This window comes from Pelodiscus sinensis, chromosome 27 (assembly GCF_052426305.1).
Source record: "Pelodiscus sinensis isolate ZL-2025 chromosome 27, ASM5242630v1, whole genome shotgun sequence".
Classification (NCBI taxonomy): Eukaryota; Metazoa; Chordata; order Testudines; family Trionychidae; genus Pelodiscus; species Pelodiscus sinensis.
This window is the reverse complement of record NC_143078.1, coordinates 9,034,042-9,314,721: the sequence shown is the minus strand read 5'-3', so window position 1 is coordinate 9,314,721 and position 280,680 is coordinate 9,034,042. Positions and strand designations below refer to the sequence as shown.

Genomic DNA, 280,680 nt, shown 5'->3' with positions numbered 1-280,680 from the left:
CAGCTCCTACCGGTTGTTGGGCATGTGCCTCTCCAGACAGGGCCCCTTCCTAGTGCGGAGAACTGGAATTAAGGCTCATTAACTTGGGAGAGGAGGGAATAAAAGCAAAGCCAAGATAACGGGGACCTCTCCCCGATGTGCAGCTTCTGCTGGCGGGATGGGTTTGTGCTGAGCCCTGTGGGCTAACCCCTGCCTTTCAGCTGACCTTGGAGTCTCCACACTGATGCAAGTTTGTGCCACTTTCTCCCTGGACGTGAAAAGGCAGCAGCTAGAGTGGTCAGAGTGGAACAGCTTGTGCTTGATGCTTGTTCCCATAACATAAGAACTGAGGAGAGGGGGTCACCAAATGAAATGAATAGATAGCAGGTTTAAAACAAACAAAAGGAAGGTTTTTTTTTTTTATGTAGCACACAGGTCACCTGTGGAACTCCTTGCTAGAGGATGTTGTGAAGTCCAGGACTTTAACAGGGTTCAAAAAAGAGCTAGATAAATTCATGGAAGTTAGGTCCATCAATGGCTATTCGCCTGGATGGGTAGGAATGGTGTCCCTAGCCTCTGTCAGAAGCTAGGAATGGGCAACAGGGGAGGGATCACATGATGATTCCCTTGTCTGTTCACTCCCTCTGGGGCACCTGGTATTGGCCACTGTCGGCAGACAGGATTCCAGGGTAGATGGACCTTTGGTCTGACCTAGCCTGGCCGTTCTTATGACCACCTTGCTACCTTGAGAGCAAGAACAAAGAGAACCTGCTGGCTTCAGGAGAGAGCCTAGTCTTTCCCTCAGCCAGAGTCTGGGGGTGATGGACTCCATTTGGGGACATTGCCATGCTGGCCTAGAGCAGTGGTCCCCAACCTTTAGAGGCTCCCGGGTGCCCGGGGGGGCGGGGCCATTCACGCGCTGGGCGCCTGGGGGCATGCAAGGGACGGGAATGCCCTTGCACCTGGCGCCGGCGCCAGCATGTGACCCAGGGCCAGGGCTGGGGCCATCCGAGCGCTTTGTGCCGTGGGCCCGGGGCAGGCGCCACCACCCGAGCCGCGCGCCTGGGGCCGGCACCGGCGCTGCTTGAGCGCCGCGCGCCCGATTGCCTGCATGTGCCCTGAGGCTGGGGCCGCCCGAGTGCCGCGCACCCGGCGCCAGTGCGTGTCGCGCGCCTGGGGCCGGCACCTCCTGTGCGCCGCATGCCGGGGGCGGAGCCGGCCCAGGTTGTCGGTGGGCTCGCCATGGCGCCCGCGGGCACCGCGTTGGGGACCACTGGCCTAGAGAAAGGGAGTCCCGCCCGCCCCTGCCCAGAGAGGCTCTGGAACATGGGTTCCCAAACTGGGGGGGGGGGGCGCGCCCCCCTGGAGGGGCATGAAAAAATTCCAGGGGGGGCAAGAGACAACCCAGCCCCCTCCCCATCAATCCCCCCACAAGAAAGAGCCCGGTCCATCTGTCTGTGGGAACATGTGCAGCTTGGGCTGGCTGGGGCAGACTTCAAAATGGCCACCATAAAAGGGCAGTGCCTACTGTGCTCTTAAAAGGGCTTTTTTTTTTTTTTCCTTCCTCCCCTCAAATTTTGCTGCTATTTTTTTGGGAGCGGGGCATGAGAGTGTCTCAAACATCAAAAAGGGGGCGTGATGCTGAAAAGTTCGGGAACTACTGGAGGATACAGGGCAATGCTGACCTGGCCAGGTGTCCTCTCCAGAGAGGATGCTGCATGTGATCCTCTCCAAAGGCCCCAGGGAGCTTGGTAGGGACAGAGGTGGGCTAGGATCTGCAGACCCAGAGCACAGATCCCTCCTTTTCAAATGGAGGCCATGGATGCTTTTCTTCTTCTTCTAGCTGCCCCACTTTGGACCTTTCCAGCCCGAGCAGCTGCTGCCCAAGTCAGGCCCAAGACTCGCTGTTGTTGGCCACTGCGCTGGGCGGTCCCAACGCTGGGGGCTAGGCCCTTCCCTCCCAAGGGGCTGGCGGACGGAAGGAGCTAGACCCTAGCCTGAGGCCGATACACCACCGGAATGTGAATGCAGGCTCCAGAGAGCCCTGCCTGGAGGGGAGGTGCAAACACATCCCCCCTTGGCAGCTGTATACCAGAAGCTAAAGCTGGGCCTGGCTCTTCCAGAGAGGATGTTTTCCCCGGCTGCCTCCCCTGCTTTGTGGTGTAGCCTTTCCTCCTCACCTGGGCCTTGCCCAGCGTGCCTACGGGAGGTGTGGGCCTGTTCCATGTTCGCCCTTGCGCCCTGCCGGGGGGGAGGGATGGTACTGACCCCTTGCCTCTTGCCTTTCTGCCCATGCCCCGGGGAAGGGGCACCCTGTCTCCCTGGTGCCAGGCAGCGTCTTCTCCCTCTGCCATGCCGGAGGTGTAATGCAGCCGTTTATTATTCCGGGCAGGTTTGTCTGCAGCACTGCATCAACTCCATCATTCATCCGCGGCTGCCTCCTCCTCCCGCTCCTGCCAGCTCCTCTCCCTCTGCTCTACACCCCCACGCTCCCTCCCGCCGCCGTACACACTTCCCTGCCTCCCCCTCCTGTCTCACTTGGCTACACACTACCTTGCCTGGGCTGGGATGGGAGGGGCATGATTGGAGTTGGGGGGAGGAGCAGGAATCTGCTGAGAAGGGGGTTTTAGTGGGGATGGAAAGGGGGCTGGGTAGGTATATTGGGGGAAGGGGTATGCGACAAGTGTTCCCTGTATGCTGAATGCTTGTGCGACTGCCCAAGAGAGAGTCCAGTCCCTCCCCGCGGAGGAGCAGAGTGCCCACCTCTGGCAGAGGGTGTTTCTCCTGGTGGTGCACGTCCCCACCTGCCTCAGTGCGTGGAACAAAATTGATTCCACGCGTGCAGGGAAAAAATGAGAGGAAACACTGTGTGCGACAATTATGTTAAGGGGACCCAGCCTCACCCTCTCCTGGACCCTGCGCCATGATCTTGGGGTTGAAAGGAAGGAGCGTGGTGCTAAGCCAGCCTCTCCTGTCTGCAGAGCCTGTTCCCCTCTTCCTCCCCCCCCCCCCCCCACTTGTGGTGTTAAATCTCCTGGTTTGGGTGCCTCTGAGTGCTGCGTGGAACCAGCCTTGCTAGCAGGCCTGTGACACGTCCCCTGGCTGCCTGCCCAGTCAGCGCCCACCTTCCCCCAACTCACCAGGCCTTGAAATGTTTGCCTATGTGGCTGGGCTGGGCATGAGCCCTTGCAGAGATGGGTTCAAAGGCCGCCCTGACCCTGCTCCGCCCGAGGGGTGCCAAGGCCATTGGAATGCAGCGGCGCTTTAGCACAGGCCTCCTGGGGCTTATGCCAAGAGGAGACAAGGGAATACCGAAACCTACGGTGCCTGGCTGGAGAACACCTCCTCCAACCCTCGTCGCAGCCTGCTGCACTTAACCCTCTGCGCCCTGGAGAGCTGGATTGAAAGCGGGCTTATGGCATTGGTGAACCGAGGGAAGCTGCTTTACAGTCCCTTGCCCGGCGGCCAGTTGCTCTGCGGCTTATCACAAGGCTGTGTCCCAGGACTGGAATAGCAAGGAATGCTACAGTGCGGGGCCAAGTGGGGCTGGACAGGGTGGTGCAGGGGGATGGCACAAGAATGCAATTGCAGCAATGCTCCTCCTGATCTTTTCCATCCACACGCTGCCGTGTTCCCGTTCCCTGTGTGGAATAAATTTCTATGTGCACCAAGGTGTGTGTGAACGCGCAGCAGCAACACAGAACCTAGCTGGGGGCGCTCTGCCAATCAGCGAGGTGGCATTTGTATCTCTCCCCAGCGGCTGCGGAAGCGTGCAGCTTACAGGGAACACGGGCTAGCAGAGGGAATTTACAGATGTCCTCCCCTTTCCCTAGAGCATCCCACTTTGCCTACTGTGAAATGCCAATAAGGGGATATTCGTCCAGGCAGGTTTGTCTGCAGCACTGCACCTAGGGGCCTAGAATCTTGTGGCTTTCCTAGCAGTAGGCCCTGCATAGCGGGACAGATAGGCAAGAAGCCGGCTACTTCTTGGGAGTGTTCTCCACATGCCTTGAGCTACAGAGGGGTCAGCTGGAACGGAATCCCTACCCCTCTCCTGCCGTCCCTCCCCCATTGACGTGGCCTGTGCTAGGTGATGGGAGGCAGTGGCTTGGTTCTAGCTTCTGTGCTTTGCACTTGGCTACCTGAAGCCTTCTCCTGTCCGTCCCCCCCCCCCCCTCCCGACCTTCTGCTCTGCTCTCCCTTCAGAGGAAAGGACCCTGGAGAAAAAACCAGCTTCCCCCTTGGTGCCCAGAGGCTCTGGAAACTAATTAGGAGAGAGCCGGGGACAGTTGGCTGATTAATGCTGGGGTCATTAGAACAGGGGTAGGGAATCTTATTGGGGTCGGGGGGTCACCGACCCACAGAAAAATCAGTCAGGGGACACACACGTGAGAAGCAAAAAAAACCCAACCACACCAGCCCTCACTGACATGGCCCCTGACTGGGAAGGAGAAAGACACTCCCGACATTCCCCTTGCACACCAGAGCCTGGGGGCAGGGGGAGGCTAGTAGATTTGTGTGCTCCAGTCCCGTGGGGAGATGGCAGGGGGGCTGGAGCACTAGTGTGGGCTTCCCAATGCTGGGGGTGGGGAGCCCTGAACCTCGGAGGGCCGGATCTAGACAAGCCGGGGGCCGCAGGTTTCCCACCCCTGCATTGGAAGCTTGTTCCTCTCTCTGGCCATGGAGCGAGATTCAGGAGGGCTGTCGCCCAGACCCATGCGTGGGTGGGGCTGTCCCTGATGGGCGTTCTGGGGCTATTTGTCTGGCTCCCCTGAGCACCTTGAGCATGTATGTTTTAATCGTTGTTTCCAGTGACAACACTTAATGCCCTGAAGGGAACTGGCTGGACAGGGCCTTTGTTGTGGAGGTTGCTGGGAATGACAAGGCTGGTCCCTGCTTTGCTGTGGTTGAGGCAAACCGACTGTGTGGGAGACGGGGTTCTCCCCATTACCTATATAAGAGGGTCACCGCGAAGCTGTAGCCCACGTGGGTCAAAGTGCTCCTGGAGGAGGGCGCCCCGGTCGTTAAAGGAGCCTGAAAACAGCTCCCTCTTGATACATGGTGGGTGCATATTCCTTGGGTTTGTTGTTCCCAGCAAAGAGTCCCAGCTGTGTGCAGGGACCAGCGAGGCAGGCGTGGGACGCCGTGTCCCTGCCCGAGAGAGCTTGCAGGCTAAGCAGACAGAGCTGCCAAAGAGATGATGAAGGAACAGGACTTGCCCGAGGTCACCCAGTACGTCGGTGGCAGAGCCAGGTCTCCTGACTCCCAATCCTCTGCCCTACCCTACGCAGCGACACAGAGACAAGAGCTGTCTGAGTGAGCAGACTCATTCCTCCTGCAGGGAGTCGGTTTGCTCCCCCTTAACCTGCCAAGAGGAATCCCTGGTGCACCAGCTCTGAGGAGGAAGGGAATCTGGGGAGATAATGATAGATGCCCTGCAGGCTCCTCCAGGGGTAATTATGGACTCCGCCATTCCAGGATTAATTAGCTGCCTTTCTCTTAACCTCTTAGCTCTTCTCAGAAGTTGTTATTTGCTATGAAAGGGAAAAAATAGGAAAAAAAATAACCCCCCTACCCCAACACACTGTTAATCAGCAGGGGTCTGTTTAATTGGATCTGCCATCGCTTACCTCCTCCCGCAGAGAGCTTTAACGCCCTTAAATGATAGATGAGAAGCAGCGGCGCTGGAGGGGATGCTGCCTGCCTGGGAGAGGGCAAAGCGCCTTGATGGCTGGACCCATGTGCTTCCTTCCACAGCGCAAGCCCCGGCCTAGAGCCACCCTCTTGTCCCAGAGCAGCGATGTACCGCAAAGGGGTCTCTTGTTTTAGGGATGGGAGGGAGAGACGCTTTACCCCGGAGGTGGCTCTGACTTTCCACCGGGACCCTAAAGATTAATAATGGCCTGTTAAACATGCCTGGGAGTCTTCTCGGAGCCTGCCTCCTTCCCGCTAATCTCAAGACTGCCCCTTGCCTTCCCTGCAAGCCGCTGCATGATGCTGGGGGACGGGGAGCATCATGACCAAACCCAGGTGGTTTTTCCGAACACGCAGCACAGCTCCTGCGCCTCTTTGCCTAGGGAGGTTGCTTCCGCGGGACCTCGGCTGCGCTGTTGTGGATGGTGGGAAGCACCAGAAGGCGCTGGAAGCCTTTGCAAAGGCGGGAGGGGAGGAGAGAGGGTTAACCGTTTCCGCTATGGACCGTTCGTTGCTGCACAGCCGGCCCTAGTGCATCCTTCCCTGTTTGCCCCCTGCATCCTTTTGCTTCCGGTGACTCCTGCGTTCGGTAGCTTTCTTGCATTCATGCCCCAAAGCCCCATCTAAATGCATAGGCAGAGACGCTTTCCCTGCCCCGAAGAGCACACGGTTCTCCCCAGCTCTTCTTCCTTTTGCTTTTTTCACATCCACTCACCGTACAGGCAGACTCTAGATGTGAAATGCGGGGGGGGCATCATGGTATTGAAGCTGGCAGGAGCTTCCTGGTCTCCCCTTTTCCCTCCTCCCCATTTCAGGACAGCTGCAAGCCAGAAGAAATCCCCACTTGCAGCAGCTGCAGCACACCTAGGTGTAATAAGCCCGCAATGTGCATGCATTTTCTGGGTCTATGAAATTGCAGTCAAAGCACTGAAGGAGGCCTCGGCCTTCTTGGATTGGTGGTGGAGAAGCCCTCTCCAGTAGGTGGGTGGGGGGTGACAACATCCTCCTAGCACGTTCTGTCCCCGGCCCCCTGCTTGCCAGTTGCTTTCACTCTCGGCTCCGGGGCTGGGAGCCCAAAATATTTGGACTCTGAGTGGGGTCTGATCTGTCCCTGCATTTCCCGGCAGCTGTTACAGGTGAGCAGCGTTTAGCTGTGCCCCCCCCTCGGGCCAAAGGCCTCCCTCAGCCGGAACGAGGAGAAGAAAGTGAAATAAGTTTCTCTGCCCCATCTGGAATGGACTCCTGAATCCTCCCTCCGGGGTTAATATTCCAGGCTCTCCCGTCCTTCCTGCTTCCGGGAACCCGGGGAGACTTGCTTTGGAAGGCGCCCTTCCAGGCAGGATACAGCTGGGGCTGCCTGTCACTCCGCTGTCATCCGCACGTGGGGCTGCATTGCTGAATCCCAGCCATCATGCTGCTCTCGCTGCCCCGCCCAAGGCGATGGCAACAGCGCTAGTCATCACTGTGCCGACTGGGCGAAGAAGCCAAAGGAATGTCCGTTCTAAAATCTGTCTTGAGTTAAATGTGTTGGGCTTTTTTTTTCTTTTAACCCTGACAATCCGCTCGGAATAACTTAGAACAGGCCTTTTTAAGCGCCGGTTTATTTGGCCCCTGTGCTGCTTATTTCTTTAGTTTTGTCTCAGTTCCGCACAGAGGAGAAATCAGTGGCGTCATTTGCACATTTGATGTACAATCCGTTTCAGAGCCAGGTTCTCAGGGCGTCCCCCTGCACTGCAGAGGGGGGTGGGTAAGAGACAGCTGTTTTCCACTGGAAGTCTTTGTTTTGAAAACAAATGAATGGAAATATTTCCGTTCCTCTCTGCTGTGGGCCAGACATCTGTGGCGGGAATAGAGAGTCACCTGGATTCTCTTCCTGTCCCAACTCGACTGGCAAGTCCTTGATCCTGGGGCCCTCATTCTGCCTTGCTGAGTAGTTTAGACTAGCGCTGCTGATGCCCTTTATAGTGCTTTGAGATTGAGAGACGAGGGACCCGTTCTTCAGGTACTGGTTAGCAGCGTTGTTTGGCTGAGGTCAATGGAATTTACATTTCAAGCTGCTGGGAGCATGGAGACGGTCTCTTCTGTATTTGTACTGACTCAGTAGGGTCTTGGGGAGAGCCCTGCAAATCCACAAGTATCTGTGGATTTGGATATCCATGAATCATTTTTGCAGATGTGCATACATTTTTATATCCATGCAGGATCCAGTCCTGGGCCATGATGTACTCCTACATTAATATAAATAACAATAATAGACCCATTTCTGCTAGCTAACAGTCCAGCGTGAAATGGAATCAACTACAGGTTGAACCTCTATAGTCCAGCACTCTCAGGACCTGACTGGTACCGAACCGGAGATTTTGCCAAACCACGGGAAGTCAATATTGTCTAGCAGCATCGCCAACACTTCCACTGCTTGCTGGGCTCTTAAAAGACATTGAGGGGTAAATCAGACCTAATAACAGCACAGAACACTGAGAGCCAGGGCTGGTGGCTGTAAACCAGCTTTATGGGACCGTGGGAAATTTGGCCAGACCCATGATCGGTGGCCATCTGGTTAACTAAAACCATGCCGGACCATGGATGTTGCTGGACTAGAGAGGTTCTGTAGTGCTAAGTGTTGTTGCCACAAAGCAGCTTGTTCTTCCACAGCATAGCTGTTGAGCTGGTTATGTCCCTTTAAGGTCCTGCCCTGAGATGGGGAAGAGGTGGGATTAAAACCTAGGGGTACCGGGCTCCAGTGCTCATTCCTAGACCTTGCTGCCTCCCAATATCTCTTGCCTAGGTGCATTCCTAGCACCGTAGCACTCAGTCCCCTTCCAAGGCACGTGCATCGCTGCCCTCTTACTAATGACGATCTTTTTGTTTTAAATCTCTGTCTTGCAGCTCCCGTTGCCGCTGGTATCCAGGGAACCCTCCTCCTTCTCCAGGAGATACACGCTGGTTGTTGCTAAGGTCGCTTCCACGGTAACATGCACATCCTGTTTATACCTTTATCTGGAGAAGTTGGGCTCCACTAGTCACGCCGCCGGCTTCACCTGGGAAGCGGTAGAAGGAAGCACCTGCTTCCTCTTCCCCGTCTCCGGCACCTCCACTAGGATTCTCTTCTCTCTGCGGAGGCCTTGCCATCCAGTCCCCTACGGGGCCGTGGAGCTAAGGCTACAACTGGGAGTTGCCACGGACCGTCTGTGTCCCCCGTGGGACTTTCAGGGGCGGGAGGTGGTCCAATAGGAGCCGGCGGGTGGTTGTTTTTTTTTTCCCGTACACGTCTGCTGCGACACCCGCTGCTCTGGCAACATGACGAACAACGCAGCCGACCACCATCCCGGGAACTCGGTCACCGAGGGCAGCCATGAGGGGGATTTTGGCTGCTCCCTGGTTGACCTGCGGACCCTCATGGAGCTTCGGAGCACCGAGGCAGTCACCAGGATCAATGACATGTACGGGGGCGTGCAGAACATCTGCAAGAGGCTGAAGACATCGCCAGTGGAAGGTAAGCGGCCAGGCTGGCCCAGGCGATGTCGCGGAGAGGGGTTGACATGGGAGCTGTTTCTCCCAAGCACCCATGTGCTTTGGAGGGTCAGATGGGATCTGTTCCTGAGGATGTGCAGCCTTGTTAGGCCTACGCCGGCCAATTGGAGTCCTCAGGCTTATGGGCCGTGGGCGGTTGTGCAGCTCAGTAGCTGAGAGTGTCCGTCAGAGTGAATCATAGAACCATAGAACACTAGAACGCGAAGGGAGCTCGAGAGGTCATCGAGTCCAGTCCCCTGCCCTCATAGCAGGACCAATCACCATCTAGCTCTTCCCCGACAGCTGTCTGTTCAACCTGCTTCTAAATATCTCCAGTGATGGAGATTCCACAACCTCCCTAGGCAATTTATTCCAGTGTTTCACCACTCGGACAGGTAAGAAATTTTTCCTAATGTCCAACCTAAACCTCCCTTGCTGCAATTTAAGCCCATTGCTTCTTGTCCTAACATCAGAGGCCAAGGAGAACAATTTTTCTCCCTCCTCATTGTAACACCCTTTTGCATACTTAAAAACCCCTCTCAGTCTTCTCTTTTCCAAACTAAACAAACCCAGTTCCTTCAGTCTTCCCTCCTAGCTCATGTTCTTAGACCTTTCATCATTTATGTTGCTCTTCTCTGGACCTTCTCCAATTTCTCCACATCTTTCTTGAAATGTGGTGCCCAGACCTGGACACAATCCCCCAGTTGAGGCCTAGTCAGTGCAGAGTAGAGCAGAAGAATGACTTCTTGTGTCTTGCTCCTGTTAATGAATGATTGGGTGCATTATAAGTACCTCGTGGCCCAATCTGAGTTTGGGACCCCATTGTGTGGGGCACTCTTCATATGCCAGGGGAGAACGGGTCCCTGCCCCAAAGAGCTTACAGCCTAACTCGACTGAACAGTACAGTCCCCATTTTGAGGCACACAGAGCTCAAGTCACTTCCTGAGGCGGAGAACCCAGATCTCCAGAATCCCAGACTATCCATTCCCATTCTCTTTGCAGCCTCCTGCTCCCTTCTCTGCCAGGCCCCCAGAGTGGGTGGCAGACTCCAAACGGCGGGGATGGACGAAGGGTTGAGTCGTTCAGGAAGCTGTGAGGATTCCTTCCTGCAGCTGTGCTGCTGTCTGTGAGCTTAGTGCCAGCGTTTCAGTAACAGATGCGGCTAACAGTGGGATAAGCCTAGGGCCGCGAGGGATGGCAGGGAAGGAGAGAGTAGGAACACCAGTAGCCACAACCATCAGCCACGAGGCTGGAACTTGAGCAGGTCTTGTCACGTGTCCTTGCCAAGCTAGCAATGTAGTGTCCTGAACAACTGCATAGGTCCCCAGCTGGTCCCCAGAGACAGACGCCTACGAGGGATGCTTCTCCTTAGGACACACCCACTTACCCATTTTCAAGTGTCTGCATGAAAAACCAAGTAGCCTTTGGTTGAGGGGTGCTCTCCCCGGGCAGGTGTCCGAACCAGGCTGCAGCCCGAGGGTCTCTCCCTCCCCTGAACAGCCCCAGAATAGTAATGTGGTTCTTACGGTGTTAGAAAGCAATGCTGTGCCACGGGGCTGATTCTCGGCCACCTCGCAGGCCTGGCCGATGCTTACTAGAGTCCAGGTGTGTTTTACCATCATCCCTTATTTTTATTTCCTTAGTCCCATACTCTGTTTTTGAGGCCCCACAAGCTCGCAGGAGGCAGGACAGCTTCAAGGCACGCTGGGTAGCTGGTGGTCCTAGCAGAGGAAAGGCAGGAACAGACAAGGAAAGTGGCTTTTCACACCAGGGAAGTGTGTGGGTCAAGGATTCCCAGGCACCAGAAGGAACTGGGCTGCATACGCTTGGCTATTGCTTGTGGTAGGCAGAGGGGATGGGCGCAGATGGCAGCTGCATTAGCAAGGGCAAGACTTTGAAATCCAGGCTTTGTCTTTCTCCACTTCGAAAACTTGCGGGTTATTCTTAGCACTCTCGTTTTGTGGTGTAAGTGCTGGATTAGCGCATTTCACAGCTGTGACTGGGAACGGGAAGGTGTGGGGGGGGGGGGGAGGGAAGACAACACAGATGTAATCAGAGAAGGGGGGGGGGCGCGGTCTGTTTGGCAGTGCCAAATCCGTGTCACAAAGGAATGTGTTTTCCGTGCCAAACAGTGAGTGCACACATGTGGGGGGGTGAGGGCTACACCCCTCATGCTACACGGTGCTCTGCTTGCAGGGAAGAGTAGAAAGGCAGCTGTCCTATTTCCCTCAGTCTCTTTGCCTGTTGACTCTTCCTTGTTTCCAGACCTGCATATCCCTCCATCCCACGCAGCCCTGGTGTTGCTCTCACTTGGCTTTTTTTCTTTTTTTTCCATCCGTTGCTCCCATCACCCGGCGCCGAGGTTACAGCAAAGGCTGAAGGCTGGAGCTCTGCATCCCTCTGTCTTTCCAAGTTCCCTGCTTGTCCTGTGATCCTCCCACATGTCCCTTTTTTTTTCCTGTTCTTCTCTCACTTCTGGATCTCACATTTTCCGTCCTGGTTGCCGGCGACAACACGTTTTTTTTACGTGATTGACGGCCCTGGTGCGAGAGGCATGTCCTCTGGGCTGGGGAGGAAACCAAACGCAGCAGCTTCGGGGACTATCACAGTGCCATTCCCCTCAGGCCCGGTGGCCTCCCAGTAAACCTCCTCTGTGCATTCCTCGAGAGAGAGAGAGCCTGCGCACAGCTTGATTCATCCAGATAATAGCACCTCAGTGGCTGGTCAGGGACCCTGGAGGCCCTGGCCCAGTGTGATATATTTAGTAAATGGTAATGCTCTCTGCAGAGAGAAATCTATGCTACGGGAAGGGAATGGACTCCCCTCCCTGGCAGCTTTGTGAAGCCAGTGGCATCTCCTGAAAACACCGATTTGGGGGGCCCTTTGTGCTTGAGAGCCCATCCTGGGACACTAAGGATTGAGGAGGAACTGAGCGCCCACAGTGCCAGTTGAAATTGATGGGAGCTGCAGGTGCTCTAATCTGTTGCATCCACGTGTGGATTTATTCCATCCATGTGTGGAATAACTTTTTGTGTGCACCGAGGCATGTGCGCAATGTGCACCACCAGTAGAAACAAAAGCGTGTGGGGGTGCTCTGCCAGTCAGCTGGGCAGTATTTGAAATGCTCCGGAATGGCTGCACAAGCGCCCGGCGTACAGGGAGCGCTGCTCAGCACCTGTGAAAACCCAGCCTGAGGGGTGTCGCATTGGCTCCTCAGTGAAGGTTGAAATGGATTCCTGAGGCCTCCCCCTACCCCCCCGATCAGTATCCATCTGTTGTCTCTGGGCAGGGACTCTTTCGTCTGGGTCTGTACAGCGCCTGGCACCATGGGGGGCCTGGTTCGTGATAGGGATGTGAAAATGTCAACGTGTACATGGTTAACCGATGGGCTCCTTGGTTAACCTCCATGGTTACATGCAGGCTCCCGGTATCAGCGCGGGGGGCAGGCAGGAGCACCATGGTTCACGGGGGCTTCCCCCACCCTCCTGCATGTAAACGTTCAGTGGTTACACGTTTACTTAATTAAATGCATTTTAATATTCCTTCTTCGAGATGGGGCTTGTAGATGCTACAGCAATGCAAATCCATTAATAATCCTTGGTAATGGGGGAGCATGCCATTTACAAAAAATATGATCAGCCTATGGAATGTCTAATCCTCCCCCCCCCCCCCCAAGTTACTGGAGCCTCTGCCTAGATCTAGCATTTGTTTACTTTTGTATGGTAGGTACAGGCTAAGCCACGTTCAGGACCCGCCTCCCTTTATGAAGCCATCCCTAGAGCTGCCCCCTGGTTCACCTGCTGATTGCAAAGAGGTGGTGGTTTGCGCTGGCATGTTGATATGGCGGTGATGCCCAGAAGCCCGAGTCAGCAACGGGCTGGGCCCTGCATGTGCTTCGGGGAAGTCATGGCTGGTCAGGAACCAGGAATTCATTTGTGCCGGCCACAGGCGGTTGCGAAAGAGGAATTCCTCTGACAATACACATTCGGTCCAGCTCTGCGCCCTGTGCCCCATGCCAGTGCAACCCCCAGGGTAGGCCTTGGAGGGGGGGAGTCCTGAACTAGCCTCCTGGGAGCCACGCCCCTTTGCGCATGCGTGAAATTCAGGTCCCCCCTCTGCAGCTGGGCCGTGTTTTGTGTCATGGGCTGGGCCTTGCAACTTCTGGGGAGTTCGAGCTCCTCCACAGCGTGGGCCCATCTTCAGTATCAGCGGGATGCAGGGATGAGACCAGGTTCGCCCACAGGTGGCTGTGCTGGTTGTTTCTGGACCTACATTTCTCTGGATCTTTATTCCACCTTTGGGGGCAGCCCCTGGGCTTGTGACTTTGGCTGGGATGAGAAGGGCATGATGACCGAGGCTGTTCTCAGATCCTTCTGCTCCAAAGGGACTCTGGCCTGGCCGAGCATGGGGACCAGGACTAAGCTGCAGGACCAAGAGCAGGGTGGGGTTTCCGAGGACCGGATGCCCCAGAGAGCTGCGGGTCAGGGCGGAGGTGCAGCAGTAGCGAGGTGTGGAAGCCCTAGGATTAACATGGAAAGTCCTCTCCAGTTAGGAGGAAGTTACAAAAACTGTTTTGCCGATACAAGGTGTCCTCTGAGACATGTAAAATAGAGGAGCTCTCTGCAGGCAGCTCCTAGTACTGCTGAGTTCTGGCAGCCAGGGAACATCCAAGTCTAGGGTGTATCACTCCCTGCATCACATCTCTTCCCTGCATTGCAACACAAGGCACTTTGGGGCAGGGAGAACATCAGTGTTCCCTGTAAGCTGAGCGCTTGGGCAGCCCCCTAGAGCTCGAGCTGATTGATTGGCAGAGTGCCCACAGCTACCCAGAGCCTGTGTTCTTACTGGTGGTGCACACCTACACATGTTTTGGTGCGCACCACAACATTTATTCTGCACGAGAACAAAAAATATCAGCTGGAACATTGGAGAACATCTCTGTGTGCTAAATCTTGTCCCCAACGTGTTAGTGGCAAAGGCCGCATTGGCATATCGAGGTCTCTACAGCCAAGGCCAGTTTCCCCACGTTTTGAATCGTGGATTTCAGCAAAAGGGTGTTTTGAGAGTGGGACTCCTCGAGGGCGTTTAGATTGCCCGGGTCAGTACTGGGGTGCTTGATCCAGCACTAGTGGGCCCGGCTCCTGTCCCCACCCTAGGACTCGATCTCAGGAGGACCGCTGAGCGTTCGGGGCCCGTCACACAGAGCCTATGCTGCTTTCGGTTGGAACCATCGCCTTTGGAACTTGAGCCTGCGGGCTCAAAGACCCCCGGCCAAGAGCTCGCTGCTAGGTTTGTGTCTCCCGAAGTGTTGCCGTGGGGCGTAGGCAACTCCTTCCGTGACCGCTCCAACACTGAGAGAGGGCCCGATGGGGGCTCTGTGGGTGGGCGCTAAAGAACCAGAGGAGCTGTTGGCCCAGCAGCCTCAGCGAAGGATCCCTTGTCCCCTCTACCACAAGGGACGCCGCCGGGAGACCATTTTCTTCTGCGCTGTGGAGCCGCGTTCGGTTGTGACTATGCCCCGTGGGGGGCCCTTCCCATCTACCCTCCTCCTGAGTCATCTCCGCACACTGGCCTCTCTGTGTTGAAGCCAAGCAGGGCTCTGGCCAGCAGTCCCGTGTGGTGGGACCGGAGCCAACCACCCGGTGACTGTCAGGGGATGTGGAGGCGAGGGCGCATCGGGGAGGGGATGGGTAAGGAGGAGTCCCCCTGCGGCAGTGAGTGGACTCCTCCTGATCCTTTGCAGGGTGTTTCATAGGCACGTGGGCCACCGCCCCTCTGTTCCTCCACCGCCCACGTGCTGCAGAATTAGCCCCTTGCTCTGTGGGATGGGATATGTCAGTACATCCAGCCTGGGCTCGCTCGCTGAAATCACGGCTCCTTTCCCTCTCCCTGGCCTGCTCTCTCCCATGCAGCCTCCAGCCCATAATGGGGGCCCCGTGGGCACGAGGCTGGCTTGGCCAGCAACTGCCTTGCCCCAGCTTCCCTGGAAGAGGCACGTCTTGCTGCCGGCAATGCAGCGTCAGGCAGCCCCATGGTGCATGGGGAATAGACGAGAGAAGCCCCGAGACACCTTTCCGGTGCCCACAGCCTGTAGTGCGAGAGCACAGGGAGGGGGAGGAGAGGGAGAAAGCAGATCAGGAGTGTGTGTGTGTGTGTGTGTGTGTGTGTGTGTGTGTGACACACACACACACCTGGGGAAGGCGAGCCACATCCAGCCTGGAAGAACGGAAAGGGGATGCTGCGTCCCAGGGGAGAGAAATTGCCATTCAAGCCCCCTCCACAATAGGCTCAAAGCCCTTGTTTCTCCTGTCTACACTATTTCAGGACCGTAGGCAAGGCAGCTCCACTCCCTCTGCAGTTCTGCTTGCCCCCCAGGCAGGCCTACCGACAGAGGGGGGCAAAAGTGGCTGTTGCCCTGGGGCCCAGCTATTCAAAGAGGCCTGGGGCTCTTTGCTGCAAGAGCAGCAGCCCTCAGAGCCTCTGGCCTTTAAATCACCGCCGGAGTGCCGCATGCTTTGCAGGGCTCTGAGGTTGGAGGAGGTGGGGTCCCCAGTGCTGCAGTCTGGGCAGTGCTGAGGGCTGCCTGCCCCCAGCCCCTCTTTTACCCGAGGTCCTGCCCTTCCGGAGCTCAGAGTCTGTCTCCCCCACACCTTGCCTGAGCACCTGTGGAAGCTGTCGGCCCCTCTACTCCCAGAACTGTGGTGAATTGGCCCCATGGAGAAAGGGACAGGGGCAGGAGAAAGACGAGCGGAATAAGATCTGAGTGGGCCCATGAATGTGGGAGGAGAAGGAACACGGCCGAACCCGAGGGTGGGGTTGTTTGTGAGGAGAGGCAGGCGGGTGCAGAGGCAGGTGACTATTGCGTGTGCGCGGGCCAGCCAGGCCAGGGGATACGCAGTTAAGATGATTGTGGGGGACTGACTGGAATATGGGCCGGCACCTGCTGCGGTCCAGATGAGGGAAGCTTGTGGGCAGAGGGGCAGAGGATCTGCCAGCCTGGGCATAACCGTGGGGGGACACACCTAGCTCCCCAGTGCATGTTCATGCCAGCAACTGAGGGGAACCATTACGGACACTTGGGGGTGGGGGGATTCTCTCCCTGTGGCATGCAGCCGGGTTGGGGGGAGGGGGGTGGCACAGCGGGGCTGTGAGGCGCTCTCTCTTCCTGGAGCCAGGAGTCTGTGTGCAGGGGAGTGGTGGCAGGCCCAGGTGAGTTATGGGGTGCCCTGTGGCAGAGCAGAACCTAGGAGCTGGTGGACCCAGGCTGTGTGGGGGGGACTGCTGTGCAGGGCCACGTTGTGGGGTGCTGTCATTCTGGTACAGAGCCAGTGTACGAGTGGGGCTGGCCCCCCTTCCTATGGCACAGGGCTGGGTGCGGCAGAAAGGCCGCGCCTGGCCTCGTTCTCTGACTCCATGGGCCTGGCATTCCTCCCTGCCCCCCTGCACTGGGGAGCATGTGCTCATCCTCCCCTCCCAGTCCCTGGGCTGTGACACCGCAGTGAGTCAAACCGCCCCATTATTTTCCGTCCGGTCCAGAGTCTTTGGGCGGGGCTCGTTCCCAGGCAGGCTTGCAGGGACACCCGGCATGACTTCATTTGCCCGGCTTCCCTCCTGCAGCCATGTGCCTCACTCTCCCTTGGGTCCGGGTGGGGCCAGCCAGCCTGTGATAGGCTGCGGAGGGGGAGCTCCCTCGCCTGCCCTCCCCTCTCCCCCCCTCCAGCCTCTGCTCCCTCCCATCTCCTGCAGGTGGTTGCCGCTGGGGAGCAGGGGAGAATTTTGTTCTCCGTTCCCTGTGCAAGCACCTAGGCTCAGCCCTAGCCCGCATGGCAGGGGAGGCGCATCCAAGTGGCTGCAGCTCGGAGTCCAACCTCCCCGGCCTGGTGCATCTCGGGAGTTGGCAGGAACCTGGCTGGGGCACTCTTAAGGTGGAAAATGCCGTGCCCGGAGCTTTTTAAGGTGGAGCTAGTGTGTGTGGGGGGGGAGGAAGGGTTATAAATGTCGATTTCATTTAAGTCCACCCTGGCACGATGCTGATTAAAGGGGCTGGGTGGGGGGCATCCCCGGGAGACAACTCCTCTGCCCTGTGATGGCAGAATGGCCCTGGCATGGCGGCACCAGACTGGCGCCCGAGGGCTGGGCTCAGCTCTGGTTTATGCTCCAGACTTCCCCCATCTGGGCCCCAGTCACACACAAAGGGGGAGCGTGAAACCTTCCTTTCCTCGCTGCCCAGCCACATGCTGCGGTGGCGGGGACCCCCATGAGCACCTCAACGTACAGCCAGCTGTGAGCTGAGTTTCCTTCTATGCCAGCAAGGCGTTTGGACAGCCGGGGTTCTAGCCATCCGGCTAGCCTGCCAAGCCTCCCTGGGGGTTTCTCCTTAACCCAGCCCTCTTACCACGAATGACTCTCCATGCCAACGGAGAAGAGGAAGAGATTTCATTCTGGTGCACATAGGCATGAAGGATCACCAAATGACATTAATAGGCAGCAGCTTTAAAACAAACAAAAGGAAGTATTTCTTCATGCAGCGCACAGACAACCTGTGGAACTCCTTGCCAGAGGATGTTGTGAAGGCCAGGACTTTAACTATTAGCCAGGATGGGTGGGGATGGTGTCCCTAGCCTTGGTTTGTCAGAAGCCGGGAATGGGTGACAGGGGAGGGATCACTTGATGATTCCCTGTTCATCCGCTCTGGGGGTGCCTGGCATTGGCCCCTGTCGGAAGGACACTGAACTAGATGGACATTTGGTCTGACCCAGGGACTTGCACCAGGGTAAGACTGGTGGCAGCAGCAGCTGGACTCACGATCTCTCTCCAAGCTGCTGGTCAGGGTTTTTGAATAATCTCGTTTCTTCCTTACAGCAGGGGGCTCTCAAGCTTTTTCTTTCCGAGCCCTCCACATCCCAACTTTTTTTTCTGCTCAGGCCCCAGTAGGGGCTGGCAGGAGGAGCAGCTCCTAGGGCACCACCGAGCTAAGTTGCTCAGGCTTCAGCTTCAGCCCTGGGCCCTAGTGAGTCTGATGCCAACCATGGCAGGCCCCCTGAAACTTGCTTGTGGACCCCCAGATCCCAGTTGGGAACTGCTGCCCGACAGCATCTGCCCACAGACGGGGCTGAATCTACATTGGCATCTGACTCACTTTCCCTCCCCCGTCACAGGCCTCCTCGGAGGGAACAATCCCAGCTTCCCCTGGGAAAGATCTTAGGAGAGAGGGGAAAAACACCAGGACATCCAGGGAGAACTGGGTTTGGTTGACTGTGGGAGGCTGAAGAAATCAGGGGTGATGTCTTGGAGACTCAGCTGCCTTGCCTGGAAGCTGGGTGCAGCCCGGATCTGGTTGCCCGAGGCTTTGTGGGCGGGGGGTATCTGCTGGCCACATGCTTGGCAGACAACGACAACTGGTGGGGTTGCAGAAAGCTCCGGCAGTGGCCGTCTCCCCTATGATCCAGAGGGAGATACTGTAGCAGCCCGCTCTGATCCGCGGAAACAAGCCAGCGAGCACCGGCTGGCCTTCGCTGGCACATGGATCCAGTGGCGGAAAGGTGATAAGGATCAAATGCTCTCTCTCCACCGTTTGGTTTGGCGACTGGCGTCTGCGTGTGTCTCCCTTGTTCCCAGCTTTGTGTGGCGCTGGGTCCCAGCCGAACATCTCGGAGGGTGCGCCTGCACGTCATAGGCCCACCTATAGTGCTAAGCCCCGAAGTGCAGGTCAGTGGAGAACCTGTGGAACTCCTTGCCAGAAGATGTAGTGAAGGCCAGGACTTTAACAGGCTTCAAAAAAGAGCTAGTGTGCAAGAGGGGCAGGGGTTCGGGATGGAGCTCGGGCTCCAAAACTCTCCCCACGTTCCAGATTTGAAAGCCCGGCCTGCAGCTGGGCCCTGAACATCTGCACCAGCAATGGGCAACCAAGAGTGGACTGCACAAATGGCCCTCCTGTGTCTTAGTGGGCTGCCTGTGGCCCACGAACCCTCTCTCTGCCCCCCATCCCCCATGCTCCTCTTGCACACTGGAGCCCTGCGCTTACTTGCTCCTCCTCCTTCCTGCCAGCACTGTCAGAGCGCTTACTCCGGGGCGCTTCTCTCCCTTCCTCCGTGCTGGAACAGCTGTGGACAGCTGATTCGTGGTCTTCCAGCTGGAGGAGGGGCTGGGGCCGGAGCTTGAATCAGCAGATTCCCGGCTCCCCCAACAGTGCTGGGAGGGAGATGGAGGAGTAGGAAGTACAAGCTCCCGTGCCCCAGTGTGCCAGAGGCGCGCGGAGGAGGGGGACAGACAGAGGGAGCCCCAGTGGGCCACATGTGGCCCGTGGGCTGCAAGTTGCCCATTGCTGAGCTGCACTGTCGTCAGCCTCGCAGCTCAGCCCCCTACCCGGCCCGAGCGCAGACAGCACGGCCAGCGTGTCTTCGCCACTTGGGCATACATGTAGGGATGCTCCCTCGGGTCACACCTGCACATGGCTATTGGTGGCTTCCTCCTCTCCCATCCCTTTGCTCACCAGGCCCACGCTCCCCGGATCAGCCTGCCGTGCTGTGGGGGGATTACAGCTGGGAACCAGAGTAAAGCCACCCTCTGGCCTCATGACCCCCTCCGCCTGCTCTTGGGTCCCAGGCCAGCCTCTGAGGTCATGGAGAACGTAGAGGGGATTCCCAGGTCTCCCTCTTGCTGCATCATCCCAGGGAAATCAGCCACCTGGCCCCAGCTGGACTGGCTGGTCCCTGAGGGCACCTCGGGCACTTGTAACCTCCCTGCAAATCAGTGCTGTTTGCTGCCGCTGGGGGAAGCCTTATCGTTTCAGGGCCGGAGCGCCCTCTGCTGTTGTGTGCTGGGGAGGCCCGGCCAGAAAAGCACCTGCGTGGGGGTAACAGAATAAAGCAGCAGTGCAGTCCAGTGGGTAGCAATGTTCCCTCTAATTCTGGCCATCTGTGTGTGGAATAAATTTTGTTGTGTGCACCAAGGCATATGAAGTTGTGCACCACCCGCTGCTGGCGCTGGGCACTCTACTAATCAGTTGGGTGGCATGTGACTCTCCCCTGGCAGCCGCCCCTGCGCTCAGTTTACAGGGAACACTGGTGGGTGGGGCATCCAAAGTGACTTTGGGCAGGACACATCCCTGCTCGTTGACTCTTTCCCTTCCCCCCCATCTGTGTTACCTGTTCAGTCCAGGACAAGGTTTGTCTCTAGGGATGTAAAATCCCAGTTAATCAGTTAAGTGGGATCCGGCTACCTCTGCCAACCCCCTGTGCTTCAGGCTGCTGGCTCCTGCTCCTGGCCCCACTGTGCGCAAGGTGGCTGGCTTCTGCTCCGGGCTCCCCCTCGAGGCTGGAGCAGCTGTCCGCCCGCAGGGAGCCATGGGTGGGGAGCTGCTCCCGGTACCAGTTAACCAGTTACCTGTTCACATCCCTAGTCTGTATGGCACCCAACCCAATGGGTCCTGATCTAGGCTGTGATCCAAACCCCGAAGAAAGTGCTGGAGAACGAAGGGATCCAGGGATGTCTGAGGGTGATGTGTCAGCTGCAGGGGTTGGGGTGGCAGGTTACTTGTCTCCCCTCACCTCTCCTCCTTGCCTCCCTCTCCAGGCTTGTCTGGGAACCCCGCGGATCTGGAGAAGCGGAGGCAGGTCTTCGGCCAGAACTTCATCCCGCCTAAAAAGGCCAAGACCTTCCTGCAGTTAGTCTGGGAGGCGCTTCAGGACGTCACGCTGATCATCTTGGAAATCGCAGCCATCATCTCCCTGGGCCTGTCGTTCTATCACCCGCCAGGCGGCGACAACGAATGTGAGTGCCCTGCCGCAGGGTGGGCGGGCCGGGAGCAGAGTCCCCGGGAACGTTCAGTCCAGGAGCTGCTCTGTTGTATCCCCTGGGCTGTTTCACGTGCATTCCCGAGAAGGCTTTGTGGTCGCTGCTTTAGGCTTCCCCTTTGGCCTCCGTCCTTGACTGGGGACACTCTCGTTGCACCAGCGTCACTGGAGCTATCTGGATTTGCACCGGCTGGGGATTTGGCCCAACGGTGTCAGTGGATTTGCACCAGTTGAGGGGGATCTGGTCTTCCCTTCGCCCTCCCTACCCCTGTCTCAGCGCACATGCAACCTGATTGTGCCCTGGTCTACACTCGGGCTTTATTTCAAAATAACGCCCCTTAGGTTGAATTTATAAGCAGGGCGTCCACACGACCAAGCCCATTATTTCGAAATCTATCCTCCTGCTTTCCTCGGGGAATAACGCTAATCTCAAAATAGTTACTTTGAAATAGCGGGAGTGTGGAATCTCCGATGCCGCTGTTTCGAAATAACGACTCCCCAGAGTTGTTCAAATTTCTCCCCAGTGCTTCCTGGGGACCTAAGTCGAGGTAGCGCGTCCACATTACGGCGCCTGCCTCAGACTCATTTTGAGGCTTCCCCGTAATGGGGTCACGCTATTTTGATTTTGTTAAATCGGGAGTTACGTCGATTTTGGATATTTGAAAATAGTTTCCTAGTGTAGACGTGCTCTGACAGATTTCCCCTAGCTGAGATCTCTAACATACAGCTGATATCTTGACTGTTTTCTTGCCCGTTTGCTTTCCCTCCAGTCTCAGCATGAGGGATGTGAACATGTACCTGAGTATCTGGCTAAGCCTGAGCTCGCCGGTTAACCCTCACAGTTATACACAGCCCCCCGCTTCTCCCGCATTGCTGCCTCTGTATCTGAGGCAGCAAGGTGGGGGCAAGTGGGAGCCGGTGCTGGGCTTAAAAGCCCGCTCCCTGTGAGCATTGGCTCCCACCTGCCTTGCTGTGTGTAGACATGTAACCGCTGAAATTTTCAGTGGTAACACATTTACCACAAAATCGACGCATTTTAACATCCCTACTCCGCACACCTCTCCCGCTGGGCAGCTAGATGCTACAGTGCTGGGTGAGGCAGAACACCTGAACATCTGTGACCTGATCCAAAGCCTGTGGGAGCGAATGGAAAGCTTCCCATGAACCCTGAACGGGCTTTCGGGCAGGCCCATAGAGAAAAAGGGTGGCTAAGACATAGACATTAATTCCCTGCCCCTTGCACTGTCAGGGAGATACAGGATTCACTTAGTGCAATGCCCTGTTAAACACCATCCAGGCTCCACCTCGGAAGCAGCTGCAACTGAGGGGTGGAGGGTGAAGACGCCTGGTAATAGGGAACTGGAGAGTGCTCTGAGATGGTTTAGGCCAGGGGTGTTCAAACTTTTTTCAAAGAGGGCCAGATTTGATGAAGTGAACATGCGTGAGGGCCGACCATTTTGCCTGACATTCTTTGAACCATTAAAATTAAATGCAAATTAACTATTTTATGCAAAGTTTATTGCAAACGGCACACTTTTCATTTCGTCACATGGATGACAAATCTAAACAGGTGTTAAATCACTCTGCCTTTCATATTTGAAGGCCAGATGGAAAAAAAAATCTAGGAAGCTGAAATATATGTCAGGAACATTGTAAAGTACATTACATATTATTGGTAATAAAGGTTGTCTGTCAACTTTTAAGTTCAAAAAATATGAACAGGAACATAACACCAAGTATACATGTTGTGTCCAAATATATTTATAACTGATTTAGACCAACTGACATTAACTGAGATTTTACAATGTATTCATCTCAATACATATGGATTCATTGGGGGCCATAAAAGATAGATATTGCCAAATTACCTGGGGGGCCGTATTAAACCGGAACACGGGCCGCAATTGGCCCGCGGGCCGGACTTTGGACATGCCTGGTTTAGGCTATGCAGAAAGATATGAGAGCCGTCTTCTGAGTGTTGTAGTCTCTGCAAGGGGAAGTCAGCGGCATGAGCCATAGTGGTTTTCAAACTGTGGGTTGTGACCCATTATTGGGGGGTGAAATCTCAGGTGCTGGGTCTCGTTGCTGCAGGGGGATCAGGTGAGCAGTGGGGGTGCGAAGGCAGCTCCCTGCCCGTCCTGCACTGCACAGTGTGCTGCGCCCCAGAAGCAGCTGGCAATAGGCCTGGTTTGTTGGGGAGGAGCGAGAGGAGCGCACCGGGCTCCGTGCACTGCCCCTGCCCCTGCCCCGAGCACTAGCTCTGCCCTCCCATTGGCTGGGAACCTGCTGCTGGCTGCTTCCGGGGGCAGCATGGTCTGTGGTGCCAGGAGAGGCAGGAAGCTGCCTTAGCCCCCCAGCTGCACTGCTGAGTGGGAGCCACTCAAGATAAGCCCCTCCTGCCCTAGCCCTGACCACCACCAAAGCCGGAGTCCCCTCCTACAGGCCAAAGCTCCCACCCTCAGCCCCACCCCGGAGCCCACACTCCAGTCAAATTATGTTGGGTCATGGCCTCAACAGTGTTCTTCAACTGGGTCCTGAGAAACAAAGTTTGAAAGCCCCTGCTGCTAAAGGGTGCCGGGTGTTGTCTGTGAGACTCTAGGGCGTGGTGGGGTTTGGCAGCCAGGACTTTGCACACTGGATAACAGAGCTGAGTTTCTGTCCTAGAGGGGAGAGGAAGCTGCAGCCTGTCTCCCATCGTGTGTCTCTGCACCAGCTTATGGATGGAAATAAATCAGAGCTCCGCACACAAGGAAACTAGGCAGGCTTGGCTGGATGGGCTGAGAAAGGAGAGGGGCGGGGACAAATTCTGCTCTTGGCCGGAGGGAGCAAAATCATCCCAATCGGAGACCCCGTGAGAAATAGGCTCCAGGAGCAATAGGCTGAAGAGCAGAGGAGGGGCTTGGAGTGCCTGGGGCTTGGGGGGTATCTAGGTAAACGGAGGCCTTTGCTGGTGTGACTGCAGCTGTGCCCGCCAAAGAACAGACCAGCCTGCGGGGGCCCTCCGTCCAGCTGGTCCAAGTCCTGCCTTTTCGGTGGCCTCATCCGACTCCCACCCAGGGCAGGGCGAGTGACTCCATTGACTCTGACAGGACTCGGAGCGGGCCCCTTCCCGCCAGCGCCGGAAGCTTTCAGGGAGGAGGAGCCTGCAGCTGGTCATCTGGCTGTGCCGCGCTGTGTCTAGAGCAGGTTCTCGGGGCCTGTCATGTATCCATGCTGGGGTGCCTATTGACCTGTGTGTGCGAAGGCTCTGTTTGCCACTGAGCCCCCACAGCGTACGTACTCGTCTGCTTCGATATTAGCGGTGGTCTGTATAGCCTAGCCCGGCCAGATCGCCATGCACAGGCACACACCACAGATAAGACAAAATGGCCCCCCGAACCGCCTCATCCTACTGCATGATCATTGTCCTGTCTCAGTCACGCCTCTGTCCGTGTCCTTGGCGCGTGGGCGGAGGCGGGTGGTCTGGCCCCCATACTCTTAATTCCAGCTCTGAGGGGGCGCCTCTGGGTGGTGTGGGGGGGAGGGAGCAAGGCACTTCACTGAGCCTTTGTAAGCCGGGGCCTTGCTCTGTGAGGATGAATTGGTTACGGGTTGCAAAGTTCTCCGCAGGGGCTCAGTAATGGAGCTTGCTTCGTGTGCATGGGTTGCTGGTTTGTTCCTTAGCGCAGCAGTTTTCAAACTGTTTTTCTCATGACCCAGTTGAAGAAAATTGTTGATGCCGCGACCCAACATAATGTGACTGGAGTGCGGGTGGGGCCGAGGAGGTATTTTGGGCTGTAGGAGGGGGCTCCAGCTTTGCAAGGGGTCAGGGCTGGGGCAGGAGGGGTTTACTTTGAGTGGTCAGGGGTGCGGGGGGGGGGGGCGGCGGCGCTAAAGCAGCTTCCTGCCTCTCCTGACACTGCAGACCAGGCTGCCCCCAGAAGCAGCCAGCAGCAGGTTCCCAGCCCATGGGAGATCAGAGCTAGTGCTTGGGGCAGAGGCAGTGCGAGCAACCCTGGGCGCTCTCCCCCCATCTAGGAGCTGGGCCTGTTGCCAGCCACTTCTGGGGTGCAGCGCAGTCTGCAGTGCAGGACCGGCAGGGAGCTGCCTTAGCACCCCCATGGGTTACCTGATACCCCCGCAGCAATGAGCCTCTGGACCTGACGTTCTGTGGTCCAGGGCAGGGGCGCAAGCTCTAGACACTGGCTGTTTTTAAGTGTCAAACTGGGATAACAGTGGGGGAAAGTGATGTCCCTGGCCTCTGTCTGTCAGAGGCTGGAGAGGGATGGCAGGAGACAAATCGCTTGATCATTGTCTTTGGTCCACCCCCTCTGGGGCACCTGGTGTTGGCCACTGTCGGCAGACAGGATACTGGGCTAGATAGACCTTTGGTCTGACCCAGTACGGCCGTTCGTATGATGTTATGAGCTGGTGACTCGTCCCGATGGTGACGCCTAGAGAGGGCATGTCAGAAATGGGGCTAGACCCAGGCCGCTGCTCCAAAGGCTTGCCCAGCCTCTGCCGAAATAACTGCTGTGCAGAAACAGCTGGATGGGCAGTGGGCTGTCCCGTAGGGGAGGGGACACCGAAGGGGATGACTTGTGGGAGAAAGGGACAGAAGGCATGTGTCTGTACGTAGGCCTTCCAGCTGTGCCACACGCTGACAGCTGCACCAAGCTGTCCCGTGCGGGACTGACTTTTCCTCCTCTCTGTGCTTCCTGCCCCGCGGCAGTGTGCGGCCAAACCACGGCGGGCGCGGAGGACGAGGGGGAGGCGCAGGCCGGCTGGATCGAGGGGGCAGCCATTCTCTTCTCGGTGATCATCGTGGTGCTGGTGACGGCCTTCAACGACTGGAGCAAAGAGAAGCAGTTTCGGGGCCTCCAGAGCCGCATCGAGCAGGAGCAGAAGTTCACGGTCATCCGCAAGGGGCAGGTGATCCAGATCCCCGTGGCCGAGATCGTGGTGGGCGACATCGCGCAGATCAAATACGGTGAGTGGCAGGGGAAGGCGCGGGGGGCAGAGAGCTGAGCTTGTCAGTGTAGACACTCCTCCCCGCTCCTGTGTCTGTCTCGCACCTTCCCCTTCCTACCTGGAGTCCGTTCAGTCATGGAGCTGTCTGCAGTGGAAACGTAGCCTCCTGCTGCCTTCTTTGCCGGACACACAATACCCACTTGTCCCAGCCCACCTCAGTCCTGACCTGTAAGTAGGGCCCTCCCAAATTCACAGCCACGCGAAACGCGTGAAATCTGGTGTCCTCCCACAAAGTCAGTCCTTTCGTGGGCTTTTCCCAGATACCAGGCAGCTTTCCCGAGGGAGAGCAGCATTTCTCAAACGGGGGGTCCTGATCCAAGGGGAGTTGCAGGGGGATCGTGAGGTGGGTTTCAGGAAGGTTGGGACGTTGGCACCCTTTTCTGCACTGCCGTCAGCGCTGGGCAACGGGAGAGCAGTGGTTGGAATTTTGGCCAGCAGCCGCGCAGAAGGAAGTAGCGTAGAAGTGAGGGTGGGAATAGTGCAACCCCTTTACAATCACCTTGCAATTCCCCCCCCCACCCACACACACAACTCCTTTTTGGGGCACGAGCCCCCCAGTGACAATGCTGTGACATTTCTGACTTAAATAGCTGCATCACGAAATGTACCACCTTTCAAACCCCGGGCCTGTGACATTGACCAAAATACATGGTGACTGTGGTAGGGCCCTACCGAGAGGGGTGGGTATCCCGGGAGGAGGGCGTCTCTGACTCTAACTCCATTCTCCTAGCCAACTTTTGCCCTGGGCTCCTCATGCACAGAGGCAGCGGTTGGTGCTACGCTGAGCTCTGTGGCGGGCCTTTTGTGCTGCAGCCACTTACCCAGCGGGCCTCGCCGGGTTGTTTTTGCTTTGGATTATGTGTTCATTGTGCTCTCCAGTCAGCCACCCCCCCGTGCTGTCCATCCCTGCCCGCCACGGGAGTTCGTCTCCACAGCTACGCCATAAGGACGGGCTTGGACAGGCAGCACGGTGCCTGCTCGCGTCTTGTCTTCTCTTTCCACCGTTGGCCCTGGGGGATCTCCCTGACACCAGGAATCCTTCGGGCCTCGTCCCCAAAGGGGCCCCCTCAGCTGCGGCCTGAGAAAAGGGCAGGGACGAGCTTTCTGCCGGCCCCGGATGGGCTTGTGACATGTTCCCTCCTCTCTCAGGTGATCTGCTGCCCTCGGATGGGATCCTGATCCAAGGTAACGATCTGAAGATCGACGAGAGCTCTCTGACCGGGGAGTCAGACCAGGTCAAGAAATCCCTGGAGAAAGACCCCATGCTGCTATCAGGTGAGGCCTCCAGAGGTGACCTGTGACCCAAGCCTTTCTCGATTGGGCTGGAAACCCCAGCCAGCTACTTAACCTCTGGCTGCTTTGGCGTTCAGACTATGCCGTCCTGGTACCCTCCCAGTGCCGGCTCACGTTAGACCCCGTTCCGCGTGCCCATCCCTGGAGCCTGGACAGCAGGAGAGGGCCTGATCTCTGCCATCCATTCATGGTCCTAGCACGGCACCTGTAGAGTGGCCCCGCAGCTACCGGACAGGCCAAGAATGGGCTTGGTTTCTCCTGTGGGGCGAAATATAGGTGATGGGCAGCCAACCTTGGAGAGCAAATCCCCTTCCAGGGCAGGGGCAGGATGGGCAGCAGCAAAGCCAAGCTTCCATTGCGCGTTGCTCCTGGCCAGTGTCTCCACCCTGCCCTGGAGAGGTTTCTGTACTGCGGTGGCACGTGGCTTCTATGGGGATTGGGGAGGAGGACCTAGCTTGACTGATGGGACCCCTTCTAGTGGGGGGTTCTCTCTCGGGCCATTCTCTCCTTGGGTTCTCTGCTGACAAGAGGTCAGTTGTGATGACGATGCCTGTTCCATGAGAACCTGGAATGGGATCCGCTTACGTAACTTAAACTGAGGCCCCGAGGAGCCATTGTTATAGGAATAACTTTGGGGCTCTGTTGGCCTGGGCTATATTTGAATCCATGACCCCGAAGTGACAGGCACCGTGCCGGATTCCCCTGAGGCAGTTTCTTGTGTTAAAATATTCTGGAAGTCGACTTGTTCACGTCTCTTCTTAAGAACATAAGAACGGCCAGACCAAAGGTCCATCTAGCTCAGTATCCTGTCTGCCAACAGTGGCCATTTCCAGCTTCTGACAAACAGAGGCTAGGAACACGATTCCTACCTATCCTGGCTAATAGCCACTGATGGACTTATCCTCTGTGAATTTATCTAGCTTTTTTTTGAACCCGGTTACAGACTTGGCCTTCACAACATCATCTAGCAAGGAGTTCCACAGGTTGACTGTGTGAAGAAATACTTCCTTGTGTTTGTTTTAAACCTGCTACCTATTCATTTCATTTGGTGACCTCCTGATTTTCCCATCTCCCTTGATGTTTCATTCCCCTGGCCAGGTACCCATGTGATGGAGGGCTCCGGACGCATGCTAGTGACAGCCGTGGGCATCAACTCGCAAACAGGAATCATCTTCACTCTTCTGGGGGCGGGAGAAGGTGACGAGGAGAAAAAAGTGAAGAAAGGTAAGGAGCTCTTCGGGAGCCCAGGTTTTTCTTTTTGGGAAGCATCTCCTGGAATGCAGTCAGCTGTGGCCATGGCTGACCAGGAACACACAGTCCTGTTCGTGAGAGTTCCAAGCTGGGCCTATTAAACATTGGGGCTGTGTCTACACTGCACCCCTTTTCCGGAAAAGGGATACAGATTAGACACTTCGGAATTGCAAATGCCGCGGGGGATTTAAATATCCCCCGCGGCATTTGCATTTACATGGCTGCCGCTTTTTTCCGGCTCAGGGTTTTGCCGGAGAAAAGCGCCAGTCTAGACGTGATTTTCCTTGAAAGTAGGAATAAAGGATCCTCCGGAAAAGGGTTTATTTTCTGGAATGTCACTTCTAGACTGGCGCTTTTCTCCGGCAAAACCCTGAGCCGGAAAAAAGCGGCAGCCATGTAAATGCAAATGCCGCGGGGGATATTTAAATCCCCCGCGGCATTTGCAATTCCGAAGTGTCTAATCTGCATCCCTTTTCCGGAAAAGGGGTGCAATGTAGACACAGCCTGGGAGACAAAGCTGGGGATCCCACTTCTACCACCAGCAGGCCATGATGCAGCGAGTCCAGGGAACGCACAGCATATGAAGGCCCCTTCCGTGTTTGGGGGCCTCTGCTTGGGCTCCCCTTCCAGTGCCTCCTTTGTGACTCACCCTTCGTCGCTCTGTCTCCATCCCGCTGCAGCTCGGGAGCCTGTGCGGGGCAGGGTTTGACAGGCAGAATGAGAGTGACTCTGGAGTTTCTATCAGAGGGCTGGCTTTGGTGAGGAGGTTGGCAGTGGGGTCACAATTGTTCTGACCCCGTAGAGGGAGGTGACAGATAGCTGGAATGGTCCATGTCCTCCAGAAAGTCCAGCACTCGAGCTTCACCCGCAGCGTCTTTCTTTCTCTCCATTTGTTTTCTCTCTCGTTTTCATCCAAAGACCGACTCCCCTCCCCCAAGTGTTGACCTGGCAGTGTGGGAGGGGAAGGACGGCTAGGTTGACTTGCTTCGCTCTGCTGTAGGAGTTCCTGCGGGCGGAGGGTCGCTCCCAGCTTCCTGACTTCGGCGGGCGGGGGAATCCCTGCCCCACACTACATTGCAAACCTTGGACTCATTCCCGTCTTGGCTGCCCTTTTGCTGCAGCTAAGAGCCGGGGGGCCTTGTAATTAGAGGGTTTAGCCCGCCTCTCTGTTGGCTGGTGCCAGGTGACGGGAGGGGCACACTGCGCCTATCAGTGCCCTTGTCCGAATCCCTTGTGTTCTGGATGCTGACTGCACGCCGAGGCGCGGCAGCGTGTGGGGCAAGAGAAGAGCACAGCTCAGCAGGGTGTGCCGCTCACCGACACAGCATCGACTGGGCCAGAATCCACAGACGCCTCCCTGCCACCTCGCCCGCGTCTTGCTGCTCATTCCGCTCCCTCCGCCCCAGCCCCTGTCAGCCACGGATGGCTCCAAACCGCGCCGCCTCCCTTGAGAGGCCTCTAGGGCCCCGAGACAACCCACACACGCCCCGCTCGCCATACGGGCTGCCTGAAGGATCTAGGAGCTCATCTTGGGGGTGTTGCGGGGCCACCTTGAGGCACAGTGGCCTTTGGGGGCAGCTCAATAAATGCAGCATCCCTGCCAGGTTGGCGGTACCAAGACAAAGCATCCCTGTGTTTTGGGAGAACCTTCTCTCAGGAGCTGGAGTTGGAGGGGAGAGCGGCAAGGCTCCCATACAGTCTAAAACTCCCTCCACTCACCACCTTCTCTGACGTGGGTGTTTTCCCCGTCTCAGGACAAGTGACTGCCCCCCTCCTTCCCTAGACATGCCAGCTATGCTACTCACATCTGCCTTTGCACAGAGACGGGGGGCTGAGCGGGAACACAGCCCGCGGGCACATCGTGCCTGTGTCATTTGGTGCCTAGCAGATCGGGGGGGTCACTCGACCCTCCTGGGCTTGTGCTGCCATGCCGAAATCAGACAGTGACTCAGCCCCCCCAGCTGCTGTAAATCCAGCTTTGGTCTGTGGGAGTCCAGGATCGACACCAGTTTACACCAGCTGAGGGTGCTAGGTTCCAAAATATCTGCTTCCGCCTTGCTCCCAGGTAGCGGCAAAGGTGTCAGTGGTGGAAGGTATGTGTCTTATCATAGAACCATAGAGCTGGAAGAGACCTCAGGAGTCATCAAGTCCAGCCCCCTGCCCAAGGCAGGATCAATTCCAACTAAATCAACCCAGCCAGGGCTTTGTCAAGCTGAGACTTAAACACCTCTAGGGATGGAGACTCCACTACTTTCCTAGGGAACCCATTCTAGTGCTTCACCACCCTTCTAGGGAAATAGTTTTTCCTAATATCCAACCGGGACCTCTCCCACCACAACTTGAGACCATTGCTCCTTGTTCTGCCATCTGTCACTACTGAGAACAGCCTTTCTCCATCCTCTTTGGACCCTCCCTTCAGGAAGTTGAAGGCTGCTATCAAATCCCCCCTCACTCTTCTCTTCTGCAGACTAAATAGACCCAACTCCCTCAGCCTCTCCTTGTAGGTCATGGGCTCCAGCCCCCTCATCATTTTGGTCACCCTCCACTGGACCCTCTCCAATGCATCAAAGCAGGCCGATGCTCCCTCTTTGGCCGTCAGCGGAACAGGCCCTCTGTGCTCTCCACCTCGCTTCGGCGAGCCCTCTGGGGATTAGGAAAAGAGAGTGGATGCTGGGATCTCCCCTTCTGATGCTAACGGACAACGCCTGTCCGAAAGATTACCGAGGATGCGGTAGAGTCTCCCCTCCTGTGAGCCAGACGCTCCCGTAGCGCCTGTCTGCAGGGAATCCCGCCTGCTCACGATCTTGGGCCTCGTTTTTCCTGCTGTTACAGGAAATGGCACCCGGTTTATTGATGCTGTGTCCTAAATGCCACTTGGCATTTCCCCGTCCCTGGGCTGCCGCATGGACTGACAGGTGAAGTCTGGCTTGACGTCACGCGTGCTGCGGCCCACACATGTTGACAGCAAGGGGGTGCGTGGACCAAGGGGGGTGTTTCTCAGGGCCCAGTCCTCTCAGTGTCACTGGGTGGGAGGGTGTCCGGGGAAAGAGCCCCAGCTCCGGACCCACCAGGCGGCACTCATTCGTCCTGCCATGCGGATTTGTTTGCAGCTGCTCTTCTTTGTACCACAGGAGCACCCATACTCACAGCTCTGGGGCCCATTGTGCTAGCCGCTGTACATGGGCAGAACAAAGACAGCCCCTGCCTCAAAAGAGCTTCCAAACGAAGTCTAGGACTGTTCCGTTAGCAGACTGCTAGAAGATTTGCCCGGCGTTGCTCGGGTCCTTAACGCCGTTCATCGCTGTCTTTTGGAAAATAAAATGAAAATGTCCAGGCTTCATTTGAATCATTGCTTTGGGGTGGGGCTGGGGAGGAGGGGCTCAGGCTGCAGGCTGCCCTGGGAAGAGAACTCCCCAGCCCTCTCTCACTGCAGCAGCTTGGGGCCAGGGGAAAAGCGCCTCCCCATGGCCATTGCAGCTCCAGCAAGCACAGCAGGGGGAGAGGGGCATGTCCTCCTGGCTGGGCACAGTCAGGTTCATCTGCCCCAGCGCTCCTCAGCCAGAGTGAGGAATGCAGAAAACAGTGAACTTTCTCCTGGCTCCCTAATGAAGGGGAACAGCCAGCGATGTCCCCGTATGAATGGGAGGGGGGGAACTTCAACCACCCTCCCTAAAAAGCACCTGGGGTAGGAGGTTTGAGATGGGGGCAGTCCTGGATGCGGTCGGGGGCACCTCCCAGCCAGCCCCTTTTACCTGCCTGCTGATTGTCTTTTTTTATGGGAAGCAATCCCATTCCTGGCACATCCCATTTCCCTGGCATAACCAAATCCTTACCTTGGTTTAAGCTATAAAAGGCAGCTGGCTACCAAATTTGGTGGTCCTAGCTCTTACCATTTAGGAGTTCTTGAGCAGACGGACAAACAGTCAAACTCTTGAAAAAAAAGTAGTTCAGTAAATCTGTGCTGCGGTAACTGGAAATGAGGTGTCTAACCAGATGGAGTGTTGTGGTAGCCGGAAATTGGGTGTGGGTCTAAAAGAACTTCTCCACCTCAAATTGGAGTTATGGGCTCAGTGCAGAAGCCACTGGGTGGAACTCCAGCCTGTGTTCTGCAGCTCGGACTGGATGCTCACAGTGGATCCTTTCGGAGTGGCCTTACGTTCCATCTAGCCACACCTGCATGCCCTAGCTGAGATCAGGTCCTCTTTGCACGAGGTGCGGTACAAACACATAGGCAGCCCCGGTCAGGAGGAGTGAGCTCACATACTAAAGAGATGAGACCACAGGTGGGAGAAGTGGAGTCGTATCTCCCCATTTCAAAGATGGGGAAACAGAGGCACGGGGCGTCGTCTGTGGCAGAGCAGAGAACCGAGCCCCCATGGCGCCTGATGTTCTTCTGTCCCCAGTGACTTCCTCTGACAGAAGCTTCCCCTTTCCCCATGGCTACACGCTCCTTACAGCAGCAGGAAGAGGTGGGCTAGTTTCCTTGGCTGTTAGGGGCGGGAGGCACCTTTCACCGCCTGAGTCCTGGTCACAATTCGATGAAGCCCTGCTGCTGTGCGGTGTGCGGGATTCCTGGCATGTGAGTGCCAACGTAGAGCGCACCCAGGGCATCCCGCCAGCCTGGACGTTAATGTCAAGAACCGTGTGCTCAGCGCTCCACCCTTTTTCTCTTTGTCTGAACAGGTAAAAAAGCAGGAGCCCCTGAAAATCGCAACAAAGGTAACCAGCCTCTCTCCATCCTTTGAACCAGCACCACACTAACTACCGAGCATTCCTCCTTCGTTCCTTCTTCCCATGAGTCTGTGCTCTTCGCCGCTGCAGCGGGAATCTCGCCTTGTTGTCCTGGAAGAGGGTGTAACAGTCCGCACAGTGCTAACCTCCACGTTTTCTTACCCCCGAGCAGCGTTCCCTGTAAGCTGAGCGCTTGGGTGGCTGCCCAGGAGAGATTCAAAAGCTGCCCAGCTGATTAGCAGAGTGCCCACTACTTCCCACAGCCTGTGTTTCTATGGGTGGTGCACATTTGCACATGCCTCGGTGCACAGAACAAAATTCATTCTGCACAGGGATGGAAAAAATTACAGGAAACATTGTCCCCAAGCCGTCCTCTCCAACTAGGGGCCGGGCTCCAACCCCACAGTCTGTGCTGCTGGAAGTGTAGCCCCCTCTGACAGCCTAGAGGTCTCATTGTAGAGTTTGGGGGGGATTTCATCATGTGCAGAGAGGGGAGATGATGGTTTATTCTGTGTCCCATGAGGCAACCTGGCCTCTTTTGGGAGAAAAGTCTAACAAAAATCAGCACAGTGAGATCTGTGGGGCAAGGAAGGTGAAAGCAGGGAAGCCTCATTGTTCTAGGCTAGGGTGTTTTCACATCGGCCTAGATATAGCCGATGGAGAATAAACCATTGGGACCAGATCTGCCCTGGATGGTTCTCCCCTGTCTCTGATCTGTGGTGTCAGTTTCTGCCACCTCCTTGTACTCATGCAAAATCGATCACGTGGGATTTTTCCACAGTACAGCAGCCAGCGGTTCCCCTCTGCTGTGCCTGGATGATTGATTGGGAACATGGAGCCTAGTGAGGAGAGCGCTCGATGGCAAAAGGCGGGCGGGGGAGGCTGGGGTTTTAATTCTGTGAGCACAAAGAGCTGCTGCCCCCCTGCAAGTCTGATTCTATGGCTAGACCTGGATCGGTGGTGGATCTGACCTGTGCAACTGTTACACCCTGTTCTTCTCATGGCCTTTTTGAATCAAAGTGAGCGTCTACTCTCCAGTATGTTTCTCACACTGTTCTTTCCAGGCTGTGTAGAGGAAGCCCATTTCTGCACCTATCTGTTTCTCCACCTCTCTCTCTCTCTCTCTCTCTCTCTTCTCTCAGCAGTTTGCGTTTCCTTCTTCCAAACTGACATGTCGGGTTATTTTGGGTGTTCTGTGGGGGTTTTGTTTTTTTGGGCGGGGGGGGTTTCCCCCTGTTTCTGTCCTGTCTGTAAGTCCTAACCATGGAGCTCACTATTTTGGAGCAACCGTGTGAGTTCTTCTGAATCTGTAATACTTTGCTGGAGACTAGAAAGGGGAATTTGCTCTGAAATAGCCAGGTTTGGTTCTGTGCAAAGCCTTGCTTTCTGATTGAGTTTAGAAAACCCAAATGACCCAAGAACTGAGAAGAAGCCAAATAACTTCTATTAATTTGGTGGGATGTTCTACTCATCTCTACACACACAAACTTTCTGTTGTGTTGGGGCTTTTGGGGTTCAAATACTCAGCTAATGTAGGCCAGCATAGATCCATTCAAAGAAATTTGTGGGCTGGATCCCAGAGGGCTGAGGGTAAAGGAGTCGGTTCACTCCTCTACATTAGTGAGTCAGTCTCCATCCCAATCCTTAACTCCCCCCTCCACTCCACCCTCTCGAATGCTGTCTGCGTCGTAAAGTGACTCCACAGAGTTTCCGCGAAGGTGTTGGAGATCAGCCTTGGCACATGCCTAAATCGGGAGCAGAGAAAAGGAAATACTGTTACATAGAGTGATGTTGACTTGTGGAACTCATTGCCACTGTCTCTTGGAGGCTGAGTGATTAGCAGCATTCCAGAAAGCACAGCACATTCATGATGATTATCTGGTGTTATAAAATGTACAATCAAAGATGACCAAGCCTTTTGGAAGGGATCTAAACTATCATGCTTCAGGGCGTAAAGTGGCTTCAGGTGGGGGCTAGGAGGAAACATCAAGGTATTTCATAATGACCTTCGGTAGGGATTCCTGCACCTTCCTCCAAAGTAGCTTGTGCTTCTGGCCACAATCCTGGATTATCCTGTAATCCGATCCAGCCTGGCTATTCCGATAATCCTGTATTCAAAGGACTTAAACACTTAGCAAATTAATTCTCCTAACACAACCCTGCAGGGTAAGTATTGTTAGCTGCATTTTAGAGGGGTAAACTGAGGCAGCAAAGGGACTCTTGCCCAAGACCGCCCCCACTGGCAGAGCTGGGAATAGAGCCCAGGAGCCCCACAACTTAGTAAGGTTGTCCTTCCTCCCCAGGAGTAGCCAAGTAGGGACACGTTTTCTTTACCTGGGAAGTGGGGCAGGGAGGGCAAGGGAAAGAAGATGCCATGAGCTGTACCAGCATCTTGCTCTGTGGGGCAGGCTCTCTGGGACTGTGTAGGCCTTAACCTTAGTATGTGCCGGTTGTGGGCACACGGGGGAGGCGGGGAGTCTTTTTTGCTCTAGGTTTCTCTCTCTCTCCCTCCACCATCTCTCTGTCAATGGCGTCAAAAGCTTCTCCCCCACTGCCCCTCCCATTCACCCACTGTGTCTCTTTTGCCCCCCGGGCTGTAGCTAAAACTCAGGATGGCGTGGCCCTGGAGATCCAGCCCCTGAAGAGCCAGGAAGGGGTGGAGAATGAGGAGAAGAAGAAGGTGAAGGTCCCAAAGAAGGAGAAATCGGTGCTGCAGGGGAAGCTGACCCGCCTGGCTGTGCAGATTGGGAAGGCAGGTGAGTAGCGGGAGGGCGGATCTCCGCTCTCAGACAGCGCCACGCTGGGCCTCTCCCCGGTGCCGCTGCGGGGCTAGGATGTTGCATGAGGTGTAGTGTCTGTGGCTGGCGGGGACAGAAAGCTTTCTGCCAGAGGCTGGCACAGGGTGAGGTGGGGCTGCTGTGTCAAGTGCCTCCTGCTGGTCCAGCCTTGGAGCTGCACCCTCTGCTTGGCTGATGCCCCGTCCTCCCGACGGTTCACCCTGCTGTTACTGCCGGGGTACGTTCTAGGCCCTTCTCTGCTGATTCTACACCATGGGCAGCGGGTGAAGGTAGAGCTTGGAGGGGGGGGCAAGCCCCCAATCCCATCCCATCTGTCCAGGCCCCGCCCTCTGGCATCACGGAGCAGTGGGGTGGGGTATGGCCCTGGCTTCCCTGGCCCCAGAGCATTGGAACGAAAGATGCTTGGGGGCAGCAACACTCTGCCCCCAGTACACCTACCATAGGGGTTCTGGGGGCGGGGTGTGGGCGGGGCCAGGCTGGCAGTTTGGGAAGGCAACGCCTCCTCCTGCCTAGTATATCGGCCCGTCCACGTTCGACACCCAGCTCTGCTCAATCCTCAACTCCGCTCTCCCCTGCTATGCTCCCGTCCTCCATATCCACAGTCACCAGCAGCCCCTCAGCTATTCCAGCCCTGGGGTCCCACACCCCTCAGGCCTGGCCTGCAGGCCTCTCTGCTGGCTGAGTCTGTGGGCGCAGAGACCCTGCTGCAAACACATTGAATTGTCGGGGCAGGTTTTGCTGTGGATGCCGAGGGAAAGAGCCCCCAGGGTTCACTCTGCGCAGGCGGCCTCAGCAGGGTTCAAGGCCCGGGGGAGCAGGGCAAACTTCTATCAGAGCAGCTTTCCCAGCCTGGGAGTGTGGGGGGGTGCCTCTTGCGGTGGACGAGGAGGTGGCTTCAGGCGCTGCTGGTCTCTCACCTGTCTCCTCCCCTAGGGTTGATCATGTCGGCCATCACGGTCATCATCCTGGTGCTGTACTTTGTGATCGACACCTTCGGGGTGCAGCGCCGATCCTGGCTGGCGGAGTGCACCCCCATCTACATCCAGTACTTCGTCAAGTTCTTCATCATCGGCGTCACCGTGCTGGTGGTGGCCGTGCCGGAGGGCTTGCCGCTGGCTGTCACCATCTCCTTGGCCTACTCCGTCAAGGTGGGGCCGCAACTTGGGCAGGGAACAAAGGGGTGACTGTTTGCCCTGAGGGCGGTGGGTTTCCTTTCTCCACTGCAAGGCCAGAGGCCGAGAAGATGGAGGCTTGTTTTCCCCATCTGTTGGGCAGTGAGGCTGGGCCGCATTAGCAGCCAGGTGAGGAGAAGGACTCTGAATCGCTTTGCTGCTGTTCCCCTGTCCAGTATCCTGCTCTCCCTGACAAACCTCCCTTCCTCTTGTCCTGAGTAAGCCAGGAGCCCAGCCAGGCACTGCTGGGGACACACATGGCCAGGAGAGCGCCAGTAACATGTGCTTCCATTGGTGGTGCACATCCACACATGCCTTGGTGCACATCATAAAATTTATTCTGCACGTGAATGGAAAAATAATCGAGGGAACATTGCTATGCAGTACTATTAAACTGGTGCCCCTGTGCTCAATGGCAGACCAGGGGGGAGGGGATAACAGGTTTTTAGAGATGTTGATTTTCTAATCTTCAGCAACACACGAATGAAATGTTTCCAACGCAAATTTTAAACTCAGGTCCTGTCGACTCACATAGTAAATTCAGAAACTGACCGTCTAGACCTGGGGTTGGCAAATGCCTGTCCAATGGCTTCATTGCCGCTTGACTGGCTCTTTCACAGGTTCAGCTAATCTCTCTGGCAGGCCGTGTCACTTTTAAGCTAACTAGATCCTTTCCGGAGGAAGCAGAGCCACAGAACGGAGATAGGAAGAGGAGGGTGGGTGGGCATTAAGACCCAGCGGTGCCCCAAATTTTCAGGTGTCCTGCGCAGCCGTGTATTCTGCGCATGGGTAAGGACGGCTCTTGGTAGGGAGTTGGGTTGGGCCTACGGAGATGGCCTCCCTCGCTGAGGTGATGCTGAGTGCAGAGGCTATAATACCCGCCCCCCTCCTCAGCCCTTAGCTCCAGGATCAGCCCATGGCTGTGACCTCAGGCTCTGTGCCCTGTGAAGACCCCAGGGTAGGAAGAAGCATCCCTGCTGTCGTAACCCTTTCCCTGCCTGTCTTGTGTCCCGCTGCAGAAAATGATGAAGGACAACAACCTGGTGAGGCACCTGGATGCCTGCGAGACCATGGGCAACGCTACGGCCATCTGCTCGGACAAGACGGGCACGCTCACCATGAACCGCATGACCGTGGTGCAGGCCTACATGGGCGACACCCACTACCGGCAGATCCCCGACCCCGAAGCCATCCTGCCCAAGGTCTTGAACCTCATTGTCAACAGCGTCGCCATCAACTCTGCCTACACGTCGAAGATCCTGGTGAGTCTCCCTGGCCCCTGCTGTTCAGACATTGCTTCTTGCCCCTCCAAGCGCTCCGGTGGCTGGAACGGCCCAAAGGACCAGCACCGGGGAAAGAATGGGCCTGTGATAGAAGAGGGGGTGTAAGACTGACCCCCTGGTGAGCAAGGGGTTAACGTCAGCTCACACCCTTTATGGCGGGGTGGGGAGCTGTGTTCCCTCTTAAGATTTTCCATCCATGAGAGGAGGGAGTTTTGTCTTGTGCACCAATCTTGAGGTCATGGGCGCTTGTTCGGATGTACCACCCACGGCACCCAAGTTCTAAACCTCCCCCTTTTCCCCTCTGCTGCCATGTCTCCCACCCTTCCATCGCCGCATCTGCTCCCCTGGTGCCTGCTGCGCCCCCCCCCCCAACCTCCTGCTGTTCTGGATCCTTCCCTTCTCGCTCCCCTCAGCCCTCCTGGGGCTTGCCCCACTCCCCATCCTCTCTGACCCCTGCACCCACCCTTCCCTTCCCCCTGTGCCCACCCCATACCCTCTCCTAACACTTCCCTCTACCCACATGCCCTGCCTCTCTCCTCTGCCCTCTGGTGCCTCCCCTCCAGACCTCTCCCTGTGTCTGCCCTTCTGCTTCACCTCTACAATCCCCCTGGCACCTGCACGTCCCCTTACCCCCTGCACCCTCCTGGTGCCTCCTCCTTCCCTTGCTGCCCCTGCCCTCCCAACACCTGCCCCCCTGGCCCTCTTCTTCCCTGGTGCTCACTCCCTCACCACCCTCTGCCCCAGTTCTCCTCACGCCCCTCTGTGCCCTCACACATGACTTGCTCCAACCCCCCCTTCCTCATGCCCACCCCTCCTTTCACTCCCTCTTCTCCCTGCACCCCCACCTCCCCTCTCCTCTTGCCCCTCCCCTCGTCCAGCATCACCCTGTCCCCTCCTCTTTCCCCCCCCCCCCCCCGCTGACACCTTCTCCCACCCACTCCTCCTGCCTTTTCCTCCTCATTGTTTCCTCTTAACCCCCTGGAATTTCTCTCTCCTCCACCCTGCCCCTTTCCTCTGCCCTGGCCCCCTCCTCTCCCTTCAGCACAAGCCCCTTCCGCCTCTCACTGCCCCCCTTCCACTTCCCTCACCTTCCTGACACCTGCACCCCTCAACCCCCTCTGGCTCTCTGGTTCCGGGGTTGGGCCAGCTGAGGCTCTGCAGAGGGGGTGGGCAGGACTGAAATACTTGGTGTGCGCACATCTTACAGGGAACCCGGCTGGGGAACCTAAGGCCCAGGGGCCATATGTGGCCTCTGGCTTGCCTGGATCTGGCCCCCGAGGCTCGGAGCTCCCCCCCCCCCCCAGCAATAGGGAGCCCGCACTGGTGCTCCAGCCCCCCCCTCCCACCATGAGGCTGGAGCAAACAAAATCTACTAGCCTCACCACCCCTAAACTCTGGTGTGTGAGGGGAACGTGGAGAGTGCCTTTCTCCTTCTCAGTCAGGGCCCACGTCAGTGCGGGGCTGGTTTTTCTTTTTTGCTTCTGACTTGCGTGCAGCCCCCGACCCAGAAAAGGATCCCCCGCCTCCTGCACAGCTGACCCCAGGCTCTAGTTCAAACAGGAATGAATTCGGGGAAGTCCCTGCGGGAGGCAGGAGTTCGGATGAGCTGATCATAGTGGTCCTTTCCATTCCCTCGCGTGGCCCTTTACACCGAGGCCTCGATGGGCCGACCTGGGCAGTGAGGGGCTGAAACAACGGGCCTGGTTGTCCGCTGGGGCTGACCACAGTGGCGCTGTGTGGATGGGCACCCGCTGGCGCCCTAGCTCGACGGACTGGAAACCACCCCCATTCGTTTTGGTGTATTGACTCCGGCCACAAGCTAAAAAACTCAACCTCGGTTATATCCTTGCAGAGAGAATTTCTGACAGCTTTCCCCCCGCATCCCCAACCACAGTGGGCCTGGCTGGGAAGGTTTGATTGACTGTTTTTTTTATCCCCTCCCCCATTCTCCCCGCTCCGGGAACTTTTTAGCCCCCAGAAAAGGAAGGGGGCCTCCCACGGCAAGTGGGGAACAAGACGGAGTGCGCCCTGCTGGGCTTCGTCCTGGATTTGAAGCAAGACTACCAGGCGGTGCGGAACGAGGTGCCCGAGGAGAAGCTCTACAAGGTCTACACCTTCAACTCGGTGCGCAAATCCATGAGCACGGTGCTGCAGAACCCGGACGGCAGCTTCCGCATGTACAGCAAGGGGGCCTCCGAGATCATCCTACGCAAGTAACTACCCTTCCTGCCTTCCTGGTGGTCTGGGGGACCCTTCCTGGGGTCTGCAGATTGAACCCACCAGTGGGAGTGGAGGGCTGCAGTGGGAAAATCTCTGAGAGACCTCTTGTAAACCAAGACACACACGTACACTATCTGCAGGACAGAGAACAATAGTCCCTTGTTCCTCTGATGAACTTTTTTCCAATCTGTAGCTCTCAGGGTACTTTACAAAGGAGAGCAGTATATTTATCCCCATTGCACAGATTAGAAACCTGAGGTCCAGAGAGATGCGACTTGATTGGGCACCGAGCAGACTGGGAATGAGCTCTCGTCTCTAGTCCTGCTCTGGTGAGCTATCCACTAGGCCACACTGCCTCTGGGGTAGCACTCAATGAGGTTCTCAAGTGGGAGGATCGATTGTAAGAGCATAATCCCATGCAGGACAGCCCCGTGGCTTCGTCCCCAGTTGCCTGGAATAAAATGCGGCCTGTTAATTGGGGTTGGGGGAGGTTGGCATGTTTGCTTCATAATTATTTTGTCACTTCTGCTGCATTTGTGCTCCTGGTAGCCAAACTGCTGTGCCAGAAGCCGTGTTGGTGTCTCCAGCCAGGCAGTGCCACGTATCTGCCAGGGAGCATATTCCAGAGAAATTGCCAGCCCCGCTTTGCAGCCTTGAGAATCTAGGCCAGTTCAGGGAAGGAAGCAGCCCCCTAGTCTTTTTTCCGCAGGCTCACCTGAAAACTCTTGAGGTTCATGCCTAACTGACAGATAAAAAGGGTTGCTAAATCTCTCTGGCTTAGTCTCTTCCCCCTGTGAGGTTAGAGCTGGGGGGCTTGCCTCTCTTTTACTCTGCAGGTGGCAAGCCTTTCTCGCCCAGTTCTGGGCACCACATTTCAAGAAAGAGGAGGAGAAATTGGAGTGGGTCCAGAGAAGAGCAGCAAAAGGTCTAGAAAACATGACCTAGGAGGGGAAACTGAAAGAACTGGGCTTGTTTAGTTTGGAAAGAGAAGACTGAGAGGGGACGTAATAGCAGTGTTCAAGTATCTAAAAAGTTGTTACAAGGAGGAGGGAGAAAAATTGTTCTCCTTGACCTCTGAGGATAGAACAAGAAGCAATGGGCTTAAACTGCAGCAAGGGAGGTTTAGGTTGGACATTAGGAAAAAGTTCCTAGCTGTCAGGGTGGCTAAACACTGGAATAAATTGCCCAGGGAGGTTGTGGAATCTCCATCACTGGGGATAGTTAAGAGCAGGTTGGATAGACACCTACCAGGGATGATCAGAGGGTGCTTGGTCCTGCCATGAGGTCAGGGGACTGGACTTGATCTCCCTTCCAGTTCTAGGATTCTCCATTAACTTCCTAAACTTCTCCTGGGTGCAGGTGCACAAAGATCCTGGACAAGAATGGGGACCTGCGGGCGTTCAAGGTGAAGGACCGGGACGAGATGGTAAAGAAGGTGATTGAGCCGATGGCCTGCCAAGGACTGCGCACCATCTGCCTGGCCTTCCGCGACTTCCCCGCTGACGCCGAGCCCGACTGGGACAGCGAGAACGAGATCCTGTCTGACCTGACCTGTATCACCGTGGTCGGCATAGAGGATCCTGTCCGGCCAGAGGTACCACAACACCCGCTTGCCTTCCTGACACGGGCAGGCCATCCCTTCCCCACCCTGCTGTGGGCATGAGCACGGTGCCCCCTGGGGTACAGTGGCTATGCAGTGATGGAGAGCCCTTCTAGAAATGGGGGGGCTTGAGCACCCTCCCCAGAGATGCCTTGCAGGGCGCCACACATCATCTCACTTGAGTCCTGTGCTTTATGTGTGAGGTGCCCTCACTCCATGCCACGATCAGGAGCCCGCCAAGTGCCAGGGGGCCCATCCAACTGGTGCAGGTCCGCTGCTGGGGGCAGGGGTCCCACAGGGGGCAATTGCCTCAGGGCCCGGTGATTCAGAGCCCAGGGTCTTTTAGAATCGCTGCTGGAACACTTCAGAGCCCTGCACAGCGCACTCTAAGGGCAGACAGTGGGGGGGGGGGGGGGCCCTAGCCCCGCCCCTTCTGCCTGAGACCCCACCCCTTCCAGCAGCGCAGAGCCTGGGTCCCCTCACACGGCCTAGGGGCCCGGGGATCCTGTCGGCCCCCCTAACCAGGCACCTCAGGCGGGCATATCCCCACAAAGGCCTCTCGGTCTGGGCAGGACCGCCTCTCCGGCGCCTATGTTCAGGGGACAGGTGCATTGCTTGAGGTAGCAGAGAAACCAAGGCAAAGTCTTCTCACGGTGGAAGGCAGTCGGGGGCTGATTTGCTGCCCCCCGAGGTGGGAGAAAATCCTTGACAGGAAGCTGTTTTTCCTGCAGCCCACGCGCTCCTTCCCCTATTCTCACGGCTGGCCTGGGGGTGATGGACAGACCGCTGAGCTAACGCAATAAGCAGTCCCATGCCTGCCTCTTGATTCCATTTCGGAGCCTGCCTTGCTCGCCTCTTTCCCTAATTAGCCATTAAAGTATCTGGACTCAGGAATTGCATTACACATGCCCGGTCTGCAGGCCTTGATTCGATTTGCTGATTTCTCAGTAACATTCCCCCCACCCTTCCCGCCCCGGCTCAGGCTGGTTCTGTAGGAGATAAACCCATTAGCGCAGCGATGTGCCGCTGCAGCCGGAGATGCCAGGCCGGGAGAGGGGCGGGCTGCTGTCAGTACGTCTGCGGGTAGAGCAGGAAGAAATAAAACGTCCCACGTCTTGATTGATGGGTCATCCGGATTGGGCACCGGAGGTTCCCGAGCCCTGTGGCATCACATGGAGCAGGCAATGAAGTTACGTCTCCCGGGGGGCAGCAGAGGAAGGGCACTGCAGCCAGTTCCCGGAACGGCGCTGAACAGACGCGCTGACCTGGCTAGAGCCGTGCAGAGAACTAGCTCGTTGGTTGGAACCGCTCAGCCAGGGCCTCCGCTTAGAAGTGAGCCGGCCCCTCCCAAACGCTCTCGTAACTTGAGTCCCCAGTACGTAGCCCGGTACAATGGGGCTCTGTTCTTCTGAAAGGCCCTTCGCCCGAGTCGCCATGCCCTGCCTCTCTGCTCCTGCAGAGCAAGATGGAGACTCCCCGCCCTGCCCTCCAGTAGCCGGTGCCTGGTTCTCGACTCCCAGTGGGCCAGAGCCGAATCAGCCTCCCCTGTCCACGGTCTGGGGCCTTCCTCCGAGACTACCCTGAGCTTTCCTCAGCAGGCCTCTCTGACCGTGTTGTCAGTGACCCGCCTGATGGGAGTAAATGAGGCCTGAATTCACCAAAACTTAAGCCTCTCTCCTTCTCCAACCCCTTTAGACCATTTCTCAGGCCCACCCTGGGCCCCTTGATCTTCAACCCCTGGACCTTCTCCCACCCCCGACTTCCCCAGATGCTCCTCTTCGATTCACACTGGCTCACGCCTGGGCCTGAGCCTCTCCTGACCGCTAGGCTAGGCTGCCTCTGTGCTTCATGGCCAGGGAGGCCTCGTGCTGCATCCCAGCTGGCGGCGTGTGGCTTGTATGTCCGTGTTTCCATGCCTCTGCGGGCTACCCCCCCAGTCCTCCATTTGTACTGTCCAGATGGGGCCCTGTCACGTTGTAATCACACCCCGTCCCACGGCAGTGAGGTCCAATGGCCACCATCTGTAAATTAGTCCTTGAGTCACCAAGCAATACAGCCTAATGGCTGGAGTCTACAAAATAGCTTTTAAATTGCAGGACAGCACAATCCAATGCCAGAGTATATAACGCAGCCCTTGGGAACAGGGCAATATAGCCTAATGGCTAGAGTCAATGGGGTTGGGGCAGCAGCAGCGGTAGGGGGACCTGGGCCCACCTTACTCTACCAGGCCCTGACTCAGGGCCCTGCCTGTGGGGAAGTGGTCCACCACTCGCTTAGCGAGGAATCCCACAACACGCTGAGCTCACTCGGGTGGGAGATACCACCCGTGCACCCTCCTTGGGTCGCTTCCTACCAGATCTGGCATTTGGGGTGATCCACGTAGGTCCTCAGCCTCTGCAGTGTCAGTCTCCTTCTGCAGCTCTGGAGGCTCGATTCCGTTTCCTGGGTCTCCAGCTCCTGTCATCAGGGTCTTTGGCCTGGTTATCTCTGGCGCTTCTGTAACAGGGTCCTTCCTCTCCAGCGTACAGCCCGGACTGAGCTGAGCTGCTGCCTTTTATACTACCCCAGCAGTTGGAGCATGCCCAGTGCGGCTGGGGATGTGTGACTTCCTCCGCCCAGAGGGCATTAAGCCTGCCTGGCCCAGTGTGGGGTGTGTACATCCTGTCACAGGCCGTTTGAGCCTGTCTGACCCTATGGGTTTGTTTTCCCCAGCTCCTCTTTTCCGGTCTGTCTCTTTCCCACAGTGTCTCTCTCCCTGACCTCGCCTGTAGGTGCCCGAGGCTATCACGAAGTGCCAGCGTGCCGGCATCACCGTCCGCATGGTGACAGGTGACAACATCAACACCGCCCGCGCCATCGCGACCAAGTGCGGCATCCTGTTGCCTGGGGAAGACTTCCTGTGCCTGGAGGGCAAGGAGTTCAACCGGCTCATCCGGAACGAGAAGGGGGAGGTAGGAATCCGGGAGAGGACCATGCCTCTGAGCCACTCAGGTCCCTGGGGCCCTGTCAGAAGCTAGGCCTGGAAGGGCAGCCAGTAGAGAGCCTCTTGCTTCTGCCTGTACTGAGCTGAACCTAGCTGGGTTTTTGATGTTTCGTAGAGTGCCTGGCATGGAGAGCTGTCTGCTCAGCTAGCTTTAGCTGGGGCTCCTAGCCAGTTTGGCCAAGGGCCAGTAACCCCCTGGAGGGTGCTTGGGGTCTAGATGTGCCATGAGAGCCGTGGTGAAAGTAACTTAAAATTTCTTACCAGTACTGTCCCATTGCAACCTGGGTCCCTGCCAGCTCTTTCAATAGCTCCCTGCTGCTTTTGCCGCAGCTCAGCCAGCTGTTGCTGGAGTGGTCCACCGTGGTGCACCTTCTGCCTTTCACCTCTCTGTGGGAGAAACATCAGAGTCAAGGTGAAGGGAACATCCAGTCCTCGCCCCCCGTCCTGCCCTACTGAACAACCCTTGGCTCTCAATAGAGATGGACAGAAATTTTCTCTGACTAGTTTATTTGCTGAAAAACAAAATTGGGGGTTGACCAAAGCTGTTCACGAGTTTGGGTCACATTCAGCAAATAGTTCCAGCTGGAGGGGAGGGAGGAAGGCTTTTTTCAGCCCAGTTTTCCATTTGGGGTTTTCAGTTGGCTATTTTTGCAAATTAAACTATTTTGACTTCTTGTTTTGAAATCCAGCTAGTGTTAATTTTTAAAGGATATTCTAAAAAAAAAAGCCACCCAAAGCCTCACACCTGAAAATTAACCAACGTTTGGGCCCACAATGGCGGGGGGGGGGGAGGAGGTTCTGGCATAGCCTAGGGGATAGGGCGTTCGCCTGGGGAGGGCAGGGTTTGGGGGTTTTCTTTTCAGACAGCGAATTGAGGAATCAGCGATTCGCTCAGCTCCAGTTCTCAAATACCTACCGGGCCGGCGGCTCATTCTCTCTTGCTTGCTTGGTCCTGCAGGTGGAGCAAGAGCAGCTGGATAAAATCTGGCCCAAGCTGCGAGTCCTGGCCCGTTCCTCCCCCACGGATAAGCATACCCTTGTGAAAGGTAAGGGCAACTGGAGAGCCGGTGTGCAGGCTCCTGCACAAAATAAGCAAGGGTAGGGAAAACCGAGTTGGATACCTGTATCCTTTTCCCAGCTCTGTCACCTGGAGCAGTGTTTCTCAACCAGTGGTACAAGTACACTTAGGGGTACATGAGCAAAGTCAGGGGGATACGTCAACACAACTGAAATTTGGAGAAAAAGGAATTTTTGTTTTAAGTTTCACAGCGCTTTATTTTTGTACTTTTTACACCCAAAAATGTCATCGCCCATCCAGCTACGATTAAGTTGTTTAAACAAATGTGTAGCAATGGCAGAAAAAAAAATTGTGTCTGAAAACTGTAGGTACTGCAGGTAGTTATAATTAATTTTTTTGAAAAGGGGGTACTTTATAAAAAAAAAGGTTGAGAAACAGTGACCTAGAGCAAGATGCTCTCTTCCCCATCACCCCACCCCACCCCCAGCATCCTTTGGGTCTCACTTGCTAAGGACTGTGAGATCCTTGTGATCTGGAAGGACAAAATATCAGCAGTGGCATGACCTGCCAGAAGAGAGGCTGGATGAGAGTTGTACACAGTGCCTGGCACCAAGGAGAAAGGCAGCCCTGCAGTGGTCAGTGCCCGACAGATGTCCACATTAAGAAAAGATACACCACTTTGCAGATCTAATGATTCCCACGCCAGCTGGATGCTTTGCTCCCTAGTGCAGCTCTGTGTGTGCTAGGAGCACATGCTGGGACCTGTTTCCTTTGAACCCTGTGGGTATGTCTACACTACCACGAGGAGTAACGGTAGTTCGGAATAGGAAGCCTAGTCCGAACTACCTAGTCCATGCCGCATGTAGCCGCGTGGCACAGAGTCCGCACTAGCGGACATTTAAAAATGGCGGCGCCCGGCAAGATGCAAATGAAGCCCGGGAAATTCAAATCCCAGGCTTCATTTGCAACTCCGGTTGCCTATATTACCACCCTAGTTCGAACTAGGGTGGTAGTGTAGACATACCCTGTGTCTGTTGCAGGAATTATTGACAGCACCGTTGGAGAGCAGAGGCAGGTGGTGGCTGTGACTGGGGACGGAACCAATGATGGCCCAGCCTTGAAGAAAGCTGATGTCGGATTCGCTATGGTATGGAAGAACAGGGGTCTTTCTCTGTGTGCTGTGTTGTGCTAGGAAACTTCTAAGGAAGTTAAAGAGGAATGATAACATTTATGTAGTTTAGAAATCTCTCTAAGACCATGGCTTCACTAAGCGGAAGATTGACGCTGCCATGATTTGATCTTCCGGAGTTTGATTTAGCGGGTCTAGAAAATACTTATTAAATCAAACGCAGAGGGTGCCCCCGCTCTTGCTCCTTGCTCCCGTCGGCCTTCCGCTGGAGATGGCGCAGAAACTCAGATTAAGGTACATCAACTCCAGCTACATAATTAACATAGTTGGAGTTGTGTAGCTTAGTTCGACCTTCCCCTTTAGTGTAGACCTGGCCTAAGGATTACAGGGTGTAATAGAGGAGATCATTTTAATCAGCCTGTAGAACTTTGTCCTTGCTATAAACATTTCTATTAAATTCTATAAGATGGTTCAAAAATGCTACAGGGAAGTGATCACTTTGTATAAAATGCTATAGGATGTTTGCACAAGGGACCTGGAAAATATCCCCTGCCAAGAAACAGACCTCTTTTATCCTGGCTTAGACAGACCCTCCCTCGTCTTTCATTCTTAAAGGGGCACTGTCATATTAAGAATCCTGGCCTTAACTTTCAAATCTGGCTGCCGAAAGCTAATGTCCTAAACCCCTACTCAAGTGTTGCAATGAACACAGCCTGGTTTTCATAGGTGATTGGAACAGCGGGAGTTGCAAATGTTCAGCACCTCTGCAAATCAAACATGTGTATTTAGGAGCCTTAAAGGGCCCAGGCCTGGAGTTACTGACCCAAAATGAAAATAACCAACCCCAAATCTTTCCTGTCTTTCGGGAGGCATATTAGTTTATTTACATGGAATCAATTTGCAAATCTAGTTCGCTCTTTACTGTTAACGCTGTTTGCCTACTTGTTTGCATTTCTTTCCAATGGAACCGTGAAAACAGAGCCCTCGCTCATGGCCCCTCGTTTCTCGTCAGTTTCAAGTTCAGTTTCTGGGGCTTCATTGCCAAGGGGCAGACCCAGTAGGTCGCCTCAATGGGGCCCAGCAGGAAAGCAGTGGGGAAAATCATTAAGTGGATTTCACTGGACCTAGCTGTGTCTTTGCTCCTGGTATAAGGCTGCATCTGTGCAGATTCAGCGCCCTCTACTGTGCACTACTGGTTACTGCAGCCAGCTGTCTGATCCACTTTCTGAATGCCCATTGTAGCGTGTAGGGATGTAAAATACTGATAACCGGTTAAACGTGATGTTAACCTGATGTTTAACCAGTTAACTGAATAACTGGGATCCCAGGCTGGCTGGAGCAGCCCCCATCCCCATGTGGGGATCCTGCTTCCAGCTCTGTCCCAGCCATGCGGGGTGGGCTGCTGGCTGGCGGGTCCGGTAGGGCTGAGCAGCCCTCTGCCTGTGGCAGGCGGCTGCTCCTACGGAACCCATTAACTGTTACCTGGTAAGCATCGCCCAGTAAGGGTTATGCCTACTGGTAACCAGTTAACCAGTAACCCGTTCACATCCCTATTGAGGACACAGCACTGGGGTTTGAGAGCCCAGAGTTCTATTCCCAGCTGTGCCACTGACCTGCGTGACCTCCAGAGAGTGAGATCCCGCCCCCGACTTCCTCTTGTCCCTCTTTAAAGGGAAGGGCGATGAAACACTCTGAGATCTAGGGCTGGAAAGCATTCGCCTGCTCAGCAGTAGTGCTACAACTGCTGATTGCTCCATTTCAGCTCTCTGCATTGTGAGAGATGCTGGCAGGAAATCCATCCCCGCAGCAGGTCAGGCTGCTGTTGTCCCCACGTGGGAAGGTACATTGGATGCAGGAAGCGACTCCAAGCAAAGAGAGTGTTCTGTAGAGACGGGCCCACTCTGATCTGGACTCCAGCTTCCACAGCTTGTCGGTGTTTTGGAACAGGCCTGGATGAGAGGTTGGCTCAGGGACTCACACCACTGTCCCAAGCGGGCACTGTTACATGGGTGATCAGTCCGTACAACAGTCCTACAGGCCGAGTTTACATGGAACAATGAATTCATAGCAGACAAAATATTCCTTTAACAAACTTTATCGCAAGCAATTAAGAAGCAGCTCAAAAGCAAGGTTTAAATCTAGTAGTTAGCAATTAGAAAGTAGAACAAAAGCAGTACTTAATTTAAATAGTTAACAGTCTAATTCTTAACCCAATTTTGATACACACTCTCATAAGCAGGGCTTGACAAACTCCAGTGAGAGCTACTCGCCAGCCCTGCACCGCACATGCGCCTGACTGGCACTGCGCATGCGCGAAGCGCTGGTGAATGGGGCTCACAGAGCTACCGGCTGAAATCTACTCACCACGGGTGAATAGATTCAGTGGTTTGTCGAGCCCTGCTCATAAGCACATTCATACACACATCACTCGCCCCCTGGGGCTGGCCAAACCCCAAGTAATGTTGGTTAATTTGGTTGAGGCGGAAATCCGACGTGCATGTCACCCCAATATGCCGATTCGATGGACTTCGGCCCGCGTGGTAAATTGGTGGGGTATATAGCCCCTTAGTGAGGGACAGTTCGAGTGGGGGTGATATCTGATGATCTCACCACCTACGGGTGTGCTTACAACCAATCTTGGAGCATCTTGCGTACAACACCCAATTCTGCTCGCCTAGCCACGATCGATAGGCAATGGAATGTCCTTGGTCGAGTTCTTCCCTGACTCCCTTCGCTGACTCCTTTTATTTGGGAACTTTGCCTCCTTTGTTCAGTTTTGCTTCTTTCAGCGCACACGGTCTTTTTCTCAAAGTGATAAACAAGTCCATAATCCACGGGGGGCACTGACTTGGACCCTAGTATGGCCTCTCTTCAGCTCGCTTACTGTTAATTCACTCATGCCAACCATTCACACTACCCATGATTCGGGATACCACCTCTGCTCTGTTCCCTCCTCCAGGGCATCGCGGGCACCGACGTGGCTAAAGAGGCTTCCGACATCATCCTGACGGACGACAACTTCACCAGCATCGTCAAGGCAGTGATGTGGGGCCGCAACGTCTATGACAGCATCTCCAAGTTCCTGCAGTTCCAGCTGACCGTCAACGTGGTGGCCGTCATCGTGGCTTTCACAGGAGCCTGCATCACACAGGTAAGGAGCCCTGGGAAGCAACCGTGCGGCTCCAGCTGGAGGGGACCGGAAGCGCCCGGGCGGGAGCCGTAGAGCGCTGATCGAAGAGACCGCGTGCTCCATGGGGGATTCTTCTCCCTCTGCAGGACTCTCCTCTGAAGGCCGTCCAGATGCTGTGGGTGAACTTGATCATGGACACCTTTGCCTCCTTAGCCCTGGCCACTGAGCCCCCCTCGGAGTCCTTGCTGCTGCGCCGGCCGTATGGCCGCAACAAGCCCCTCATCTCCCGCACCATGATGAAGAACATTCTTGGGCACGCGGTGTACCAGCTCACCATCATCTTCACACTGCTCTTTGCAGGTGAGCCTGCGAAGCCAGCGGGGACTGGCAGGGGAGGGGGATCTCCGCTCCAGCCATGCCCCCTCTGCTGCTCAACCAGGCAGGGGTAAAATCCATGCCAGCGGCTCGCCGAGCCAGCTGGGCATGGGTCCACCTATAGTGACTCCTGTTCAGTGGGTCTCATTGCTGGGGCCAGAGTTCACTGGGTGCGGAGCGCGTTGGAGCCAGGGAAGCAGCTGCTGTGTTCAGCTCTCTACTCAGGGAAGGTTAACGATCTGAACCCTTTTTTGGCTGCTGGAGACGGGTTGGCTTACGGGATCAGTAGTGGCCCAGAGAACCTTCAAAGACCTAGGTCTCCTGCTTGGTGGCCTGCATGAAAGAACCCTGGTGGGACTCAGTCTGATGCCAAGTGAGTCCGCGTCCACAGCTCCCTTCTCGGGAGCCTCAGCGCACAGGCCGGGAACCAGATGGGAGCTGGGTTCCCAGAGGTGGCCGCTTCACATCAGGGTTTGCCGAGGACGTTGTGAGGAGGAAGGAAGCTGGGACGAAGGGCGGACGTGGCCATCCATGAATGTCTGTCAGCACTAAATTCCCCTCCATCTAAATGCCCCTGGAAGAGCCCAATACAGGGACATATCATCCCGGCTGTTTCAATTGACTGCCTGGTTTACCTAGGATGCCTTGCACTTTGCTGGTGTCTTCAGTCGCAGGTTTTCCCACACTCCCTTCGCTCTGCCCTCAAGCTGCACCACCCGCTGTGATGCCATAATCAAGATCCCCCTGCAATTAGAGGGACCAGGGGAGGGAGGGAATACCTTGGATTGGACCCATATCTGTGGTGGGGAGAGAGACAAGCTTTGGAGCTACACAGAGTTCTTCCCCAGGGCTATGTCAGCCCTCCATCATTTCCAGCGTCACAGCTACTGCAGCAATTCTGGCGAGGGTGCTCTCAGCCAGGGGTGGGGAACTTAAGGCTCAAGGGATGGATGCGGCCCCCAGCATGCCTGGATCTGGCACTCAAGGCTCCCCCCTCCCAGCATTGGGGAACCTGCATTTGGTGCTCCAGCCCCCTCCTGTCCCCTCGCTGGGCTGAAGCACACAAAATCTACTCCGAATGTACTAGCCTGGGCCCCCAGGCTCTGGTGTGTGAGGGGAATGTGGGGAGTGTCTTTCCCCTTCTCAGGAGGGGGCTGCTTCAGCAAGGGCGTGGTTTGTTTTGGGGGCTTTTTTGCTTCTCACGTGTGTGCGGCCCCCAACTGATTTTTCTGTGGGTCAGCGACCCCCCAACCCAGAAAAGGTTCCCCGCCCCTGCTCTAAGCCTATAGGGGCTGGTTGGCCGAACTTCTGCCTCCACGAGAGGCGGTAGTCGGACGCTTCCGGTGGTGTCGTTTTATGTCGCTCGGTAACATGGGTTGTTCGCTCGCCTGAGCGGTGTAATTCGTAGTGCAGACTTACCCCAGAGGGTCACTGCTGTATTCGAGGTGGAACTGAGGTAGTGCAAGTAGTTAACTCCATTTCAAGGGAATATTTGAGGCGAGGGAGCCCGTTGACACCCCTTCTCTCTTAGGGTGGAAAGGAAGGAGGGGGATAGCAGTTGGGTGGAGGGTGGTGTTTGTGCAGGGGTGGGGAAACTAAAGCCCTAGCCTGGATCTGGCCCTCCAAGCTCCGGACCCATCCCCAGCATTGGAGAGACCGTGCTGGTGCTCCAGCCCCCCCACCCGCCAACGGGGCTGTAGCACACACACTCTACTAGGCTGGACTCCCCCTAGACTCTGGAGCATAAGGGGACTGTGCAGAGTGTCTTTCAGTGAGGGGTTCTGTTTGTCTGGTTTTTTCCTTCTCGCTTGTGTGTGACCCCCGACTGATTTTTCGGTGGGTCAGCAGCCCCTGACCTGAAAAAGATTCCCGACTCCTGCCTTAGTGGCTTGCAGGTGGTTGTAGTGCACCATCGATCCAGTGTGTCCGGTCTGTGCATGGTTTTTAGTGTCTAGCTGACCAACGGGCTTCGGCTCCCAGGCAGGAGTGGAGTGGAGAAGGACCGAGAGGTCAGGTGGAGAGCGGTGGCTTGGCGGAAAGGCGAAGAGGCCTTTTCTCGTTCAGTCAAGAGACCGTCTGGGGTTACCCACGTAGTGGCTAGTGGGGTATTCAGTGTACGGGGTGAGGTCACCCCCAGGCGAGTGTAGGATCCAGGTAGTCCCTCCTCTATTGTGTTGGCCCCACGAGTTGCAAGAGACCACGATGCTCCTCCTTCAGTGTAAGTTCAGGGTGCGGGTGACGGGTGAGGGAGCGGAGGAAGGCGGAAATTCGAGCTTTCTCTCTCGCCTCCTGCCCGCTAGGCGAGAAGTTCTTTGACATCGACAGCGGCCGGAACACGCCGCTCCACTCCCCGCCCTCCGAGCACTACACCATCGTCTTCAACACCTTCGTCATGATGCAGCTGTTCAACGAGATCAACGCGCGCAAGATCCACGGCGAGCGGAACGTCTTCGAGTCCATCTTCCGGAATCCCATCTTCTGCACCGTGGTGCTGGGCACCTTCGCCTCGCAGGTAACGGCCGCTGAGAGCAGCGTGGGCCTGGCGGGGGGGCGGACGGAACGGCCAGGGCCTCGGGCGAGGTGAGGGGGCGGCTCTGGGCTCCCAGAAGGGGCGGAGACTCGGGCAGAAAGGGGCGGGGTTGGGGTTAGCGTCTTGCAGTCGACCCTGCCACATGGGGCTCCGGTGGCGATTATAGGGCGGGCTGTTGCAATAGTGGCGACCAGCAGCCCTGGGTTCTGCTGAATCGCCAGGCCTCAGGGCAGTTGCCCCTTTTGCCCCCCGCGTTGGTGGTCCTGGGTGCATGTGGACTAGAAATAGGAAGTGCCTAGTGAAGAGAGAAAGGATGGTCCATGGGTTAGGGCACTAGGCTGGGCCTCAGGAGACTGCTGTTTGATTCTCTGCTCTGCTACAGACTCCCCGTGCCACCTGGGGAAAGTTCCTCATGCTCTCTGAGCCTCAGTTCCCCATCTGTAAATGTTCCCCCCTTGTAGGGTGCTGCAAGGACAGCTGCGTTAATGTTTATGAGCTGCTCAGACAATACAGTGATGGGCCTATAAACCCTTAGAGAGAGCTAAACATGACCTTGAATTGGATAAAATGGACCCTGGATCCAAATTACTGGTCCTGCAAAACCCTGCTGTCAAAGAGAGGCTGGATCCAAGGTTCTGGTTCTGACCCAACTCCTATCGAGATGCTGATGTGAGGGATCACACAGAGTTTCCATTCACTGTTCTGTTTCTCTGGGGTTTGGAGTTTTGCAGCTGTCTTGTGCATCCTGTACAAGCCACTGCCTGGGAAGTTCACTTTGTCTGTTTTCAGTAAAACCACTTGACACGTGGGTTTAACTATTATGCCGGCAACTCCCTTTGAAATGGGGAAGTAATTTCAGAGTGTCGGGGTGCATTGTGCAAAACATAACAAAATTTATTCTGCACATGTCACGTACTCCGTGCACATAACAAAATGTATTCCATGCATGCCATGTGCTCAGTGCACATAACAAAATGTATTCCATGCATACCATGTGCTCAGTGCACATAACAAAATTTATTCCACACGTGGGTGGAGAAATTAGAGGGAACATGGGGGGAGACTCCCAAATGCCACGTGACCTCTGACTGCACATCCCCGCTAACAGCCCCCTGGCATGTGCTCTTTTCTCCTGCGCTGCAGATCCTCATTGTGGAGTTTGGTGGGAAGCCATTCAGCTGCTCGGGGCTCACTTTGAGCCAGTGGTTCTGGTGTATCTTCATCGGGGTCGGAGAGCTGCTTTGGGGCCAGGTGAGGTCTGGGCTGATCACCCCCCCCCACACACACACACACACACCATCTATTGCCAAACCCGCCCTCTGCGATGGAAACCCCTGCACTCGCTGTCACTCCACCTATGCACACTCGTGTCCTCAGGAGTGACAGGCTCCCCCAAGCACAGCTTGCTTCCTGTTGCCAAAAGCAGAGGGAGAGGTCTCTGTCCTCTGGCCGGTGCTGTGAGACAAATAGCCAGCCAGCCATCTCCCCCCCCACACCACCCAGACCTACCCTGGGGTTGCCATGAGGCGGTGAGAAGGAGAGCTGCTCTAGGCTGGCACACAGGGGCTCTCCCTCTTGCTTTAGTTTCTTTCTGAACTACTGCATTGCGAGCAGCTCGGGCCACCGGCAAGCCGTCCTGAGCCATACGGACACGGGATTCCCGGGGGACAAGGGAGCAAAGGTGTCACATCCCTGGGATGAGGAAGCAGCCACATTGGTCCAGTTGGAGAGGGATCAACCCACGGGTGGGCAAGCTACGGCCCAGGGGCCGGATCCGGCCCGCCAAGTCTTTCAGTCTGGCCCGCGGCCCATTCCACTGGACCCACAGGCCGGGGGCAGCCCCAGAGCTCAGAGCGGCTGGCTGCTCCATCTGCCTCTCTGCGCTGCGGGGAGAGGGAAGCTGTGTACACCGCGAACCCCCTCCTCTACCCAAACTCCCTCTCAGACCCCTCTCCCTCTCCTGCACCCCAACCCCCTGCCCCGAGCTCCCTTGTGCACCCAACCCCCCTCCCAGACCCCGCACCCCTTCCATAGAAAAGTGCAGCCCTTGAAAACTTACCCACATTTTGCAGTGCCGCCCCCATCAAAAATGATTGCCCGCCCCAGACTAACCCATGGGCTCCCCGTGTCCTTGTAGCTCATCTGCACTGTCCCGACCAGCCAGCTGAAGTTCCTGAAGGAAGCCGGACACGGCATCACCAAGGAGGATATTCCGGAGGAGGAGCTGCCGGAGGACATGGATGAGATTGACCATGCCGAGATGGAGCTCCGGCGGGGGCAGATCCTCTGGTTCCGGGGCCTCAACAGGATACAGACGCAGGTACCGTGGGGGGCACTGAGGTGCCGTGTCCTGCTTTGCCGGGGGCCCTGGCCGAAGAGATCTAGGGCCGTCCTCTTGCCTGTGTGGCTCCTTGCAGCCACGGTGACGCTCAGCCCCGCCAGGGTCTAAAACACCCTTTCTGGGTGAGCGCTGGTCAGCAAGCCAGGCCTATGGGCAGGCACTGCTGCTTGGCTGTGTGCGCACAGCATGCCTGCTTCCCAGCGGGCTAGGCGACAGGTGGATGGGTGTGCGGGAGGCGATCTCAGTGCCTTGGACTGGTCAGGGTGGAGGGGGGTGGCAGAGCTGCAAGGCCCTTGTTGCTGTTAATGAGGCTTGGGCAGGTTCACCATGGAGGGTGCAGCTCGATGAATATTCGTTGGCCTTTTTCTGGGCACCCTCTTCAGGATCGCTGCTCCCCTAGTCGGAAGTAGATCGTGGGCAGCCCTGGTGGAAGATCCTCCTGTAGGAAGGCCAGGTTGCCTGCGTCCAGGATGGAGTTGACTAACACGGCAGGAGATGGGGCATTTAGCAGCCAGGTTCTCTCCTTGTTTTCAAGTCGCAGGTGTGTGAACCCCGTTCCACAGAGATCAGAACTCCGCCCCTTACCCTTGTTCACCTGGCCTTCTCCATGGACTGCAGTGGCCGTTGGATGGGGCTGTCCTGGACCGTTTCAAACCTCCGGCTTGACAGGAGGACAGCAGCCCGAGCTCTGTGGCCGGGAGGCAGAGAACTAGGCTGACTGTGGGCGGGGGAGCTGCCTGTCAGGCCTTGCCACTCCTGGGTTCCCATCTCTGTTCCCAGCGGGGAAATTGAGGCTCTTTCTTGCCAGCTGAGGGCCCCCTGGCCTGTCAGCTGTTGGCACAGGAATCATTGGCTGAGCTTGAGGCACGGTGGCTTTTGTCTCTCTGGATCCTTCTTTCCGCGGTCTTACAGAGGTAGCCAGAGCAGCCTTGTGGCAGCTTGTCCCATGGGGACCTTTCACACGCCTTCCCTTTCTTCTGCCCTGCTGCTCCCCTGGTCTCAAGACACCTCTTGTGGATTCCTCTCTATCGACTAACCCCAATGCTGTAGCTAGACGGGGAGGAGAATTGTAGGAGGAGAAGAAGCCTGGTTTCCTTTCTTTAATCGTTTTTTTTTCCTACTGCTGTTTTAAAAACCTCACTGACTTTGTTTTTATTGTTTTGCCAAGGAGCCTATTTGCCCTTGGGGCCCTCCTCTGCTTTTTTCCTCCTTCAAGGAAGCCTCTCACCCTGGAGTTTGCCTTGCCCATGAGCTGCTCGCATTTCTCAACCAGCCCTAACCTTCTCAATGTTTCTCTTGTTAACTGCCCTCTCTCTGCCCCCCTCTCCCCCATCCCGGGCCTCCTCTGTCCTGTGCTAGGAGGGGCTTTCTCGCTCCCACACGGCGAAGGTACAAGCTGCGGCAGCCGAGGCGTGAAGGAGGCCAAAGCCAACAGGAGTCACACGGTGCCCAGTGACTAGCCAGCCCCCGGAACGTGCTGCCAAAGGTTTTTCCTCCTTGCTTTCCCGGGTCAATGCCGTGCTAGGAAGCTTGTGTGTTCAGCGTGGATGTGAAGAGCAAAGAACCCCTGTTGGCGCCCCTCCTCACCTGCGCTGGGTATTTCCCTTGTGTCGGCCTGTCCGTTCTTCCCCTACGCTCCAGCAGCCTGGCTGCAGATTGAGCAGGTGCCTAATAACATGTGCTGTGTGGCTGGGGAGAAGGGGGGCTTTCTATCCCCTTGCAGGGGGGCCCAGCATCCTGCCACTCTGGAGCAGCCAGCTGAACCAGTCTCAGGCAGGGGAGTTTTGATGAATGCCTGAAAGTGTCTTCCTGGGAGGCCCCTGGAAAACGTACCTGGCTGAAGCAGTCTGTCTGCTCCCCACCCCTGGAGCCTCAAAGGTGCAACCAGGGCCTGTCCCTCTGTCCCCCTTTGCTCTTTCCCCAGCTCGCAGGAACTAGAGCCCAGGGACAAGTCGCAAGGGAGAAGGAAGTGGGATAGTTACTGGGCTGCCTTTTGGTTATTGTCGCACACTTCATTTTGCCTTCCCAGTTCTTCTGCCTTTGCATCAAAACCCTGCTTCACTAGAGGGCTCTGAAGGGCTGGGAAGGCTTCTCTCTGGTGTCGGAGTCCTGCTGGAATTTCAGGGGATGGCTAGACCAGTGGTGCACAACCTTTTTTGATCTGCGACCCTCGCACCGCCAACTGCCGGGCCCAGCCACTGGCCAGATCTAAGAGCCGCACCGCGCGGCTGCGCCCAGCCAGCTGGATCTAAGCACCATGACCACCCCCGGGAAGACATCCGCGACCCTTTTGGGGGTTGCGACCCACGGGTTGTGCACTACTGGGCTAGACTACACGGTTTTGTTGGAAAAAGGTATGCAAAATGCGCTCCACATTATGCGTACCTTTTTCCGATCTTTTTGTCGGAAAACGTTTTTCCGACATTTGGCCTGTCCAGACTGGGCCAAATGTCGGGGGAAAAAAACCCTCTTTCAGAAGCCCCCTTCTTCCTCGTAGAATGAGGAGAACAGGGGCTTCCAAAGGAGCGCGTGTGCTCTTCCACCCAAAAAAAAAAAGCGGAAGAACGAACGCATTCCCTGGATGTGGCGGAGTTTTTTCGGGATAACCTGCAGTCTAGCCATCCCCTCCGAGTGAAATTCCTCTGAAGAAAAGGGCAGGGGGCCCAGGCGGGGGGAAGATGTGGGTACTGTCTGTGAGGCAGATTGTCTGAGGGAGACAGGAAGCCACCCTAATCCCAGGAAGAAATGTCTCCTGGCAGGTTGCATCCTCCAAGCTTTGTACAGTGGTTTCGTGCCTACACAACGCAATCAACTCCCCCACATACACACACATTGACCTTTTCTTCCTACCATGAAGGCTCCTAGAGGCCTCTGAATGTGAAGATACCAAGCCGACCACCTCCACTCCTCCTGCTTTAGGGACCCTGCTGGAGTTAACATCCCATTGTGACAAGTACAAGAAGGAACTGGTTTGCTTCGCGTGGTTCAGGCTCATGCGACACGCTTGGAATGAGGATTGTAGGGTGGTTGCATTTCAAAGTCACAGGGGAGAGGGGGTGCAGGGCTGGGGATGGGCTACAGAATGGAGGTGCTGAGATGAGGCCTCAGTTGTTCTTGTTCATGACGTTTGGTTATTGTTTCAGTCTGGAGATTTGCCTTCATAGTGGCTGCCAACTGGCAAAAGGTTCCTTAAGTCAATTGGAGTCAGAGACGTGTGCCTATAGGATGTGCACACAAGTCCTGCTTCACACATGGAAATTGTGGTTCACACCGCCAACGTGTGACTTTTGTGTTGTTGCAACTTTTAGGAAATGCATGTGGTCCACACCAAAGCCACAGGTGTGCAAAGAAGCTCAGAGCCTGGCCCACATTGAGATCACTGAGTTATGGGTGGAAAAATATGAGTCATGGGAATACACACAACGGAAGCCAACACATGATTTATTTGCTCTGGGCTTCTAGTCTTTTAAGCGGCGGTGTTGGCTTGAATTGGCCAGGCTGGGTTGGTTTGGGGTGAGATGTGGCGAAAACAGATTCCCTCGGAGTCAGAGATGTTGCTGGCCCTTGGGGCAGTGGTTGTGTGTGTGCTAATTTCTCAAGCTGGCCTGCAGCCTCATGCCTTTGGGAATACCATGCAGCCACAAGAATGAGCTTCACTTGCTGGTGTATGGTAGGTAGAAATGTCTGTATTGCGGTGCTGCAGCATGATACAGGTTTCAGGTGCTGTCTCCCGGTAAGAAGAATGAGATAGAGACACCGGTATCAACCATGCGGTGCCCGACACAGCCGTACTGGGGCCAGCTTTCTTTGCCTTATTGCCTCATGGCAAACGCTGCTTGCTATGGCAACACTATGCAAAAGCCCTGGGTTCTTTCCAGCACTGCGTTTTATCCTGCACATCATAGCTAGCCAGCTTGGAGAACAAAACCCTGGAATTCTGGGTTTCCAAGGGCGTGTCCTAAATCCACGTGCCTTAAAGGAAAACTGCCGTGATTCTTGTAAGGCTGCCCTTGCTGGTTGCAGGAAAACATCCCTGCATCGGAATACAAGAATGCAACAAGGAAATGGCAAAGCAGTGCATGGGGTCTCCCCGGGATGAACTGGGTAGCTGCACACCATTCCTTAAGGATGCCTTTTTAATAAGGATCACACGATCAGAGCAGTGGCCGGAAACATAGGAAGCTGCAAGGACATGTCGTTTCCTTGTTTTCCCCGGGTATACTTTGCTACTGCTCTGTTCTTCCATCCTTCCAAATGTGTCAGCAGACTGAGTCTGCGGTTGCTTCCTTATTTCACAGCTGTTGGTTTTTTCCTTATCGTTGGGGCATGTGCCCCAATCACGGTGTGATGCAGGGCCCGACCCTGAGAGAGGCCTGCAGTTTTCTAGAATATAGGCTGCACTTTGTACTGGTTGCCAGCTCACACCTACGCCCACCCCTCCACCCCCTCTCTCTCTTTCCGCCTCTCCTGCAGGTTGCCTTGATATAATAGATCCTTTGCCCCTGACTGCTCCCACCCTTGGGGGCCTGTAGAGATTGCAACTGATGCAAACTACAGAGAGGGGGAGGCAGGAAGCTAACACCTAATCTTTGCTTTTGGGTCATCTGCCAAAATTGTATTTATGGGAATGTAATCTGAAATGGGATTTTCCGCTCTTTCCCTCCTCCCCCTTCCTGCCCACCTCCATCCTCTCCTCCTCCTTATTGTCCGTGTGTCTCTCCCTGTCTGCCTAGCCTTCTCTCCTTCCCCATACCTGTCCCCCAATTCCAGTATCCTCCCCCCCCATTCCTCTGGGTCTCTGACTGTGGGGCGAAGCTATCTTACTCTCTGATTCTTTACAGATGGACGTAGTTTACACATTCCAGACCGGCGCCTCCTCTTTACAGGGAGCCCTCAGGAGACAGCCTTCCATCGTGAGCCAACACCACGATGTAAAAAATGTTTCTAGCCCAACCCATGTAGCTCTTTCCTCCGTCAATTCCACTCCTACCACTTCTGCTGCTGCTGCTGCTGCTGCATCTCCTACTGCGGGCAGTGAGTGATTAGTCTATTACAATGCATGACTTCCTAATAACCACAAGAGAGCACTTGCATCGACCTAACCAAACCTGTTCTCTCTCCCTCTTCTTTAATCCTTGACTTGGCATAATGATTCCTTGTCTCGTTGCGGGGCAGGGTGGAGAGGCCATGTGTTTCTTTTAAAGCTGTTGCCTCTTTAACCGTGTTTTAAAACCTTTCTGGTTTGTTTCCTTCTCTCCTCCTTGTTGCTTCTTTTTTTTTTCTTTTCTTTTTTTTTTTCTTTTTTTATCTTTTCTCCTCCTTGCAGGATTTTGATGGATGGGTTGTTTTTTTTTTCCTTCCTGTGGGTGCAAAATTTGAGGTTCTTTAAAAGAACTGTGGGGGATGAAAGACCCTAAATAAAATGAGAGAAGCCGTTCTTTCCAAAAATCAGGATTTCTGACATTGCTCTCCTCCAATCCGCTGGGCTGGTGTTTTCACTATATATATGGAGATATACCTATCTCATAGGACTGGAAGGGACCTTGAGAGGTCACGTCCAGTCCCCTGCCCTCACTGAATCCATAAATCTTGGTTTGTTGGAGGCCAGGGGGATTACTTGGTTTTAGAACAGGGCTGGGAAAGATGCGGTCTGGGGGCCAGATCCGACCCACCTAACACTTTGATCTGGCCCGTGGACAGCATCTGGCTGCTTTCTAGTTATATCCTGCTGCCCATGCCACCGCATTTCCAGGTGTATCAGGCAGCAGGATCCTATTTCAATGATTCACTGCTCCCAGTTGTGGCGCTACCTCGACTGGAGCCGTGAGCCCTTTAAATAGCCTCAGCAACCCTCCTCCCCCCCCACGAAAATTATTGCCCACCCCTGCTTTAGAGCTAAACTGTAACAGACCAGCCTCCAGAGTGGCCTAGGCAATAACGCGTTGCCGGAAGTGACCTTTGGCCCCGCGCAGAGAATCGCCGCTTAAGGGCCCCTCCCAAGGCCCGATCAAAAGTCCCAGGCCAACGGGACTTCATTGCATTTGGAGAGTTAAGCAGGTGGCCCAGTTCTTCAGGGCGTAAGGTGCGCCTCCTGCCGCCTCCCTGGCCCCCTCGGCCTGGTGTGGGAGAGGCCATGCCACACGGGAGGCTGCCATTTTGAGGAGCTTGCTGCCCCGCCACTACCAGCGTGACCTTGCATGCACAGTGCTTGTGAGGCCATGCTGAAGTGGTGGGGGGGGGGAAGCATGCCCTTAATGACGGCGTCTGATCCCCAACAAAACCACGCCCGGTTTTGTCTGAGGCGGGGAACAAATCACCTCGAAAATGCACTGCCTGGGTTATAACCGAACAATGTCCCTGCATAGGAAGCACGTGGCCAACTGCTTTCCTGAACTGGGGACCCGACATGGGACATGAAGGCCTGCGGGGGGCCCTTTGCACTGGGCTGAATTTCACCCAATATGTGCAAATTAGGTTTTCTGGACAGCTGATTTAAAACCTTTTTAACATATGCCATGGTCCTCTGGCATGTGGAAACGCCTGGCATGGAACACGCTGCGCTGCACAGTTCACAATGCCTGGTCCTGATACGGCACTTTCAATAGACCTCCAGCCCCTTCGCAAATTTAGGTTACAAGTTTGAAAATATAGCCCTTTTATTTAAAAAAAAAAAAAAAAAAGGGGGGAGAAATTCTGGCCTTGCTAAAGTCACGGAGTTTGGCTACTCAGCAGAGGCAGATTGTCAGCCAAGGAACGTATAGATTTTCTTCTTGTTTTTGTTTAGGTAAGTCTTCCCTATTCCAGTTGAGCTGTGTCATGCTCCTGTGAGTATGTGTGAATCATTTCCCTGCAAGTCCTTGCCACGCCATGAATAATCTGTCTAGTTTTTTTTCCTCCAGAAAATGGCTTGCTATGTTAATTGCACCATAGTCCTTGTTCTCCTTTATGAGAGAAACATCCTTGACTATTTCCGTTAATAACTTCCAAGCTCATCTGTTCCCAATACATGTTTCACGCGAAAGAGTAGGGGAAAAAATCCCTGGTCTTTGTTTCTGTTTTAACCCCAATTGTTTTGGAGGGAGTACGGCTGACTCGTTTACTTCTGCTGCTATGCACCAGCATAATGATAACGACTTTCTCACGAGGCAGTGTGCTCATTTGGGGGGAATAATGATTAATACATTTTTAACCACCTGGTAAAGAGCCAGCAAAGGGAGAGAAACACAGTGGATTTGGGGGTGTCCGACCAAACCACCATTTATACTCATGGATTGGTGAGCTATTTGATTGCAGGAGGGAATCGATAATTTGCAAGGCTAGCATGAGCCCTACCAGATAACCCCTTTCCCAAAAGCTAAACCAGGTGGCTAATCGTGCCCTCGATTTTTATCTCGACTTGGCTCTATTTCCTTTCTGCTGCTCTCTCTCTCTTTCTTAAAACTATTGACCTGAATACCGATTAACTGAGCCCCTCTGTCTTCCCTTTATTACTTCCTGGTGGAAAGTCCTACTGTGCTAGATCTCGGCAGTCCTGAATGCTGTGTTCCTGTTGGGTAGTGATGTAACAAAGGGGAGATCCCACGAGTGACTCACAGCTGGTGGCTTATAGATTTAGGCTTTGTGTCCATTGGGAATGTTGCCTGATTACAGCTGTCAGGGTCCGCGCCTCCACTGAGCCCCTAGTGTGAACAGGGTTAAGCACTGTGAGCCACACTTTGCACTGGCGCCGTTTACCTCAGTTTCATGGAGCATGGAATTCCGCCAGTACAAGTGATTGCTTTACCTATGGGTTTGCCAGGGTGCACTTCCTCTAGGGGCTGGAATTGGGGCAAACCCCCACCTGGTATAAATGATGCTTGAGATGCTGTGACAATTTGGAACCAAGAGGAAATGCAGGTTCTTGTTCTGGACATGAAAGATGGGTGTTCATGGAGTGTTTCAGGTGAAAAATTGAAACATGACATTAACATGCCACTTTGGGGGTATGTCTAGATTACATGCCTCTGTCGCCAGAGGCATGTAGATTAGGCTACCCGGCATAGGAAAATGAAGCGGCAATTTAAATAATCGCCACTTCGTTTAAATTAAAATGGCTGCCGCGCTGTGCCGATCAGCTGTTTGTCAGCACAGCGCTGTAGTCTGGATGCTCGGCGGTCGACATCAAAGCCCTTTGTCGACCGCCCCGGTAAACATCCCACGAGGAATAACGGGGCGGTCGACAAAGGGCTTTGATGTCGACCGCGGAGCGTCCAGACTACAGCGCTGTGCCGACAAACAGCTGATCTGCACAGTGTGGCAGCCATTTTAATTTAAAGGAAGCGGCGATTATTTAAATTGCCGCTTCATTTTCCTATGCCGGGTAGCCTAATCTACATGCCTCTGGCGACAGAGGCAAGTAGTCTAGACATACCCACTGTGTCTGCATTCCATAGGAGTGGCTGGAGTCTATGCAAAGCTTTTGGCTTATGTTTGCAAAGAGCTGCATGGGAACTTCCTGCAGCTTGGAATTGGGAAGGCGGAGGGTCATCTGGTTAAGTTCAGATGCTTGAGCCAAACTTGAGGCAAAGGTGGGTAACGTTGCACCGAAAGGCTTTCTTGCAAACAGGGAAGTCAAAGGTTAACCGGTGGCCCAGGTGGGCTGGAGTGGCCACCAGCCCACCCTCGTTTAAACCGTTAAACATAATATTTAACTGATTCAATGGGATTTTACTTGCAAAGAACATCAGAAATCCTGCTTCCAGGTGGGCTGGGAATACCAAGAACAACATTTCTGGCCATTTTTCTGAACTTGCTCCTGAGTCCAGAAGGGCTGAGTAGATGCTTGGAAACAAAACACAGTGAGGAAAAAAAAAAGCCAGTGCAATGTTTCACCCCTTGGAGATGTGGTTCCAGTCAGGACCCAGGGTTTGGATGGATTTTTTATTTTATCCAGTTTCGGGAACCCATCCCTAACTTGTTCCTCCTTTGCTTGTCTTCCTACCCAGAGATCCTTTCATAACAAGATTGAATTTGCATTGGTTTTGTGGGGGTTCTGCTTCTTATGATGATGAGGTTGAGAAATAACAAGACCTGCATGACGAAAGGCAACAAAATATGCCCTGTACAATCTGAATGGAGGAACCAAAATGTTAGAGAAACCAAAAAACACACATGGACATCTGGGCTAACCAGTTGTAATTATGCTCCTGGATGGGACAGTACCTGCATAGTTAGAGCGCAGGAACTTTGCATCTTAAGGCATGAGTCTTTTCTGTCTGACCTAAAGGAGCAGTTGTGTTCATTAAAGGGGCGGAGTAGACCGATAAATCTTTTCAGGTGATCTATTCATGGTAGGAAGACCAAGTACCGTGCTGTTTGTGGAGGAAGAGATTCCACCAGCTTTACTGTCACACATGGATTTATTTTTTCCCAAGCAGTCTAGGGGATTTAGCCACATGACGAATGGAACAGGTGTCTAAATCCCTTGGGCTGCTTTGATCATTTCTAAGCATTCATCGTTTCCTGCAGATTTGTCATTCTTGGTTTGCTGGCTGGTTTTTTGTTTTTTGCGCTTTGCGGTGGTGCAGTGAGTATTCCCGTGAGCTCTGTGTCGATTGCCCATCTCTGGGGTTATCCGAGTGTGCACTTAACAGCGGCGTGGGTTTACTTTATTTTATATTGGGTGTGATTTCCAGCTCCCAAGAAGTTGGTGTTTTTGGCAGTCATGCTAGCACAACAAACTCCCTCAAAAAAGGACACCTAAAAGTTAGGAGGAGGAGTAACATGAAATATTCTAATTGCTTTGTATCATGACTGAGAGAGGAATAATATACAGGTATGATGCCATACAAGGTTGAAAGACTGATCTAGTATTCTGGAAAGCAGTAAGGCCAAAACTTTCCAGTAGAATCTACTCATATCTCCCTTTTGTGCTCTTTTTTGGAGGTGTAAGGTCAGTAGGGTTGCCAGGTGTCCAGTTTTCACCTGGACAGTTCAATATTTTGGCCTTCCATCTGGTAAAAAAACATAGAGAATACTGGACATGCAAAATGTCCGATATTTTCTGTTTTCCTCATACGGAAGGCCAGTGTCATCTGTGAGGGCGGGGGGAGTGAGGAGCATGGTAACTTAAAGGCGCAGCGGCCTTTTTTCCTCAAAAAGATGGCCAGCGTCGTCTGCGAGGGCGGGGAGCAAGGAGCACGGTAATTTAAAGATGCAACAACCTCTCTCTCTCTCTCTCTCTCTCTCTCTTTTTTTTTTTTCTTAACAAGTTTGTTCTCCTTTTTTTTCGCTTAACAAGTTTGGTCTCCCTTTTTTTTTCCTCAACCAATATTTCCCTGTTCGGGATTTTTTGTGAAGGTATCTGGCAACCCTAATAAGGTGAGCCCCCCATTGTCAGCAATGACTCTGGACATTAAGCAGGATGCTCAAAAGTCATAGCTGCCTTTCTTTTTAATTTTGGCCTAGGTCTTTTCCAGCTCTGCCTTACTCTTCCTCTATAGCTTAGAGGTACCCTTCATTGCTACAGGAGTTAAAAGAGAAAGAAAGTGGCGATACCATATTGCTCAACTGGGAGGGAACCCCCAAGCATCTGGGTTTCTAGACCTACTTAGCCCAATCGGTTGATTGCAGAAATGGCCTGGTGAGAGTTGGCTTTGACTTCCAGCTGCCCCAGTGTTGTCCACCCAGATGTAACCTTCCCTTTTCGCAGGTCAGGCCACATGGCTCCCCGCTGTGAAGGTGGACACTCAAGCCTTCCCCGGATCTGTGTCGTGCCTGTCTTCTGGCTCTGCAAGCCAGAGCGTTGTGTGCTTGTCTGTCTGTCCTTATGCGACACGGGGATATGCTCGTTTTACTTTTATAGATGCAATGCTTTTGGCTTTCAAAGCCCTCATCAGGCGGGTGTCAATGAGGCTGATCCATCCATCATCCTGGATTCTTGGGGGCACCGTCATCACTTCATAAAGGGAGGAGATGCCAGCCCCAAAGGATGTCCCTGTTAAAGTAGGACACACGGGCATTCTACAGGTTGACTTGTGAAGCAGTAAAGTTGGGCGGGGAGGTCTCATCTCCAGCTTCCCTTGGAATAATGCCTTGTTTTCTATGCTTTGTGAATACTGGCATGCTGTGGCCATGCTGACACCAAAGATCTTTGAGGAATTCTTTTATCCTGAGGAGGGGTTTTGGCTGGTGTCTCCAGTTTGGTGGTGATATGATAACCAAAGAAGCTGTTTAACCCGGGAGAGGGGGAGTAGTGTCCCCTCCTGATTTCCCAGAATAACCAGGATCCGGTGGCCTTTTCTCCAAGGTACCGTGAAGAAGCAGTTTGTGTGAAGGCTTTGCGAGTGGAGAACTTAGTCGACTGTTTCTCCTGCCACTCCTCCTCCTTTGCTTTCTGCCCATTGAGCTGGGATGCAGGGCGAGTGTTGAGAGACGCTGGAGGCTGGTGTAGCATAGTGGTGCGGGCTGAAGCCCGGAGTTCCCGCAGGCGTGTTCATTTTCACAGGTGTCAGAGCATGACTAAACTGCTCCCTACAACCCATCCCGGGCTGGTCTAGGAACTAGAGGATTAAGAGCATCAGAAAGTGGTTAGGCGAAGCTAACTGTTCAGATGGTGAGCTCCAAGCAGTGGGCGAAGGCGACTCAGGGCTGGGTAAAGGCCCACAACATTTTGGCACCTGAAGCGGGGAGCTCAAATGACGCCTCCATGTCCCCTCACTTGGGCCAAAACTTTGAAAGGTCTCAATTCTGCCTTCTTCCTGTTCTACTCCTCTCATAGGACTGCTCTGCTACCTACCTATGCACCAGGAGCAGACACAATTTTCTACACTCTGGATCCTAGTGGCACCTCCCCCCTCTCCCCCACCGTCTGGCACCTGAGGCAGCCGCCTCAGTTCGCCTCATGGTAAGGCCAGCCCTGGGTAACAGCTCAGCTGTCTCCTGCCGGCGGGGAATGTTCAAGGGGCATATAAAGCAGTGACTTGAGTACGTCGGAGTTGGTAACCGTTCCCTGCAGCAGGGATCACTGGGTGATATTTTCATGGAGGAATTTATGCAGGAGGAGTGGCTAGAGGATGGTCCCTTTAGCCCCCAAAATCTGAGTGATGCAATTTGGAGCCAAATGCTTCCCCCGTCCCCTCAGCCAGGGCCACCCCATAATACTTATCCTCCAGAGAGATTGTGTGTGACTGTAACTGCTGCTAGAGAGAGGTTCACTCAGGACGACTCCCTTTGTCGCAAGATTTTTTTTTCCTTGGTAAAAAACTGAATCGGCTCAGTTTTCATCCAGTGCATAGACTGGATTAGATCTCCCGCTCCACTCGCTGGGGGAAGAAACACACCCCAAAGGTGGCGGCTGGTCACAAGTGGAATGGGATGATAACCAACATCTTCGGAATGTAATGTTCAGTGAGGGCTGAGGGACTGGTTTCTACTCTAGACCAGTGGCTGCACTTCCGTGACCTGCACTCTCTAGAGTAGTGGTGGCCCACCGGGGTGCTGTGGGTGGTCCTCCAGCCATTTTGTTCAAGTGACACACACATAAATCAAGGGCGCGTGACAGGAGGTGCACGCTGGCTGCTCACAGTGCTGGCTGGGAGAGCCGGGTGCCTTCTCTGCATCCAATCACAGCGTTGCTACGGTTTGATCGGCACGGCCCGCAAATTCTAGGTGTGCAGGCGCAGTGAGCAACACTGCCCTCTCCTGGGAGGCCGTCTTAGTGACGACAATCTTGTGGCCCCCTGAGATGGAGGGCCACTCCTGCGGCTCACTTGCTGGCCTAGATTGCCCATCGCTGTAGAAGATTGGGAGCTGTGGAGAGGAGTAAGTCAAGCAAGGTGATACCGTGTGAGGCTGGTGACAGAGGAATGTGGCTGCTGGTTCATTAGAAATATTTGGTGTGGGAGAGAGAAGGGGAGACAGGTGGGTAGCATTTTATTTGCAAAAGCACAGCCTGGGTGTGACGTGGCTCCAGATAACACTTTGAGCGTGTCTCTAGTAGGAAATTATTTTGAAATAACTAGATTCGAAAAAATAACTCCCAAAATAACAAAATGGAAAGAGCATGTTCCCACCATGGGGAAGCCTTGAAATGAGTCCGAAGCAGGCTCCGTGACTGTGAAGGCGCTACCTCAACTTAGAGCCCCAGGAAGCACTGGGGAGTCATTAGTTCGAATACCTCTGAGGAGACGTTATTTGGAAATAGCGGCAGCGGTGCATCCACACTACGGCTAATAACAATTTCGAAATGGGCGTTATTCCCTGAAAGCAGGAGGACAGATTTCAACATAACCAGCCCCTTATTTTGAAATAGCGGGCTTGGTAGTGTGGATGCTCCGCTTATTAGTTTGAAATAAAGGGGGTTATTTCAAAATCACTCCCTAGTGTAGACCAGGGCTTTTAGCAGAGCTCTGAGGGTGTGGAACAGTGATTCCGGTTTTGTGTCAATGCCGTACGGAATCAATTTAAATGGATACACTGGATGTTGAAAATGCATCTTCACTGAGTGTTCCTGGCATCCAAATCACTCATGGGAATGGAAGTGATCTTCCGTACCCAGTGTATGTGCGTTGGCTGCAATGGAGTGGCCTACATCACACTCACACCTGTGGTTTTGCGGGTTTGGTATCTGGGGTGACTGTGACTCACCAGGAAACCTGCAATGTCCCAGCAGGTGGAGAAGTCACCATCACCAAGCAGTGTTACCCGGGTGCTGCCTGCTTCCCCTTTGTGTGTTTGAACACGTGAATTGCACTTTTAAGCTGTGACCGAACAAACTGTGACTTGACTGCAGGGTTGGGTGAGAGAACTGTCGGCTTTGAGGCTTGGATTTTCGAGAGGAACTTGTGAACGAGATGCCTTAGGTTCCTGTATAAATCCTGTCCTAATTTTCAGATGTGCTGAGCACCCCATGACTGTTTGTAGGAGCACACGGGAGCTGGGGGCACCTAGCATCTCTGGAAAGCCAGGTCTGACCCATGTCAAGGTGGGCACCAGAAACCAGTGGCTGCTTTTGGAAATGCTGCCCTTAAACGTGTTAGCCCAGGCTAAGATCCAAAGCTCCTGACCGGAATCTAGACTACAATGTGGAAACTTTCACAGCTTTGGTTTCCTTCTTGCATGCACGGCTGGGGTATGTTTTGTGGTTCGTGGCATCTGCTTGGATCTGCCATACCATGCGACGTTGAGAAAGCCAGGACACCTTTAAACCGATTCCTTTTTGTAGGTTAAACATAAACCAGCCCATAAAAATGCACTGCTTCCCATGGGCCTAGAAACCAAATCACTGTGTGTGTGTGTGTCTAACCCACCTTTCTTTTGAGTTATACTTCTACTTTTTTGTCTTTTTGTTAAATGCACAGAAGCGTGTGCACGCGCCCGCCCACACGCACCCGAACTAATGCATTTTGATTTTCCATTCATTTCAAAGTGATCTGTTTGGGAATGTTGTGTCTTTTCTTGCAGCTTCTGAAGTCACCCCATAGTTGGTTACTCCATCACACACCTAGTGCCTGAATTTGATCTCTGTGGCCATCCTAGTTTTTTCATAGTTTTTTATTTTTTTTAGTTTTGTTCAGTGTTGTTTGTAGTGGTGGTGTCGTCTTTATTTAATTTATTTACTTATTTATTTTTCTCCTGAAGCCCCTGAGATCTCCCCATGGCCGCCTCTCACCTTTTCTCTGTTTATCCCCCACCCTTCACCCCAACCTCCTGACAGATCAAAGTGGTGAATGCGTTCCGTAGCTCTCTCTATGAAGGCCTCAAGAAACCCGAATCCAGAAGCTCCATTCATAACTTCATGACTCATCCAGAGTTCATCCTGGAGGAAGATGAGCCTCGAACCCCCTTCCTCGACAGCGCAGAAGAAGACTCCAAGACTGACGGACTCAAAAACCAAGGTGGGGGTAGCCCAGGTGAATCCCTCTCCCTCAACCAAAATAACAATGCGGTGGACAGCAATCTAGCCGAGGACACCGTCCCGGAGTCTGAAACCCCCTTAGACAGCTTGGAATCATCGGTTTGACCTTTGAACTTTGACCCCTCCCCTTCACGTCCTTCACCTCAAGTCCCGTGTGATATCAGCACCGATAACTGATATCACAGAGCGGTCACTTCATGTCAACTGCTCATATGTATACTATTTTGTTCTCCTTTTTATGATTTAGTGGCAGGAACCAGAGTACCGTGGGTTGGGGAGAGGAGAGGGAGCAATTTGTAGTAGGTACTCACCCAGGTGGGAAACAGTCAAGTTGCTATTTCTTCTCTTTGAGTCGGGTTCCGTGTGTCCATAGGATTTTTTTTTTTCCATTTTGAAAAATGCATGTTCAAAGAAAAGGTTCAGATTATCTTAAATAGTCTTACACGAAGGCTCTCCATCTGCGGGTGTATGTGGAGTGACTTGGGGAGTCTTTTTTGTTTGTGGGATTTGACCCCTGATAATGTCACACAAGGAGGGAGGACGGGAGATTTAAAAACTGAACAGGGTGAAAAAATTGAGTTGTGTTAAAGAGAAGGAAAGGAAGGAAAAAACAAAGAGGTATGATCTGCGGAGACTCTGATGGTTAAAGCGTGCTAACCAGTCTTCCACCTTGAAAAACATGGTACCTAACCTTTACTATTTTTCTGTCTTCACATTTGTCTCCCCCTCTGTTTCCAACATGCTAACTGTGATTAAAAACAAAGGAGGCGAGTGATTTAAGAGTCTTAAATATGTTGGCTAAGATGTGATTTGGAAAAGACCCTGCTTTGTTACAAAGCCCCGCAAGAGAGGTTGCCGCACAGCTAGGGTGGTTCTCCAAGCACTGCCATGACTGGAAATACTAAGTCTTACTTTCTGTGGATTTCTTTTTTAAATGCACCTTTTTGCTCTTGAACTGTTGTGCTGTCCGTCGGCAAGATTTTGATGGTCCGCGAGAGTCGTGCTGCATTGAATAGCAGGTCGTTTCTGAACCACGTTGGTGAAGCAGAGGTGGTTTTGTGCGTTTTTTTTATGCTGCCAAATTAAATATTCCTCGGCCCCTGGAGCCGAGCAATCAGCAGCTAAGGTTCATCCCAAAGAACATGCCATGTGTGTACTGCAGAGCCTGGACATCCTTCGCAAAGTAGTGGCAATGTCTGGATGGGAACCACGGGCCGGCTGCTGGTGAAACAGCTGGGGCAACTTAAGGCTACCCATCCCTGCTGGGTTCTTAGGACAGAGAAAAGAGAAACGGCAGGAGGGGAGGTCATATTTGCAGAGGCCGTATGTGCACAATCCCATCAATGTACATACCAGTCTCATGATGGAATTGTCCTGTCTGTGTGTTTCTAGGGTTGGATGAAGCTGTTGGCAAATAGCCATTCTCCTGTAACATGGCTGTCTTATTCCTGGGAGGCTTCATGAGAACTTCAAAGGAGGCCGATAGCTAGGTTTTGCCCCACTCTCCATTCTTACAAAGGTTCCCTCTCCACGTTAGACCCAAAGTTGCCTGCCATCTTGCTGAGATCTTGTGGCACCTACAAACAGATGCAAGAAATGATAATCCGTGAAGCTAAGGTCGTAGCCAATGTGACTTACTCTGGAGAAATCCGTTCCAGGTGTCCTTTGCTAATTATTGTTGTCTCTCTTTTGTCTTTTTTGTTTTAAGTTTGTCCCCTGACGTTTAGGCTGTGGCAGGGTGAGAAGTCTGGGCTTCAGCTTTTGGTCATCTGGGAAGCCACTCAGTTGAAATAGTTTTGAGCAAACTCACGTGTGAAGACAAGAAAGGGCCAAATCATGAACCATGGGAGATGCCTGCACCTCCTGTTTATTTCACTGGCTCCTTTTCTGCCTCTCTTTGGCCCTAGGTTGGTGTCACTGAGGCCTGGTCAACACTAGGACCTTAGTCCAAATTAACCCCCCCAGAGTTGATTTTGTAAGCAGTGCATCCACACTACCAAGTCCTTTATTCTGGGGCCACGGAATTCAAACTCTGTAGTCCTGCCTTCCATGAGGAATAACTCTAGTCCCGAACTTGTAAGTCCAAAATAACGTTAGTGTGGATGCTCCGGTGCCGCTAATTCAAACTAATTGGCCTCTGAGAGGCCGCCCACAGAGTGCTTCTTGAGGTTCAAGTCTGAGGTAACGCAACCACGTTAACGGAGCCTGCCTCGGACTATGTTCGATTCTTCCCCAGAAGAATCACAGAACTTCTGAGAACACAGAACTTCAGATTTGTAAAATAGGGTGCCCAGAAGTCAAAATTCAAAATTGTCTCCTAGTGTAGACCTGGCCTCAAAAATGCTGTAGGTTACCTTCTTCGCCCTCTTCTCCAACACTTACTCAATTAAAAGCTGGACCTAGAAGCAAAGAGAATCCAGTTGCAACTGGCTGTATGAAAGGATTTATGACAAGAATGGGATGGGGCTACGGTCGGGCCTCCTTCCCAACAAGCAGAAATGTGTAAGTGGATGATGAGTTTTTTTTTAAGAACGCACAGTGAAAACTCCCGTGCCTTGTCCAAGCACTGCCCGAAGCACCGTCTGCCACGTGGAATTCCGGTACTTTGCCAAGAAATATAAGTGTTCCTTAACAACAACAACAAAGATTTTTTTTTTTTAAACCCAACACTGACTCATGCCCTGGGGCTGGGTCTCTTCATTCCATCCTGTGTTCAGGGTAGACCGATGAAAGGTCCTTGCAGGGTCTTCTGCTCCAAAGCTGGTAAAGAGGAAGGGATGGTAGGCTCCACAAACTGCCAATACTAAGAAGAAATCACAGCCACTGTGCATCTTAATTGCAAATCAAAGCCCACTCTTTTCATCCAGGAAAAACCCACCTGCTTCCTTCATTCCTTTCATTCTTCATGTGAGCTATAGTGTGGGGGGGCAATATTAAGGGGAAAATACAGCTGTTTCTTGGTCTCTTACATGACCTATCTGATGGGAAAGAGAAAAGGATTTTTGTTTTTCTGTTCTAAAGCTTACATTGCTTAAAAGATCATTTTTCTATTTTAAAAACTTGCAAAAAAATACAACAGATGAAAATACGGTGTTCTTAAGCGCTTACATAAATATTTATTAAATACTTTTGGGGGACACTGATTTTGTTTCTTTGATATTTTTATTACCTCAGACCTGTTTTAAAAAAAAAAACTTTGGGGGGAGGCGGGGAAAACTTTGGAGGCGCTTAAAAAGTCACTCCCAGAGTGTCTGCAACTGGGAGGTTACCATGAGGGTCTGGTCTACCTTTTTAGTCCATTTATTTTTTGTTGTTGTCATTCTAGTTTCAGTCATAGGAGGGGGGAAATAATTATATATAAATATTATGCAAAAAATATAGTTTTCTTTAGATCAGAAACTGATATTTTTAAGTCAGCCATATGTATTTTGTTTAAAGGAAAAAAACAAAGCTGTAAGTCATGTGTCTGCAATGGAATGTGATCACATGACAGGCAGTTTAAGGTGACAGGTAACTTAATGATTGGACAGACTCCAATCAACTTCCTTTCTCTGAGCAGCCATCTTTGTACTAAAAGTTAGTTGGATTACACAGAAATGTTTTTTATATAAATTTTGTTGGTATGGCTGGTTGCTTAAAGTATAAGCATTTATTGTGCATACTTTTTTATGTCAAATATTTTTTTCTAGTTAGTTTCAGTGATTAAACTGGCAGCAGCTAACTATGGCTTAAGTTATTGAGGAAACTTAAAATGGGGAGGAAAAAGAGATGTTGCTTTCAGTGTAAAAGGCATGGTAGCCTAAATGAATTTCTTGGAATTTCTTGCAACATGCCTTGAAAGATGGAGAGATTTTTAGTTAATTTTTTACTGCCAACAGAATGAGTGGGGGGAGAATTAAACAGATAGTGCCATGTCAGACAGGAAATGAAGTAATCTCCTGTGATACGTGTTAACTTGCCTTGGAATGCTGTGTTGTTAAAACACTCTAAACAATTTTGAATCCAATTCTGAATAGTAAGGTCTGTTTTGTTATGTTAAATAAATTGGCAGATTGGTACCAAAGATATTACATCACTTCCTGTGTGCATTGGTGAATATCCATTTTTAGGAGTTTTCATCATTGGGGGGGACATTTATTTGCACAGGGATCTGACTTTAATTTTCCAAGGTTTTGTGCAATAAGTTTTTAAGGGAAAAGTTAAAACAAAACAAGAAAAAAAACTCCAAAAGGAAAAATACTAAACTGAATTTTAGCCATGGGTAGCTGTGAAAATAAATGAGCTGGGGGAGAGGAAAATACATCCTTTGATACATGTTCAGTCCGTCCCTCATCTCAAAGCTTTCTCTGTGAGGAGCAGGGACAATTTGTGGCAGGTGTAACTCTGGATCACACCAGGGAAGAAGCAATTCCAAGTCCATTGCAGACTCCCATGGCCTTCAGTGTGCTCTGGATTTGGATCTCTGAGGAAGAGATCTTCAGAAAGATCAGTTACTAGAGTGGCTTCTTCCAGCCTTCCACCAGGCAGGGACTAACTTTTTCAACAGTCGAGGCCTTTGCTTTTCACGTGTCCCCAGTTTCTGCCTTCACATGTGTTTTGGGCAAATGGCTTTGGACAGTTGTCTCTGGGAGCTACGGCCCCAAGAGGAGAGGAAGGGTGATGGTAGGTTCCATTTGTGCCAGGAGAAAGTCTTGGATGACTTCATCTTCTGCTGTCCCACCTCCTTGTGAGTTCACCAATCGGCTGAGCTATCCATCGGGATCTCCTGAAATGCACTCTTGAGTGTTTCACTCCCCCCACACATCTCCCTGCAGTATCTCTTGCTGAGCGAAGGACAAGCTAACTATAGCTGAGAAGCATATCACTTTGGCCTGATATCATAACTGACCCTAACTCCTTCAGGCTTACCTGGAATTTATGGGTCAAATACAATACTGCTTTGTGGCTTTTGCTGTCCTGTTAGTGGTTGTCTCTTTCCCCTGTTCCTTGTCAATAATTCTGCCCATCTCATCTTACTGGCTGTCTTACCTCTTGTGCTTTATGCCTCTGATGTCCCTGCTGGCCCCCCCAAAAAGGGGGCTATGGTTGGGGTGTTGAGTTCATTAGCCTTTCAGCAAAGTCCATGGCTAAAACGGCCTTTAGTTTATTTCCTACCCCGAAATAAATATATATACAACTTCAAAAATATACACATTGTGTGTATATATATTTATCTGACTTTCTTTTAAAAAAAACAAACACCAATAAAACCAAAATATTTCTTTTGAAAAGAGCACGCAGGTTTGAATTTGAGTTTCTTTTTTTCAGTAACTAGTATAATAAGCACTGGTATTTTTGTATTAAAAAAAAAGACAAAATAAAAGACTGAATATTATGTGGTATGCATGACAATTAAAAACAATGGTGGTTTCAAAGCAATATGTACCCTGGTGTGTTTGCCATATTCTAGAATCCAGCTTAAAGTGCACCTGATCTGTATTTGCATTTTGATATTATTTAATCTCTATGTACAATGTTTTGCATGTAATTTATAGGGTTCTGGGGGAGGAAAAAAATACCTTTTTGATTGAATTGTCAACTAGCTTCTTCTAGGAAAATTTGGAACTCAAAGCATAAATAAGGCTGTGATTGGAAAGAAAAAGGGGGGGAACTACACAAATGGGAAAAAAAGGGGGGGGAGAGAAGATAAAAGTTTTGAATCAATAAAGCTTTTTGCTGTTGAGCAGAAAAAAATGTGCGAGTGCATCGAGAGAATAAAACGTGCCCACACGTAATTGTGCTGTCCTCCGTGTATGTCTACCAGCTTATGAAGTCACTGATTATCTACTGAGACGAAGGGTTGTACTTAAAGGCTCCTCTCTGAGCAACGCTGTAGCGTGGAAATTGGTGTTGAAGCAAACCAAACAATCTCGCACCTGGAGAACAATTTTATTTTTAAACACTTTTTCCAACCTCCCTCTTCTCTGTTTGTTCCGGTTGTTATGACTTCCGCCATCTCAGAGCAAGGCCCAGAAGCAGCTGTCAAAGACTAGCCAAAGCTAACGCCTTCTCACAGAGGTGCCCATGCAGCTTAATAAAACACTTTCCCACTCCTTTGACGCTGCCTCTCCAAAGGCTCTCTGAAAGCAGCAGGTTGCGATGGTGTTGAACTGCATCTTTCTGTTTTTGGCCACAACTCAGTAAAGCCCTTTGAACGTCTAAGTCACACGCTTAAGTGTGTTGTTGCTTTGGAGTCTAAACGGCACTGAGTTAGGTTCGGAACTTATAGTTATACTGTAATTAGCACCTGAAATATTTCAACAGATGTAGTGGACAGAAGTCCTGATCCTATGGCATTTATGCTCAAGAATGGCTTTAACTCACCTGAGTAGACTTATGGGAATCTATGGGACTGTTCCTATGAGTAGAACTATTCATGGGCATTTTCAGGCGCAGGTGTTTTAATGTTGACAACATCATGGAGATTTATTTGATCATGTGGGGGGATGTCTGCCCCCTTTCCACTGTTGCACAGTTGGCTCAGCTGAGAGGAGCTGAGGGTAGAGGCAGAGTGGAAAGGAGGGCAGAGCTAGCTGGGGCCAGTGGTTGGTGCTATGGCTGGAGTCAAAGCGGGACGGGGGGGGCTACTCTCCCTCCCCACCTCCACTGGGGTGGGCCTGAGCCCCTTTTGAATCCTCTGAACATTCAGGGGTATGCCCCGCAGTTTGGGAACCACTGTCCTAGAGACCAGCCAATCCACCGATGGGAATTAAAGCTTAGATCTGAGCTTCCGTGTGTGGAAGAAGTGGTCATAGGCATTATAATGCCAGTTCCCTGCAGACTCCCCGGTGTGTTCACTGGCATTCTAGTGTGCAATCACAAAAAGAGGTTGAGTTTTTGGTAGATAACCCTTAAGGCCCCAGTCACTTTTTATCAACAGCAGCTGCAATGTTAATTTACGTAGTTGTGTGTTTTCCTGTACCCAGTTATCATGCCAACAATCGTGCCATTCTCATATTGTTGTGCATAATGTTTGTTCCTTGTGCCTGTGTTAGCCTGTAGCTCCTTTTGGGCAATAACGTGGTTGGCTGGGCATTGGCAGATGCCTATCTCCACTACCACTGAGCGTGCACATTCTAATTCCATCCTGCCAGTTTGATGGGATCTCACTGCCATTAATTTTGCCAAGTTGCTATGGTACCAAGTTAGCACCTGCAGATGCACTGGAACCACTTTGAGGTCCTGCGGGAGCTAAACTTGTGAGTGCTAGGGAAAGGCTAGGATACTAGAAGACTCCACACAAGTCCTAATGAAAGTTGGACTCAAATTGGCAAAAGAGTGATTGGACCTAGATCCTCAAAGCTATGTAGGCCCCAAACACCTAACCCTTTTTGAAAAGCTGGGCCTTCCTTCTTTAGGCTCTTGGGGTGGATAAATAGGGCACGACTTCTGTTCTTTAACATAAATGGTTTTGTCCGGAGCTGTAGCATGACCTGGATAAGCATCTTCATGGTGCTGAAAGAGATAGGTTGGGGAATCTGGCATGCCCCTCATTAGTATGTCACCTAGGGTACATCTAGACTACAAGCCTCTTTCGAAAGAGATCGTCTAGACAGCCACAAGACTTTCGGAAAAGCGATCCGCTTTTTCAAAAGAGAGCACCCAGGCAATCTGGACGCTCTCTTTCGAAAAAAGCCCTGTTTGCGTTCAAGAACGCCTTTTTTCGAAAGAGCTCTTTTTGAAAAAAGGTGTTCTTCCTTGGAAAAGTATATTTACCAATATCGAAAAAACTGCTGCGTTCTTTCGATATAATTTCAAAAGAATGCGACAACAGTCTAAATGCAGGGTGAAGTTTTTTCAAAAAAGGCCACTTTTTTCGAAAAAGCTCCATAGTCTAGACACACCCCTAAGTTCCTTTTTTGTACAGATTTTTTTCAGTTGAAGGAGTCACTTCCAATTCCTTCTGCTGTTATTAGACCTTTACAGGCCCTAGTGTAGATGTAGTTATATTGACATAGTTTATTCCACCATCACTCATTGGAATAAACTGTTGTGGTAAAAGCACCTTTATAGTGATATAACCATGCAGTTACAAAGGGGTTTTTTTTTATGTAGACAAACCCTAGGTGATCATTTTAAGGGGTGGGCATAGCTAAGCTCAGTTGAATTGCAGACGAGATTCCTTAGGTTTTATCTATATGAGAAAATTTACCAGCATAATCTGATCAGTCTCCCCATATGAATACTTATTCCAAAATAAAAGTGCTTTATTTCTGATTTAATTTAAACCCTTCAAAGTGTTATAAGCAACATCAGGGAAAAAGCAGTTATTCCAGCATAAGAGTGTCTAGCTGGGGAAATTTAGCAGTATAACTATAGCAGTATAATTTTGTCAGTCCATTTCCCCGTGTAGAATACCCTTAAAGTCATGGGGCTGGCAAATCAACATAGCTTCATCAAAGCCCATGGAGCAATTTTGACTAGCACCAGCAACATTCAGTAGAACATCATTACTACCGAAAAGTCCTGCTTTTCAAAACTGCAATGCACCTGTGATTCCATTTCCAGTTAAAGTGAAGCCAGAATTTAAAGTGACTTTAAAATATATATATATATATATGCCCACTTATATTGATCACTTCAGAAAGGCTACACGCTGCAGAGAAGTGTTCAGGTCTAAGGGCATGGCTACATTGTGGACTGACTTATGTGAGAGCCAGACTTTTGCTCCCTTGGCTAATTTGCTACCTGCTTTTGGGCCGTGACTCAACTCCATTTCACAAGAGCCTCCTACCTCAGTCTTCATTAACAGAACAGGGTGGTTGATGGAGACTCCGGCAGCCTGTCTGGGGTCCTGATTTAATTTAAATGACAAACTTTTGCTGCTTTAAACAGCCAAACAAACAAAAACCCAGCGACTCACTGCCTTGGTCTGTGGCTTAAAAAAAAAAAGAAGCAAAGCCTCATTAGATATCAGTGCTAACTATTTACTGCTTCTGTCCTCTGTGTCTGTCAGCGTCTATGGTCCTCCACGGTGTGTCGCTAACAAAACCAGACTGAATACGGGAGGCCATTGGTCATTCATGGGCAAGCATTTTTTAATCCTGTTGTAAATAAAAAAGATACCAAAACCTCACCCATTTATTTCCTTCCTGGTGTGTTTGGGCTTCAGCTGTGTCAAGCCAAAAACAATAAAGGTGGGGGAGGGAGGAAAAGGGTGGCTCTGTGTGTGTGTGGCTGATATTTGCTCTCATTTCATAATCCTGTAGGCATGGGTGACTCCTCCTGGCACTAGGAAGGTGCACTGCCCCTTTGTCCCCCCACCAAAAATGTGATTGTTACTTGGGGTGCCCCCCACATGTCCCTTCCCGGCCCCCTGGGTGGCCCTCTCTGCACTCCCTCCCGCTGCTGACACCATAGAATCACGGGGCTGGCAGAGATCTCAGGAGTCATCAAGTCCAGCCCCCTGCCCAAAGCAGGACCAACCCCAACTAAACCATCCCAGCCAGGGCTTTATCAAGCCACGACTTAAACACCTCTAGGGATGGAGATTCCACCCCCTCCCTAGGGAACCCATCCCAGTGCTTCACCACCCTCTAGGGAAATAGTTTTTCCTAATATCCAACCTAGACCTCCCCCACTGCAACTTGAGACCATGGAGAGAAGTAGACATACACAAGGTGGGAACTCCATGATTAGTCTGCCTCTAGCTTGATCTGTTGGGGGAGGTGAGGTTTCTCTCCCACTCCTCAGGTTATTTCTTAGAATGAGCTGGATCAGCATGAAGTACTGTGTTTGCAATTGCTAGCTCCACTGGACCCCTGCTGCAACAATCGCCCCAGGAGCGGACTCCTGCGCTTGTTTGTCTGCAGAGCTGCTCCGACTTAGCTATTGGCTGCCATCAGTTGCTCTCGCTGTGCTCCTGCTAAAGCAGGGGTGGGGACCGTCAGGCCCAGGGGCTGGATGTAGCCCCTGGCTTGCCTGGATCCAGCCCCCGAGGCTTAAAGCTTCCTCCCTTCAGTATTGGGAAGCCCATGGGGCTAGAGCACACAAAATTTACTAGCCTGGGCCCCCCGAGGCTCTGCTGTGTGAGGAGAAAGCGGAGAGTGTCTCTCCTCAGGCAAGGGCCTTGTCTGAGGGATTATTTTGGGGATTTTTGCTTCTGACGTGCGGCCCCCGACTGATTTTTCTATTGGTCAGCAGCTCCAGAAAAAGGTTCCCCACCTCTGCTCTAAAGGCCTGCCTATGCTATGAAAGCACATCGTATTAAAACGTGTCTGTCCACCTACTATAAAAGGCAGCTGAGCCTTGATGTGGTCCCGAGGGCTAAACACAACCAGCCAAAACAATGCGAGACCCGGTCGTTCTTTTCTGTGCAGCTTCCCTCCAAGGGAACCCTGTCACGGCCAGGTTCAGCCAAGGACAAGACTGGCTCAGTTGAGCCAAATGGGATTTAGCTGAGCTTGCCCTTGTATAGTGTGTGTTAAGCAATTGTGGCTCAGCCGGAGTGTGCACCAAATCCAGGAAGCTTTTTCTCCCCTCTGATCATTTTTCTTTTCCTGTCGTTTATCTCTGTCAACTCATCGGCTACGTCTACACTGGCCCCTTTTCCGGAAGGGGCATGTAAATTTCACGAGTCGTCGTAGGGAAATCCGCGGGGGATTTAAATATCCCCCGCGGCATTTAAATAAAAATGTTTGAAGTAAGAATAAGAGCCTCCGGAAAAGGGCACTTTTTCCGGAGGATCGGGGCCAGTCTAGACGCTCTTTTCCGGCTTTTTTAAAAGCCGGAAAAAAGCGGCGGACATTTTTATTTAAATGCCGCGGGGGATATTTAAATCCCCCGCGGATTTCCCTACGACGACTCGTGAAATTTACATGCCCCTTCCGGAAAAGGGGCCAGTGTAGACGTAGCCATCCTGGTTACTGTTTTATTTCCTTGCCCTTTAATCCCCCTAATCTCCATTTCTTTATCTTTCATTCAATTAATCACACACCTTTCCCTCCTGCTGACCCCTGGCCCTAAATGGTGGGGCTTTGTGCTACCAGGCGGACGCCTACCTTTGGCTTTTCTGACTCAGCAGCGTGATGCCTCAGCTGGCAGTTCTAATGTGGCTATGGTTGGGTTACAAGGAAGAAAAATCTGCCATAGCTTGTTAAAGAATAAGGCTGACCAGCCAGGAAGGGGAACCTATGCAGCCTGGCTCGTGTATTTGCCCTTTCAAAGGGCTTCCTCAGCAGGTTTCGAAATGGAGGACCTATGCCAATATATCCACCGGAGAGAAGAGAACATAATCCTTCCCTCCGTGCCAGTGCTCTTGTCATAACCCAGAGAACAAGCTCAGGCTAGGAACAGCTTTCTCCCCTTTCCAAGGCAGTTAATTGACATTCATTGCTTTTTTTTTTCTCAGCAACTCTAGTGCCAGCATGTTTTTTGTTTACAAAAAAAGCATTGGCTGTACATAAGGCAGAATATGTCCTAGACCCAAGATAGGCTTGCAATCCATCTTAGATTTCATGTGGTCACACAGACAGGTTTGGGGTGCAGAAAGTTCATGGGAGCCCCCTAGCTAAACTCTTTTTTTTTCTTTTTTTGCATATTGAAAATGGGTGGTGTGAGCAGAAAAAAGCAGCAGAGTGGGTGGAGTGGATGACACGTTCTATGGGGCAGCGGTTGTCAACGTTTGGGTTGTAATCCAGGCCTGGGTAGCAGAATGTGAGGCGCTGGGTCACTTTGCTCAGCGCTCAGGGAGCCTGGGCCAACCCCAACTTGTTCTGATACCGTGCCACGTCCCAGAAGTGGCCAGCAACAGGCCCGGCTCCTAAGCAGCAAGGCCACGGGGCTGAGCACCGGCTTGATATACCCATTGACCAGAAACTAGCCAAAGGGAACTGGAGAGCAGGGGCAGCCCGTGAGGCTAGGCAAACAAGGCAGTTGCCTAGGGCACCGCCGGCCCGGGCGCCCAATGATGACATCATGGGGCGCCCCGTGATTACGCCACCGCTATTGACGGCCGTGCAAGCAGGGGCACCGATCGTGCCTTCTGCCTGGAGCGCCAGCTGCCGTAGCCAGCCTCGGGCCGCTCCTGCTGGGGAGGATCCGTGCCTGCAGGGAAGAGTCCTGTTTCTGGCCACTTCTGGGACAGTGTGGTCAATGGTGCCAAGACACCTGCCTTTGGACTCCCTGAAAAAAAAGCCATTGCAAGTTGCTTGTGCCCCAATCCCCTGCCCCAGCCCTGAAACCTCCAACTCAGAGCCTCCTGCACCCTAACTCCCACATCCACAGCTCCATCTCATACCTGCATCACCAGCCCTGACCCCATCCTGCACCCTTACCCCAGTCCAGAGATTTTCCTACACTGCAAATCTCTCACCCCCAGCCTCCAACCCTGCACTCAAGCCCTAAACCCTCTCCTGCGCCTCAAAGCCCTTAGCCACAGCTCCACTGGGCCTCAGGCATCAACTATTTTCTTTCAATTCGGTCCCCAGTAAGAAAGGTTGAAAACCACTGATGCAGGGACTAGCAGAGAGCTGTTCAACAGCAGGTGGAATCCTGTGCCTACCTGTGCGGGGTGAAAAGAAGGCTTCATGCTCTGCTGCTGCCGTGCCTGGTCACAGGACAGAGGACACTAATGTGTGGTTTGAAGGCTAGAAGGGCCGTTCTGATGGTCTGGTCTGACTTTGTGCATCGACTCAGGAAAGCCAGGCAGAAAGGGCCCTTGACAGAGGCCATCTCGTCCAGTTCCGAGGCATAGCACAGCCCTCTGCGGCTCCTGTTCTGACATGGCCAGCGGGCTGCCTGGGTGTGAATGAAAGATCCTGCAGCCCTCCCAGGAAAAGCGGCGACAACCCTTCGCACGTGGCTCAGGTTGCTGTAGCTCAAGCAGGGTCCACGCGCCAGAGCTGCTGTACTTGCCTATGCTGCCAGTTTGCTATGGGAAAGTCCTGGGTTTTGAGACACGGAAAGGACAAAAATCAAAACTCTGGAGGTCACTGACAACAGCGTCAAACTGAGACGTCCTTAAGGCAAGCACACCAGATAATCGCCGGGATCTCCAGGCCCTATTTCCTGCCCATTTCCTCCCCAGTTGCCCATGAAAAGTTTCCCATGTCCTCACAGAGTGTGTGCCCAAGCAGTTAAAAAAAGAAAAAGTAGACTCTAACAAGCAACAGGTTGTGGAATCTCCCATCACTGGAGATTTTAAGAGCAAGTTAAAACAAACGCCTGTCAGGATCGTCTAGATCTGGGGCGGGCAAACTTTTCACAGGGCTCTCGCTGCAGGCACTGACCCACCCTTGCTCCCTTTGGCTGGTTTCTGGTCAATGGGAGTATGGAGCCGGTGCTCAGAGCAGGCGCAGGAGGGGCAGCCCTGTGGCCACAGCATGGGGACCTGCTGCTGTTGGGTTCAGAAATTGTATGTAGGGCCGAGGAGGGGAGGCTGTGCACCCCTAAACAGCCAGGTATGGCCTGGACCTCCCTACCCCATACTAAACCCTCCCTACCTCTTGACCACCCCCCTGGGATTCCACGCCCTCTTCTACCTCCCTTCTCCCTGCCTTCTGATGGTCCCTCCACACTTCCTATCCACCCCCTCATTCCCCACCCTCTGTCAGTGCCATCTGGTGCGTTGGGGCTGGTAGCATGGTGACCACCAGATGTTGGGGAGATGAGGCTGCAGGGGCAGGGGCAGTAGGGCAGATGCTGGGGCCTAGTCACCCCTATTTGCCACACTGCCTGGAATTTGGGCTGGCTCCTGATATCATTTGCATTCAGTCAGTAGGCACTTTGAATTCTTGGCACCTATGAAAATCAGACTTTCACTTTTTGTTGTTGGGTTTGGGGGTTTTTGGTGGGATGCCAGCAAATACAACAAGGCCGTTGTAGTAAGTTGAGGGTTGGTAACATGGAGTCAGCAGGCCTGAATAAAGGCCTGTAACATGAAAACAGCAACAGGCCTGGAATCTAGTGAGCAAGACTTTGGTTCAGTAACGCAGGAGCCAAGAAAGAGGCCCTATTGATAACTGTGTAATTGTGTAAGTTAGGTGGAGCATGGAAGGACACAGGGAGGCACCAGGTACAGAATGTAAGCCAAAGGGGAGTAGTGGAACATCTTAATAAGAAATGTCTTGGTACCAAAGACTCCCCAAAAACTAATGTACATACCGACCTAGGTTCAGGACCAGGTCGAAGTTGACAGCATGAAAGATAGTAAACCCCCCTTCCATAAGGTGAAGAGTGGTAACTAGGCAACAGAGGGTGGCAACCTAGTATGTAAAGAAGTGATGTATGTTGTTTGTACATGTCTATAAAAAGGCACCGCAAATGCTGAGCACAGACCGACTGGAGGAGGGGTGGGGGGGTGTACTAGGCACCTGAAACAACAGGTGTCATTGCAGCGACTTACAGAATGCACAGTGGCTTAACACTGGCTACCCACTGTTAATATCTGTCATTTGGCAATAGGCCTGCTATGTGTTGGTACATTGTCAATATTTGCAGAATGCACAGTGGCTTGGTGTTGAGACTTTCTGCTGATAACTGTTCATGCATATAGCATTTGGCACTAAACCTGCTTGATTGGTTTCATCCTTGTCTGAATCTCTCATTTCTGGGGGCTCTCAGAGATCCACGGTGTTGACCCAAGTGCCCAGCGTCTAACACTTTAGATAAAGGGAGCACACGCATGCAACCGAAAGTATATCATCACCGACGGAGAAGAGGACCTGTCAGGAACTAACTGGGGCAACCCCGAAACCCTGGCTGATGACAGCAGTAATACAACTCCAAAACCCAAGCGTCCAAAAATCGCAGATCAGTCTCCACTCCAGAAGAGTGCAGACTGAGCCTTCAGGAGGTCACATTTGCCGGCTTTCCTCCGAAAACACCAGGGCTAGAAACTTCGGATGGTAACAAAAATAATCACAAGACTCCAAGAACTGGGGCTTTTACAGCAATGGTGCAACAGTCGCAGTTAATTAAGGGGACCACGTGATTTTCAAACTTGAGGCTCAGGGCTCATTCCAAATGCACACCCACATCCGGGTGCTCTCTACTCTAGTGCAACTGTCCAGGCAGACTAGGTACAAATCCCTGGGTTAGCTGCATTCCGCCTACAAGTCCCAGCATGCCGTGCTCTAGTGCCACTTTCTCCCTGTCCCCAGCATGCAATGCGCCACGGTGTTCCAACCCAGTCCTGGAGACTACATCTCCCAGCATGCAACGATACCGCACGGGCCTACTAGGAGCGGGGAATCAGGCGTCTCGTAAAGCAGTGACGGAAGCGGAAGTTCCTACTCGCCCCCCATGTTCGGTAAGGGCAGGCGCAGCCGCCATGTTAGTTGCGGGTCGGCCGGTACCCGTATGTTGGGCGCCATCTTTGAGGCTGGCAGCGGCGAGTCTTGCCCCCGGCCCGGAGACGAGGAGCCAGCGGAGCGGGGAGGGGGGGAGACCCAGCCGCGACGGAGGCGACCGCTCCGTGGGGTTCGGTAAAGTTCCCGCTCGCCGGTAACTAGAGCCCGTTAATAGACCCAAGGGCGGGGGGCGGCCCCTCACCAGCCCCCAGGCTGAGGCCAGGCTCCCCCCCCAGGAGCGACTAGGCCGCGTCCCCCCCCCGCGCGCCGGTCCTCCCGCGACAACCCCCCCTTTGTTCCTCCAGGGCCTGCCTGCCGGGGGGGGCGGTCCTCCCGCTGTGGGGTAGCCCGGCCCCGCCCCCTCAGCCTGGGGCCAAGCGCCCCAGAGACCCCCCCGTGGCGTGGGGCTGCCCCCACCTGGGCAGAGCTTGGGGAGCGCCGGGAGGCCTCCTTGGGGCGCCCCTAGGGAAAGCTGCGGGGGGAATTTTTCTCCCCCCCCCCCGGCCAGGCCCCCTGTGCTCTGTCCCTCGCCCCCCTTGGTTAGGCTTTGAGTGAAGAATATTTCCCCCCCCACCCCCCTCGTTTCCCATTGCTCCCCGTGGACTCGTGGGAAAGCAGCTTCTAGGCCAGCCCCAGATGTGAAGTGGAGCAAAGCGAAGATTCTAGTCGTAGGTGGCTCTTGTAGGATACCAAGGCCCGTGAGTTAATGTGCTTCCCATTTCTGGGGGAACCGGAGAGGAACCTGCTGCTGTCAAACTAATCATCTTGCAGGCTGCCCACAGCAGTGCCCCCAAAGGGCATCAGGATCTAGACTAACTCTGGATGCACCCAGCGTAGCTGACTTTAATTTTGATTTTGCATGTTTTAAAAAAAACACACAAAATCAAATTTGTGGGTGACTGTGGTCTTGGCTGCCTAAGATCAACAAACAAAGCAACAGAATTCTTTCCATTGGGTTTTTAATGAAGAATGAGAATACGAAAATAGCTCTTCGTATCATACCTATCAGTATGTGGAGTCAGAAAATCATTCCCAAAACTGGTGCTTTGGGGAGCACGGGTGCACAGTGCACTTGGGGGTTGAGCTGTGCACCTTATTTTCGGAATAGAATGCTGTGTTATTTGATTATAAAAATGAAATATCCTGGGAATAGTTAATTTTGAAACAAGGAAACAAAACTACCACCATGTCGTGTAATTAAGGTGGATGTGTAGGCTTAATAGACAGTGCGAAATTTGATTCTGAAGTCCTGAGGATTTCAGGAAAAAGTTGGTGTAGAGATACTTCCTTCTGTCTCTTTTCCTCTTAAAATAGTACCTATTCAAGACAGTGGTTCAAGAGGAAGTTGACTCCTACAGATACTCAAGAAAGACCAGTTGTGTGCGCAATATCGGTTGTCAGTAATCCCATAGTAAAATTACTTCAAGTTCTGGCATAAATTCTGGAAATAGAGAATGAGTGTCTATTCTGTCTGTATGCCAGTCTCCCCTCGTAGTAGATGCAGCCACTTTAATAGTGCCAGCAGTCTGGAATTTTTTCCCAGTGCCCATTCTGACATTGATGATGATGATAAGGTGGTGGAAAGGGTGGAGCGACGGTCCAAACATAAAGGAAAGAAGGGGTTGTGGACTAAGGGAAAGCCACGCCATAAAAAACTGGTACTGTCTAAAAAATTTGTTAAAGATCTGGGTCCGGCAGGTGCTGTTGAAGCTGCTTGTGCTGCAGCTGCAGTAGTCGAGCCTGCTGCTCCGGAGCAAGATGGAAAGAGCTTCTTTATCGAGAGCAATACAGTAAAACAGGTTCTGTTGCCTGGTACGAGAGCAAAGACTTCAATTGTGTGGAATTTTTTCCGCGTTGATCCCCAGTATACTTGTCGTGCTATCTGCAGCATATGTAAAAAAAGCGTCAGCCGTGGCAAGCCAGGCACCCACCTTGGCACATCAACACTTCAACGGCATCTCCAAGCAAAGCATTCTGTGTACTGGACTGTGGCTAATAAACTAAATGCTGCTGGTGAAAACAGCATAGGGGAGGAGGAATATGCCTTTAATGTGCCTTTATCACCTGTCTGCCCAGATAGCAGATTTAGCAGTTTCAGCAGCAATGAGAATTTGGAATATATTCCTAATGTTCAGTGTGACAGTGACGGGGCCGAAGAGGCACTAGGCCAGTTTTCTACAAAAAAAAGAAGAAAGAAAGGGCTGCAGATTAATGAGTTACACCCAGGAAAACCAGAGCATTCCAAAAAAATTGCCAAAGATGTGGGTCCCACAGGTGCAATGACTACAGCCGGTGCAGCCGCAGCAATAGAGAGAGAGAATTTTCTCATTGAAAGCAATATGGCCAAACGTGTCCTGATGCCAGGAACCAGGACCAAGACATCAGCAGTTTGGAACTTCTTCTACATTGATCCTCAGAATACCTGCAAGGCTGTTTGTAATGTCTGTAAAAAGAGTGTCAGTCGAGGCCGGCCAGGCACTCACTTAGGCACCTCCACGCTGCAAAGGCATCTGCAGGCCATGCATCCTCTACACTGGGCCATGGCCAACAAATCAAATGGCACTACTGGTACCGGTTTAGATGAAGAAGCAGTAGAGGATTTTTCTATTGGTCCCAGGGAGATGGACTTGTCACTTCTCTGTCCCAGAAGTATTTCAAGTTATTTCTTGTCTCGGAGGGATAAACTTCCAGCCAGTTACAGTTTAATACCTCAAGGCCTGGATATCCATACTCCAAATTTATTTCCTAAGCCAATGCTTGGTAAAAAAAAGGCCGTAAGTCCCAACTTCAGGACGCCGCAAGACTCTCAAACATCCACTGCTGAGAAGAAAATTGAATACCATGAAATACCAATTGCGCAACAGATAAACAGGGCTATTACAGAACTGATTATTGAGGATATGCAACCCTATTCATTTTTTTCTACCCTGGCTTTTCAGAGATTAATGCAGATAGTGGCACCAGGTTATCATCTGCCATCAAGAACTTACTTTTCCACAAAGGCTGTGCCCCGGTTATACAGTGTGGTGAGAGAAAAGGTTTTCATGTCTCTTAAGAAAGCTGAGTGCAAAAAAGTTCACTTAACCATTAATATGTGGACCCATGAACCAAGCACAGACTATCTGGCAGTGATAGCCCATTGGGTGTCTTTTGAAATGCTGCTGTCTTCCTCTCACAGTGCCAGCAGAACTCCCAGTTGCAGGAAGCAGGCAGCTCTTTGTGTAACTGGCTTTACTAAAGATTATGCAGCAGACAGTATTTTACAAGAACTAAATTACCAAATTGGTGTGTGGCTTTCCCCCAATTCCCTCACCCCTGGCTTCATAGTTTCAGATAACGCTGCCAGTGTTGTGCGTGCAGTGAGAGATGGAGACTTGACCCAAGTGCCATGCTTTATATTTTGTTTAAGTTCAGTAATTCAGGACTTCCTCTGTGAGCACAAAAGCACAGGGAGCATGTTAGCAACTGCTCGAGAAATTTGCAAGCATTTTAATCATTCTTTTAAGGCCCGTCAAATTTTGCAGGAGTTCCAGCATGCAAACCATCTTCCACAGCACAACTTGAAAAAGGAGGTAGCCACCCAGTGGACCTCCACCTTTTATATGCTGAAGCGACTTTTAGAACAGCAGAAAGCAGTGCATGACTATTGCATGCAACATCATGCGGGAAGGGTGGGTGGAGTCATCCTCACCTCATTTCAATGGTGTCTGATGGCTCACCTGTGTGACATCCTTGAGCCATTTGAAGAAGCCACTCAGGAAGTGAGCATGTGCACTGCAGGGCTTAGTCAGGTGCTGCCATTAGTTCACCGCCTGCTCCTGACTCTGCAGAACATGCGAAAAGACTTTCAGATTAAAGGTGCCACTGTAGCTCTAGGGTTGGTGGATGACTTGTGTGTAAGGCTCGAAACTGACACCCAACTGAGTGCTGTGCTCAGATCTGAGCATTATATCTTGGCCACGTTATTAGATCCCTGCTTTAAAGACAACTTAGAAGAATACCTTCCTCAAGGTACTGACTTGATAAACTATAAGCAGATCCTTATTGAAACAGTATGTGAACATATGTGCAATTCAGTGGAGGGTTGTTCGTTGGAAGCTACAGAAATATCAGGCCATTCATCACTTGTAGAAACCGATCCTTTTGCTCTTTGCTTTAAGGAAGATTACTCTGGTTCAGGTCTTGTCAGTGGCTCCTCTTCGAGTGTTGCATCTTTGATTGGCAAGAAGAGGCTGTTGTGCCCCTCAGCTGCAGTGGTGGTAGAAGAGTACTTTCAAGACAAGTCTCCGGGGATAGCCATTAAAGATGACCCCTTGATTTATTGGCAGGGGAAACTGAGAAAGTGGCCTGCATTAACCCAAGTAGCTATTCAATATCTCAGCTGCCCACCCTGTAGTCTACATTCTGGATGTGTCTTCAGCACAGCCAGACACCTCATTTCCGAACACTGTGCTAGTCCAGGTTTTGACAACATTGAACAGTTAATGTTCCTTAAAATGAACTTAAAAAGTATTAATTATGACTATTCTACTCTGGCCTTGGGCTTTGATACAGAGGATGAGATCACTCAGAGTAGCGAAGATGAGATGTATTAGCCAGAGCTGATAGTTTCCGTTTGTTCTATGCTTTGGACCACTTGAAGTGCTGGGACTTGTGCTGCTATATACTGTTCTTGTACAGTTATTATCTAGCACTTGTGCTTTCCATCTTCAGAGCACTAGATCCTATATGATATCCTCCAAATGCCCCGGAGAGGTGTGTAAATAAGCATTATGTTCATTTTGCAGACCAGAAAACTGACTCCTGACTTAGTGAGAAAGGTAGGATGAAAATTGGGAGCTCCTGATTTTGTGTTCAAATTGTCCTAATAAACACTGCATAGGATTTTTATATAAACATTAATGAAAAGAATTATTTAACCTCCCCCCCCCCCCACACACACACACAAAAACAGGTCAACAATAAAGAGAGACGCAAATAGGTTTCATGCTTTAAAGTCAAAGAGTACTAGATAGGTGTCTGTAGTTGATAAGCATTGTGCTGGCAGTAGTAACTGGATAGCGTTCCCTTCTGACATTTATTGCGGTATAAAAATGTTTCCCCTCTGAACTTCTCTCCCCCATAAACCCAGCCTATTATTGAAAGGTCTTAGAGCAATACTGGCTGGCAAACTGAAAAAATGGATGAGTTAATAGCATAGTTTGTCAGTGTGAAGGAGGACAGGGCTCTAAATTGGATTGGGCAAATAGTCACTGTACTCTTGTGAGGGTGAAATTTATGATCCCAACTATATATTTCTTCTCTCTGATCTCTAATTATTATTTCCTATAACTAAGCTCTGTACAAAATGAAATGGCAATGTGAACTGCAGCTCAATCTCAACATGAACACCGGTGCAATTCTTGGGATTTGATTGACTTTGACGCTTTTTAATTACTGATGCAAGCTTGCTGAGTGCACCAGAGTTACTCGTTTATTTTAAGCTTCAAGAATTTATCTCACTTGATTTTCTGTAGTTTTTTGTATTGCTGTTCTAAAAAGTTGTTTCCATTTTAAAAAAAAAGGCTACATTTTGTTTTAATTTAATTTGTAGTGCTTAGAGAATACGGAGAGGCCTGAGTTTCTTGGGGTTTGTTTGTTTTTTAAATCTCTTGGGCAGTATAATTTCAGTGAGTAATTCAAACCCTGGACTGTGTGCAGAATATTTAGAAAAGAGATGCCTCTTTGGACCACCAGATCCTTCGTGCACCTCAAACTTTATCAAACAGACTGTTAGGCATTGTCCATTACTTGCCAAGAGATAAGTTTTGGTTTATGTGGAGGAATTTCACACTTTGAAATCTCATTGAATTCTGTTAGGGTATTTGTGAAAGTGAATTTGGCAAAACTTCCCTATGTATGTTAACTGCCATTGAGGGAACAATAGTGTAGTTAGATACAGGTAGACAGAAGTTACCTGGGATACAAATTCCAGCTTTAAAGGTGACAACATTCAAAAGTGAGTCATTATTTAGATGCTAAAGGAAGGAGAGAGAATGATTCTTACCTTTTTGAAAATTTCCCCTTGTCAGGAGTTTAAAACTGGTAACTAATATAAGAACCAAATTTTTCCTCTCATTTCAGATTTAGGGAAACTCCCTCCTTCCCCCTCCCAAAAAAACCCGGAAAAATTCACTAGTGCGTGTGTGAGTAAAAGGTCCAATCTTTTTATTATTAATTTGTCTGGAGTATGTCATTCAGTTTCTTCTAAGGTAGAATTGGAAGAGAATTAGTTAGCACAGAAATGTTTCAGTGCTCTTAATGTATGCAATGTTGTTGAAATCATGTCAATGTCATGATATTAGAAAGACAAAGTGGATGAGGTGATATCTTTTACTGGACCAAATTTTCTTGCCAACAGAAAGAAGCTGGTCCAATATAAGACGTTACCTCATGCACCTTGTCTCTATCAGCACTTCAATGACATGAGAATTGGAATCTCTAAATTTAGATCAAATGGTCAGAAATACAGGGTTTATGGCATTCAGTAAAAAGGAGCAAACTGAAAATCTGATTTCACAGTGAAATTAAACTATGTTAATTGGAATCACTTTCAGGTTACTAATGGTGTCAAAGTGATTGGCTGCTAAGAATTGGACCCTCGCCATACTTTCAGGCCTTTGCCATCTCACAGCAATGGATAACAGTGGATATATGTATCAGGGAACAGTATGTGATGACAAACCAGAAGTATTTGAAAACCTATACAATAAATGAAAATTGGATTTAAAAAAAATCCAGATTCTGTCTCATGCAGCATTGCCTCTTCAAAACTGAGCATTTCCCTGCTTCCAATTTTGCTGTAGTCTAGAACTGCTAATTTTTTGTACTTGATCACAGCTTTAAATATCAAGTCTAAGCAATAAGTTGTCAGACTATGCATACTGTGCATGCTTTTGTGTATAAATATGGCTATACTGTATGCATGTACATACATGCATACATTTATGTGCCAGATCCAAACTTATCCATGCTATAAAGCATTGGCCTGAAAGTGTATTTATGTGACACTTTTATAACACCTCAGTTTTTGCCATTACCCCCATTTTAACACAATTTGTGGTGCATTTTAAAGTGACAGCCCAAATATATCATTTTTATTACTACATTTGCATATATTGGGGTGTGTGTGTATAAACACACATTTGTGTATAAATACATGTGTATGTTTATACATACAAGTATGTTTTTGCTATACAGGTAATAAAGATGGGGGAAGGTTTTTGTGTTTTCTTAATAGGTGAAGAATTCTTGAAGACCAGAAATTGGAACTTATTGAGTTTTAAATAAAAAAAAAAAATTTTTTTTAAATTGTCCGGCTGTGGAAGATGGATCTTCATTTTTGCAGCCACTTTGACTTACAAGTTCATCTTTAAATGAACTGTTTTTTGAAGAGCTAACTAACCCTGGCTGTCCTCCAGTCTGACAGAGAGTACTCAAATGGACTTGCTTCCTGCAGTAGTTGTAAGATGTTTAAAAGCACAGCCTGTGTCTGAATTGTGGATGAGAGATTTCCTTGGCAATGTGAGGAGAAAATTCTTTCTCTCCCTGTATTATTAATTCACGGATTAAGTGTTGGTTCGGCCTACAGGAGAAATTAATTGGAAGTCTTTGAAGACCAACGTTCTTGCCGAGGCTATCCAGGTATGTTAATTTGTAGATATCTAAAATTCCCCCTGATAAAGAATAGGGATGAGAAAGGAGAGCTCATAACTAAAGCTGTACTTTTTAAAGACTATGATAACAATAGTTAATCATCCATGGGTATTTCCTAGGTATAATTAATTCCTTCAGAGGTAGGCCCCCAATCCTGCACTTCACTCTGTTTGGAGCACAATTTATTCTGTGCTAATAAAACTCTTTAATGTCATAGAACACTAGAACCTCGAGATGTCATTGAATCCAGTCATCTGCCCTCACGGCAGGACCCAGTACTATCTAAACCAGTGGTTCCCAAACTTTTTGGCATCACACTCCTCTTTTTGTTTTTTAAGAAACCCTCTCACACACCCCAGCTCCCCCCCCTCCAAAAAATAGCAGCAAAACTTGTTGGGGGGAGGGAGGGAGGAAATGACATGGGGCTGAAAAACAGTTGCAGCCCCTTTAATTTCTGGGATCAGTGTAAAAAAAGGTGTCAGTACTCCAGAGGAAAAGTTGTTGACCAAAAAAAAAGTTGCCCTTTTAAAAAGGCCATTTTGAAGTCTGCCCAAGATGCTCCATCTCCAGCCAGCTCGAGTTGCATGTGTTCCGATGGACAGAAAGTACCACACATTTCACATGGTATTTTCTGAATTTTTTTACCGGACGGACTGGGCTCTTTCTTGGGGGCTGATTGATGGGGGGGGGAAGGGGGCTGGGTCACCTCGCACCCCCCCGGAATTTCTTCATGCCCCACAGTTTGGGAACCTATGGTCTAGGCCATCCCTGATAGATGTCAGTTGGGATACAGGAATTTGTTTAAATCACAGACAATACCCATTATCATTTGAAGGTATCTCAGAAGTGGTAAACTGGTCAGTTTCAAGGCACTCAAGTTAACACTGTCCCTTCAAACATATTAAATGGCTTTGGTAAAAAAAAGAAGGAAAGTTAATTGTCATTTGATTATCTGATTTATTTTTTTTATTCTCCTAAACCCACCTTTTCCAAGGTTACTTTTTAAAGAAGATTTCACTGGTCAAGTCTGAAAAAGAAGAAAGAGTGAAGCCCATTTTCATTAAGAGAGGAAGACGTCTATATGAGCAATATCCCTGATAACTTGAGCTTGTTCTAACAATCTGTCCAGCATGTCTAAACAAGGAGATGATTGCTACTTCTATTTCTATTCCACGTGTACCAAGGTGTGTTTAAAAAGAGAAACAGATGAATACAACTACTCGAATAATGTACTGCATATATTATAGATTTGAAAGTAGAATCTATCCTGAAGTGTTGTAGCTGGTGTCATATACCATTTACCTGGTTTGTTTTGTTACATCTAGCCATCTCTTATAGAAAGGAATAAATTTCAAGATAGACTATTTATGCTCGATTATCTGTGTGGAGAGAGAAATAACTTTTATCCCTACTCCTGTTTTTATCAGGCAGTAATACTGATTAAAACTTTTAAAATCTCTGGTTGCTAAGCTGTACAAATAACTTGTGATGTCTGTATTAACTCCTTCCAGAGATAGGTAAATCAAGACACAGAATTGAAGCAACTTGCCCAGTCTATAAAGGGAGTCAATGCCAGTGATAGATTAGAACTCAAGAGCACCTGACTCCTGAAGTCAACTAAATCATTCTAGGGACGTTAAATCTCAGATAATCAGCTAATCAAGAAATTCATGGGATTTCCATCGACTATTCGATTAGTTGATAAGGAGGGGCTTGCTATCCCGCTGCACCTCTGCCTATGAAATGTACAAGGGCTTCAGCGGGTCGAAGCAATCCCTGCTGGCATGGGGTCCCAACTGTTGTGCCTCTCCCTTTGAAATGTACAAGACTCACCTGCGGCTCTTGTACATTTCAAAGAAAGAGGCCCAGGGAACCAGCGCCTCTCCCTTTGAAATGTACAAGAGACCAAGGCTCTTGTACATTTCAAAGGGAGAGGCGCTGCAGCCTGGACCCTGCACAAGTGGGGACTGCTTTGGTCGCGCTCACGCTGTTTCCCTTGTTGCGCATCTGCCTCCCCTCCTCCTCGCCTAGGCTTATCAGGTAGTCAACTAGTCGCTTACCTCCCTAAATCGTTCTGCTTCTCTCCAGAGGTAATTATTGCTCCTTGTGGCCCAATAAACCAGCTATGGAAAAATCCGTATCATATTGTGTCTACTGTGTATGCTATTTCATTGTTGGATAAATAAGATCCAGAAGTAACAGATATGACTAAGGCCAATGAACAGATGCAGAAACATTTGTGCCCCATTTATGTGACAGCAGGAAAATGTCAGTTTTTGCAGTGGCATACAGTTTTTCAGGAGCTACAGCCATCATGCTTTACCCCCACAGGTTGATTGATTGGTCTTTGCATTTCTTAATGTGACAAATGTTTCTCAATTGAAAATTAGCGCTAATATAGCTCTTAAGGATGATACAGTAGACAGAATTCTATCGAGTAAATGCAACAGTAAGATGGTTGAGATTGGCTGTAAGGCAATAGGATAAAAATGTTGATCTTTTCTTAGGTGTTTTTTTGTATCCCATCCACAGAGTGTCTTGACTTTTTTCATCATGCCCACCTCTAAATTGTTTGTCTGATACTAAGATAGTGGTTTAAAATAATGGCAGGAAGGTCCTTCAAATATTTTTCCATAGAATTGTTTTTGCCTTCTCCCTGAGAATGCAATTCTCATCCTTTGCTCCATTTCTTCTTCTTGAGTCACCTGCTTTCCATTCCCCGTACACTAGGATCAGTTCAGTCACTGAGCTTCTTTCCTTCAATTCAGAAAGTTCCACTTTTATAGCTGTCCTTTGTACCAGGCCTTTTCAGGTTGCAGCATTTTTATTTATTTATTTTTTTGTCCCATTGGTCTAGGGGGACGCTTGTCCATTCCGTCACTGTGAAGCTGCACTGGGAAACGAGACTGTCTGCACACTGTGGCAGGAAGGGCGCTGTTTCAGGAGTATCTGCAGGTTTAGGCACATGGAGATCGATGTAAGTGTTCATTTTGCAAGTACGTGTTCGGATAGTGCTTTTATCTGGTGCTCGGTGAACTGGTTACAATCAAGCTTGTACTACTGAGATTCACTGTTTTGGAGTCTTGTCACATATGCTTGTGCTGAACATGTAAACACCAAGGAAACAAAAAATTATTTTAGAATCATACAAGTGGATCTGATTGGAGGCTGTTCAGTGTAAGCAGGTTACTTTGGCACTGCCTAATTCATTTTGAATTGGAACAGTAATATGCAGTTGCAGGCAAAGATCGTAATGGGTTCACTTTTATATGTCCGTTTCACCTGCGCTAAGCAACACTGGCCTCCACTGCTCAGAGTAAAGGGATGAATTTAAGAAAATTAAAGATTGTTAGAAAAACAGCTCCTTTCTATGATATCTACACCAGGGATGTGAAAGGTTAACTGGTAAGCATCACCATTAATGGGTGATGCTTTACCAGTTCCAGTTCACTGGTGGGGGCTGGAGCAGCTCCCTGCCTGCTGTGGACAGGGGCTGTTCTAGGCTGGAGAAGCCCCTGTCCATGGCAGGCCCAAGTGCCCCGCAGGCAGGGACTGCATCAGCCCCTGTCGGCAGTGGCAGGCCAGGGGAGGAAGGGCAGTGCTTCTGCCCAGCTGGACTAGAGTGCCCCTCTCAATCTTTCCCTACCCTTTAATTGGTTAACTGGTTAAACCATACATTTAACCAGTTAACCAATTAAATAAGATTTTAAACTGGAAGGGTCTCTTCAGTGGAAGTGACAGTTGTCACATTGGTTGCATTACTTAATTGTGGGGACCCTAGCACTGGGCAATAATCCTGCACTGGCCTTAGGGAGATGAACTAGATGTGACTCAGTCTTTTCCATCTCTGACTTTCTACATGGTTTTGTTGGGTGCTCTAATAGACTAGAAGGTGGAGAAAGGAAAGAGGAATGTAGTAACTGACAGATGCATAATGGCCATTGACATAGTTTTTGTAAAGATTGTCTATATGCCCAGAGCACTAGATTGGATTTCTATTTCCATGTATCAGTCATAGGTGATGTCTTGATAGTGTATTGAAATATTATTGTGACACGTTTGATCTGTGAAATGAAGTCACAATGTTGCATTGCCATTGTTCTATGAGAGTTCTATGCCACTTGGAGGCCATCTGATAACTGTGTAGCTTTTTAGCTTTTCCAAGGTGACTTTAATGTGGGTCTTTGTTTTGTCTCTCTGAAGAAAAAACGCAGCGAGATCCCTTGCTACTGGGAGAACCAGCCAGTGGGCTGTCAGAAATTAAATTGTGCTTTCCATCACAACAAGGGACGCTACGTTGAGGGACTCTTCCTACCTCCAAGCAAAAGTGAGTTGTTTCATTTTTTCTCCTTTGGCAATTCTTCCCAGATCCCTGAAGCCTTGTAGAGCCCATCTCTGGACTTGTACTTGCAAAAATATTTCCGATACTCCTGTTACTGGTAGCTGAAAAACAAAAGCCACTATCAGTTATTCGTTATAGGAATCAAAATCAGTGGTGATTTCAAATGAAACACCAGTGTAATCCGAAATGCCAAAAATATGTATTTAAAAATCATTTCTGAAACTGCTACATCACATATTACATTATTTGCTTCATTAACAAGAAAATACGGGCTCTTGAGGTTGATATTGGTGGAGCTTGGTCCTGCCTTGAGGGCGGGGGGCTGGACTCGATGACCTCTTGAGGTCCCTTCCAGTCCTATTATTCTATGATTCTATGATATTAAAACTTGTTGGCCCAAGAGACGAAATATGCTTCACCTTGGTCAGTTTTTCTTTGAGAGACAAGAAATCTTGACATTATCAAAACATGAGTAAATTTGTACCGCACCGATGCTGCTATTCAGGTAACAGGTGACTTGTACCAGCCATCTGCCGATCCCGAGCACAAGAAACAAGCCTCCAGATGTAGTCGAGACTGAAATGAATAGCTGGGGGGATTTCACCCAATATTTTTTATGCTCAGCTGCTTCTCTTTCTTTTATTGACCTTTTTCTTCAGTGGTAAACTATCCTCATCTCACTAAACCTTTCACTAGGTGCTATGAGGCCTAGCTTTGTGGGGCTATAAAAATAATAGCCAGACACTGATGCTTTCTCACCTAGTGTATCCATATTGAGCAGAGTCTCTTCTCTCGTCTGGAAGTTTATTGGATTGTGGTTTGGAAATGAGTGAAGCCCTGAATTCAAGGTTTTAAACAGACAAATTACATGTCTATTTAAACTACTACTACTACTGTTCTAGCTGTGCTGCCAAATATGACTGAGTCTGTAGAAGAGGAGGCAAAGGTGACCCAGATCTCGCTGCAGCAGAATAAACTGTCTGTCCAGTCCAATCCTTCCCCTCAGCTGCGGGGGGTGATGAAAGTGGAAAACTCTGAAAATGTTCCCAGCCCCACTCATCCTCCAGTCGTAATCAATGCTGCAGATGATGATGAAGATGATGATGGTGAGCAAATTTAATCTCTAAAGCATATGGTATCTCCTGAATTTAAGTCAATACATACACAGCACTGATGCATTTGCCGTGTGCCTAATAATCAACCTTCTGTTTACCTAGTCACTCCTGTGGTCGTTCTAGTCTATTGTTCTGCACTGAGCTATGGCCAGTACCTGCAATATTGGAGGAAAACTTTTCTAACCTCTTGTACAAGGAAATAGGAAGGCAATTCCTTCCTTAATCACCATCCCTGTATGGGCAATCCAGAATGTTGCCTTGTCTAGAGATTGAGTTAGGAACTGAGTCAGGAGACCTAGATCTTATTTCTGGCATGGCCATACTTGGGCAAGTCACTTAGAACAACTTTTTTTAAGTTTGAAGTCAGAGGTTAAAACCTTTGTCCATTTTGGCCTTAACCTCTCAATGCTTGCACTTTCTCAGAATTAAGAGAATACTCATCCTTTAATGAAAGGTGCTGTGTGAGTTAGGGATGTTAAATATTGGTTAATTGAATAGTCGATTAATCTCATGAATTCTTATCGATTAGTCGACAATTCTATAGTCCCAGGGGTGTGGCCAGCAGCCAGTGTGCTTCGGTCCCACTCCTGAGGAGCCCCCTACCACTCCGCACTGCTGCCTCTGTATCAGATTGATTGAATAGTCAGCGGCAGCAGTGTGGGGTGCCAAATGAGAGCTGGTCTGCAAGTGGAGCCAGTTTACAAACCAGCTCTCCTCGTGGACTGGCTGCCTGTCACCCTGCACTGCTGCCTTTGCTACAGAGGCAGCAGCAGAGGGTGGCAGCATCCCCTATTGGGGTGGAGAGGAGGATCTGAGCTCCTGGATCCCACGTGAGCTGGAACTGAGTTGGGCAGCCTGCCTGGCTCCTAATACACTTCAAATGCAGAGCTGCAGCAGGGGTAGGTCCCGGACCCAGTGCGAGCCAGGACTGAGCCGGGCTGCTGGCCAGCCTGCTAAAAAACGTACTGTCGGATGTGGAGGGGAATGCGTGTAGTCTATAGCATTAACGTAAAAGCTTTTGCTTATCGGTTAATCGACTACATAATTACATCCCTAGTGTAAGTGCATGAGCTGATGTGTGAAAGCACAAGATTTGCTCATTAATTATTTGTTGCATCTGAGTGTTTCAGTCATGAACTGTGACTCCATTGTGCCTGCTGCTGTATATAACTGGAACCAAAAGGTTCCTGGTTTCTCTGTCCCAAGGAACATACAGTCTTGTCCAGTTCCTTGTGCTAACTGTGCGTGAACTAACATTTATCCCTTTCAGATCAACTTTCTGAAGAAGGAGATGAAGCTAAAACACCTGTTCAGCAGCCAGCTACAGAAACCCATAACGGACTGCGGATCATTTCTACTCGGAAATCCAATGCTATTTCAAAACAAGGTATTTTAATGTTTATATTGCAGGAGCTCTTTAAGGTCACCGCAGGTTGGCTCAGGGACCCCATTGTGTTAGGTGTTGGAAAAATGTAACAAATGACTACCCCTGTGGTCTGGCTAGCAAAAACCTTAATTCTGGCTATTGGCTGAGCTCTTTAGTAAGGTGATACTTGGGTGTCAGCCACTGTTTTATAGTCACAAACAGAATAACCCAGTCAATGCTTAGCTCATTCTCTTTTCAAATGCTTTTGGTTTCTGTTGAGCAATTCCAGAAGGCATTTAAAAAGTAAATGATAATGTACGTTTTAAAGTTATCTTTTTTTAAATTCATCTTGGTGATCAATGCTTAAACCTCATTAGCTTAAGGAGCATATGGAGTGGTCCATGAGTTAAAATTGTAGGTCATCAGTCCACATCATCTTATGTATATTAGGTGATGTCACTGATTTTTTTCAGTGTAGTTATTCCTGGTTTACACCAGTGTAAGTCGGTGGAAAATCACTTTGTAAGTTTTTTAATTAGCATGTGGGGTAGCTTTTAGGTTCTTACTCCTTAAACAGACATCACCAAGGATACTCTTTAGGGAAAAGAGGTATTTTATGGTCATGCAGTAGCAGCTTTTGGCAACTGAATAAGTATACCACTGCTATCTCAGAAAGCTGCACATAGTGAGGTAAAGGGTGGAAATGGAACGAAGAATAGCTCTAGAAGGTGAGTAACTCTGTGACTTAGCTATGTAGATCAGAACAGGAGACCAAAGGGGAGTTCGGTGCCTGGATGTCCCTACACTGTTAAAAAAAATACCAAAAAACTTAAAAGAAAGCCAAGTGACTTACAGAGCAGATTTCAATAATTCTTAAAAATGCAACTTCTGCTGTCTTGCGAGTCAATGCAGCCTTCTAAACTATTCTGTGTTCTGGGGCCATGAACTTAAGTGCTATTTTCCTTCCTCGTCAGTTAATACTGATTTATTTTATTTTATTTTTTATTTGTTTATTTAGAAAAAGCAGTAAATGTTGAGAAATCTGGTTAGGCTTCATAGACGTGCACCATTTCTTTGAAGGTTTGAGTTCATTCACAATTCTGCATTTTCAGATAACAATTTGAATTTTGGAATAAAAACCCTTGAAGAAATCAAGTCCAAAAAAATGAAGGAAAAATCACAAAAACAAGGTGGTGAGTTCTCTCCCTCCCCTCAAATTCATAGCGCTTCTGTCTCGAGAGACAACAGCTTTTCATACATGGGAAATACATAGGAAGATTTGCATGGAGGTTTTTTGATTGGGATAATCTATATTTGCTTTCAGAGAAGGATTATTGTTTGAAAATGTCTTAAAACAGTTCAAATGTTAAAAGCAGAGACAAGATGGCACAAGCTCTCTTGTATTAGTCATGCCCTCTAAAGCAGGGAGTAAGGTCAAAATGAGAAGTGTCCAAGAATATACTCTCATGATGTTACGCATTATGCATCTTTTTCCCCTGTAGCATCTGGATAGCTGGCCAACCACTGGAGAAGACTATTTTGTGCAGTCCTTTATATTTATTCTTCTCTTGGCCCATATGTGCAATTGACTGAGTGTGAAGTCTGTATATAAAGCTGTTACACACCCTCAATTGCCTGTTCTGAGCCTTGATTTCAATTTGCATATAAATGTTGATGTGATTTTAAAATTAGTTTGCTAGAAATAAAATAGCTTTTGTCTATTTTTCCTTGTGTGTTAAGAGAGTGGCTTTTTATAAACGTTAACCCCACTAACTTAACATATTTTTACTTGTGATCAGAAGGCCCCTCTGGAGTTTCCATTCATCCACTCCAACCCCAGACTATTCCTGGCCCAGAAAAGGAAAACCTACGGACGGTGATCAGGACTGTAACGTTGTCTGCAAAACAAGGTAATAACTGTACCTGGTTCTCTGGTTCCATTTTGGTGGCTCTCTGTCTGGCTAACATGGGGTTCCTCTGCTACTGATGATGCTGAAAATATTTTGAGGGCTTTATTTAAAGCTTCAGAACTCATGGTTTTCTACTGATACATCAGAACCCTCTGAAAGAGCTGATATTCAATGAAGCATGTAGATTTTTTACTTCTGTGTCAGGACTATCAGCTTCTGGACATCACCTTTAAAGGGTTACAGAGAAGTGCTCAAGCTAACCATAATAAGCCAGTGTTACAAAACGTGATCATGATGCTGCATGCTTGACTTTACTCACAAACAGGCCTACTGGTGTGAGTAGAGCTACATATGTGCTTAAGAGTTTGCAGGAATAGGACAAGTGTTTGCATAAGGATGCAGCTGCAGAACCGAATGGTAAAAGGAGAGAGAAATGAATGAGTACAAACAGGAGAGAACTGGAGAACTAACAAGAGGAAGCGGCTACAAAGAAGCTATGTGGCATTGCAGAGGGGAACCAGCACAAAATAAGCAGAGAGGGACATGGGTAGGAGGAGAGTGTGTTCATGAGGTAGTATGCAAAGGTTCCATTTATTTTGGGAGAGAGACAAAGACAGACCCACTGCTATTAGATAGTTGTTCGCGCTAGTAAGGAATAAAACCTCAAGGCTGTGTCTAGACTGGCATGATTTTCCACAAATGCTTTTAACGGAAAAGTTTTTCCGTTAAAAGCATTTACGGAAAAGAGCGTCTAGATTGGCACAGACACTTTTGCGCAAAATCACTTTTTGCGGAAAAGTGTCCGTGCCAATCTAGACGCGGTTTTGCGCAAGAAAGCCCCGATCGCCATTTTCGCCATCGGGGCTTTTTTGCGCAAAACAGTTTTTAGCTATCTACACTGGCCCTCGTGTGCAAATACATTTACACAAGAGGGCTTTTTCCCGAACGGGAGCAGCATAGTATTTGCGCAAGAACACTGACAATCTTACATTAGATCGTCAGTGTTCTTGCGTAAATTCAAGCGGCCAGTGTAGGCAGCTGGCAAGTTTTTCCGCAAAAGCAAGTGCTTTTGCGGAAAAACTTGCCAGTCTAGACGCAGCCCAAGTGTTTAGAAGACTTAGAGCCTGGATATGGAAGATGTGGTCTCAAGGTGCATTTTGCTTGCTTGAAAGAGTAAACTTAACTTTGTGAATACTTCTACTGTACGAGAACCTCCCACATCAGCCCAGTATATAACTATTAAACAAACTTGCACATTTGTCATCAGAGCCTTAATTACAGAAGCAAGATCTCAAACTACAATTTTTGCTAATTATACTATAGTACACTTACTAATAAGCTACCTAATTGTACACGTTTTATGATTCAATATTCTTGCATTTTGTTTGCTCACTAATGAGCAAAGCCTCACGATTTATGATGTGAGACTCTTCACTTGTAAAAACTGTCAAGTTTGTCTTGTATCTACATATGGCTAGTGATTTTTTTTCCAACTTAAAGATGCTTATGTTTCACTGTTCCAGGTGAGGAGCCTCTGATTCGATTGAGTCTCTCGGAGAGACTGGGAAAACGGAAACCCGCCATAGGTAAGAAATCATAGGCTAGGGAAGTAATGCTGGCTAGAGTCAGCTTTCTTTGCACAGCTCTGGTAATACATCTAAGTTCTAATCTGCAACACCTGTCTGCCATACAGCTGTAAGGCTCCATGCAGCTCTTCTAATGTGGTTCGATTCCATATATTTCTGGGTATGGAGCATGTGCTGTAGAACCAAATACATTTTATGGATCAAAATAAAGCTACAGTAATTTAATTTAAGATAAAAATGGACACGTATGAGACTCTCTCCTTACCTGAATGCTAGTTATAACAGGGTGGCAGTTTTTACTGCCCTGCATAAGGTTGGAGAGTAATTGCTGCTGACTGATGCTCATAGGTGGGTCTTTAACTCTAACCAGGGTAGAAAGGGAATGGAGTATTTTTTTGGAAGATGGGGAACAAGGGACTGTGAGAGGTGAGGAATTGCAGGGAAATCCTAGTAACAGCCAAACTTGAGGAGAAATCTTTTAGGGTAAGGTTTATAGTTAGATACCTATCTGAGCAACCCTCAAGAAAGGGATAACTTTTTGACTCTGTGCAGTGGTATATATGTGAATTAGGGATGTAACAGAATAACCACTTACACGGTTACTTGCAGACCCCCGCCCTACTCTCAGGGACCTCTCTGAGTGAGAGCCCGCAGCGTGGGGTGGCAGCTGGCTCCCTGGGAGTGAGGTGGGAGCTGGAATGTGCCATGAGCCGGCTTAAAAGCCTCTGTGTCAGAGGAAGCAGCGTGGGGTGGCAGCTAGCTGGCTTAAAATTTCCAGGGAATCGGCTGTGGTGCATGTATCTGTGTAACTGCTGAAATTTTCGGAAGTTACACAGTTACCCAATTACCCGCTTTTTCACGTCCATGTTGATTCACAGTAGGATTCCAGCTGCTTACATACTCTGCTTATTTAACTTAAATGTCATCTATAGATGCCATTAAGTCATCTATTCGGTAATTCCTGCACTAGTGGCTTTTTATGCTTTCCCAGAGAAATTTGGTGCTCCCAAACACCAAAGCAGATACATCACATTTGCTGCTGTACTTGTGCAGCTGTATTGTTCTGGTGCCCTTCTCCTTAAAGACGTCTGCATTTCAAGTACTCTAGAAATGTAAGTCTCAGAGGAGTAACTGTGATATTTTAACTTTAAAAATAACGAGCAGTCCTGTGACACCTTAGAGATTAACAAATATATAATACCATGAACTTTACGTTTTTACCCACAAAAGTTCATGATACAGTATATTTTTTTAGTCTCTAAGGTGCCATCGGTCTGCTTGTTATTTCTAGAAATATAGTTGGTGAAGTGCTTTGGGGTCTTTCAGGTTGTAAAATTCTGTGTTGATTTGACAAGTGCTTTATAAAGAGAGTTTCTCAGAGAGCCTGTTACTCTCCTGACATCCTTATCTCCTGCTACATGGGTTTCAAAATGCTGCTTCTACTCTGAAAACTCTTGTGCTATATGGGAGATACAACTTAGAAGTAGAAATATCAAATGTTAGTAGCTGGAAGATGAACACAGAAAAAAATAAACTCTGCAAGGTGAAGAGAGCAGAGCTTCTAGGTGACTCCCCTGTCTTCAAATCCTCCCATGTACAAGCTATTGCGAAGGAATTCAGATCCTAGATTTTGACTTACCACTCTGTTTGGTCTTACAGATGAAAGTGGCCCTCTGTTGAAGCGTAGTCTTGCTGAAAGGCTGGGAAAGAAGCTTGAATCACTGGAGAAGGCTGACAAAGCACCGAAGAGAGGTACTGCGGCTTAAAAAAATCTTTGGGTTGGTTACATACAGGCTTCAGTTTGTGGTTCCCTTTTGGTTCTTTCTTAGATGAAGCCTCTCAAGATCACTCTTGAGTTTCACTGATGTGGTCTCCCTTGAAGCCATATGAGATGCAAAGGAGACTTAAATGCAGCCCACCTAACTGCTTTGTGTTTGATCTTGCAGTTCAGGCCCCCAAGTCTCTTAAGGAGAGGCTAGGATTGCCAGCTGAGCAGGCTAGCACCAACACAGGTAACAGCTGTGTGTTAAAACTGATGTTTGCCTTTTTCTTGGATCTGCCATTTATCAGCAATCCACGTTATCCTGCTCTTAGCCATTAGAACTCCAGTATCTGCCATAATGAGAGTTCCGGCTCGTGACAGCCAATTTGGTTCCACTTGCGCTTCAGCAATCTTCAGTCACCTGTTTATAGCCACAAGAGTTTGAAACCTGCTTGGAGACAAGTGAAACAGAAATTGGAAATCAAGTTATGGGATTGGAAATGCCAGTTGAGGCAAGGGACGTAATAGTGTAGTCGATTAACCAATAAGCAGAATGTATAGGTTAATGCTATAGACTACATGCATTCCTTCCTTCCCTTGCTAGTAAATTTTTTAGCAAGCTGGCCAGCAGCCTGGCTCAGTCCTAGCTCATGCTATATTCAGGACCTACCCCCACTGTGACTCTGTATTTAAAATGTATTAGGAGCTGAGCGGGCAGGCAGCCCAGCTCTGTCTCAGCTTGCGCCAGATCCGGGAGCTCCGACCCCCTCGTACACAAGAACTGCTTCCACCTCGCACTGCTGCCTCTTTATCAGAGGCAGCACCACAGGGAGACAGGCAGCCGGTCCATGAGGGGAGCTGGTTTTTAAACTTGCTCCCTTTGCGGACCAGCTCCTGCCTGGCACCCCACGCTGCTGCCTCTGATACAGAGGCAGCATTGCGGAGTGGCAAGGGGCTCCTCGGGAGTGAGGCTGGAACGCACTGGCTGCCGACCACATTCCCTGGCACTATAGAATAGTTGACTAACCGATAAGAATTCATGAGGTTACTCGACTATTCAATTAACCGATATTTAGCATCCCTATTCGAGGTTACAGAAGGTAGTGTGTACCCGTGTACGTGATTAACCAGTAACCCTGGGCTCATTAGTTAATCCTAACAGTTACACGCACATACAGCCCCTTGCTGCCTCTGAATTAGAGGCATCAAGTGAGGGCGAGGCAGGAGACGGTGCCTGTGGGGCACCGGCTTAAGTTGCGAAGCTGTCTCTCCCTCTCTTTCTGACCTCCCCCCTCCCCCCGCCTCTGTGTCAGCACTGGCTTCTGCAGAGCCAACTGTCTCCCCCACGATGCTGCCGGCTTTCAAGCCGGCTCCCTGTGTACACCGCTTTCCACAGAGCTGCCTGCTTCCCGTGCTGCTGCCTCTATATCAGAGGGAGCAGCAGGGGATGGTGAACAACAGGGTTCCCTCTAACATTTTCCATCCTTGGGTGGGTTAAATTTTTTGGGCAGGTTGAAATTTATGTGCACGATCAATATTGAGGTTGTGTGGGGATGTGCAGTGTGTCCCAGTACAAATAAAAAACCGTGGTATAAATATATATTTTAAACAGTCCATAGGTATGGAAGAGAATATATTAAAACAAGGGATAATTAACAAGGAGTAATGCTTAAGATGTTTGTTTAATATGAAATTAAATAAAGAAAACTAACACTACCCTTAGAGTACACGTATCCTCGTCCTTTCTAACAGCTCAAGCTAGTAAACACACCAGAATGGGGCATACTGCAAATAACTATCTAAATAAATCAAATACATGGCCATTAAGTAAAAGCCTAAAAAATATGCACCGCTTTTAAGATGCTAAACAAATCTATGAGTCAACTAGAAATAGTCATGCTCTCCTTGAAAATATGAATACAATATTTACTGACACTGGAAAGAAGAACAAAAGGCATTCATTCAGGCTTGCACACTTTCTCTGGGAATGTTTAGGATCCATGCTATGCAAATGAAACAGAGATCTATAAAACAGATAAAAGTTCTGGTCTGAAACTTTTACCTTGTGTGTGTCACTAGCTTAAAGAGTAGGAGCCCACAAAGCACTTGTCCAGAATCCAACTCCAATTAAAAGGCTAAAGAAATTAAACAGGATCCATTGTAAAGTTCTTCCAGTTTTAACAATTTACCAAGTATTAACTAGTGACAAAGGATTTTAAAAAGATTAAGGTCAGAGTTTGCAGATATCTGCAACACTAACAAAAATTCTGTTAAGAAACCTTTCCTTTCTTACCTTAAGCCATTACCACCTATGTAAACTTGGTTTGAAATGTAATCATGCAAATGTCATGAGCTAGGCCTTTTGCTGTAATATTCAAAAGCAGCCTAAAAGCTTTTAACCCGCCTGAAATATTGGCACTGTTCCATGTAGCCTGCCCCAACCCAGGAGAGTCCTACATCTGCAGCCCAACTAGGGCTGCTGTGCTGAGACAGGTAGCCTGGCTCTTGCTGCCTGCACTGTAGATGGGGGCAAGTTAAGACACTCCAAACAAACTCCTCTCTGTCCCCACCTCCCTGCACAGATGCCATCACCGTCCCCCATTTCCTTTACCTACCCCATGCAGTTTGTTCCCTCTCTCCCAGACCAGGACGTGAGAGGAGCATGCTGGGTTTCCTCACAGGAAGCTGCAGGCAAACCCAGCTGCTGTAATCAGAGCTCTAATCAAACCTCTCCTCTCCCAGACAGGTACTTATGGCACGCTCAAAACTCCTCTTCCCATCCCAGCCACATCCTTACTCACTCCTTCTCCTCTTCCTTCCTCCTTCTGTCCCCTTCCCTACCAGCATGCTTCTTGTCTGGAGCAGGGAGCTTCTGCTGCTGAGGGAGTGCCCCTCCACAGCCAGGAAGCTTTCTGCGTGGCAGCCTTAACCCTCTGGGCGCAGCTGCTCTGCCACGCAGCTTACAGGGAATTTAGGTGGGCTGGGGGAGCCAAGGCTCACGGGGAGCCAGCTTAAAAGCTGGCTCCCTGCAAGCACCAACTCCCACCTGTCCCCTGTGCAGAAACGTGTAACCGCTAAAAAATTCAGTGGTTACATGTTTACAAAAATAAATGTTTAAGAACCCTAGTTGAAGCACAAGGTAGTGATAGAATGGGGCAAATGTAAGTGCGTGAGAGATGTCTGTATCTGTGCTGCAGTCATCAAAACAGTAACAGGTTGTTTACAGAAAAGAGATTGTGTGCCCTACCGTTTGCTGTACGAGCTACTCTGAATGACATTCACAAGATTAGGTTATGACTTGGTTTCGTTTTACGTGCTGATATTCATAGGTGTTTTTGGGGCCCTAAACAGCTACTTAATTCTTTTTTTAATGTGCCAGGTCACAGTCTTCTCTTTAAATGTTTTGGGTTTTTTCTCTTTTTGTGACAACAGAGAGAGCTGCAAAACCAGCAGGCGAGATCCGTGTGAAAACACTAGAGGAAATCCGTCTTGAGAAAGCCAGCCAGAGACGGGAAGAACCTCAAACCAAACCCAAGACTGAAGAGTCTTGTAAAACAGAAGATTCTAATCCAGGGGTAAGACCCTGTGCAACAGTTCGAATCAAAACCTTTTCTGAGGTCCTGGCTGAGAAAAAACACAAGCAGTTGGAGGAGGAGAAGCTAAAAGCGGAAGAGAGCCCTACCAAGCCGAAGACTGAGAGTGAGCCCAAAAAGCAGGCTTCTGCAACTCCACCTGTAGCCAGCAAAGGGCAGCTGGAGGAGTCAACAGGCAAAGCCAAGTCAATAGGGGAGGTGCGCATTAAAACACTGGAGGAGATCAAGCAGGAGAAAGCCCTGAGGATGCAGCAGGGTGGAGAGAACACGCCAAACACACCAGCACCACCTGAGCTTACTCCCACAGGGAGGAGATTACTGCGTATTACCAAGCTGACAGGTAACACATGCTTTGGCCATCGTTGGGGTACATCAGGCTTCCTGTTCCTTGCTAGTATTTTCAATTGACGCCGAATTCTCTCACTTCACTATATATTACAGTTAGAAGACTGTTAACTTTTGACTTTGCAACTTCAGTAATCTTTTAAGAGTGCCACAATTAAGGTTGTTCATTCAACTTTACTGTCTGCTTTATACTAGGGATGTTAAAGACTACTAAACTATCCAATAAGCATTTGCTTATCCGATAGTCTGTCGACTAGTCGATTTCCCCGCTCCCCCCTTGCTGCCAATATGAGAGAGAGGCAGCAAAGGGGGAGGGGGAGAGGTACTTCAAAGTGGCAGTGCTGCAGTGCGGCGCTGCTGCTTTGAAACCCCAAGGCAGATCAGCTATGTGGCGGCTGCCCCTTTAAAATGCTGCCTCCGGGCATTTCAGAGGGGCAGCTATAGAGCCAGGGGGCAGCTGAGGACTCCCTACCTGATCCCGGGCTCCACGGCGGCCCCCTTTGAAATACATGGAGGCGGTGTTTCAAAGGGGTAGCACCGCACAGTGAATCCGGGAGTCCCCAGCTGATCCTGGGCTCCGCGCGCAGCATTTCCCCAGAACCCGGAGTCATCTGGGGACTCTTGTACATTTCAAAGCAGGTGTGCAGCTGAGAGTCAGCGGGACTTCCGACTGGCCCCGGGCTGTAGGCGGAGTTCCACATTCCTTCTTTGAAATGTACAAGAGCCCCAGCGGAGGCTCGTGTACATTTTAAAGGAGGAATGCAGAAGTGCTTATCAACTAGTTGAGTAGTCAATGGAAATTCCATCGACTAGTCAATTAACTGCATTTTAACATCCCTACTTTATACACATGCAAGATTGCCTTTATTTACATATCACTTGCTATATCTTTTATGGGGCTCCTGCCTTATTCAGTGAATGCGTAGTTATTCAATTTGTAGAGGACAAAATGCAATATAAAATATGTGGCTTCAGACGCAAACTCTGTCCTGATTACAAAATTCATTTCCTCCTGGGAGTTTCTGTGATCCTCTCGAAATAATAATGGAGTCAATGGTTCTCGAACGTTAATGTAGGAATCTTCACAACACCCCTGTGAGCTAGGGATTTGTTGTGTTTTGGTTTGGTTTTTTTTTTTTTTTTTTTACAAAGTGTGGGGAAATTGAGGCACAGCAAAAGCCTAAGGCCAAAATTGTCCACTCATTTTCAGTGCCTAACTTAAATTATCTAGGACTCGATTTTGTTTTAATGCAATTCAGACCTTGTGATTTCAGTGTGTACAACCTGAAGCAATGGAAGATTGTGGAGCATAAGCTGCAGCCAGATTCTTAGTCTATTAAACTGGTGCATTTACCCCAAAAGGTTTGAATCCAGTAGTATGGAATGCTATTCAGGATGCCATGTGTGGTGTTGGAACCAACTTGACACTTAGAATTAACAATGTGGGTTTGGCATGTTTTAAAGCACCTGGCAAGGAAGAAAAGAAGTTGGACTCGAGTGTTCCGCCCCCCAGAACTGGTCCCGCAGACAAGGCTGCAGAGGTGAGTCTCTGGAGAATATAGGAAACACCATGGGTCTGAAGGTGCTTTGAGTGATATTCACATTCTGTTTACAAGCATGACTTGGCGCATATCTCCAATGCGGTGGGGACATCTGTACGTTTCTGAATCTAATGAGCTGAGAGTAATCCAAAGTGCTGTCTTCTGTATTAACATTTCAAGACAACATTGCAGTAATGAAATAGCTTTGAATGACTCATTGTTTACACTTTGTAATGAATAAGAAGCCCTGGGAGCAAGTTTTTAATAGCCAGGACTTTGTAGTCAGAGGTAATCAATCTGCTGTCTATTGAGGGCAGCATTGGCAGCTTCTGTTTCCCTTGGACTCCTACTAAAAATGGAATAGATTGCAGCTAGGGTCTTTTGCTTTGACCAAGGGACTAGCCATTTTGGGACTTGTAACCTCTGTGGGCTACACTTCTGTAGTACGGGTGAGTGTGTCTGTGAATCTTGAGGTAGGTTGCTGATATGCAGCTGACAGATATTAGGGTGGTGCTGAGTTCAGTGTCCTCTCCAGAGGAATTGCTGATTAGGTTTTTGTTATGAATTCTCCCTAGATTTGTTCCATCTTGTTCCTCTCTTTTCCCTCTAGTCTTCAGAAGAGAATGCAAGCAACTCCACAGCTCAAATGAAGAGTTCTGAAGAGATACTGAGGGAGAAACGGCAGCTGAAACCACGTCAGAAGGAGATGCCTGCTGTGCCATCCCCTGGGGAAGAAACATTGGAAGAGAAGAGCCCGGTGGCTGGGAATCCTGAATGCACAATGACTCCCGGGGCAACTCGTCGGCTTACAAAGAGACTGACTGTGAAGTCAGAGGAAGCAGTGATGGAAAGTCCAAAACCAGAGGAGTCAGTACTACCAGTGACTCGTGGAGCTCAGTCTCTGGAGCGAAAGGCTAAAGGTGAATGTCGTTTTGGTCTGGTGTTCTCTGTAGCAGGAATTTAACCTTAGGAGCCGGATCATTTAATCAGTTCGCAAAATCACTGTTGTTTTTGCTCAATGTTTTCAGGGAAAGATGGCCAGTACCCATTGTGCAGTGTAGGCACAATTAGACTTTTGCCATCACAACAAGTGCAGCAGAGAAGACGCATAGTTTATTCAGTTGGCAAAATGGACAGCCTTGATTCAGAACAAGAATGGAGTAGTGAAGGAGTTATTGCAGGTCTGGATTTAGATGCATTAGCACAGTAGTGTAACAAGTTGTGCAGACCCTTGATGTGGGTGGGACGGGAAGCATACACAGCATTTGCCTGTTCAGTTTCTGACTAGCTTTAGGCATTGTTAACCCTTTCTTTTCTGAGCGCTCTAAAACTCCCAAACGTAAAAGAAACCAAAAAAACTAACTAGTATATGACTTTCATTCATGAACACTGACATGAAACGTGATGATGTGGCTTAGAATCTTGACACTGTCTGGATTTTCTTTGTATTCTCCCTTTCACTTCTGATTGGTTTATTTCTGACTGATGGGCAGTGCTGCTGTGTTCCATCCCAAACATGGCTGTGTTAGGGGAGGTGCAGGAATGTCTGAACTATGTTAGAACTGGTAAGATGAGACTCTGTGCAAATGTAAATGTATTAGCATTTTTATAGATTGCTGACTATGTATTTGAACTACCTACCAAAGGGTCAATCAGGGGTTAGGAGGTACTATGCCTTGCTGGCTTTACAGAGGATCAAGGAAACTGGACCATTCCAATTAGCCTCTGTTACTTTCCTTTTACATTCCAGCCAAACCCAAGGTGAATGTGAAGCCATCGGGTGGGAAAACCATCTCCCCTGCAAAGCAAGCATTGAAACGTAAGGTGGCCGAAAGTCACCCTTCTGCCATTGCAGCTGTGAAACCACTGAGCACCACCAGCAGTGACTCGAAGGAGCTCCCCACTAAAAAAGCCGCTGTGGTAAGGAAACTGGCTTACAAGCTGGACAGTCTCTGGTGAAACCTGAACAGAAGTGTTTCGCCCTACCCTCAGAAACGATACAAGATAGATAGAGGGATGCCGGGTCTCTCTAATGAAGTTCTGCCCTGATGCGAGTCCCTTACCATATCATGGGGTACTTCCGCTGCATCTTCCATCTTTTATTAGATGGGTCACAGCGCTTATTATAATGTTCTTGGTTAAATGCCTTCTCACTGGAGAACAAGGCAAGAATATTCAAGCACTTGCGTGCACTCGGCCAGTCAGCTAATGCTGACGACTTCAAGCCTTGGGCAGGCATGGAGTTTTGTGATGCCCAGATTTGTTTTGGCATGGGGCTCGGGGATGATAAGGCAAGGATGGGGCAGGCCTTCCGCTGGAGGAAAATAAATCTGAGAAATATTTTAATTGCATCCCTTAACCTTTACCTTTTTTTTTCCCTCAGGCTACTGTTCTAGTCCTGCCAGAGGATAGTCCAGTCACTGTACCTGAGAGAGCAAAAACCAGAGATGGGTAATGTCTACAACTTGCTCCTGTTCCTGTTAGAAAGATTTTTTTGCCACTGGGGTTTGTTTGAAACTTCCGTGCAGCGTGTGCCTGACATTTGGGAAGATGAATTTGAGATTATCCGTGTCTTAGGATACCTGTTAAACTCTGCAGCAGACACTGTTTTAATTTTCTAACTCTTGAGCAGCTCTCATTTGTGGTCTCCAGCTTTAAGTACAAGATCACTTTAAGTCAATCCAGGCTCTCTCACTCAAATACCCTCCTCCCATCCTATATTCAAGGCCCTGCACCACCTCGCCCTTTCTCCAAGCCCCTGTCCTGCTCATTCTGTGGAGATGGGTTACAGAAATGGAGGGAAAGGGATAACCTAACATCAGTGACCCCTACCCTCTTCTGCCTTCTCCACCCTGCACAGCAAGCAGGAGGCTCCTGGGGAGGCAGCTCCAAGGCAGAGGGCAGGAGCAGCATGGCAGTGGAGGGGAGAGGTAGCTTAAGTGCCAGCACTTGATATTCTCCCAGCTAAACCAGTCAGGATCACCTGTCAGAGGCTCCAGAATCTACCAGTAGATCCCAATATACTGATTGGTGGCCACTGTTTTAAAACATTTGAGTTGATTTTTTTTCGTGTCTATGAATTGGCATAGCTTTCAGTAGCATCCTTCTGGATTCCTGTGAGGTGCTGAAAGAAGCGAGGGTGGCATTGGAGTGGGATGAAGAGGGGGGAAGGCTTTTCTCCTGGTTCCTTGTCAAATACTAAGTAATAGCTGGCATTCTCTGTGACCAAATGCATGTCTTGGTAAAAGGCTCTGTGAATCAGGTTTGACTAGAATCGATTGCTGTCAGCTTTGTACTTTGAAGAGCAAATACATCCAGATGTGATGTAAATAGTCGATGTCTGTTTTAACAAACAGTTCTTATCCAGTCACATGTTTTGACTTGGAAATAACCACTCCTTAATTACACTGCAATTCCAAGGATTGGAAGTGTGGGGTAACACTGCAGGTAGGGTGTTGGGCAAAATAAATATTTTCATTTAAGAAATGTCTAATTGCTCTCTCTCTTCTCCCAAGCCCTGAGTTGCACATAGGAAGCCAGGCAGCCTCTGTGGCTCAGTCAGAGATGTCAAGCCCAACTTCTTCGCAGGCAGCAATCAAGACCCGCAGGCTAAGCTCCACCGCAGCTGGGAAAGCACCTTTGTCCGTAGAAGATGACTTTGAGAAGCTGATTTGGGAAATCTCTGGAGGCAAACTGGAAGCAGAGATTGATCTGGATGCAGGGAAGGATGAAGATGACCTCCTGCTTGAACTCTCTGAAATGATTGACAGTTGAACCAAATCTTTTAAAACAAAACAAAAAAAAATTAAAACTCTTATTTTGTTGGATACCCAAGATAAACCTTTTTCTTCTATATGAGATTTTGCCTCAAGTCTTGAACTAGTAGAAATCGGGAATATCTGCACTCAGTTGTCATTAATTTCCCTGCTGGTCAGAGTTAAGAACCCGTGCGTCCATTCTGTAACAATAGACACCTATCTTGAATACGTGAGGAATTCAACACTTCAAAGTTTCAGACCAGAAAGATCTTGGGAGTCTATCTATAAAGTCTGGGATTGTAAATTTCTTCCATTGATTCAAGGCTATGAAAGCTTTAAAAAAAAAAAGTTCATTGTATTTCAGAGCTTTCTTTTGCTTTGTTTTCTTGAATGGCCTGAAATTACTATGTCAGTTCTTGAGTTGCATTTGTCCTTACCTTCTTTTAATATTTCAGAGAAAATTAATGAAAAAGTGGGGAGAGAAAGATAATTATTACAGTAATGTGGGCCAAAAATACTGCCAAAGGTGCAGGATCAGATTAGCCCATTCAGTCTTACTTCCTTTTAATTATCAGGGATGATACAATATCAGTATGGTAAGCAGCAGCTATATAATATATGAAGACTGCCTCTCTCTATGAATCATACTGTATTAAATTGGGAGGAGGGATACTTTTGTTGATTAAGATCCTGGGACAAGTTGTGTAACCCATTGTGTAGTCTGCTACAAAACAATACATTGAAAATGGGTCTTAAAAGTGCCTCTGTTTCCAAGAATCTCTTCCTACTTCTGATTTTTCTTCTACCCGGAAGCAAGTAGTTGCTGGAACTGATGGGGAAAACACTTATTTTCAGCTTTCTTTGAATCCCAGTTTGTTATATAGGCTTGTCTGATGTAGCATGGTGCTGGAATTTGGCCAATAGGAAGCATGTGTCAAGTCAGGCAAGTCTTAGTAAAGTGTTGCACTGTCAGAGCAAATTCTGTGCCCCTCTCCTGTCCTGTGAATACCTTTCTCTCTCTTATTACTTCATTTCTCCATCCTACCCCATTCTTTGGGCCTGAATTAATCGTTTAGGAAGTAGACACCTGCAATTGGGAGTTAGGAAAACTAGTTTTCTGTGCTTGGCAGTCCTTTTGCCTGAACTGTGTATATGGAATCTTGCTGTGACCCAGTAGTGAACATTTGAGATTGGGGTGTATTGTGTACCCCATCACCTATGTTCATTTTGACCATGAATTTTCTTTTTACATTTTCTTAAACTTTCAACACACCAGTTCCTTCCGACTTTGAGCTGTGAAGAAATAGGTGTGGCAAGGTTTTTGCTGCTGGCAGGCTTAAAAAAAATTAATTGTATTGTAAATATTTTTCTTTGAAAGAAAACACATATATGATTTGATAATCCACTGTGATGTCTTAGTCCTTCTAGGGAAGATTTGAACCAAAACTAGTTTTTAAATTAAAAAGCCCACTCCTGAAGAAATGGCTGTTATAGTTCTAGGAAGGACACCTAGGAGGAAACTTCATCCCAAAGAAGCTGGAAAGCAACAACCTTCCATCCTGCTGAAGGATTTATCATAAAGAGACTTCTGTTTGCTCTGGTTGCTTGTACTCAAATGGAAGAGACTTTCAGAGAGAGCCATGTATGAGAGATTGTGTTCTCAAAAGCTTTTCCTTGCTGCTTGTTATTTCTCAGTGTTCAACAGAATATTCTGTTTTGTTGTCATCTTTCTTCACTTCCTTCTCTGGGTGAGAAGTCCTTTCTATAAAGGCAGAATTTTATGTATGCCTTCACTTCTGTAAATATTTTATTCTTTCATTTTCTATTTAGTTTGTATTTAAGGCATTATATTACATGTAATCTGAATCATACATGTTCACTGTGAGTTTAGCTGTTCATGAAAAACATTACTCCTGATTTTAAATAAAGCTGATGTAGAAAGTCTTATTTCAGATGTTCTGTGCCTATCTGGGTAAGATGCGGAGGTGGGTAGGAGGCGCAAACAAAAGGGTCTTTTGATTTCTGTAGCCAATAATTGTTAGTAGTAGAGGAATTGGTATGTCCCAGTAGTAGGGAATTGTTGAAGCAAAACAAGCTTCTCTGTGATTAGGCAGCTAACAAAAGCTTTATTGATCAATAAGGCACAAAGTGAGCCAAACGTGGTCCCAGCAGAGCTGGGCCCAGTAAGGCTGCTAATACAATCAATCCTAGTATCTTTATACCATTAACCAAACAAGTCTGACGTCAGGGCATCCAATTATAGAAATCATTAATTAAACTTAGAAAAGCAAAACCGTTATCAGCAAGACAGTGGGCAGGTACTAGGGAGTGGGTCTCCCTTCTCAACCAGCTCAATTAACACATTCCAATAGCTCATCTTGCAGGCCTCTATCATGGGGTAACAGAAAGTTCACTCACTGGCGTACATGCAGAAGCAAGAAGCTGAAATGGTTTCTGTTATACAAGATGGCTTCTAGCTAAATCTGAAAATGGTTTCCACAGAATGCAGAGAGGAATCAGGATGAGCTTGCAAACAATGGAAGGCAGGCAGTGGGACACTGTGTGTGTGGAATCGCAATACTTGAGTGTGTTTTTTTTCATCCTTCAGTCTCCAAGCGCTTCACAAAACTGGAAGAATATAATTGCCATCTCACAGAAGAGGAAACTGAGACACAGAAAGGTAAAGTGACTTGCCCAAACAACAGTGCATGCCAGAGCTGGGCAGAGCACAAAGCCCTACAAATGGAGGGGGTGAAGCCACTGGAAAATTCTTAATGTGCTTGCTTTCCTCAACTTCATCACAGTCTTCTGAGAGTGAGAGTGGTTGTATTATTCCAGCATACACTTGACAAACTGCAGTAATGACATATATGTATGGCCTCCTAGAACTGGGGACAAATCTACTTTAAAGGAGAGGAACAAAAGGATAGCAAGGCAGGCATCCTTTTTGTGCCTACCATGCAAATGTTCATCTTGATCTGAACATCCATGTTATCCATTGCACGGTTGTCCGGGAGAGGATGTAGGGTGAAGTGAGTGGAATTTAACAGTGACCATATTTTCTGAATCAAAAATAGGGACACCTTGGCCACACCCCCTGAAACCATTAGCGGGGCCCCTGACCCCTTAGGCCCTACCTACCTGCCACAGGAAATCCCACCCCTGGGATAGTATTTCCAGGGTCAAGATGAATATATCACTGGAAGTAAAGGGTGTCATGTGACCCCTCTAAAGCACTCCTCCCACCATTCTCTACCTAGAGGGATCTATTTGGGCCCCATAGAAGTCTCCCATGCAACTATACTGCAATTGCATAGACCTAGGGTCCCATGATAGTGCAGTGCTAGGGGTCTAACCTCGATTCAAGATGAGATCCAATAAGACCTATTACTTTGCAGTGTAGATGCAGCCCCATTTGACTCAGAACCTGGGAATCGTCCAGAACTATCCCACAATTTCATGGGACAATTTCCATAGTCCTCTTAATGGATGTTGCCTACTGGCTCCAATTAACTGGTAATCAGAGGGGGCTGGAGCTAGGAAGGGGGCTGCTCCAGATAGGGGTTACGCTCATCCAAATCAGCCATTGTCTCTGGAGAACTCGGGGGCCCCACAGGCATGGACTGCACCTCTCTCCATGGGGAGTCCAGCTTGCTATAGACAAGGGCTGCTCCAGAAGGGGCTGGGAACCAGCGGCAGCCCCACTGTGACCTAACATTAACCGGTTAACTGATGAATGGGACTTTACATCCCTAATGAAATGGACTGCAACCGCATTTTTTGAAGTTACTGCAAAATTATGAAGTGTCCTCCATTTCCACAAGCCAGAATGACAATACCGAACCATGACAATTACAGGGTGGGGAAGACTATGTCATGAATCCTCATTACCTCTGCTTGAAAGGTACATTGCCCATTATATCAATGGGGCTAGGCTATTTTATATGTAAAGCTACTGAGAAATGTCTATGCCAATACCATGATGGCAATGCCTATATTACGTAAATAATAGCTAATAATAATTGCCAAATGAGACCACTTCCCAACCTGCTTACAAAGCGCCTGATCCAATTTAATTTTAAGCTAGGATTGGGCCCAAAGCAATCTGTTGATATTACCTAAGAAGATCTGGGTAATATTTAGTCATCCTTCAAAAATATAAGGGACCAATCAGTCAAAGCCCCACTGCCTGGTAGAGGCAAACTGAAGAAATTTGGAGAAACTTTGAATTTACTTCAGACAGCAGCACTTTCTCTCACTAGACATGGGGTCTTTAGCACAGGTTTCACTTTGTGTCAGAATAACTAAGAAATGCGTTGTCTCAGCTAGCTCCATTGAAGTCTAGGCAATGTGTAGCCCAAAGACAGAACAAATTCCTTTGAAGCTGGAAGTCAAAACATCTCACCTCTTCACAGAGCTCACAAAGGGCTTGTTCACCATGACACAACCTCTCTGGAGAGAGATCATAGAATACTAGGACTGGAAGGGACCTCGAGAGGTCATCGAGTCCAGTCCCCTGCCCTCATGGCAGGACCACGTACTATCTAGACCATCCCTGTTAGACATTTATCTAGCCTACTCTTAAATATCTGCAGAGATGGAGATTCCACAACCTCCCTAGGAAATTTATCCCAGTGTTTCACCACCCTGACAGTTAGGAACTTTTTCCTAATGTCCAACTTGTCCCTCTATGGAGGCACCAAGTATTTTCACCTGGCATATTAACACATGGTTTAAATCATTAACTGCTTGGATGAGGAAAACTCACAAAAAGTCTGTCCATCATCCACACCTGAGTGACTGATTTCACCACTGTGGTAACAGACCCAATCTCTCTGGGGGCTCTTCTGGAGCAACAGGGAGACTGGGGATGTCTCTCGGGAGAGAGGCCAGGGGTACCTCTATTTCAGTCATTTTCAACCTTGTTGAGCCAGGGGGTCCAATGGCCAATGTAAACCTTTCCATAGACCACCAGTTGCTAATGGAATCTCACTGTTAACTACAGGCAGTCCCTGGGTTACGTACAAGATAGGGACTGTAGGTTTGTTCTTAAGTTGAATTTGTATGTAAGTCGGAACTGGTACATATTGTAGGGGAAACTCTAACCAAACATTTCCCCAGAGCTCAGTTTTATTCTCCCACACCTCACTTCCCTCAGTCCTTTATTCTCAAGCTGAAGTGCTATCAGACCATTTGTTGTTTTTTAAGTTTAGATTATTTATGGCCGGCATGGGGAACATTTTTTGGGTGAGGGGCCATTGAGCCACAGAAAAGTCAGTTGGGGACCACAGACATGAGAAGCAAAAGAACTTCAAAAACCCCGAACCCTCACCAACGTGACCCCCAACTGAGACACCACATTCCTCCAGCGTTCCAGCCCCAACTTTTCTGGAAGATTTTATGGAGCCCCCTTAGTTTCTGGGTTGGGAACAAAAATCAGGGGTTCAGTATGTGAGACAGGGCCACCAGAGAATGGGATAGCGATGGGGTGCAGGATCTGGGAGAGAGGTGGGGGGAAGAAGAGGGAGAGGTTGCAAGGTGTGGGTGGCAGGTAGGGTGCCGCAACAGGCTGGGAGTAGAGTATCTGGCTAGGGGGAGAGGACAGTGTGTGGTGAAGGAGGAGGGTGCAGGAGGAACGGTGGACGCAGGAGTGGATTTGGGCCTATCAGGGTTTTTTTCTGAAAAAGCTATGCAAATTGCACGCCACAATTTGAGTAGCTTTTTCCAATTGTTTTTCCACCATTTGGCCCCGTCTAGCCAAGCCCAGCCATGAGGTGGGGTGCTGCTCTCTGCCCCTCCCCTTCCACCGGGCCATGGGGGGTGCTCTTCTTCACACACCCCCAGCAGAGATGCTCTTCACCGCACTGCTTCCCCCCTTTCCTCCCCTTGTCTGTCCCAGCCGGCAGCCCAGCCACTTACTCGGCTTCCCAGGCTCCTGTGGGCACAACCTCCTGCTTCTTCTATTGGCTGGATCCTCATTCACAGGGAAGTCCCAGAAGCATCCCTGACTCCTCCTTAGGGAGGGCTAGGAGGGAGGAAAAGAAGCAGAGAGGGACTTTTTTCCGGGACAAATCTGGGGGGTGTCGGGACACCTGGAAAAAACATTAAAACTTGGGACAGTCCCGGATTTTGGGGGCCATAGGGTCACTATGCTGAGCGTTGCAAATCTGCGGATCTCTGCAACTAATTTTTGGCCGATGGGAGGGGGGACAGTCTTTGTATCTAGAACCCTGCAAATGCGCAGATCCCGGGGGGTATCCGCACCCCGGATCGAAGCCAGCGGGGCCTGGTGTCTGCGGTACCAATGCTGCAGCTGGGCTCTAGCAGGCCCTGCAAGCATCCTCCAGTGTCTTAGTCTAGTGCAAGGCCGGTGTGTGTCTATTGCAGAACATTTAGGTGGGGGGGCCATGGCATGAGTTATTCCTGCAACCAGCCGCCTTCAGCACGTGGCTTCTCTGTCTGGCACCCCTGCCTGGCCTGCTCTGCGCAGCCGCAGCTCCAGGCTGGGGGCCTCGCCCGCAGTGGGACAAGAGAGAGAGAGAGGCGGGAGCAGTAGAGGCGGGCCGGCAGTCCTCCCAGCGTGCCAGAGCGGCCGGGGAAGCTTCCCGGCGTTCCGCGGGGGCAGCCGCTCTTCCGGTCTGGAGCGGAAGCCGGGGAGCTGCTGCGGCGGGCGCGTGGGGGCCGCGGCGGGTAACGGTTTCTCCTCGTCTCTCTCTCTCTCTCCTGCCGGGTGGCTGAGGCGCGCTCGCGGCCATGGCGTATCGCGGGCAGGGCCAGAAGGTGCAGAAGGTGATGGTGCAGCCCATCGTATCCTGCCGCGGGGGCGGGGCCGGGCTGGCGGAGTCGGGAGCCTGAGGGGGGGGGGGTTGAGCGGGCTGGTGCGGGGGGGGGGGGCGAGATGAGTGGGGGGGCTTCCGGGAGAGAATGAGGGGTCTGAGGAGCCCGGTGGGGGGGGGGGGGGGGGGGAGCGGGCTGGCCCGGGGGGGGGGGGGCGAGACGAGGGGGGGGAATGAGGCGATGAGCAGGGTGCTCGCAGCGGGGGCTGGGCGCTGGAGCCTGGGGGGGGGGCTGCCATGCAGCTCCCAGCCCCTCACCCATTATCACGTGCTGGGAATCGAGGTCTCCTCTCAGCACGCGCCGGGGATAGGCCCTGGGTGTGCGGCGGGGGGCGGGGGGGCACTTCCCGGGTCTCAGAGCCCATCCCCGGCGCTGTTGGGTTTAACTCCCGGCTGGAAGGCGCCTGTAGGTTTCGCTGGCTGCTGGCGAGCTGCAGGGATTTCTCCCTAGAGGTCGTTCTGTCACCTCTGGCCTTAGGGAGCACTGGGAAGGGTAGAACAGGATAGAAGGGGGACAGGTGGGTTAAATGCCAACCCGGCATCGCCCCCCCGCCTCCAGAAATTGTTAATTTTTATTTGCCTAAAAGTAAAGCACTTTTAAAATGGAAGCTTTGGCGATAACCAGATTAGTTGTTACAGTGACCCATGTTGCAGTCGGTGCTGCTTCTGTGCTTTTCCTTAAGTGCTGTATTACAGAACCTCATCTTCAGATACCTGCAGAACGTAAGTCATACTGTCTAATTCTCATTGCATGCCTGTTCATTGTCTGATTGTAAATATGACCCAAAGCATGTATTTAGCCACTATGGTGCCACTGAGGTTTGTATCTGATGCATCATCTTTTTGGGATGGGGGAAGTGCATCAGATTTCCAAGCAGATTTGTAGCATTTGCTGTTGACCTCTTTTGAGATTAGTGGCCTCTCCACATGACATTAACCCAGTAGTGCTGATGTGTGGAGAAATTGCAGTCAGGAAAAAATGACTTAATTATACTTTAAATTAAACTTGCTTTTTCCAACACTGTGAGGTTTCTGTAATATTTAGCTTTTATTTGGAAGCGATAGCGTATAGCATTTTTTATGCTGTTTGGTTTATATTTGTCTACTGTAGGCTTCTTTATACAAGCATTGCTCTCTGATTCATGAAGTGATCATTTTCTTCCATTTCTAGCTAACAATTATACTGATAATATTTAACATATTAGCCCTTAAGTGTTTCTGTGACAGTCATTGCCGTAGTTTCTTAAGATAGATATTTTTTCCAGAGACTGTTGAAGCAACTGTGTGTAATTTGGTGACGTTGTAACCCAGCTAAATAGAAGATGAAGATTATTGGCACATGGCATAATAGTGTGTGTGTGTTTGTGGTGGGGAACAAACACTGAATGATTATAATGAATGAATGTGTTAACTGTTAAAGCCATAAATCCTGCTGTATTGTGTTGAAAGTTGGCCATGTCATACCTATCTGGAAAAATAAGTTCCTACACACCAGTGTGCTATACCACCATAAGGGCTGGGGAGATGTTTTCCACTATCAAGTAAAAAAATAGAAATATTCTTTTCTGCGCTGAGTTAAATGATTTGTATTAGAATCTGATCAGGATGCAAGGGTTTTGCATCTTTTGAGGTTTTTTACATCTGCATGAAGTAAACAACTTTTGACTTGTATCTAGTTTGCAACTTGAACAATTCCCAGAGCCCCCTTAAACTGCTGAAGATTTAGTTTGTCATTATCACTGGTTGTATTTTTTGGTGTTATGCTGCTTTGTGGATGGAGCAAAGAGCTTTTGCTTACTAGGCTGTCAGTGCTCTCATTAAGGTGAAATAGCAGATTCCATGATTTGGACCTTGTACCCAAATCTATCAGAAGAAAATGCATTTCTCTCTAGATTGACCTATTTTCTGATAAGCCTTGGGTAGAAAAATTACTGTAGTGTCCTAATGTATGTCAGGTCAGTATTAATTTGGTCCCTAAAAGCTACCTTGTGATAGCCCACTGAGTTACATGTTAACTTCTGATGTAGGTTTAGAGCCGTGGTCCCCAACAGGGTGCCCGCGGACGTCATGGCGCCCACGGTGGCATTTACGTGTGCCTGCGCCAGCGTTTTAAAACTGCTCACATTCACCCCTGCTTTTAGAGCAGGATCGGCAGCCTGAGACCCACGAGGGAGCCCGACATGGCGCTTTGGAGGCTTGAGCCCTGCACCCACTGCAACAGGCAGCCCGCGTAGGCGCTTCAGTATCCAGAGCAAGCCCCACGCTCGTCGGGTTCTTTCCCCCGCCCCATGCAAAACAGTCGTAGCGGGGCCCTTTGTGGAGCAGGAGCTGTGAGCCGGCAGGGGAGGGTCCCTCATGGCTGCTTCCCCCCCCCCCCCCCCCCCCGCACAAGCCCATTGTCCGGACATGGACAATGGCAGCTGCGGGAACCTACCAATCCCCAAGCACATGGCCAGGAAGGTCCTGTGGGAGAAACAGGAGAGCAGCATGTCTCGTTGGTAAGTGTCCGGTCCCCCAGCTACTCCCACTCTGATATCTTCACCCAGACTCTCCTCCCAGACCCTGCACCCCAATCCCCTGCCCTGAGGCACAATCCAAACTCCTGGCTTTGCCCCCCCCCCCCCCCCCCCCCCAGTAAAATGTCTGGTATTTTCAGTTTCTCAGCTGGAAAGCCACTTGGGACATTCTTCCCCTGCCATGTGGAAGGGAGTGTGAAATTTAAAGGTGCCATGGTTTTTTTGGGGGGGAGGGGGGCGCTTTTTTTGCTCAATATTTGGACATCCCCCCCTTTTTTATTAATGTAGAATTTTGTTTAAAAATGAATTACAATATAATTAAAATAAAAATTATCCAACTAAATTAAGTTTCTATCAAATGTACCGAATTCACATTTAATAAGAAAATAGCCTTCAATTTCACATTTGATGCCTTTTTTTGTTGGCGCCCGCCATACTCTTCTGAAAACATGAATGTGCTATTGGCCACAAAAAGGTTGGGGACCACTGGTTTAGAGCAAAAATTATGTAACGCAAGCACCTAACTGGATCTCTGCATGAGAGAGAAACGTATGAGCTTTTTTGATGTTTAAGCTGAATATCTTACCACCAGCCAATGGCACTGTAGTTCTAACTTTAATATTTTGTTAGTATGCCAATTAATAGTAATTAATACATACTAAAGGTTTGATGTTAAAGTAAAGTGATACATTTGTGTGTGTAGATCTTGGCAACTAGACAGGATCTGAATGCAAGTGCTAGGGTCAGGTTGGGTGTTATTTGTATAACATATATTCAAATGCTACTCATATCTGATAGGCTATCGTCACTAAGTGTGTTGCAAGGGCCTAGGGCAGTCAACCTGACATACATTCAGTGGGACCTGACGACAAGTATTGTGAATGGATATGAAAACAGTTAGCCAATCTGATCGTGAGATTTTATGGTCTAGTTGGGTTGAGGTCAGACTTTAAAATTAGGCCCAAGCAGACTTTTACTAGTGTGTACTTTCTAGAATTTATTCCTTTACATGCTCATAAATCCTTACTAATGGGAGAGAAAACATAGATTTTTATATAAAAGATGCTTCAGGACAAAATTGAGTCCTACTTTGAGTGTCATATCTTTTGTTGTCTTAAAGAAACCACAAAGATTATTTAACTAAAAATTACATTATAGTATATATTAGTGAATAACTGTTTTCTTGGAGTACTTGTGCTAATATTATATCCTCCCTCAATTTTGCAGAGGTCCAGGATTCAGGTGTGGCTCTACGAACAGGTGAACATGCGGATAGAAGGCTGTATCATTGTGAGTACCGATGTGTGCACCTTACATTGTTCATTTGTTTTTCCAGTTCACAAGTTCCACTTGCACGTCTCCAGAAAAAAGTGCAATGAATAATAACCTCCAGTTTTCCAAGCAGTTGTCTTTCTTGGATCAATTTAATGTGTCTGTACCCCACTTAGTGAAAACAACTCAAGCTGTTATTCCGATCAGTGAGGCGTGAGACTAGTGATTTTGTTCACTAACCGCTTTTGTTGTTGTTTCTTAGGGTTTTGATGAATACATGAACCTAGTTCTGGATGATGCAGAGGAGATACACTCAAAAACAAAATCAAGGAAACAGCTGGGTACGTCTGCATAGTTTAAATGATTCCTGGCACTAGGTAGCCTATATGAAACCTGTGTGTGGCAGTCATTTAAAATACAGCGCGGACAAATAACATTAGCTGAAGGATAGTGAAGCTAATTGGGAAGATCATTAGTTCTGCTATTAGTTAATTATCTTGGTATTAGAAGGCTGATGAATGTTTCATTCTAATTACCTATTTGCCAGAGTCCTAAAATTAATCTGAGTCATTAAACAGATGGTTACATAAACAGCAGCTCTCTGTCCTCCCTTGGCTGTCAGGGTGGCTGGACTAGGTCGACCTAAAGGCCATACTCCCATACATCCCTATCTCTATCCTGTATTATTCATTTTTATTGGAAGTGATATTTACCTCTTCACATAACACATGATCTGGGACTCACCCCATGAAATTAATAGGCCACAGATTTAAAACAAACAAAAGGAAGTACTTCTTCAGAGAATGCACAGTCAGTCTGTGGAACTTGTTGCCATGAGATATTGTGAAGGCCTAAAGATGCAGCTGGGTTCAGGAAATAAATAGTTAAGTTCATGAAGGATAGGTCCATTAATCGCAATTAGCCATGATGGTCAGGAACACAATCCTATTTAAATACAACAGTCCTAAGACCCCTCACACTACATATCTACAGAGCAAAGAAAACCCCATGACTGGCTCATGCCAGCTGACTTGGCTCTGGCTATGAAGCTGTTCCATTACTGTATAGACCTTTGTGCCTAGGCTGGAGGCAGGGCTCTGGGATCCTGTGAGGTGGGTGTGTCCCAGAGCTGGCCTAGGCCAGCCACAAGTGCCTAGTTATCTTGTCCCATCACCTCCCTTAGTCAATGCAGGGAATGCTTTTTCCTCTGTCATCCCCATGGGATTTCCTTTTGGTGCTCACCATTTGCCAAGTACCAGAGATAAACAGTGAATCTGAAAAAAGTGGTGTCTTCTGATTCCTAGCCAGGATGGCTTTTATCATGATGCACTATGGTATATTGCAAGGAAGCAGAGGATTGGGCTCACAATATTACTCATACCCTGCAACACGGTGATTCTCATGTCACTCGTAGACTGAGAGGATCACCATAGACATATAGCCTTGGAGCTCTGTGCTGCATACACAGGGATAGCCTGTCTGTAGTATTGTATTTGATTGTAATGCGAAGGAGGGATGTTAAATGTATCGGAGGCAGCAGCATAGGGGCAGGCGGCTCTGCAGGAGTGCCGGCTCCTGCCAGCCTGTTCCTTCCCCCGTAATACAGAGGCAGCAGTGCAGGTGGCTGTGTGTAACCGTGTACACGAGTACATGCTCACATTCCTAATGAGAAGTATCTTATGTGTATTGCAATTTTTCCCACTGTGCATGCTAATAGATAATAACACTATACAGTAATAATAAGCAGCTCTATACAGGCACCCTGCAAACCTCTTTTTGTAAATTGTATGGAACAAAACGTAAAATTTTGACAACTAGATGTTCTATGATCTGAGGATAATCTCTAACTGCCATTTTCCTTCTCCTTTGTGTTACAGGTCGGATCATGTTAAAGGGGGACAATATTACTCTTCTGCAAAGTGTATCTAACTAGAACTTGTCATTCGGGCTACGTCTAGACTGCATTCCTCTCTCAAAAGAGGAATGCACGTGAAGTGCGGATTTACAAATCCTGCGTTTCATTTGCATAATCGTGTCCAAGCAACCCTTTTTCAAAAGAACCTTCAAATCTCACTTTTTTTTTTAAGGAGTAAGGATTCTTTCAAAAAAGTGGTGGTGGGGGGGGGGGCGCAGAGTTGGAAAGAACGCTATCTTGACTGTGGGTGTGTTTTTGTGTGTTTCTCTCCCCCCCCCCTGAAAAACCCTTTTTCGAAAAAGCGCTCAGATACAATTATGCAAATGAAGCGCGAGATTTGTAAATCTGTGCTTCATTTGCATTTTCGATGTCCTTCATTTGTATTCCTCTTTCGAGAGAGGAATGCAGTCTAGACATAGCCTCAATGTGTAGGGTGGACTAAACGTTGCTATAAACAGGAGTGACTGTGCCAGGAAAATGAAGGGAGTTTTGAAAATAAGACCACCAAATGAGCTTGATGTGTTTGAAAACCGAAGAATAAAAACATTAACTTAGCTGATCTCTTTGCTTACTCTCTTTCCTTACCTTTGATAGGAGCATTTTTTTATATTGGAGTACCAACTAATGTCAGGGATAAATACAATTTTTTTGTTGTGTGATCTTAAGTATATTTCATGCCTACATCCTTTCCCTTGGTGTTTTTGTTAGGGAAAAATATGTAATCTGAAATAAAACTTTTTTTTCTTAACATGGATCTGTTTAATTTATAAGGGAAATAATCCTTTCCATGATCTGGAACAATCAGAGCTGTAAGTGACCTCAGGAGGTCATCAAGTCCAGCCCCCTACTCAAGGCAGAACCAATCCCAACTAAATCAACCCGGCCAGGGCTGTGTCAAGCCGAGACTTAAAAACCTCTGCGGATGGAGATTCCACCCCCTCCCTAGGTAACTCATTCCAGTGCTTCATCACCCTTTTAGTGAAATACTTTTTCCTAATGTCCAACCTAAACCTCTCCCACTTTAACTTGAGACCATTGCTCCTCGTTCTGCCACCTGTCACTACTGCAGACAGCCTCTCTCCATCTTCTTTGGGACCTCCCTTCAGGAAATAGAAGACTACTAACAAATCCCTCCTCACTCTTCTCTTCTGCAGACTAAACAGACCCAAATCCCTCTGTTTCTCCTCATAGGTCATGTGCTCCAGCCACCTAATAATTTTGGTCGCCCTCTGCTGGACCCTCTCCAATGCGTTCACATCCTTTCCATAGTGGGGGGCCCAGAACTGGCCACAATACTCCAGATGTGGCCTCATCAGAGCCGAATAAAGGGAAATAATCACTGCTGTGGATCTGTAGGCAATGCTCCTCCTAATGCACCCTAATATGCCATTAGCCTTCTTGGCTACAATGGCACACTGTTGATTCATATCCAGCTTCTCATCCACTGTAATCCTCAAGTCCTTTTCTACAGAACTGCTACTTAGCCATTCGGTCCCCAGCCTGTAAGAATGCTTGTGATTTTTCTGTCCCAAGTGCAGGACTCTACACTTTTCCTTGTGGAACGTCATCAGATTTCTTTTGGCCCAATCCTCTAATCTGTCCAGGTCACTCTGGACCCTATCCCTGTCCTCCAGCCGATCTATCTCTCCCCTTAGCTTAGTGTTATCTGTAAACTTGCTGAGGGTGCAATCTATCCCCATATCCAGGCCATCCATAAAAATGTTGAACAAAACTGGTCCTAGAACAGATTCTTGGGGTACTCTGTTAGAAACCGACAGCCAGCCTGACATCAAGCCGTTGATCACTACCCGTTGGGCCCGACAGCCTAGCCAGTTTTCTATCTATCTTACAGTCCATTGATCCAATCCATACTCCCTTAACTTGCTGGCAAGAATATTGTGGGAGACCGTATCAAAAGCTTTGCTAAAGTCAAGGTATATCACATCCACTGACTTTCCCATATCCACAGAGCCAATTACCTCACCATAGAAGCTAATCAGATTGGTCAGGCACGACTTGCCCTTCGTGAATCCATGTTGACTATTCCTTGATCCCCTTCATGATTTTTCCGGGGACTGAGGTAAAGCTGACTGGTCTGTAGTTCCCTGGGTTGTCCTTCTTCCCTTTTTTTAAAGATGGGCACTACATTTACCTTTTTCCAAACATCCGGGATATTTCCCGATCTCCACAAGTTTTCAAAGGTAATGGCCAAAGGCTCTGTAATGACATTTGTCAACTCCCTCAGTACCCTCAGATGCATTAAATCCAGTCCATGGATTTGTGTATGTCTAGCTTTTCTAAATAGTTCCAAACTTGTTCTTTCCCCACCAAGGGCTGTCTACTTCCTTCCCCTACTGCGTTGTCTAGTGCATTAGTCTGGGAGCTGACTTTGTCCATGAAGACAGAGGCAAAGAAAGCATTGCGTACGTCAGCTTTTCCCACATCATCTGTCTCACTAGGTTACTTCCCTCATCCAGTAAGGGCCCCTTTCTTTGTTACCCTTCACATCCCTTGCTAGCTGCAATTCCAATTGCGCTTTTGCCTTCCTGATAATTCCCCTGTATTCTTGAGCAATATATTTATACTCCTTCCTAGTCATCTGTCCAAATTTCCACTTCTTGTAAGCTTCCTTTTTGTGTTTCAGCTCACCAAGGATTTCCCCGGTAGGCCAATCTGGTCGCCTACCATATTTGCTTTTCTTGCTGCGCATTGGGAAGGTTTCTTCCTGTGCCTTCAATAAGGTTTCTTTAAAATACTGCCAGCTCTCCTGGACTCCTTTCCCCTTCATGTAAGCATCCCAGGGAATCCTGCTCATCAGTTCTCTGAGGGAATCAAAGTCTGCTTTTCTGAAATTCAGGGTGTGTATTTTGACTCTTTGGTCAAGATCCTGAAATGTACCATCTCATGATCACTGCTTCCCAGGTTGTCATCCACCTCTACTTCCCAAACTAGTTCCTCCCTGTTTGTGAGCAGCAGGTCAAGCTCTAGTCGGTTCCTTCAGCACTTGTACCAAGAAGTTATCCCCAACGTTCTCCAAAAACTTCCTGGATTGTCTGTGTACTGCTATATTGGTCTCCCAACAGATGTCAGGGTGATTAAAGTCGCTCATGAGAACCAGGGCCTGTGATCTGGAAGCTTCTCTCAGTTGTCTGAAGAAAGCCTCATTCACCTGATCCGGCAGTCGATCGCGCACACCAACCACAACATCACCCGTTGCTTCCACCTCTAAACTTAACCCATGGACTCGCAACAGGCTTTTCTCCCTCTATATACTGGAGCTCTGAGCAATCATAGTGCTTTCTTACATACAATGCAACTCCTCCTCCTTTTCTTCCCTGCCTGTTCTTCCTGAACAGTCTATACCCTTCCATGATAGCGCTCTAGTCATGAGAGTCATCCCACCAAGTCTCCATTATTCCAATCAAATCATAGTTCTTTGACTGTGCCAGGGCTTCTAATTCTTCCTGTTTGGTTCCCAGGCTTCTCGCATTTGTGTACAAACACCTTAGATAACCAATTGATCGCCCTACCTTCTCCATTCAAGTCAGGGGTCCTTCTTTGTTGCTCGTTCCTCTTTGTGTTTCTTCCTGATATCCAACTTCCTCACTTACCTCAGGGCTTTGGTCACTGTCCCCCAAGGAACCTAGTTTAAAGCCCTCCTCACTAGGTTTGCAAGCCTGCCCGCAAAGATGCTCTTTCCTTTCTTGGTTAGGTGGATCCCATCTCTCCCTAGCAATCCTTGTGCCTGGAACAGAGTCCCATGGTTGAAGAAACCAAAGCCCTTTCTCAGACACCACCTGCGCAATTCGACGATCCCTACCCGGATCTTTTCCTTCAACCGGAAGGATGGGCAAGAACACCACTTGCGCTTCAAATTCCTTGATTCTTCTTTCCAGCAGTGGTACATAATCTTCAGTGACCCGCTCAAGGTCATTCTTGGCCGTATCGTTAGTTCCTTCATGGAGAAGCAAGAAGGGGTAGCGAGCCGAAGGTTTGATCACTTTTGGAAGACTGTCAGTCACATCCTGAATGCGAGCTTCTGGTAAGCAGCACACTTCTCGAGATTGCAGGTCTGAACAACAGATGGATAATGCAGTCCCTCTTAGGAGGGAGTCCCCGACCACCACCTCCCGTTGTCTTCTTTTGGGGGTGGTGGTCGTGGAACCCCCATCCCTAGGACTACGCATCCCATGCTTTCTGGTAGCTGGTGTTCCCTTCTGGTTTCTTCCCTGGGAGGTCCCTGCCAAAGCATTCTCCACTGCAGTGCTTGTGGAGAGAGCCTGAAAGCAGTTACTTATCTCTACATGTTACATGCTGCCAGTTTTCTTCCTTGTCCTGTACTGTCCTCACTGGCTCTTCAGCCTGCGGTGCCTGCAGGATTAAATGCTGCCTTCTACTGTGGAAATCTTTATCCTCTCTGATGGAACATAGGGTCAATACTCGGGCCTCAAGTCCTCTAAATTTTTTTCCAAAATGGTGACCAGCTTGCACTTAGTGCAGATGAAATCCCTTCTTTTTTCTGGGAGGAAGACAAGCGTGGCACATACTGTGCAGATAACAACAGCAGACCTATCACCATCCATACCTGCCTCCCTTCTGAGAGGTTCCTTAGATTTTGAAGGGCAGGAGAGAGAAAAGAAAAAAAAATGTCTTCAAGGAAAAGAGCACCAAACACTACGGGAGTCTCCCAGGATGAATTCCCAGGCAAACTCCCGTGTGGGCTGCTGCCCTGTTCGTTGCTCTCTGCATTCTCTCTGGCTGCCTTTTTTAGACAGCTGAGGCTAGGCCTGGCTCAAAGCCTCGCCTCTGATGCAGTCAACCCCTGGAGGCCCACCAGAGCTCAGGAAGTTTTTATAATAGTTTAGTGAAAAGATTTTAAAGAATGGCAAGTGTATCGTGCCCCCTTCCCAACTCCCTCTCAAAACTCCCTGTTATCAGCCCCTGGTCACAAGCTCCCTGGTCGCTGACTCACTGCTATATAAAGCCCTGGACTGCCTGATAGCCCCTCCCCCTGATTAAGGCTCAACCAGTGAGCAGAGGCTTCTCAAACAATGGCCATGCACCATCTGTTATACAAAACTGAATTGTTCAGCTAGAATACCAGAGCCTCCTGTAGGCTCTGGACTAGAGATCCAATAAAATTTAAACTGGAATTTAACTAGGAAGTTAGCAGTGCTATTCTCTACCAGTTTAGCTCAGTTGCCCAAAGAGAGCTTTAACTGATAAAACAGTATAAGATTTCATGAGACTCTATCTAGACGTGTCTGTTGCTCAGGGATTATTTATACAAATTTATTAATACACAGGGAAGTCAACCCTCAGACTTGCAATGTTAATTATCATTTTCATGTTAGAGTGGGGAAATTTAAGCAGCGAGGCTAAGTAGTTGACCCAAGATCACAGGAAGGGAGTAAGTGTCGGAGCCAGGATTAAACTCAGAGTTCCTGTGGTCAGGTCACTAAACAATTTGGAAAAATCTGAAACGCTTGGTTTTTAAAATGTTTCTTGCAATTTTTAATTTGGTGGCAATGTGCCATGTGTAAGGGAATCTGTGAGAGATGTGCATTTTCTTTTACACCTATATACGTCCTGCCTCAGATATATTATTAGACCTCTTCTGCTGCTTTTCCAATTAAAAAAAGGCACCATTGTGTAGGTCTGATACCTCAGTGATGGAAGATTTCTTGGTGCTGTGGAGACACAAGTCTGTGCTTGAGGGCAACAATAGCTGTCATTTAGACAGGAGTAATTTAGTCAGCATTCAGATTTTCAGAACATATTTTGCATAGTTTTAACCTGTGAACCACTTAGTTCTGAGAAATTCAGAAAAAAAATTACTCCGTTTATGGAAATATAACACTTGTAGTTCAACAGCCGACAGTTAAAATACCTGTAGTCTAGTTTGGCCCAGTCTCTGGCCAGGACAATTGGAAATACATGTTTTCCCTTTCAAATAAAAAAACCCCTCCGTGTTATTTGTTGTTTCTGTCAGCTACTTCTTTCTCTCTAATTATTCATCTCAGACATGCAGACGTATAACAACTCAGACTTTTCTGGACAGTGCACAATTATTTGTCTGTCTTGCTTGCATCTGAAAGAATTTTGATGCATTTCCTACATAGGTAAGCTGGTGCAATTACACCCATTTCACTAAGCTATTCTACAGAGAGATTGTAACCACTGTCAGATTATAATGATTGAATGGGACATGTCATCACAATATGGTAGCTGAAACAAAATCAGGCATACTACCTCCTAACAAAAGAATTTGTATGTTTGTATTTGTTTTCATGAGTTCCAAGTGTTCTACCCAAACAGCAACACAAAGGTACATGTCTTGTGCAGACACACATGTTAAACCATCTGTGGTTGAATGCAGCTAAACATTGCCAAGCTCTAGGTGTGAAAGACACAGAATAGTAACTGAATTCTCCTGAGTCTGCTCTACGTTGAGCCTCAAGATGCTCATTGAAGTTTTACAGAGCAGTAAATAACTATGGGAATTCTCTCAATTAATAGTTCAAGGGCTACAGTTGCTGGGTATTTATGATACCTCAGGATGCCTACAAATTCCACCTGATTAACTAGATACAGGCGCAAAGACATCATGGCCTTGAGACTAATTCTTATACCTAAAATATTTCTGCTCCATATTTATAGTTTTTCTCTCCACATGTGTGAGGAAAATGTCATACATGGATACAAGGGCTGTGTGAATATGGCGATCAGAAAAAGGATATTTACGAGAGGGGTATAAAGAGGCCATGAGTCCTGTGAACATAAGGCCTATGACTTAAACCATGACTCAGCACCCATAAAAGAGTCTGTCCCTTCCCAGTTGCTGTTGCAAAAATGTAGGCGAAACAGCTCTGTCACCAGCAATGTTACTTCGTTCTCCAGATCATGCATTCTCCACTGCTTTATGCTATCAGACTGGTCCTGTATCTTAAATTCATTTGCAGTAGTCCAATGATGAGTAGAAGGAAGTCTAGATTAATAAGGCACGTCAGAGCTGATTATAAACATTCTACCAAAATAGACTAATTGTAAGGGAGCTGCAGGGGAATAAGTAATTAGAAGCTTCCTGGGAGGGAAGCAGAAAGCTGACATGGGAGTGTAAGCATGTCTGGCCAGAGGGCAGGGCCCAGCGCAGTGGGGACCTGGTCACTTCTCAGGCACTAGTGCAATACAAAAAATACATGCAATCAATTCCAGCTTTTCCTGAAACTTGGTTTCTATCAAATCCCCATCGTAAGGAGTACTGCGCAGCACTGGCTTTTCCAAATCCACGAGAACGGTACAAGTCTTCCTGGTTTTACCTTGTTTATTTCATGGTATGCTAATCCAAAGCCCCTCTGCTAATCTTTCAAGCCGAGAGTCGTATGCAGCAAGAAGGTGGTGTCCGTGTGACATGATTGGGTGCCGGATCCTGCAATTTATTTTTGGCTCTGCTAGCTCGCATGCTGACACCGGGCCAATCACGCCCCCGCTTTCTGCCTCAGTGTCCCCCTTGCTAAAGTGGAAGTCAATACGCCTTGCCTTCCTCAAGGGGGTGGAGTGAGGCCTAGCTGTGAAGCAGTTTGAGCTCCCATAGAAACCAACTGGCAACTGTGTCTGTCTCAAACAGACCGAGGTCTTGAGGGTAAAACGTGCACGTAGAAAAATGGGCTAGAGAGGGCGCTGCTGCCCCTAGCAACAGCCTGCACCACAATTGCAAAGTGTTCTAAGCCTCTGCTGGAACATAGAGTTCTCCAGCATTCATACCACTTTATTGGCTCCAAAACACCGTGGAAGAAAGATAAAGCTGGGCTGCGCTCAACCAGTGCAATAGCCAGCGAGTGTGCCTGCCTGTTTCTCACCCCCACACCTTCCACAATGCCTTGTGCTCCCTGAGAACTGACATGGCCCTCCCTCGGCATGGGATGACGAACAGAAAGCTCTGGTTTTGACTGAGCGAGCGGCCGGCAGCAGGAGTAAGGTAGAGTGAACGCTTACAATCGGGCTCTGTGTTTCGAAGACTCTTGTTGCTTGGCTTTCTGCTCTCTGGAAGTCTGTGGTGTTTGCTTTGCGAGTGGTATTTTTCCATAACGTGCACATTCCTTTCAGAGGTGGGCAACGGCGCCTTCCGAGGAGGATGCCCTGAGTGATGTGAAGGTGCCTGCAATGTGCCGTTCGCTCTGACGGATAATAATCCGTGGGGCTGACGGATTATTGCTGTTGAATGCCCCCCACGGCATGAAGCAATTGCAGTGCTCAGAGCGCTCCGCTCTCTAGGGAGAAAAGTGCTGATAATGGCGTTCGCCCGAGAAACTTTCCTTGCTCCCACCAGCGCTCACGTGCGATAGCAGGAGGTGTAGAGAAGCCCAAGAGCCAGCCTCGAAACAGCCAGGTCCCATTGCAGAAATAGCCATTCCAACCGTTATTTGCTGGAAACAAACAGTTCCGCGCTATAAATGTAGAGGGCATGTTGCAAGCTATGTGAGAGGTGTTCCCCGCAGAGTTTAAACTCAGAGACCGCAGCATTGACTTGACAGAACAAATTACAGGCTGCTTTCTGCAAGCGGGAGTCACGTTCCCTGGCAAACGCTTTGTGCTGGGTGTTTTATTAAAAGTAAAGGTGGTTTGAGTTCAGGTTCACCGCGAGTGCCCTTGTTTTGCCCTGGGTACTAAAGTAATGAAACCTTCACATGTTATGGTCTCAACTGGCTTAGCCTAACACGCTGTTCCTTGAACAGGATCTCATTTGTGAGATCTCTGCTCCTTTCTGGGATGACAAGAGGCTTCGGCGCCTAGGCGGCATCTTTGTTTAACAGACCTCCTTGTCCCCAATGTCTATGATGCTGAATCCCCTGATTCGGGGAAGTCTATTTCTTTTAGGAACATGGTTTCTGTGGAAAGCTCTGGGCTGTCGTCTGGGATCTCTAGTGGTCCTAGGCATATGATTCTTCCATATAAAACACTGCTTTTTTCAGAGAGTCGCCAGTGGGATGCGCTTTTATCCTGCCCTGTGTAAATCCGAATGAAAGCGTTCTGCTGTGGGATGAGGGGGTCGGGGGATTATCCTGTGTGGGAAGGGTAAGCTTTGTTTTCACACAGAAACTCAGTGGGTTAGTCTTTGCCTAGATGGTTGTTGAAAGTAATTTTCGCTGTGCCTCTTTGCTGTGATCCTGGGATTTGCATTGAGGTTTTCGTATCCGGCTGAAAACAAACCCATGAGCTGTTCTCCCCAGCCTCAACGCAAAGACTGGGGATTGTGTCCAGAGTGATTGCAGCTTGTCCAAGGGCTCATATCTGAAGCCATGCAATGATTGCAGGATCCCCGGGCTGGTGGGGTATCTGGGTAACAGGGCATATTACCCCGTGCTGCTGCTTGCAATGGGATCAGGTCCATGGTAAACACATGAGTATAAGTATAAATGGAGGGAGCAGGCTCCAGTGCAGAGGTTTTGTGGGGCTGCCGATCTGGGGTTAGCTCCACCAGTTACACCTACACACCTGCTGCTTTACACAGCAGCAGGCCCATTACCTGCTCACAGCATCTAGGATGCACTGAGCTGCCCTAAAGCCTGTTGCGGTGAGGATTCCCGAAAGCCCTGTGCGTAGGGCCTGGGGGCCTGATTCATACTGCTTTGCCTGGCTGCAAACCCAGAGACCCGATTTCTGCTCCTCAGGGGTTCGTTGTCCCAAAGAGACGGGCAGAGTCAGACATTAGTGGCCCCTTGCCCCCTATGTCTGGATAGACAGGGGACCTTGAGAGATGGATTAAAGCCATTGGGACAATAGGTCACTTTTTAATCAAAACTATGGTAGAGATCCTGCTGTGGGAAGCTGACTGGGACCTTGGCAGCTGTTTCCCTTTCCTTCTGTCAAGCCCCCAGCCCAAGGGCTCAGATTGAGGGTGTTGAAAGGCCAAGCTCAGCAAAGTTTATCTGTATTAGTACAGGAAGCCGGCCCTGAAGGTGGCCAGTGCTGTCTCCTCCCAGCGTCATGAACTTTCACATTCATACCCACCACTCCAGCAGCGTTACCCAGCCTGCAGCATCTCTTGGAGAAACAAATCAAGGGCCTTTTGCTGCTTCTCAGCTGGGGAGCGCGGACATACCAGCAAAAGGGGCCGCCATGCGGGGTGGTTAGCTGAGCCTCACAGGACCCACCCAGGAGGTGAGCCACGGTGCTATTGTGGGACTTGGCCGGAGGATTTATTGGGACATAAACTTTCATGGGTAAAAACGCCACTTTGTCGGAGGCCATGATCTGTGACCATCGTTTTGTGACCCTTTTGAAGATGGTTCAGAAAGGAGACCCTAAGACAGGGGAAGTTCTGGGGAGTCGATTCTCGTACAGCTCATGCTGGGTGGTGTCTTGTTCCTTGTGGAATAGCGTTACGCCAGTCTCTCCGCTGATTTAAATAACGTAAACTGGCGTAGCCCCACTAATGTCAGGAGAACGACCTCCAATATGCTCGCCCCTCCCTGTGGTTCTGGCCTACCAACTTCAGTGGAGGCACTGCTGGGCTATGTCGATGCTCGTGGCTTCTTGCGCAAGAAATATGCAAATGAGGCTAAGCGTGTCATATCACTGAGCCTCATTTGCATACCTAATGAGCTGCCATTTTTGCAGAAGAGGCTCTTGCGCCAGAAGGAGCTGTCTACACTGCCCCTTCTTGTGCAAGAAAAACCCTCTTGCGTAATGCCGCTACGCTGATTATTTTCAGGAATCAGGGTATTGTTCAAGAGGGCTTTTCTTGCGCAAGAAGGGGCAGTGTAGACAGCTCCTTCTGGCGCAAGAGCCTCTTCTGCAAAAATGGCGGCTCACTAGGTATGCAAATGAGGCTCGGTGATATTCCACGCTTAGCCTCATTTGCATATTTTGCGTGCAAAAAGCCGCGAGTGTAGACATAGCCCTGGGGTAAGATACTCGTTAGCCACAGGCTCTGAAGCTGGCCACCTGTGAGTTGTATATAAGCCCAAATGCCTGGTGCAATTGCTGGTATGTAAGAGTGGAGTTCAGACTGTTACATCTGACGGCCCCTCGGCCTGCCTTCTGGGAGGAACTGCTGAACCCGGGTCCCGACAGGTTCCGGGGAGCAGGTGACAGGTTCCAAAGGAGGGACCCAGAGGGAGACACTGAGCAGAGACCCCAGAGAGCACCCGCTGCTCCCCGAAGCAAACTAAGGAGCCAGTGAAGGCCACCCAGAGGAACTTTGCCCTGACTAGGGGTGCAGAGAAACGTTTATTTTTGTAAACGTGTAACTGCTGGATTTTTTAGTGGATTTTTTTCCTGCCAGTGCTCATAGGCAGCTTTTAAGTCGGTTACTCGACTATTCTATAGTCCCCAGCTGCCAGTGAGCTCCAGCCTCGCTCCCAAGGAGCCCCCTGCCATTCCATGCTGCTGCTTCCAGGCGGAAGCTGGTCCATGAGGGGAGCCAGTTTAAAAGCCAGCTCCCCTTGCGGACTGGCTCCCTGGCACCCCACACTTCTGCCTCTGATAGAGAGCTAGCAGCGCAGGGTGGCAGCAGCCCCTGGACGGGGGGAGTGGTCTGAGCTTCCGGATTTGCGGCAAGCTGGAGCTGGCCCGCCTGCCTCCTAACATGCTTTAAATGCAGAACCGCAGCTGGGGTAGGCCCCAGACCTGATGCAAGCCAGGACTGAGCTGGGCTGCTGGCCAGCCTGCTAAAAAAATGTACTGGCAGGAGGGGAGAGAAGGGGAGGGGGAAATGCGTGTCGTCGATAGCATTAACTGATAAGCTTTTGCTTATTGGTCAATCGGTTAACCGACTGTACTATTACATCCCTACTCCACCGGGGCTGCCTCCCTCTCGCCCGCTTTGCTGCTTCAGATACAGAGGCAGCAAGGAGGGGGGCTGTGTGTAACCGTTAGGATTAAGGGATGAGCCCAGGTTTATCAGGTAATTGTGTGCACGGGTACTTGCCAACATCCCTCTCCCGGATAGCAAGTCAGTATCTGCACCTGACTCCTGGCCCTTTTACAGGTGGGACTCAAACCTGGGAGACCTGTATCACCGTCCCCTGCTCTAGTCAAGGAACTTCTTCCCTCCCCAGCGTGGAGTCTTGAGTATCTTCTGCACTGGTCACTCTCCCATGCTGCTGGGGGCCGCGAACACCAGCCGCTTCGTGCAGCCAGGTGAGCGGCAATAGAAACGGAGTTGTCTGCCAGCAGCCATGGCCCTGGGCGATGGTGGGACAGAGATCCAGTGAAGCCGGAGCTAGCACAAGAGCCTGAAAGGCATGTCCTTAGGCCAGTCAAGCCTTTTCTACCTGACCATCTTGTTCCCCAAGAGGCGCTGCCCATTCATTAGAGCAGAGGACTCCAAGCCAGACTCCTGGGTTCTAGTCCATGTTCCGCCGCTGCTCTCCTTACCACGTGGGGCCAGAGTCTCAAAAGGACCATTGGGACAGGCCAAAGGTTTCCAAACCCATGGGAAAATTCTGCCCTGAACATCTATTCAACAGTTCCCCCAACGTCAGCTATTTCTTTCAGCCCGGGGACTTGTGTGAGGGCTGAGGAAGAGCTCAGCGCTCCTGGGCGAGACAGTGCCATGTGGAGCTGTGTTTTACTGCTCTGCAAGCTTTGGCGGCCTGCAGGTAAGGCATTTGGTTTGTGAATTGATGTTTTCTAGGGAGGACCACGCTGCCCTCTCTGGGCTGCACAGACCTCTCCGTGCGACCTGTGCCAGGCTCCCTGGCACTGGGAGAGGGACCGTGGCAACTGAGCTCAGTGGCTATTGAACTGTGCGAAGCCGATGCTGTCAAGCTGAGCTGTGTCCTGCTCAGGTGGCTCATGCGGAGTGGATCCCTGGAGGGGCATCTACAGAATGGCTCCCTTCTCCCCTTCCACGTTTCAGGGCTTGTCCCCCTGCAGCGGTGGCCCCGTGGAGCAGGGCTCTGGGGCACCCTGCTTGCCAAGATGCAGCTCTCAGAGCGGGATTCATTAGGCAGCATCGGTGGGTGCCAGGCTGCCAGTGAGGGTGGCCTTTTAAGTCAAGGTCACCGCAGGCATCTGCTCGTCTTTCAAAGCCCTCGTTCTTGGTAGGGGCCCATCGCGGCGGGTCTCAAAACACCTCCCCCCGAACACGTCTCGGAGGTTTATCCCTTTATCATAAATCAGCAGCAGAGCTAATACTCATGGCTAGGAAGTGAGATGGTATCGGCAGCCCGGGCTGGGCTTCGAACTGGGTGCGCGGTGAGGCATGCATGGGTTTGGGGTGTGAGGGAAAGGGGCGGGGGGGCTGTGGCAGGAACTCTTTATCAGAGAGGAAACTGTACTGTACTCAAGCTGGAGAGAGAGGTCTGTGTGCATGCAGCACTATCGCCACGGCCATTAAGAAACATCTCCTGCAGGACATGCTCTGCCAGCACCCAGGGTGGATTGGTCTGTTGCATATTTGCAAAAGTGGCTAGCGATCAATTAACATTGGCTGGTGATCAATTAACTAATGGCACTGATTATAGTCAGCTTCCAGAGGAGGTGTTCATTCAGCACGACAACACCCAAAATGCCAGCTGTTCTGAAGCACACAGCCTCCCGGCTGAACCAAAACAGCCACAGCTTCCTGTACATATAAATGTTTCAGCGGACACAATGCTCCATAGCACTTTTCATTCATAGGTCTCAACATGCCTTGCAAAGGTGAGCAAGTAGTATAAGCCCCATTTTGCAGAGAGGGGAACTGAGGCACGGAGCAAGGAGGGGGAAAGGATTTGCTCATGGTCGCCCAGTGAGGGAGTGGCAGAATTAGAATTCGGCTGTCCTGGCTTTGGGAGTTGGTGTCTAGCTTTGTCCCCACGTTGCCTCCTGTAACTGCTGAGCACGGTAATGCCAAAAGACATTCCTCGCTTGACACTAGAGTTGTGCGCGTTTCTGAGGTGTTTCTCCCTGCCCGTGCTCGGGATGTCAGTCATGGCAGAATGAGGGGCTTACTGGTTTGAGTAGCTGAGAACGTGTCCCTTTCTTGTTGACAAGCACACACAACACTTTCCCTCTGTGTTTGCACAGCACCTCGCATGAGACCTGACCCTGGGGGGCTCTACTATAATATAAATGCTTAATAATGATACACTAGGGCTACGTCTACACTGCAGGCTTTTTATGCAAGAACAGCTGTTCTTGTGCAAAAACTTTTAGAGCGTCTACACTGCACGTGCGTTCTTGCACAAGTACATTTACAGTACAGTGTCGGAAAACAGGGCTTCTTCCGGAAGAGTTATTCCTCTCCTCACAAGGAATAAGCCCTCTTACGCAAGAGCTCTTGCACAAGAAGGCAGTGTAGACAGGCAACATGAATTTCTTGCGCAAGAAACCCCTATGGCTAAAATGGCCATCAGAGCTTTCTTGTACAAGAGAGCGTCCACATTGCCATGGACGTTCTTGCGCAAAAGCACATCTCTTGTGCAAAAGCACATGGCAGTGTGGCCGCACTCTTGCGGAAGACCTTTTGCACAAGAACTCTTGCGCAAAACAGTTCTTGCAGAAGTTACGGACCCTCTGGGACTTGTCCATAAAGGTTAGGGCTTGTGTTTGCTACCTGCTTTCCCCCAGGAGAGTGACACAGATGTGCATGACTCTATATGATCTGCCTGAGGAGATGGGGAACAGTCATACTGGAAGAGCACCGGTAACGCCAACAGGCAGAGCTGAACCTGGGACCTTTGGAGCTTAGTGCAGGAGCCTCTGCAGCTCAAGTGAAAAGCTGGCTGGCTCTCGGCTCAGGCTGTAGAGCAAACTTGCTTCTCCTCTCTGAAGTGGTCTCTTTCTCTCCAGGGGACAGTGAGCCCCACCCAGCCAGTGTGTGGGCTACACACCCACTGGAGTTGCTGTGTGGGCTTGCAGCGCTGGGTCTGGTGAGCACAGCCCCGGTCCCCCAAACCTTAGTGGGTCTGTTCTCTATGCAACACTGAGAATGTGAGGAAACTCCAGACACCGTTTGGCTCCCGAGACCTGGGTTTACTGATGAGGCAAAGACCCAAGGCCTAGCTATGTAAGACCACAGCTGCCCTGTCCGCTTCTGCCACAGAGGCCGACCCGATGATGGAGAGATCCCAGACTAGCTAAGGGAGGGGTGCTACCCCATTCCTATACACGTCACTAACCCCTCAGAGCAGCATGTTCACATCCCGAAGGTTATTCTAGGGAACAAAAGTGCAGGGTTGATCCCCCGGCTCTTCAGCTACAGCCTCTACCCTGGCAGCTCAACCAGCAAGGCCCAGAAACTCCAACTTCCCTTCAACTGCCCCTGCTCCAGCCAGCTGAGAAGGCTGGGATCATAGTGTTGCTAGTCAGGAAAGCAGGGGGGATGCTCCAGGGCTGGGGGCAGCCTCTGCCATGGGGTAGTGCCACCGGTGTAAGGCGTGGGGGTGAGGCTTGCCTTTGCTAGCTGGATTTTCACCCACTGTCCATAGCTAGGGGGCTTAATGCTGGCTTTGGCACTCAGCCCCGGGCATCTTTTCTCCAGCACATAGGCAGGCCCAGGTGTGTGGTGGGCGGAGCCATGACACTAGCCCCGCCCCATGGACACTAGCCCCGCCCCAGGTGACTATATGGATGGGATTGCAGGCGGTGCCTGCTCTCTAAAGGGGGGCTAGCTAGGCACTTTGTGGGCTCCCCAGGGTCTGCTCTTCAGCCAAGGTAAGTGCAAGGGAGAGGTCTCCCTGTGTTCCTCCTCTGTACTGTGATGCCAGCATGAAGGGGTGGGGTCTGTAAGGTGGAGGTGGCACCAAGCCACCCAAGAGCTGCCATTCTCGCAGTGGGGGGGGCTCTCGGCTTTTGTTTACAGCCTCGTTACCCAGCTCCTCCCACAGGGCCCCTTGGCCGCAGAGAGGGATGGAGAGCTTGTGGGGACCGGGTGGCTGGGAGCGGGCAGGGGTCTGTCTCTGAGTTACTTGGAACAAGCCGTGGGGGCCAGTTGCGCCCCGCAGCCCGGCTCCCCAGCATGCAGGTGGCCGGGGTGTCTGTCACAAGGCAAAGCCATCCTGGGCTGATGGAGTTGCCTGAGACTGGACAGGCCCCTTTTTCCTGTGAATTTATAAATCTGCTGCTAAGCATCTCTCCTTCCCCCGGGCTTGTGAGCAGGTGGATGGTGAATGGATGCCCCAGGAAGGGCAGTTTTCTCTCCAAGGCTAGAAGGGTCCCTGAGGATCCAGGTGTCCAGGGTGAGAGACACTCCCCACCCCGGGTACCAGGCCCTCTCTGGTCAGGCGTTTCTCCTACGCACATCACGGGGAGTGTCTGAGTCCCTGCAGGGCTTCCTGAGCCTTCAGGCTGGAGGCAGAAAATGGCCCCTGTGTTTATTGTCCCCCCTTTGCATAGGGCTCTGGTTTTTACATAGGAGAGAGCAATGCAAATGGAGGGGCTGTGCAAACAGGAGGGAAGCTTTTTCCACCTCTCCCCACGGGCTGAGGCTGGAGCTATGGGTAGTGCTAAGAGCCCTGTCTATATAATAAATAGAGATAAACTTCTCTCATATAGCTGGAAGGGACCTCGAGAGGTCATTGAGTCCAGTCCCCTGCCCTCATGGCAGGACCAAGCACCATCCCTGACAGATTTGCCCCAGATCCCTCAATTGCCCCCTCAAGGATTCAGCTCACAACCCTGCGTTTAGCAGGCCTGGGCTCAAACCACTGAACTATCCTGCCTCCTCTGGGCTGGGCTAGCAGGATAGTCTTCAGCAGCTTTTGTACCCGATCCAAGAGGCGGCAGGGAAACCAAAGAAGCAGAGCTAGGGTAAGGGGGCATAGCCCTGCTGGCCTCAAGAGAGCTAGTTGTTTTATACTGGTGGGCGATAGCCTGGTGCACCACCAGAAACACCTTCAGGACCTATTGCTCTGTCTTCAGACCTTCCAGGACACCGGCTCCCTGTGGTCATCCCAAGAGAGGCACCTGGTGTTCATGAGGGGCCTTCCGGCCAGCTCTGTCCAGCGCTGGGCATGGCTTCCCCAAGAGAGCTGCCAGTGGCTGCTTGCAGCTAACTGGGGGGAAGGCTCGCCTGGCAAAGGCACCGGCCTGGGATTCAGGAGATCTGGATGCAGCTCATGACTCTGTCCCAGCCTGCCTGGCCCTCGCTCCATCTCTCTGGGCCTCGGTTCCCCATCTGTAAAATGGGGATGATCCATTCAGCCCTTCTGTGTAGAGTGGAAGCTCTCCGGGCAGGGGCTGCCTCACACGGTCTATTGCAGGGGTGACAGCAGGGCAGAAGACTCATTATTTGGAGGAGGAGGGATGGAAAAGCCAGTACCACCCTAATGCACTGCACAGGGCCAATTTCTGACCCCTCCCCTTAATCACATGACCAATGTTTCCTGTAAGCTGGGCGGCCACCCAGGAGAGATTCAAATGCCGCCCAGCTGATTAGCAAAGCGCCCACAGCACCAGCAGCATGTGTCTCTATTGGTGGTGCACACCTTCACATGCCTCTGTGCACATAACAGAATTTATTCCACACGTGCATGGAAAAAATTAGCAGGAACATTGCACGTAGCATAGTACCTTACTTCTCAACGGCACTGCTTGAGTCGAGGGGGCTAAATACGCCATGTAGTAGGAGATCGAGATCTGGCCCCGGGAGGTGCGTCAGGGCGATTTATGCTTCTCGAACTCCCAACCTCCTTTGTTCGTCCTCGTGCCATTGACCCGAGGGGCCCCGCATGTGGCACAAATGTGCTCAGTCAGCAGAGCTTCCCGTTTTGCAGTGAGTTTGCCAAAATCTCCCCCCGTCGGGGAGTCCTGACTCCGTTGCCTTGCAGTAAGGACGAGAACAGTAGAACGGGGCTGCCCCTCTCCTCTTCCTTCCCACCTGCCCTTTCTGCTGACTCCACCTTGGCAGCCGCTTGTTCTCTCCCCAGCCGGGAGCTTGAGGACGCTCAGAGCAAGTGCTAGGTATGCGTCCCTGCTGAGACTCAGCTCGGCTCCCTGGATTACTGAGTTACGCCTTACGTCCGGCCTGGGCATTTCCTGCCAAGTGTTACCCTGTTTCCTGGGGAGCAGAGGCCTGGCAGGAATCTATTCAAGGCAGGAAATGAGTCTCTTTCACAGGTCTGTCCCTTTCCAGCTCGTGGACAAGGCTCCTTGCTCTTTTAGGGACTAGGTCTGGGGGTGGTATGCACAGGGCTGGATTCTGCTCCCACTCCAGTCCCACCCCACCCTGAGATCCAAGGTGCCATGGCGTGCAGAGGGCAGCCTGGGCCCTCTCTTCCTGGGCGTTTTAGCAAGGTGCTCATTCCCAAATCCCTTTCCCTGGGCCTAGGGAAACTGCCAGCCCTGCTTAGGGTTGCCAGATGGTTTCAGAAAAAATACAACACGCAAAAAAAACCACACCAGCAAAAAGTTTGTTGAGGGAAAAAAAAAAAAAAAGGATCCCGAGAGTTGTTAAACAAAAAACACAAAAAATGTGGCCCCTTTTAAAATCGAGTAGTGAGGCTTTTCAGCCCTAACAGGCTGCCGGCGCCTGCCCACCATCTTGCCACCCTGCGCCAGGCTGGACAGCTCCCCTGAGGAACCCGGTAAGCATGAGGGTTTCCAGGCTGCCTCCGTATTGTGCCGGACAGCCCGGGATTTTCCCCTCCTAGCCCTGCTCTTTGCAGGGTTAATCTGCTGGGGGGGTGGGGGGCAGGACTGAAAAAGTGTCTTTCGCAGGGGCACAACAGGCCTTCAGTGCAAAGGGCGCCATTTGCACATCCGTGGGTGTTCGCTGTGGTGCATGGCCAAACTCCCCGCCATGCGGGAGGTGGGGGCCAGACCCTCTGCCAGCCTCCAGAGGTGAGGGGCAAGCAGCGGTGATTTCAAAGGGGCTTTCACCTGCTCACTGGTCCTCACGCTGCAATCGCCCGGGGTGGCAGAACCAGCCCTTGCTAGGGCATGTCTCACCCTTGCCAAGAAGGATTTTGCAGTGGGGGAGGAGGGCATTTAAAACCCTGCTCATTTGCACGGCCATGGAGTCACTGCCTTGGCACATTTGCCCCGGCGCTCTGATACCCTCGTGCACTCACATGCTCGTGTCTGTCCACACGCACTCGGCTCCCATGCCGGAAAACATGCCTGCCTTGTCATTCCGTGACCCGCACCCAGAGCCTGCCGGGCCTTGGACACCTCTGTCCAGCATAGGGCTGGCCTCGGAAAGCAAACAATGGGATCCCCAGAGACAACAATGCTCCATTGTCCTTTGAAGCCACAACAATGAAACAATAGCCCACAGGCTGCTGCTTTCATTCCCAGGCACGCCCCCTGCAGCAATGCCCTGTAGCCCTGCTGTTGTCTGTATTCAGGGACTCATGCCGTCCCCATGGACCCTCGCAGGCCCTGGTTTGTCCTGTGTGCCCCAGCTGACACACATACCCCCTTATTGTAGCCGGTCGTCCCTCAGAGGAGAAGGAAGCAGCCTCGAGCTGTTCTTTTATTGTGATGGTTTCTCAGACACTAGAGATGGAAAAGGACGATTAAGTCATCCCGTCCCTCCCCCAGAGGACAATGGGGCGTTGTCATCACTGGGGGTGGCCACAGTTTGCTGTCGCTGCAGCTGCGGTCTCTCGCTGATGGCTCACGTTCTTCATGGTGACACTGACTCTTCTCCCGCATCCTCTGTAGAAGCAAGGCTGGGTGCTGGGGACAGAAGGGGTCTTAGAATCCTACACTCCTAGGACTGGAAGGGAGCCAGTCTCCTGCCCTCACGGCAGGGCCAAGCACCGTCTAGATCAGGGCTACTCAACTTTGGAAGCCCTGAGGGCCGCAGTGATACTCACAGCACATGCCGAGGGCCGCAGCTTAAGTGTGGTTGCATATACATGCAAATAGAGATGCAAATAGCTTCTTTCACACTGACTAGCAAGAGTACACAGATTAAGAATCAAGCCCCAGTGCCGGATGTGAGCCCGTCAGCACCTCTCAGGCTCTGCCCACAAGGCTGAGCAGCCAGCACTTCCCACAATGCCCCGGTGCTCCCAGCACCTCCTCCCTGGGGGCTAGAAACGCCGACACCCTGCACCCGTCTGTTCCAGCCAGCCCGTCCGCTTGCGTCTTTCAGTGCTCACCCCGCCTGGGAGACACCCCGCCGTTGTGGAGCCTGTTCGCAGTGGAGGCCACGTTCAAAGGATCCCACCCGCGGGCCGTGTGTTGAGTCCTGCGTAAACCCAAACCGCACCACGGGCCACAAACAAACAGGGCATGCAGCCCACAGGCCACGTGTTAAGTAGCCCTGATCTAGAGCCTCCCTGACAGGTGTCTGTCTAACCTGTTCTGAACTATCTCCGGAGAGGGCGATTCCACAACCTCCGTAGGCCATTTATTCCAGTGCTTGACCACCCTGACAGGATGCTTTTCCTAATGTCCAACCACAACCTCCCTTGCTGCAGTTGAATCTTGGTACACAGGGGAGGGCAGGTATAGGGCGGGGGGAGGCATGCGTACTGAGGGAGTTTCACCCTGTTGGGCAGCTAAAACAGAAAGTCCTGGGAGTGGGGGGATTAGCGCAAAAATTGTATTTGTAGTATGCTCACTGGCTATGAAGCCCTTGAGCCCCCTCTTACCCTGCACTGCCTGGCCGACGCACCATGTGTGTGAGGTGCCACTGGTGGGATGAGGGGGAGAGACGCCGTTCCCAGAAGAACCAGAGCCTCCAGGATTCTGGGGAATGCAGCAGCGGCCACCCTATCCCTACGGCCCCCAGGAACCAGAACTGCCATGCTGTGACTTTCACCTCTTTCCTGGCACAGGTGTGAATTCCTTTGAAACAGGACAGACGAGTTTCAGCTTCCCAAGGCACATGGCTGGGTGGGGAGAGAGGGGAACTGCTCTTCTGGCCCTGTCTGGGACACCTGGAGTGACACCTCTTGAGGGCACCGAGTCGGCGGCACAGAAGCAGGAATTTGAATATGCAAATCCGCAGGAGCTGGTATTGTTCTAGGCTCGATGGAAATGCAGAAAGAAGACGGGGATGGATGGCAAACAAAAAAAAATGAAAATCTGCTGCAAGGAAAAAATGTCACTAGGTCCCTAGCGTTTGCTGTTGTTAAAAACTGCCCTGCCGTGGGCCGTGTCTTGCACCCAGAAAACCAGGGTGATTCCAGACTCCATCTTCTCCAAAGATAAGTGTTACCCACACACCTCATGGGTGTGGTGCACTGTCCTGCCTAGAGGCACTGGGCTCACTTCCAGAGGGTACGTCTACACTGCATCCCTAGTTCGAACTAGGGATGCAAATGGAGACAATCGAAGTAGTTAATGAAGCGGGGATTTAAATATCCTCATTTTTTGAGGAGTAACATTAGTTCGGACTAAGGGCTTTAGTCCGAACTAACGCGTCCCGGCGCGCACTTCCTGGTTCGAATCAGCTGTGATTCAAACTAGCGCGCCGGCGAGATCATGTTAATGGAGTGCGGGATATTTAAATCCCCGCTTCATTAACTACTTCGATTGTCTCCATTTGCATCCCTAGTTTGAACTAGGGATGCAGTGTAGACATACCCAGAGAGAATAATGATTTCACTCTACAGCCCTCACTACCAGCTGGCTGGCTTTTAGCTCATGCACTCAGCTTTGGAGATCCCAGGTTTGATTCTACCCGCAGGTAACCGGCATCTGTGCCATTACATAGACCTGGCTTGACCTCTTGAGGCATCCAAGGGTCCAGACATGGCATGAGGTGCGAAGGGCATAATTCCATCCAGTCTCTATCAAGGATCAACCCCAAATCTTAGCTCTCGCGTGGCCAAAGCACTGGGTTGGCAGCCCGACCTGGGTTCTGAGTCTGCCCCTGCCTGAGCTTGCTGCTTAACGGTGGGCAAGGTCCCGGCGCTCACTTCCACCCTCTGTCATATGTGGAGAATCAGAGCTCTGCCCCTCTGGGAGCGGTGCGAACAGTGGGTGAAAACTACCCCGAGAAGGTTCCCCAGTGGCAAAGGACTGTGCACACTCCTGCTTGTCCGGGTCGTATCTTGTGGGTCAGTGCTTCCCAAACGGCAGGGTCCAACCCACCCGAGGGCTGTGGGAAGAGTCTAGACAGGTCACGACAGGACTAACCCATCTCCAAGCCCTGGCCTAGGCAAACGTGCACTTATGGTGCAGCACAGAACTGGATTAGCCCTGGGATTAGTGGGGCCCATGCCTGCGAGCCCCAGAATCAAACAGGCCCTACCTGCTCCACATGTCTGGTGCTCCTGCTGGGGTGTGGAGTTGGGGCAAGGGACACAGCCCCATTCCACCCGCCTGGCGCGTCTGTCCCACAGGAGCGAGTCTAGCTTCCCGCAAAGTGCTATTCAGATTTGGCCAGGCTGTCTCTTTGGGTCTGTATAGCGCCTAGCACAATGCACCACCCTACTGACTGGAACCTCTATTACTATTTATCGAGGCCTGGTCGACACTAGGACCTTAGTCTGAAATAACTCCTCCCCCCAGATCGAATTTGTAAGCGATGTGTCCACGCTACCAAGCCCATTACTCCCAATTAAGGGGCTGCGGAATTCAAACTGTATAGTCCTGCTTTTCATGAGGAATAATGCTATTCCCAAATGTGTATGTCTGAACTAATTGGCTTCAGGAAGGCTGCCTGCAGCTTCCCGGGGCTCTGAATCCAAGGTAGCGCGTCCACATTAACAGAGCCTGCCTCAGACTACACTAGATTCTTCCCCGGAGTGAGGACACACAAGTTTAAATTTGTAAAATCAGTCACCTCCTCCTCCCCCCCGTGGCTCACATCCACTGCCAGGCGCCCCCAAAGTTTGGGAAGATTCATATCTTCCACAGGTTGGGCCAGGCCCCTCTCTGCTTCGTACCTATCTGCAGCTAAACCCACCTGAATAGGTAATGGATAGAGAAGAGAAAAGAGCCCTGAGCACATTGTGTTTGCAATGGGCTGAGAACAATTGCTAAATACAAATCACACAGAGAATGGGGAGCGAGACACAAAAGGGAGAACCCCAGCACAAAGGAGAGGAATGAAATGGCAAGTAAAGTCAAACAAAAAGGAGCCGGGCTGAGACAAAAGAAGGGAACAATATCCCCCAGGCAATCGGCTCCCGAACAATAGGGGCAGTGACAGCCGCACAAAGGCACCAGTGTTTGCAAGTAGACGTTATCTCACACAGCCACTGGCAGGCCTGGCCGCCGCGCTTCTATTTTCAGGGACGCTTTTGTGCGGCGCCGAACAATATTCCTTGCATGGTTGCCGATACAAAGATGAGGGGGGCTTGGGGCTCGCTTCCCTTCCCACTGCCCGCTCGGTTATAAAAACAGGCGCGGCCCTTCGGAGGACTGGGTCGGGGGGTCGCATGTTCAGCGTGGCGTGGCGGGTTCTGTTGCCGTGCCGACGACGCCCTGGGCCCAGTGTGGCCGGGTGAGGGGGTTTGGGACTGGAGGAGCGTCTTTCTGTGCCGGGCCTGTTTTCCTTTCACCTGGCTTGACCCTGCTAGCGAGGTGGCTGTGGACACACCGCTACTCACAGTCAAGGGCGGTGGGTATAATAGGCAGGGGGAGGCGTTGCCTTCCCAAACCGCCAGCCTGGCCCCGCCCACACTCCACCCCCAGAACGCCTACGGTAGGCATACTGGGGGCGGAGTGTTGCTGCCCCCCGAGCGCCCACCCTCCCTGTGCTGTGGGTTGGGGGCAGGGCCTGGGCACAAGGGGCGGGGTGGGGGAGTCGCTGGGGCCGTCCCAACCCTACCTTCACCCACCGCCCATGCTCACTGTCTTGGGAATGGGCGAGCAAGCCTTGTCTGCACTGGAGATTTCAGACAAGGGCAGCCAGCCACTGTCAAAACTGCTGGTAACGTGCCATTTTGGGTCACGTCCAAACTGATGCTCCAGTCGCCATGGCATCACTGCCTCTGGGGAATGCCTTACGCTCTCAGGGGCAGGAGGCCCTCATCCTGGAGAATATTGACCAGGGCTTTGGCTAATACAGGCCCCATGTCTCAGCAGGGCACTAGAGGATGTGGTGCCATTGAATTTACCATCTGCCGGATACGTAAAATGGAGGCCTTGACTTTTGGAGGTCGGTAAAGATGGCCCTTTTGCAAGATTACGGCAGTTAGCCCCATTGTGCTGCTCAAATGCCAAGGTAAGGGATACTTTCTGCCTTCCTAAATTCCCTTCTCCTCACTTTGGAATTTCAAAAGCTTCAGAGGGGTTGCCGGGTTAGTCTGTAACAGGAAAAACGTAAAAAACAACAAATAGTCTAGTAGCACTTTAAAGACTAACAAAACATGTGGATGGCATCATGAGCTTTCATGGGCAAAACCCACAGGCCGGCCCACAACATTTTGGCATCTGAGGTGGGGCACTCAAATGACTCTCCCGTGCCCCCTCGCTTGGGCCAAAACTTCAAAAGGTCTCAATTCTCTGGGTCTTAGTGGCACTGCCCCCCGCACAGTCTGGCACCTGAGACGGCCGTCTCAGTTCGCCTTATGGCAAAGCCAGCCCTGAAAACCCTCTTCTTCAGATGACTGGAGTATAATGAGTCAGTTGGGTATGGCAGTTTTGACGTCCTGAGTGAAACTATTGTGTTATGCGTGGCTTTTGCATTCCATCCCAGAGGTGGCTGCATGTCAGTGATTGGCCAATTCAGGCTCCTTTGGAATGTAAGGTGCTGCCTTTCTGCTCTCCGCTACCCCAGCTTCAAATTCAGCCCCGTGCCGCTTGTGGCCTGGAAACTGCACCTGGGCAAACCAGAATGATGGCTTTCAAATGTCTACACCGTAACTTTGCTGGCCTCCGCTCAGGGGCCTGCTGAAGGGAGATGCTGCCCGAGTTCTGCTGGCATCAGCCTTGCTTCTTGGGAGAACTCCCTGCCTTTGTCCCTCAACTGCCCCCAAACTTCCACTTCTGGGTCCGGTGATATGGCTCGTGCTTTGCAACATTTCAGGTGAGGCAAGTGGCAAGCTGTATTCATGGGGCAAAAGTTGCTCTCTTTGCTGCTAGCACCTCCTTCCCCACCTCTCTCCAGGGGTTTGTTCCATCCACCTTTTGTGTTTCGTCATAAGGTACTGCACTGGGACACTTGGATTCAGTTCCCTGCTCACTCGCAGAATCGTTCCCCCATGGGATTCCAGGATGCCTCCTAATTTCTACTTCGTGCCTGGGACCCATTCTACCCATTCATGGAAACAGCTTGTTTTGCTGCACATTAGCTGGCAGGAGTTAAGTTTTCTCTTCTTTTATTAATCAAACAAACAGCCAAGCTTCTGGAAAAGCGACGAGGAGTCCTGTGGCACCTTATAGACTAACTGAAGTGTAGGAGCATAAGCTTTGTGGGCAAAGACCCACTTCGTCAGATGCATGTAGTGGAAATTTCCATCATCAACAAGCATTCTGTAAACTGCGATACCCACACGAGGAAGTGAGGAGACAGATCGACAGAGCCAGACATGTACCCAGAAGCCTCCTGCTACGGGACAAGCCCAAGAAAGAAACCAACAGAACACAACTGGTCATCACCTACAGTCCCCAGCTAAAACCTCTCCAATGCATCATTAGTGATCTACAACCCATCACACGGGAGGTCCATTTCCTGGACACCACGATACAAATAAGTGACGGTCATATCAATACCACCCTGTACCGAAAACCTACTGACCGCTATACTTACCTGCATGCCTCCAGTTTCCATCCCGGACACACCACACGATCCATTGTTTACAGCCAAGCACTGAGGTACAACCGCATATGCTCCAACCCCTGAGACAGAGACCTACACCTACAAGATCTTCAACAAGCATTCTGTAAACTGCGATACCCACACGAGGAAGTGAGGAGACAGATCAACAGAGCCAGACGTGTACCCAGAAGCCTCCTGCTATGGGACAAGCCCAAGAAAGAAACCAACAGAACACCACTGGCCGTCACCTAAAGTCCCCAGCTAAAACCACTCCAACGCATCATTAGTGATCTACAACCCATCACTGGAAATTTCCACTACATGCATCTGACGAAGTGGGTCTTTGCCCACGAAAGCTTATGCTCCTACACTTCAGTTAGTCTATAAGGTGCCACAGGACTCCTCGTCGCTTTTGCAGATTCAGACTAACACGGCTACCCCTCTGATACTTGACACCATGCAAGGCTTCTGGAAAAGAATCCGCAGCCAGGCCAGGGCATGAAATAACATTCATATGGACACTCAGAGTTATCCAGTCCCCTTCTCGGCCCTCACGTGGGACAGTCTTGTGTCACTTTTTCTCTCGGCCCCTTAAAGTGATTACTATGATCCCACTGTGGCATGAGCACAGGCTGCCACAAACTGGAGGAGGTTCCATCAAGCTACTGTAAGTTGTGCTGAAAAAAAAAATCACCTTGTGGAAAGAGAAGTCAGGGGTGTTGAGAAAAGAATGCTGTAGAAGCCCCATATCAGCAGTGATCTCCCGAGACACCCAGCTTTCGCAGCTGGGTTTAGCTTTCACTTGAAAGGTCTTATTTCTGATATTGATCGTGTTATCTGAAGGGTACATCCTGTTGCTAAATTTGGCTGTTTCCTTAGTTTAACAGCTGTTGTTGCAGCAAGCTAAATGGAGTTTCAGTGGAGGTGGGTTTTGCATACTGTGAACCAAAGATGAATCCCTGATTTCGTATTACCCTGGAGAAGAGAGAACCAAGACTTTGTAGAGATGCTAAAGTCAGTGGTGTGCAACCCTGCCACTTCCTGCCCCATCTGGAATCACGGCAGGAGCAGACGGAAGGACAAAGTGCTTTCGTGGGAAAATATTTGGGACTTTACCTCAAAGCAAACCAACAGCGGTTCGTCAGTGGAAAGGGGCTCTCTAAAAATGACAAGCCCGTGGTGCTGTCATGCAAAGGCCTGATTGTGATCTGAGCTGGCCAGTGCAAATGTAAATCAGCAGTCTTTCTAGAGAAGTCACTAGACTCTCATCAGGATGAAACTGGGGCATGGGAGAGAACCCAGCCTATAAATTGCATCACTTTAAGAGTCACAATATTTTAGTCCACCTGTCAGCACTGCAGATTCCCCACTGGGAGGCAAATTGGTTTCTTTCTGTCTTGTGCAGCTTACCAGCGCTCCTACCTTCACTTTTAAATCCTTAACAAAGACAGCCTTGATCTAAAAGGTTATTTGGTCAAGGAGTTGACTCGGCATTCACCAAAGTAAACAGCCGACAAGGAGTTTTAACAAGTCTCCCCACAGATCCCTTCCCATCTCAGTTGCTCAGCTTGTAATGGCACTGCAGGTTAGACCTGTCTATAGTTTGGCACTATCTGGTCTGGCAACAGCCACAGCCCCGTGTAATTTTAGTGAGCCAGATGTCCACTTACCATGGGTGTGGCCACGTTTCCTATGGCCCCATAAAGTTAGTTTATAGCCACCAGTCCTGGTTCTGTGTTCTGTGCTGCTGTTTAGCTCTACTTCACTCCTAAATGTCTTCTAAGAGCCCAGGAAGCAATGGAAGTGTTGGTGATGCTGCTAGACAATATTGACTTCCCATGGTCTGGCAAATTCTCTGGTTCAAAGGATGCCAGACTAGAGAGGTTCAACCTGTAGTTCTCTAGACTTCATAGTATCTTTCAGCTGGGTATGACCTGACCATGTGATGTAAAAAACTAGCAGAAAGACAGATATGTTCACAATCCATCATAGAAGAGCAATACATAAAGAAGAGCCCATTTTCTACCTCTCCCCCCATTACAAGTCCTCTTTTCAGTGGTTGTGTGGACAAGAGAATATGCTAGTTGCTTAGTTCTGGTTTCACTGGTTGGGTCAGTGTTGTGAATGGATTTATTGCTGAATGTGTGAGTATATCTATGCTGGTGAGACAAGGTGGGGGAGGTCTAATATACCTTGTTGGGGAGAGCGACAAGCTTTTGAGCTGACACAGAGCTTGCTGTCTGGTTCAAGGGGGATTTATAGCCCCCTCCCCCAGCTGAAAATCTCAAAAACTTGTCCCGTTCACCAAGGTCCAAGAAAAAATATTACCTCACCCACTTGGTCACTCTCTTATCCTGGGACCAACACGGCTACAGTAACACTGCATGTATCTACATTTGCAAGTGAATTTGATCATGTTCTACCAGCCCTGGTGGCAAGAGAATCTGGCTGTTTCTGCTATTATTTTGCTAAGCAAGCATGCTTTGCTACAACTAGGTAGTATTTCAATCCTCCCTAAACCTTACTATCATCATCGTAATTAGCAAGAATACTCTACACTTCTGTACTGCCTTGCATCTAAAGAGTACACGTGCTAATTAATTAAAGCCAGGTAATCCTCATCTACCTTCCACAGTAGAGGGAAAATAATTGCTAAGGAAATTAAGAAAGACCATAAAGGCAGAGAAATCCAGGCACTGAAACAAGACAAATGCGGATTTAAAGACAATCAGGACCCAGAACATGTGACATGGGAAGTGGACAAGGCAGGAGAAAAGATAAAAACCGAGGCAAATGGCGGAGGCAGAAAACAACCAAAAAAAGAAAAATCCCACACACACCAGGGAAAGAAAGGAACCGAGATGAAGAGAGCAACAAAGCATCAAAGAGAGGAGTATCCGGAGGCTGAACAAAGAGGTCAGAACAAAGAGCCGGCTGGCACAAAGGACCAAAGAAGGGAGAACAAAGATTGGAGAACAAAGCAACTAAATAGAAAATAAAGACACAGGACAAGAAAAGCCCCTTTTGGGGGGTTGAGTTTTAGATGGGACTGGCTGGGTGGGTTAGGTGCAATGATTCATGTTGCGTTACTGGGCGAAAGGTTCCATGGTGTCCAGTCTGGGTGGGTGGAAGGGTTTGTTGTGGGTTGCGTTGGGGCTGGGAGGACCCAGGAGCACTGATTTGCTTTTGAATCAATAGGCCCAAACCAGTGCCCATGTGACTTCAGGGGGAAAGGCAGATCTATGTTTAGACCCCATGGCTTTGCTTTTCTCTGGGCTCCTTTAGTTGCCTTCTAGACTGACCCTGGCACCAGAGTGGATGATTCTGTGATTGCACCCTTTGTCTAGCCCATGTGGCTCACCACATGTTCCAAACTATCCCAAGAGTAGGTTGGCTTGGATATGCATTCAGAATTGCCCCTTTCTTTAGAGTTGTGGTGGCCAACCACTTCTAAAGCAGTAGCCGCTAGAGTAGCTGCTGCTATAGCGAACTAGCCACACTCAACTGACCAAATAGCCACACGTGGCTAGTGGCTAGTGTGTTGGACACCATGGCTCTAGAGTAACCGTTTCTGACCAGTTCTCTCTCCCAGTCTCTTTCAAGATCACACAACCCACAGATCCAAAATGGTGGTGTTCCTGCCACACCTTCCTTCCACTCTGCAGAATTCCTTGTGCAAAGTTAATACAGCCACCCCACTAGCCTGGGAATTGTTCTTGAAAGGGGATCTCCAAGCCAGCTGTGGCTTAAAGTCCTGCCTAAGCTGCAGTGGAGTGTTGCTACTTGGGACTGGCTTAGGCCTCCTTCTGCTCTGTTAGGGTATGTCTACACTACCCTGCTAGTTCGAACTAGCAGGGTAGTGTAGACATACCCTTAGAAACTAGCAGGATCCATGGAATTTAGGGACTTGCTGCAGGGGCTGGCCTTGCCCTGCAACGGAACAATTGCAGGGAGGAGGGGAGGGAATTTCCGTAAGGCTCTCTTTTCATTTTTCCCCCTCCCATGGGTATTCTTTGGGGAATGTACTATCAATCCTTACTGTTCATACCTTACCTGGTATGATTACCAGGTTAAAACCCATTCTTTCATCTGGAGATAAAGCACATGGTTATTTTTCATCTGGTGATAAGACAGTTTGGCCTTGTCCATGTAGGTTGGACCAAGCCATTTATATCTTTTTTTCAGACAAGGCCAATTTTTTGACAGTACTAGTTAAACTCATTTCTTTGGACTGTCCAGATAAAAATAATAAAGGAACAGGAAAAACCTATAGATCATCAAATCTGCCCTTTGGCATGGGAGGGTCTAGTCCCCTCATAGATGATATATCAGATACTCAAGATCTTGGGGGATCTTGTTCTAACCTCGGTTGATCGTTTTAATAACCAGAGATTAAATTGTCTACACTAGGACCTTTTACGAGTACAGGCTGAACCTCTCTAGTCCAGCACCCTCAGGATCTGACTGGTGCCAGACCAGAGAATTTGCCGGACCATGGGAGGTCAATATTGTCTAGCAGCATGACCAACACTTCCACTGCTTCCTGGGCTCTTAGAAGATATATTAGGGGTAAATTAGAGTTAAGTAACAGCACAGAACAGTGAGAGCCAGCACTGGTGGCTGTAAACAAACTTTTTGGGACTGTGGGAAACTTGGCTACATGATAAGTGGACATCCGGCTAATTAAAATCATGCCAGACCATGGATGTTGCCGGACCAGAGCGTGCCGGATTAAAGAGTTTCAACTTGTATAATGATGATGGTTAAGAGTGTGATAAAAATGAAATTTTTTCATACTGGCTAAAGTCCTAGTATAGATGCAGTTGTACAAACAAAAATTGGTTTTGCCAGTATAGCTTATTTTGCTTCGAGAATTGGTATGAACTATGCCATTAAAGCCCATTTTTATCAGTAGAAGCTGTGTCTACACTAGGAGGCTTTGCCAGGGTAGCTATCCCAGCAAAACTCTTCTAGTTTTGCTGCTAGAAGAGTGCCAGCTGGCCATCCACATACCCCCCCTGAAATCCATGTGCCTTTCTACTGCCACAGCAGATTGCAGGATCAGAGCCAACAGACAGAACATCTAAAACGCGCTTTCATTTCTCCCCAGTGAGGCTGTTGGTCTGTTTTCCCTTGGCTTGCATTTTCAGAGAGTGAAGCCAGCGTACTCAGCCTTTCGTTTAGTGACGCAGCTGGGTTGCTAAAAGTCTGGCAGTGTAAACACTCTGTGTTGGTACTTGTGTGGACAAAATACTTCCACGCCCTACGAGTGGGGTTCGTGTTGGGGATAGGAGGGCGCTGCTACCAACAACGAGCCATTCACACTGCCACTTGCAGCCGCAACTTTTCGGTCTTTCCTGGAGTGGGTGGAGGTATTGAACACTCATGAACCACAAAAGTTTTGTTGCTCAATTGGCAGTGTAGACAAAGCGTTATACTTTCTGAGGACCTTTGAGGGCTAGCATGAACCCAAGCATACAGCCACAGTCTGCTTCTCTTGCACTCGTCCAGTGCTGATGGCTGGGTTCCTAACCCCAAGGGAACTTTTACATTGTTACAAAAAAATCTGTTGTAACTGGAAATTATAAACTAACCTTGGAAACCCTTCAGTTCGTAGTGGCCTAAATTTGTTCCATATCAAGTCTAAAATTGGAACCGACTCTGGCAGCATTAGTGTAACCCAGTAGTCAGTGTGTGGTGTGTGCCTCAGCAGAGTGGATGTGAGTGTGTTACAACTCCTGGCCCCCAGTAGTGGTTCTCAACCAGGGGTATATGAATCCCTGGGGGTACGCAGCAATCTTCCAAGGGGTATATCAGCTCATCTAGATAGCTGCCTAGTTTTACAACAGGCTATATAAACAACACTAGCAAAGTCAGCACAAACTAAAATTTCACACAGATGACTGAAATGTAAGTACGATATTTATATTTCAATTGATTTTTTTTATAATGATACGGTAAAAATGAGAAAGGCAGCAGTTTTTCAGAACTCATGTGACGGTGACACTTGTATATGTTTGTCTGATTTTGTAAGCAAGTTGTTTTTAAGTGAGGTGAAACTTGGGATATGCAAGACAATTCAGACTCCTGAAAGGGGGCCAGCAGTCTGGAAAGGGTGAGAGCCAGGGGCCTAGAGCCTGGTCCTTGAGCATCAATAAGCTCTAGAGATTCATGCCTTTAGTTCTGGAGATCTTTCACTCATCTCTATCCCGTCCTGCTGTGCCAGACCAGAGGGTTGCTGTCTCGTTACCTTTATGCAAAATTAATACAGGTTGAACCTCTGTAATCCAGAACTCTTTGATCCTGCACCATCCGTGGCCCGGCATGATTGTGGTTAGCTGGATGTCCTCTTATCATGGGTATGACCAGGCAGGGCTGACATTACCACAAGGCGAACTGAGGCGGCCGCCTCAGGTGCCAGACTGTGGGGGGGCACCACTAGGACCTAGAGTGTAGAAAATTGTGTCTGCTGCTGGAGCATAGCCCCCCCTGCACTCCCTCCCCTTGTAAGCACCAGTCACCAGTGCTCATAAGTAGAATGTGCCAAACATGTCAATGAGAGGGGACATAATTTAAGGGGTACCTGGTTCAGGGTGGCTTCGCATACCCCATCTATTCCACTGTCGCTCGAGAGCCATTGATGAGACAGAAGATGGACTGACATGCAATCTTGGGAATGAGATGCTCCCCTTGGGCCTGAATTTGATGGGATTTCACTATAAATCACGTGTTCAAAAGTTGGTAAAGATTAGAAGCAAATTAACAAGAGCAATGGAATTCCCTCTAGCTGTTACCCTGCTTTTAGCTCAGTAGTTGTCTTAGGACTCCAGATGGGATGGGTCCAATGCCTTCCTGGTGTAACTCTCTTCCTGCCTTCATTTGGCTTGTATGGGGAATGAATTGCAGGCTCCTGTGATCCTTCACACCACACGTGCTGCAAGATTTACCTACAGGAAGGTGACACTGAATTTCCTGACACTACAGTAGTGTTGTTTTGCCATAGTTAATATGTTGAGTGTGTGTGTATGTCACACACACCATATAATCTACTATGAATGTGTAGCTTTCCAAATGCATCACTGGAAATATATTCACATGGCTTTGATATGGCACTTAGTTGGGAATCAGCTTTGCAAAGAGCCATCAATGGAGCATTATAATCTCTTCCTGTGGCAAAAGAATCAGCCTGTTTTACAGATGGGAAAACTGAGGCAGAGCTAGGTGATGGGCCGTCCACTAACTTGGGGTATTTCAGTATTTCAGGGCTCATTTGGCGACAACCGGGATCTGATTTGCCAAGAGATGCTGAGCGGCACCAGCAAACCTGGTCAAAGTCAATGGGAGTTGCAATCGCTCTGCACCTCTGCAAATCAGGCCCATGGCATTTCCATTTGGGCATCTAATACCTGAGCCACTCAAAATCAGGGGCCACTTTTGAACAGTTTGTCCCTAGATACCTACCTAAGGTCACAAACACCGTCAGTGGCCAATCTGAGAAAAGAATTTAGGAATCCTGAATCCCAGCCCCCATTGGTACACTATGGAGCACACTTAATGCAGACCTAGATAGGGTGCTGATTGTTTATATTTGGTGAACTCTTGAAGATATTGCACAATTTTTTTTATCCATCCCTGATTTGGGTTGATGCTCGGAGGGAACTAAAACAGCTGCTGAAGTCAGCAGAAGTGCTATAGGGCTAATAATCCGTACAATAGCTAGCTCTTTTTAGAGGTGCTCAGTATTATTATGCCCATTTTACAGATGGAAAAACTAAGGCACAGAGAGGTAAAGTGAGTTGCCCAGCAGGCAAGTTGCAGAGATGCCAACTGAACACACATCTCCAGATTCCTTGCCCACTGTCTTATCTACACCACACTGGCTATGGCTAGACTGTAAGCTTCTTTCAGAAGAAGCTTTTCCAGAAGGGCTCTTCTGGAAAAAGGCTTCTTCCTTGTAGAATGTGGTTTACCGCCATCGTAAAAACCCCTCCGTTCTTTTGACTTTCTGTTGAAATAACTCAATGGCAGTGTGAACGCAAGTATTGTTTTTCCAGGCAAATGCTGCAGTGTAGACCAGTGTTTCCCAACTGGTGCGCCGTGGAACCCCAGGGTTCCGCAAAGCGAAAGTAAGGGTTCCGCGAGAACGCGGCATTGCCCAGCCCCCTCTTAAAGAGACAGGGTATGTCTACACTACCACCCTATTTCGAATTAGGGTGGTTAATGTAGTCATACGAACTTGCAAATGAAGCCCGGGATTTGAATTTCCCGGGCTTCATTTGCATGTTGCCGGGCGCCGCCATTTTTAAATGTCCGCTAGTGCGGACTCCGTGCCCGCGGCTACACGCGGCACGAACTAGATAGTTCGGATTAGGCTTCCTATTCCGAACTATCTGTATGCCTCGTTCCAAATTTGCCAAATTTTTCTCTGGGAACCCTAGGGGTTCCTTGAAATTATTTTAAGCTGAAAAGGGTTCCGTGGCCAAATAAAATCAGGAAACACTGGTGTAGACGCACCCACTGAGTACAGAATCTAGTCTATGCAGATTCAAAACCCATTTGATTATCAAGTCTCCAAGCATCAGCGGAGGAGAAGCAATTGAAGCGATATCAGTTGCTCACCCTGTTTCTTTGCACTCACTTTGGCTTCCTGGGATATGCATTGGGTGGGAAAAGATAGTTAGAGCAATACGCAAGATCTGTGTGCAGCTTAGTGAACTCCTGCTTCTCATGCTGCAGCTTCCCAACAGTGGGTGAGGAGCTAAGCACATGCCCACTTCCAAACAATGGTTCACTTCCTTGCAGGAAGCGAGGTTTGATTTCTCTGAGCAGTGACAAAAGGGCCAGGCCATTGTCTGAACCATTCCCATGACTCAGTCAACTGTATCCTGAGATCTGGAGGCCGGAATATTGCAGCTGGCACAAACTCATCAAGCTGGAAAGGATGGTACTAGACTCCCTAGTGGCAGTGGGCAGGAGAGGCTTGGGAAGAGGAATGGAATTGGCTGTCTCATTCCATCCATATCCTCCAACGTAGGGTCAGCAGGATCCTTGCTCTTGTGCTAAGCCTCCCCATCATCCCTGCTTCCTTCTGCTGAGGGAGACAGAACACTGGGTAATGAACCAGACTCCAACTCAAAGCAGGGCCCTAGTCCAACCTGCTTGCTCAGGTGAGATGCCCATTGAGCCTGGAGTCAACAACTGAGCAGAAGCTGGGTGAATGTGTAACCGCCACCAGGCGGATTTGAACCTGGGACCTCTGGAGTTTAGTCTAAGAGCCTCTACTCTCTGAGCTAAAAGCCTCTGAGTTGTATCTCAACCCATGCTGTAGAAGTCTTTTGGGGTACGTCTACATTAGCCCCCAGTTCGAACTAGGGAGGTTAATGAGGGCAACCGAAATTGCTGATGAAGCGCGGGATTTAAATGTCCCATGCTTGATTAGCATATTCCCATCCGGTTGCCATTTTGGAAACTGACTAGCCCGAAGTAACTGCCCGCGTCTACACGCGGCAGAGAAGCGGGATTCTGAGATAAACCTCTTGGTTCGAATTAACTGTTACTCCTTGTGGAATGAGGTTTAACAGTTAATTCGAACTAAGGGGTTTATCTCGGAATCCCGCTTCTCTGCTGCATGTAGATGCAAGCAGTTACTTCGGGCTAGTCAGTTTCCAAAATGGCGACTGGCCGGGAATATGCGAATCAAGTGCGGGATATTTAAATCCCGTGCTTCATTAGCAATTTCGGTCGCTCTCATTAGCCTCCCTAATTCGAACTAGGGGGCTAGTGTAGATGTACCCTCGGTCTTATCTGTTGCTGTGGTCTAGGTGCCACTTCATGGGTCAGGGAATCTCAGTGTGTGGGTTACAAATGCTTCATACCTAGTGGTGTTTGATGGAAGGAAGAAAATGTTTGCTGTGTTCGATCATAATTTGTTTGTGTAGAGGGGCCTGCTGATTTCGGGGGGATTCCTTATCTGGGTTAGTTTCAGTTTTGCCCAAGTGTAACAACCATAGGGCATGAAGCAGGCTGTAGTCTGCTGAGGGGCAGAGCCAATAAGAGGGGATACTCTTGTTTAGAGAGGCTACAGCTACCCTGTACACAGGGCCATTTGTCCTGGTCCTCAAAACTCAAGGGGGCCTTAAATTTCGACCCTTGTTAATTTTTTGGCATTTGATAAGTTTCACATCTTGTTTTTATGTGAATCCCTATCGGGCCAAAATGTGACCCACTCTCTCAGCTCAGAGCTGAAAATGAAAGCAAATAAGAGCTGGGATGTGGTAAAAGACATTATGGTTTTGTTACCTGCCATAGATTTTGTCATATTAAAGAATTAAAAATGTTCATAAATATTCCTAAAAACAGATCAGTTCTGATGGCACACGATCAGACCAGGATGAACGTGTCCTCTCAGATCAGCTGATGATATAAACAAACCACCAGCAGTGGCTGGTGCTGGATCAGTGATGTCATTTTTTATTTTTATTATGGCCCCGGGCTTCAAAAGCTGGATGTGGCCCAGGCATCTCTGGACCTCTGAGAGGGCCTGTCTGTAGACATCATGGAGGGGAGCAAAACCTTAACCCATGGCCTGTGAGTTGCTCACACCAACTCTCCTGGGGTGCGTTCCTGATCCCAACCTCCTTGGAATCTTTCCATTGGCACCCAAGAGCTTTGGATGGGGCCCGTTGTGTTCAGTGAGCTTTTGCCAAGGTGGAGAAGGAATGAACAGAGCTAAGAGCAGGCACCTGCTGCAAAACACCTGAAAATGCCATTCTCATGGGATTAGGAGGGAATCTAGGGCTGGATTCTGATTTCACTCCTGGTCAGTGTTCCTCCTAAACTGAGAGTTTGGGCAGCCACCCAGGAGAGATTCAAATGCTTCCCAGCTGATTAGCAGAGCACCCACAGCCGGCAGCCGGTTTCTACTGGTGGTGCACATCCACAGATGTCTTGGTGCACATAAAAATGATTCTGCACACGTATGGGAAAAATGAGAGGGCACATTGCTCATGGTGGCTGGTGATGTCACTTATTGGCTTAAATGGAGTTACTCTTGATTTATACTATTGTCAGGGATCTGCAAGTCAGGTCCCTCCTGCCGAGCTGATGAGGGCAGACAGCATCAGTGCTTGCTAGACAGGCCATCACCCAAGACATGGACCCTACTTAAGCTAGAGCTTCCTGGCCTGTTCCCCGTTGTCCTGTTTGTACACACACAGGCTGCACGGCTGTCACCATAGCCAGAGAGTCAATGTGGTTAATCTGCTGGTGAAAATAGCCTGTGGGGCACTCACAGGAACCTGCTCTTTTGGGGCGGGAGGATGTTAGGCCCTGGTCTCCGATGTGTGTGTGTGTGTGTGTGTGTGTGTGTGTGTGTGTGTGTGTGTGTGTGTGAAGTCACTGTTTCTAGCCTGGCTCGGTATGCAGAGGATGCCTTGAGAGGGAAGGGAGGGTGGGGGAATGAGCCTGGCCCTGGTGCCATCAGATGTGCAGCTTTACCTGCCCAGATGTGCATGTGTGTGTACAGCAAGGTGGGATGGCAGAGAGAGATTTGGAGGGGCTGGCTCCTGTCTAGCCCTAGCTATGGTACAACTCTCTAGCATGGATGTCGTTTTTGTGTATAAGGGAGTTTAATAGGTAGCAGGTTTAAAACAAACAAAGAGAATTATTTCTTCACTCAATTCACAGTCAAGCTGTGGAACTCCTTGCCAGAGGATGATGTGAAGACCAGGACTTCAACAGGATTCCAAAAAGAACTAGATAAATTCATGGAGGACAGGTCCATCAATACTTATTAGCCAGGATGGGTAGGAATGGTGTCCCTAGCCTCTGTTTGTCGGAGGCTGGAAATGAGAGACAGGAGAGGGATCACTTGATGATTTCCTGTTCTGTTCACTCCCTCTGGGGCACCTGGTATTGGCCACTGTCAGCAGACAAGATACTGGGCTAGATGGGAGGATCTAGTATGGCCGATCTTATGTTCTTGTGGGTTTATACTCAGCTAACTTATTCTACAAGATGGGGAATAACCTGTGTTGGCACAAGGTTCTTTTATACCCATATACCTGCATCCACAGGAGAGGTTCCCTGGTATAACTAGATAGGTGAAAGGAGTCACACGTCTCATTAGTGTGGTTAGGTTGGCAGAGACCAGCTCTATGAGTAGACCAGCCGTGTCCCATGCTGGGGCCTTGGCAGGAAAACCACCCCGTCCTTGATGGCTTGTGCCTTCTGTAAAGTGAATGGGATACACCACCAGCTCAGAATGGAGGGCTTGGTATCCCCGGAGCATGAGGGTCAGGCCCAGCGCTCTTTGGAGGTAGCTGTCTTGGGAAACCTGTAAGGCTGCTCAGTCTCAGCGAGGCAGCCAAAAACCCGCACCGTGAGAGGCAGCTGAAGTGATTCTTTGCCCACGCCAGCGGATGCCCAAATCAATCTGTTCGTCTTTAAGGAGCCGCGGGACTCCTCGTTTTTGTGAGGATGCTCCATACACGCTGCCGGCTGTCCAATCTTCTGGGCATCCCTCCATCCCCCAACCCTAAACCACTTCCTCAGTGAATCCCAGGGGAAGGAATTGAAGGGAAAGTGAAAGTATGGGGAGCCGGCTTTGACTCCTCCCTTGGCCCTGGCTGTTGCCATGGAGACCAGAACAAAGACTTTCTCAGGCCTCTTTTTGGCTTGTCAATGGCTATTGTTCCTCCCCTTGGTTAATTGTTGTCAGGCCAATTTGTTCTTTTTGACTCTGGGTGGGTGTGCGGCCCCCACCTCTCTCAGCTTCCCCCTCCAGGCAGGATCAAAGGAGTGTTTGTTAAAGGCTAACAGGCTAGCCCTGGAGGAATTTGTAGGACTCCCCTCCATAAGGTGTAGGGGACTGTTAGAAACAAAAGCCAGAGGAATGTTACGGGGGAGATATCCTTCGGGGAAAGGGTAATACGGAGCCAAACATTTCTAACTCTACAGCCGGCCCTTGTCAGGTGACCCCCACTAGCTTTGGGGTGGCCCCACTGGTGGGACACAGTAACACAGACTACAGCAGATCGACACGAACAACATGATCCCAACTGCTGGTGGAGCTGCGCCAGCAGGACAAATACAGTCTCAGAGGGATGGGGTCAAAGTTCCCTCCAAAGGATTTGGCAAAAGTTGGCTCCGTGCCCTTTTTTGCTGCTTCATGATGGAACCAGAAGGCCCGAAATGTGTCTGATTTTTAAGCTCTACCCCTTGAATGTGTGTGTGTGTTTTAACATAGAAATGTTAAGCCAATCAAGTCTGCTCCTCCCTGGCCTGGCTAGAGGACTTGTTGGAGGTCTTGTGGGGGGCATATTGTGAGGGCTGGGTCTTCAACTGAAGGAACATACTCAGTCATTAACAAAGACTTCTTTTATCCCAAATGTTAATTATTTGTTGATGTGAGGTGCTAAGGGAAACAAACAAAACCAAAGTTATAAACATCCTGACCACAATGGGGTTATTACACTGTAAACTGCAAGGAGTTTCTCTGTATGGTGCCATGCACGGCGGGACTCTAATGCTGAGTGAAGCCTTTGAGTGCGATCATGAGAGAAGTTATTATTAACAGCATTAAAGGGGCTTCCCAGGACCTGGTGGGAAGATATCACAGTTGGTTGTGGTTGGGATTTTCAGAAAATTTAGGTGTCAAACTCCCCGATTTCTTTGAAAATCCTAATTTTTCAGGTTAGCATGTCTAGTGCTGGTAAATGGGATTGGTTTAAAGACAACCCTGTGTGGACACAGAAAATTGTGCATGTTTGATTGTTTTTGTTTTCTGTTGTGAATGGAATGGAAATTAATTTTTTTGCAATTTCTCACAAACAAAAGTCTAGAAAAAATAGGCTTGGGTGAGTCAAAATGTTTCATTTAGATAAAATGTTTCATTACAATTTCAATGTTATGTATAATATATAAAAATGTGTGTGTGTATTCTCAGTGAAAAGTTCCACTCTGAAAAGGTTGAAACAGAATATTTTTGACATTAACTAAAAAGGTTTTTTTTCTTGATTTCTCCCCCATCCCCCATCTCAGAAATTGCATCAGCCACGACATATGTGTACAGTTTGCAGCATTGTGGAAGCTATGTTGGTTCCGCTGCATGTTTTGCTTTGGACAAATGGGTATTTTCCAGCAGAAAAAGGTCCTGTTGGAAAATTCCCAGCCAGCTCTACTTGACAGTTCTGGAGATAGAAATCCTCTAGCTAGAGAACAAGCAGCACAAGTGCAGCCTTTCCCCACCACTGGCCTCACCTGGACTTAGAGGGACCACCTCTAATTAGAGTCAGAGGGCAGTTCGGTCTGACTAGTGGAATTCTCCGTGCCTCAGTTTCTTCATCTATAAAATGGCATTGATGAAAACAATGGAGCCACTTGGGGGTGGTGTATCCTGTGATGTGGATACCTGTGTGTTGCAAAGGAGGCCCATTTTGAAGTGGTCATCTTACCGTCTTCTGATGGTAACACAAGAGTGTTTTGCGAGGTGCCGCTCTAGGCTCTATGTTATAGACTAGATGATCACTGGGGTCTCTGTCTCTTTATCTGTGCACCCTTTCTGTCTGGCTAGGAGACAGAGCAGAAGTCTCTTTGTTTTCGTAACTCGCTCTAAATATACACTGTCTTTTAGCAGCAAGGCAATTTAGAGTGTTACTCTGGTTGATAATAGACTGGACAAAGGAACTAATTAGTCACTAGGGACCTGACATGACAGACTCAGAAAGATGGGCTGTTTCTGTGACTTTAACAAGACCAGGCATATTGCAAAGAAGTTGCGCTCTGCTTTTGGGACTCCTGGGCTACCTGAATTATAATCCCCAGGGGAAAGTGCTCCAGATTCTCACTAGCTTTTAAAGCCATCTCTGGGAATTGGAACATCCGCTGTGATGCTGGTGCAGAGGGGAAGAAAATGAAAGGCAGATGTGAGCACTGCTTTTGCAAGGTGGCAGGATGAACTCTCTGATGTCATAACAGGCAATTTAAAAATCGGGCATTGGGACCCGAGCCTGTTGACTCCCACATGGGGGAGCGTGGCATCAACAGCAACCCCAGCTGCCATGGGAAGTAGAGAGTCCCCTGAAGCCTCCCCCCCACTGGGTATTAACAGGACAAGACTGGGCAAAGTCCTACATCTTCATTCCCTCAGTGTCCCGGATTCTAATACAGGTGGTACCTCTATAAAATGGGAGGCTCTCTGGTCTGGCAGGATCATAGATGTTCTAGCATCAGAGAGTCCTGACATGCTGCGAGGCGGGGCAAGACTTGATGCAGGGGGTGGATTGTTGGAGCCCTGCACATGGCTCAGCTGGGCTGGAGGCAGGGAGCTGGGAAGCCCAGTGTGCAACCTAGGTGGGCTGCTGAGGAAGCCTGGTGGCACGGCAAGGCAGGGGGTAGGGCTGGCAGCAGGGGGAGCCAGAAATGACCTCCTCTGGTCCAGCAAAATCCCTCATCTGGGGGATGTTGTTTTCAGAGACCTGTCACCAATGCTCCAGGGAGGTCCAACCTGTAGGAGCTTTTGGGTGCCCAAGCAGTAAAATGACACCTTTCAGCCATCTCAGAGCGAGTAACATCCATTGTATGGATGAGGAGGAAACTGAGGCATAGAGAGGGGAACCATGACTTGTTCAAGGTCCTACACCCTTGAGAGGGTTTTTACACCAGGCCGGCCATCACGGTGCCTTTCCAGCAAGTCTGTGGCAGAAGAAAGACTAGCCACCGCATGCTGGATGCAGAAATGATGGGTTGAGGTTCATAGGCCCGTGTTATGCAGTCAAACTAGGTGATTGTAATAGTTCTTTCCAGCCTGAAAAGTTAGGGATCTGGGAACCTAGGTGTGCCGGTTCTGTGAGCCTCGGGACCAATTTCCAGGTGCGATGAACAGAGGTGAGTGACACTATCCCTGCCCATCGTGGCTAAAAGCATTTTATGGACCTGTCCTCCAAGAATGTATCTCGCTCTTTCTTGAGCCCTGTTATAGACTTGGCCTTCACTTCTCCCCCTCAATCCCCTTCTCTCTCATCGCTGGTGTGTAAGATGGGGTGGTGGGGCTGTTTCTTAAAGCCTCTTCTCTGTTGCTCCTCTGATTCTACCATGCAACCAGGGTGTGAGGAGTGAACAGGGCTCTCCAGCACTCCTGGAGTGCTTGGAGATGGGCCTTGTTGGCCCTGAGCTCCTTGTGGGAGGCATACAAGCGAGGTGGGGTACTAGTCTAAACTAGTTTGAGAGCGGCTTATTATCCTACATCCCTGGGAGAGGGGTATGGCATGCGGAAAGATGATCCCTGGGAAGCCAGCAGGACTGCAGTCTGGGCAGGCAAGCCAGGTGGAGCGCCTGTCTCCTGGACAGAGACCCTGATTAAGAGCAGGGGCCAGCCCTCGCCACATGTAAGGCAGACTTGTAGGAGAAAAGCCAGGAGGGTTGAGACACTGCCAACCCCCAGGCAGGGTGAGCTCAGAGGAGGGGAGTGGACACCTCAGCACTTTGTTGTTTTCCGAGACCTGTCACCAATGCTCCCTCTCATCTTTTCCATCCATGTGCAGAATATTTTTTTACATGCACGGTGGCATGCGCGACAGTGCACCACCCGTGGAAACAAAAAATCGCCATGGTGGCTGCTCTGCTAATCAGGCTCCCAGCGGACACTGGCTGCCTGTAGCGCTGGAGGCCTTGGAGAGTAGTGTGAGTGTGACTAAGAGATCCCTTGGCCAAGCCCGTGCCTTGCTTTCCTGCCCCACGGTCCCAGGATGGGCTCCACTGGAAACCCAGCAGGAGCGCGGCCTAGGTGGGACTCCGGGGAGTGGCCGGCAGGCGTGGAGGAGGGCAGAGAGCTGGATGGCAGCACCTCCCTCTCCCAAGGGGGGACACCCGGGAGCAAGAGGGGGATCCCAGCCAGCTGGGTCACTGGTGACAGGCGCCAGGGGGAAGAGGGCGCCGGGCCAGGGTGGCGGGACGCCGGCTGGGCGTGGGGCCAGGGCTCCGGCTGCACTGGCTGAAGCGGGGGGAACCAGGGGCTGGCCGGAGCCTGCTTCGCTCTCCAGCCCCAGCCCGGTGCGTGGGCGGGGGGGAATCCCTGAGCCGCCCCTTCCCCTCCCTCCTCCGCGCTGGGGCAACTCCCCCCGGAGGGGAGGGGGCTGGCGCGGCACCCAGCCCTGCAGCCGCTGCGCTCCGCGCCGGCCGCAGCATCCCCGCTCGCCCGGCCCCGGGAGCGAGCCGGCTCCAGCCGCCGCCGCCAGCCCCGCAGGGGGGCAGCCCGAGGACGCAGCCCGGCAGAGCAGTAAGTGCCGCCCGCTCCCCAGCCCCTGGGACCCCCTTCCCTCCCCGCCCCGGGGTCGTGTAGGGACTTAGGCGGCTCGGGGCGCCCTGCCCCGCAGGCATAAGGACGGCTCTCCACCCCCCGTCTCTTGCCCGGCGTTTATTTCCTTGTGCCAAGCGTAACGCGAGTCCTCCCCGCTTCCCAAACCTGCCAGGGCTCCCCTGTCTCGGGGGGGGGGGGGGGGGGGGGGGCACTTGCTTTGATTCAAACCTAAACCAGCCTTTTTTTTTTTAAAGAAGTTTCTCTCTTCCGCGAGAACACTGGTTGCAAACTTGTATTTCCATAGCGTCCCCCAGCGTGTGGGGAGTTTTAGGACACAGATAGATCCTAGACTGGGGGAAGGGGAAGGGGAAGGATACAGTGTTTTAATGGTCCCTGCAAGGAAGGAGTTAACCCTGTATTCAGACCCTCCCCCCCCCCGAACCAGACTGTCAGGTTTTCAGTTGCTGCTCACATTTTTCTGTTTAGCCTGGCCTTTCCTGCTCAGTAACTGGACATTATAAGGGCCTTGATTATTCCCAGGCCTGGCTGGATTTAGTAGGTTACTGACTTAATGGTGCAGGTCAGGTGTAAGGGATTCTGTGGGAGGGGTGAGTGCCTAGGGGAAAAGCTTGTGTGGGGCTCTCCCTTTGGGAAAAGAAGCAGATACTTTCTTCACTTGCTAGTCTTGCCCATCTCTGCCCCTGGCAGCTTATTGATGACATTTATGGCTGCGCAGGGGCACCGTCTCGCCAGCCAGTCTGTGGCGCTCCATAATACAATGATTTCACTGTAAAATGGGCAGTAGGTTGGATGATACTCTCCATAGACACAGGAACCAGCAGAGGTCACCATGCATGTTGTAAAATAAAGAGGCCGACACATATTGGCTAAGATGGTAATTTACAAGATGAGCGGGGAGCTGGAATCTTAACTTGGAATGGAGCTATTTTTTTTAAATTATTTACAGTTCTAATCACCACTTATTTCTTCCCTTTACCTTCAGAAATGCCATGGTACATTCATATAGGTCATACTTCGCTTTCATTTACTACTGTTTGCTAACCCACTGCCTGTTTGGGGACTGCATGTATCAGAATCCCACCCCTATAGAAAGTACAGCAGAGAGAGAGTGAACCATACATAGCTTGTAAATATCCTGGCTGGTCCTTTAACTTATTGTTTGGTGTTGGCTTTTTCCTATGTGTTTTCTTCCGGTGATTGCATCCACTCAAATGATTGCACAAAGGAAATATTTATATGGTGTGTTTAGAGGCAAGAGAGTCACAGAATCCATGCCACACAACTTGACTGCTATGTGATGTACTCAGACGTTTGCCTTTGGAAATAGTTTTCTTTTCAGGGGGTGTGTGTGTTTTTAATAACAACAGTTCAATAATAGAGCTACCAACAAAGAGAATCTGTAGTACAATAAATGCTGAGGGGGTGTCACTTTTACTGGTACTGAAAAACAAACAAACCCGGCAATTTTTATATTCTGATCTTCCTTTAGTGTGACTTGTCGCCAAGCCAGCATTTATGGCCAGGTTGAAAGTGAGTTTCAGTTCTTTAGTTAAACCATTCCAATCTCAGTTCGAACCAAAAGACCCTGTGCCTTGGGCAGGGACTGCAAATGGAATCCTGACCCCGCCCCCCCATTCAGTGGAACGTGGACATGCCCCATGCACACCCTTTATCCTTATTCCAGTCTTTCTATAACATGCCTTGCACAACTACTGGGGCTATACAAATAATACATAAATGGTGTCAGAGGTGAATTGCAATAGTCCACTGGGGTGAATTTCATGCACTTTTTGGAATAGTAGTTAGCTAGCAACTTAAAACAGACCTTTACTGACACCCCTCAGTTTTGGTGGTTAAAGGCACCAAATTTCACCTTGGCTAGCATATTTCATCTATACAGCATCCTCTAGGTGCTTTAGCATTAAATAGTTTAGGAAAAAAAGTTCAAATAATTAGCGGTAGGAGAGAGAAACGAACAGCTGTATTGCTAAGGGAGAGGTGAGTGATAGGTTTTCGTGTGAAATATGCAAACAATTAGAAAGCTGGCTTATTTCCACCTCAGCCTAATAGCTTCCAATATTTTATGCTAATCAGGGATGCCACCCAGGAAAAACTTGCTGACAGTAGTCACTTATTATTTAAGTGACATCTTTCAAGATACTTTAAGTACAGAAAACTTTGGATGATAGATTATAAAGCCAGAAGGGACAATTATATCATCTAGTCTGGCCTTATGTGGAATACAGGCCTCAGAATTTCATCCCGTGAAGCATGTATCAAGCTCAACTGCTGGTGTTTATGATTCATGCAATTTCTTTTTAGCTCATTTTAACTCAAACACGCTTGATCCTTTAAATCATCAACTTCGTTTTTTTAAGCACAAAAACCTGTGGACCAGTGAAGTCTGGAACATGTAAGGGTAATAAGGAAAGAGATGTTTCTGTATCATCTCGTGGCTTGTACAAAGATGTATTTTTTTTTTACTGACACTGTTTGTGATGTAGGCTGGTTTAATCTCTGTATTAAATCTGTTATGAGTTGAGAATCCAGAATCATAACAGATCTGCCCGCTTCACTCTCCCTTGGGAATCCACTCTACTGCTCGATGTCAGGTGGATACTTTTTGTAAAGGGGTGGCAGTTGGGTTGAGGACTAGGAGGGATGCTCAGGAGGAGGTAGCTTTTGGGGCTGCTTTAGTCAATCTGTCGCTCAGCTTTTTCCTGGCAATTTTAAAATCTCCCTCTCTGAAACAAATATCCCAATAGTCTTCTAGGTTTATCCAGCCAAACATCTCTGTGATGCTTTCTCCTTTCTGTGCTTGCCACACTGAAGCTCCCAAATAACTCCCTTTTGGAAAGCAGCCTTGACAAGCAAAGTTTGTTCTAACCAGTCAGAGGGGAAATAGCTAGACTTTCAGTCACTCTGAATGAATGTCCATTATAGATGGATTTACATGCGTGGCTCTGACCAGCGAGACATTAGGCAGCTAGTTAAACTGGAACTGGTTTTAAATGGTTCTGCGCTTGAGAGGTTTAATTGGTTCCTGGGGTACAGGAAAGGGCAATGCCGTGAGAGCAGAGTGCGTGGCGACGTAAGCCCAGTCAATCTCTTTCAATGGGTTTGTTTTTATGTTTGCTGTTTGTTCACGTGGCCCCTGGAGCGCCAGTCTGAACTCGCCCTTTTTGCACTTTGTCTGTGTGCTTCCTGGAATCAAGGCTGGCTAGGGCGAGCGATGGTCCCTCGTATTTAAAACAGTTCATGGGGAGGGGGTGACTCAGGGAGTTGGAAACGAGCCACAGGGATTTTTTTACTTCAAGGTCACAGGTTCAAGTCCAACCAGCCTGCTATCTGATGGCTGTGAACTGAGGTGGTGGGTCTTAGTTCAGTCCTCCGGCAATGATACCAACATCAGAGTTGGCTCCTTGGAGGCCCGAGCTGTTTGCAGTAAAGGGCACAGCGATGAGTGTAGCTTAACGTTTCGGACAGGTCCTGTCCTATTGCAACCTGGGTCCCTGCCAGTTCTTTCAATAGCTCCCTGCTGGCTTTTGCCGCCGCTCTTGCTGGAGCGGCGCACCGGGGCGCACCCGCTTGCTGTCACCGCTGGGCTGGCGTGTCAAGAGGGGAGTTCTCTGAACACAGTCGGTAGAACCGAAGGGCTGGAGCGTGGCGCACAGATCGGCGCCGCCGTCCCGCCTTTGCCAGCGCACGGCGGATGGAGGCTTGCTTTGTCGGCAGCACCTTCCTGTTTGTTCTAGGCCCTCGGGTTGTCAGCACTGAATGTCACTTTGGGGGTTGACTTGTTGGGTGTGTTTAATTGTGGACGTCTGCTGCTCTGACCCTGGAGACTGCGTGTCACAAAACGGTGCTGCCGGCAACATGCACACACTATTCTAGGTCTGCACCTTCTATCTCCACTTCCGCACGTGAACAAATACCCTTTTGGAGGGGGGAGGGGCATTTGCGGCTGCTTTTTTGTTTTGTTTTTTTGTTTGTTACAAAAAGTGTGTTTAAGAAAACATTCAGAGATGAGCCTCAAAAGTGGGCGTCATTCTTTTGCCGAGCGCAGGCGGTGTGCCGAGCGCAGTGTCGAGCATGCAGGCGAGGCGTAAATTATTACCACCCCAACAGGGTAATAAATTGTCGCAATGCAGCCCCCATGCACCCGCGTCCCCCCTCCCTTTTGGAAGGAAATATGCTCTCTGCCGCACTCTGTAAAGCTGCCGTTGGCTTCAGTGAGAGCTGTGTGCAAGTATCTCCGGCCAAATTCTGCCCCACGCTCTCATGAGTTTCCAGTCACTGGACCCTTCTTAGGCGCGACGGAGAAGCTGTTGCATTTGGAGCACTGCTGTCGTAAACAGGAGGGAAGCTGGCACAGCCAGTGGCAGCCACTTTTGGAAAAATGTCTGGGATTTGGAAAGCCTCCCTCCGACTCCGCACTTAATCCACCTTCTCTAAGGCCATATGTCCCATGCTGGAACGGGTCCAGTCCTACACAATAGCCTTTGGTCTGAATGAGTTCTACCAGCTCTGGGATAAAGATGGGACTGGAAATGCCAGACAGAAGGCGGCTGCTGCTTTTTGCTCTGGCTTATGACAAAAGTGTCCTGGCCATTCGGGTGGGTCAGTTAAAAAAAAAAAAAAAAGTCGAAGGGATTTAAACATGCGCTTAGAGCAGGGGTAGGGAACCTGCGGCCCATGGGCCAGATGTGGCCTTCGGCTTGCCTGGATCCAGCCCCAAAGGCTCAGGGCTCCCTCCCAGCATTAGGGAGCCCATGCTGACGCTCCACCCCCCAACTTCCCCAACTGTCCCCCACACAGGGCTGGAGCACACAAAATTATCTAGCCCAGGCCCTAGGATTTCCAGATGGTTTCAACAAAAATACGGGACACGCTTGACATGACATCACAATCGACATTACATCTTATTTAGAAAATACCGGACATTGATATTTTCTCATTTCTATTTTCTCAATTTGCTTCCCGAACAGAAAGCTCAAATACTGGACTGTCCGGTGCAAAACCAGATACCTGGCAACCCTACCAGCCCCCCCAGGCTCTTGTGTGGGAGGGTCTTTCTCCTTCTCAGTCAGGGGTTTTGTTTGTTTGTTTTGCTTCTCACTTGTGTGCAGCCCCCATCAGATTTTCCTGTGGCTTAGTGGGTCCTGACCCAAAAAAGGTTCCCCACCCTGGCTTAGAGCTGAACGTGTGCTTAAGCTGTGCTTGGTTAAAGCCTGAAAACTCCCCTCCACCGTGTTGCAATCAATATCCCAAATGGAGCACGATGCTTTTGCAGTGGTCTTAGGTAAACCTCTCCCTGTCCCCAAGTAGAAAGCCATTTCTCTTCATCATTGGAACCCGGGGAAATGGTGTTCTTTTTCGTCCCCTCCGCTGAGTTGCCCTTTCCGTTCATGCGCCGATTTGCAGCCAGATCACTGAAGAATGCACATGGGGAGATGCATCTGAAATTCTGCCTCTCCATAATTTAATGCTCCATTACCATCTCCACCGGCTTTAGGCATGTGGCCATTATAAAAGATGCAGTCTAGTGCCTTTGGTGTCTGTGGCCCCTCCTCCTCGCCACACCTCCCAGGGTCCCTTATCGTAGAATTGAATGAGATAAAATTGCTTATAATTAGAGCAGCCTTTGAAAATTTGATGTGAAAATTTACTAGTCCAAGCCCAGAATCGACTGACCTGGGCTTTTGTGATGATTCAGCGGTGGTGGTAGTGGGGAAACCCTAATACTTTACTTCTCTGTTGGTAAAAGAGAAAGCCGCTGAACTGGGTTTTGCAAGAATGAATTAAGGAGATGGTGGGTAGTGTCGATTCTGAAAGTGGTTTCTGGGGGCTCGGATTATTCTCTCCCTTACCCATATGAAAATGCAGAGTGATTCCATGTGGTTAATGGTGCAACACTGGTAAAAGTGAGAGGCGATTTAGGATTGGAGGGTGGGGTTTTTTTGTTTGTTTGTTTGTTTTGTTTTTTAAAAGGTCTTCCAACCCCTGGGGTGAATCGAAACGTTTCAAGCAATGAACAAAATGGGTCGCTCCCTTTTGTTCTTGCTGTGGCAGGTTTGGTTGGCTGCTGTTCCCTGAGGTTCGCTCCCCAAAATGTTGCAGCCCTGCGTTAATGTATGAAAGACAAGATTTGAAAGTGACTTGGCACAAAAGTCAGTCGAGTTAGTTTGGAGGGTGTGGTGGTCAGAATGCCAGTGGTCAGTCTGCCTTAGCCCTCTCCCTGGGGGGGGACGACTTTCATGACAGCAAATCAAGTGTAGATGAGACTTTTCGAGCCACTTTATTGAACAGCTGGAGTGCCACCGCAGCCACATCTATTATTATTTAACGTTTCTGTTGCGGCAGCTCCTAGAGGCCAAGGAGCCAATAAGGCCGGGGACTTGCACTCCTGTTGTCTTGTGTAGATGTAACCAGAAAAGTCTCCTTTGGAATGCTGCCTGTTCCCCGTGCTCTTCTTTCCAGCGCCTACGCTCTCCAAGGCAGATGCTGTGGTTTTGCTATATATGTATGTACTGCTCCTAGCGTAGTGATTCCTGACTGGGGCTTTTTGGTGCTCCTGAAGTACTGTACCACTAATGGTTAATAGCACATTTGGATTGGGCACATTTGGAAGCCTGGAATAATTCCCTCTAATTCTGTGGGGTTTTCTGTGAAGTTCTCAGTAGGGATGTAAAAATCCCATTTAATTAGTTAACTGGTTAAACGTGAAGTTTAGCTGGTTAATTGATTACATGGGAATGGCTGGGGGGAGTGCGCCCTCCCCCTCTTCTCCCCCCCCCCCCCGACACGGGCCGGGGCTGCTCCAGCCTGACTGCTTGTATGCGGCTGGAAGCAGCAGCCCCGAATGGGGTTCTGGCCCCTTGTGGGACTTCCGGATCTGCATGGGGTTGCCCTGCAGAGACCTGGCAGTGCTGGAGCCTGTGGCGGGCTACGGGCGGGAGGCGGCTCCCTGGGTACCAGTTAACGTCCCTTGTTCTCAACGCGGTACATTACTCTTTGCTACATAAACGCTTTGGAACCCCCGTTAGTGCTGGGATGCAGAGAGGTAGCAGCCTGTGGATTACAGTGTAAGTAACCAGATGGACTTTGTCCTGGGCTGTGTGGCAGACATAAGCATGGCTGTACTGGGCCAGACCAAAGGTGCATCTATCCCAGTCTCCTGTCTTCAGACAGTGGCCAGTGCCAGGTGCCCCAGAGGGAATGAACAGCACAGGGAATCACGTGATCCACCTTGGTCACCCATTTCTGACACACAGAGGCTAGGAACACCATTTCTACCCATCCTGAGTAATAGCCATTGAAGGACCTAACCTCCATGAATTCATGCAGTTCTTTTTTGAACCCTGTTAAAGTCCTGGTCTTCACAATATCTTCTGGCAAGAAGTTCCACAGGTGGCCTGTGCTTTGTGGAATATCCTGGATCCCGTTCTTGCATCTCCTCCCATTCCATAAGCTATACACTGCTAATTGTGCACATCTGTGGTTGGGGGAGAGGGGGGAGAATTGAGCCCGAAAATCTCTCCATCTGCCCTGGGCTTTGGGTTCCTATTAAACATGATGACCTTGATAACAGCGAGCCCTGCTCCGCCAAAGAGGCTCCGGCACAGTGGCAGACATTGGCTCGAAATAGGAGCTGGTAGGATGTCTGCCCTGGTGTAAGTGGGGTGTCTGGTGGACTAGTCGCACCCTCTCCCTCCCAGGAAACACAAGAGTAATCAGTGCTGGCCAGAGATGCTATTTACTTAACAGAATGGGACCAGCAAGGAGCTGTGGGATGAGCCAGCCCTAGGAAGGAAGAAACACCAGGGTTTGGGAGAGGGGAGATGGAAGATACCAAGAAGCGGAGGTGTGTGAGACTTAACAAAGAACTATGGGGGTGATAAATGGTCCGGGTGCAAATTAGTTAGGAACAAAAGAAATGGGTATGCGTGTGTGTGTGTTTGTTTTTCAGATGTTCTCAGCCTGATCTCCCTTTTCATCGCTAGATCTCACTGTGCTTTGCAAATGAGGTCAGCGTGATTATCTTATTGCAATAAAGATGCCGTTTGGTATTCTTGCAGAGGACAGAGTTTTGTTTTGAGATCCATTGGGCTGCAAGAATACTATAAAAGGGTCTTAATTTGATTATTTGATGGGGTTTTTAATCACCAGATTCTGGAGTCATGTGGTTTATGTGAGCCTCTCTGCTTTCATTTATGACATAGGTGATTTTCTAGCCATTGTGGGGAGAGGCTGGAAAACATGATCCCTCGAGTCTCAAAAACAAGAGGACAAATAAACAAAACCAGGATGTGTGTGGAGGGTGACGGTTAAGTCACACTCGTTTGATTTTTGGATGGCCCCACTCATGGCTTTTGCACACTTGTGCCTGGCATCACAAACTTTGTGTTGATCAGCGGAATTCACTGGAGCATGAAATCTCCCGCAGGACAGGTGGCCTTTGAAAGCTGCAAGGGCTGTATTCATTTTGGCAGGAAGGATTTTGGAAAACTGCCATGGCAGGTGAGGCTCTAGGGTGCAGGCGGTTTCTGCGGGCGCAGAGCGTTTTTCGTTGGCATGCTGCACTGGAATGCCAGAGTTTCTCTTTTGTTTAGAACAATAGCGGGCCCTGCTCTATTATTCTACATTGCTCTGATGGCAGGAACGAGAGATCCCTTGGTGGGAGAGGTTTGCACATGCGTGTGCCTTCAGGATTTATCCGTCTACCAATATAATTTGACCGATGTAGTTATTGGGCAGGTTGTTGATGGAGGACTTGGACCTTTAATTAGACCCTTGGACAGCTTGGACCTTTAATTAGACCCTTTCGGATGCAGATCTCAGTCAGCTTCATGCACAATTCAGTCTCAGCCTCCCCCTTCTAAATAACACTCCAATTTTATAGGGGTAAACTGAGCCACGGCGAAGGGCTGCAACTTGTCCAAACCTGCGCTAGAAGGTTTTGACAGGACGGGGACTAAAATCCAGGTCTCCTGAATGCTCGTCCTATGTCTTTAACCATGAGCCCATCCTTTCTTGCTTGTATATAAGCTCTGGAGGAGACACTGACAGAATGCTTCTGGCTGAATCGGGCAAGAATTCAGTGTCTTGTCCCTTGTAAAGTATTACAACCGCACTGCAGGCCCAGCAGGACCATAAACACAGACTGGGCCATAAACCGTCATGTCTGCCGATCATCCTGAAAGCAGTGTGTGTGTCTGTCTGTCCCTGGGGGTATGCTGACTCCTCCCCTGTCCCCGGGCCAGAAAGGGGTGTGTTTTGGGACAGAGGAAACCCCCAGAGTGCTGGATTGGTGGGGACAACATGGCCTCTGATGGTGTGAAGCCATTAAAGGTTTACAGCCTCTTTGGCCACTAGAATTCCTTGAGCTAGGAGGGAGGGGAGAGCCTGTGGGGTTCTCCCCTACTTTTGATCTGCGGTGCTGGGGGAGAACCCCCGCCCCGTGTAAGAAAGTGCTCTATGGCTGCTGTGCTTTCCCTTTACAGCAAGGAAAGAGACCTGGATGCAGGTGTTGATTCTTCAGTCTATTGCAGACTCTGTGAGTAAGTGAAATGGACTTATCTTGGCGTTGGAAAAGGTTCACAAAAGCGCAACAAAAATGATGAGGGGTTTGGAATGGCCGCCATATGAAGAGAGATTAAAAAGACTGGGACTTTTCAGGTTTGGAAAGAGGAGACTAAGTGGGGATGTGATAGATGACTGGTGTGGAGATAGCGAATAGGAAAAGTTATTTACTTTTTCCTATAACATAAGAACTAGGGGTCACCAAATGAAATTAATAAGTAGCAGATTTAAAATAAACAATGGGAAGTTTTTCCATGCAGTGTACAGGCCACCTGTGGAACTCCTTGCCAGAGCATGTTGTGAAGACTGGGACTTTAACAGGATTCAGAAAAGAGCTAGATAAATTCATGGAGGACAGGTCCATTGATGCTTAATAGTCAGGATGGGTAGGAATGGTGTCCCCAGCCTCTGTTTGTCAGAGGCTGGAAATGGATGAGAGGGGAAGGATCACTTGATGATTCCCTCTGGGGCATCTGGCATTGGTGGCTGTGGGAAGACAGAATATTGGGCTAGATGGACCTTTGGTCAGACCCAGTGTGGCCACTCTTCTGGATGTGCGGTGTGAGGTTGAAGCAGGAGTCTTGGGTTTTACAGACTTCTCTGCCCTGGAATGACAGACACCCCCCCATTAACTCCAGCAGGCTTTGGATCCGACCCTTGGGACCAGCGAAAGAAACACCAAGGACCCATGGTTGGGGCTCGATTTTCAGCTCAGTGCTACACTCCGTGGGCTGAGCACTCCTCATAACCCGGCTCTGGGGGAGCTTGCCAAGAGCCTCATTTTCCGTGGGAAGCCTGGTGGAAGCCACAGTGACTTAGGGGGCTGCCCCCTCCTGTGGGGCTCCCCTGGGACTGTGCCACACAGCTCACAGCGGGTGGCTTGGCAGCTGGGCAGCAGTATGGCTCTAGCGGCCAAGTGCAACTTTGTCAGGCGGGTGTTAAATGCCTTCGCTTGCTCCCAGCCTCCCTGCTCCGCCCCGGTTCCCTGCCCTCCCCCAGATAAACAACTGGTGTAAACATAGCTCTGTGTGAGTGTGTGTGTGTATGTGTGTAGCAACTGTGCCTGCCCTCAGACTCCGCTGGGCCAGTCCCCAGGCGGGTGTGCCAGGCCACGGCAGGTGGAGGCAAGGGCTGCCAAGGCTCTGGGCTCGGGAGAACATACTGCAGCACACGAGGGGATAAATAAGGACGCACCAGGAGAATGGGAACAGGTGCTTCAGGAGCGGGAGGGACACAAAGGGCCTCCTGTCTGTTGGCTAGAAGCGGAGAACAAAGCAACACTTCTCCCTGAGCCGGGGGAGCTGCGGGCAAGCCGCTTGCAAACAAGGTGGCCCGGCTGCTTTCTCACTGGAGTCTCCTTATCTTGATTCTTGAGCAGTAACCTCTTAGTGCGGGCCCTTTCCTCGGAACGCCTGGAGCCGTGGTCCAGCATGCTAGCCACTGGCCACGCGTGGCTATTTGGCCGGTTGAGTGTGGCTAGTTGGCTAGATTATTTACATTGTCAGAATAATGTGGCTGGTTCATTCTAGCTGGAATTGTTAGAGTGGCTGCTGCTTCAGAACTGATTGGACACCAAGGTTCTGAAAGGAGATGGCTCAGCTTGAGCAGACAGATAAGGAGTAAGAGTCCGCTCCTCCGCCGGGACCGTTGCTGCAGCTCCATGGGAGAGGGCAGAACTGTGCAGACTGGCACGCACTGGCCGTCTGTTTGAAGGGTGAGATCTCAACCTGCCTGAAGCCAATGGCAAAACTCCCTACTGACTTCTCTGGGGCCCGTGTGTTCTTTAGCTCCTCTGAGGCTGCAGAGGGGACAGTCAAGTGTGAATCTGCAAGATGCATCCCTGGGAAAAAGCTCCTTAAAACCACAACACCTTTGGCTCTTTGTTACATGCTCAGATGTTGAGGTGACACCTTGGTGCTAACAAAAGCCCCTTCCCTTTCTTTCCCCATCTTCCCCAGGAGAGACAGCGTAAAAGAGCCCTGAATCCTGGATTCCCACTGGGTCCAATGCTTGCAGGTGATGGGCAGAGGGCAGGGGGCCTCGGTGGGAGTTTCCTCTGGAAACATGAAAGCAAATGCCATGAATACATTTAAAAATGAAGCAAGAAGGGGTGAGCTCTTAAAGGAAGTGGAATGCAGCATTGGTATCTTCTGGGTGCGGCTACTACTCATGCTTTTGTAAAGAGGAACTTTTCTGTGGTGGCTTTAGCAGGCCTGGAGGGGATGGGTGGCACGTTCTCCCCTCCTGGGGTGAGATGCTCTGTTTATAGCATCCCTGGATGGCTCCTTTGAAAGTATTGGCCAAGGAAGGCCAGACTAGGCTTCCAGCTCCCATCAAAATTCAGTTCCTTACTGCTCGGCCTTAGGGACAGTGTAGCCATGTTCTCAGTGTAGGACGGCTGCTTGCTTCGGTGTGGAAGGCTGTGGTCCGCTTGCGTAATTCTCCGGAGCTGCTGTCCGGCTCCTTCATGTGATGGTGGCATGAAATGGTTGCTAAAAACAGGGATCTCCCACTGAATAGGACATTAACAGCAGCTGGCACAACTTGGCCGGCATTGTACACACCCATGGGAAGTGAGTGAACGACTGGCACGGGGAGGCAGGCTTTAGCTAGCTCCTCAGCCATGCCCCTTTTGTGTTGCCGTCGGGTCACCCAAGAGCTGGGTGGGCAGCGTGGCTACAGCCACTCCTGCAACTGAGCATCCAGCCCCAGCACTGGGCTGCACCATGGACATACCATGTCTCTTAGCCTGCCTGCCTCAGGTTCCGGGAGCAGACAGGAGGGAGCTTTCCCTGCCTAGGATGCCCGCCACCCATGCACACACCCATAAATAACAAAATCCCTGCCTCAAAGAGCTTCGGTCTTGGTGGCGATGTGGAAAGATGCGGGGGTGGGGACGGGTGGAAGCTAGGGTATCACGCAGGCCGGTAAGATGGCTGACAAGTTTGCAGAGGGTAGCACAGACTTGAGTTTGGTCCATGGCCATGTTCAAGTGAGGTTTGAATCTGAAGGGATTTGTTTGAGCGTTTGGGCCTAGGACTGGTGAAAGCTAGGTAGGGAGCAAGCCCAGCTCGTGAGCAAGGGCAGCTTCTGCGCAAGCCCCGCATGGTGTGAGACCCCCTTCCCCCCAATTTCCAGTCCTTTCACCAGCAAGAAAGTGGTTCCTCCAAGTAGAAAGAGTAACTGGGCATCTGAGAGTTCAGCTGGGTTCTTTCAGTCTCCGAAATCAGCCGTAGTGATTATGAGGGTGAAATACTCCCCACAGTTCTTCCTGCGACACCGCTACAACCTCAGAGTGGGCCCCCAGTGACACCGCCATAGTCACTGTGTGTGATCGCCATGAAGCGAACTACCAGAAATGGCGAGAAATGAAAGCAGGGTGTCGTGCTGCAATTGGAACTTAGGAACCCTCCAGCTTGTCCTGTTAGCTGCGGGGCAAGCAGGAACAATGCCCGGTGAAGAAGTATTTGTTGTTGTGTTGTCGCTTGCTCTGGCTCGCCACCGATCTGCTCTCTGGGGCGGTGCCGTATTTAAACACGTTTTTTTCCCGAGTACACACGTGCTGGAAGCCAGCGAGTCTGGGAACTCGTGCGATCCATGCCAACGGCTCGCTGATGGCTGCACGTGGTTTGAAGGGATGTTCAGTCTAGATCCTACAGCACAGTGACCCACTAATACATTGGTGCCATGCTGAATTGAAGGGAAGAGGGCCAATCCCCGAGTGGCCTGACCCCCCACTTTTACCCCAGTGTGAATCCGGAGCAACTCCAGTGTGGCAAATGGATTGGCACTCCTAAGTGAGAGATAAGTTAGCGTTTTCAGCAGAAGTCTCCTGTATTGTTTAGCCAGGCCTGACTCTGCTTAGCATCTGAGATCTCAGAGGGGTCGAGCTGCTAACTTCCATTGGGCCGGGTGATAGTTTTGGCTGGATAAAGGGACGATAACAGACAACTCCAGGAGCTTGGAACCAATGCTGCAGCCTTCATTGTCTTGAGAAAAGTTAAAAGATTTTAACAGCAAATTGCCAGGCTGCTCCTGTCTCACCCACTAAAACCTGCTGTTGAAATGTCAGGCAGACACGGCGCCGCAGGGAGGTGGCATTATCCTCCAAACTGAATTTGTGCACAGCTGTCTCAGAATGGCGGCACTTTCTCCTTACAGCCACGGCCAAGGGTGAGCTGGGCTTTCAGTTTCCTGGTCTCCCTGTGTGTGGAGAAGCTGCCTAACGCTCCTCTTTTTGAGTTGCAGTTTGGGAATGTTTCCAGAGCCCTTTGCAAACTGGCGTCCGTCTGGGGACAGTAGGAGTCTGAGCGCTGTAAGGTAAGAACAGGTGGACGAACCAATGGCCCCAATTTTCAGACATAGCCCCTGGTTTTGGGTGCCCAGCTTGTGAAACCTCTGATCTGGTTTTCAGAGGGAAAATCTGGCTCAAGGTGTAGGAAGCTGGGTACTCAACACATTGGCAGTGGGGGGAAGAGAGTAATGGTCTTCCTGTCTCATGAAATGGAAGCCGTGAAGTGTTAGGAGGAGGCTGATAAAGGGCGTTGCTGAGGTGCATTGTTTTATGGTTGTTCATCTGTTGCTTTGATTACAAACTGACTTGGGGCTTGTCTACACTATGAAGAAGACCGACCATCTGGCATTCGATTTAGCAAGTCTAGTGTAGACCCCCAAAACGAATGCTGAGGGCAACCCCTGCTTGTGTCGTGAACTCCTCATTCTGTGGGGAGATGGGGAAACCGACAGGAGCATGTGCTCCTGTCGGTCTCCTGCAGTGTAGACGCTGCGGCGGCTTGGCTTAAGGTAAGCCAAATCGAGCTACACGTTTTGCATAGCTGGATGGTGTTCCTTAAGCCGCGCTGCCTGGTGTAGTGTAGACCAGGCCTTTGTGTGGTCTCAGCTATCGGCTTGTGGGTTGAGGTTTGCAGACGTGTCAACCGGCCACTCGGTGTGTCTAAATTGCTCGCTGCTCTGTTGAAGAGTTGCGGGGGGGGGGGGGGGGGGGGCGTGAGGAGGGTATGGTGCAGGACTGCAGAGGTGAAAGGGTGTGCCCTTGGGTTTAGGACGCTTGAACAGAAGTTGCCTGTGCTCCACACCTCACTTTTACCAGTCCTATGCCCAAAAGCCTCCACAAGGCAAGAACAACAGAGCCTGCTTTGGAAGGGAGCTCTTCCCTTGAATATGGCTGATTGTTATCAGTTGGTCATGTAAGTTGTAGATGTGTGTGTGTGTGGGGGGGGGGGGGGGGGGCTGGCACTGCATTCTGTAACACCAGTTTTACTCCAGAGGGGAGAATCAAACCCACAGCCTTCTGTGGTAGGCACCGGAGCAAGGGTGACATGGGAGTGTTGACAGGGTCCCACAGTGCACGTGCCTCAGCAGAGCATATCCCACAAACCACAGCAGCGCAGGCTGTCTTTGTGCTGTGAGGACGGTGTTCTGCCAGCGAGGTGGTGCCAGCTCTTTGCAGCTGCTGAAATGGCGCTGGGTGTCAGGTGCGTCTCTCCTGAGGCCCTCTGACGGCAGCAGCCAGGAAGGAGCAGGCTGTTTTAAAGTGGTTTACAAAGGGGATGTAGCGTCTGACACGGGCTAATGGGAGGAAATTTAGCAAAAGAACATTTGGGCTTGCCTATCCTAACAGTGAAATCTGTTACATGTATAACACCGTTTGTGTGAGCTGCATGCAGGGCCAGCTCCCAGCTGGCATTGTTCAAAGCAGAGTAGTCCCATTGACTTCAGGGGAGCTATATTGACTTGTGACCGCTATAGATCCGGTTCTGGGAACTTGGCAGCACATCTGGGAGGTAGGTGAGTGATATCCCCTTTGGGGAGATGAGTCTCAGAGAGGGGAAGTGACTTGCCCAGGGTCATTCAACAGATATGGGGCATTGCTCGGGCTAGAATCCAGAACATTCTGTCTCCAAGTTTGCTTTGACCATTGGCCCACAATTGCTTTCAATGGGAAGTCTTCCAGGAGAAATGGTGGAAGGTTCTTTGCTTGAGACACTTCAAACCAAGACCAGACCCTAATAGCTTGGGAACCATCCCTGCTGTGGCTTTATGGACTGGGTGACTTGGTAAGTGATAATTTCTGCACTCCGATTCAGGCCATTTTAGAATGGAACTGAAATAGCCACAGTGGTTGGTTTATAGCTGTGCTGCAAACTTCACCTGATGTGGTGTCCCACACAGCTGACTTCTTGTAAAGTTTGCAAAAAAAAAAAAAAAGGCAATTACAAATAGCTGCCCCTCTCTGTAGCTGTCTATCCTGCAAGGTGTGTGGGGAGAGATGACAATCAAACCGAGATTAGTCTCTTTCTTCCAGTGCCCAGGAGAGGAGAAAGGTCTGATGTCTCAACCTTGTTTCAGATAGGAAAGTATTGTTTATGAACCGCTCGAGTCAAACAAGAACCTCGGTTTGGAAATGCTGAGTCTGTGGATTTGCGCAAAAAAAAAAAATCAAGATTGTGCTTTTAGATAAATCCGAGGGCTGCTTTCGGGTGGGGGTACGGGAAACAGTTGACGAAAACAAGGGTCGGCAATAATAGCTTTCAATCTCCCATGCTGCGCCTTCGTCACTGTGTGTTTCATTGTTAGCAGCGATTCACCTTTCAGGCCCTTGCGGCAACGGGTTAGGTAAGTTGTTTTTTGTTTCTTGTGTGTTTTCCTTCTGGCGGCCCTGACCAACTTCATGGGCCGTGTAGGGTATTGTTTGGCATTTTTTACATTTCTTTCCTATAGATGATCATCCGGCTGTAAATTGACGATGCTTTCTGAGCGATAATGCCAGGTGAAAATGATGGCAGAATTTCAGCGGGAGGGAACATATAAGGAGGAAGAATTTTAAATAAATATTTTTGGGGCCACATCCCCAGCTTGCGGGAGCCGCGATAGCTCCCGTGACAGTTCTTCCAGGGAGGGAATGTCATATATTGTGAGTATGTAACCGTGGCGGATGTTCCAAGTGCTGCTGCAGGATAAGTATTTCGCAATAATTAGAACCAGGGAATTTTTTTTTCAATCTAACCATTTTTTGGACCCCAAAAAAGGAAATTTTTTTCCAGAGCCACCAAAATGGCATGGATTTAAAAAAAAATTCAACCGAGGAAAAAAGAAAACCAAAATAGCTGTGTCGATCTCTACGCATTTTCAGTTTTCTCTTTTCCTCTCCTCTCCTTTTTTCGTGTACCCTATGTTTTCCTGTGTTGCATTGAAGCTGGGAATGGGGTCAAGAGATGGACAGTAATGGAAACGTTTTTGGGTTTGAAAATTTAAGAATGCATTTGTTGTCCATTTAAAAAAAAAAAGGGAAAATGTCAAACATTTTCACCCATCCTCTCCCCCCAAAAAACCCACCAAACCATTTTCCAAACAGGTTTAGTTATAATCATTGAATCAAAGGGAACTACAACCATTACACAAGCTAATAATCTGGCCCAAAGCTTTAAAAAGATGATGTGGATGTCAGTGAAAATTTTACAATGACATATAAATAGATTATTCCTCTATCCATTCACATTTTAGATGTGTATATTTTGCTTCAATTTTTAAACATTTTCTCTTTTTAGTAATCCCCCCCCCTCCAATTTCCTTCTCTCTACTTCCCAAGATTTTTTAACTACTTTTGATCATAACCCACTTTTCTTTCTGTAACTTTTTCATCATGGGGATGGGGAGGAAAAAAACAGCAGTAGAGTTACATTCTCTGGTTAGTCTTTAGCATAGGCCTTGGCAACCCCTCTAGAATTCATGAGAGCCTCTTAGAGTTTTCAGTTGACTATTCCTTTTGGAAGGGCATACCTGAATTTGGTGGGTTCTTCCTCTTCCCCCTCAGAGATTTATGGTGTTTCTTCTAAATTACAGCTACTGCCGCATCCCTAAAAACTAATGCAATTTGTACTGAGTAGAGGTTAGCGTTACTGTTTTGAAAGGTGGCACTTATAAATAGCTAAAGGGTTACTAGACAGTTAATTGGAGTTATAAACATGTCACAGACATGGGTATTAAACACATGGCTATAAGCACATCAGTTGAAGGTCTAACAGATAGCTATTATGCATGGCTGTAAGTAACCCATTGACCTGTTGGACTGTAGCAACTTAATTATGATTTATCAAAATGTCCGTATTCATGTGCTAACATTGTATACATGCACTCTCTTAATATGAAGAGTTATCTCTTGCCATTGTGTAAAAAGAAGTTGTAAATGTTTCACGTAGCCCTCTCTTGGTAAAGAGTTTCTGCACAATCCCTATATCCCAAGTTATTGCTAGATCACTTTGGGCGGCATTGTCTTAAGTTCTTGTCCTGTTCGCAGACAAAAGAAACACGCTGTTTCTTGGGAGTATTACTCAGGGTTTTGACCAGTTTTAAAGGATTTCAGTGGTGGAGCTTTATTACTTCCCTTATGAGATCATTCCACAGTTGAATAAATCTTCATTTCTGACGTAAAGCCTAAATTTTTCTCCTCTTAAAACTAATCCATCACTTAGACCCCGTTACGGTTGCCAGGTGTCCCATTTTGAACTGGACAGTCCAGTATTTGAGCTTTCTGTTCGGGAAACAAATTGAGAAAATAGAAATGAGAAAATAGAAATGTCCGATATTTTTCTAAATAAGATGTCATGTAGATTGTGATGTAATGTCAAGTGTGTCAGGTATTTTTGTTAAAACTATCTGGCAACCTTAGACCCAGTAAAGGAAAGTCTGGGTCCCACGCTTGAAACCAGTGAAGCTGCAATGGTTTACACCTGTTGAGGGATCTGGCCTGCTTGTGGATTTGCTTGAATTCTTCAGGCAGATTTTGTGAAAACCTTGCATAAGTATGAGACCAAAAATTGCTCGCTTTTGGTTTGTTGTTTTATGGCTCTTCGGTACAAAGCCATTCTTGGCTACACAGTGAAGTTAGTGCAAAAGAGCTAAGATGTGAATTTAAAGCCCAATAGATATTCTTCACCAACCCCCAGATGGATAATTATATTTGGTGCTGAGGTCTCGATTACACAGGACACCTAGGAAAATTAATCAGAATTAAACAGAGATGTGAATTCAAAGTGGATTCATTAATCTGCATTAAACCCCTCTGTGGATACATGGATTCTGCACTAAAGTGACCTTAATTCAGTTTAGCTTAATTCATTTTTAAATGAATTAAATGTTCTTTGGGGTCCCTGTGTAAACAATCTCTTATTCAAAGCAGGTGCTTCAGTCTTTCTATAGAATTGTAGTTTCTGTATTGTCAACCCTGAACATTCAAAAATTGAGAGTGACTTAAATATCAAGAAATTTTTAAAAAGATAGTATAGGATAGGCGCTTTTTATTTGCCTTTTGGTTTTTTTTCAGCCTTTAGATCATACTTGTGTTTTCTAGCTTTTCTCTGCAACGACAAAGGCTAGAACCTTAAAAAAAAATGGAAAGCTGAGATTCTTATGCAATGCCTTGATTCCAGCAGCTGGGGAAAAACACTGAAAATCGCAAGACGTGTGATAAAATTGGACGAGTTGGCAACAGTGCTTGAGTCACTAGATCCGAGTTCTGGATCCAAATGTAAGTGACATTCACATGCTTCACTTTACAATCAAAGGTACCTTGGCCGTGCACGGACGGTAAAATAGTCACACATGCTGTGTGAAGAGCTGATTTTTATTGAAGTGAAAATTTGCGTGGGGGGGTTGGCTTTGAATAGAACTGTGATCGTTTCCACCACATTGGATCCCAATACGTCATCCTGCTGAATGCACGTGGATTCTGGTTTGCGTAGGCTAGCAATCTTCCCCATTTAGGCTCTGGTCATGGAACATGCTGAGGGTGAAATTGCAGCCCCATTGAAATCGGTGACAAAACTTCCGTACTTGCTGGGTGCCTCTCCATTGCCACTGGAAGTAGTTTCACTCTGCAGAAGGCCCTAAGAAATGGGCTGATTGAAAATGGCAGATATATCCCTGGAAAAAACATGGGAGGCAATGGAAATGTTTTTATTTTGTTGGAAATTATTTTTGATAATTTTTTTTGCTTTGTTTTAGCTTTCACTTGTTTGGGTTTCTCTCCCCTTCTCAGTGGGGAAGAAAGGAGGGGAGGAAAGTTGCACAGAATGAAATGTAACACCCCCTTTTCAAGCCAAAACAGAACAAAAAATATCCAAATTGACTTGTTGGTTGAAAATTGGGGAGCAATGCTTTTATGAAAATGTTTTATTTCCTTCAAAAATTTTCAACAAAACAATTCCCCCCTCCCATTATTTTCCATAACACTGAAAAATTCTTTTTTTTTTTTTTTTCAATGCAATCTTCTCAGCAATAGCAGTGGCTTTCCTGAGGTGAAAGCGGGTAGCTGGCATAGGAAGGAAAAATGCTATTGGTCATTCTCAGTTTTCCTTAACCCTAGATTGTAGAATTTGTGTCCTAAAAAAGAACCTTAAATGCCCTCAAAAAGATGATGCATGCCAGCAGGTTACCAAGAGAAGTTGTGGAGTTGCTGTCATTGGAGGTTTTTTAGGAATAGGTTAGACAAAGATAGGAATGGTCTAGGGCAGGGGAAAAGAACCTTTTTTGGATTGGGGGCCACTGACCCACAGAAAAATCAGTCAGGGGCTGCAAGTGAGAAACAAAAGAAAAAAAAACACCTCACTGACATGGCCCGCAACTGAGAAGCAGAAAGACACTCCCCTACTTTCCCCTCACACACCAGAGCCTAGGGTGGCCTGGGCTAGTAGATTTTGTGAGGGGAAAAGTCTCCAGGCAGTGCTTGGAGCAGCAGAGTCTGTGGATTCAGCTCTGGCTTGCCTGATTCCGGCCCATGAGGCTCAGGGCTCCTGCTCCAATGGGGAGCAGGCGCTCCTGTCTTGCGGAGGAAGGAGTGTGGGGCTGGAGCGCCAGCGTGGGCTCCCCAATAATGAGGGAGCCCTTGGGGGCTGGATCTGGCCCCAGGGCCATAGGTTCCCCACTTGTGGTTAGAGTGTACTTACTCCTGTCTCAACATGGGGGGAAGGAGTATGTGACCTCTTGAGGTCTCTTCCAACTCTGCATTTCTGTGATTACAATTTTGCACCCTCCTTTTTATTTACTATTTTCTTTGTATTTTTTTAAAGTATTTTCTTTTTATTTAAGAAGGAATGGATTCAATGTCACATCAATGGTATTTTCTGCAAAACAAAAAAATCCCGCCCAAAATATTTTGCAGAATTTCTCAGCAAAATTAACAAACCTGAAATTGTTGTTTCAAATGGAAAATTTCCCTTTTGACTCAAATTCCTTTTGTCCTCTTCTCCTTCTCCCCCCGCTCAGTAAGCGAAACAAGGTGGGCGAGGTAATATCTGTTATTAGACCAACTTCTGTTGATGAGAGACATAAGATATATTTCATCTTGCCCCACAGAGTTGTGGTGGAAAAACAGGTGCCAACACGATTTATGTTTGATTTTGAGTAGGCAAGAGTGAGCTAAAATATTCCACGTACCTGTTAAGACTTGCGTAATCTAAGACAGTATGCCTTCTCTTTAAGGGTCAGATTCTTCTGTATTCTGGTGGTGTAAACCCCAGTGAAAAATCCAGAGCTGGTGGAAATGGTCTTGGCTCCATGCAGCTCTGACAATTTACTCCATGGAACACCAGTGGCGTTAGTCTGGACTTACACTGGAGTAAGTGAGAGCAGCATTTGGCTCTGATTAGGCAGCGATGCTGATGATGGCACACAAAATGTCACCAAGGGTATGCAATAAAAACCCTGCAGCACTGAGTCTCAGAAGCGAGGTCAGTTGGTGTAGGCTCACTGGGATTGGGCTGTGGGGCTAAAAATTGCTGTATTGACGTGATCCCAAGCTGCACACCCCCCCCTTGTGGGATTTCAGAACCCAGACTCCAGCCCACGTCCAGACATCTCTGCTGCAGTTTTTAGCCCCTCTCCCCTCTGTCCCTCCCGTGTGAGCCCCGCAAGCCCTAGTAAGCTGACCTGGGCAAGGCATGTGCCAAGCGGGTCTTTTATTGCAATGCAAACACTCTCTTAGGGTTACTGGTCAGTCTTCCCCTACCATTTCTCAGGGGTTACCGGTAGTGTCTTTCCTTACAGCGGTGTTGTGATGCCAAATACACTGAAGACTGTAAGCAGAGCCCTGTGCGGGTACAAAATTTGCATCCCCCATTCACAACTGTATCCACAAAAACGAGTGTGGATCTCTCCATTGACATCCATGGATGCAGATGCCGTGGATATAAAGTGGATAACTGCACATTTTCAGGGTTCTACATACAAAATTTGCATCCGCAGCCATATCCACAGAAATGAGTTGTGGATATCCACATCCACATCCGTGGATGCAGATACCTGCGGATATCAAGTGGATATCCACGGATTTACTCAGATTTGACAATAGTAGAGGCCATGCCAGAACCAAAGGCCACGTCTCCACTTGCGGCACCGGAGATCAATCTTCTGGCATTTGATTTAGCAGGTCTAGTTAAGATCCGATAAATCGAACTCTAAGGGTACGTCTACACTGTGGGGGTTTTCTGCATCCAGGGAACTTGTTTGCTCTTCTGCTTTTTTTTGCGGAAGAGTGAACGCGCTCTTTCGGGGAGCCCTGAATACCTCGTTCTCCTTGAGTCTCTGTGACATTTGCACTGAAGCAAAGCATTGTAGTTTCCATCTGACCTTGTTGGAAAGTTTTAGCAGGTGCATGGGGTGCTGAAGGGGGACTTGTTGATGACACGTTTTGGGAGGTTCCCTTTCACCCCTGGGGGCAGAGGGGCGCCTGTTGCATTCAGAGCATGACGCCAGGCAGATGGCTTAGGCTGGAAATCTTCCGGCTGTCTGGAAACATGGGTTCAGATCCTGGCAAGGTTTCCCCTTCTTGGGGAGATAAACAGGGCTGCATGAGGTTTGGGAAGAGGTCGGTCTGTTCTTCATGGTCCTTCCCAAAGAGGCAGGTGCCAGCCAAAACTGCTCTTCCTTCCCCCATGCTTGCTGCTGCACAAAATACCATCAAGGCCGCCAACAGGAGGTGGCAGAGGGGCAGCTGCCCTGGGGCTCATAAATTTCAAAGGACCGTGGGGCTCTGTGCCAGAGCCCCAGGGCCTTTCGGTGCCAGAGCCCCATGCAGCACGGTCTGGGCAGCGCTAAGAGAGACTAGCCCCAGCTCCACCCCTTCTGCCTGAGGTCCTGCCCCTTCCGTGAGCCCTGGAGCCAGGCCTTCCCCCGCCCCCTTGTCCAGAGCCTGACAGAATCAGCCGCCAGCCCTGAATACTGTTCACTGAGTTGGAGCAAACGCTGAAAGGCTGCTGCATGCTATTGCCGCTGTACCCTCTGGTGCTGAGGGGCTAGCCTGCAGGGTGCTGAAGTGTTCGGGGTACTCATGCACGTGAAGCCATTCATGCTGGATCGGGGCCTGCATATCGGGGCCTCCGTAAAGTGGCTTGGGATTTTTCAGAGTGGAAGGTTTTCTGCGAAGAACAGCAGGTTTGCTTGGGCAGGTGCAGGCAGGAAGCTCCCTAAAGTGCCAGCTGAGAAGAGACCTGGATGGAGACCTGGAGCTGTAGGACAGCCCGGGGGAGGGGGGGTGGGTGGAGCGGTGTCATTTGAGCTAGGCAGCAGAGTAAGAAGTGGATAATGTTGGAAGAGGCTAACTTCCAACTTGGGGAAAAGCTCCTAAATTCCGATCTTTCCCTGCGCGTCTCTAACTAACTGTGAAGACATAGGAGTCAGTTGGCTTCCTGGTTCTTTCTGTATGTGCTGGAAACTTCCCATCACCTCCACTTATTTTCCATCACATAGCTTCTTAAAAATCTTCCTGAATTTACAAGGTCTCCAGCAACCTCTTTACCTGGCGGCTTTTCATGAAAGCATAGGGGGTCCGTTTGCTTTCTGGACCACATGTGCCGGTGTAAGATTTTAAATGTGAGGAGTCTATATGAGAGTGTTCAGGCTGAATGGTTAGTTGTAGTGAAGGATCCAGTTAAGATGTATACATGCCAGAGGCTTCTTGCTATAATACTCTGGGTTATGAAATCATATGTGAGTGTGTGAGACTTCATCCAAGTCAGAGGATAAAAGCCCTACTGCTCCTACCAACAGTGGATAGAGATTTTCCCGTCAAATAGTGGAGTCTTGTGATCTTGGAGTTTCCGGTTCTGTTCCTGAGATGTGTCACTTAACTGGTGCTATCTGTCAACTGCTTTGTACAAAACCAGGTTAGCATCTGATGCATCCTCTTTGTGGGTGAATGGGGGATGTCCATGCTGGGTGTGCAGGAAGGATGAGACTGTAGGTGTTAATAGACTGCCTCCCGAGGTGTTAATCAAATGTACACATGGTACAATATGACAGTCCTCCATGGCCAAAGCATTGTTTGTAAATTGCCATGAATGCAAACCAAAGACGGTAGCCAGAAACCTGTGAACAGGAACAGGCTGAGAAAACGTACGTATCTTAGGTGGACTTTTTTTCTGTGAAACTAGCCTCTTTTTTCCCCATTGAAACAGTTTGAATTTTGCACATCATTGGCTGGCCCTCGTGGGAATGTAGCCCTACTGAGGCAGTGAATTCGGAGTGGTTGCTGCTCGGGTGTAGCCTGGCACCACAAGTTGGCTGAGGAATTGTGCTGCCAACCTTCAGTGGTGGGAGAAGGGGGAATGTAGTCAGGAGGTTTTTTTCTAACTTGGGCCAAAATCTTGCAAAGCTGGCGGATGAGATTTCTGCTCGGTGGGCCCTCAGACTGATGTTACTCTTGATGGGGTATCCCTGTGTCATCATCTCAGCTATCTCCAGTTGCAGTTACTCATCTTTGCTGTTGCTCCTCTTCCTTCCCCATCCAAACTCCACCTTTGGATCAGTGACAGCAGTGTCTGCTCAGTCACAGATCTATGGCCTGGCCTGCTCTCTATCGAACACAGATCTGTCCAGTCTGCCATCTGTTTTTTTCAGTACAGAGTCTCCTCCTGATCAAAAATTAACCCCTGAGCATGCTTCGTAGCAGTTGATGTGTATACTTCTGAATGAGCCTACTTCTGTAATATCCCACTAGGATCTCTAATTCAGTCTTACAAGGTCTAAGGTCCAGTGTTCCTGTAAGCTGTGCACTTGTGCGGCTGCTCAGGAGAAATTAAAACGCCACCCAGCTGATTAGCAGCGTGCCTACAGCTAAGGGGTTTTTTTTTTGTTTCTACTGATGGTGCACATTCACACATGCCTCAGTGTACATTAAAAAATTATTCTGCTCATGGATGGAAAAACCCTGCACATGGATGGAAAATCCCACACATGGATGGAAGAGATTAAAGGGAACATTGCTCAGAACTATCAAACACAGAGCCACCATGCTTGCTAAGTCTTCTTTGAGGCCTCCACTGTTTTCACCAAAGATTACAATTTACTCTAACCTTGCTAGAGATATAAGTATCCTATAGATAGATGGGCCTGACCCAAGAAGTCTAAATTCAAAACTCAGAATTGCTAATCCTAAGTGTTCAAAAATCAGAAGATCATACCTCCCCCCAAAATAATGAGATTTATGTAAACATGAAATTTAATATGTATATAAAGCTTTGGTTCTTTTTATTTGTCTTCTGCTGTTGGAGCATTTCTCTGCAGCCACATGGGCTAGAAACTGCCTTTTCCTTTAAATGAATGTAGTCACATGATTCCGGGTGCTGGGGATCTAAGGGAAACTTGCAATAAAATGATGGATACTTCTCCAGGGTCTGGAGACGTTACCCTCTCTGTGGGTGTGAGGGATGGATGTCAGAGGGTAGCCGTCTGTTATTTTGCTTATTAAGGCACGAGGAGCGGAAACGGCTGGAAAATGCCCCGAAAGGACATTCCAAGTCTAGCAGGAAAGCAACATGCTTGCCTGGCAGGATACGTGCTATTGTCTCCCCTTGTGGCCAGCAGGGATTCCTTGAGCTGTGTTTGGAAGAAGGAATTTACGTGTGTTCTTATTTTTTCCTCTTCTCTCCTGTTTTGAGGGCGCATGGAGGCGGGAGTTTTTGCAGCGTAGAAACACTGCTGGTATTGTACAACCCTCCCCCCTTGGCACTTGGTGTGAACTGGGCAGGGCTCAGTTTGCAGACGGGGAGAAGGGGATATATAACCGGGGAGTGAGGGAGACAGACGCGTTAGTTTTCATGGCCTGTGGCGACTGCAGTTCTGCTCTTCCATGGTAGGAGTTGCTGCTGAGAGGGAGGATCCTATAGCCACTCCACTTGTAGCTTGGTTGTCAAGACTGAGGTCAGGGGAGGACTCATGTGGGGAGCCTGCCAGTTACCCTGGTCAAATGTGGGACTGTACATTTTGTATTTCTCTCTGTCTGGATGGGTATTATCAAAACGGCCTTGCAAAAAAGTCCCACCTGTGTAAGGCAGGGATTGCAGGCAAGGTGTTCATGATAGCGGTTCCCCTGCTGTAGTGTTTGCTCTTGGCGTTTTGATTTCCAAGAGCTCATCCTTATTTTTGAGGGTTTCCCCAGCAGCACCTGCCCTAGAGATGTGACTCTCCCCCCCCCCCCCCCCCGGGCTCTGCTGCATCAAACCAAGGTGTCCGTTCACACCTGTCTCCGAGTGGAGGAGACACTGGCTCTAGTCTGAAAATGAACACTGCAGCTCTGGGAAGGACCTGATGGATGTATTTTCCATCACTTTCAAATTGAGTGGTGCCAGGAATCAGGGTTCATAGAGGTATCGAATCATTCACCATTTTCAGTGCAAACCAGTGTTCCCTGTAAGCTGTGTATTTGGGTGGCCACCCAGGAGAGATTCAGATGCTTCCAAGAAGATAGAGCATCCACAGCAGTCAACATGTGTTTCTGCTGCTGGTACACATCCACACATGCCTTGGTGCATATAACAAAATTTATTCTGCACACGGATAGAAAAATTTAGAGGGAACATTGGTGCAAACCTGGGCTGGTTTTGACCTGAAGGAGAGAAGTGCCTTTTCCCCTGACAGTGCCAGTCTCCAGAGCCATCCAGTTTCTCTATCCCCTCCAGGCTGCTGTTGTGTTGGGGAGAACAGTTGGTATCACCTGAAAAGGGCTTGGTATGAGCTTCACCTAGGAATGACTGACCGCCCTTCTGATGAAAGTGATGCGTAGAGCAGCAATGGGAGAGGTGCGGTAACCCTTCTGTGCCTTTCAAAGGAGGGTAAATACAGAACCAAGTAGAGTAAATGCATGCAGGGCCTGCTGCTTCAGCCTGTTGAATTCTCAAGGGCTGGTCCAAGATGATGTCTACATGGCTCTTCAGTTTGGATGATAGGGGCTGAAACTGGACTGTGTTAAAGTGAACTATCACTTAGTTCACACCAGCAGCGTCCACACAAGGCAGTTAGAGCACAGCATGTCAGCTCATGCTCCAGTGCCCACCTCATAGGCCACACTATGTCTACATGGCCCCATGGGCCGCACTGCGGGCTGTCTCGGTGTAGCCTTTGACTCCATTGGGTTTTAGGTGAGGCCCTTCGAGCATTTTAATCAACAATGTGCTCTTAAGAGAATTCTCTCACCCAGCTTCCCTTGCACTGAACTTTTTTTGGCCTTTTGTCTTATATAATATTTTGCATGGTTAACCCCTTCCTTCCCAGTGTATTGAAGCATTTTGCAAACATGAATGACCAGCTCAAAATGGCTGGCTGCTTATGGACCTCTCTGTGCTGTGGGGAGAGAGGGAGGAGCAGCAGCAGCTTCATGGACTTCCCCACCCCCAGGACAATCCTTCAGCTCCCATTTGGCCAGTTCTGGCCAATGGGAGCTGAGAAATTACCCTGTGGCCCTTGACCACTGACTAAAATCTTGGAGTTGGCTCCCCATCAAAAATTATTGCCCGCCCGTGGTCTAAAGGCTAGAATATTTAAAAACCTTCAGCACTTGAAGTCTGGGCCAGATTTTCAGGACAAGGCAGCTCCCATTCTGGCTTCAAGGGTGGGCGGCGAGCTTGAAAATTAGGCCCTGAGCTCTTTTAAAAACCAGGCTCCACTTGATTTACCGAGGGGCCCTCGCAACACAGTAGAACTGGGCATACTGACTCCCAGCCTTTCCCCATAGGGCGCTCTCTCTGCCTCCGGCTGTAGCAAGACCCTTTAAAATCAAGTCTCGTTGGTGTAGGCTTAGCACCGAGCTGAGAGCACTACAGTTGCCACAGAAGGGATTTATTTTTAACATCAGACAATACAGGAACCAGTTGGCATGGCAAAGTACTTGTCCTCTCTTTCTGTGACAAGGAGGCCTGGAACTGGCTGGGTAACAAATAGCTGTGATTGCCTCTAATTGGACCCTTTTTATTGCTCGTCCTGTGTTTTGGCTGCTTGAGGGGGTTTGCTTGGATGTGGCTTTCTTCCCCCTCCCAGCTCTCCCCCATTTTTTTATTTAAAGGCTGGATTTCCAAAGGGCCAGTTCATCTCCGTGAGTGTGGTGCATCATTGGGGAAGCAAAACATTGCTGGATTTTATTGTCCTGCTGTGGAGATTGTGTGTGTGCGCGTCCACCATTCTCCGAATGCACGCTGCAACTGGAACTGTATTAGCTGCAGTAGGACTCAGACAAACTTTGGGCAGGGGGCTGGACTCGATGACCTCCTGAGGTCTCCTCCAGCCTTAGGATTCTGTGATAAGCACTTGGGAATGTATCTCCTCGTTGCAGGGAGCAGAAGAGCACAACTGCTATGAGATGCTTTGTTCAGCACCATATCCCCTTGCTAGATGTCCTTCATTCTCTTCCACCCCATAGCACTTGATGCAGGTGTGTAGTTGCCTTGACTGACCTTGCCTCGAACACATGTGGTTTGGAAAAGCCTTAGATGTTCCCTTCGTGTGCTGCCAAAGCACACAACTTCTCCACGGAACATCCCCTTGGCCAGACCATATTGCACCCACTGGGACTGCACTCTCAGAAGCCCATCTCTTTCTATGCCAATTGTTTTTCCCGTGTGATAAATGATGAGAAACATTTGCCCGTTTTCCATGGTAAGAGCAGCATTGGTCCTTGTGGTTTGGTGCTATTGTATTGCCACTGTGAGGTGCACTCCTTACTACTTCCAAAGGGGATCTGTTGCACTGGGAGATCCTCCGATGGGAAGGTGCAGTAGATGTGGAAGTGTCCACTGAAGTTCTGTTGTGTTATTGTCCCACTCAACCCCGCTTCTCCTCCTGCTCCTCAGCAGGTTTTTTGTCGTCACTTAGGGAGGGCACACCTTAACTCCCTGCAATCCCAGGAAACCAGTTGCTTCCTGCTGTTATCACATGGGTCAGTGCTTCAGCTGGCATTGACGCTGGAAATCACCCTGCAGTTTCTGCCTGGCTACCAAGGGCAGAAATCTGGAGATTTCTGTCCACCGCTCTGGTGGCATCACGTGCTTGTGAACAGGACAGTGTCCTGTAGCTGGCACTAGTGTCGGCAGAGTGTTTCACACCAGGCAATCAGCAAGAGGGAGCAGTAATTGTGCACCACCTTGAGTCTACTTCTAACCAGGTCGGTACAAGGCCCCTCCTATGTAGCTGAGTCGAGCTGCGCTTAATAAGAACATAAGAATGGCCATACTGGGTCAGACCAAAGGTCCTTCTAGCTCAGTAGCCTGTCTGCCAACAGTGGCCAGCACCAGGTGCCCCAGAGAGGGTGGACCGAAGACAATGATCAATCGATTTGTCTCCTGCCATCTTTCTCCAGCCTCTGACAAACAGAGGCCAAGGACACCATTTTATCCCCTGGCTAATAGCCTTTTATGGACCTAACCTCCATGAAATTAACTAGCTTCTCTTTAAACTCTATTATAGTCCTAGCCTTCACAACCTCCTCTGGCAAGGAGTTCCACAGGTTGACTACACGCTGTGTGAAGAAGAACTTTCTTTTATTAGTTTTAAATGCAAGCAAGCAAATGTTTGCTGCCCAGTAACTACAGAGAGAAACTCCATATATGGCCACAAGGTAGCTTGGTGAAGGGCCTAACCCCAATGAAGTTGTTACTCCCTGAATACAAGGACTCTGAAAGTTCATGTGATGCCAGTCCAGGGGTGGGTCTTCCCTGGCATTTTGAGCCATCCTGTTAGAGAATAAACAGGAGAGATAGGATCGAGTTTTAGCCAGGAAGGGTGGCACAGCCCTGAGAGAGAATAGCAGGATGTGCCACAAAGAAATAATAATTTAGCAAGGAAAACCGCACAGCTACTGTTGGAAAATTTTGTCACCATCCCAAGATCTCTCAGTCCTTGGTCTGACGGGGCCACCTCCTCAGCCTGGTGTAAATTAGCCCAGTGCCACTCATGTCAACAAGCATGTGGCTGGAGGGGAGAAATTCCCTAGATTTGAGGCAGGCAGTCTTTGGAGGTCTCCCAAAGCTCGCCCACCCCGGGATCATCTCCAGGAGGCAGTGGCACTGCATCATACAGGGTCTAACTCTTTGTCCTAAGGAAAAGTATGTCACCAAGCCCCGCCACATGTTTGAGCTGACATGGGCGTAAGCACGTTTCTCATCATGCAAATTGTAGCTGCACGCTCCCCGCCTTGGCTTCCTCTATGCAATGTGGCCCCGTATGTTGCTAATGGTCTACGTCACCCAAACTAACTCGCCCTCCCAGCAGCTCTCTTTGGGATTCTCAACAGGGTATCCACAAACTACAGGCCCTGTAGGCCGACGTCTCCTCCACCCATCAGAGCCCATTCTAGATCTGTGTTGGGAACAGAAGAACTTCAGCCACGGTTCTGGACCTGTCGGGAGCAGACAGGACGTCAGCCTTTCAAACTGGCATCTTTCCTTTATACTCAGTTCACTCAACTCCCCCTCCCCATCACCAAAGAGGAATCATTAAAGGAATAGATCTGTTACGGGAAGACATTTTCCATGTGCCAAGCCAATTGTTCCTGTTCCCATTGTCTGCTGAACAGAAGAGCCTCTTGAGCGGAGGAGCTGAGACTGTCGGAAGAGGCCTGTTAGTGGAACAAACCCTGTAACAAGATAACTGGGTTTTTTTTTTTACTTCTTTTTTTTCCCCCTGCTCGGCAAACTGTATAATAAAAATACAATGAGGCCCTTTTCAAACAGACACTTATTAAAGTAACAAACCCATTTTAAGAGTAAACTTCCAATGGCTCTGAAAGGTTAAGTACAATGGAAATGTGACCCGCTGGTGGAATGGAACTTTCCTTTTGTGTGGGCTTGAAAAATGAATACATTTTCACTGAGCCACAGACTGATTGTTCCTGGTTCCCCCATTGTCCAGGCAACAAGGCAGCCCTCTTACCCAGCTACATACCAGTGAGAAGGAGAGAGACCTGTGACAAGAACAGACTAGTTTTTATCTCCCCTCTCTCCTGCACAGTGGGGTTGTGCATGAAGCAGAGGTATTGCAGTAATAAGAGCTAGAAGACCCTGACCCTTTGATCTCCCTTGCTCAGTTAATTGCCATTCCTGGTCTATTGTGATGCCAGGGCCAGCCACCTAGATGTTCCCATCCCAGTTCTCGCATGCTGACCTTTGAAGGTCGGGTAAGGTGCTGTGAAAATGAATTGACGTTGGTGTGTGTGCACAAGAGAATGTTGGGGGGGTGGGATTGATGATGGATTGAGAGGCCTGGGGCAGAATGTCTTTTCAGCAATATGGGCCTTGGCAAAGCAACTATCCACTGTCAGTGCAGCTCTTTCCTGAGCCCAGGAGACGTTCCTCTCCTCCCCGGGAACTTCTCTGTGCTTGGGAAAGTTTCCACGTAAGAATATAAGAATGGCTATACTGGGTCAGACCAAAGATCCATCTAGCCCAGTATCCTGTCTCTGACAGTGGCCAATACCAGATGCCCCAGAGAGAATTAACAGAGCAGGGAGATCAAGTGATCCCTCTTCTGTCATCTATTTCTAGCCTCTGATAGAGGGTAGGGACGCCATTCCTACCCTTCCTGGCTAATAAGTATTGATGGACCTAACCTCCTTGAATGTATCGATCTCTTTTTGGAACCTTGTTAAAGTCCTGGTCTTCACAATATGTCCTGGCAACGAGTTCCACAAGTTGACTGTGCATTGTGTGAGGAAGTACTTCCTTTGGTTTGTTTTAAACCAGCTACCTATTATTTTCATTTGGTGACCCCTAGTTCTTATGTTATGGGAGCAAGTAAATAACTTTTGCTTATTCACTTTCTTCATACCTGTCATGATTTTAGAGACTTCTATCATATTCCCCCCCCCCCCCCTTCGTCTCCTCTTTTCTAAGTTTAGAAGTCCCAGTCTTTTTAATTCATATGGGCAGGTTGCTTACATGGCCACGCTTCCCTGCCTTAGCTTTCCTGTCTGCAAAGCAGGAATAATAGTAACCCCAGTGCGGAAGGTGGAGGAAGGTTTTAAAGCTGCATTGAGGGAGGCAATGAGGAAAGGAGCTAATTGCTAACGTGCGTTTGAAGGGTGCCAAAGACCCCAGAGAATGGCAGCTCAGTCGGAGTGAAGCTCCCTCTGGGGCAGAAACCAACAGAAGCCCAAGGTGTTGCATACCTGGGAGGTGGGGACAATTTTCACCTGGCCCACTGGGGCAAATCCCTACTCAGAAAATGCCACGGGAGCTTTAATGGTCCCCGACGAGGGAGTCTAACCTGAAAGACCCCAATCATAGTCAATTGCAAGAAAGTCAATGTAGCTAACTTGTGGAAGGCTAAGAGCAAAGAGATGGTCCAGTTATAAAGAGTCTGGATATTATCCAACCTGTGTGTTAAGCCAACATGTGTGAACATGATCCCAAGTGGATCTGACAGGATCCCTCCCTTATCAAAAATGTTCTCGACGGAGCTTACCAAAGGCTCAATTCCTTGTCAGTGGGGTTGTCCTCAGACATGTTAATTGTCTCCGTGGCTGGAATCTAGTGAATACAATTAATATGTTTTATCAGAGGGTCCTGTGTAGGGGCACGGGAAAGGGACACCAGCCTCTCTAACGTGGGGGATTCATTTGTTCAGTCGCTGGAGATGGGAGAGCAGTGGGGCCAGAGAGAAGCCGGACGGCGTTAGGGATGAGAATTCAGAGATGTAGGCTTCTGACTGGCGTTACTGTACGAGCCAAAAGGAAACCCAATAGCCTGGAAAGCGCAATGATTAGTTCAGAGAAGGGCAGGGGACCGAGATAAAAAAGCCCTGCTAAGATCAGAAACTCTGGCGCGCACAGTGCCCCATTGTTAAGCTGTCACACTTCCCTTTACTTTATTGCTTTTGTCCAACACCCTATTGTTCCACTTCCTTTTGTCCCCTATTCAGAGCACTGGCTTTTCATTACCCAGCCGGCCTTGTTGTTTTCGTTTCTTTTGTTTGAAGTTCCTGAGAGGAAGGTTTTATTTTCAGCGGTTTGATTAATTCACAGCTTGAGCTGGGCTTTGTTTGTTATGTAATTGCTGCCCTGCGCTTTTCCAGAGCTTGCACAGCCTCGCGCTGGCCCCGCTCCCCTCCTCCTCTGGCTGGAAACCGCATCACTCAAGGTGCGGGCGGTTTCTACGGGGTCTTTGGGGGGATCTCACCAAGCCACGTTTTGGAACATAAGAATTGTCACTTCCGAGCATAACTAGCCACCTGTCCAGCCCAGTGTCTCATTGCAGGCGGCACCAAGACAGACCACAGTGGTCTGCCTACTCTGGTCTCCTGCTGCCTGCCATTCTGCAGCAGACACAACGGTCCATCTAGTCTGGTATCCCTCTACCTGCCACATCCCAATAGACCTTATGGTCCATCTAGTCTGGGATCCGTCCGCATTCGAAAAGACCCTACAGTCCATCTAGTCTGGTATCCCTCCGCCTTCCGCATTCCAAAAGACCCTACAGTCCATCTAGTCTGGTATCCCTCCGCCTTCCGCATTCCAAAAGACCCTATGGTCCATCTAGTCTGGTATCCCTCTGCCTTCCGCATTCCAAAAGACCCTATGGTCCATCTAGTCTGGTATCCCTCCGCCTTCCGCATTCCAAAAGACCCTATGGTCCATCTAGTCTGGTATCCCTCCGCCTTCCGCATTCCAAAAGACCCTATGGTCCATCTAGTCTGGTATCCTTCCTCCTGCCACATCCCAACAGACCTTATGGCCCATCTAGTCTGGTATCCCTCCGCCTTCCGCCTTCGAAAAGACCCTACGGTCCATCTAGTCTGGTATCCCTCCGCCTGCCGCATTCGAAAAGACTTTATGGCCCATCTCATCTGGTATCCCTCCACCTGCCTCATTCCAAAAGATCCTGCAGTCCATGTAGTCTGATATCCCTCCACCACTTTTCTTGGTCCTGCCCATGTGGTAGTTGGGAGGAGCCCCTTCTGTGGAGATACAGGGTCGCCTGGTCACAAGACAAGGCGCCAGGAGTTCCTCAGGTCTCATTCAGGTTCACCGTATCCTTAAGCCCCTCACCTTGGGTCCAGTTCTTCAGAGGAGCCGAGGCCCTGCAGCTCTCACTGACTTCCGCTGGAGTTGTGGGTACCCAGCTCCTTTTGAAATGCCAGGCCCTAGACCTGTCCGAGCCTCATCTGGAAAGGGGATAACAACACTCGCCCCTTTCCTGAGGGTGTATGTGTGAAAGGTAATGAGCGAATCTTTGGGGAGCATTGTCAGGTATAGCCAGGGGGGAAGTGACTCTCTCTAGCTGTGGGCAGCTCAGTGGCAGAGCCTGGGTGCAGAGACCAGGCCTCTTGACGTCTTGTATCCGTCTTCTGACTCACGTTGCATGGGAGCCAGGGCTCCGGGGCTCTGTTTGCTGCTCTGTCAATGACTAGTTGAGCCTCAGATTGCTCATCAAGGCAATGGGTATTGCGGTTCTTCTCACACATGCTCTGGAGGGTGGTGGGTGCGAGAGCCTTTCTAGAAAGCTGCTAGGTAAGTACAGTAGTGTTTTCAGGAGTCCACACGCTTGTTGTGGCCCCATGTTCCATGCCGCTATGTGGTTTTTTACTAGGCCTTCGTGACCACATTGCATCACATATAGGAGGTGGGTTGGGTTTGGTCCTGGGAGCTCCTGGTCTCTGAAGCCGGTATCCACAGCAGCGAACGCTCAGGAAGCTATGAACAGTGGGGGCTTTGCAACTGGCATTATCCTACTCCTGGTAGCAGAACAAACCAGGTAGATGATGCAGACCCAGTGAATCCCCACGCTTTCCCCAGGTAGTGGAAACCCAGTGAGTCCCCATGCTTGCCTCGGACAGATTTCTGTGCTGCAGGGCTGTTGGGGGAATTGGGCACCAAAGGGTGATGCAGGACAGTCTGTTCGGAGCCATAGGGAAGGAGAAATCGCTGTTTCAGAGTTGCATAAATGTCCCTTGGGTGTGACGCTGTGGGGACAGGCTTCCTGCCAACAGCACGTTGTGCCAAGACCCAAGCTCTTGGAATGCACAGACTGGAAGGAAGGAGGCCCTCGCTGACTGATTTATTCCGGGCTGCTCCTGGCCGTTCTGCCTCCAGAACTTGGGTACTGTGGCTGTATGGTCGGCACAACCCCTCTGGCCCTGTCGCCATGCTGACCTCTCTCTCCTCCCCTAGGATGTCCATGAGGAGCCCTGTTTCTCCCCACCTGGAACTCGATGGAGCGGGAAGCATGGTGAACTGCACCATCAAGACAGAAGAGAAGGCTGATAGCTGTCAGGAGTCACCCCAGGCAGCCCCTGCCGGCTCCGAATCCCATGCCAGCGATTTGCATGGAGTGCCGCTGAGGGAGAATGCTGAGCCCCGGGCGCTTCCACAGGTGGGACTAAGTCTCCTGCACCCCTTCCCCTCGTAGCCTCCAGACTCAGGCTCTCCTAGCTCATAGGGCCCAATCCCAGCCTGCTGTAAGCGGGTGCCGTTCCATCGAGCCAAATTCGATGCTGATTTATGAAGCCAATGGGAAGCCATGTGGTATAAGTCTGTGCCAGTACAGTTTCACCTGCTGACCCCAGGGCTGGCTGCTTAATTCATCTGTCTAACCCAGGAGTCTCTGATGCACTCATCGCTATGGTAACCAAGCCCCTTCAGCCTACCAAGTCTTCAAGCATCCTAAGGATGTGTCAGAGGTGTCATTGCCTGCCGAGTTCCTGCTGGCACCTTAACCCCTAAAGTTCAGGGGTGGGGAACCTGAGGCCTAGGGGGCTGGATGTGGCCCCCGGCTTGCCTGGATCTGGCCCCCAATGCTTGGGGCTCTGTGGGGCTAGAGCACACAAAATCTACTAGTCTGAGCCCCCCTAGGCTCTCATGTGCGAAGAGAATGTGGGGAGTGTCTTTCTCCTTCACAGTCAGGGGCCACGTCAGTGCAGGGTTGGTTTTTCTTTTTTCCTTCTCACTTGTGTGTGGCCCCCGACTGATTTTTCTGTGGGTCAGCAGCCCCTGACCCAAAAAAGGCTCCCCAACCCTGTGTCTAAACCATCTTTCTTCCCACGTTTCTGTGCAGTCTGGCACTATGAGGTTAACCTTTCCTGCAGGTAGGTGGAGACAGAAGCCAGCTGCCCTCTTAGACTTGGGAGGGTCATGCCACGTTCCAGCCTAGGCCCCTGGGCGTGCAGCTGTGTAGTCTGTAGGCAAGAGAACATTGTTGTTACCCTGTCTGCTGCCTGCATGGACGCCTCATCCATAGGAAATAAAGCTGAAATTTGATGCTCCCCCAAACAGGCTGTCCGTCCACCGCTGCTATTATCGAGTCAGTCGTGCTATTTGAGTGATGGCCAGAACCAGCAGCCCCGCTGAAGCCGCACACAGATTTGCCACCTTAGAAACGGCTCCAGTTCCTCTGGGGAGACCTGTGGCTGCGCTTTCATTTTCCCTTTTTAATTGCTCTTGGGTTCCCCCCCCACTGTGCCACTCCTCCTTGCATCGCTTCAGACCCTGCTGTTTCCAATTCCTGCCTTCCCAGAGGGAGTCACATTTGCAGAGGGGCATCACCATTGCAATAAATAATTGACAACCATTGCAAACAAGTGTTTGCAGCCTGAAAAAATAAGCCACTTTAAATGTGCTCCAGGCTCATGGGGTAGATCAGGATTGAGAAGTCTCCAGTTGAGAAATGCTGTCTAGTGGTTAGAGGCTTGTGAGTAAGCTATTCAACCTCTCCCATGGTTTCACAATCTGTGAGTAGCCTGCCTTTTAAAAAGGCTATGAAGCTGCTTCTTTGTAAAGTGTTTTGAGATCTTCTGAAGCACTCAAAGGGTCTATCTCAGGAGCATGCAGGGATATTGCTCGGATGCTCAGCATGCTTTTTTATATACGTCAGTGTATGTGTTCTCCTCCTTTCTTCACACCATCACAGGAACTACCGGGTGTGGATCTCTGGCCAGTGTTCCGTAGATTAAACTACATGGTCACAGTGGTCCCTGCCTGCCCTTAGAACCTGTGAATCTTCTCCCTTTTGGGATTTGGAGTGATACGCAGTAAATTGAGAGTCATTTTTTGTACATTGCAGGAATCCCAATCTCCCGTGAGCAACGCGCTAGACGCCAGGAGGTCTGCTTTTGAGCCTGCCGTCATCAGCCAGGAAAAGTTAGATTTCCACAGAAACTTGAAAGAGGGTAAGACGGGTTTGTGAACATCGGTCTCCATTATAGACTCATAGACTCTAAGGTCAGAAGGGACCATTGTGATCATCTAGTCTGTCCCCCTGCACAGTGCAGGCCACAAAATCTCACCCACCCCTCCTAGAATAACCCTCTCGCCTATAACTCAGATATTGAAGCCTTCAAATACTTTGAAGACCCCAAGATGCAGAGAATCCTCCAGCTGTAATCTGTACCCCATGCTACAGAGGAAGGCGAAAAACCTCCAGGGCCTCTGCCAATCTACCCTGGAGGAAAATTCCTTCCCGACCCCAAATATGGCGATCAGCTAAACCCTGAGCATGTGGGCAAGACTCATCAGCCAGACACCCAGAAAGTTCTCTATAGTAACTCCTATCATCCCTCCATTGACCTATTTCCCACTGATAATGAATGGTCAATTAGCTACTAAGATCATGTTATTATGGACCGCTTTATCCTGGCCCCATATTTTAGGAAAAACAATGAGGAATCCTGTGGCACCTTAAAGACAAACCGATTTATTTGACTTAGCCACCTGCATTCTGCTACAAAGACCTTTTACATCTGCACTTGAAAGGGAATCCTCTGAACTGTCATTCATGTTAAAATTCGACACTTACCAACAAGGACTTAACAAGTCTTTGAACTTTCTCACCCATTATCAAGACAGTTTCCCCAATTATCACCTGTAATACCATTAACTCACAAACATCCCACTCTCCCTACCTTTAATATCAGCAATTCACAGACACTTACCTTCCTTCCTCCCCCTTCCCACCCCCCCGCATCCTCCTTCTGTTCTGCAATGTGATTTGTCCTTTTCATATTTGTTCATTTTTTTAAATTGTATCCTTTGGTATATATGGTTGTGACTACTTTCTTCCACTATTTGATCTGAGGAAGTGGGTCTGGCCCACGAAAGCTCATCATCTAATAAACCATCTTGTTAGTCTTTAAAGTGCTACATTGTCCTGCATTTCGATTTATTTGGGCTTTCGTGGGTAAAAAAACACTTTGGTGCCACAGGACTCCACGTTGTTTTTGCAGATACAGATTAACATGGCGACCCCTCTGAGACTCGTCACCATATTTTAGGGGTTTTTTTCCCCTAAAGTTCTGAAAGAGGCTCTGACCGCTGATACATAAATGAACATACTTTGAACAATACCATGAGCTGGTGATAAGCAATGTGGCCTCATAGATCGTGAGGACAATCAATAACCATGACTAACATTGTCTCTCATACTTCTCTCTCTGTCTTTCTCCACACCCTGTACACACCTATTGTGATAGTTATGCCAACCATTGAGAAGTTACTCTCCAGTGACTGGAAAGAAAGGCTTCTGGGTAGAAGCACCATGGAATCCAAAGAGGTGAAAGGTAAACAGTAGAGTGACTGCCATCCCTTTCTCCCCGCTTACTTTCCCATCGTCTCCCTGCCCTTTTTCTCCTTTGCCTTGTGTGTGTGAATATTAGGGCTTGTCTTCACTGCAGCAATAGATCCACCTGCTGTTGATTTATCGTGTCTCCTTAGATGCGATAACTTGACCTCTGAGCGCTCTCCCATCGACTCCGATACTCCACCAGGATGAGAAGAGTAGTTGGGGTCGATGGGAGAGCAGTCCCCACCTACTTTACCTCATGGAAGACCCTGCAATAAGTGTGTCAACTTCAGCTATTCTAGTCACATAGATGAAGTTGTGATCGATGGGGAGGGGGCGAGACAGGGGCATAGTGTAGAGTAGAACTTAGACCAGGTTGAAAAGGAGGTGTGATTGTGGGGGGGGGGGAGGGGGGATTTTGCATACATCCTCTCTCCCCCTTTTTCCAGTTTTGGTCAAAATTGGGAATTTCAAGTACCCATTTTCTTTGGACTTCTGGAGAAAAAATATGAGCAGTCCTAGTGAGTCTTTATCTGGTCAGTACTTTAATATGTGACTCTCTAAAGCAGGCAACCTACAGCCCACGGACTACATGCGGCCCACTGGTGCTCCACTTGTGGTCTGTGAAACCCCTGGCTGCCCCACCCCATGTGCCTCTCATGCACCAGGGCACCGGAGCTCCACACTTCCTGCTTCTCCACCCTCTCTCCCTCCCAGCACTTTTGGAGGAGCTGCAAATCACCTAATTTGCGCTCCATTACCATCCTGCCTCCAGCTGGAATGCAGCGACTCAGCTGTTTGTGGTGTTCCAACTCTGGGAGAGAGGGGGAGGAAAGTGCAAATCAGCTGATTCACAGTGCTCCAGAAGTGCTGGGAAGGAGGGAGAAGAGCAGGCAAGTGTGGGGCTCCGGTGTTCCTGTGTGCAAGAAGCATCTGGGACATTGAAGGGCTGATGGGGGCCACGGGGTTGCAGGTGGAACCCCAGTGGGCCGTGGGCTGCTGCAGCCCGTCAGTGTGAAGGAGAGGCTCTCATGCAGCCTATCCACCATCCCTACTCCAGAGCACATACTAAAGGGATGAAGCACAAACCAACCTCTCCAATAAAGTATCTAGAGAATTTGTGTCCAAGTCCCAGCTAAGCTCTCTGCTGGCTCCGTCAGAGGTGTAACTGCAGCATGTATCGACCCAAGAAAGCTTTGATCTAGCTAGCTGGAATAACGCTACCAGGGGAACCCTGGCAGCACTGGCTAGCCACTCAGGTTCCCACCCAGGGTCATGGGTGGGTTGTGCATCTGCTGCTCCTGCAGCTACACTGCCTGGGTACCCAAGCTAGCCAGATCACGTCATCCATGTGCTGATATACACCGGTGTAGATGGACCCTAAACCTTGTAGAAGAATTGGAGTTTGCTCTGTGAAGCCAGCCAGACACCGTTTACCCACCCTCTGCTGTTGGGTTACTTGCTTGGGCCAGGAACCCAGGAGAGCTTAGCGGAGAAGGAGCTGCAGTTGCTCGTCATGATCAACCAGCTCTCTACCTTGCGGGACCAGCTTCTGACGGCCCATTCGGAGCAGAAGAACATGGCGGCCATGCTGTTTGAGAAGCAGCAGCAGCAGATGGAGCTGGCTCGGCAGCAGCAGGAGCAGGTATTCAGCTACCACTCTGGAGAATCTATTTCACCTACTCTGTCTCGGATCCCTAGGGAATAGTTTCAGACCCAAAGCCAGTAGCCCAGCAAGCACATGTCGGTAGGGTGTACCAGAGTCTTGGCTCTACCTGATCCATTCATCACCATGGCATAGAATATAAAGCTGGCTGAATATCAGATTGTTTGGTTCGCTGACATTTCCGGGGGTAGAAATCACTTCAGGTCACGCTGCATGTCTTGTTTCCATTTCGACCATTTTAAAGCTTTTGAAATTTGCTTTATAATGAAATGGAAAGGAATTTGGGAACGGCGAGTTGTTTCCGAGCAAAAATCGAAATGTTTTCAAAATGAGGAAATGTTTGTGCTGTTTGGCTAAATTAAGCACCCAGGGGCTGGTGCAAGAGTTTATATCGGATGTAGTGTTTGAGACGTTCCAAGGCATTTACGCTGCAGCATTTCCTGTTTTATGAAATGTAGATGAAACTAAATTTCAGGTGGAAACCTGGGACGTGTACTAGGAAGAAGAGTTTGGTGGGTAGGTCACTGAGTTGGGAGTCAGGAAAGCTGGGTTCAATTCATGGCTTGGCCACGAACTCCCTGCATGACCTTGCATGAGTTACTCCAGCTCTCTGTGCCTCAGTGTCCCTCTCTGTGAAGGAGGTGAATAAGGCTTCTTTTGTCCTGGTTCTGCTCTCCCTTTAGATCATATTTCCTCCAGAGGGAAGGTGGAAGCTTTTAAGTGGCTCCATTTTTTTGTTTTCTCGTGATTTTTAAAAAATACATTGCTGTAACTCTGTCCTTCCAAGCTGGGATCTTCATGGCCCAGGTAGTCTTCTAAGATGGGAAGGAGGGGAGAATTTTTGAGGCTACACATAGGTGCCAAAGAGTTTGGCCCTTGACTGGGGTGATGGTTGTCTTTCTCGGGTGAGAGAGGGCATGTGGGGCACTGTATACTCTGTCAGTCTGGGTTGAGAGCTGGCTGGCATGATCCTCTTTCACTGTGGAAGGATCTTGGCCATCACTGATTCCTCCAGACCTACACCTGCGGTGTTACAGGTTGAGCCAAAGGCCCGTGGCCTTGCCTGGTAGAGTTAAACCAGTGCAAACACCTGTGTGGACCCTCTAGTCTTAGTTTGAGCCCTGTGGTTTAGCTCAGTTGAAACCTGCTCCACTCATGCTACCCAAATTAGAGCATCCACGTAGCCTCCACAGCTGTCCCCGAGGCAGCTCCCTGGCTCTGGATCAGTCCCGGGAGGGGTGCGGAATACATTCTGACCAGAGGGGCGCTGCCAGTCCCAGAGGTACCATCTCATGAACCTTCCCATCAGCAAAGCTGAGCCCTCCCTGGCCTTTACGGGCTTGGCATCTCCACAGACCAGTTGTCTTTGTGGTTTCTTTTGCTTGGGGTCTGGGCTTCGCATCCCTTCCCTAGCCCCTCAGAGGTGAGCCATTCCACTAGGCAAATGGCCCTGGGCGAGGCTCGGGTGGCTGGCTTTTTCCAGCCCCTGTGTCAATGCTGTTTCCCCCTCTGACAGATCGCCAAGCAGCAGCAGCAGCTCATCCAGCAGCAGCACAAGATTAACCTGCTGCAGCAACAGATCCAGGTAAGGGGGAGATTCCCCACCCTGAGCCCCTGCGCCATGGGTGCTCCAACCCCCCTTCCTCTTCACTAGGGATGTAAAATCCCTGCTACCCAGCTAACCGATTAAATGAGATCCCACGCAGGAGGCCGGCAGCCCCAAACGTCTGCTCCTGGCTCCCCACATCGGGGGGGGGGCTCTCTACCCCCGCAGGGCTGCTGCAGCCCTCCACCTGTGGCAGGCTGTGGGCAGGGGACTGCTCCCAGGTACCAGTTAACCACTACCTTACCGGGAAATGGGTTAACCAGTTACCCATTCACATCCCAGCTCTTCATCTGCCTGCACGTGAAAATCCTTTATCATTGTGAATGGGGATTAGCTCCTTGTGGCCTAGTTAGTGAGTTGGCTTCTCTCTCTCCAGCAGGTCAACATGCCCTATGTCATGATTCCAGCTTTTCCTCCCAGCCACCAGCCACTTCCTGTGGCCCCAGACTCCCAGCTAGCACTTCCTATCCAACCCATCCCTTGCAAACCAGGTAAGACAGGCAGAGGGCACACGGTATTAGAGGGATTGGGGAAGCGACATGTTTGTCAGAGGCTGGAGAAGGGTGGCAGGAGACAATTCGCTGATCATTGTCTTCGGTCCATCCTCTCTGGGGCACCTGGTGCTGGCCACTGTCGGCAGACAGGATACTGGGCTAGATGGACCTTTGGTCTGACCCTGTACAGCCGTTCCTATGTTCTTCTGTTATGTTCTTATGTTATGTATGTTGACAGGTGTGAGCAGAAAGGGGGAGGTGTTGCGGGGAGAAAGGACTCCCCCCCTCCCCCCAACACCCTCTACATAATCCTGCCATTTCTCTGGTTGTGATCTCAGCATCTGGCAGCTTAGGGAGAACTAGGGAAAGTTGTCTAGGAAGCTGAGACGTGGCAGGGAGGAGAAACGGTGACAATTTTTTGGCCGCCGTTGGGGAGGCAAATTGAGGATATTTCTGATGATCTGACTGAGGGCTCCTTGGCCCATCTCTACCTGGCTGTGCGGGTGGGAGGGAATCCTCTCCTGAAAGCCCAGCGAGCCAGCTTTCCTGTGGTCACGGCATCCGTCTGCAGAGTCCCTGGTTCTGCGTGAGCCGACCGCTGCGTGCGGAATGGCCACTGTATTCACCGGCCACTTTGCCTCTGGCAGTGCTCTGGGGTGTGGCTCTGCCATCCTTGCTCTCAATTAGATCTCTGGCCATCTCCCCCCTCTTGGAGAGAGTGGGTGCAGCTGGCAGTGAAGGGACCAAAATGAAACCTGGGTTTAATTCCCAGTGCTGTCCCAGACCTTGGCCAAGCCACTTAGGCTCCCTGGGGCTCGACTCCCCCTCTGTGAAGCGGGGGGTAAAAACCCCTCCTGTGTGTCTTTGCAGCACCTGGTGCAGCGGAGCTCAAGGTGCGAGAGTAACACAACTCATAGTAACACACTTGAATCCCTGCCAGCCTGGGGGGATTGAGCCCCGAGTCTGCACTTGGAACGAGCTCCGCAGGCGGCTGGTTTCTAGCGGGGCTTAGCTCCCCCAGGGCCAATGGCAGCTGCAGTGCTACTTTGCTGGGGTGGATTCCAGGCACAGACCAGGCCTTCGTAGATCCCCCCTGCCCTTTGCTTCTGGCAGCTTACTGGGTGCGATGCCCCTCGTGTGACCTCATTCGCCAATTTCCCTCTTGCTGTCCCCTCTGCAGTGGAGTACCCCATGCAGCTGCTGCACAGCCCTCCTCCCCCGACGCTGAAGAGACCCGCGGGCGCAGGCCATCTCCAGATGCAGGTACCATCCCGAATCTGCCGACCTCCTGCCCTCCCGGCATCACCCAGGGATGTGCCTCACTCCTTCCCTCCTCCCTGTCTCTCTTCCCCCACCCAGGAGTCTTCACAGCCACTGAACCTCACGGCCAAACCCAAAAGCTCTGAGGCCTCCAGTGCCTCCAGATCACCCAGCCTGAAGATGAGCAGCTGCCGAGCCCTCACTCCCAACCACGGGATCACGAGGGACCTGCAGTCCAGCCCTCCCAATCTGCCTCTGGGTAGGTCCTCTCAAATATGCTCCTTGCTGGGCGTCTCGTGCCTCCATCCCCTGCCGGCTCTGTCGTTTGGGGGTGTGCTGAGAGAGGACACGCATTGCGGGCTCCCTGGGATCCTAGCGCTTCTCTCCTCACGGGGAAGAGGGAGATGGAGAATCCCTCCCTTGTCCCCAGCAACTGGCCCGTTTTTCATAGAATCATAGAATACTAGGACTGGAAGGGACCTTGAGAGGTCGTCGAGTCCAGTCCCCTGCCCTCACGGCAGGACTCATTTTCAGAGAGTTTCCTCCTGTTCAGGGCTTCTAGGGGAAGCAAGATGGGCAACTCTCTTTGGGAGAAATCCAAAGGTCTGTGCTGGTGCTGGTGTAACACCGACAAGCAGAACTAACCCTGGGCCCTCTGGAGCTTAGTGCAGGAGTTTCTACATCCTGAGCTAAAAGCCAGCTGGCTCTCAGGGAAGGCTGCAGAGCAGACTTGTTGTTCTCTCTAGAAGTTATTCTCATTCAGTACGTGCGACAGCGAACCCCACTCTGTAGGGGTGTGGGTTACACTGGGAGATGGAAGAGTCCCGAGGCCGCTTTCTCAAATCCCACCCACCCAAAGCAGCACCCATGTCTAAAGAAGGAATGAGCCCCGGGGAGGATCACAGCTGTGGGGGGAAGGCTGGAGGACTCTCTGAGTGGAGTAGCTAGAGTCTGGGGCGGTGTGGGTGGGGCAGGGGGCAGCCCAAGCTTTCTGATTTGTGTCCTTAATGCTAATAGGAAATCAGAAACGGGCTGTAGTTGTCTCTGAGCTAGATGCAGGGCTCCTTTGGCTGGGAGCACCCCAATTCTTTCCTGGGGGCGTGGGGCCTTTGCGAGGACCACATGCTGGCTCTGACATGTTCTGCACTGGGTGCTTTACCTGCAGGATTTCTGGGAGAGGGGGATGCCATCACGAAAGCCCTCCAGGATGCGCGGCAGCTGCTGCACTGCCATAGCGGGGCGACAGAGAGCTCTCTGAATAACCCCTACAGGAAGGTGAGTGATGTTGGGATGGGGAGCTCCTAGGGTCCCTGATGGAATGGGGAGATCTGAGTGGAGCCAGCTCGGCCCAGAAGGACCAGGAATTCTCAGGGGGAGAGTGAGTGGATATTAAGGGAGCCTTAGGCAGTGTTCCCTGTAAGCTGGGTGCTTGTGCCGCCGCTCAGGAGAGATTCAGAGGCCACCCCACTGAGTAGCAGGCTGGCTCTGAGCTAGGATCAGCAGAGTGTCCACAGCTAGGTTTTTGTTTCTACGGGTGGTGCACCGTTGCACGTGCCTTGGTGCACATAAAAATTATCCTTCACATGGATGGAAAAAATCTACGCCTGGTTGGGAAAGATTAGAGAACATTGGCCTTAGAGGAAGAGCCCTAGAGGGTATAATAGAAAATTCCTTTTCTGTAGGTTCCTTCAGACCCTCTTATAGAATTGAATGGGGAATTATCTCCAGGCTGTAGCATTCTGTAGATTAGTTGGAAAAGACCCTCTGGAGAAAGGACTCCTGTTGGGATTCAGAGTCTTCCTGTAGAGAGCTGTTAGTTGTCTCTCCCATTATACTATAGAGGCCCCTTTTCCATAAGGGCAGTAGGGCATGGGGAGTGGATGATGCTGAATGTGGATTGCCTGCCCGTGGGATGAGAAAGTGCTGGACACGCTCCTGGTGGGGGTGGGGGGGTTACTCCGCCACCTTCCTTGTGTGGGTAACTAGCCATGTCCTGTTCCCCATGGGCCTGCAGGACCAAATGAGCTTGGATTCCTCACCAGCGAAGGAGCGGATGGAGGAGACGTGCGCGCACAGACTGGAAGAGTCCATGTTAGCCTGTGATGTAGATGGTAAGGGTGCGCTGTCCCCAGAGTCACCTGTGGGCGTGATCCAGAGAGTGCCACGCACTTTGGACACCCATTACAGGGGGGATTGTCTGGGGCTGGGCCAAAAGGGAGAGAATGCATCGCTTTTCCTCCTTCTCTTTTCTTCTGGTCTTCTCTGATGTTTTTCCTTTTCCACGCTGCCCCCGTCCCTTCTTTCTTGACCTGGCTCCCCAGCCCTTGTCTCTCTCTTCGGGCTGTGCTGCATTCGTTGAAATAAAGAGCCCGAAGAGAAGAAGCAAAGACCTAATTTAAGGGACGTGCTTATTTGAGATGGGTGGGAATTTAATTTGTGGTCACTCAGTTGATTTCCTGCAGCCTCGCTCTGCTATTCTCCCTCGCTGACAGGGAGGGGCAGTGTTACAGCTCAGTTAGCACTTTGTGTGTAAATGGAGCTGAACATGAGGCATGGGATGGCAGGAGGAGAGGAGGCCGGCAACAAGCGAAGGCCACGCTAACCATTTGTGGCTGGGCCACAAGGGCTCCGGACAGGGCAGCTGAAACACGTCCCCTCGCACTGCGGGTAGTTCGCTTAATGCCACTTTGGCTCGGTTTCATCTTGGTTTTTAAAAAAAAAAGGGGCCATCTGTGAACCTTTTTCGCAAAGCCCATTAGTTACCATGGAGACAATGATGTCATGGAGGTGGGTGGAGCTGAGGGTCATCCCCATGGGTGGCATAAAGTCTCTGAGAAAGCTAGATTCCCCCCAGCATTGCAGTCAGCTAGACTTGAGAGAGGTGGGGGCTGATTCTGGCTCCTGATTCTGCACGAAGGGATCGCTATGCAAACAGAGAACCCGCGGCACAAAGTTGCATCCGAGCCCTGCCCAGCATGGCCCTTATGCCCCCCGGCCTGGGAGCTGCTCCTGATCGTAGACAAGAGTCAATCCCCTCTCTTCTCCTCAGCTGGCCAGGTCCAGCCAAAGCCTGGCTCTTGAACTGTCCAACAGAGCCAGAGAGAGAGAAGGTAGCCTGAGGGATGGGCCTCACAGGCGGGGTGGCTGAGTGCACGTGCGTGGGCCGACCTGATGGACTGAGCATCCCGGAACGAGCCCTGACCGGGGCTGTTCACGCTGCCCGCCCCTCCACCTCTGTCATGGCACCTCTGGCCCGACAGGCAGCTCCCTGGGACCCCTCCCTCAGCGCTGCTGACCTCTCTCGATCTCGATGCTATTCCAGCGCTTACCCTGTCCTGGAGGTAAAGGGGTAAGGACTGAGCTGAGACCCAGCCAACATTTAAATCCAACTTCCCAAACATGCCCGTTCATTTTGCACGCCCCAGCGTCCGAGTGCTTGTCACGAGCCACTGAGGGCCTGCTCTTCAGAGCACCTGCAGCACCATGAAAGTGAACGGGAGCTGCAAGTCCTCAGCGCCCCTGCAGGGTCAGCCCCCTGGAGATGGAGCTTTATTTATCCAGTGCGTCTGGGAACCCACAGCTCCCCCACTCGGGAAGCAGCCTTTGAAAACCAAGCCAGTCAGGCTGCTATAAACAGGGATTTGAACCTCAGTCTTTGTGGTGAGAATCCAGTGCAGTGTCTCTCTAGGCCCCCTTGTTCTTAAGCTGAAACCCCCCTTGTTGGAGGAGACTCTTGCCGTCACGTTGGTCACCGTTTTGTACCTTGTGTTTTCCTCGCTCCGCTCCCAACAGGCTCACGACACTTCCCCGAGTCCCGGAACAACAACCACATAAAGCGGCCCATGAACGCTTTCATGGTGTGGGCCAAGGATGAGAGGCGAAAGATTTTGCAGGCCTTCCCAGACATGCACAACTCCAGCATCAGCAAGATCTTGGGTAAGTGTCCGGCGGGCAAGCGAGCATGGGGTGGGCTTGCCCTGCTGTGCTATTCCCAATGACATGGGATTGGCCAAGTTTTGCTGACTCATACAGCCATCCAACCCTGGGGATTGCTACTCCCAGGCAGCCTACAGCTGGCTCCGAGTGAGGACAGCAGCAACCCTCTCCTCTCTCCAGGGACAGCCTGCTGCAAGATCCTCCAAACCCAGTACACGGATGCACTGACCAGTGAAGCAGCAGGGCCATAAAAACAAACCATCCTGCCCCCAGAGGAGAAAAGAAAGGCACCAGTGGCTAGTACTGCCCCTTTGGGCGTCTCGCCCCAAAGCCGACCTCTCCAGCAACACACTGTGGCTATGTCTACACTGGCATGATTTTCCGGAAATGCTTTTAACGGAAAAGTTTTCCGTTAAAAGCATTTTTGGAAACGTGTGTCTAGATTGGCAGGATGCTTTTCCGGAAAAGCACTTTTTGCAGAAAAGCGTCCGTGGCCAATCTAGACGCGCTTTTCCGCAAAAAAGCCCCAATCGTCATTTTCGCCATCGGGGCTTTTTTGCGGAAAACAGTACTGTGCTGTCTACACTGGCCCTTTTCCGGAACAGTTTTCCAGAAAAAGACTTTTGCCCGAACGGGAGCAGCATAGTTTTTCCGGAAAAGCACTGATGATTTTACATGAGATCGTCAGTGCTTTTCCGGAAATTCAAGCGGCCAGTGTAGACAGCTGGCAAGTTTTTCCGGAAAAGCGGCTGATTTTCCAGAATAACTTGCCAGTGTAGACACAGCCTGTAGGGCTGTAAAATCCGGTTTAATTAGTTAATCGGTTAAACATGACTTTTAACCAGTTTATCTTATTAAATAGGGCTGGGTGGGGGTGGCCTTCTCCTACTCCCACCTGCGTTGGCCAGGCTGGAGTGGTCTACCCACTGCGGACAGGGGCTGTCCCAGCCTGCTTCCGGCCCTATGTAGGGCTGCCACTTCCGGGAGCTGCCGGTGCTTCCGGGGCCACTTCGGGTCCCACACAGGGCTGCTGGCTCCCAGCCTGTGTGGGCTGGGAGCTGGCAGCCCCAAGCGGGGGCCCAGCGGGACTGGAGCAGCCCTTTGCCCATTGTGGGGGGCTGCTCCCCGGGTACCAGTTAACTGTTCACACCCCTAGCACATCGTCCCTTGGCACTGTGCTGGGTCATGGAGCTGCGCATTATTCCGGGGGCTGGAGGGTGGGGATATCACAGGCTGCCCCATTTTCTGCAGCACTTGGTGCTTTCCACAGATGCCAACCAGGCCTAAGTGCTTAGCGTGGTAGCTCTGAGGGTCCCAGCCCGCGGTGGTTCTTGGCTGTGGAAAGAGCGAAGAGATAGGCTTGCCCTTTGGAGATTATGCCTTGTTATCGAATCCTTTCTGAGCGGGTCTCAGCTGGGGTGGCAGGGAGATAAGATGGCAGTGAGCTGCCGAGGTACCTGGTATGATTTGAGTAGTGGAGGAGCTGTGGGAATGAGCTCACACGGCAGAGGAGAAAGCTTCCCTGATGGAGAGGTGGGATATGATGGAGGCTGCTGCCGTTTGCTCCCCGGGGTCCTGCGGGATTCCGAATGGCAGGTGTTTGGCCCGCGTGGGGCTCTCACTTCTGACAATGCTCCACAGTAAAGGAGTGCCCAGGATGTTTCTCATACCAGCTGGGCATTCCCCCCTTCCCCCCCCCATCATTGTAATCTCAGCTCTGCAGCCTGAATGTCTCCTCCCCCGCCCTCCTGCGTCTTTGAAATGATCCTCAGTGGCGCAGGCTAGAAACCAGAACCCAGGTCAAATCCTGGCTCGAGTCCGACCAGAGGCCGTGGATCAGAGAGCTGGCTGGGCAAATACAGTGGTGACAAGAAGCTTTTTCCCTGGTGGCCCATGGCACGGGGTCATGAAAGGGATGGGCTAATAGCACAGGCAACTCCCCCCCCTACCCTCGCCCTGCCTGGGGATCTAACTCCCAGCCCTGTTCCAGCCCTTTTAGTCCAGTCCTGAGTCCCCCAACTGCTCTGCCAGGACACCTGCTGCCCTGCCGGTGCACCTGAACCCTAGCCAGCCAGTCCCCTGCTGCTAAGCCACAGAATCCCCCCAGGGGATGGAGACAGGGACAGTTTTTGTGACGTGCATGTGGGAAATGTGCACGCGAGCGTAGTCTGATACAGCATGATATGACACCCCCCTCCCCAGCAAATCCAGAGGGGAAGGGCAGGTGTGTTTACACCCGGCGTGGTGCCCTTCAGCTTTACCGACTGTTAACACCCTGTAGTTAGAGCGCCGTCCATTGGAATATCTGAAAGCGCTTGACACACACTAACCCTTGCTGCACCCTGTGAGGTGGGGACGTTCTTTTAGCTCTGCTCCAACGTGCAGAGGGGCTGGGTGCTGTCCGATCCCGCTGGAGTCAGTGGTGACTGCAATAAGATCTTTCCTTTCTAGTTTATCTGCTCTCTAGTTGAGAGTTTGTATGTCTGTCTGTCAGTCCGTGCATCTGTCTGTCTGTCCAAGAACTCCTAAACGGTAAGAGCTGGGGGCCACCAAGTTTGGTAGGCAGCTTCCTGTTACCATAACTGAAAGCAAGGTCAAAGTTTGGTTGTGCCAGGAAAATGGGATGTGCCAGGAATGGTATTGCTTCTCAGAAAACCATATAGAGGAGAGACAGAATCACTAGGCAGGTGGAAGGGGCTGGCTGGAACACCGATCCCCCATCCCCCGCCATCCAGGACTTCCCAAGCCTCCCACCCCCCTAGCACCCTTTAGGGAGGATGCGGGGGTTCCCCCCGATTCATACATGAACATTGTTGGCTGTTGCCCTTTGTCAGCGAGCGAGGGGAAAATGCACCATTTGCTGCGTTCCTCACTCTGGCTGGCAAGCGCAGGGGGCAGATGAACTTGGACCTGCCCCAGCCCCCCTCCTCGGCTGTGCCCACTGGAGCTGCAGCAGCCATGGAGAGGCACTCACCTGGCCTCTGCTGCTGTGGTGAGAGGGGGCTGGGATTTTCCTCTCTCCCCAGGGCAGCCTGCATCCTGAACCCCTCCTCCCCAGCCCCACCCGGAGCAAGGATTCAAATGAAGCCTGGACATTTTCATTTTATTTTCCAGAAAAGAAAAATTACTGGAGTTAAGGACCTGAGCAATGCCGGGCGAATCTCCTAGTTACTCTGTATTGTAATGACTCTACACTGTGGTTCCATTCTGTCTTTTTCCTGTTACCGTGTCTTGCTTTGCTCTAAGCCTTAACAAGTGGATTTTCAATGCTGGGCAGAACTATTCCGTAGCACTTGTATATCACATGAGTGTCTGCCAGACCCTCACATCCTTTCTTTTGCTCTGTGTCTCAAAGCCCCTTGGGCGGCCACGTTCTTCAAAGGGCCTCCAGCTCACCGCACACACGCTCGCCCTGCCGTGGTCTCACGTTGAATTGCTCTGTCCTAGGCTTGCTATTTAAAGACTCTGATGTGGTCTGTGAAGGGTCCATCCACACTGCAAGCAACCAATGCGCATTAGCACAAACGCAGGGGTTTGTGGGCTACCCTCAGTGCGTGCTTTTAATTTGGTCTCTTGTACCTTTTGAGCGGCTCTGCAATTGACAAAGATTCTCCCACTAAAGAATCACTATGTTAGGATCTGTTCTGTTACTTATGGCAACCCACAGCATTTGGGGGTGTCAAGAACGGCCACTTTGTGGTGGGCTAGCTGCTAACATAGTGTAATTACGTAGCTTTAAATAACTGGAGAGGTTCTTGTTTTGACAGCCTGTATTCATTTTTGCTCTAGAAGCACACATTTAGCAGATGTGGACAAGGCTATGTTTGTATCTACAAGCATGAAGCTAATATTTGCCATGCGTACCTTCTGGCTGCCTGGCTAGTCCTGGAGATCTATGCATGAGATACTGCTATGGGCGTGCGGCCCTTTGGCTAAACAGAGGAGTGTGAGTCCTAACTCCTGGGTTCTTTTTCAGCTCCGGCTCTGAATAGCTGTAAGACCTGGGGCCAGTCACGTAACACCGCTGTGCCTCAGTTTCCCAGGGTTATAACATTCGCTATTGCCCAGGGGAGCTGTCGGATTTAATCAAGTGCTTTAAGTGGGTGGAACGTGCCACGCAAGTGTGCATTCGCTCTGTTACGTGCGTGTGCAGGAGTGTTAGCCTAAGACACAGACCATCGATGCTATGCTGTTTGCACCACTAGGGGCTACTCCCAAAACACTTGTTCTCCCTATTCCCAGGACTGCCAGGGATTGGGGGAAACTTGCCCTTCCAGTACAGCCATATAAACCTCACGCTGCCCTGGAAGATTAGTGTGTGTCCAGGGGAACCAATCCACAGCTGCAAGGCAATGAAAAACAGCTGACAGTCGAGAGACAGAACCCAGGTTCTCTGGCTCCACAACCTGTCTGTCCCACCCTCCAACACTCAAACCACTTCTGCCTCTGCTCTGTTACTTTTCATGTCACAAAGCAATTGGAGGGCTCCAAAAGGAGGGGGCCGGATCTCTGCTGCCTGTAGAGTCATTTCCACAGGCACAAACTGGTGGCTTTCAAATCCAACTCCTTTGTACGGGTGTAAACAATTGTACAAGGCCCAGGGCAAGGGAGAATCCAGCGGAGAGCAGACACAAGATATGTGGGAGAAATAGGTGTAGTGTAAAAGGCCTGCCTGCTTCCTGTAACTGAAGGTGGTGCCCTGGGCTCATGGGGCGGGAGAGAAAGAATCACAGCGCACTAGAAGTGGAAGGGCCTTCGAGAAATCATTGAGTCCAGTCCCCTGCCCTCACAGCAGGACCAAGTGCCATAGACCATACTTGACAGATGTCTGTCTCACCTTAAAGGGCAAGTCTGAGCGGGTGATTTGCCAGGAGTGTGGCTCTCCTACTCTGACCTTGTCCTTCAGACTTGGGCTCTGTGAAGCAGGTGCAATCAAAGCTCCTAGGCGGGTCAGATGTGCATGTCTGTGTATCCCTAGCATCCTTGCTGTTCCTCTCCTGGCACTAGGGACATGAAAGCATCTGGGACACAAGGGCAGGGGAAAGAAGAGGCATCGGATTTAATGTTTGACTTTCTCGCTCGGAACAGGGATCTGTGTTGTGTCTGAACTTCTATCTGAACCATCTTATCCTGCGGCCTGATCCAAAGGCCCCCTGTTCATTTTCTGGGGTGCAGGCCCCGTTCCCGTGAGGTTCTCCTTTTCTCTCCTCCGGCTCCTTCCCCAGACGTCCCGGTTGTGCATGGCCTTCTCTTTCGTGCTGGCCTGCGCTCTGTGCGCCGCTCCCTCTTTTGCCTGCCTGCTCTGGACCCTGGCAGGGATGACAATAAAGGTCAGCGAGCCGGGGGAATTCGAGTCACATGGCAGGACGGTCTATTTTAGCTGCAGCACCTGCTTCCCATACCTTTTGTGAGGAAAAGAATCAAAAGCGCAGGACAGAGAGGTGACAGGAAAGGTCAGTAGCAAGGGGATGGGAGGAGGCAGGCATTCTTCATAACAGGTGGACTGGCTGTTAACAATGGCCTGGATCATCACATTTAAATGGGAGCAGGCTCCATAGAACAGCCTTGCATTCCTCTCCACCCTTGATATCCTGTGTCCCCTGAGACTGCATTGAGGCTTGGCATACCTCTCAGCACCTGCCAATCGAGGACAATGACCTGCACTAGTCGCCTGAGCTGGGTGATGCCTCTTGCTTTCAGATGTTGTCCTATGCAAATGACATTTTCTTCCCCTGCCTCTATGACCCCTGCGTATTGTTAGCACAGTAGCTCTTAGAGACCCTGAGGGAGGCCTTGTCTACGTGGCAAAGTTGCGTCAATTTAATTTAAATTGGTTCAGTTACACGGGTGCAGATTCTTGTGTGGACTCTTGTTTTGCCTTAAGGCTCATTTATTTTTGGTTTAACTAAGGTCACATCTCCATTTGCCGCACCAGAGATCGATCTTCTGGCATTCGATTTAGAGGGTCTAGTTAAGACCCGCTAATTCGAACACTGAGCATGCCCCTTGTTTGCACTGGTGCTCCTCGATTTGCATTCACTCCTGTCCACCTCCTGCTGCGAAGACGGCACCTAGCTTGACGTAAGGTATGTCAACTCCAGCTATGTTTTTTACACACAACTGGAGTTGCGTCCCTTAAACCAATCTTCTGGGACTAGTATAGACCTGACCTCAGGCTAACTAGGAATGGATTTAAGGTAAATGAAAAAACTCACTTTTATACCAGAAAAAGTGTCCACTTAGAGGTTCTGTGGATCTCTCTCTCTTTCACACAGACAGATAGATAGATAGAACGAACCAGCAAAGCTTTTTCCCCATAGACAAGATCAAAGTGATGTACCAAGGTCATATGTGCAGGCTGCAAAGCCAGGAACTGAACCCCCATCTCCTGAGTCTCCATTGGGAGCCTTAACCCTAACGAAAGCTTTCTCCAAAGAAGAATTAGTTTGTCATCTAAACTCGGAAAATCCTAGGAAAGTGGAGACACTTTATTATAGACTGTTAATTTTACAGGCCCTCCAGTAAAATTGAAAGTGGGGAATGCTGTGTGCAAAGTATTCTCTCCATTTTACAGATGCACAAACTGAGGCGGTGGAACATTATGACTTGCCTAAGGCGCTAGAGCGGGGATGGGCAACCACGAATAGTGGGTGAGCCACATTAGTGGCCCTCCTTCACTTCAGTGGGTGGCAGCACTATGGCCCCCCATCTGTCTCCCCACCCCCATGTACCTCTTGCACATGGGAGCACCGGAGCCTGTACTTACCTGCTCCCCCCTCCCTTCCAGCACTTTCAGAGCATGCGAATTGCCTGATTCCCGTTCCATCGCTGCTCCCCCCCAAAGCTGGAATGCCTTGAACAGCTGAAGTGCAGGGCTCTGGTGGCCTGGTGCACAAGAGGGGAGTGGGAGAGGGGTCCACAAGCTGCAGTGTGCCCACCATTACTCTAGAGAGATTTGGAAAGAGAACATAGGGCTGTCTTACTCACAGCCCGTTGCTTGGGCCACTCTCCATCGTTTTTTGAAGGCAAGAACCAATACTGTGGCAAGCTAAATCACTGAAGCTCCTGGATTCTTTTCCAAGCTCTGACAGACTCACTGGGCAGCCTTGAGCCAAATAAATTTCTCAACATTCAGTGCCTTGGTTTTCCCTATCTGTAAAATGGGGCATGTTGACAAGGATTCGTTAATGTGTGTGAAGCCTTGGGAACACTCCAAAAGTGTCTCTCATCCAGGGAGCCACTTTGTTGTTGTTCAAGCCCAGAAGTGGAAAGAAGAAACATCTTTGTTGTTCCTTTTGCTGCTCTGGGAGCCTTATCAGATGCCTTCCTTCCTCCGCCTGTCCCATGCAGGTTTAGGAGAAAGGGTTTTAAAAGTGCAACACGCCGTCATGCAACATCGATGTCGCGTCCACTCCAGGGGCAGGCCATTAGTGTACAACAGCCTACGACTGCTACCAGCTAACACAATTATTCTTCCAGCTCAAGTGATAGAGACCCATGCTGTGGCTTGGGAGGACCTGGGTTTTGTTCCCACTAGTGGCCATGGGTGGTGGGGAGTTTCAGAGGGCACACGTAACAGCTCTGTGACTCTCCCTGCCTTGCTTTCTCTCTCCCCAGGGTCCCGGTGGAAGTCGATGACGAACCAAGAGAAGCAGCCCTACTACGAGGAGCAGGCACGGCTGAGCCGGCAGCACCTGGAGAAGTACCCCGACTACAAATATAAGCCCCGGCCCAAACGCACCTGCATTGTGGAGGGGAAGCGGCTGCGCGTGGGCGAGTACAAGGCGCTGATGAGGAACAGGCGGCAAGACACCAGGCAGGGTTTCTTGATAGCGTGAGGCTTCCATCTCTTTTGGTCACCGTATGTCTGCGATCCTCCCCCAACACACAAGTGCCTTTGTAGCTGCCAGAGGCTGAACTGGAGCTAACTCTGTTAGCTAACCCCTCTCTTCTGGGAGCATAGTCCTGCTGATCTGAACCCCACTGTGATTTCAACAGGAAGCAGTATTGCTCTTCATTTCCTGTCCTAAACTTCTGTGCACCAATGATTACCGAGGTCAGAATATGTCCAGGGCAGTGGGGAACTATAGGATTTCCCACTAGGCATTCTGTTACATACCTTGGTCCCTAAGACCTTGTTTTGGGTGTATTGGGGCTACAACCCCACATCCTTATGTCTAGGGTTGCCAGGTGTCTGGTATTGACCCGGACAGTCCGGTATTTTTGCCTCCTGTCCGGGGGAAAAAATTCAGAAAATACCGGACACCTAAAATGTCCGGTATTTTCTGATTTTTTTTTTTCCCCTGCCAGGAGGCGAAAATACCAGACACCTGGCAACCCTATGACACACTCTGCAACTGGGCCCAGACCTCGGATCCCCCACCGGGTCCCTCCTGGACTCCTGCCAGGTCCCCCTCTTCCCTCCCACTTATCTGGTTCTGTGGGGAGCTGTCTTGTGGCTGGAGCAGAAAAATAAGATGGCTGCCGACAAAAAAGCCTCCTCTTAAAGGGGTCTCTTTTTTTTTCTCAATAACTTTGGTCTCCTCCTTTTTTTTTTTTCTCAACATAATTTTGTTCCCAGTGTTTTTTTTGGGGGGGTGAGGGATGTTTGGTATTTTTGTTTAAACCATCTGGCAACCCTGCTCATGTCTCAGAAGCTCAGAGGAGACTCCCCACTAGCTGTTAGCCGTATGGGTGCTGTGACACAGAGCTGAGGCCGTCCAGTAGAGGGCAGTGGTGCACAGCTAGCCGCGTCATTGCATTGAATCCATCGCTGTACGCGGTAGCGAAGAGTCAGGGAGTTATTCAGTATTGCAAGGGGTTGGGGCCCAAAAAGAGCAGAAGGAAGAGAGAATCCCCAGTAAAGCTGGCCAATAATTTTTCCAGCCAACTGTTTTTTAATGCAAAATGTTTTCCATTTAAAATATTCCTTTTTTTCACAAAGTTTCTATTTTCTGAGGCAAATTTTGGATTTTTTCCTCCCCAAACTGTACACTTTGAAAATTGAAATATTTCGGTTCAGCAAGGCCACTGTTGGGCCTCATGGGAGATGTAGTTCGGTTTCCCCTATGAGTAGGGCTCCTCAGCCAGATTACAGCTCCCATGATGCAACTGCCTCCGCTCACCATGAGGGGAGACCAAGGTGCATCATGGCAGACGTCGTCTGGAATGCGAGCCTATCCTCTAGAAGAGAATAGGGCCACGAGACAACAGAACTACACCTCCCATGAGACACTAGGGCAGCCTTTCCTAACTGAAGTATTTCTGCATATGGCCACAATATTTTTTTTCCACTGAAAACTCTTAATTTTCTGTTGAAAATGTCCCTTAATTTCCACCCCTCACTTTCACTGGACTTGTCCAAGCACGTGCATGCGTGGGTGGAGGGGAGAGTCCATTTCTCAGCCAGCCCGAATGCTCAGGGTTGGTGATGGTGATCTCCTCCTTTGCAGGCCGCAGGGCAGTCAGATGCAGGCGTCTTCATCAGAGGTCCTGTACCAGAGGCCGGTGGGCATGCAGCTGGCACCCCCGCTGATGGAGCACTACCTGCCCCGCAGCATGGACCCCAACATGCCCGTCATCGTCAACACACGCAGCCTCAAGTCGCACGAGGCTGATGGCGATGAGGACAGGCACTCGGTGGCAGACGGCGAGATGTACCGGTACAGCGAGGATGAGGACTCTGAGGGCGAGGACAAGAGTGACGGGGAGCTGGTGGTGCTCACGGACTGAGCAGAGGACAGGGGTCGGGTGGGGTGAGCGAGTGCGAAGGGCGGGGCAGCATCAGATTTCGCGGTGTGGGACTGGAACGAAAGAGTGGACCGAGCAGGCAGGAGGTGGGAATGGGTGTGGAAAATCTGCCGTCACAGCATGGCTCCCTGGTCTAGGAAGTGACCAGACTCACGTGGCCCCGCTTGCAAACCTCTCTGCATGCAGAGCCCTTTGCCGCAGGGCCGCCCTTGCCCCCCAACTGGCGTGGCCTGCCGGGCTGTGCCGGATGCGTGTGGGACAACAGGAAGTGCACGCGCCAATGCACGCGGCATGGGAAGAACCCCGGGCTCGTTCTCAGGCCAGCTGGGAGAGGTGCGGTGCCGTGCATCTCCCCCAGCAGCAGCCGGGATGATGCCTGGCATGAGCAGCTCCTGACGTCTGCAGGGGAGAGATGCCTGGCCCCAAACGCTGGCTCAAAGGGGAGAGGATGCAGGTCTAGCACGGCTGGGTGAAGGGCTTGGGTTTAAAGCCTGGCTTGTGGGAAAGGTGATGGCTGGTGGATGTGGAGGAACCCAGCTCCCCTGGGCTGAGCCATGTTGTGCTCCGGGGCTGTGCGCGGACAGCCAGACCTGCGGGGGCGAAACCACAGAAGAGAGGAGATGCAGGTAGGGTTGAGCCGCCGCAGTGGGGAGGATCGCTACCTCCTGCTGGCTAGGGAACCAGCCCACTTCCCGCCCCCCCCCCAGCACTGCAGGTCCGTGCTCGCTCCGGGAGAAGGCTTAGCGCCTGGGGCTCGGAGCAGTTGGCCAGGAGTCCAAGTGAGCTACCAACAGCCCAGACAGGCAACGCCTCCTGAGTCTCTCTCGCAGCTGAGCTAACCGGGCATGTGGGGGTGTAGGACGGAGGCTGGACACTTAATCCCCCTATTCCCCCCCATGCACACCAGTGTTACAAATGCATGTGCTGCTGGGCAGGCTTGGCAGGGGTTAAGAGAGACCAGACCCCAGCGGCTGGGCAGACCTTTGTCCATTGTCTTCCTGCCGCCCCCCTCCCAGCCCCCTCTCCCGGAAAGCTCTTGTGCAGCCAGCTGAGGAGAATCCTCACCTGTTCTGGGCCCGGCCAGCTGCAGCAACACAGTCCCCGCCATTCAGCCAGGCTCTCGGGGGCCTGTTGGCGTCTCTGCAGCAAATGTCCGGGTGGAACACTTGTTCCTCATTCAGTCAGAGTTCCGGCCCATCCTGCCCTCGCCCCCCGCTCCGGCCTTTCTCTCGTCCCCCCTCGCGCTCTCAGCCCTGCCAGTAAATTCCCACGGAGCCATTTTTAGCTCTCGCCTTGCATGAGTAAGAGCCAAGGTCTCCGAGGAGCCTTTTGTACTCCCGACAGCTCTGGCCTAGTTTGTAAATAAAGCTGCTGCCCGTTGCCTTGCAGCGGCGTAGCAGGGCACGCTGCTGCCGGGGAACAGAGCCCCCGCCTGTCCCAGCAGGGCCACATTGGCTAACGGAGCCTATACCAGACAGGGACCCTTGGGTTGGGATTCCCCTGCGGCTCCCCCTCACTGAACCCCGTTGGCTTCTGGAGCCGATGCTGCTCTCCGGGCTCTCCTACAGCTTTGCAAATCTATTTGCGCCAACAGCCGCTGCCAGCTCCTGTTGCCACCAAACATACCAGCTGTGCTCCCTTCAGCTCCCTCCTGCCTGGAGCATGCATGGTACAAGTGAGGCCTCAGGGCTGCCAGGCAGGTCCTAGCGTGGGACCCTGGCTCTCCCTGGTGGCAGGAGCCGACACAGCATCCAGAACAAGCCAGCAGTCCACAGGCCTATCCAGGGAGCTAGCCCTGGCCTAGAGGAAGGAGAGAGGCTGTTCAGAGCAAGCTCTCTCCACTCTCAGAGCTGGGCTGCTCCTTGCCTGCAGATTCCTTCACCAGCCTGGCTCAGGCTGCTGCGGGAGTGAAAAGCCCCGCACCCAGGCTGCTAACAGCTAGAGATGCTGGAGGTTCCCTCGGCCTGTCCTGGGGATGGAGGCGAGAGGAGCCTACGCTCTCTGCCCCCTGATCTGACGGTGGCCGATGTGCAAAGACATCCCCTTGGGTTGTCCACCTCGTGCGCCGCCCTGCTCACCAATCTCCCGTCCCCCCCCGGCATTTCCACTAGAGGAGCGCCGCCCACGGAGGTTGATGGGGGACATGCGACTTGTGGGAAAGAGCTGCCCGAGGTCGCATGGGTATAGCTGGTTGCCTGTGTGGCACAAGTACTGGCCCAGTGGCCTGCATCAGTATTGCTGCATTGAATCTGCAGGACCTCTGTGGCTCTGTCCCTCTTTCTTCTTGTTTTCTCACCTGCTGCTGTCCTTGTTGCAATTGCTGTCCCCTTGGCGCAGCGCTCCCCTGCTGGCCTGGGGCCCGAGCCCCGTTCCTGGCTTGGTCTTGCTTCCTCAGAACCTCTAATCCCAGGTGGTCTGGTTTTCCTTTGGCAGTGTAGCACCTTCCAGGTAGGGGCATCCGTTGGCTGAGCTTAGAGGGCTGCCGAGGTTAGCAAGGCTGGGAGGAGGAGGGCCTCTCTAGAGTTCTGTCCAGTAGCCCGCTGCATTGATGCGGGCGGGGGGCCATCCCCCTGGCCTCGAGCCTAATGTAGGCTCAGCGCTGGTCGCTGAGTCAGAAATCAGTGTGTGTGCATGCGAGAGCGTGAATAGTGGTCCCCGGATGGGGGGCAGAACCTAGCAATTTGGGAACTGAGGGGATGTGTGTGCGTGCCTGTAGGCTGAACCTTGCGACAACCTCAAAGGCCCAGTGGCATTTCTGTCCACTCCCTGTAGCCCTGTCAGCACTCGCCCAACCTGTGCTGGCTTTCCCAGGGCAGGGCTCAGCTCATCTAGGAGGTCCTTTCTCAGTTATTTAGTAGCCCTGCCCCACCCCTGGGCTCCAGGTTCGTGGGACTAGGGGAGAAGGGAAGGGGTCTGTACAGGCAGGGATGCCGCTGGAAATAGGAATCGCCCCCCCGTTTTGTAAATGTGCCCCAGATGTGCCGAGGTGACCAGCTGGCTTTTTTTTTTATGACTGTAAATATAGATAGAGCTTTATTTTGTTAATAAGACGATGAGTAATTTAACCTGTATATTTCACGTACCTGTTTACAACGGTGGGGTTTTGTTTTTTGGTTTTCCCCTCTTGACACAATAAAGAGGATGTTTTGGAGCAGAGTTCTGGACTCGTCTGCTTTGGGGAACAGATTGCAGTGGGGGGGGGGGCAGGGATGCCGCCTCCCTTCCTGCCCGCCCCTCTTCATGCTCCTTCACTTTCATCCATCTGATAATTTTTTGTTACCTGATGTGCCCTGGCTTGTCTGTCTTTCAGCCCTAGGCTCATACTCTCTGTTGCAGCACTGCTCTCCATGGTGGGTCGTCAGCACTGGGAACAACCTCACACCCTTTGGCTGAGACAGCATCTGCCTCAACCTCCTGAGCTCCACAGCTGTTGGCTGGGAAAAGTCTACATGGTACAGGACAGAGCCCCCCCACTGGAACAGTGCCAGTTATGTAATTGCAAACTCCCGTCCATGGGTGGTGGGGGGAGGCCCAGCTAGGGAAGGCAAACCTCAGCCCCACCCCTTAAACCTGAGGCCACGCCCCTGAAGACAAGCCCCGCCCACCCCAGCCCGATCCTTGCTGGCCACATGGAGGGCTGGGGTTGCCATGCGGCACCCTGGCAGCAACCCCAGCAGCCCGGGTGGCCAGGGCATGTAGACCATTTAAGGAAGCTACTTGCCCATGCTCCTGTCCTTGTCTCTCTGCAGTCTGGCTCCTCCTAGCAACTCCCACCTTTTGCTTCAGCTCTCATTTTCCTTTTCTCCCCACCATGACCCTGGTATCAAGCCTCTAGCTGCAGGCTCACCACCGGTCACCAGCTGAGACAGGGCCAGATTAAGACGTGCTGAGGCTCCGCAGCCTTACCAAACAATGTGTTGTCTTCTAACAAAGGACAATGAAAATAAGAAAAGTTTTAGATTTGCATCGATACCGGTAGCTAGGCAAGGACGCAACTAAAATCTAGCAGTATTTTGTATTTAGAGGCCCTGCTTCATCTGAGGCCCTACGAGGTATCTGATTTAGCTTGTGCATAAATTCAGCCGTGGAGATATTGGCATCCTGCCTCCTTGGTGCATGGCAGTGGTTTCCCCAGACTGCCCTTGTGCTAATGAATCCAACCGCCAGGTGGGTTGGCTTCTTTCCACTGCCTGGCATCTGGCTGCAACGGCCCTGTCGGGTGCTCTCTTGCAGGAGATGCCTGATATGAGGTACCTGAGGTTTTGCACTATGACCCCTCCTTGGCTGGTGCCCCGCAAGCCTGCTCTTGGCTTATAGGCTACTGTTGGCTCACGGCAAGTTTTTGCTGTTCAAAAAGAGGTTGTTTGTTAGTAAGTGAAATTAGCCCCTCCCGGGCTCCCACCCCTACAAATCTGGGCATGCCACGCACTTTGGAAATGAATGCAACCCAAACGCTATGGCCCCCTGCCCTCTAGTGCCTGTGAAGGGAACAGCAGCTGTTTACTGAGTTTCACTTGTTCCTGCTTGTGTGTTTGTTACACAAAGTGGGTCTGACACATGAAAGCCAAGGAAAAGGAGGGGTGGCAGCGGGGGAAGAAGCCTTTCTTTCATGGAGAGACTGGACTCCTTTCAGACTGCTGAGCTGTGGCATAGTCGAAGAAGCCAATTATTGTGGCATAACTGAAGAAAGGGGGAGGCGACAGATCCGTTCGTAAGGAGGGAGAGGATGTAGAAAATTGGGGTATAGGGCCACACACAGCCCCTGGCTGGGGGGGGGAGTTAATGGGGAGGCACACACAGCCCCTGCTAGGAGAGGGAGACTGGAGGCATCTCGAACGGGTGGGAGAGAGTAGGCAAGGTAGGCAGAGCCTCTGATGGCGGCTGGGGAGAGGGAAGGAGAGGCATGCAGGGCGTGGGCAAGGGAGAATAGCCTTCCTGGTACATGCACTAGCCACAGCCCCGCGTGAGCCCCAGAAAAGGGGGCAAACAGTCTCCAAGAGGGAGCCCCCACATATGCACAGCTGAGCCAGAGAGGAACCCACAGCTGGGGCCACGCCTATGGAAGCTGTCCCATGCACCACTGTCACGCCTTCACTGTGTGTGGTGAGGGAGAGCACAGAGGCGGCATGGGGTGCCCCTTCTAGCCCAGTGGCTGGGGTGTTTGTTTGTAAGGCAGATTCAAATCCCCCTTATGTGTAAAGGGGCATAGCCGCTGCTGTAGGGAGTTGCTCTCTGACTCCGGAGAGGGGGTTGGCTTGTCCATGGACGTGGTTCCAATTGCCTTAGCTATCAGCTGAGCCAAACAGGCTGTGTCAGCCTGCCTATAGCTCAGATGCTAAGCTGCTCACTGGGGATGCAGGCAGTGTGAGTTTGAGTCCCTCCTGCAGAGTGGGTGGTGATGCCTTTTGAAGGAGCAACCTGGAAAAAAAACCCATCCTGTTGAAGCTATTCTCCTTCAGTTAAGTACCACTCAGGCAGCACAAACAGCTGGTAGCCCAGTGGTTACATTACTGGTTTGAAATGTGAGTGATATGAGTTCAAATCCCACAGTAGTTAGCACTGCCTTTTGAAGAGGCTGCTCGCTAGCTTTCCTGTTGATGCTGTTCCACTTTGCTTAACTATTTAGAGCTGGGGCACCTGGAAAAGTAGGATCACTCTTTAGTGGTTGGGTGGGAGAGGTTGGGTGTTTCCTGATTCAAATCCTGCATGTGCAAGTTTTCTCTCTCCTCCTTATGACACCCTTTTAGATACCTGAAAACAGCTATCATGTCCCACCCCCCTCCCCACCCTCAATCTTTTCTAAACTTAACAAACCCAATTCTTTCAGCCTTCCCCCATAGGTCATGTTCTCTAGACCTTTAATCATTTTTGTGGCTCTTCTCTGGACCCTCTCCAATTTCTCTACATCTTTCTTGAAATGCGGTGCCCAGAACTGGACACAGTACTCCAACTGAGGCCTAACTAGAGCAGAGTAGAGCAGAAGAATGACTTCTCGTGTCTTGCTCACAACACACTCGTTAATGCAGCCCAGAATCACCTTTGCTTTTTTTGCAACAGCATGTTCTATTGCACCCTCGGGTGGGGGAAAACAAAAGCTGGAGACAATACAGCAAAAGTTGGATGGTCCCGAAATTCATCCCTTTGGCTTTATACATAAGATACAAGGAGCTTAGCCATTATGGGGGAGTATGCAAAAGGAAGCCCCGTGCCCCATGTTGCTATTTGGCCGGTTGAGTGTGGCTAGTTGGCTTGAATAATGTGACTAGTTCACTTTATAGCCCCTATAGTGGCTACTGCTTCAGACCTGGTGGGACACCCTGGCTGTAGAGGGCTAGTTGTTTTCAAAGCATTGCATGACAGCACACATCGCCAACCCTGGCACCTTAGAGACTAACAAACGTCTATAGAATCGTGAGCTTTCCTGGGCAAACCCCACTTCATCAGATGAACTGGACTGGAAATAAAAGAAAACAAGACATAGATCTGTATAACAGCAGAAATACCTGTCAGTTGGAAGACCCGTGTTAATGAGGCTCATTAAGTGGGCCAGATGTGTCCCAGTCACAGCTTGTGATGTGGAAATGCAGATGTTAAAGGAAGGAAAAACTGGTTACAATTTTATCATTTATATTAGAATTTTCACAGTATGGTTACTAAGTGGAACAGCTTCAAGGGCAGAGAGCGAGAGAAAAACTCCCTAGCCTAGTAATTAATTCTATACATGGGACATAGGAGAGTCTCATTCCACTTCTAATCTGTAGGACACAGTGGGGGGGGGGCTTGTCCCTCCCAGGAAGGTTGGAGGGGGTGGGTTAGTAGAGCATCAAGCATGACAGACCCGCTGGCCATTACTACAGCTATAAAAGTCTGCTCTATTTTGGGCATAGCATGCCCCATTGGAAGCAACAACCCACATTTGAGCCACTCAGCATCTCCATGGCAGTGTGGACACTCTCTAGTGCAAGAAAGCTCTGCTGGCCACTTTAGCCATAGGGCTTTCTTGTGCAAGAACCGCCTGCCACACGTCCACACTGACCTCTTGCGCAAGAGGGCTTACACCTGATAGAAAAGAGCATAGCTCTTGCACAAGCAGCCCTCTCTTACCACGCTTTACTGCAAATCTTCTTGCGCAAGAGTAGGTGGGCAGTGTGGACGCTCTGCGAAAGAACGGCCATTCTTGCACACTAACCCGCCAGTGTAGACATAGCCTCTGTGTTTTCGCCTTCCTCTAGCCTGATAGTTAATTAAATATCAAGAGAACGTGAGCAGCTTTCCCCCTCCGACTTTCCTAGTAGCTTAGTCCTTAGGCCATTAAACCCAGGTAGGAAAGACCTGGGATTGAGTTCCTACTCCCCCATCCAGGTCTCTGAGGCGACTATCCTCCCCTCTCCTTGGCGTGCCTGACTGAGCACAGCCCCCTGAGAACCCAGGTGGGCTGTGGGAGACCCGGGGTCCAAGTCTCTGTGATGCCAAGCAACACAGGGCTCCAGAACAGCTCTCCTGCATCCCCTCAGAACTGGGCTGTTGGCTACAACAGCTGGGAGGAGCTGTTTTCCAAAAGAAAAGGCCCCTGGTCTGCATGGGGTATCTCACCCCAGAAGGCAGGTTCATAAGAACGACCATATTGGGGTCAGACCAAAGATCCATCTGGCCCAATATCCTGTCTCTGACGGGCCAATGCCAGGTGCCCCAGAGAGAGTGAACACAACACGTAATCATCACATGATCCCTCTGCTGTCATCCATTTCCAGTCTCTGACAAACCACCCTGGCCACCTACCCACCCTGGCCAATAGCTATTGATGGACCTAACCTATATGAAATTATCTAGTTGTTTTTTGAACCCTGTTAAAGTTCTGGTCTTCACAACATCCTCTGGCAAGGAGTTCCACAGGTTGGCTGTGCTCTAGGTGAAGAAAAATGTCCTTTTATTTGTTTTAAACCTGCTGCCTATTCACAGCTGAGCAGCAGCAGACACCTCTCCCTGCCCTGTCAGCCAAGCACTGAGCACCCAGAGCAGGAACCAGGCACCCAAACAGCATTGCAGTTGTGGCCCTAAGCCCCCCTTCCCTCTGCATTTTGCTCCTGCCTTCTTTTGGGGAGCTCCCTGCACTGCATGCTGGCTGGCCTAAGCCAACGCAGCGAGCCCTGAGCCTCACAGCCCCATTCTGCTGACTTAGGTGGATGCTAGAATTGTTTTTTTAGCTCTCCCGCTACGCCGCATGGGGAGCAGAGCGTCCAACTCCGGGCTAATTCCAGAGGGGGCGTGCGTGCCTGGCGCTCAGTCCTGCAACACCTACCTCCTGTCAACCCTGCCCCGCCCCCGGTCTCACTGCTGGCACACAGGAGGCCCTCTGCTGCCCTGCTCCCCTGTCCCATGTTGGTTATTAAAGAGCCGCATGCCACGCAGATCCAGACAGCAGCAGCTTTTTATTTGCTCCCCCTTTGAGACAACACCCGACACGCTGGGCTAACAGGCTCTTGCCACGTCAGGGGAGCACCTGTTCCCTCGGGCAGAGGGCACCACCCGTAACCACGGCGACACCCACCATCCTGTAGGTGAAGTGCAGGACGGAGAAAGAAGGCAGAGCTCGACGCCAGAAAACTGCAGCCACCCTGACAACGTGAGCTGCTGGGCATCGCGGCCAGCCAGGTGGGCGGATGAAGGGAGCAGGGCAAGACTGTGCCAAGCCAGCCTGTAAGCAGCGGGGCGGACGCTGGTTTGGCATGGAATGGGGAGAAACGTGCTCATTTTGTAGTGCACCCCCCACGCTATAGCACCCATAGTGGCTCCGATTTGCAGCAGGAGCTGACCCGGCCCGTTTAACCCTCTGCCAGAACAAAAGGCCCATGCTGCCAGCTGCTCACAAGGCGCCAAGTTGCATGGTAGGGGAGGGGGACACTCTGGCTACCTTTGGAGCGGGGGGTGCGATGCCCAGCTCCCGCTGTGAGTGTAACCGGGGTGGTGCAGAGCTGCCCCGACCTGGAGTGTGGCCCCACCGCACAGCCAGGAACTTCCCGGCCATTGCTGTGGTCGTCACCCCACCCGTAACCCCTGCCGTTGTGTTCTCCCCCGTACGCGCGGGTGGGGGCCCCTTCCTGCAGCCAGGCCAGCGTGAAGGAGATGGGAAGCACTAGCGACTCAGGCATGGAGTTACTCCTAGGCCACAAGGAGAGCACGGGGCTTCTACCATTTCTGCCTGCATCCGCTACCGGCTCGCTACACATCTCTGGGAGCCACGTCAGGCCGGAATGAAGCGCACACAGTGGTCCCGTGGGCTGCAGCAGCCCCTGGCTGGTAGAAATACCGTCAGGAGACCAGCGAGTACGGCCCCATGGAGTTGAGGCCAAAGAAAACGCTGGTGCGAACCCCACCCAGAATTAAGTATTCGTGTGGCCAGTGGAAGCAGCTGCACAGAGTTGCCCCTCCTGCCCCACAGCATCCTGGGTAGGCGGGTAGGGCTAACAGGAAATTCCAAGCCAGATCTAAACATTCAGGGATCTAGTTCTCCCGAGGCAAAGCTACTCCAGTTCCCAACATGCTCCCCCTTTCTGCCTGCGCTCAGGGGTAGCTCACGTCTCAACTTAACAACTCGGAGCCAGCTGTGCTTCATGACGCGTGGTCCTCACTGCCCGAGCAGCAGAGCGTCGGGGTAGAGGGGGATGGGGAGGGGAGGGGAGAAGAGGTATGTGCATCCTCCGCCACATCTCCAGGACACCCTGCTATATGTCCCATGACCAGCTGTGGGACAAGGCACTAGGTGAGGAGTGCTATGTGGGAAGAGAAATTTCCTTCCTTTGGCACGCAGAACCATTCTCCAGGGCCAGGGGGTCTTCATCTCCTCTTTGAGCAACCACTGGCCTCCTTACATAGGCAACCACAATGCTGAGGAGTGGGGGTGCAGGGGTCACTGCCAGCTGCTGTCACCCTCATCATTAAGGCTTGGGACTAAAGGAAGGGCCCCTTCTTCCCCCATGTGCCTTTGGTTAGCCCACGGCAGGGACTAGTAATAGGTTCTCCAGCCCCTGTGCAGGCTACCTTGTGTAACCCCCAAGTGTGCGTTCAGAAATAAAGGGCAAGGGGTCTAGATCGTTGACGATCTGGCAATATAGCGAAGAAGGGGAGCCTGGGGGCAAGGGGGGCAGCATCTGCCCCATCCCCACTTGAGACAGGATTGACCGAATTCCCCGTGCCCTGTGGAGGACGCGACACCAAGCAGCAACACAGTTTGCTTCGGTAAAGCACATACCTGCCGGGACACCCGGCCCAAGGAACAAAGGAGGTCCAAGCCAGCTCCCATCGCACAGACGATACTAAGCGGCAAGGCAGTCCTGAGTCCAGCTGAGCTCCTGGCCTTCCTGAATGCCACTGAACCAAGAGTCTCGACAGCAGCCAAGTCCTGGCGTCATCCCCCGAAGGCACTGCCGCCCCATCAGCAAAACCGACGATGGGGCTAAATCCAGAAATGGGATAACTGTGCTCCAGGGGCTTCATTTAATCTTTGGCTTCCTGGAAAGTCTTTCTTCCCTTTTCCCCCCTCTCCCTTCAGACGATCTGCCCCCTCCGCTAGCTGGTGGCTGACTGAGGTTTGAGGACACGGCCGCAGCCAGTCTGTGCGGGAGAAAACAGCTGGGAATCTAGTGGAACAGAAGCAACCTTCAAGATGTCATTTTGGCATCTCCAGCGCTGTCACCACTGACTTGGCCTTGAAGTACTGTTTAAATCTCAGCCTGGCATACCTGCGGGGAGAGACAGACACAGATCTCACTCAAGAGAGCGGGAGCGCCTTTCTGCCTCCTCTCTGTCGGTGTTACGGGGACCTCCCCTCGCCTCCTTTTGAGGCTGAAGGCCTTGCTTACCCATGCCTGCTGCCGTGATGGACAGGGGCGATTTAGGGTGCGCAATCGTCTCCCCCGGGGGAATGGTGGACTCCTGATTGCTTGAGCTGTTTAAAACTAGACCAGGAGGGGAAGGAGCTAGAAGGAATTTGAGGGGGATGGTCTGTTACTCTAGGAATGGTCCAACTCTGCAGCAGGCAAACACATCAATGGGCAGTCCTGTCTGGCAGGACTATAATATGGAGATATACCTATCGCCTAGAACTGGAAGAGACCTTGAGAGGTCATCGAGTCCAGTCCCCTGCGCTCACAGCGGGACCAAGCACCATCCCTCGCTGCATTCTGCTGTGCTGCAACAGAACATGGACACACTGGGGGGTCGGAACAAGCTGCCCCCTCGGACGGCGGCTGGGCTCTGTGTCTGAAGAGCCTGCTGCAGCACGGGCTCAGAGAGGTGTGTCTTAACTCACGCAGGAGTGGCAGGTTCACAGGTCCCAGCACGGTGGATCCCTGCTGCTGCCAAGCCACCCCAGGGTGCGGCGTTTCACGCCCCTTTGCGCTACGCCTCCCCGCGGGCTGCAGCGACAGGAATCCTCCACCCCCGCCTGGGCCCAGACGCAGTGTGGCAGCCTGCCCGTGCGGTGGCAAAGGGAAGCACTGCCCACCCCCCTCCCGTGCTGCGGGGGCCAGCTCACCTGAAGAAGTTGAATTCGATGGTGGAATATCGGTCCTGGATCAGGCTCCAGAAGGCCCAAAGTAAATGAGAGGCCTGCAACAGACAGAGGAGTCAGGAACCTGACTAGAGCCCCCCCACCCCTCCGCGGCGGGATGATGAAGCCTCTCCCATCACACTCCTCTCTCAACACACTCGGGGCCAGAGCCTTAGCGGGTATAAGTCAGTGAGCTCCAGTGAATCTCTGCTGATTCGCAGTCAGCTTGGGGGGGGGGGGGGAAATCGGGGGGAAGGTCTGGCCCACGAGCTTTGCAATGCACTGGAGGCTAACGAGCAGTCAGCTCCTGTCTTATTAATTAATTATCTGTGTGACTATAGTATCTTTGGATAGACCACCATGCTAGGTGCGGTACAAACAGAACCACAGGGCTGCCCCCGCCCCACAGATCTGACAGTCTAAGCATGCTAAACGTTATCCCTTGCATTGAGGGGGGTGTTAAGCCCCCGGTCTCCTTGAATGGGACGGCCTTTGGTCCACTCCATCCCTGGCTGACACCTGGGTCCCAGCACCTACAGGACGATCCCCTGCCGGAAGCATGTTCCGCAAAGACGCCCCCCCAATTCTTCTCGAAATGTTTCGGGAGTTGAAATACAGGTGACTCGCTCAGCAAGGCCTGGGCCTCTCTTATCCCAGGGAGGGATCGGATGTTGTTTACAGCCTGGCTCCCAGGCAGGGCAATTCCCCTCCAGCTGCTCAGTTCAAAGGCTGCGGTAACAGCTCCAACACCGGAGGTTTTATGTAAGTGACCTTGGCAACGTCAGTCTCTCGTGTCAGCAAGCCTTGTCCTGAGTCAACAGGTCACTGGAGTCTTTGCGCACCTGCCGTTATCACCCCACCGCCATACAATCCAAGTGCATTGCTCTTTATTTTGGCTTCTGGTCTTGGGGAAGCTGCAGCCTCCTCTCCTCTGTGGCTTCCCACCTCTCTGGGAGGTGGGCTACCGGATGCAGAACTTCTTCCTTGCTTCCTTCTCTCTCCCCCAGTCTTGGAGGGCGGAAGCTCTGGGCCGCCGAAACCAGAGTTCTCAGCGGGTGTAAATCAGGGCAGCTCCACCGGCTTCACCCGCTTGTGCCATCTGAGATGCTGGCCCTTCCTTTTTCCGGGTGCTCTACGCACCGCATATTCTGCGTGCTCGGTCGGCAGCCAGTTCCCTTAGATTCTTGCTGGAGAGGATTATCTGGCGGGAGATGCACAGGAGAATGGCTAACAGCCACTGTCCATCAGCCAGGCAACCTGAGACCACCCAGCCTGATGTGTTTAAGCCTTTGCTCATTAAGGATCATATTTCCAGGAAAGCTCAGACACAGATTTTTTTCAAGTGCTCCCCCACTGTGACCCTTCTGGCTGGGCATTTCAGAAGAGCCCAGCACTCGACGTGCAACCAATGCGCTGATCTCGCTTCAAAACCTGGCCACTTATTTTGGTGTCTAATTGGGAGCTCGACCCTTGCAGAAATCTGGCCCAGAGTGACGCAGGGAGCCATTTTCCCCATGTAAGCTCTGCTACGCGTGGGCCGTGGGAAGGCAAACCACTCACTGCCTGGTCTGATGTCCTCCGCTGCCCCACCTCAGTGGCAGGAGAAGAGCAGCAATTCAACCAGAGCCAGATCAGGGCTGCTGGGGCCCCTTCTCTTTCTCGTATGTGCAAACCATAAGGCAACACCACTATCGCCTGTGGTTTTAACAACCCTGGTGTTTCTGAAAACCCCATCAAGTGCCTGCATGGGAGTCTCAGCTTGCACGTAATATAGCATAGGTGCAAGTGTGCATGCACGTGTGAAAACTTTCTAGCCTCGGTTGCAGGGATAAACTTGAGAACGTGACCCAAGTGTGTCAGTCAATCTTGTGATTTCTGGAGTGCTTGAGGCTGGCAAGGCCTGAACAACAGGCACCTACTAGGTGTAAATGGCTACTCAAGGTGGAAGACAGTAGAGAACCGTGATCACTGGGAAGGGAGGGGGGGAAGCGATCAGGGAAGGGCCTCCGGCTGCTCCATCCAGTGCGCTTGCCCACTGGCTGCATGGCTCAGAGTCAGCTGGGGCAGTAGCTCTGGGATTCCGGAGGCGTCAAGTGGCGCTCAGAGCTCCTGGCCATCGGACTCCTAGAGACGATCGGCCTTATTGTAGGAGGAACTTGGTGTTGGTGGGCGGACTTTGCTGACTCCCACTGACCAGGTCTCGAATTGCTCTGTACACACCACGGGGCCTGGATCCTCGGGGAAAAAAAATATCACCATGTGCCCACTAGGCGGAGCTTTTTAGCGAGACCTGATCCGTCATATCCGTTCCCCCTCTGCTTCCACAGTTCCCTTCCTTCCACGAGGGCGCTTGAATTCTCGGGTTGCTTACTTTCTCTGAAGAAGCTGGTGCTGGCCACGGGCCATTGCTCTCATCAGGTACGGCAGCTCCTACATTCTTTGCACAAATGATGGTGCACCAGGCCTGCCTGGACAGAGCGTGTTCACGACTGGGGCTGCAGCGACATGCAACACAGAGGGGCCACATAGACCCAGGGAAGAACTTCAATATCTTTGAGCAACCGGACCAGTTCCTACTTCCTCTCCCCGGCCACCTCTGTATGAATCCCAGACCGTCCTTCTGGGCTGATCGACCCTTGGTCCTGCCTCTCAGAGAAGAGCCCGCTCCTGCGTACAGGAAACTGCTTTCTTCTCCTGTGCACGATATGTGTTCAGAACCCCTGCCCCTGTTGCCTGCTCTCCCCGCCCCGCCAGGCGCCCACTCACTAAAGCAAACTGGTTCACTTGCACGTAGAGGGTCTCCAGCTCCTTGTCAGAGACGACTCCCCCTCCCTGGTTGTCCCGGCTCAGCGGTTTGTAGGCTTGCAGGTAGTACCTCAGCCACTGCAGCTGCATGTCTCGGCTGGGGTAGAGGTTGTAATCCACCTCGTTCACCCCTGCAAACAGAAGCCAGAAATTAGGAGGGTGGGAGCGGGGAGAGAACTCCTCTAGGGCAAAGTGCTGACAAAGAGGGACAGGAAGTCAGTGGGAAACTTTCAGCTGGCATCGGATCAGCCCCTGGGAGACAAATACTAAGGCTGTGTCTACACTGGGAAGGGTTGATGACAAAAGTGCTGTCAAAGTCGCCAAAAGTAAAAAACTGGGCAAACCGGTTTTTCTGCCTCCCATTGTCGACATTTCAGGGCTGTGCTGCTCGTTCTGCTGTTGACAAATAGATCAAAGCATTGTGGGGAAGCATCCCACAGTGCAGTGTGGTGGGAAGGCGGAGCTGATCCCTGCACTTCTTGGGGTTCTCTCTGTAAGCTCTTTGAGCTAATGTCAAAGCAGCACAGCCGTCTCTCCAGTCCTCCCCCTGCAGTAGCTGCCTGCTGGCCGGCCGCTGTGTTCCTAGCAGGGCAACACAGGAGTACTCCAATGATTTGCTTTGTTCCCCAAATGTAGCCGCTCACTCAGCTGTCAGATACTTCCTAGAGCTTGAAAAGGGGAGAGGTGCAGGCCTGCAAAGATCACAAAACACTGAGCAGAGCCATCAGGGCAAGCATTGTGGGATACTGGCAGAAGCCAGTTCTCTCAACAAAACAGCAGAGTCCACACTGGCTCTTCGTCCACAATAAAGGGAGGGGAAAAGACAAAAGTCTATCGCAGGGATGGAAAATTTGTGTGGCCAAAACTGGGTGTTTTTCCTGACAAAAGTTGCATTGCAAACGCTCTCGCTGTTTTGACAATAAAAGGCAGTTTTTGCCAACAAAATGTGCCAGAGTAGGCCATTCCAGGGCAAGACAAGTTTTTGCCCCAGAGCTAGGGATGGTGTAAGTACACTGATCAAATCTACTTGTTTAGCAGCTGTGTCCTGTCCCTCCCTCTTTTGGCAGTGGGATTTCTTTCACTGAAGTTGCAATCTCAAGTGATTTCCCTCTCTGAGATATCTGGGCTGATTCCTAATCTTTTCTGTACTCCATGAGAATTTTACTCCTAGAAATTCTTCAGGGGGCTTTCCATAATTAGGCATGATCTCGAAGAAAGACCCCTCGAATAAAGAAACAAAAGGGTACCATGATATGCACCAAACTCCTCTCCTCCCTAGATCATGGGTTCCCAAACTGGGGCGGGGGTGTGAAGAAATTCCGGGGGAGGTGGGCCCCGAGGCAACCCTGCCCCCCCCAATCAAGTTTTGCTGCCCCTGTTCAGTTCCCCCCCCCCTTTTTTTTGCTCAACAAGTTTTGCTGTTGGGGGGGCGGGGTGTGAGGGTTTTTCAAAAATCAAAAAGAGGGCGTGATGCCGAAAAGTTTGGGAACCACTGCCCTCCATCTAGTCTGGCCCATCAGCACCTGGTCATGCATGAGCTTGGATCTGATCTCTTACCATTTGCTGCTCTCAGCAGTGAAACGCAGAAGGGGACTTAAAAGTTTCAGGCTGCAAATAATCCTGCTTAATTCTGCCAGGTGAAAATGATTTGTACATCTACAACCCCTTTTCTGTCTTCAAAGGGCAAGGGGTAACTTACTGTCGCCACCTCTGGAGAGGAACATGGCAGCTACTCAACATCCCGCAGGAACGCGGCTCAGAAGTTTCGGGCTGGGAGAGAACCCTACTGGGATGTCGGGGAGGTGGAACAGAATGACCCAAGCATGCGGACGTTGCCATGGCAATTCAAATGTCCACAAGCAGCCAGGATCTCAGTTGTGAGCGCCAGAACCTTCAGCATAATCCCCCCCGAACAGGGCTCTTGGCTGAGGAGTCGCTTGAAGGCAGAAGTACAAAAGGCTCAATCTCCCACCACACGGCCTCCAAATCCTCTTAGAGGTTTCCCCTGCCAGCGCTGACCTGGTTAGGTTGCAAGTGCCGAAGGCTCCACAGCACAAACTGAAATGGCTACCGACATGCATCCAAACAACTGGCACTCGGGGCTAACCACCGGGAGGAGAGGCAGAAACGTTTCCTGCCGTGTCATTAAACATGCCCTCATCGGGGGGCCATACCCAACCGTTCCACCACGTGGGGGGGGGGGGCAGCTCCCAGGCGAGACAGAGAACAGAGGGGAGCCTGACTCACCTGCAAATTCGTTAAAGTGGTTCCCAATGTCGAAAGCCTGGTAGTTGTAACCAGCGTATTCATAGTCTATGAACTTCACATGGTCTGCGGAAGGCAAAGCGGGGGAGCGGTTAGAGCTGATGTGTCCGGCTCTTCAAGAGGCCAGTGGGCACCCTGGTACCCCTGGGTTGCCACTGGCTAGGGAAGGGACACGCTTGCCAACGTACCTTGGGTCTCGTTGTAGATGATGTTTTTGCACAGCAGGTCGTTATGGCAGAGCACGATGGGGGAGCCCAGCTGGGAGAGATATTCCTTCAGCCAGGCAAGCTCTTGTTCTAGCACCTCCAGGCTGGGCACTTCCTGACGGAGTCTGGGGAGGGGGAGAAAGAGGCTGTGAGGTCATTTCCACACATCAGAAGCTACTTTTCAAATATTTATTTTTAAAAAAATGCTGCAAAGTTCAATGGCATCCAATAACTGGAGAGAGAGAGAGAGAGAGAGAGAGAAAGAGAGAAAGAAAGGGGGTAGGTCTCCTAATGTAACACAATCTCGGAGAGTCACACTGCACCTAGCAAAAACCTTGTTGTTCACTGGAGGATCAATATGGACTCAACACAAGGCTAGGAGTCGTGTGTGCCTGAGTTCTGATGTTCAGCAGTGGTGCATGGCTCGACAACCCTAGATATGGGTTTCTCTCCTTAGCCTCAGAGCAGGGACAAATCGAGCACCAAACGCTTCCTCGTATTATCCTATCAACGTGCCCCCACAATGGTATGGATGGACGCTCCATAGGACGGACCTGTTGAGTCCCCGAGGCGGAGATTGCTCACAGTCGAGATCAACTACGCCGGAGGTTTTGGTGATCCGGAACCCACGCCCAATAGGAACTAGACCAAGACTCAAACACCTCTCACATCTAGGACACAAGACAGCAACAATCACGCCAATCAAATCCAAAGACGACTCACGTTGCAATGTGCCTTGGAAGGGTCCCTGTGGATCAAAATGACGATCCGCCCCGAGCTACCATGGCAGGCCCAAAACCACAAGGACAATGGGACTTTTCAAGAGCCCACAGGGGCGTATGTTCAACTAGTAACCTCAAGCAACCCGGCGACACCAAAAAAAAAGGCTAGTTAATCATTACGCCCAACTGACCGTCTAATGCACTCGGTGTGCCATCTAGTCCGTTCACCTTCTCTGCTTATCGAGACCAAGGGCGTCCAAGGAGGTGGGTCCTGACGCAGGTTGAGATACTCCCACCTGGAACGGACTACATCTCCCACAAGGCCTTGTCTGCACTGGACTGGTTTTGAACATGGATTGTCTGGATCATTGAAAAACCATCTATAGTCTGTTCAGTCTACAATGGTTTTAGAGCCATTGTAATTGATCTACAATGGCCCCTGGTTTAAACCATATTACACTAAACTCTGTGTAATATCAGCCCAGTGTAAGCGGAGCTCCAATCTTAAAAGCCAGGGTGAGTTTTCCGGTAACTATCATGACTAATAGTATCAGTATTGATGCAGCAACTAGGAGCCACGCCCCAGAACTCCACCATGCTAGCCGTGGTACAGACTCAGTAGGAAAAGACGGCCCCTGCCCCAGACAGCTTACAATCTAAGTGGTCTCCACCTGGATCGTGCCAAAGTCTTTTGTATGACACAGCAATCATCTCTCCAAGGCAAACTCAGGGCAAAGGCTGGCAGTTTGATCTCAGGGAGAGAGAAGAGCTTTCATTTCAACGGGGTTCACTCTCCTGTGTGGTCTTGTCCAAATAGACACCGGAAGGTCTATTTGTGGGTGGGTCCAGATAAAAAATTGGCTGAGCCATAGGTCAGTTTGTAGAGTGGACAGACCATAGTTACGAGGCCACGTTTCCCAGTGGTGTTAGTGCCTGGGACTTGGAAGCAGCGTACCATGCTGTGCCCCTTTACGCAGGAAATGTCTAAGCTTGCTGTAATGCTGTCAGACTCAACTGGACTGCAGCTGGTCCCGACCCAGGGCCCTCCCCCGGTATGTCTGCCAAACTCAGCAGCTCCGTTCAGATGAATCTTTCTTTCCTTGCATTTATAGCCCCTGTGGTTTGCCCTCCCTGCAGTTCTGGAATTCAAACAAGCCCCCAAAACTCAATGAGCACCCTCAAAACGTTGTCTTGTTTGGGGTCAGAGTTGCTTGGTTTCAACCCAAAACTTGCCCTCGCTTTGCCCAAACCCTGGACTAGCCTGATGCCCTGGAGCGAAGCTGAAAGTTTACTGATCTCATTGAATCTTTTGGCAAACCTGTTGCGAATTTCAGGTGTGAGACAAAACCCTGCCTGCATCCAACAAGGGCTTTGCCTGATTCCTTCACTCTGTTTTTTCCCAGCTCTGGTTACGTCACTGACTCTTCCCACAAACTTCCTGTCTACATGACTTGAGCCCCTACGCAGAACTAGAAACAAGCGCTCTGCAGCTAGCTAGAATTGTGTGGATTCAGAAAAGGAGTCTTGCTTGGCTCCTTGCTCTCCCTTTACCTGGGGTTGGATGCTTTCGTGGAGAGCTCCGTTTTCATGATGGCAAGGTACTTGTGTAGCTTGTGCCACAGGTTGGGCTTGGGTAGGCTCCCGTTGGCGTGAATTGTGTGTATTTTAGCCATTTCCCAGGCGATCAACCTAGAAGAAATCACAAGTGCGGCGCTATTAGGGTGGATACTCCCAGAGATCCTTCTGTGAGAACTTTGTGAATGGGTAACTCTCAATACCCTCTTAAACCAGACACAAGGGACATCAGGATGGGCACCCAAAAAATCAGCGCCGGCTGTTAAAACGTCAGGCTGAAAGCATCTAAATTCACTCTCCATTTTAGCTGTGTGACTTCCACCTGCTCCAAGAGACTGTCTCCAAAATCCACAAACTCATTGGGCCAAATTCGCTGCCAATGTAAGTCTCTGGTACAATGCCAAGGTCAGCCCTGGCTACCTCAAGGAGTCAAAAATCATGCTACATATTTTTTTTTTTTTTTAAAGGAGGGTTTTTAAGCTAAGCAGTTTTTTGGTTCCTTTGATTTGTTCTCTGGTTTCTGAGCTCTCGGGTTGCACTTGGCATCACGTTTTCTGGCTCTTTGCAACAACCAGGAGGGTGGCAAGTTCCTTCTCTGAAAGGAAAACAGAGATTCTGACTTGATCTCGTGATTCCAGCAGGCTATTTCATGAATAGACACACAGTTGGGAGAAACCAGGAGAGCTGGCAACCCTGCAGCAGGGAATCTGGTCTGCTAATGCATGCCTCTGTCCTGGCTCTATCTAGGTACATGCCTCTGTCCTGGAGATTTCGGGGCAACGGCCTCTGGCTGTGGGCACTTCCCATCAGCCAGATGAAAGGCCAGCCTGCAAGAGAAAGGCAGTGCACACCCCACACAGCAGCTGCCTCTGGTAGCTGGAAGAAGAAACGCCTTACTCCGCCTCCCACCGGCTCACAGCTACGTTCCTACTCAGAGGCCAAAAAGGGGCATTATCTCTGCTCTGGCTTGGCTTTTTCCAAACTCCCCCATGCAGCACCCCAAGACCAGCAGCAGAATCAGGCTTAATCGGCCCCAATGCCTTTGTCCCTCCCCAGCCAGGACCACGGAAGAAGGAAACGTGGCCCAAACTCCCCACCCCCCACACCTGAAGATCTGCGGCTCCCGCACGTGCTCAGGTCCCAGCGCCATCCCCTGCATGAACTCATAGCAGAGGCCATTCTGGAAGGTGCAGTAGAGCTTGGGGGCACAGCCATGGGCATGCAGCACCTGGAAATTCTTCAGCTCATTGTCCCGGTCCACAAACAGCTCCGTCTTCCGGCCGTAGACTCTCACCAGGACGGCGTCCGCCATCCCCTCCTCCATGTAGCAGGCCATGAGCTTGTTGGTGATGCCGTCAGTGAAGAGCTGGAGAGGGAGGGAGGGACAGAAGGAGATGGTTAGGGGATGGCCCAGAGAGCCTTAGAGGCCATTAACAAGTGTGTGCCCAGGGGAAAATCCAGTGGGAAAGGGGGGAGGAGGGAAGAGGCACTAACTAACCACATGAGTCTGTCCATGGTACTTATCTGTCTGCCATGGCTGTAATATGTGAGTGGCTCACACCAGTGTACTGAACCTAGGGAGGCAGTGTGGTCTAGTGGACAGTGTGTTCATTTCCTAGCTCAACCACTGACCTGCTTGGATTAGACACTGCCCAGGTCTCCCGTCTGTGAAAGTGCTTGGAGATCTGACGATATGCACTAGCTTAATCACACAGCATTTCAGCAAGGCAGGGCAATTATACCCATTGTCCAGATGGGCAACCAAGACCTAGAGAGTTAACGGAATTGACCAAACTCACATAGGGGGTCTGTGATGAAGCCAAGAATTCAGTCCCAGGCAAACAGCCTAACCACTAGGCCATCCTTCCTCTCTCTGCCACCGTTGCCAGTCTATCTGCTGATTAGGGAATAGCCCCTGGCCAGGTCACCAGCCTTTGGCTGAGGATGGAGGTTGTGACTTGGGGGCACACAGGTTGAGGCTGTTACATGCACAGTGTGGAGCAATATTAATTAAAAAGTGCCCCAGGACCGGTAGCCACTTCATAAGATACTTCAGGAGATGCATCAGCCATAGACGACATGAGTTTGGCAGGCCTCAGCAGCATCCCGGCCATGGGCCTGGCTTGCACGTACAAGGCCCAGGTCATAACTGGGCACCACATGAGACTGGGTTACACTGGCAACACAGGTCTCCATCCCAGTTCGAGGGGGCACTCCGGAGGGCCTCGAAGCTACAGCTGGGCCTGTGACAAGTTCCCAACTAGCTGGAGGTCCTGGTGGAGGAACAGGGCACAGCCGGGTGGGGTGGGCTGCCTCCCCCGGCTGTCAACTCGGAAGCTTCATGAGCTGGAAGAACCGTTCCACTTCCAGCTGGTGGCGGGCGGCGGCGCAGGCGCCTGCGGGTTCGGAGCTGCTCCCTGGGTGGAATCCCTGAATTAGCCCAGCAATTCAGGCACACAATTTACAGGGAGGAGCAATGGAAACAAACCAGCCGACCCCAGGGGGCCGAGCAGCACTGAGATCACTGACCGGCGACGTCTCTGCCGCGGCGGCCTCTGTCACTACTCTGACAGCTCCTCGCAGCTGGAATGAGGGGTTTGTTCTGTTTCCTCCACTTGGCCAGGTGCCCAAGTACACGGCATCTTGTCCCCCCCTCCCTCAGTCTCTCCAGCTCCATGACTCCTCTGTCCGCAGTGTGCGTCCTCCTTGCGCCCCGACATGCTCGCTCCTGGGAAGCAGAGGAAAGGCACCTAGATGGGGCTTGAGGGGAGGCAAGTCCAGGTGGTCTGGGGACGGCACCAGCCTTCTCTCTCACGCTGGGGTGAAGCCGGGATAACGCTGCGCTGTGGTCAATGGAGCTCACGTAGTCAATGAGCGGCGGAATTCTGAGCCCCGCGTAAAGTCGTGATGGAGGCCGTTTCTGGGGGGGGGGAGGGACACTTTTCTCTTCTTCTGTTTTTTAAAAGTTGGGGGAAGCGGAGGCTTGTGGAAAGAAGCAGGAGCTGCTAGCTCCGGCCTCACGCAAATGCAGGGCCCCTGCCAAGACATTCTGCCGAGTTCCACGGAAAGGCCGGACTGGGTCCTTGTGGCTTTCACAAGGCAGATCCGGTGTTGCCTGGGGCCTGACCTGAGGGTGCAGCATCCCTGGGGCTCGTCGGGTGCAGCAGCATCAGGTGCTGCCTGATGGCAGCTGCTTTGCCCAGGTGGGTAGTGCCCAGCGCGATGTCCCAACACAATGGAGGGATGCCGGGCGCTTGGCAAGAATTGCTCCTCCTACCTCCTGTTGCAGAGGGAGCAGCATCAAGGGCACACAGCCTTGTGTTGAACAGCCCAATCTGCCCCTTCTGTCCACCGCTGCCCCATCTGAAGCGGCTGTAGCTTCGCTATAGCTGGCGAGAAGCCTCTCCCCCGTAAGCGAACAGGAAACGGGTTTGAGCTTCGCATGCTGGAGAGCAGCAAAGGCCGGAGACTCATGGTGACCTGAAGTCCTCACCCTCAGCCTCTCGCTGTCCTCCTCTCAGCAGGTATTTAAGCTTTACACAGCAGAGCCCACAGCTGATTTCTTCCCACCCGACCACTAACCTCGCTATTCGCATCCACCACCTGCCGCTTCCCTTACCCAACCATGCATTCTACAGCCACCTGCCCGTGTCTGACGGCACCCCATCAGTTCTAACTCCTCCTCCATCAACTTCACCCACGCGCACGGAATTGCCTGCTCGCACACAGCACCCTGTCCTCAGACATTCTCACCGCGACTCTTCATCCCCAATTGCTCATCTCCTGTTTCTTCCCATCGGAGGGTAGCCGCAGTTAAGCAAGGACATTTCTTTTCCACAGTCTGAAAGACGCTGGAAGGCAGCCCACGGATCTCCAACCCGCAGTAGGCTGGAGGTTACAGCTCTGGCTGTATTTGCCCTGGCTCTCCATCTCAGATAAGCAGGCACCCCTCTGACACTATGCTATCCAGCTTGCTTACAACCACCGGCAGCTCTCCAGCATAGAATCACAGGATCGGAAGGGACCTCCAGAGATTGATTCCAGTCCCTGGCAGGCAGATGCTTCCTTAGTGGCAGAACAAGAGGATACCCTGATTACTGGGCCAGATCCTTAGAGTCCACTGCATAAGAACATAAGAACGGCCGTACTGGGTCAGACCAAAGGTCTTTCTAGCCCAGTATCCTGTCTGCCGACAGTGGCCAGCACCAGGTGCCCCAGAGAGGGTGGACCAAAGACACAATCAAGTGATTTGTCTTCTGCCATCTCTCTCCAGCCTCTGACAAACAGAGGCCAAGGACACCATTTTATCCCCTGGCTAATAGCCTTTTATGGACCTAACCTCCATGAAATTATCTAGCTTCTCTTTAAACTCTATTATAGTCCTAGCCTTCACAGCCTCCTCTGGCAAGGAGTTCCACAGGTTGACTACATGCTGTGCGAAGAACTTTCTTTTATTAGTTTTAAACCTGCTACCCATTAATTTCATTTGGTGTCCTCTAGTTCTTCTATTTAGGGAACTAATAACTTTTCTTTATCGACCCTCTCCACACCACTCATGATTTTATAGACCTCTATCATATCCCCCTTCAGTCTCCTCTTTTCTAAACTGAAAAGTCCCAGTCGTTTTAACCTCTCCTCATATGGGACCCGTTCCAAACCCCTAATCATTTTAGTTGCCCTTTTCTGAATCCTTTCCAAGGCCAAAATATCTTTTTTGAGGTGAGGAGACCACATCTGTACACAGTATTCAAGATGTGGGCGTACCATAGTTTTATACACTGCAGTTGGACATAACCTAGAGCAGTGTTTCTCAACCTGTGGTACGAGCGAGTACCCTTAGGGGTACTCAAGAGAAGTCGGGGGGGTACGTCAACACCACTGAAATTTGGAGAAAAGTGAATTTTTGTTTAAAGTTTTACAGCGCTTTACTATTTTTGTACTTTTTACACCCAAAAATGTTAGCACCCGCCCGGCTACAATTAAGTTGTTTAAAGAAATGTGTTGCAATGGTAGAAAAAAAAATTCTCTCTGAAAACTGTAGGTACTGGGGGTATTTATAATTTTTTTTTTAAAAAAAGGGGTACTTTATTAAAAAAAAGGTTCAGAAACACAGACCTAGAGCAATCTCCAGGCTCCTTGTACTTGCACAGGGGGAAGGGGGCCTGAGCGGTCTTCAGCTGGCAACAGCACTGAAGGTGGGGGTAGTTTCCAACCACCTTTGCCCAGCTCTCCTGGGTCCTACACAGAGCAGAGCCTGGCCACTCGAGAGGACTTTGCTTATTACATCTGCAGCGTTGCACAATCCCTATTAGCAGAGGTTTCAAACTGTGATCAGTGTCACAGGCTGCTGGCACGCGAGTCCCTGTGGCCTTGGGGGTGTGGGTGTGTGTGTGTGTGTGTGTCAGTACTTTCTCCCAGCCCGGCCCCTGCTCTGCCCCCGCCCCGCCTCTTCCTGCTCTATCACACCCTTCCTCAAGCCCCCTCCTCAAAGGGATGTGGCCTTGGGGATTACTGGGGGCCTGGCGCAGGGGTTGAGTTTCCCCTGCACTCACCGCGGCGGTGGGAGCCCCAGGGAAGCGGAGCAACGCAGCAGCCTCTGTTCTGCCACGATCTCCCAGGCCAGCCCAGTCACCCTGCTTCACCATGGTGGCGGGAAGTGGAGCGCCCCAGCCAGTAGCCTCGCCAGGAACTGAAATTGGGGGGAGTGTTGGAATTTACGGGGGGGGGGGTTTCAGGGCCGGGAGGGGTGACACCATGAGGGTGAAGGTGGGCTCTATGGCACCATAGTTCACAAAACTGGGGGTGTGTTGGGGAAATTCAGGGGGGGTGTAGGGAAATCCTTGACCCCAGCCGGCTTGGGAGATAGCAGCGAAGCAGAGGGTGAGGGGGCCAGAATCCTGCCGCTGGCATCAGCCCACCCAGGGCCCCACATGCTAACCTGAGTCTGGGGGACCATCCCCTCCATAGGATGGTCGGGGTGGCCCCTGCAGGGTCCCTCAGAATGCGGGGCCCAGTACAGCCACGTTGAACTGTCCTACGGATGGGATGGCCCTGCACACACCTTTCCCGGGGCCCCAGTACCACAGCAGCCAGAAGCAGCTCCAGCCCTGTTGTGCTACAGGGTGGTAGACAGGGCTGGGGAGTGCACGGGAGGGAGGGGGAGCATGCAAAATCACCCCCCTCCAGAGCCCTGCCGGCAGCAGGGTCCTGACTGGCCCAGTAGGAGGATATGAAGACTGGCACCAGCCCTAAGGTAAACCGAATTTGAGACCCCTGCCTAACAGCCTTGCACGGACACCATGGAGCTAGGCGGTGTCAATCAGCCTCACGGGCCGATCTCCACACGCACACAAGTCAGCGCTGCAGCAGTCCAACCCAACATCAATTCACGGCTACAACTAGGCAGGCCACAGTCGTACTAGTATTAATTCTTTGTATTATAGGGAACATGCAGAGGGCCCAGCTGAGACCAGGTGCTCTGAGCTGCACAAACCCACAATGACAGACAGTCCCTGCCTTGAACAGCTCACACCTGAGCATCCACAGTCTCCTGCCCAAGTATTTTGACTCAGCTTCTTGTCTTGAAGTTACTCGGGGCTATTAATATATTATCAAGGATGCTCCAGACACACTTGAAATATGCCCGCCCACACACACTTGTATGAATACCATATTACATCAAAACGACACGAGTACCGTACCGCCTGTGAACATCCACAGAAGGTTTTCATGCAGGGATCTCGAAAACGCTTTACAAATATTGATTAGCGAAGGCTGGCAAGGCGTCCTGAGCCTCTCCACTATACAGCTGGGGAAACAGGCGCAGTTCAGCAAAACCAGTTCGTGGCAGAACCAGGAACCAGTCCCAGCGCCTGGCTCTAACCATCGCACTCCACTGCCTCTGGGGAACCTCTATTCACCATGCCACAGGCAAGTGAACATGAATCCAAACTCTTTGCGGCCACTGGGGAACCGCAGGGGTGTATATGGGGGGAGGCTGAGAAAACATGCGCTTAGTACCGCAGATGTTCGCGGGGTAAGACCGGGCGCATTTAGGCGTCAGTGGCGGTGACAGCAAGCGGGTGCGCCCAGGTGGGCTGCTCCGGCCAGAGCTGTGGCACAAGCCAGCAGGGAGCTATTGAAAGCGCTGGCAGGGACCCCGGTTGCAATAGGACAGGACCTGTAAGAAATGTTCAGTTTAGTGCCACTGTCCCCGACAGGGGATTTGCTCGCTCCACTGCCCAAGCCCAGTCGGGAGGCCCCCAGCAGCCTTGTGCCCGGCTGCTCCGGGCTGGTAGGAGCCAGTCGAGCCGGGCCAGCCCCGCCTACCTTGGTTTTGACCCGCTCCGTCTGCCACTGCGGTCTCAGCTCGCGGATCAGCTGCAGCGCGCCCGGCCGGACGTTGTTCTCATCCACGGCGATGCCCAGGCAGCGCACGGCCGGGTAGCCCCGGCGGCTGGGCAGCCCGCTCCCGGCGGCGGAGCCCCTCTCCTCCATGGCCCGCCACGTGCAGTGCGGGCAGCGCCCCGGCCTCCCCCGGGCCAGGGGGTAGCGAGCGGCAGGCGGGGAGCGGGCACCGGCGACTCCACCCCCGCTAGCCGCGGCGCGCCGGGGCAGCGGCCCATGGGCAGGGGGTGGAGAGGGGCCGGGCGGGGAGGAGGAGCCGCCGCCCGCGGGAGCCCATGAGTCAGCCCCGCCGCCGCCCCTCCGCGCCCAGCCCTGCGGAGCGCAGCGCAGCGCCCGGGCCGGGCCGCATTGTGATGTCACGGGCAGGAGCCGGCCCCAGCGCCAGGGCGCAGCCATCCCGCCCGCTCGCCCCGCCGGGCTGAGCCTCGCCTGCTCCGCCCCCGGCACGCGTCCCGCCGGCCCTTCGCTCCAGCCCTGCGCACTGCAGCGGGGCGTTGGGGCGGGCAGGACTCGCTGGGGGGGTTGGTTCCCAGGCGCCTAGAGGCTGCTGGTCCCGCCGGGGGAATTCAGGGCGAGCCCAGCTCCTGGCGAGAGCCCAGCGGGGTCCAAAGTGGGGATCCGCAGCCAGCCGCTGCCCGCAGAGCTCTGCCGGGTTCTAGAGACGCGCTCTGGAGCCGTGGCTAGGGGCGGATTTGCAAGGCTGTGCTGGCGAGTAGTTAGGCATTAACTCCCCTTCTCCGGGGGCTTGTTCTGGACTCACGGGGCATCCCCCAAGGAGCCCAGGCCTGCTTTTAAATGGACCTGCGCACTTTTCCAGGCTCAGTCTGGGCCCTTGCCTGGGGGAAGGCACAATTTTACTGAAAGGGGCAGTGGTGAAAGTAACTTCACATTTCTGGCAGGTCCTGTCCTATTGCAACCCAGGTCCCTGCCAGCTCTTTCAATAGCTCTCCTGCTGGCTTTTGCAGCAGCTCCGCCAGCTCTTGCCGGAGTGGCACACCCGCTTGCTTTCACCTCGGCGTAGTCTTAGGAACACTAACGCTTAGCACATCGGAAGATTCAAAACAGGAAAGTGCTGTCTTGGCATTACAACAAGGAGTCCTGTGGCACCCTAAAGCAGGGCTACTCAACACACAGCCCACGGCGCGGTTTGGGTTTACGCGGGGCTCAGCGTGCAGCCCGCAGATGGGAGCCAAAACAAAAAAGTCAATATAATGGCTTTCTGTTGATATGTGTTTTAGTAGTTAAATTCCTAGACTGTCATTGCCCATTAAAAGTGCTGTCCTATGGGTAGAAATCGGGGAAATGTTGCCCTTTATTAATAGCAGCAGAACTGACTTAAACAGGGCCTGCGTGTTGTGTAGTCTTGCCTCAATCTTTGTATTCATGCCTGTCAGTGTGAAAAGTTATTTGCGTATATTTGCATGTATATGCAACCACACTTAAGTTGCGGCCCTCGGCATGTGCTGTGAGTATCACTGTGGCCTCCAAGGCTTCCAAAGTTGAGTAGCCCTGCCCTAAAGACTAACACATTTATTTAGAATAGTGATAGAAATGTAGCCGTGTTAGTCTGGTGTAGTTGAAACAAAATACAGGACTATGTAGCACTTTAAACATTTATTTAGGCATTAACTTTTGTGGGCAAAGATCCACTTCGTCAAACGCACACAAGCTGATGCCCAAATCAATCTTTAAGGTGCCACAGGACTGACTCCCTGTTGTTTTCGCAGATACTGACGCACACAGCTACCTCCCTGATATTTAGGAATTCCTCTCCTTGGCCCCAGCCCTTTGCTGCCCAGTGGCATGATCCAGACTGGCCTGAGTCTGAAAAGAAAGTACGGTCATAGAGCCCTCTCCAAAGTGTTCAGACAACAGCAGCTGGAGCCAGATAAATGGGAAAGTCACTTTACGGTCAGGAAGCTGATTCGCCTCCACTAGCCTATAAATAGAAGGGGATCTGTCACTTTAATAGGATGGTCATAATTGCTCCAGCCATTGCTGGTGGCTGAGTTTGGCCTAATTGCCTTGGCCAGAGCAATCCAAAGTGTTAATGCTCTTCAGCTCCAAGTCCCCAGTGGCTCACAGCCGGTGTTCTCTGCCAGTGGCAGCCAGGAAGTGATCTTGTCAATTACTGAGGCATAAGGCTGTGGAAGGGCAGTTTCATTATCCCCAGGGCTGGACTGACTCTGTCTTGAAGTCACTTGAATAGGTTACAGCTGGGAGCTATAGCCGGCTGCAGTCATGGAGCATAAGTGCGGAGCTTCTTAGCCGAAGTTGAAATATGCCAGTGAAAGATGGAGGGAGCAGATCAGTCATTTATCGAACACTTTAGGCCTGCTTCTACACTCTCCAAATCAGGAGTGACTCCGCTCAAGTCTCTCCTCCGTCCTGCCCTATCCCGTAAGGCAAAGGCTTTGGGAGTGGTGGAACAGGAATGGGGCAGGGCTGGGGAATCTAGGTGCTATCCGGCACCTCTGCGCCTCCCAACTGATGCAAAGAGCAGAGAATACACCTCAGTTGTTGGCCTATGGTCTGTCTCTTAAAACCCCCTACTCACCCTTTACTTGCATGTCCAAACACACTCCAGTCCTAGGAGCTGGCTTTAATGGGCTAACGTAAGCCTCACGTAGACCTTAGTACACAACGTTGTACTTAACACAGGAACCCACCAGCATTAGGAACTGGAGGTAGCTAGGTATTGTACCATCTATCCCAGCAATGAGCAACCCAAGCTATGTCTAGACTACGTAGAATTTTCGAAAGAGGATATGCAAATTCCACAGAAATTTGCATATCTTCTTCCGATCTCACTTTCAAAAGAGGATCTTTCGAAAGTGAAAGTAGTCTGGACACGGTTGTTTTCAGGAAAAAAAAAACCCTTTTCCAAAAAAACAGCGTAAACCTTTTTTTAAGGAAGAGCATTTTTTTCGAAAAAGGGTTTTTCCTCCGAAAAAAAACGCATCCAGACTACTTTGAAAGTGAGATCGGAAGAAGATATGCAAATTCCCATGGAATTTGTATTTCCTCTTTTGAAAATAAACATAGTTTAGATGTACCCCTAGGCAAGTGAGGGAGCCACATGGGTGGCCTTCCTTTATCTCAGTGGGATGCAAGATTGTCCTAACCAAGGTGGTTGTCTGGGATAGGGCAGTTTGTCTCATTGTGCTTGTGTACCTAGAATTCACGGGATGTGCTGATTGGACTGTAGCAGCGCGGTGATTGGAGGTGGAGGAAGCATGCAGGTCTCATAGTCATTATGTGCAATCACTACACACCGCACTTCATGTGCCCTTGCTTTACATGCATGTCACTTGAGTAATTCTGGTAGGGAAAAATTACGCTGGCAGAATCTTGCATCTTTGTGTGTGGACAATAGCAAACAAAATGTCTCCCGGGCCCCACATAGAACCCCAATGGGCTGCATTCAGTCTGGGGGGGCCCAGGCTGCCCACTGCTGCTCTATCCTCTCCTTCGCACAAATCTAGTGAGCTGAAAAACACATCTGCTCCTGCTCTTGTGCTCTCAGGATTTAAGCTGGCCCCAAGCACCACCCCTTTTCGTTCCTCAGAGGTTACCTGATCTCCCACCCTTGCTGCTGCGTGGAGGCTGCTATTTCATGAAAGCAGCCGTGTGGATTGAATGGCAGCAACTGTCTTTAAATCAGAGAAGCGGTTTCCTTTTGGACTTCACTGAGGCCTGAATGCTGGCGATCACAATCCGGGAGAACTAACCTGTCCCAACTGTGTTCCCAAGCCGGGCTAGTAATTTAGTGTCTGCAGCTGCTGAGGTGGACGCGGTGGGCAGACTAGAATCAGGAGCTTCCAGTACATGTTTGCATTTGCCATTCAGCACGGGTGTGTCTTGGCGCTCCTCCAAACTCAGACTTCCCTCCTGAAACACACAAATGTTGCTCTGTACTCATCCATATGTTTTCTTGGAGGGAGATATTAAAAGGACGCCTTCCCTTTCTTTCCCCTGGACACGTGCCATAAAAACATTCCCACCCAGAAAGCTGAGTTAAGCAGTGCATCTTTCCTGTCGAGACATTAGTGTGAACACCCAAACACATACAGAGGACACAAATAAGGCTCTTAAAAAGACCTCAGCCACCTCTCTGTAAGCAACTGTTGGGTAAAGTCTGTTTCCTGTGGTTATTTTTTTTTAACGAATTGCCCTTTTAGACACAGCACAATTGACTGCAAAGCTCTTGACAAACATTCCACAGATCTGTCTCTGGAAAGGCAAGGCCAGATATTTTAACCCGGTGTTTAACACCCCCTATTTATGTTCCTTTGAGATGCCCATTGTGACAGGATAAATCACAAAAGTCCCCTTGGGGTTGTCCCCCAATGTGCTTATCATGCCACTGACACCCACCTTCCTCCTCTCTCCTTCCTGCCTTTCTGGGCAAGAAGCTCTGGTTTCCCCCATACAAGACACAGAGTTGGGGTAACCACCCCACTGCAGAGCAACACAGATGTTGAACCAGTTCAGCTCTGGGAAGGCTCAGCACCCAGAAAACCAACCCCCCAAAGGGACCAAAACCCCAAATAAATCCGTCTTATTTTGTGTAAAAGTTTTACATCAAGAAAACTTATAAATTTACCCTCTTTATCAATAAAAGAGAGATATGCACAGTGATTGTCCCCACTCCCCCACTCCGGTCACAATTATTTATATTGGACTTGATAATAAACAAAAGCATTTTTATTAAGTATAAAGGAGTAGGATTTAAGTGGTTGCAAGTGAAAACAGTCAGATCAAAGTAAATTACTTAGGCTATGTCTACACTAGGAAGAGTTGGCAATGAAAGTACTGTTGACATTCATAAGCTGTCAAGAAGAAAGTCGCCAAATCACGTTTACGCTGCTGCACTCTGTTGACATATGATGGCCACGTTGTTAGCTCCCCCGTCACCTTCAGTGACTAAGCACTGTGGGAATGCATGATGTAGCACTAGGCATTTTGGGAGTGTGAAAAACATCTTTCAGCCACCTCTTTGCTTCCCAGCCTCCCCAGGATTCTGGCTCACTTTCACACCCTTTGAAACGGACAGTCCTTGCTGCAAACTTCAGCATGTGCTGTGAGAAATCACGGATCCCAGACTTCTCTCCCATATTCCATGCTTAGGACATCACACACTGCAGCAGAGCTATGTATGCACTTAGTCCAATGCAACGCCACTTCGCTGCTGTCCCCGTCACTCACACTGTCATCCGCATCTAAGTCTTCTTCCTCTGATACTGTCACGGAGCAGCTGTGCAGAGTAGAACATAAGAACGGCCATACTGGGTCAGACCAGCATCCTGTCTGCCGACAGTGGCCAATGCCAGGTGTCCCAGAGGGAGTGAACTAGGGAAACCCGTACAGAGTGGTGGGATCGCATGGCCATGCAGGTGGGGGATGAAGTGCAGTGGCTACAGAACTTGCACATGCATAAGGACACCTGAATCAGAGCTGCTCTCTTGGTAGAAAAGTGTGTGGCCATTGCTTTGTGCAAGCTGGCAACTCCCTATTGGTACCATTCAGTTGCAAATCAGGTTGGAGGGGAGAAGTTTTCAGTCGGGGCAGCTCTTATGCAAGTGAGCAGGGCCATAAATCGCATTTTGCTGCGTAGGACAGTGACTCTGGGAAGTGCGGATGACATAGTAGCTGGCTTTGCTGACATGGGCTTTCCAGACTGTGGCGGGGCAACAGATGGGACACGCACATTCCCACTAGAATGCACTCCCACCTTGCTTCAGAGTACATCAGTTGGAAGGGACGCTTCAGGTGCTTGTGGATCACTATGGACATTTCACAGACAGAAATGCGGGGCGGTCTGGAAAGCTGCATGAGACATGCATCCAGTTCCTTATAAAAACAGCAGGTTGTGGGTGCAGCACCAGCCCGGCTGTTTGCCTCCTTCGTCTTCTGCCGGAGTTCCTTTAGCTTGGCTCTGCCTTGCAGGGTGTCTCCATCATACCCTTCACACCCTGGGCTCAGAAAACGTGATCCAGTTCCTATGGGTCACTCACTGCTGGGACAGCCTCAATTCTTCACCCCACACGCTGATGAGATCCAAAAAGCTCCAGGGTGCTCCACGCAGGAGGGCGTCTTGAGTGACGGCCACCCCTAATTCCCTGGGAAGATGCCACCAGGAGCACGACACACTGAGCCAGACACCCGGCAATGGGATGGAAAGCTCCCCGAGGACAGCAGATGGGAGAGGTGCATTTTTTGTAAGCGGCAGCAGTGTGAAGTAGAAAAAAGGCAGCATTCATTTCAGATTTGAACGCGTGTGTGTAGCCACCATCCTCTTTGTCATCAGTCAGCCCTGAACCTGTGACCTCCTGAGTTAACTGATCGACCTCAGGAGAACGCCAGGCAGGGGCTGAGCTCAGCTCCCTGGGAAGAGCCAGGGCATCAAGCCTATAGGGTGTCGTTTAACACTGTCTGCATGGCTGTGCTGTGAAAGGAAGATGGGGAAATAACTGTGGGCCATTTTGAAGTGCTCCAGGGTCATGCCTTGCCTGAAGTGCTCCAGGGTCGGTTCAGCGCGGAGCCATTTAAATTTAAATGAAGCTGCAATTATTTAAATCGCGGCTTCATTTCCCTTTGCCGATCAGCCTAATCTACATGGCTCCATCGATGGAGCCATGTAGTTTAGACACACCCTAAGTTGCCACAGGACTACTCGTTGTTTTTAAAGTTACAGAATAACACAGCTACCCCCTGAGACTTTTTTACAAGTTTTGATTTGGGCCACATACATAATGTATGTGGCTCAAATACATTAGTTAAATACAAACTAGCTATAGTTTGTTTAGATTCACTGACATCGGGCATATGCCAAGAGTCTATAGCTACTGCAGGTAGGAGGGTGCCTCACGGCCCAGGTGGATAATGCATGCTCGCTTCGCTCAAGATAACACATCAAAATAGCAGAGTAGCTATAGCCTCAAAAGTGGCATTATAAGCTAGCCACCTGAAATCCAACAGAGTTGGGAGGAGGGGCTTTAACTTCAGTGGTTAGCGGGTGCCTCCCAGCTGTAGTGTTGGCATACGCTTTGCGTCTGTTATGGTAAGCCCTGATAAAGAAACACTTGTTATGCTCTTATATATGTTTGATTTCTCTTGCATCTGCAACAACAAACAGTTCAGAGTCCTTGTTGCTTTGAGCCTTTGTTTAATACAAAAGGTCATGGATCAGGCAGGATTAACACAAGCAATAAACGCCGTTAAAACAACATGTGAATTATTTTTGTGCTACTCAAAACAAAACAAAAAAACAGAAACTAACCCACCCCAAACCAAGTGGAAAAGTTTTGACAAATATTCATCCGTTGCTATCAAGCAACGACTGGCAGATGGGTGGCACTCCCAGACTTCTGCATTTCAACTTAAAGGGTGCTTCTGTTCTGAGAAAAATATCTACAGATGCCAGGTCCATGCTTGTTGTGCTGGTTTGGATTCCCAGATCAGACATGCTCAGTTTAAAAGGGTTTACACAAAGTTTGTTGTAAGTATCCCCATTTATACCCAGTCCAACGCCACTGGTTGTACAGCATGGCTATGTCTAGACTACATCCCTCTGTCGGCAGAGGGATGTAAATGAAGCACTTTGAAAGCGCAAATGAAGCCGGGATTTAAATATCCTGAACTTCATTTGCATAATCACGTAATGGCGCTCTTTCGAAAAAGGGCTATTTCGAAATTGAAACCGCAGTCTAGACTTGGTTCTTTCGAAAATGGGGAGCTTTTTCGAAAGATCCTGTAAACCTCATTTTTGCTATGTCTAGACTAGAAGCCTCTTTTGAAAAAGAGCGTCTAGACTACAACCAGTACTTTTGAAAAAGAAAGCCGCTTTTTCGAAAGAGAGCACCCAGGCTGTCTGGATGCTCTCTTTCGAAAAAGCACAGTTTGCATTACATAGCGCCTTTTTTCGAAAGAGCACTTTCAAAAAAAGGCGTTCTTCCTCGTAAAATGAGGTTTTCCGCAGTCAAAAAAACTGCCGCGTTCTTTTGATTTACTTTTGAAAGAACGCTGTAGCAGTCTAGACTCAGGGGTAGTTTTTTCGAAAAAAAAACCCCTGTAGTCTAGACACACCCTTTTTGAGGTTTACAGGATCTTTCGAAAAAGCGCCCCATTTTCAAAAGAACTGCATCTAGACTGCGGTTTCAATTTCGAAATAGCGCTTTTTCGAAAGAGCGCCATTACATGATTATGCAAATGAAATGCAGGATATTTAAATCCCGGCTTCATTTGCACTTTCAAAGTGCTTCATTTACATCCCTCTGCCGACAGAGGGATGTAGTCTAGACACACTGTGAGTTGACATTGCCCCCTTAGCTGCATGCCCTCAACCCTGCGATTTGAAAGGCAAGCTGGGTTCCTTTTGGCTTATGAATTATGAAATCTGGCTAGTGCATAATAAAATTATGCCCCAAGCTAGCCTTCTGTGTCCCCAATATCATCAATGGAGTTGCTCCGGTGGTGGAATGGGGACATTGTTCTGTTGATGATGTGGAAGCCAGCGGGAGTATTCTAATAAGAGCTGCAAAACAAGTTCTAACGTGCAAGAGGAAGGGAGGGAATTCACCACTGCCTTGCACCTCTGGTGATCATTTACACCAGTGCCAAATGCTGCCAGATCAGAAGTGTGTTGAGGTACAAGGTGTAGGGTGAGGGCCAGTAAACCCCAGAAGCTGGCTGGGTAGGAAGGAACTGGTTTTCACATGGCCACTTTTCAGAACAGAAGCACACTTTCACGTCTGAAAAGGTTGGGAGGATCCAGGACACTTCCCTGTAACCTGCTGTCCAATGAACAGAAGCCTCCAACTATCCACCTGATTTCCAGCACTCTTGGGTTTTTTGAGGTTCTAACTTTTTGGAATTTGGCAACCGCTTCCAGAGACCCACGCGCCCGCCAGAGAGGGGGCAACGTAACAGCGGGTATTTCACAGAGCACTTCCCTTTAATCAACATACTAAAGGTGACCCATGAAAGGGGAACAAATGAGCTTTGCCCTTCCCCCCCTTTTTTTTTAAAGTTGGAAAATGGAAGACTGGAAGATTTTTCTTTTAAAAGTGTTTCCCCGCCCCCTCTGCTTGCACCGTTGGCAGGTTTGGATAATTTTTGATGGGGCCCAGAGTGGGTCCAAGGCTCTGGGAGAGAGATTGTGTGTGGGAAAGGTGCAGGCTCTGAGAGGGAATTTGGGTGCAAGGTGTAAGCTCTGGTCTGGGGTGGGGGGTAGGATTCTGGGGATTTCAAGGGGGCGGCGCTTACCTCGGATGGTGCCAGTTCCTGAAAGTGACCCTTTTAAATCACCCGGGGTGGCAGGGGTAGAGGCATGGCCGGGAGATGCTCCAGGGGAGGTGCGTGGAGTGACAAATGGGACCAGGGGAGAGACACTGGTGGAGCTGGGCCCCCCTGTGCTGAATATTCCCAGAGCATGGGCACCATGGGCCCATATAACTTGCCACCCTGTCGGCTTGATATTTTCAAGGGAACGTTCCAGGAATGAGGAGTCTGGTCCACCTGGTTTTGTCAGGAGGGTTCTTGGACGAGTGCTTCGTCAGAGTAGATGGTCCACAGCAGACCTGCTGGTGGTTTATTGGCAATCGGGCTGATTTATGGTGCCGGCTCCTCCACCTCATTTCCCCGGCTAAATTGCATCAGCAGCCAGCTAAAGATCTATTGAAGCCTTTCCGGTTATCACACGTCCATCTCAGCAATTGCCACAGGGCAGTTACATAATGGCAAATGGAAAGGGAACGTGCAGCCCAGAGCAGAGCGTTCTGCAGCAGTGTCTCTACCCAGATGTGGTCCCCTCAACCATCTGAGCATCTATCTGCCTCAAGGGTTTGCCGCCCCTACCGCCTCTATTAACAAACAGAGCTTTTTTCGCAAACATCTGCACTAGGCAGGAACAAAAGGAGCAAGAGCTGCAGCAGCAACAAAAGCACATTCTAAAGAGTCTGGAATGAAAAAAAACCAAAAACAAATCACATAGCCTCCCAGTTACGCTTGGATGTCTCTTGCTAAACGCATATTCTCTAGCTCCGCCCTCAGCTATGGCTTGATGGAGGAATTGCTGGGTAATTCTTGGGCCTGTGTTATAGAAAGTCAGATCACAAAGGTCTCTTCTGGCCTTAAACTATGAATCAATCAGGTTTCACTTTTCTGGAGTCTGATGTCACAGTCCTGCTCATTCTCAAGTCAGCCATATGCTCTGGCAGGGGAGAGAACATCTGAAATGGTCATGTGAAAAAGATAACATGGAGAGAAAAAGGCCCCCCTTTAAAACGCCACCTTGGTTTTACATTAGAAATTGATTTTTTCTTATTTGCAGGTCACCTTTCAAAAATCTTCTGTGTCAACTAAGGCTCTAATTTTTTAGGAGGGGTCAGGGCCCGATTTCTACGCACTCCCTACCTGCCACTAGGGCCAGATCTTCGTAAGTTCTCAGCTCCCATTTAGACACCTAAGTAAGAGCCACATTCCTCCAACATAATGTGAAAATTCTGGCCTGTGTCTCTCAGCTGACCCACAAGGTAGGAATGTATCAATACGTCCAAATGTGGCAAAAAGAGGCTCAAAATAGCCGGGAAAAATAAACAGTTGCATGGGACGAGACCCAGTTCCTAGGGCTGAGGAGATCAATGTCTTCGTGATGAGGATGGTGGAGTGGAAGCGTTGTGGAGGAAAGAGTTAATTTTGAGGCCTGTCACTCAGGCCCTACTAAATTCACAGACATGAAAAATGCAACACGGATTGTGAAATCTGGTCTTTGGTGTGCTTTTACCCTACACTCTAAAGCAGGGCTATTCAACTTTGGAAGCCCTGGGGGCCATAGTGCGACTCACAGCTCATGCCAAGGGCTGCAACGTAAGTGTGGTTGCATGTACATGCAAATATGTGTGAATAGCTTCTTTCATACTGACTGGCATGAATACAAAGCTTAAGGCAAGACTACACAACACTCAGGCCCCATTGAAGTCAGTTCTGCTGATATTAATAAAATGCAATATTTCCCCAATTTCCACCCATAGGGCAGCACTTTTAATGAGCAATGACAGTCCAGGAATTTAACTACTAAAATGCATAGCAACAGAAGACCTATTATATTGACGACTCTTTTGTTTTGGTGCACTGCAGGGCCGCTGTTGAGTAGCCCTGCTCTAAAGGTTTAATGAGGGAGACCAGCATTTCTCAAATGGGGGGTCCTGACAATAAAAGGTGTTGTGGGGGGAAGGAGGGGAGGGGCAGGGTTATCTTGGGGGCTGTAGGGTATTGCCATACTTGTCTTCAGAGCTGGGCAGTCAGAGCATGGCAGTGGCTCATTGAGGGCTCAGCTCTGCAGGCAGCAGTGCAGATGTAAAGGTGGCCGTACCATCCCATCCCATCCCATCCTTTCTTCTGCACTGCCGCTGGCGGTAGCTCTGCCTTCAGAGCTGGGCTCCAAGCCAGCAGCCACTGCCAGCAGCAGCACAGAGTAGCAGTACCACAAGCCCCCCCACAATAATCTCCCCCCCCCGGCCTCTGCCCTGACTTTTTTTTGGGTCAGGACCCCTACAATTATGCCACCATGACATTTCAGATTTAAATAGCTGAAACCATGACATTTACCATTTTTAAAATCCTATGGCTGTGAAATTGGCCAAAATGGACCACAAATTTGATAGGGTCCTACCTGTCACTGAAGTGTAGCATTGATTTTCAAAGTGGACTTTGCTTATAGACAGGATATGCTTGTGCCTTAAAAGGCCTACTTCACTAAGCTATTCTCTTTCACAGTTTGAAATGCTTTTCCTTGGCACTCTTGGGTTTCTTCTCCAAATCAGTAACCTCTCTCTCCCCACCCTCCACCCAGCTCTCCCACTCCTGCTGTCAGAGGGAGGTGGCAAAGCCAATCCGGTTGTTCCTCCGGTCAAATTCAGTGTAGTAGTGCCCGATGAAGCTGGCTCCCAGGATCCAGAGGGGGCCAGTTGGGGGAGGGATGTCCAGACCTGCGAATGTCACAGTGCAGATGTCCTCTCCAAACTGGGATTGCTACGTAAAGAAAGAGACCCAGCTTATGATGAGAGGAGCCAGGGGAAGAGATTCCTGCCCTGGATTGGAATTTGTTTCCCCAGACTATGAAATGCCTCAGTTAACTGCCTCCCCTGGTTACTACTTAGCACCACAGTCTCTTTTCCCAGGCACATGATCCATACTTCAGTCTATGCTTTCCTGCTCCAGATTCCTGCTCCCTACTCCAGTCCCACCCCTCACACCGGGTTCTCCTGCCCCTGAGAATACACACTGCATTCCTGAGGTTTCCGCTGTGAAGATGAGAAAGGGTGTGGTTTGGAGCTAGGCCCTAGTTTATCCAGACACCTCCACAACTTTCAGGAGTCCAGTGGCCCCTCAAAGACTAACAATTTTCTTAGGGTAGGGTACAAGTTTTCATGAGTTGCTGCTCACTTCGTCAGGTGCAAAAAGTGAAAGTATTAGAGGGGAGGGAGACAGAGATGGGAGTGTTACATCAGCGCTAATTCAAACATGGTGGATGTGGCCCACTTTCAACAGTGATAAGAAGGTGAAGATACAATGATGTAGATATTGGGATAGAGAGTACGCTTATTAAGTTTGCAGATGATACCAAACTGGGTGGGGTTGCAACTTCTTTGGAGGATAGGGACATAATTCAAAATGACCTTAGCAAGTTAGAGAAATGGTCAGAGGTAAACAGGATGAAGTTTAATAAAGAGAAATGCAAAGTGCTCCACTTAGGAAGGAACAATCAGTTCCATACATACAAGATGGGAAGCGACTGTCTAGGAAGGAGCATGGCGGAAAGGGATCTAGGGGTCATAGTGGACCACAAGTTGAATATGAGTCAACAGTGTGATGCTGTTGCAAAAAAAGCAAATATGATTCTAGGTTGTATCAACAGGTGTGTTGTAAGCAAAACTCGTGAAGTCATTCTGCCCCTCTACTCTGCACTAGTTAGGCCTCAGCTGGAGTACTGTGTCCAGTTCTGGGCGCCACATTTCAAGAAAGATGTGGAGAAATTGGAAAGGGTACAGAGAAGAGCGACAAGAATGATTAAAGGTCTAGAGAACATGACCTATGAAGCCAGGCTTCATGAACTGGGCTTGTTTAGTTTGGAAAAAAGAAGATTAAGGGGGGACATGATAGCGGTTTTCAAATATCTAAAAGGGTGTCACAAGGAGGAAGGAGAAAATTTGTTCCTCTTGGTTTCTGAGGACAGGTCAAGGAGTAATGGGCTTAAAGTGCAGCAGGGGAGGTTTAGATTGGACATTAGGAAAAAATTCCTAACTGTCAGGGTGGTCAAATATTGGAATAAATTGCCAAGGGAGGTGGTGGAATCTCCCTCTCTGGAGATATTTAAGAACAGGTTAGATAGACATCTGTCAGGGATGGTGCAGATGGAGCTTGGTCCTGCCTTGAGGGCGGGGGGCTGGACTCGATGACCTCTCGAGGTCCCTTCCAGTCCTATGATTCTATGATACCTAACGGGGAAATTTACTTATTGCAATGAAAGATCCATTGCTTGTGGACATAAATCTGGAGCCCCTGGCAGACAACACCCAAAAGAACAGCTCAGAGCCAGAAAGAAAAAGAACACAACTGGGGAACGGCCAGAAATGAAGCGATCTCTTGCTAAACCCTTGTCTGCCCTTAATGATGTCCCATGTTCTTTGATGGGCATCAAACAGCAATCCCTTGTATAGAGAAGCAGCAACCTTCCCTGCCACGGCCTAGTTCCATTGATAAGAGAAGGTAGACATCTCACCCGGAGGATGTAGGCTGAGCCGCTGAGCACGTAGACTTTCCCGCCGAGGTGGAAGGAGATATCAGGCAGCAGGTGGACTTTGTCACAATCAACGATATACTGGAGCAAAGGAAGGAGGGAGAAGGCTATGAGGTCCTACGGAGCTCAGAGCATGATGGCCCAGCAAGGAACCTACTGTAGGCAGCTAGAAGCTGTTGCATCTCATTGGATAATACAGACCCACACTAGCAATGAGGACTGGATAGTGCGGGACAGCCCACATCACTGCCCCCCCAACACCATCTTCCTTCTCCTCTGGGCTTTGAGGACTATCTCACCCAGCCTCCCAGCGAGGAGCCACCCCATGGGAGAAGCTGGAAGGAGACCAAGAGTGAGTTAGCAAGATTGTAAATATCAGGGGGGGCAGGGATCCTGTTCTGCCAGATGCACCTCCCTCTGGCTTGGGGTGCCCACTATTTGCCCAAAAGAAATCTCTCTCCTTACCCATCCTCTTGGCAGACCTTGGAGTCCTTGACCCCAGGCTTCAGAAAGGAGAAGTTTCGGGTGTTGTGTACCCTAACTCGCCAACCAGCCAACAGAGGTGCAGGAGTGAAAGGTGGGTTTACTCACCCCTCCTTCCGCCAGCTCGGTCGCCTGAATGGCTCTCATCAGCACGGCGATGGAGCCTGCTGGGCCGGTGATGTAGGAGGCTCCTGTGTCGATGGCCACCGAACAGCCTTCTTTGCAGAACAGCATTTCAGCCCCAACGGACACCCTATGGCATGAAAGACAGAGCTGTGACTGCCTCCCAACCTCTTCCTGCTGCACTCCGGTCGCCTCCGCCCCTCAAAACCCAGGGCAACAGGAGACTTAGAAACTACACACATCGAGGTGGCTTCCTCTCCCTCCTTGCCCCTGAAACCAGTACCAAGCCCTTGCTTCCCATCCATCTCCTTCCACCTCCCTTCACACCCTTCTGTGAGGAGCTAACATGCCTCTGCTCTGCCCCTTCCAACAGACCCACATGCTCCTCTTGGGCCCCTATCGCATCAGTCTGCTAGTCTTAAACAGTGTTCATTCAATTTTTTCCCATCCAGCACTGACTCCCGCACTCCCTCTTGCTGCCTCTGATACAGAGGCAGCGGGCAGGGGGAGGGAGGCAGGGGAAGGTGAGTAGGCTTACATGTCTAGTTCCACAGCACTTTCTGCATGAGTGAAAGGTGTTAACCCCAGTGTCCCAGTCGGATGCGCCTCCCCAAATCCCTCCCCACCTAGGATGGAGGGAACTAGGTAAGGGCCAGTCAGGCCCACTGATGGACGGCAGAGGAGGAGGGGCGGAGGGAGGAGTGGTAAAGGGGGAAATTACCCTGGGGCCAGGCAATTCAAAGAAGCTCGGGATTCCAGCTGCCGGTAGTGGCCCGAGTCCCCGGTCCTTTAATTTGCCGTCAGAGCACCACTCCAGTGTGATGTGCGCTCGGGATAGTGCTAAGGGCTGGTGTGTGTGTTGTGTGAGTGTGTGTATGTGCGCATGCGCGCTACACTCTAGGTAGGGCTGAGGACCAAGTACCCTTGGTCCCACTCTTTTGGCCCTTGGCCCCGCCCCATCCACCCTCGGTCCCGCCCCTTCCATGAGTGCAGAGCTGCCCTCCCCCACCTGGCTCAGGGCCCCTGGAGGCAGGCGGCTCTGCGGGGGCCAGGCATTCTCCCTGCTACTGACCCCTTCATGCTGATCTGCCAGTAGCCTTTCTTGTTGACGTTCATGTAGTGGAAATCCCCGGTGTAGTAGGCTGGATCCTTTCCTCCAAGGATAATTTCCCCTCCAGGTTTCAAAAGAGAGTTCCTAGGACATACAACGCAAGAGAGTTACTTCCTAGCTTGTCCCTTCTCCAGAAAGGCCGGGGTGGGGAAACCCCGCAGAGACCAAGCCTTGCGGAGTTCCCATTTGCAGCGATGGCCCAGATGAATCAAGTGAAGGGAGTTAGTTAGCAGGAGATGAGAGCCTGGGACAGTGTTCCCTATAAGCCATGCGCTTGTGTGGCCACTCAGGAGAAATTCAGACGCTGCCCAGCTGATTAGCAGAGCACCCACTGCTAGGTTTCGTGTTTCTACTGGTGTTGCACGTTCTCATGCCTTGGTGCGCACAAAAAATGTATTCCACACATGGATGGAAAAGATTGGAGGGCGCATTGGGTCTGGGAGATAGCTCTACACACTGAAAGCTCTGATTAGAGGCTTTTGGGGAATCTCAAGGTTCACACCCAGCAAAGCTGCCACCGGGCTGCTTGGGCAAGGCTGTGCTTTAGAAGCCAAGGCGTGTTCCAGTGAGCATCACTGACCTCCTATGTCAATGGCGGGGCTTCCTGCCCAGGAAATGCAATGAGATAGCTCATACGAACCAGTCCTGGGCTGCTAAAGGGAGACATTTGGGGGGCACGTTTCTGGCAGAGCTAGCAGAGTTTACCGCCCAGAACCGGGTGCAAGGGGGGTTGTTAGTGTGGTGCCGCCTTGAGAGGGTTCTTACTTCGACGCTCTGCAAAGAAAGAGAAAGCCAATCAAACCAGGATCCGAGGGGGTTTTTGCCTTCAGGAGCTCTGCATGCCAGCAGGCCAGCTCCTGAGCTGGTGTAAGCTGGTACAGAGTTACACAGATTTACATCAGCTGAGGATTTGGCCTCCCAGGACTTTGGGGGAGGAGTCGTTAGGCTCTGATCCTCACTGACCGTCGCACCTTTAGTCGAGCGCGCGAGAGCTGCAGGTTTCGCGTCACGTTCTTATTTCCGGATTGGGTGCTCATTAGTTTGTGTCCTTTGAATTTAGTCTCATGGCTCCCGTGAGCCAGACAGTGCAGACGGCTCCGGGATACACCTCCCCCAAACCACGCTCCCGAAGGCCTTTCATGCAAGCTGGCTGGAAAGAGGGTGTCCATCTGCATTTTCCCTCAAAAAGTTTTGGATTTTCATTGAAAACCCGACTTCTCCTCCGCCCCATTTTCAGCCCCTGAAAACCAAACCAGCCTCAGGCTTGGGGGTGTCCCTTTTTTCATAAGATATTTGGATATTTCTCACAGAACATTTATCCCCTCCCCCCCACATACAAAAACACCATTTTCTACCAAAAGATGTTTTGAATGACATTTTTTGACCTGCTCGACCTTTCTCTCTGAGCTGCCACACACCTGGTTATTCCAGTAAAGGGTTCCCCAACATAAGCAGGCCTGAGCCCCTCAATCTTGATCCATCGCCCCTCCTGCTATTCCAGTCCCGGGCACCCACACAGTGTTGCCTCTGCCTTTCTACCCTGGCCCGCAGCTCCTCTCTTATTCAATTCCAAGCCTGCTTCCCAACCCTGCCCACCTCAGGTCTCTCCTGAACAGGCAGCGAAGGCCATGCTACACCAGGGCCTAATTCTGAACTCAGCAGAGGTGACAGTGTGCTGCTCCGGCAAGAGCTGGCTGAGCTGCGGCACAAGCCAGCAGGCAGCTATTGAAAGAGCTGGTAGGGACCCGGGTTGAGACAGGACAGACGCTGTCAGAAATGTAATTTCCTTTCACCCCTGGAGCCCAGACAAACTCTCCCACTCATTGCTCTTGCAGCAGTGAATCCCAGACTCTCCACATGGTACAAAACTAAGAGATTCTTGCAGGTTGCCTGGCCGTTTGCTCCCAGCAACACGCACCTGCTGTAGTAGACTGAGAACACATCCTCCTTCAGGACCTGCTGGGAGAGGATCCGGTCAAACACCGGGGTGATGCCATCGATGGCCTGGCTGGGGTACCCCATGCCCAGCACCCCATCAAACCTGGCAAAGATGAAGGGGAAAGCAGGCAGCGCCGTGGCCTCAGCAAAGACCTGGATAATGGGGATGTCGGCCACCTGGGGAGAGGAGCGGATGAGACAATGCAAAGTGCATGGGGTTTTGAGCTTTTCACTTTGGAGCACAAATATTGAGGGCTTGGGTATTGCTCATTTAAACACACAAGAGGAGGGGGAGCACAAAGGATCCCGATTCATCTCTATGCTGGTTGTAAGCAGCGATGCTCCCTGACCCTGGCATTTCTAGGGCTGCTACAGGCTCTAGTGCAGAGTCAAGCTCTAACCTAGACGCACCTGTCCACAGCCAGTGTGGACCAGCCACTATTGCAGAAGCTGGGAATAGCCAAGGGGCAGAAACGCCTCAGCCATTCCACCCTCACTCGAGCCCCAACGCCACTGCGGCTCAAGGGCATGCAAAGGAATGCCAATCATCCATCCCAACTGCCCGGTTTTCATGCTGAGCCCCACAACACCCACAGATCTCCGAGGAGACCTGGGGCTTCTCAATCTGGCTCCACACTGCTGCAGTGGAAGCCACAAACACTATTCTCCTCTAGTTGGGGGAAAGTCCAATAAGGCCCCTACCACCAGTGTTTCTCAACCTTTAAAAAAAAAAAAAACCCCATTAGAAGTACCCCCTTTAAAAAAAAAAAATTATAAGTACCCCAGTACCTACAGTTTTCAGACACACACATTTTTGTTTACCACTGCAACACATTTGTTTTTAAATAACTTAATCATAGCTGGGCAGGCAATGAAATTTGTGGGTGTAAAAAGTCCCAAAATAATGAAGTGCTGTAAAACTTCAAACAAAAATTTAGTTTTCTCCAAATTTCAGTTGAGTTGACGTCCCCACCCCCCTCCCCCCGCCGACTTCTCTCGAGTACCACTAAGGGTACTCGTACCACTAGTTGAGAAACACTGCCTACCCCCATGCAACTAATAATGCCTGCGGAGGTCCGAAACAATTGGAGTTTAAGCCAACTCTACTGCACTCTTTGTTATTGGCTCTCTTGATTGTTTCAGGACACTCACAATACTCTAAGCATAAACTCCTCGAGTCCAGTGATTGGGGGAGAAGCTCAGCTTTCATGTAAAGGAAGCAGTAAGGGCGTGTGCGCATGGACATTTAGCTTGTGGCAAGCTGGGGTGTCTATTGACTCTGCATTGGACTGCCAAGCACTGTCCATGTGGACATAGCTGCTGGCACTCAAAATGGGAGAGGCTTTAGAAATCCACTGAGTCATTGGGTCAGACCCCCCAGCTCAGTTAATCGGCGGGGCTACACTGGAACAGTGCTACTAAGTCACACTAGCTGAAGATTTAGCCTATCCCGGGGGGTTTATAGCCTGATCCAGTAGCTAGTGGAGTCTGAGGGTGCCTTTGCATTGACTTCAATGGCCTTTGGAGCAGACAATTACTTAGGCTTCCGTTTGTACATAGCATGGCTTAGCTAGCACTTACCATGACAACATCCTGGCTGAGAAAACCTTTCACGCTCCCTGATCCATACTGGATCGCAAACCCCGTTCCGTTCTCCAGGTATGTGCGGGATTTGGAAGAGTCATAGCGGTTGTGAGACACTGGGGAGATACATTTGAAAGGAGAGTTAAAGCCAATCAGCAGGACAGGTCAGCACTATCTGCTTCCATCGCTATAGTACGGGAGCGCCTCACCACAGTGAATTCATTCCTCCTCGCCCTTCCCTGCTGATGTCAGGGAGAATTATCCCCATTGTGCAGACAGCCTGATCCAAAGCCCATCCAAGTCAATGGGAGTCTTTCGACGGACTTCAGTGGGCTTTGGCTCAGGCTCAGAGAGATGAGGGGACTTCCCCAAGGCCACACAGAGAGTCAGTGTCAGGGCAAAGAATAGTTGCCCAGATCTTTGAATCTCTTCATCACAAGATCAGACTCCCTCCACAGGTTCCTGTGTGGCAGGATTCCCACATCCCTAACTCCCTGAGATGTGTTCTCAGACGGCATTCAAGTCCTTTCCTCCCCTCTTCCATATTCTCCTGCTATAATCACAGATGTTCTCCCACCACGTGGCTGAGTCCAGAACCCTTCCCTGCCTCGTGGCCCATACAATCCCATCTGGAAGTAGCGTTTCCCGGTCATCACCATGCACGTTGGGGTGTGAACGTGCACTTTGCTATCCCGCGGGCTTCTTCCACCCTCCCCTTCTGCTGTGGTCTCCTTCTGCTCCCACTCCATTGAGTCAAATGCAGTCAGCCCTACTTTGCACCAGCCCAGAATCTGGCTCACCACAGGCGCTGTAGAGGGGAGAGCATCTGGAGGAAGGCACCCAAAGGTTGGCCGAGCCCGTGTCGAAGACCACTTTGAAGGTCTGTGGCGGTGTGCCAATGCTGATCTCGCCAAAGTACTGGGTCTGGAGAGCACACAGGTGGAGCGTTAGAACAGAATGAGAGCTGTGGCAGAGCTGACTTGTGCTAGAATGACTTGCGTTCCCGTTGATACACCTTAACAACAGCCTTGTCTCAAAGCCATAAGCCAGCTTTAATTACTTATGCCACCCTGGTCGATAGGGATCACTGGTCCTGCTCTGCCACAGACACACTGGGAGACCTTGGGCATGGCACTTAAGCCCCAATTTTGAAAGAGGAATGAGGGGTTGCTCTGCTCAGCATTGCAAAGCCTAAGCCATTTCCAGACCTGATGTAGATACTTTGGAGCCTACGTCCCATTGACCTTCAAACTGCCTGAATCCCTTTCTGAAAAAGGGCCTTAGCCATCTAAATTGCATAGGCCCTGCAATGCCAAGCCTGAAACAGGGCTAGGACCCATGTTCCCTGTAAGCTGAACGCTTGTGTGGCTGCTGAGGAGAGATTCAAATACTGCTCAGCTGATTAGCAGAGTACCCACAACTAGGTTTGTGTTTCTCCTGGTGGTGCACATTCACACATGCCTCAGTGCGCATAAAATTATTCTGCACATGGATGGGAAAAAAATCCACACGTGGATAGAAAAGATGAGAGGGAACATTGACTAGGCCTCCCGTAGCTTCCCAGCAGTACAATGGAGTTAGACCCCCGTCTTTGAAGGGTGGCAGAGGGATAAGCTCATTCACTGTTGTGGTGCATTGAGATACAACAGCAACAGGGACCAGATAAATTCCCAGGCCAGAGAGATATTACAGGCGTGTAAATGGAGACACATGGGGTGTGTTTACACCTCTGAGCACAGGCCCACAGACTTGGGCTCGCAGAGGGTGCACCCCTATGCTGAGCTGTGCTGTGGCAATGTTGCAGTGCAACCCCGAAGCCTCTGGATGAGGCTGGGCTTCAGAGCCTGCATTTTAGAAGTGTTGCCTCCCCAGCCATTTTCAGTCTGGTCGCAGGAGCTGTGTAAGCCCCAATCTGTGACCCCGGGCTCACAGGCTCGCTCACGGGGTGGTTATACCTGCAGAGATGAACAACATCACCCACCAAGTTAGTCGCAGGGCCACCACCCGAAGCCATGATTTCCGACTCCTTGGCTCCAGCTCTAAACACTAGACCACACTGCCTCCCTGGTAGTGGACTCAGGGTGACACAAGATGGTTCCAGCCCCAATGAGCACACTGTACCTCACACTCCTGTCTGTTTCCCTTGGCGAGTCTGCGTAAAGGATAACAAACGTCTGGAACAATTTCCCTAGGGACGTGGCGGATTTGCCATCATCCGAAGCCTTTGACTCAAGCCCGGATGTCACTCTAAAAGATGTGCGATAGCTTAGCCAGAAGGGATGGGCTTCCCGAGTGGAAATAGCAGGCTCAGTACAGAGTTCCTTTCACCAAGGTAGCTGCGTCCACACTAGGGACAGAGAAAGCCGCCCCACTCCCTAAGGAGATTGGGAGAACTCACGTCCAGATAGTTGGTGAGGATAGTGGGGGCCGTTCCATTCCGAGGGCCTGCGGCGCCGGCGTATTTATCCTGCTTCAGGACAGGGAAGACGTCCGACACTTTCACACCCATCTCTTGCAAGGTCTGGCGGATTGAGGGCATTTTCTTTAATGGGATCCTAAGAATTGGGGGAAAGGAGGAAAAATGCCAGGGAGACAGTGGCAAGGTGCCTGGCATGAGCAGCCAGATAAGGTGTCACATTTCCTCTGCAAAGATGGGGCCAGACCTCAGCTGGGGTCATAGAATCAGCGGGGGCAATGCCGATGGTAGTAAAGGGTCTGGCCTGTTGCACATAAATGCTTGAAAAAGCCCCACGTTCCTGTTCTTTAATCTGGGCCCAATTCTGCTCTGATTGGCGCTGGTGACTGAACTCAACAAAGTCACTCCAGTGCAAAACTGGCTTGAGAACAGAATCCAGCCTGGAGAAAGCCCCGGTGCAGGGAGAGACCCAACTTTCCAAACCACAGCAGCTGGTTTGGCTTGGTGGGTCCAACTTGGTTCCTCTAGATGGCAGCAGGCACCTGCCTCAGCACGACCGGACGGGGACAGCTCAGCCCACCTGACTAGTATCCGGAGCTCACAGGCTGCCGTTAAACATGCCACAGGCCTTGGAGGCCCCAAACTGCCCCTGGGAGCCTATGGGAAGAGGAAGCAGCTTTGTGACTGGCAGAAGCAGCCCCGGGCTGCACAAACCTGTGCCCAGGCTGCCTGGCACTGCTCACTCCTAAGGCCAGGCCCGGCGGAGCAGAGCAAAACGACCGCATGAGGCCAGCGCTCAGCACTATTGACCCTGCCAGGGAGTTTAAGAAGGCAGAACGGTCTAATGCGAGTGGGAATTTAGTTCTGTGGTTCCCCTCTCTCTCTGCAGTCACAGAATGGGCCCCTGGACTTTTCATGTGGACACTTGGCTTTAAGTCTTATCTGCATCCCTGAATCCAGCACGGACTCCGAGGGCAGAGCAGCACTTCAGTGGGATCGGGGCAGGATCACAATACAGGTATCGGTGGCCACTAATAGCTTGACACGGTCACTTTTTTTCCCCTGCCAATGCTCCTTGATTGCTGGAGCCCCTGTACTCCTGAAATGTCATCCAGGCTCAAGCCACATGCTTCTCCTTCTTGCCACATCAGACCAAGTCGACAGATTATCAAGCCAAGGGCATTTCTGATTCTGGAGAGGAAAGAGAAGTGTCCCCATACAGCAGCTGGCTAATTGTCTTTGAGCGTCTGCACTTATTTTCCTTCCTCCACCTTGCTCTCTTTTGGCTGGAAACGTTTCTCATTCTCCCATGTTCCCCTCCTGCAGAGTGTATTCTCCCTCTCTTGTTTCCATCCTGGTCTACACCACTTGCCTTCATCTTTATTTTCCCTTCTCTGTGGGTTTCTCTTTCTCTTTCTCTATGTTTGTCTGTTTTTCTTTCTCCAATCATTCTTCATGTTATCTCACCTCAGTCTGGGATGAAACGTTCACTGACTTGCAACGAGACATAGCGTCCTAAAAATGCCCAAGTCACTTTTCAAAACAAGACGTCAGCTCCTAAGTCATTTTAATCCTTTAGAAAATGCTACCCTTTGATTTCCCTATGCCTCTTCCCTCATTCTGGTGAGTAAAGATTAGAGTTGGGAAAACAATGGATTTTTTTACTGGCAATTCTGAAAAATAAACTAAACAAATAATCTTTTAGGTCCACCCACAAATGAACCTTTTCAAACTTTGTTAGCCAGTTGGAAAAGTTGAACAAAATGTTGCTCTGGGTTGAATGAAATGTTTTGTTTAGATTTTGACTTTTAAATAAAATTGAAGGAAATTTTGAAATGAGAAGTGGTTCCAACCCCCTCTCTCCCAAAAAATCAAAACATTCAATTTTTTCAGCATTTTTGGAGTTTTCCCCGCTGCCCAACACAATGTGGCAAACCCAAACACGAACACAGGAAACATTTCCACATTTCCATGTCACCAAGTTTGCATTTTTCACCGAAAAAATAATTTAACCAGAAAATATCAACTGCTTTATGAGAGAGGGACTCAAGTAGCCAGATTCAGGTCCAGCCTTTCCCAAAGCTCAGGAGCACTGGGGTTCAGTTTCCAATCCAAGACCATCCTTTGGGGTGACCCTACTGACTGGTCCCGCTGGGCTTTTACACCAAGGCTAAAAAATGCTCTATTCTCAGAGACCTGACCGAGGGTTTTACTTTGTTAATAAGAGATGCCTCCTAAGTAGCAGCACAGCCTCCAACTTACCATTTCTCTCAAGTTTCTGCCTCCACCAGGGGCGGCCCGTGAGCCTAGGCAGACTCGGCGGTCACCTAGGGCGCCGCTGGCCCGGGGCGTCCGATGATGACATCATAGGGTGCCCGGGTGCATGATGATTGTGTCACGGTCATTGACGGCCGTGCAGACGGGGGCGCCAATTGCGCCTTCCGCTTGGGGCGCCAGCTGCCACAGCCAGCCTCGGGCCGCTCCTGGCCCCCACAGTCTAACCCCCTGCAGCTGCCTCAGCCTTTCCCAGGATGTATCTACACTACAGAGTTTTTTTCTGGAAAAACGGCCATTTTTCTGAAAAAAACTTCACTTACGTCCACATTGCAATCGTGTTCTTTTGAAAAAAAAAATCTAAAGCACAGAGGGGTTTTCCCAACATTGGTAAACCTCTTTCTACAAGGAAGAAGTCTTTTTCCGAAAGAGCTTTTTCGGAAAAAGACATGTGTGGACGAGAAAGATGGAGTTCTTTTGAAAGAAGAGGAAAGAGGAAAAAGCACAGGTGCCCTGGTGGCCACTCCGTCCATAGCAATCACAGCTGAAATGCAAGAGAGCGTCCATTCAGTGTGGACACTATCTTTCGAAAAAGCAGATCGCTTTTTCGATGCGCTTTTGCTGTGCAGACACTCTCTTTTGGAAGACTTTTTTTTGGAAGAGCTCTTTTTTTGGAAAAGCTTCTTCCGAAAGAAGCCTGCAGTCTAGACATCTCCTGAGAGACCCTACATTAACCTGACACCCAGAGTGGAGAATTCATTGTCCTGGCCCTGAAACCATCACCCATGGATAGGAACTTCCCCTGTTTAAATTGCGTGGGATGACTCCTCATCTCATTTGCACTGGGGAAATCTGGAGTCACTCTGAATTTATACTAGTGTAAATGAGTTCAGAATTGGATCCAATGCCTTGAGAAATGGGCAGGAACAGAGGAAATGCGGGAGGTGGATGTTGTGTGCTACCTGTCCTTCTCGGAGAGGCATGGCAGAGGTTGGCAATTACTATCTGGGTCTCTAAGTAGGCTAACAGGCCAAAATTTGTTGTGCATGCTCTGGATGCTCTGCACCACTCTAGCAACACAAAGCCGAAATAAACCCAGCTTAGCTGGCTGACTGTACCATTGCCTCTGCTTCACCAGTTCCACAGAGAGTTTAAGATTTAAATGAAAAGCCTGGATCTGCCCTGCTTTGTTTTTTTAAGTAGAGACACTGCTGACCAATGCAGCCTCCCAAAGGGACTGAGAGCAAAGAAAGCCCAGACCCGGCAGTGAGCCTTCAAAAAGTGAGGGCCAGCTCTTCCGCTGGTAGAAATCACCATTGTTCTATGGAAAGTCATGGAGCTGCTCAGATTTATACCTGTGGCAGGGTTGGGCCCCTGTCATCAGGGACAGCCAAAGAGAAAAGAAACATAGACGAGAGATGAGCACATGCACATGTGTGCACTCCATCCCTTAGGCTGGGGGACTTTTATTTGGGGGGAGGTAGGGGGCGCTGACCCACAGGAAAATCAATCGGGGGCCACACAAAGGTGAGAAATAAAATAATAAAAAAACCACCCGTGCACCTCACCGACATGGCCCCCAACTGAGACGCAGAAAGATTCTCCCCTCACTCCCCTCGCACACCAGAGCCTAGGGGGGCTCAGGCTAGTAGACTGTGTGGGGCGGGGCCAAAAACGAGGAGTTCAGTGTGTGGGAGGAGGCTGCCAGGACTCAGGCTAGGGGTGTGGAGTCTGAGTGGGAGGGAGGGTGCAGGAGTGGGTTGGGGGTTGGTGGGTCTGGGGAGGTGGTAGGGTGCTGGAGAGGAGTGGGGGTGCAGGGTATGAGCGGGAAGATGGGTGCAGAAGCGGGCTGAGGGGTCTGCCTGGGAGGTCGACTTCAGGAGCAAAGCGGTTATGGGGGGGAGGGTCTGGGCAGGTCGCAGGGCTGGAGGACCAACACCAGCTCCCTGATGCTGGAGGCGGGATGCCCTGAATTGCAGGGGCTGCACCCAGGCAAGCCGGGGGCCACAGGTTCCCCACCCCTGCCTTAGGCCTTTGGTTACATACCTTTGGAAAGCATCCGTGGAAGAGCAGAGGAACCCTGCACTCCAAGTCGTCATCGCAAAGATCAAATACCGCTCCATCCTTCTAGTTTGCTCTGTCTGCATGGATCTCTCCTGCTCCCCTTTGGATTCCTGCTTGCATCAGAGGAGAGGGACAGCACAGTGAGCTTTTATAGCCAACCCTTCTGCGTCTGTTTACATTTCTGCTCCATGCGGATTGGACGACGACAGGGGGGATCACAAACCCTGCCAATGGGAACACCCGGTAGGTCCACAGATTTTGGAGCTGGGCGTGACCTCATTTCCTGGCAAAGGGCAGCTTGGGTGGGGTGCACAGACACACATGGTGCGGTGTACGTCCCAATACGGCAGATCAAGTCGTGTCAGGTCTACAAGGGCAACAGCACTGCATAAAAGGATTTTTTTTTAAATCTCACCATGTAGCTCAGCTGGGCTCTTTTCATTGATTAGCATTTCCAAACTGATCTCAAAGGATTTAATAGCAGCTTCAGGGGGGAGCCAAGTTAGTCTGTACAGGATAAACGTAAAAAAACAACAAATGGTCTGGTAGCACGTTATCGACTAACAAACCATGTCGATGGGATCATGAGCTTTCGTAGGCACAACACACTTCTTCAGATGACCGGAGTTGGCATTAATAATAGCTGGCATTTCTGGCACATGGGCCGCACCACCTGTGGGTGTAAATCAAGCCAGTTCTACA

The 280,680-nt window shown here is 50.7% G+C and overlaps 7 protein-coding genes and 1 long non-coding RNA gene across 37 annotated transcripts in view; 5 read left to right on the top strand and 3 right to left on the bottom strand.

Moving 5' to 3' along the window:
* Positions 1–79,851, top strand: part of ATP2B4 (ATPase plasma membrane Ca2+ transporting 4) — a 120,403-nt gene extending 40,552 nt beyond the window's left edge. The window contains exons 2-22 of one of the 6 annotated variants that reach the window (XM_089773675.1): positions 8,560–9,166; positions 20,758–20,955; positions 25,690–25,947; positions 27,138–27,263; positions 28,380–28,505; positions 33,216–33,251; positions 35,864–36,019; positions 36,995–37,209; positions 38,253–38,495; positions 40,488–40,729; positions 42,096–42,330; positions 45,108–45,287; positions 46,278–46,365; positions 47,378–47,484; positions 50,426–50,617; positions 50,743–50,956; positions 53,272–53,483; positions 54,645–54,752; positions 55,639–55,821; positions 60,684–60,773; positions 70,538–79,851. In XM_089773675.1, the coding sequence (XP_089629801.1) occupies positions 8,971–9,166; positions 20,758–20,955; positions 25,690–25,947; positions 27,138–27,263; positions 28,380–28,505; positions 33,216–33,251; positions 35,864–36,019; positions 36,995–37,209; positions 38,253–38,495; positions 40,488–40,729; positions 42,096–42,330; positions 45,108–45,287; positions 46,278–46,365; positions 47,378–47,484; positions 50,426–50,617; positions 50,743–50,956; positions 53,272–53,483; positions 54,645–54,752; positions 55,639–55,821; positions 60,684–60,773; positions 70,538–70,843 (3,711 nt within the window). In that variant the 5' untranslated portion in view covers positions 8,560–8,970 and the 3' untranslated portion in view covers positions 70,844–79,851. Of the gene's footprint in view, positions 1–8,559; positions 9,167–20,757; positions 20,956–25,689; positions 25,948–27,137; positions 27,264–28,379; positions 28,506–33,215; positions 33,252–35,863; positions 36,020–36,994; positions 37,210–38,252; positions 38,496–40,487; positions 40,730–42,095; positions 42,331–45,107; positions 45,288–46,277; positions 46,366–47,377; positions 47,485–50,425; positions 50,618–50,742; positions 50,957–53,271; positions 53,484–54,644; positions 54,753–55,638; positions 55,822–60,683; positions 60,885–70,537 lie in introns of those variants that run through there. The other 5 variants (XM_075910015.2, XM_075910013.2, XM_075910016.2 and 2 more) reach the window with 5 other exon arrangements.
* Positions 79,852–85,709: 5,858 nt separating this feature from the next.
* ZC3H11A (zinc finger CCCH-type containing 11A) lies at positions 85,710–117,027 on the top strand. Of its 13 annotated transcripts, none has more exons than XM_075910385.2 (20): positions 85,710–86,221; positions 92,191–92,252; positions 93,698–93,750; positions 94,757–94,946; positions 96,620–96,739; positions 97,966–98,089; positions 99,007–99,210; positions 100,490–100,606; positions 101,698–101,778; positions 102,385–102,495; positions 104,019–104,081; positions 105,741–105,833; positions 106,028–106,093; positions 109,276–109,776; positions 111,246–111,322; positions 111,933–112,242; positions 112,351–112,503; positions 113,073–113,242; positions 113,706–113,773; positions 114,838–117,027. In XM_075910385.2, the coding sequence occupies exons 4-20, from the start codon at positions 94,893–94,895 to the stop codon at positions 115,094–115,096; spliced, it is 2,571 nt and encodes an 856-aa protein (XP_075766500.2). In that variant the 5' UTR covers positions 85,710–86,221; positions 92,191–92,252; positions 93,698–93,750; positions 94,757–94,892; the 3' UTR covers positions 115,097–117,027. The 13 variants fall into 13 exon arrangements, with proteins under 13 accessions (XP_075766500.2, XP_075766497.2, XP_075766499.2 ...); XM_075910382.2 differs by having other exon boundaries at positions 93,528–93,750; XM_075910384.2 differs by lacking the exon at positions 92,191–92,252.
* On the top strand, positions 86,216–91,010 carry ZBED6 (zinc finger BED-type containing 6). The gene has a single exon (XM_089773553.1). It carries the CDS (start codon positions 87,522–87,524, stop codon positions 90,660–90,662), a length of 3,141 nt encoding a protein of 1,046 aa, XP_089629679.1. The 5' UTR covers positions 86,216–87,521; the 3' UTR covers positions 90,663–91,010.
* Positions 117,028–121,704: 4,677 nt separating the features above from the next.
* Positions 121,705–128,367, top strand: SNRPE (small nuclear ribonucleoprotein polypeptide E). Its single transcript, XM_075910111.2, has 5 exons — positions 121,705–121,887; positions 122,613–122,639; positions 125,660–125,722; positions 125,967–126,045; positions 127,582–128,367. The coding sequence occupies exons 1-5, from the start codon at positions 121,834–121,836 to the stop codon at positions 127,635–127,637; spliced, it is 279 nt and encodes a 92-aa protein (XP_075766226.1). The 5' UTR covers positions 121,705–121,833; the 3' UTR covers positions 127,638–128,367.
* Positions 128,368–135,335: 6,968 nt separating this feature from the next.
* Positions 135,336–230,490, top strand: SOX13 (SRY-box transcription factor 13). Of its 10 annotated transcripts, none has more exons than XM_075910107.2 (15): positions 135,336–135,597; positions 139,612–140,224; positions 205,563–205,764; positions 207,451–207,556; positions 208,856–208,942; positions 210,417–210,589; positions 212,127–212,195; positions 212,593–212,707; positions 213,891–213,973; positions 214,070–214,229; positions 215,136–215,245; positions 215,985–216,081; positions 217,763–217,906; positions 225,524–225,740; positions 227,359–230,490. In XM_075910107.2, the coding sequence occupies exons 3-15, from the start codon at positions 205,564–205,566 to the stop codon at positions 227,636–227,638; spliced, it is 1,842 nt and encodes a 613-aa protein (XP_075766222.2). In that variant the 5' UTR covers positions 135,336–135,597; positions 139,612–140,224; position 205,563; the 3' UTR covers positions 227,639–230,490. The 10 variants fall into 10 exon arrangements, with proteins under 10 accessions (XP_075766222.2, XP_075766220.2, XP_089629815.1 ...); XM_089773689.1 differs by lacking the exons at positions 135,336–135,597; positions 139,612–140,224 and adding exons at positions 169,693–170,491; positions 184,364–184,435 and having other exon boundaries at positions 212,596–212,707; XM_075910100.2 differs by lacking the exons at positions 135,336–135,597; positions 139,612–140,224 and adding exons at positions 169,698–170,491; positions 189,568–189,662.
* LOC142820886 (uncharacterized) lies at positions 226,763–229,560 on the bottom strand. Its single transcript, XR_012897846.2, has 2 exons — positions 228,722–229,560; positions 226,763–228,246 (listed from the first exon to the last, which is right to left on the bottom strand). It is a non-coding gene; the product is annotated as an uncharacterized LOC142820886 (long non-coding RNA).
* A 5,576-nt stretch (positions 230,491–236,066) lies between the features above and the next one.
* ETNK2 (ethanolamine kinase 2) lies at positions 236,067–254,644 on the bottom strand. Of its 4 annotated transcripts, XM_075910109.2 has the most exons (9): positions 254,107–254,244; positions 253,798–253,957; positions 247,884–248,143; positions 246,754–246,891; positions 244,463–244,605; positions 244,257–244,340; positions 241,971–242,140; positions 239,190–239,263; positions 236,067–238,395 (listed from the first exon to the last, which is right to left on the bottom strand). In XM_075910109.2, the coding sequence occupies exons 3-9, from the start codon at positions 248,111–248,113 to the stop codon at positions 238,323–238,325; spliced, it is 912 nt and encodes a 303-aa protein (XP_075766224.2). In that variant the 5' UTR covers positions 248,114–248,143; positions 253,798–253,957; positions 254,107–254,244; the 3' UTR covers positions 236,067–238,322. The 4 variants fall into 4 exon arrangements, with proteins under 4 accessions (XP_075766224.2, XP_075766223.2, XP_006133146.4 ...); XM_075910108.2 differs by lacking the exon at positions 253,798–253,957 and having other exon boundaries at positions 254,107–254,644; XM_006133084.5 differs by lacking the exons at positions 253,798–253,957; positions 254,107–254,244 and adding an exon at positions 249,307–249,428.
* Positions 254,645–265,195: 10,551 nt separating this feature from the next.
* On the bottom strand, positions 265,196–280,412 carry REN (renin). Its single transcript, XM_006133083.5, has 9 exons — positions 279,961–280,412; positions 275,623–275,779; positions 274,025–274,148; positions 273,222–273,340; positions 271,621–271,817; positions 269,664–269,786; positions 268,577–268,721; positions 267,968–268,066; positions 265,196–266,217 (listed from the first exon to the last, which is right to left on the bottom strand). The coding sequence occupies exons 1-9, from the start codon at positions 280,059–280,061 to the stop codon at positions 266,056–266,058; spliced, it is 1,227 nt and encodes a 408-aa protein (XP_006133145.2). The 5' UTR covers positions 280,062–280,412; the 3' UTR covers positions 265,196–266,055.
* Between the last annotated feature and the right edge of the window lie 268 nt (positions 280,413–280,680).

Excerpts from the sequence above, each read along its gene's own strand:
- SNRPE (XM_075910111.2), top strand. The coding sequence starts at position 121,834 with ATGGCGTATCGCGGGCAGGGCCAGAAGGTGCAGAAGGTGATGGTGCAG. Across the intron at positions 122,640-125,659 it reads TCTTCAGATACCTGCAGAAC|AGGTCCAGGATTCAGGTGTG; the intron begins GTAAGTCATACT and ends TCAATTTTGCAG. Across the intron at positions 125,723-125,966 it reads GGATAGAAGGCTGTATCATT|GGTTTTGATGAATACATGAA; the intron begins GTGAGTACCGAT and ends GTTGTTTCTTAG.
- ZC3H11A (XM_075910384.2), top strand. The coding sequence starts at position 94,893 with ATGTCTAAACAAGGAGATGATTGCTACTTCTATTTCTATTCCACGTGT. Across the intron at positions 105,834-106,027 it reads TGACAAAGCACCGAAGAGAG|TTCAGGCCCCCAAGTCTCTT; the intron begins GTACTGCGGCTT and ends TTGATCTTGCAG. Across the intron at positions 113,774-114,837 it reads AGAGCAAAAACCAGAGATGG|CCCTGAGTTGCACATAGGAA; the intron begins GTAATGTCTACA and ends TCTTCTCCCAAG.
- ETNK2 (XM_075910108.2), bottom strand. The coding sequence starts at position 254,580 with ATGGCTGCGCCCTGGCGCTGGGGCCGGCTCCTGCCCGTGACATCACAA. Across the intron at positions 248,144-254,106 it reads CGGAGCGGGTCAAAACCAAG|CTCTTCACTGACGGCATCAC; the intron begins GTAGGCGGGGCT and ends CTCCCTCTCCAG. Across the intron at positions 242,141-244,256 it reads CCACTTTAACGAATTTGCAG|GGGTGAACGAGGTGGATTAC; the intron begins GTGAGTCAGGCT and ends TTCTGTTTGCAG.
- SOX13 (XM_075910094.2), top strand. The coding sequence starts at position 184,371 with ATGTTTCCAGAGCCCTTTGCAAACTGGCGTCCGTCTGGGGACAGTAGG. Across the intron at positions 214,230-215,135 it reads CCCTCCCAATCTGCCTCTGG|GATTTCTGGGAGAGGGGGAT; the intron begins GTAGGTCCTCTC and ends CTTTACCTGCAG. Across the intron at positions 216,082-217,762 it reads GTTAGCCTGTGATGTAGATG|GCTCACGACACTTCCCCGAG; the intron begins GTAAGGGTGCGC and ends CGCTCCCAACAG.
- REN (XM_006133083.5), bottom strand. The coding sequence starts at position 280,061 with ATGCAGACAGAGCAAACTAGAAGGATGGAGCGGTATTTGATCTTTGCG. Across the intron at positions 269,787-271,620 it reads TTCTCAGTCTACTACAGCAG|GAACTCTCTTTTGAAACCTG; the intron begins GTGCGTGTTGCT and ends TGTATGTCCTAG. Across the intron at positions 268,722-269,663 it reads TGGCAGATCAGCATGAAGGG|GGTGTCCGTTGGGGCTGAAA; the intron begins GTCAGTAGCAGG and ends TTCATGCCATAG.
- ZBED6 (XM_089773553.1), top strand. The coding sequence starts at position 87,522 with ATGAGTGTCTATTCTGTCTGTATGCCAGTCTCCCCTCGTAGTAGATGC.